The 257,681-nt window shown below is 45.1% G+C and overlaps 3 protein-coding genes across 6 annotated transcripts; 1 reads left to right on the top strand and 2 right to left on the bottom strand.

Annotated features, from left to right (window-relative positions):
- Positions 1–38,021: 38,021 nt before the first annotated feature.
- LOC141049178 (uncharacterized) lies at positions 38,022–61,707 on the bottom strand. The gene is made up of 7 exons (XM_073545357.1): positions 61,646–61,707; positions 59,675–59,746; positions 55,247–55,347; positions 42,782–42,931; positions 40,397–40,551; positions 38,475–38,631; positions 38,022–38,350 (listed from the first exon to the last, which is right to left on the bottom strand). Exons 2-6 carry the CDS (start codon positions 59,744–59,746, stop codon positions 38,501–38,503), a joined length of 609 nt encoding a protein of 202 aa, XP_073401458.1. The 5' UTR covers positions 61,646–61,707; the 3' UTR covers positions 38,022–38,350; positions 38,475–38,500.
- Positions 61,708–65,200: 3,493 nt separating this feature from the next.
- SMARCAL1 (SNF2 related chromatin remodeling annealing helicase 1) lies at positions 65,201–90,917 on the bottom strand. Of its 4 annotated transcripts, none has more exons than XM_073545350.1 (17): positions 90,792–90,917; positions 85,326–86,131; positions 84,360–84,410; positions 83,788–84,042; positions 81,552–81,602; positions 76,493–76,676; positions 75,626–75,776; positions 75,245–75,403; positions 75,099–75,164; positions 74,641–74,781; positions 74,350–74,568; positions 72,442–72,512; positions 71,579–71,681; positions 70,776–70,958; positions 68,118–68,218; positions 67,878–67,974; positions 65,201–65,462 (listed from the first exon to the last, which is right to left on the bottom strand). In XM_073545350.1, exons 1-17 carry the CDS (start codon positions 90,830–90,832, stop codon positions 65,295–65,297), a joined length of 2,847 nt encoding a protein of 948 aa, XP_073401451.1. In that variant the 5' UTR covers positions 90,833–90,917; the 3' UTR covers positions 65,201–65,294. The 4 variants fall into 4 exon arrangements, with proteins under 4 accessions (XP_073401451.1, XP_073401453.1, XP_073401452.1 ...); XM_073545352.1 differs by lacking the exon at positions 90,792–90,917 and adding an exon at positions 88,402–88,556; XM_073545351.1 differs by lacking the exon at positions 90,792–90,917 and adding an exon at positions 86,380–86,400.
- Positions 90,918–104,729: 13,812 nt separating this feature from the next.
- Positions 104,730–219,315, top strand: MARCHF4 (membrane associated ring-CH-type finger 4). The gene is made up of 4 exons (XM_073545356.1): positions 104,730–106,260; positions 190,798–190,959; positions 192,158–192,350; positions 216,026–219,315. Exons 1-4 carry the CDS (start codon positions 105,805–105,807, stop codon positions 216,379–216,381), a joined length of 1,167 nt encoding a protein of 388 aa, XP_073401457.1. The 5' UTR covers positions 104,730–105,804; the 3' UTR covers positions 216,382–219,315.
- The last annotated feature ends 38,366 nt before the right edge of the window (positions 219,316–257,681 follow it).

Below are 257,681 nucleotides of genomic sequence, written 5' to 3'. Positions count from 1 at the left end.
GACCTCACTCCGTTTTTTTTTTTTTTTAAATATTTATTTAAATAATTAAAAAAAACAGAGTGGGGACCCCTTTATTCTTGATAACCAGCCTTGCTGAAGCTGACAGCTGAGGGTTGCAGCCCCCAGCTGTGAGTTTTGCCTGGCTGGTTATCAAAAATAGGGGGGAACATACACAGGTTTTTTTTAAAATTATTTTACAGTGCAGGAGCTGCTGATGAACACACCCATCAGCTACAACTGCTCTCACTGTTCTTAACGGCAGCAGGTGTCGGATGATGGGAGCGGTAGTCCTATCAGCTGACACCAGTGACCGAAGGTAAACTGTCTACCTCCGATCATAGCTGCGTGCTCACGTTGTCTTTTGACTGCTTCGGAACCGCAGCTCTCTGATAGGCGGGGATGGTTTCACCGCTGATCAGAAGCGGTGTTTGCCATGCTGTCATGCATATGCCAGCGTGTCAAACACTGTATTGTTGGCCCCCCATTCAAGTGAATGGGGTTCGAGTCCGCTCTGCTGGATGACAGGCTGTATGGACGCATCATGCAGCCTGCCATCTAGATGTAGCAGAGCTGACTGTGAGGTCACATCCTGCTGTTCTTGACTTTTCTGCAGCAAATACCCTGCAAAAAAAGTCAACCTGCGTATTGCAGAGTTTTTCACCATCCATTCAAGTCAATGGGTGAAAAATGCTGAAAGAAGTGACATGCTCTGTCACGGGCTCCTTCTCTGGTATCGCACAATCAACAGAGCAAGCGAAGAGTGAACAATTCCAAGACCTTTATTCAGGCAAAAATACGAAAAGGTCCATATTCAGTCCACCACACAAAGGATAAGATAGTCCAGAATAAGAATGCAGTCCAGTAACAGGATAAAATGTCCAGGGAAACGAGAATCCAAAACTCTAGCACCAGAGGATAAAAATGGGTCCTTCTCTCTGAAATGCAGCCTTTTCACCCTCTTGTCTCTACCGGAACTGACTTGTCCAGCTGCTGTTCTTCCCCCCACCCCCTTCCTTGTCCGGGGATAGTCAAACAAGTTGCCTCCCAGAGGAGAGCAAAAGGCCTTAGGGATTAATGCACTACAGGGGGTCATCAAGAGACAGATACAGTGAGGCTGTAGACTTACAATATAATAAGAAAAACACTATGAAAATAACTGGAATTGTTAAAAATAGGAATATACAAAAAATGACATCCACATAACATATCACACCATCACAACCTCTCCCCCCCCCATAATAAGTGAGCACGCCATGAGGTCTACACAGACCTCTGGCCTGCTCACTTTAGTCCATATTGCTCAGTTATTTGCAGTTCCTTGTACAGTGGCAGGGGTAGGTCGGCCTGGGGAGCCTATGGTCCTTCTTGTCGAGACAGTCCATCGGCGTTCTGGTGTTGGCTTCCTCGCTTGTATTGGATGGAGAAGCTGTAGGGTTGTAAGGACAAGATCCACCGCAGCAATCTTCCATTGTCCCCTGATACGCGATTCAGCCATGTGAGGGGGTTGTGGTCTGTAACAATTGTAAAGTCTCTGCCATACAAGTAGGGCTGCAATTTTTTTTAGCGCCCATACGATGGCAAGGCACTCCTTTTCAATAGTGGCATAGGCAACTTCCCGATCCAGTAGTTTCCAACTGGCAAAAGCAAGAGGATGTTCTTCTCCGGCGGTGTTCACTTGGCTAAGTACTGCCCCAATCCCAAAGGTGGATGCATCTGTCTGCACGAGGAACCTGCGTTTATAATCCGGGGCAGCCAAGACAAGAGCAGTGACGAGGGCGGTCTTTAACGCTGAAAAGGCATCCTCGCATGCAGGCGTCCATGTCACATTCCTAGGCATGTTCTTGCGGGTCAGGTCGGTTAGGGGCTTGGCCAAGGTGCTGAAATTAGAAACAAATTTGCGATAGTAACCAGCAGTTCCTAAAAACGCAAGTACCTGCTTTTTAGTCTGTGGTCTACACCAGTTGCTAATGGCTTCCACCTTGGAAGGCTCAGGCCTTAGTGTCCCACCCCCTACTCTATGCCCGAGGTACTGCACCTCAGCCATCCCTATTTGGCACTTATCAGGGCGAATGGTCAGTCCTGCAGTAAGGATACAGTCCAGCAATATGCCCAAGTGTTTAAGATGTTCCTCCCAGGTTGTGCTAAAAATGGCGATGTCGTCTAAGTAAGCACAGGCAAAGTCCTGACATTGTTGTAACAGTCGATCCACCAGTCTCTGGAAAGTAGCGGGGGCAGTTTTCATCCCAAAGGGCATTCCCAGGAACTCAAAGCCCAAATGGAGTAATGAAGGCTGAGCGCTCCCGAGCGTCCTCCGTTAGGGGTATCTGCCAGTACCCCTTGCTCAAGTCTAACGTGGTCACAAATTGGGCACTGGCCAGACGATCCAATAGATCATCAATCCTGGGCATGGGATAGGCATCACTCTTGGTGGCATCATTTAGTCGTCTGTAATCAACGCAGAATCGTGTTGTACCATCCTTCTTGGGGACCAGGACGACAGGAGAGGCCCAAGAACTGTGAGATGGCTGAATAACTCCCAGCTGTTTCATCTCCTCCAGTTCGTTCTTTATCATGCCTTGAACAGCCTCTGGAACCCAGTAGGCAGCCTGCTGGATGGGGCGTTGTCCGGGGGTTTCCACATGGTGACTGGTGAGAGTAGTCTTCCCCGGCTTTGAGGAGAAAGCAGCAGCCCTCGGCCTTAGTACGGCGACAATATCGTCCTTTTGTATATCCGATAAATGGGAGCCCAGGGGCACTTGTTCCAGTGATCCTCCTGCTTGGGCAACCTGGAGGAGATCTGGGAGATACTCGTCGTCGGCGGTATCACTAGGGGGGTTGGCAGACAGCTAGAACAGGCAGAGATCGGTCGTGGTAGTCTTTCAGCATGTTAATATGGACGGTTTTATGTCGTCGACCAGTAGAGTCCAGGGCAATAACGTAGTTAGTGTCATTAAATTTCTTGACAACCTGATAAGGGCCTTCCCACACTGCTTGAAGCTTGTTGGCAGGGGAAGCAGTAATCATTAGCACTTGCTGTCCTTCCATAAATTCCCGGTTCCTGGCATTACGGTCATACCAGGTTTTTTGTCTGGACTGGGCCATTCGCTGATGTTCTTTAGTGAAGGTAGCTAGCTGGGCGAGACGGTCTCTGAGCTCTAGAACATAGGGAATGATGGGCATTCCGGTATCTGAGATGTCTCCCTCCAAATGTTCTTTCAGAAGAGTGAGAGGCCCACGGACCTTCCGGCTAAACAGTAGTTCGAAGGGAGAGAACCCTGTGGACTCTTGGGGAACCTCCCGATAGGCAAAGAGGAGATGTGGCAGGTACTTTTCCCAGTCTTTTTCAACGTCAACAAAAGCCCTCAGCATATTTTTTAGGGTTCCATTAAAGTGTTCACATAGTCCGTTGGTCTGCGGGTGGTATGGGGTGGTGCGAATGGCTCGAACACCACAGGTATGCCATAGGGACTGGACCAGATCTGACATTTACTTAGTGCCTTGATCCGACAATATTTCACTAGGAAACCCTACCCGGGTAAAGATGGTAACAAGGGCCTCGGCTACCTTTACTGCTGTAATACTGGACAGGGCCACAGCTTCAGGATACCTAGTGGCATAATCCACCACGGTCAGGATATATTTTTTCCCTGACCTGCTGGGGTGGGCCAGAGGACCTATGATGTCGACGGCTACACGTTGAAATGGTTCCTCAGTTATGGGCAGGGATTGCAGGTGTACCTTATGTCGAGCTCCTGGATGCCGCATTCGCTGGCACACATCACAGGTGCGGCAATAATAGGCTACCGACTGCGAGACGCCCGGCCAGTAAAAACTTTGGGTGAGTCTCTTTTCAGTCCTTTTTCTCCCTTGATGCCCAGCCAAGGGGATGTCATGGGCCAGTTGAAGTAGCTGTGCCCTGTACTTCTGAGGGACAATGAGTTGCCTGGTCGTTGCATCAGGGTTTCCCTGGTCACTGCCCTTTGTTACACGATAATACAGTCCGTTTTCTCGAATGAAGCCATCCCCATTATCTCCCATGTGCCCAGTTTCTGCCTTTCGCCTAAGGGCTGCTAAGGTAGTGTCACCCTCTATTTCTCTCCTAAACTCCTCTCTGTACCAAGACTCTCCCAATGTAGTAGCAGCTAAAGTATTGCTTACCGACTCTGATGCGGTTTGTGGTGGTTGCTCCCCGGTGGGGTCCGGATGACGTAGTGCTTGAAGGGCCTGTAGTCTGGTGACTGTTCCCACAAATTGGCACTGTAACTCCCCAATGTCGTTCCCAAGGAGGATATCTGCAGGAAGTCCTCCCATAACTCCAATCCAACACAGTTTTTCTCCACAACCATAATCCAAACGCACAGAAGCTCGCTGTATATACAGTATTTGCGGGCAACGCCCGCCAGGACAATGGGAATTCCTGGACCCTGGTAAATTGCCTCGGGTCGAACCACACGGGGGGTCAGCGATAGTCAAGAATGCCCCCGTGTCTCTAAATCCTGACACTTTGTATCCATCAATAAAGACATCCTGCAGGTGGCGTTGCCGTTGCTCTGAGTAGCTAAAGGACAGAGGCCGGAGTCCGTACACTCCAGGAGGGGTATCTATGGTGCCGTGGTCAGTGGTCCACTCTGGTGGGGGTGGTGGTAGCTCTTCCTCAGGTGTGGTGGAATGTACAAGATGCACTGGACGAGGTGGGGCTGCGTGGGACTCCCTCCGAATCTTGGGGGGGCAGCCAGACTGCAAATGTCCAGGTTGCCCACACCCATAACACCTCCTCTCTGTGATACCCCCAGGTCGTGGTCCGAGCTGTTGGGGCCTAGGATTGTGAGGCGTGATTGTCATCGGCTTGCGACTAGGTGGAAGGGCAGATGTAATTGGAGGGGGACAGGGCGCGGGAGCAGGCCGTGGTTCATTGTCCAGAAGCCTCCTCCATTGCGGCCGGATAGTAAGGGCTTCATCGGCCAGGGCTGCAGCTCTATCCACGGTACACGGCGTGCGCTCCCGGACCCATTCCCGTACCTCTGCAGGGCACTTGGCAAGAAATTGTTCTATAAGGAACGCCTGTATAACATCTTCCACAGTAAAGGCGTTTTCTGCTTCCAGCCATCTCCGACATGCCTCGGACATCTTATGTGCATACATCCTAAACGATCCCCCCCGTGGTGCATGGGAGGTCTCGGAACTTGGCCCTATATGAGTCTGGGGTGATAGCATGGTAATCCAGGATAGTCCGCTTTACAATGTTATAATCCCAATTCCGCAGTGCATCAGTGGTTCGGTAAGCCTCCTCCAAGCTTCCGTTCAGGAGCCCCACTAACAAACGCATCCAGCTAGAGTGGGGCACCTCCATCACAGCACACTGCTGCTCAGTCTTTGAAGAACCCCTCCACATCTCCAGAAGCCTCATCAAATGGCTTAAACTCTGTCCGGGTGATCCGTACAGGCTCCCGGATTGTTGGGGTTACACTCCACATTGCGTTAATCCCTTTTTCAAGCTCCATTGCTTCCTGTCTTCGCTGTGCCCAGCGGGCAGCCTCCTCCTTGTACTCCTGAGAGACGCCGGGGCCCAGAACCGCCATCTCTTCTTCATACCACATCAACTACTGGCTTTTCTGGATGGGGATCCCGGTCTCCAGTGCTCGTCCGTCAGACATCTGGGAGGAGGTGGCCAGGCTAGCGCCCACCAGTAGATCGATTAAGGCCTCTTTAGTCAGTCCCTGGTAGTTCAGGCCCAGGTCTCTGGCTCTCTCCTGTAAACTGCATACAGTCCAATTTCTGTACTCACTCTGTGGGTGGTTCTCCATTGGGTGACGCTCTGTTGATCCCACCGCTGCCACCAGTTGTCACGGGGTCCTTCTCTGGTATCACACAATCAAAAGAGCAAGCGAAGAGTGAACAATTCCAAGACCTTTATTCAGGCAAAAATACGAAAAGGTCCATATTCAGTCCACCACACAAAGGATAAGATAGTCCAGAATGAGAATGCAGTCCAGTATCAGGATAAAATGTCCAGGGAAACGAGATTCCAAAACTCTAGCACCAGAGGATAAAAATGGGTCCTTCTCTCTGAAATGCAGCCTTTTCACCCTCTTGTCTCTACCGGAACTGACTTGTCCAGCTGCTGTTCTTCCCCCCACCCCCTTCCTTGTCCAGGGGTAGTCAAACAAGTTGCCTCCCAGAGGAGAACAAAAGGCCTTAGGGATTAATGCACTACAGGGGGTCATCAAGAGACAGATACAGTGAGGCTGTAGACTTACAATGTAATAAGAAAAACACTATGAAAATAACTGGAATTGTTAAAAATAGGAATATACAAAAAATGACATCCACATAACATATCACACCATCACATGCTCTATTTAAAAAAAACGCTGCAAAGCACAAAATCCAGATGACAAAAAAAAACAATGTGTGTGCATGAGATTTCTGAAATCTCATAGGTTTTGCTGATACTGTAAAAAGCAGCTGAAAAAACACAGCAAAAATGCCCAGTGTGAACATACCCTTAGGGTATGTGTGCACGTTACGGATTTGCCTTTGCAAAATTCTGCGCGGATTCTGCCTCTCTTGGCAGAAAACGCAGTTGAAATTCCGTGCGGTTTTGATGTATTTTTGATGCGGATTTTCATGGGGTTTCCTCTGCGGATTTGCAAGTTAAATAAAAATTTATTATTTAACAACAAAAAAAAAGAATTGTGATGTCATTTCCTTGTCCAACCTCTTTTACATTCTCCATTGAAGACCATAATACCATTACATACCATGTTCAAATATAATGTTTACACACACAAAACAAATATAAGTGAATATAATATATATTTCCGCTAACATTTGCTATACCACCACATCATCATATAGTGCTCATATACTGCCATATAGTGCTCACATACTGCTATATAATGCCCATATACCACCAAATAGTGCTCATATACTGCCATAGAGTGAACACATAAAGCCATACACTGCTCATATACTGCCATATAGTGCTCACATACTGTCACATAGTGCTCAAATGCTGCCATATAGTGCTCATATCCCACCAAATACTGCTCATATACTGCCATATAGTGCTCACATACCGCCATATAGTGCTCAAATATGGTCACATAGTGCTTATATACAGCCATATAGTGCTTATATTCTGCCATATCGTGCCCACATACTGCCATATAGTGCTCATATACCACCTTATAGTACTCACATACCGTCATATATTGCACATAGGCCACCACATAGTGCTCACATATGGCCATATAGTGCTTATATACTGCCATATAGTGTTTATGTACTGCCATATTGTGCTCACATACTGCTATATAGTGTTCATACAGTGCCCATATACTTCCATACAGTGCTCATATACCATCTTATAGTGCTCACATATTGCCATATAGTGCTCTTATACTGCCATATAGTGCTCACATACCACATGAAACGCAATATCTGTTTATTCATTATTTTTTTTTTTAAATCAAACCAGCAAAGGCTATGCAGACAGCTGCGGGCTGATATTGATAGCCTGGGAAGGGGCCATGTATATTGGCACCCCCCCGAGGCTACAATCATCAGCTCTCAGCCACTCCAGAAATAGCGTATCCTATAGATGCGCCAATTTTGGCACCTAGCCTCCGCTCTTCCCACTTGCCCTGTAGCGGTGGCAAGTGGGGTAATATTTTTTTTGTTTTACAATTGAAAACAGTTGTTGGATGATGGGACTACTATCCCATCATCGGCTCATGCTGTCACTGTAGAAGACATACCAGATGGGAGTAGTAGTCCCATCAGATGATGCCTGGCTACACAGACAGACACCCGCAGACAGACACACAAAGAGACAGACATGCACATATTTTCCACCCACACACTCTTCTTCCTTTCCGCAGCGTTTTGGCACGCAAATCCGCAGACCTTTTTACACATGCGGTATTGCTGCGGATTTGACTGACTCAATGTAAGTCAATGGGTGCAGAAACGCTGCAGATCCGCGGATTGGCCTGCAGTTTTTCCCCTGCGGTTTGACACCTAGACAATGGAATAAGTGGCAAACCGCGGCGAAATTCTCAAAAGAATTGATATGTCAATTCTTTCTGCGGATTCAAAACCGCAGCTTTTCCGCAGTTGAAAAACGTGTGTGCACTGCGGATTGTAAATCCCATAGACTTACATTGTACTGTACACTGTCTGCAGAACTGCTGCGGATCCGCAGAGGCCAGATCCGCAGAGGCCAAATCCGCAGCGTGTGCACATACCCTAAGGCTATGTGCACACGCTGCGGATTGGTCTGCGGATTTTTATCTGCGGAACCGCAGGTAAAATGACCTGCGGATTGGCCTGCGGTTTATCACTTCTACAATGGAGGAGATGGTAAACCGCAGCAGAATCTGCAGAAAAGAAGTGACATGTCATTTATTTCCGCAGATTCAAAACCGCAGCTTTTCCGCAGTTAAAAATCCGCAGCATGTACACAGCAGAATGTAAATCCCATAGACCAACTTGCTACTGTACATTGTCTGCAGAACTGCTCCAGATCCGCAGCGGCCAAAACCGCAGCAGATCCGCAGCAAAAACCGCAGCGTGTGCACATAGCCTAAATGTAATGGTGCAGAAATTCTGCAACATCAAAAACTCACCAGCAGCTCATCGTGGGAACAGAGCCTTAAAAAACAATCCTGCGTTCTTGAACTTTTAGTCTGAACGTATTCTGCAATTTCCGGATACCGCGTGCCTGGACAAGGTGTGCGATAGCAGGATCCTTGAGCATACATACTTTATGACATCCAGTGTTACTACGGAGCCATCCAGGCTCCTTCTCTCTCACCTAAGACTTTATTTTTAACATTCATTCTCAATCCCACCCATTACAATTTCCTGGTTTTTCATCTTTCTCTTTTCATCACACCATCACCGTCCACTTTCCAGTCTGCACAGTTTTCTCACCTTCTACTTTTCCCTCTTATTTTTCTGCCCTTATTTTCTCAGCTGTTTCCGTCCATGGATTCATTATCGTGCTTCATTCATTACATACCTGCTTGATTGGTTTTCTTAGTATCCAGTCCACGGGCTGATGACTGATAGTGAGAGATCACACCTGGATCTGGCAAAAGCGAAATTCCAACACATCCGACATGTGAGGAGCAGGGATATTCTACCTCTCCATAGAGGCTGAGAAGGGGGGAACGAGGACGGACGAATCATAACCTCTGTCACTTGTTTTACTTTTCTAAGGAATCAAATGTCATAGTCCCACTACCTGAAGGACTAAGTTTCCTTTCATTAAAAAAAATCTAACCCCTCTGCTTAAAACTATCAATTGCACCACTTTTCTTTTAAGTCATAGGATGCCATTACCCATTCTACCATATACTTAATATACTATCATGTCTGAAAAGCGCTAAGGAATTGATGGCGCTATAGAAGTGAGTAAAATAAATAAATAATACAAAATATACTAGTAATTCTCATCTTTCTGTCCCAAACACTGTACAAAACAACTTTTCTTTCCTCCAAATTTACGTAGATCCTATCTCATTAGTCAGGCCTGAGAAATATCCAGTATTGTATTACAATCCAGAGCTGCATTCATTAATCTGCTGTTGCAGTCATTGTGTACATACATTACATTAGCCTCAGGGTATGTGCACACGGTGCGGATTCTGCTGCGGGTCCACAGCAGATTTAGGTGCGTTGTACAGTACCATTGCTTTCAATGGTAAACTGGAAATCGCTGTGCACATGCTGCGGATTTTTCGGCGCGGTTTTGCTGCGGTTTCCAATCCGCAGCATGTCAATTCTTTTGTGCAGAGACGCTGCGGTTTAACACGTCATCCATTATGAGGTGTGAAACCGCAGGGCAAAACCGCAGATAACACAAAATCCACACCACCAAAAAACTCTGTGTGCACATACCCTCACAGAACTACTATAACACTGCCCCTATGTACAAAAATATAACTACTATACTACTGCCCCCTATGTACAAGAATATAACTACTATAATACTGCCCCTATGTACAAGAATATAACTACTATAATACTGCCCCCTATGTACAAGAATATATCTACTATAATACTGCCCCTATGTACAAGAATATAACTACTATAATACTGCCCCCTATGTACAAGAATATAACTATTATAATACTGCCTCTTATGTACAAGAATATAACTACTATAATACTGCTCCTATGTACAAGAATATAACTACTATAATACTGCCTCCTATGTACAAGAATATAACTACTATAATACTGCCCCTATGTACAAGAATATAACTACTATAATACTGCCCCTATGTACAAGAATATAACTATGATAATACTGCTCCTATGTACAAGAATATAACTACTATAATACTGCTCCTGTGTACAAGAATATAACTACTATAATACTGCTCCTGTATACAAGAATATAACTACTATAATACTGCCCCTATGTACAAGAATATAACTACTATAATACTGCCCCCTATGTACAAGAATATAACTATGATAATACTGCTCCTATGTACAAGAATATAACTACTATAATACTGCTCCTGTGTACAAGAATATAACTACTATAATACTGCCCCTATGTACAAGAATATAACTATGATAATACTGCTCCTATGTACAAGAATATAACTACTATAATACTGCTCCTGTGTACAAGAATATAACTACTATAATACTGCTCCTGTGTACAAGAATATAACTACTATAGTATTGCCCCTATGTACAAGAATATAACTACTATAATACTGCTCCTATGTACAAGAATATAACTACTATAATACTGCTCCTATATACAAGAATATAACTACTATAATACTGCCCCCTATGTACAAGAATATAACTACTATAATACTGCTCCTATATACAAGAATATAACTACTATAATACTGCCCCCTATGTACAAGAATATAACTACTATAATACTGCCCCCTATGTACAAGAATATAACTACTATAATACTGCCCCTATGTACAAGAATATAACTACTATAATACTGCCCCTATGTACAAGAATATAACTACTATAATACTGCCCCTATGTACAAGAATATAACTACTATAATACTGCCCCTATGTACAAGAATATAACTATGATAATACTGCTCCTATGTATAAGAATATAACTACAATACTGCTCCTGTGTACAAGAATATAACTACTATAATACTGCCCCTATGTACAAGAATATATCTACTATAATACTGCCCCTATGTACAAGAATATAACTATGAAAATACTGCTCCTATGTACAAGAATATAACTACTATAATACTGCTCCTGTGTACAAGAATATAACTACTATAATATTGCCCCTATGTACAAGAATATAGCTACTATAATACTGCCCCTATGTACAAGAATATAACTACTATAATACTGCTCCTATGTACAAGAATATAACTACTATATTACTGTCCCCTATGTACAAGAATAAAACTACTATAATACTGCCCCTATGTACAAGAATATAACTACTATAATACTGCTCCTATGTACAATAATATAACTACTATATTACTGTCCCCTATGTACAAGAATATAACTACTATACTGCCCCTATGTACAAGAATATAGCTACTATAATACTGCTCCTATGTACAATAATATAACTAATATATTACTGTCCCCTATGTACAAGAATATAACTACTATACTGCCCCTATGTACAAGAATATAGCTACTATAATACTGCTCCTGTGTACAAGAATATAACTACTATAATACTGCCCCCTATGTACAAAAATATAACTACTATAATACTGCTCCTATGTACAAGAATATAATTACTAGAATACTGCCCCTATGTACAAGAATATAACTACTTTAATACTGCTCCTATGTACAATAATATAACTATTATATTACTGTCCCCTATGTACAAGAATATAACTACTATAATACTGCTCCTATATACAAGAATATAACTACTTTAATACTGCCCCCTATGTACAATAATATAACTACTATAATACTGCCCCTATGTACAAGAATATAACTACTATAATACTGCCCCCTATGTACAAGAATATAACTACTATAATACTGCCCCCTATGTACAAGAATATAACTACTATAATACTGCTCCTATATACAAGAATATAACTACTTTAATACTGCCCCCTATGTACAATAATATAACTACTATAATACTGCCCCTATGTACAATAATATAACTACTATAATACTGCCCCCTATGTACAAGAATATAACTACTATAATACTGCCCCCTATGTACAAGAATATAACTACTATAATACTGCTCCTATATACAAGAATATAGCTACTATAATACTGCCCCCTATGTACAAGAATATACTATAATACTGCTCCTATATACAAGAATATAACTACTATAATACTGCTCCTATGTACAAGAATATAACTACTAGAATACTGCTCCTATGTATAATAATATAACTACTATATTACTGTCCCCTATGTACAAGAATATAACTACTATAATACTGCCCCTATGTACAAGAATATAACTACTATAATACTGCTCCTATGTACAAGAATATAACTACTATAATACTGCCCCCTATGTACAAGAATATAACTACTATAATACTGCTCCTATGTACAAAAATATAACTACTATAATACTGCCCCCTATGTACAAGAATATAACTACTATAATACTGCCCCTTATGTACAAGAATATAACTACTATAATACTGCTCCTATATACAAGAATATAACTACTATAATACTGCCCCTATGTACAAGAATATAACTACTATAATACTGCTCCTATATACAAGAATATAACTACTATAATACTGCCCCCTATGTACAAGAATATAACTACTATAATACTGCTCCTATGTACAAAAATATAACTACTATAATACTGCCCCCATGTACAAGAATATAACTACTATAATACTGCCCCCTATGTACAAGAATATAACTACTATAATACTGCTCCTATATACAAGAATATAACTACTATAATACTGCCCCCTATGTACAAGAATATAACTACTATAATACTGCTCCTATGTACAAGAATATAACTACTATAATACTGCCCCTATGTACAAGAATATAACTACTATAATAATGCCCCCTATGTACAAGAATATAACTACTAGAATACTGCCCCCTATGTACAAGAATATAACTACTATAATACTGCCCCTATGTACAAAAATATAACTACTATAATACTGCCCCTATGTACAAGAATATAACTACTATAATACTGCTCCTATGTACAAAAATATAACTACTATAATACTGCCCCTATGTACAAGAATATAACTACTATAATACTGCTCCTATATACAAGAATATAACTACTATAATACTGCCCCCTATGTACAAGAATATAACTACTATAATACTGCTCCTATGTACAAGAATATAACTACTATAATACTGCCCCTATGTACAAGAATATAACTACTATAATAATGTCCCCTATGTACAAGAATATAACTACTATAATACTGCTCCTATGTACAAAAATATAACTACTATAATACTGCCCCTATGTACAAGAATATAACTACTATAATACTGCCCCCTATGTACAAGAATATAACTACTATAATACTGCTCCTATATACAAGAATATAACTACTATAATACTGCCCCCTATGTACAAGAATATAACTACTATAATACTGCTCCTATGTACAAGAATATAACTATTATAATAATGCCCCCTATGTACAAGAATATAACTACTATATTACTGTCCCCTATGTACAAGAATATAACTACTATAATACTGCCCCTATGTACAAGAATATAACTAATATAATACTGCCCCCTTTGTACAAGAATATAACTACTATAATACTGCCCCTATGTACAAGAATATAACTACTATAATACTGCCTCCTATGTACAAGAATATAACTACTATAATAATGCCCCCTATGTACAAGAATATAACTACTATAATACTGCCTCCTATGTACAAGAATATAACTACTATAATACTGCCCCCTATGTACAAGAATATAACTACTATATTACTGTCCCCTATGTACAAGAATATAACTACTATAATACTGCTCCTATGTACAAAAATATAACTACTATAATACTGCCCCCTTTGTACAAGAATATAACTACTATAATACTGCCTCCTATGTACAAGAATATAACTACTATAATAATGCCCCCTATGTACAAGAATATAACTACTATAATACTGCTCCTATGTACAAAAATATAACTACTATAATACTGCCCCCTTTGTACAAGAATATAACTACTATAATACTGCCTCCTATGTACAAGAATATAACTACTATATTACTGTCCCCTATGTACAAGAATATAACTACTATAATACTGCTCCTATATACAAGAATATAACTACTATAATACTGCCCCTATGTACAAGAATATAACTACTATAATACTGCCTCCTATATACAAGAATATAACTACTAGAATAGTGCACTTTAATATGTTACTTAACATTGTATCTACTTCTTAATCACAGTTGTTAGAGGTTCGGACACTTTACATTTTTTTTATACCTGATGCGGGAATTTTGATTGTTTTTCCAGTATCATTAGTTTCTAAAACACAATTTTCAGCTTCAGTATTTGTGTATAAAAAATGAAGGAAAATTGCGGAAACAGATTCCCCACCCTAAATAGCCTGCAGCTTGTGTGGATCTCTGGACAGGATGTGTTGTAAAAAAAGAAACTCTTTGACCGGGGGCCACAAAAATCTTAAATAAACCACAATATCCCAAACAGTCCAGAACCTCAGACATGATCCTCCTTGCATTGTGGATTCCAAGCAGTTGAATTAACCGGCAAATTTATTCTATGAAACTAAATTCCCCAAGTTCTGTCCGCAGCGGGCCCAGGAGACGTTGGCATGAAGGAGGGGATGTCTCCACCTAGAATAACACCCAATGTCTATGGCATGGTTGAATGTTTATATGTAGGAGGCACGACAACTTGGGAATTTATTTTCTAGCACAAGTGTCTTGCCCAGACTCACACAGAGCCAGCGTCAGGTTTCAGGTGGGCTGCCAGACTCCTCATACCAGGTCTACACCTTTCTATCTATGCTGAGGAGCTAGTCCATGATTTCCTGTCTTGGAACGGTTGGTGCCCTCACCCCCTTCTCTGTGCTCCTGAGCAGGTGTTTCAAATCATCTGAATTAACTTGGGCCTTCATTGAATTCTTGTAAAATGTATCAGCTTAAAGAGGCTTTTATGAAGTGCAGCAATGTACACTTCCCTCCATGGCAGGAATGTTGGCTCCACGGTTGGCATTCTGAGATGGTGCAATGTAACAAGGTGCCCAAGATTCCGCCAGCAACTATAATTAGTCCCAGTGCAGATTGTAGGAGGTGCGGACCGCTGCTGACTGCTGATACTTTGTAACTTCCCCTAACCTCTTCCGATTGAAAATGTTCCTCTTTTTCAGATTTAGACCTGGTCGTCAAGGAAAAGATTTTTGGGCGATTGTAAGCGTCCTCCTGGGTAATAACAATCATTGTCAGAGCCAGTGTTTCTTGCTGAAGTTGTTGCCTTTGGCGGTTTTATTGCACTGAGAGCTCCTGCTATGTGGTAATAGAAGTGAATGAATGACAGGGCCAAGTAATAATAAGTTTACTTGTAAAACACAAAATATTTAGGAGAAAAGCTAAAAGATGCAAAAATATTATTAGCAACTATGGACGGATAGATGATAGATAGATAGTAGAGTGATAAGATAATGGGTAGATAAATGATAGAAAATAGACAGATAATAGATAGAGATAGATAATACTGTAGATACAAATGCTCAGAAAATTAGAATATCATCAAAAAGTGAATTTATTGAAGTTCTTCAATACAAAAAGTGACTCTCCTCTATTCTATAGAGTCATTACACACAGAGTGATCTATGTCACGGGTTTATCTCTGGTAATGTTGATGATTATGGCTTACAGCCAATGAAAACCCAAAAGTCATTATCTCAGTAAATTAGAATACTTTATAACACCAGCTTGAAAAATGATTGTAAAATCTGAAATGTATGATCAGTAAATGCCCTCAATAATTGGTTGGGCTCCACCGCATCAATTACTGCATCAATGCGGCGTGGCATGGAGGCAATCAGTCTGTGGCACTGCTGAGAGGTTATGGAAGCCCAGGTTGCTTTGTTAGCAGCCTTCAGCTCGTCTGCATTGTTGGGTCTGGTGTCTCTCATCTTCCTCTTGACAATACTCCATAGATTCTCTATGAGGTTAAGGTCAGGTGAGTTTGCTGACAATCAAGCCCAGTGATACTGTTTTGTGTAAACCAGGTATTGGTACTTTTGGCAGTGTGGACAGGGGCCAAGTCCTGCTGGAGAATGACATTTCCATCTCCATAAAGCTTGTCAGCAGAGGGAAGCATGAAGAGCTCTAACATGTCCTGGTAGACGGCTGCGCTGACTTTGGTCTTGATAAAACACAGTGGACCTCCACCAGCAGATGACATGGCTCCCCAAACCATCACTGATGGTGGAGACTTCACACTAGGCCTCCAGCAGCTTGGATTGTGTCCTCTCCACTCTTCCTCCACACACTGGGATCACTGACAACAGTCCGGGTCTTCTTCTCCTTGGCCCAGGTAAGACGCTTCTGGCGTTGTCTATAGGTCAGGAGTTGCTGACAAAAGGAATGTGACACTTGTAGCCCATGTCCTGGAGATGTCTGTGTGTGGTGTGAAGCAATGACTCCAGCAGCCGTCCACTCCTTGTGAATCTCCCTCTCATTACTGAATGGCCTTTTCCTAACAATCCTTTCCAGGCTGCGGTTATCCCGGTTGCTTGTTCACCTTTTTCTACCACACTTTTTCCTTCCACTCCACTTTCCATTAATATTCTTGGATCCAGCACTCTGTGAACAGCCGGCTTCTTTAGCAATGACCTTTTGTGGCTTCCCCTCCTTGTGGAGTGTGTCAGTGACTGCCTTCTGGACACCTATCAGGTCAGCAGTCTTCCCCATGATTGTGGAGCTACTGAAACAGACTAAGGGACCTTTATAAATGCTTAGGAGCCTGTACAGGTGTTTATTGTTAATTATTCTAATTTACTGAGATAATGACTTTTGGGTTTTCATTGGCTGGAAGCCATAATCATCACCATTACCAGAAATAAACCCGTGACATAGATCACTATGTGTGTAATGACTCTATAGAATAGAGTCACTTTTTGTATTGAAGAACTGAAATAAATTCACTTTTTGCTGATATTCTAATTTTGTAAGAAGCTCCTGTAGATAGATAGATTTATAGATAGAGCAGGTGGACAGATAGATGTGATACAAATCCTTCTAATTATTTTGTTTTCATAGAGGCCACACGTCTTCTGGCTTCGGGTCACTGGTACGTCTATGGACATCTTCATTCAGAATTGGTTCTTTGTATCCTTTCCCTGTGGAGTGGAGAAGCCCATTCATTGTGAGGTAGGAGGTGTCATCGTCCCTTCACCTTTGGTATGGAAGCGGTTAACTTAATAAAACATTATAAGATCCAGGAGACATAATTTTTCCCACATGGCTGCAGCGGTGATTGCACTTTGCAGAAACCTTCTCTCCTGGTATTTTAATGAGTATGACTGGCCTCCGTCTTTTTATTGCTGAATTCTGGATTTTGTTTTTACAGGTATTTCCATAGTATTGAACATTTCATTATTTGGGTCTAATACAGAACAGATAGCGGCAGAAAAATCAAGGCCAAAAAGTCAATAAGAGAGATCCCCTCGGTGACCATTCTGCGACCTTGCCCAAATCCAGCAGGATCTTTTCTGGAGTCTATAAGCCGTAAATTGTTTGTTTTTTTTACACTTGATAAAGATGCCAGTGAGGCACTGAAATACGGAGCGGAAAATAAAGAACCTTCAAAGAGTTCAGCAGCAAGAGGCTTCTTTCCAGCAGCGCAGACAAGTTTTAAACATGTTTTTATCCTGTTTTGGTAAAAGCTTTAAATGGCACAGATGTCACAGAGGCAGACAATGTGACCGCTATGGGGCCCTGGGGGGCCAGTCTTGTCTGGTGATATCCAGACATTGGCTGATTGAGCCCCCAATGCCACTTTAGGTACTGTTCCACCAGGTCCATGCCCACAAACCTGCTCTATAGAGTTTCTGGAGCAGTTATAATACTTAATGTCAGTAGGGCAGTTGTTAAAGAAGTGAGCTCTGCAGGTGCGGACTAGTGTTGGGCTGTTGGCCGACGTTGCATAACTGCAGCTCACAGCACGCAGCTTTTATTCCATTGCAGAAGTAGCAATTTTTACACTGGCTCGTCTATACATTATACTGCATGTGCCCCATAGGTTATAATTAATGCTGGTGAACAAAATACAATATGTTCATAATGAGGATCCTCGTGGGCGGGGCATATGCAATCGAAGATCAAGAGCAGAACATCCCAAAAAAGTTATAGAAGAAAAATGTAGAAGAAAAGTAAATTAGAAAAATATGAAGGCTGGAGGAAAAAAAAAACAGAAGCGGGCTCAAATATGTTACAGCGCAATAATAGAGGGAGAGGCTAATGTGACACCTCTATATGTAGTATCTTGGTTATATGTCTCTATGATGTTGGCCACAAATATTGTTTCATGGTGTTTTTGCTTAGTCTCACCTTCCTTTTAATTTAGCTAAAAATCTCTAATTACCTAGAAACTGTCAGCAGGTAGGCAAGCTTATTTTCTATGACGTTAGTGGTATATTATACAACCAGGTGCTGAGCTAGTTGTATCTGTACAGACACACACATATACATAGATTTGTTGTGTACATTCAGTTGCTGCACATGTATTAGCATTAAATAACATGTCAGAATATGAAACATCTCTGCTTGGAGAATGTGAACAATCAGCTTTATATATTTCGTGTGGTCGTCCAGGCTTGAGATCAGAGTCTGCATATAGCCTATGTGACTGCTGGCTTCTGCATCCTTACAGTGTACACACTGCACGCTGTCAGGATTCTCCGAAGTTGACGGAGAGAGTGAGCGGTTACGTATGAAATTTGCAAACGTCCGGCCACATTACAACTAGACATGCTCGGCCTCACACAATTCACCTGTACTGAACGAGGCGACGCACAGCTAGTCAGCATATGACGGCATGTGTGCAAATAATATACTTGTGGTCATGGGAGCACCCGTTCTCACCTGCAACACTGGAGAATCCCGACAGCGTGTGGTGCGTTAGCAGTAAGGATTGAGAAGTCGGGCCTAAGAGCTTACAGGCAGGAAGTTGCTAACTACCCAATTATTGTGTCCAGCGCTGATCTCTGTCGGCTCAGGGCAGCGATCACCGACCGCTCCTGCTGGCGATTCTTCGGTTTCCTATGACGTTTCATTAACAGAACAGCTGCTTCTCTTCCGCTCTGTTCTGTTGATGGGGTGTGACAGCCAAGGTCATGCTGTTTTGACGTTGCCGAACTGCGGGGAGCCGGCTGTTAATCAGCATGACGTGGGCAGTCACGTCCTGTCAACACAACAGAGCGGAAGAAAAAGATTTGCTCTGTAGATGTGAAGCAGCAAAATTGCAGGTAGGAGTGGTCCGTGATCGCTGAGAGCCAGCACCAGGCAGAACATGCCCAGTAGGAAAAAAATAAAATAGTCCCTGAAAAACCCCTTAAATGTAACTGCAGACTTCCATCAGAAGACTGAACAACCCCTTTCAAAGCTCTGCTGTGGAAAGGAATACAATTCTTAGCGGAGCCTCCTCCAGATAATGCTCTGTGTGTTTGATACATGAGTAGCAACTGAACAAATGTGTTTATTGCTGCAATGTATCACTCAAAATGTTCCAAGACTGGATACTCCAAAAATTCATACAATCTATACTTATGGGACAGTGAGGTTCCTCAGATCATATTTATTCCCATTGCAGCTCTGGATGTGACTGGAGGATTAAACTGCATTTAAAATAATATCCAATACAATAATCAGGTTCACTGTGACGCTTACATGCTATAACCCAATGTCAGGGTCTCCGTAAATTGGGTTTCTAGTTTATGCACAGAAAGCTTAAAACATACCTTTCATTTCAGGCAACTGTTCAGAATAAGCTCCAATGTGTCTGTGACTTGTATCCTACATTTTTCACAATGTCTTCCCCTCTAAAGACTCGGCTCTAATTTTCAGCTGTCTAGCTAGAGAGTTGCTGCTATGATGTCTGCCGTACACAGCACACAAGACGAGAGATTCCTGCTCTCCAGTCTCTATGTTGCACATGGAGGACACTGTAAAGCAGTACTGAGCAGTGTAGCTGTGAATCCAACTTCAAAAGTGAGATAAACAGTTACTAGAAAGCTGCAGCACAGGTCTCTGTGTGTCTCTGCCTGACTCTCTCTGATTCTCCTCTCTTCATAAATTTCAATAGACAGCTGTAATCGGATCCCTCAGTGAGGCGGCATTCCCTTTTGTTTTGAATAAGATGGCTTTTAGCTGTTTGTCAGAGTGAATGGTAAGTTCAGGATGCAGGTGGAAGTAGTGGGTCACAAACGGAGAAATAGATTTCTCTGACAAGATATATTATACATTTTACCCAATTGGCTAGCACTTTTGATTTTTACAAATTTGTTGAAATAGTGGTGTTTTAATCAAGAAAAGTTCTATAACTTTTTTTGTAAACTCTCTTTCAATCATTCAGGTGTGCTTTCATGTCAGAAGCAGTTATGTTGTCCACAGCTAGACCTGCTGACAGCTGAGAAGTGGAAACAATGGAGAAAACGTTCTGTTCACTAAGGTCATCAGCAGAAGCTGTACAAACCTCTCTGGTAGTTTGCTACAATGTATCAGTCCATGCTGATCAGCTCACACAGTATCATCTACATGAGATACAATTGTATCCACTTCTCAGGTTTGTAGCCTCCAGTTGTAAACAATGGTGGTCTCATGCAGGGGCAGCATGCAGAGATCCTATAAATGCAGAGGAATTCAAAGCAAAGTGTATTAGAAAGTTACAGAACTTTTCATTTATAGACAGATTTATGTATAGATGGGAAAAAAACTTTTACGCTGAATGTATTGCATCGTGTCCTCAATGACGGAGAAGTTGTCAGGATCAAATCTCCACAAGCTTCAGAAGGTAAGTACGGAACCATCACCCTCATCATCAGTGTCTTAGGGTCCCGTTACACTTAGCGACGCTCCAGCGATCCCGCCAATACGACCTGGTGGATTGCTGGTGCGTCGCTACATGGTCGCTAGTAAGCTGTCAACCAGGCAGATCTACTCAACGACGCAGCAACGATCCAGCGATCCGTATAACGACCTCGGCAGTCGTTGGGACCTTGTCACACAGCAGCTATTCTGACGACTCCCGCCTGCGTCCCTGAGTTCTGCGTCGCCAACGAGGTTGCTCGTGGGCGTCAAACACAGCGATGCGCGCTGGCCAGCGGGACGCCATCGATCAAAAAATGGCCCAGGACATTCGAGCACGATCAGTGATGTCCTGCGGGGGGGGAGGGGGCGCTTGCTGCTAAGTGTCACACGTAACAAGATCGCTGGCGAAAATCGGTGACGCTTCAACGATCTCGTTATGTGAGACGGGGCCTTTTACGGTTAGGGAAGTAGGTGGGGTAGTTATCCCCTTTCCCACCATCATCACTTTTATGTCTCAATCCCTTTAAAGCGAAATGTCAGTTTTACTGGAAATAAAGAACATAATTAATTAACACGAACCATTTACACAGTTTCCCGGTTTGTAGCCACTACACATGGTTTATTTACTTTTCTTTTTTTTTGTTTAGTCTTCTTCCCAGAAATTCGTTATCACAAATCCTGCATTTCGGGAAGAAAAGCCCAAATTGGTGAACAGATCGTTATTGTGCGGATCAAAGTCACCTGGAACCTGTCAGCGCGAACGTTGCGGGCGGAGACGAATCCAGATGTTCAGAGGTATCTATTGTTTGTTCCTGACGCCATGTTTGAGTCATTTTAGAAGGAAGAGGCAATAAAAGATTAATAGATGTTTGCTGACGCAGCGGAGGGTGGGGGTGCAGCAGCTGCGGTGTTGAGGTGCATCGTGCCCCTCACCGAGGCCTCACAGTTATGAGGTTCACACCATAGACGAGAGAAGTAGAAACACATTAAGCAACAAGAGCGTATTCCCGAAGTATGAGGTCAGGCGCTGGTCACTGTGCCCAAATCGAACTGTCACCTGCGCGAGTTCATGCTGGCATCAACATCACTTATGCAATCCACCTCCATGGTGTAACGTGAACCTTGTGGGCCCCAATGCACAATGTGATAGGGCCCCAGCTATTACCAATCCTTAATAGTATTGGTCTTCTAATATGAGCCAAAGGGGATCATTCAGGCCCCACTTGGCTCCAGGGCCCGGATGCAACTGCAGCCCCTGCCCCCACCACATTTCCGCCCCTTCCATATTAGTTGATGTTCTTATGTGGCCTGAGTCATTGATATGAGGGGCCCCTAGTCGCAGGGTCTGTTTGGCCCCTTCCTGTGAGCACAGAATGGCAATGGCTCTACTAGGATCGGTCTACTTCTTGATAAAAATTAGTCACCGTATATTCTTAGAACCCAAAGAGGGAAAAGAGAAAGATATGTGCACGGAGTGGTGTTAGGTCCAAGCATTTTATATTATTACATTATATTATTATGGGGCCTGCTATAGGGCTGATGTTAATATGGGAGCTGGTCTGGGGTCTGATATTGTATAGGGGGTCTGCTCTAGGGCTGATGTTAATATGGGAGCTGGTCTGGGGTCTGATACTGTATAGGGGGTCTGCTCTAGGGCTGATGTTAATATGGGAGCTGGTCTGGGATCTGATACTGTATGGGGGGTCTGCTATAGGGCTGATGTTAATATGGGAGCTGGTCTGGGGTCTGATACTGTATAGGGGGTCTGCTATAGGGCTGATGTTAATATGGGAGCTGGTCTGGGGTCTGATATTGTATAGGGGGTCTGCTCTAGGGCTGATGTTAATATGGGAGCTGGTCTGGGGTCTGATATTGTATAGGGGGTCTGCTCTAGGGCTGATGTTAATATGGGAGCTGGTCTGGGGTCTGATACTGTATAGGGGGTCTGCTCTAGGGCTGATGTTAATATGGGAGCTGGTCTGGGATCTGATACTGTATGGGGGGTCTGCTATAGGGCTGATGTTAATATGGGAGCTGGTCTGGGGTCTGATACTGTATAGGGGGTCTGCTCTAGGGCTGATGTTAATATGGGAGCTGGTCTGGGATCTGATACTGTATGGGGGCCTGCTATAGGGCTGATGCTAATATGGGGGCTGGTCTGGGATCTGATACTGTATGGGGGCCTGCTATAGGGCTGATGTTAATATGGGGGCTGGTCTGGGGTCTGATATTGTATAGGGGGTCTGCTCTAGGGCTGATGTTAATATGGGGGCTGGTCTGGGGTCTGATATTGTATAGGGGGTCTGCTCTAGGGCTGATGTTAATATGGGAGCTGGTCTGGGGTCTGATACTGTATAGGGGGTTTGCTCTAGGGCTGATGTTAATATGGGGGCTGGTCTGGGGTCTGATATTGTATAGGGGGTCTGCTCTAGGGCTTATATTAATATGGGAAGGAACAACCACGGGAAGGGCAGTCTCCAATGAAGGAAACCACCTATGCCAAAACATGGTATCCATCCACAGACAGCTGTTTCGGGGTATTGCCCCTCATCAGTGTGGAGTAGGAAACTGGCTGGTAGGAGCAATGCCTAGTAGAAGACTGTGAAAAATGAGGATGAATGAACTCATGGAGATCAACATCCAACACTGCGGAGACACATCACATGTTTCTCAATGCAGTGCTCTAGAATCACTGCGTTGAGAAACATGTGATGGTGTCTCCGCAGTGTTGGATGTTGATCTCCATGAGTTCATTCATCCTCATTTTTCACATATATTAATATGGCGGCTGGTCTGGGATCTGATATTGTATAGTGGGTCTGCTCTAGGGCTGATGTTAATATGGGGGCTGGTCTGGGGTCTGACATTGTATAGGGGTCTGCTCTAGGGCTGATGTTAGTGTTGAGTTTAGTCTGGGGTCTGATATTAAAATGAGATCTGGGGTTTGATATTGTATAGGGGGTCTACACTATGGCTGATGTTAATATAGGGGCTGGTCTGGGGTCTGATATTGTATAGGGGGTCTTGTGCAGTGTTTGATGTGAATATGGAGTCTGGGGTCTTATATTTGTATGGGGATCTAGTCTAGAATCTTATATTAAGATGAGGTGAGGTCGGAGCCTTTCATGGTGTGTTATTATCATGGCTGACAGCGACTGCAGCACCGCTAGAGACTGCCACCAACCATTTCTTAAAGGGGTTGTCCACTTCCACAATTTTGTTTTTTAAAAAGGCTCAAAATCCTTTGGATTTCTGAAAAAGAAAAGCAATACACCTCACCAATTCCTCGTCGCTCCAAACGGACACTGCTCGGTCCCCCGTCAGTCTCTACTTCCTGCTGCAGCCAATCGCTGACCTCAGCAGTGCTCCACCTTAGCCACCTGTGAGTGAGTGATGAGGGATCAGAGGAGTTTTGCTTTTTATTATTATTTTAATCTATTTGGACATTTAAAAAAGAATGTGGAGAGCGACTCGGGGAGTTTTATTGCAAGGTATTATTTTTTTTTAGTTAAAGGAGAAATGCTCATAAGATTCCACATGACGACCTCGGCATGATTCCTAAGAGGCTTTTCCTTAATTTTAGAGGGGCTTGTTAATTATAAGCTTGGATGCAGCAGACATTATGGCTCCTGAAACCCCGGAGTGCAGAGAAATTGCACTGAGATCTGCACAGTTTGAGTCCAACGCTGAAGATCTAAAGTAATTGTGTTTTTTTACTAAGAAATAAATACATAGGAAACTTTGCAAACAATGTAATGACAAATCTACCGTTTTGGGTGCACAGCTCCTATGCAGACCGATGGGTCATCTATTAAATATTCATTTAAAATAATACATTTTTATGCAAAATTTGTGCTGCAGTCTCAGAAAACCTACAGGTTACCGGTGGTAAATGCCCTCCATCGTACACATATCTATTGTATATTAACTGCCTATAACCCGGGGTCACAGCACTGGGGGGTTAATAGTCAACAACTGGAATTCCTTATTTAAAGGGACGATCCAAGTTTCATTAAATTCTTCCCATCCTCAGTACATGTGAAATGCAGCATCTTTGTTACACATTTTAATTCTTATTGATTCCTCTCCTTAAATGGAAACCATCAGCAAGGAGTTAGTCTTCTGACTGTCAACGGAATATGTAAAAAAAATCATGAAGTATAGGGGTCTGGTGGCTAGAGATCCAAGAATTGGATTCGGAGGGTTTATTTGCCCCCCTCTCCTGGACTCTCATATAGTGTTTTCCATTTCTTCCATTCATTTCTATGGGCATTAATTGCACATTTTACAGGTTGGGCCATTTATATGGATACACCTAAATAAAATGGGAATGGTTGGTGAGATCAACTCCCTGTTTGTGGCACATTAGTATATGGGAGGGGGGAAGACTTTTCAAGATGGGTGGTGACCATGGCGGCCATTTTGAAGTTGACCACTTTGGATCCAACTTTATTTTTTTGAATGGGAAGAGGGTCATGTGACACATCAAACTTATTGAGAATTTCACAAGAAAAACAACGGTGTGCTTGGTTTTAACGTTAACTTTAACATGAGGCAGAGGTTAACACGTGACGAGCGGATAGAAATTGTGTTGATGTCTGGTGAAGAGATTAGATATTAGAAAAAACTTTTTGACAGTTAAGGGGGTTTTACACTAAGCGATATCGCTAGCAATATCGCTATGTGTGATACTTACCAACGAACGGCTCCCCCGCTGTCCATCGCTGATCGCACGAGAATGTCCGCCTCCATTTCTCGTCGGGCGCTTCCTGCTGTGACGACGAGCGACGCGTGGACGCTGGCAGGAGGACGCCAGGATCGCTGTGTGTGAAAGGTGAGTATCGTGCGCTGCGTCGCTGCTGCATCGCTGTGAGATCTTTCTGTATGAAAGCTCACTAGCGATCATTTAGCGATGCACCAGCGATCCTGGCCGGATCGCTGGTGCATCGCTAAATGTAAAAGGGCCTTTAGAGTGATCAATGAGTGGAACAGGCTGCCACAAGAGGTGGTGAGTTCTCCTTCAATGGAAGTCTTCAAACAGAGGCTGGACAGACATCGGTCTGGGATGGTTTAGTGAATCCTGCATTGAGCAGGGGGTTGGACCAGATGGCCCAGGAGGTCCCTTCCAACTCTACCATTCTATGATTCTAACGCAGTACTCGGGTCATTGCAGAAGATTTCAATGCAAGACACCCTATGCAAGAAAACTGTCACCATTCCCATTTTATTTAGGTGTATCGATAAAAATGGCCCACCCAAAAAAGTCTGCCTCATCACTGAACATAATGTTCTGTGTAAACTGAGGGTCCTGTTCCAATTTTTGTTTTGTCCATTTTGCAAATTCAGCGCGCCGATCTGGGACATCCTCGTTGAGGTGCTGCAGCAGCTGGATTTTGTAAGGTGCCATCTGTGAGTAGCTCATATCCGCTGAAGGGATGTTCGACTGATGCCAGATCGGCGCGCTGAATTTGTGTGTTGGGGTCTGGAACGTCCGGTCGCTGCACTCTCATAGCAGACTGAACGTCATTTGCACGGAATCAAATCTGCAGATTGATTCAAACAAATTTGACCGAAACAAAATTTGACAGATTCGCTCATCTCTAAGTTACTGGACGGCAGAAGAAACAGCCCCATAAAAACAAACATGGCGGAAAGTGATCAGCGTCAGACAGCTACTTCCATTATCAAAAAATAAGTCTTGGTTGCTGGTGACAGAGACCTTGTTCCCCTCCTGACTTCCTATTGACTCTCACGGCTCCTCAAGTGACGTCTTCATGATTGAGAGTGTCGTCATCCATCTTGGTGCTGATCTTCCACTTCTCACATATCTTTCCGTTGAGACGGGTCGTGTAATGATTCGACCATAAGATAAAGCTTCAGTCTGGTCTTCAGACCTTCAAGCAGAAGATCCAGGTGCTTCCATCATCCTGATACAGGAAAGATGTATATCTTTGTACCGTGTTAGCCAGTGGATAGAAAAATATTCAGGATTGAGAGTCCTCAGTAGTTGATACCTTTTAATGGCTAACTGAAAAGATGGTGACACATTGCAAGCTTTCGAGACTACTCAGGTCTCTTCATCAGGCTAGACTAATACAAAATCTGAAGTCACATATTTATGCACAATACAGCCTAGAAAAAATGCAATAGATAAGACAAGTGACGTGAAGCAGAACTATCAATATGGGAGAGGGAGAAACATAAATATAAACATTGGACCAGTTCATAGATAAGGAGTCTGGATGTTTTATGTTTCTCCCTCTCCCATATTGATAGTTCTGCTTCACGTCACTTGTCTTATCTATTGCATTTTTTCTAGGCTGTATTGTGCATAAATATGTGACTTCAGATTTTGTATTAGTCTAGCCTGATGAAGAGACCTGAGTAGTCTCGAAAGCTTGCAATGTGTCACCATCTTTTCAGTTAGCCATTAAAAGGTATCAACTACTGAGGACTCTCAATCCATCATCCTGAGGATTCTCAGAAGACTTCACCCACCCCAAAGTCTAGTGGAGGAGGACTTTCCCTGTCCGGCTCCCTCTCTCCTGTTCTCAGTCCAAAAGGACGATTCTCACCTTTGATCTCGAGATCACGATCAATTCTGAAATTTGATGGAATCGCATTAAAATGACGGGACATGAGTCTGGAGCCCAGGAGGCAGCAGCGTATGGCGGGTCTCTACTGCGATACGATGGCTCCCAACACTCAATGAATCATTCCCAACCCCCCCATTATCCCGGACCTCTGTCCCAGCACCACAGACCCCGGCCCCTCAGCCCTGAATGGGTTACTATTACTAATAGTCTGTAGTATGAAACAAAGAGGTGAATGTTTAGTGTTGTGGACATTGTTGGGGCCTCTGCTCCAGAGCGCGGCTCGGGGTCTGGAATTCTCTGCCACTTCCTAAATCTCTCCTTTGTCTACACGGGACGTGTAATGTGAGGCCGGGGCTTGGAAGGTGCCCGTGAGGTGCGAGGTGTGGGGAAGTGCGAGCTGCAGGAGGATCATAAAATCTGCAGATGTTTTGGCGAAACGAGGCGACATGGAAATCTACTCAGTAAACTCCGGAATAAAATGCTTATAACAAGGAGCCACTGGCGGCCAGCTTCAGCCCAAAACACAAACCCCAATAATAAGCGATCGTCATCAATCTCTGGCAGAAATGGGACAAGCAGAGGGTCTACAAAAGGGATAGATGGAAAACCCCCAGATATCTGCTCAGGCGGCGGCTCATACAATCATTAATATACAACACGTGTCTGAGGAATTCCATAACTCCTATAATGAGACTGCACCAGCAGAATAGTGAGTGCAGCTCTGGAGTATAATACAGGATGTAACTCAGGATCAGTAATGTAATGTATGTACACAGTGACTGCACCAGCAGGATAGTGAGTGCAGCTCTGGAGTATAATACAGGATGTAACTCAGGATCAGTAATGTAATGTATGTACACAGTGACTGCACCAGCAGAATAGTGAGTGCAGCTCTGGAGTATAATACAGGAGGTAACTCAGGATCAGTAATGTAATGTATGTACACAGTGACTGCACCAGCAGGATAGTGAGTGCAGCTCTGGAGTATAATACAGGAGGTAACTCAGGATCAGTAATGTAATGTATGTACACAGTGACTGCACCAGCAGGATAGTGAGTGCAGCTCTGGAGTATAATACAGGAGGTAACTCAGGATCAGTAATGTAATGTATGTACACAGTGACTGCACCAGCAGAATAGTGAGTGCAGCTCTGGGGCATAATACAGGATGTAACTCAGGATCAGTAATGTATGTACACAGTGACTGCACCAGCAGGATAGTGAGTGCAGCTCTGGAGTATAATACAGGATGTAACTCAGGATCAGTAATGTAATGTATGTACACAGTGACTGCACCAGCAGAATAGTGAGTGCAGCTCTGGGGTATAATACAGGATGTAACTCAGGATCAGTAATGTATGTACACAGTGACTGCACCAGCAAAACAGTGAGTGCAGCTCTGGAGTATAATACAAGATGTAACTCAGGATCAGTAATGTAATGTATGTACACAGTGACTGCACCAGCAGAAGAGTGAGTGCAGCTCTGGGGTATAATACAGGAGGTAACTCAGGATCAGTAATGTAATGTATGTACACAGTGACTGCACCAGCAGAATAGTGAGTGCAGCTCTGGAGTATAATACAGGAGGTAACTCAGGATCAGTAATGTAATGTATGCACCCAGTGACTGCACCAGCAGAATAGTGAGTGCAGCTCTGGGGTATAATACAGGATGTAACTCAGGATCAGTAATGTAATGTATGTACACAGTGACTGCACCAGCAAAACAGTGAGTGCAGCTCTGGAGTATAATACAAGATGTAACTCAGGATCAGTAATGTAATGTATGTACACAGTGACTGCACCAGCAGAATAGTGAGTGCAGCTCTGGAGTATAATACAGGAGGTAACTCAGGATCAGTAATGTAATGTATGTACACAGTGACTGCACCAGCAGAATAGTGAGTGCAGCTCTGGAGGATAATACAGGATGTAGCTCGGGATCAGTAATGTAATGGTATGAGATATTTCCCCTTTAATGCCCAGTTCTTGGTTCCTGTCCCTTGCACACACAGGTCTTTGCAGGTATTGCGCGGAGTCAGCACAGTGTGGCCCCCGGTAATGTATAAATCTGGTTCCCATTCAATAATTAAACTGAGTTTCATGTTGATCATTTACTCAATTATTGAACCGTTTTGCCCTGGAATCCTGGACTTGGCGGCTTATTACTCTGTAACGAGTCATGCTGCCAGTGAAGAGGCGACACTGCCCAATAATGACAATAACAAGTGTACTGTGGAGCGGCCCCCAATAATGCAGCAATACTGTGGGAGGATTAAAGTGAATGTGTAGGGTTAAATGTATCCTAATAATATGGGATTATCATCAAAGCTGTGTCCGAGTTGTGATCATTCATTTTTAATCTAGCGTAAAACATACCAGATTTCCTTCCGTCTGGCACTAAAGACCCTGATGGGCGTGGGATGTATTGTTTCATATATTCTGGATTACTGGATAGTTATTGACTTGTAAAAGGTAAATATCCTGTATGACAACCTGTTATTAGACGCGGTTATCAAAGAGGTTGTCGAATGAGGAAAAACAAGGCTGATTCTTTAAAAAGCAGCGCCACAGCTGCTCACAGCTTGGATGTAGTACAGAAACTCCTTTACATCGAATAAAAGTCAGATGCAATACCAGAGACGACCTGTGGGCATGTGTGGCGCTGTTTCTGGAGAAGAGCAGCTAAGTTTATCTAATCCTGGAAACAATTTTTTTTTTTTTTCAATATTGAGTCAAATTAATATTTAGAAATCCATTTGGTCTGATAAGGAACCTGTGCGGATTACCCTAAAGGGCATTGGACGGGGGTTATGTGAACAAGACCCTTGAATTAGGCATCTGTTAGTGGGCTTTCTGTGGTCTGGAGAGATTGCAGATCACATGGTGACTTGTGGATTATCAGAATTTACATATAATATCCCAGACAACAACCTGTCACGTGTCACGAAGGCTGACACATGTCACGAAGGCTGACACATTGTAGCAATCCTTCATCTGTGAGATGTATTAGTTCTTCACAGGTTAGTACTGGGGTCTCCCCGTGTAATGATGGTGCAGCACAGGAGACCCCGTGACTTCTCTCTGGATGATATATAATCCAGATTATTGTATAACAATTCTGTTTCGTGGTTCGGTTCCTGCCAAGAATCCACTTAATGAAGGAGGAACGACCAAGCCCGTCCTGCGAGACACCAGCATCTCCAAGGCTCTGTCTAAACCACTTTAGGACTCCTTGTATGTCGGCAGTTTCCAGCTCCGGGTGCCATGTGTTGGGTGGGCACTGGAATATCACTTGTTCTCCGCCCTTCCCCTCATTTCTATCTATTTGCAGTGGAATGTTCTTTCCACCCAGATTTCCGTATTAACCCTTGTCCCGTGGATTGCCAGGCTCCGGGATATCAGTGCCAACTCCTGTCCCTATAATGTCCCAGACTGAAAACTGTCACCAGTCACAAAGGCTGATACAATGTAGCAAAACTCATTCATCTCCTTGTACACTCTGTGCTGCTGGGGTCTCCGCCTTCACCCACTGTAGGTTTAGTCATCTCCTCTCCTGAAATACTTTGTGCTGCTGGAGACGGTGCTAATTCTCTGGATCTCTCAACCTCTGACTTCTGATATCAGCACACTGCGCTGCTGACATACTCTGTGCTGCGCTGCTGACATACTCTGTGCTGCTCTGTAGATGAACCTATCAGTCAGGATTATACACAGCAGAATGATTGCAAAAAAAGACATCCTTTTAGATGACTGCGCCGCTCATCAGCCATTTTCCTGTTGATGATGATCCTTAGATTCTTCTGCAGCGTGGATGTGATTAGAAGTGACATTTAATTTCCTTCTCTCCCCCATGCAGGTGTGGCTGGCCTCCGGCGTCAGATGTCGCTGCCTGGTATATAGGCTATATCACGCATAGCAACAACCCTACATAAATATTACCCCGAGATACAACGCATCCAACCCACAGGACGAATCTGCCACCTGCACAGTGATTCAGAGATAGAGAGACAGACAGATAATAGATACAGTGCCTTGCGAAAGTATTCGGCCCCCTGGAACTTTTCAACCTTTTCCCACATATCATGTTTCAAACATAAAGATACCAAATGTAAATTTTTGGTGAAGAATCAACAAGAGGGACACAATTTTATGGATATCTTTGAGAAATGACTTTCTTCTTGCCACTCTTCCATAAAGGCCAGATCTGTGCAATGTACGACTGATTGTTGTCCTACAGACAGACTGTCCCACCTCAGCTGTAGATCTCTGCAGTTCATCCAGAGTGATCATGGGCCTCTTGGCTGCATCTCTGATCAGCCTTCTCCTTGTTTGAGATGAAAGTTTAGAGGGACGGCCGGGTCTTGGTAGGTTTGCAGTGGTATGATACTCTTTCCATTTCAATATGATCGCTTGCACAGTGCTCCTTGGGATGTTTAAAGTTTTGGAAATCATTTTGTATCCAAATCCGGCTTTAAACTTCTCCACAACAGTATCACGGACCTGCCTGTTGTGTTCCTTGGTCTTCATGATGCTCTCTGTGCTTCAAACAGAACCCTGAGGCTATCACAGAGCAGGTGCATTTATACGGAGACTTGATTACACACAGGTGGATTATATTTATCATCATTAGTCATTTAGGACAACATTGGATCATTTAGAGATCCACAATGAACTTCTGGAGTGAGTTTGCTGCACTGAAAGTAAAAGGGGCCGAATAATATTGCACATCCCACTTTTCAGTTTTTGATTTTCTGCAAAAATTTAAAATAACCAATAAATTTCGTTCAACTTCACAATTGTGTCCCACTTGTTGTTGATTCTTCACCAACAATTTACATTTGGTATCTTTATGTTTGAGGCATGATATGTGGGAAAAGGTTGAAAAGTTCCAGGGGGCTGAATACTTTTGAAAGGCACTGTAGATAATAGATGATAGATAGATAGATAATAAATAGATACATAGATAATAGATAGATGATAGACATGATAGATAGAGCAAAACAAAATCAGAACTAATGTAAAATAACACGTTAGCCATTTTTTCACAGTGACTACTTGGAATTGGTGCCTGTTGTTACTTTTTATATTTTGGAGCCCTGTGGTCCCTGGGCCTAGAAGCTTACACTTACATCTTATTTTGGATTAGTGCTGATTTGTTTTGTGATTAAATGAAATGAAGCAGCCATGTTGTGCACCACAATGTCTGCAAATACTGAATATATTACATGTAAACCGCATTACTGCCCTACAGACTGTACATACAGCTTGGTACGGAAATATCTGGCCAGTGACCGAATCTTTGTGATTTCAGCTCTGCATGTCGCTATTTTGCATGTGAAATGAAACAAATGAGATACGACTGAAGTGGAACTTTACATGATTAAAGGGGTTGAACAAAAAATATCCTGTGAAACGTTTAGGAATTGCAGATATTTTCCTGCAGAGTTTCCTCATTTCAGGGGCTCATAAGTAATTGGATAAATTCACTTTCTCATAAATAAAATGAGCATTTTTAATATTTTGTAGAGAATCCTTTGCAGCAATGACGACCTGAATCCTGAAGGCCATGGACATCACCATCACTGGTGTCCTCCTGTGTGAGGCTTCACAGCAATGACGGCCTGAAGTCTAGAGGCCATGAACATCACCATCATTGGTGTCCTCCTGTGAGAGGCTTCACAGTAATAACTGCCTGAAGTCTAGAGGCCATGGATGTCACCATCGCTGGTTTCCTCCTGTGTGAGGCTTCACAGCAATGACGGCCTGAAGTCTAGAGGCCATGGACATCACCATCACTGGTGTCTTCCTGTGTGAGGATTCACAGCAATGACTGCCTGAAGTCTAGAGGCCATGGATGTCACCATCGCTGGTTTCCTCCGGTGTGAGGCTTCACAGCAATGACGGCCTGAAGTCTGTAGGCCATGGACATTACCATCACTGGTGTCCTCCAATGTGAGGCTTCACAGCAATGACGGCCTGAAGTTTGGAGGCCAAGGACATCACCATCACTGGTGTCCTCCAGTGTGAGCCTTTGTAGTAATGACAGCGTAAAGTCTGTAGGACATGGCAGTCACCATCGCTGGTGTCCTCTGATGTGAGGTTTCGCAGCAATAACAGCTTGAAGTCTGGAGGCCATGGATGTCACCATCGCTTGTTTCCTCCTGTGTGAGGCTTGGCTTTGTAGCAATGACTGCCTGAAGTCTGGAGGCCATGGACATCACCATCACTGGTTTCCTCCTGTGTGAGGCTTTGGAGCAATGAGGGCCTGAAGTTTGGAGGCCATGGCTGTCACCATTGCAGGTTTGAGACTTTGCCGCTTTCACTGCTGTGACTTCAGTTGTTGATGGTTTGGTGTGTTTTTGCCTTCAATTTTGTCTTCATCTTGTGAAATGCAGCTTGATGGAGCGGAGATCTGGTGAGGACTTGACCATTGCAGAATATTCCACTACTTTGCTTTTGCAGGATGTTTTGGGTCATTGTCATCTGTCCTGTGACGCTACGACCAATCCACCTTGCAGTATTTGGGTGAATTTCAGCAGTAAGTTTTGCCCTGTACACACAGGATTCATCCGGCTGCTTCTGTCTTCAATCACGTCATCAATAACCACTAGTGACTCGGTGCCTTTGGAAGCCATGCATGCCCGCGCCATCACACCGCCTCCACCATGTGTTACAGAGGATGTGCTGAGGATCCGGAGCCGCTCCAAGCCTTCCCCAGACTTTCTTCTTCCCATCATTCTGGTACAAGCTGATCTTAGTTTGTTTTTTCCAGAACTGAGTGGATTCTTTAGATTCTATTTGGCAAAGTGTAAACTGGCCTATTTCCGCTGATTAATGGTTAGCGCCTTGTGGTGAACTCTCTGTATTTGCCCTCATGAAGTCTTCTCCTTGTGGTGGAGAAACTGACCTCCTAGAGAGTGTTCTTCACTGGGGTGGATGCTGTGAAGGGGTTTTTCTTCACCATAGGAATAATTCTGCGATCATCCACCATCCTGAGCTGGAGCCATGGAGCACAGCAGCACAAACCTCGGGTTACAATGTATCAGCTCCGACTGCTAAGCTCACAGAGGATTGTCCAGACTGGATACGACTGTAACAAATCCTCAGCTGTGACACTTTGCTTGAGCCCAGAGTAAGCACAGAGGGGGCCAGCTATACTGAAAATACAAGGACAGAGGTTCGGGAGCCGATCGCACTCCTTTCTCACCATTTTGAGTGTCTGCAGCCCTTATCCTAAATAGCAGGTGGCAGCAGCACCCTGTTCTGCACACTTTAGATGCTGCAACTCCGTCCCCTGGAAAGAAACCACAGGACACTGAAGAGCAGAAGGGCTTTGGTGGGCCCAGACCCTCCTCATCAAGGTGCGGAGGGCGCAGCAACCTTCACTAGCCTGCAGGGATGCTCGTCATCTCCACAAGGGCCAAGAAATGGAAAAATATAGGACAGTGCAGAAAATCCAACCCCCTGATGGGAAATAAGTGTCGGGGGCACCAGAGAGTTATCGAGAGCTGAGACTTGGCTCGGCCTCACGTCTCCAGACATTTTTCACTTCTTTTCTCCAGCTCCAATGCATTTTGTACAGCTTATCTTCCTAAAGTCTCCTGCAACGTTGTAGAACATTGATTAAGCTGCATATACAGAAAAGAGGCAAAGCCACAAAGAAGTGACAAGTAGCGATAGTCCACCCAATGTATGTATGACTAGATGGCTCCTCGCTGCCCTGTGACCCCAGTAACGTCCAGTTCATCCAGTGGAGGCGAGGTTAATGTGGAGGACGATGACCCGACATTTCCAAGTAACAAGCTTTAAAAATAAACTTTTCTGATATGAGTTGGCAGCAGTAGGGACCGGAGAGAATCCTGTGGGAGAGAGAAGCCACAGAGGGGAGAGAAGCCGCAGTGGAGAGAGAAGCCACGGAGGGGGAAGAGAGAAGGCGCGGCAGGGGCAGAGAGAGAAACCGTGGTAGGGACAGAGAGAGAAGCCGCGGAGGGGGGAGAGAGATGGCGCGGAGGGAGGAGACAGAGAAGCCTTTTAGGGACGAGACAGAGAAGCCGCGGAGGGGGGAGACAGAGAAGCCGCGGAGGGAGGAGACAGAGAAGCCGCGGAGGGGGGAGACAGAGAAGCCGCGGAGGGGGGAGACAGAGAAGCCGCAGGAGGGAGGAGACAGAAAAGCCGCAGGAGGGGGGAGACAGAGAAGCCGCAGGAGGGGGGAGACAGAGAAGCCGCAGGAGGGGGGAGACAGAGAAGCCGCAGGAGGGGGGAGACAGAGAAGCCGCAGGAGGGGGGAGACAGAGAAGCCGCAGGAGGGGGGAGACAGAGAAGCCGCAGGAGGGGGGAGACAGAGAAGCCGCAGGAGGGGGGAGACAGAGAAGCCGCAGGAGGGGGGAGACAGAGAAGCCGCAGGAGGGGGGAGACAGAGAAGCCGCAGGAGGGGGGAGACAGAGAAGCCGCAGGAGGGGGGAGACAGAGAAGCCGCAGGAGGGGGGAGACAGAGAAGCCGCAGGAGGGGGGAGACAGAGAAGCCGCAGGAGGGGGGAGACAGAGAAGCCGCAGGAGGGGGGAGACAGAGAAGCCGCAGGAGGGGGGAGACAGAGAAGCCGCAGGAGGGGGGAGACAGAGAAGCCGGCGCAGGGAGAGAGGAGCCACGGCAGGCTGAGAGGAGAAGCAGGGGGAGAGAGAGAGAGAGGAGCCACGGCGGCAGCAGAGAGAGAAACAGCGGCAGGGGCAGAGAGAGAGAAGCCACATTTCCCCTGGCGCACAACGTCCAACCCCTTATGCCCATCTCCCCGTGTTGTAAAACCCTGGAGCTCTGCTTTATGATATACAGTATACAGTTGTGGCCAAAAGTATTGACACCCCTGCAATTCTGTCAGATAATACTCAGTTTCTTCCTGAAAATGATTGCAAACACAAATTCTTTGTTATTATTATCTTCATTTAATTTGTCTTAAATGAAAAAACACAAAAAGAATTGTCCTAAAGCCAAATTGGATATAATTCCACACCAAACATAAAAAAGAGGGTGGACAAAAGTATTGGCACTGTTCGAAAAATCATGTGATGCTTCTCTAATTTGTGTAATTAACAGCACCTATAACGTACCTGTGGCACCTAACAGGTGTTGGCAATAACTAAATCACACTTGCAGCCAGTTGACATGGATTAAAGTTGACTCAACCTCTGTCCTGTGTCCTTGTGTGTACCACAATGAGCATGGAGAAAAGAAAGAAGACCAAAGAACTGTCTGAGGACTTGAGAAACCAAATTGTGAGGAAGCATGAGCAATCTCAAGGCTACAAGTCCATCTCCAAAGACCTGAATGTTCCTGCGTCTACCGTGCGTAGTGTCATCAAGAGGTGTAAAGCCCATGGCACTGTGGCTAACCTCCCTAGATGTGGACGGAAAAGAAAAATGGACAAGAGATTTCAGCGCAAGATTGTGCGGATGTTGGATAAAGAACCTCGACTAACATCCAAACAAGTTCAAGCTGCCCTGCAGTCCGAGGGTACAACAGTGTCAACCTGTACTATCCGTCGGCGTCTGAATGAAAAGGGACTGTATGGTAGGGGACCCAGGAAGACCCCACTTCTTACCCCGAGACATAAAAAAGCCAGGCTGGAGTTTGCCAAAACTTACCTGAAAAAGCCTAAAACGTTTTGGTAGAATGTTCTCTGGTCAGATGAGACAAAAGTAGAGCTTTTTGGGCAAAGGCATCAACATAGAGTTTACTGGAGAAAAAAGAGGCATTCAAAGAAAAGAACACGGTCCCTACAGTCAAACATGGCGGAGGTTCCTTGATATTTTGGGGTTGCTTTGCTGTCTCTGGCACTGGACTGCTTGACGGTGTGCATGGCATTATGAAGTCTGAAGACTACCAACAAATTTTGCAGCATAATGTAGGGCCCAGTGTGAGAAAGCTGGGTGTCCCTCAGAGGTCATGGGTCTTCCAGCAGGACAATGACCCAAAACACACTTCAAAAAGCACTAGAAAATGGTTTGAGAGAAAGCACTGGAGACTTCTAAGGTGGCCAGCAATGAGTCCAGACCTGAATCCCATAGAACAAATGTGGAGAGATCTAAAAATGGCAGTTTGGAGAAGGCACCCTTCAAATATCAGGGACCTGGAGCAGTTTGCCAAATGATCAATGTTTTGCTTTTTGCTTCATTCTCTTTTGTGTTTTTTCATTTAAGACAAATTAAATGAAGATAATAATACCAAAGAATTTGTGTTTGCAATCATTTTCAGGAAGAAACTGAGTATTATCTGACAGAATTGCAGGGGTGTCAATACTTTTGGCCACAACTGTATGTAGCAATATAAGGGCTGGAAACATTTTCACCATAGAGGCTTGTGGTTCATGCTCAGTTACATTTTATTATCATCTATACAAAGCAATTATATGCATCATTTCCTTGATGTGACACAGGGTGGATAAAAATGGATAATACGACCGGTCAGAATTAATTATATTAGCACCATGCGCCCCCTGCTGGGCAGGTCTGGCATGGAAGATACTTTCATCATTCAGTCTTTGCCTTCGCAATGATCTATAAAATCTCTATTGCATTAAATAATACTAAGGAATTTTGGATAAAATGCCCCGAGGCCCGGGCAGTGACGTGCTACGGTGCTGGTCAGAGTCTGGGGCTGCAGAGGAGCTGTGGACACGATGGGGCTAAAGCACTAAACATGGAGGGAAAAAAACAAAGAATGTCAAGAAAAATTATTAACACTACAAGGAGAGGACAATACAAAGCCCCCACTAAAACCCCTACACATAAGGCCCCGGCAGCTGCTCCCCTTTTACCTTGTAGTCAGTGACGATGGTGAATCTCATTTTCGTTGCCGTTTTTCCTGCAGTTTGCCCATCTCCTCCATACACGCGCTGATCACCTGGGCAGCCTCACCCTGTGCCGGCCGCTGGGCAGAGAGTCTGTCCTGTACAGCAAGTAGCTCAGACTCCACTGGAACATGAGAAAAAAATAATTATCTAATAGTTCTTCTCTCAGGATAGAATCTCAGCAGTATCCTCATGTATCTCAGAATCTGTATCTAATCCTTCATCACTATGTGTATCTCCCTGTCTGTAGCTCAGCCCTCGTCCCCCCCGTGTATCTGTGTCTGTAGCTCAGCCCTCGTCCCTCCGTGTATCTCAGTGTCTGTAGCTCAGCCCTCGTCCCTCCGTGTATCTCAGTGTCTGTAGCTCAGCCCTCATCCCCCCGTGTATCTCAGTGTCTGTAGCTCAGCCCTCGTCCCCCCGTGTATCTCAGTGTCTGCAGCTCAGCCCTCACCCCCCGTGTATCTCACTGTCTGTAGCTCAGCCCTCGTCCCTCCGTGTATCTCACTGTCTGTAGCTCAGCCCTCGTCCCCCCGTGTATCTCAGTGTCTGCAGCTCAGCCCTCACCCCCCGTGTATCTCACTGTCTGTAGCTCAGCCCTCGTCCCTCCGTGTATCTCACTGTCTGTAGCTCAGCCCTCATCCCCCCGTGTATCTCAGTGCCTGTAGCTCAGCCCTCGTCCCCCCGTGTATTTCAGTGTCTGTAGCTCAGCCCTCGTCCCTCCGTGTATCTCACCGTCTGTAGCTCATCCCTCGTCCCCCCGCATATCTCAGTGTCTGTAGCTCAGCCCTCATCCCCCCGTGTATCTCACTGTCTGTAGCTCAGCCCTCGTCCCTCCGTGTATCTCACTGTCTGTAGCTCAGCCCTCGCCCCCCCGCATATCTGTGTCAGTAGCTCAGCCCTTGTTCCCCTGTGTATCTCAGTGTCTGTAGCTCAGCCCTTGTCCCGTGTATCTCACTGTAGCTCAGCCCTCATCCCCCCGCGAATCTCACTGTAGCTCAGCCCTCGTCCCCCCGTGTATCTCACTGTAGCTCAGCCTTCGTCCCCCCGTGTATCTCACTGTAGCTCAGCCCTCGTCCCCCCGTGTATCTCACTGTAGCTCAGCCTTCGTCCCCCCGTGTATCTCACTGTAGCTCAGCCCTCGTCCCCCCGTGTATCTCACTGTAGCTCAGCCCTCGTCCCCCCTGTATATCTCAGTGCCTGTAGCTCAGTTCTCGTCCCCCGTGTATCTGTGCCTGTAGCTCAGCCCTCATCCCCCCATGTATCTCAGTATCTGTAGCTCAGCCCTCATCCCCCCGTGTATCTCACTGTCTGTAGCTCAGCCCTCGTCCCCCCGTGTATCTCACTGTCTGTAGCTCAGCCCTCATCCCGTGTATCTCAGCGTCTGTAGCTCAGCCCTCGTCCCCCCGTGTATCTGTCTGTAGCTCAGCCCTCATCCCCGTGTATCTCAGTGTCTGTAGCTCAGCCCTCATCCCCCCGTGTATCTGTCTGTAGCTCAGCCTTCATCCCCGTGTATCTTAGTGTCTGTAGCTCAGCCCTCGTCCCCCCATGTATCTCAGTGTCTGTAGCTCAGCCCTCGTCCCCCCGTGTATGTCTGTAGCTCAGCCCTCGTCCCCCCCGTGAATCTCAGTGCCTGTAGCTCAGCCCTCATCCCCCCCGTGAATCTCAGTGCCTGTAGCTCAGCCCTCATCCCCCATATATCTCAGTGGCTGTAGCTCAGCCCTCATCCCCCCCGTATATCTCAGTGGCTGTAGCTCAGCCCTCATCCCCCCCGTATATCTCAGTGGCTGTAGCTCAGCCCTCATCCCCCCGTATATCTCTGTGTCTGTAGCTCATCCCCCCGTATATCTCTGTGTCTGTAGCTCAGCCCTCGTCTCCTCTATATATCTCACCCATGTGCAGTTCGGCCATCGTTTCTCCCAGTTTGGCCTCAGATTTTCCCAGTGCCGCCCGCAGAGTTTCTGTGTTCTCCCGCAGCGTCTTCTCCTGCTGACGCCACGAGGACCAGAGGCCTTCTGCTGCCACCAGTCGCATTCCTAAGTCTCCACTGCAGAAACAGAGGAGACCACTGTGATTATTGCACGATCCCCCCCAGACCTGCCCACAGAGACCACTGTGATTATCCCACGATCCCACAGACCAGCCCGCAGAGACCACTGTGATTATCCCACGATCCCCCCCAGACCTGCCCGCATAGACCACTGTGATTATCCCATGATCCCACAGACAAGCCCATAGAGACCACTGTGATTATCCCATGATCCCACAGACCTGCCCGCAGAGACCACTGTGATTATCCCACAATCCCCCCCAGACCTGCCCACAGATACCACTGTGATTATCCCACGATCCCCCCCAGATCTGCCCGCAGAGACCTCTGTGATTATCCCACGATCCCCCCAGACCTGCCCGCAGAGACCACTGTGATTATCCCACGGTCCCCCCCAGACCAGCCCGCAGAGACCAGTGTGATTACTCCACGATCCCCCCAGACCTGCCCGCAGAGACCAGTGTGATTACTCCACGATCCCCCCAGACCTGCCCGCAGAGACCACTGTGATTTTCCCACGATCCCCCCCCAGACCTGCCCGCAGAGACCACTGTGATTTTCCCACGATCCCCCCCCAGACCTGCCCGCAGAGACCACTGTGATTATCCCACGATCCCCCCCAGACCTGCCCGCAGAGACCACTGTGATTATCCCACGATCCCCCCCAGACCTGCCCGCAGATACCACTGTGATTGACCCATGATCCCCCCACAACTGCCCGCAGAGACCAGTGTGATTACTCCACGATCCCCCCAGACCTGCCCAGAGACCACTGTGATTATCCCACGATCCCCCCCAGACCTGCCCGCAGAGACCACTGTGATTATCCCACGATCCCCCCCAGACCTGCCCGCAGAGACCACCGTGATTATCCCACGATCCCACAGACCTGCCCGCAGAGACCACTGTGATTATCCCACGATCCCCCCCAGACCTGCCCACAGATACCACTGTGATTATCCCACGATCCCCCCCAGACCTGCCCGCATAGACCACTGTGATTATCCCACGATCCCACAGACCTGCTCGCAGAGACCTGTGATTATCCCACGATCCCCCCAGACCTGCCCACAGATACCACTGTGATTATCCCACGATCCTGCCCAGACCTGCCCGCAGAGACCACTGTGATTATCCCACGATCCCACAGACCAGCCCGCAGAGACCACTGTGATTATCCCATGATCCCACAGACCTGCCCGCAGAGACCACTGTGATTATCCCACAATCCCCCCCAGACACCACTGTGATTATCCCACGATCCCCCCCCAGACCTGCCCGCAGAGACCTCTGTGATTATCCCACGATCCCCCCAGACCTGCCCGCAGAGACCACTGTGATTATCTCACGGTCCCCCCCAGACCAGCCCGCAGAGACCAGTGTGATTATCCCACGATCCCCCAAGACCTGCCCGCAGAGACCTCTGTGATTATCCCACGATCCCCCCAGACCTGCTCGCAGAGACCACTGTGATTATCCCACAATCCCCCCAGAACTGCCCGCAGAGACCACTGTGATTAACCCATGATTCCCCCTGAACTGCCCGCAGAGACCACTGTGATTAACCCATGATTCCCCCAGAACTGCATGCAGAGACCACTGTGATTGTCCCGCCATCCCCCCAGAACTGCCCACAGAGACCACTGTGATTATCCCACGATCCCCCCAGGACAGCCCGGCTGAGAGACCACTGTGATTGTCGTGTGATTTCCTCCAGGACAGCCCGGCCGAGAGACCACAGTGATTGTTCTGCGATGCCCTCTGAACTGACCGACCGAGAGACCACAGTGATTGTTCCGCGATGCCCCCTGAACTGACCGACTGAGAGACCACAGTGATTGTTCCGTGATGCCCCCCTGAACTGCCCAGCCGAGAGACCACTGTGATTTTCCCGCGATGCCCCCCTGAACTGTCCGACCATGTGTACAGAACAAAATCAGAAATCCACCTTTCATCTCAGAGGCTAAAATGAAGTCTCTCCCTTGCTTTACACTACAGCTTGGCTCTATTAGGGCAATCAATACAATCAGTAACTTCAGCACAGACATCTGTGTCTCTCTATAGGTGTGTTGCAGTGTAAAGCATGGAAGAGAGATGCACAACCTCCGCAAGGATTTCTATTGCTGCAAATGTTAGCAGATGACATAATGGCACAGTCACTACTGGGTGATCATCGTAATGATATCCACCCTAAAATCATATCAATGCAAAGAGGCGAGTGGATTACCAGGACTCCGCACCCCGAGCGTCACATAATCGTTCTATTTCACGTCTCACCACCAGGAGCTGCTCCTGAGTTCTCACTTCTTCCTCCAGAGCTTCTCGCAGAGGCAGAGTCTGAGCCAGCAGAGACGTCAAAAACTCCCTCCTCACACTGCTGAAGAAACATTCACAACACGGAGCCCATTATATGTGACATCACTGATCCGGAGAATTATACTCCAGAGCTGCTCTCACTATTCTGCTGGTGCAGTCACTGTGTATATACATTACATTACTGATCCTGAGTTACATCCTGTATTTTACCCCAGCGCTGCACTCAGTATTCCGCTGGTGCAGTCACTGTGTACATACATTACATTACTGATCCTGAGTTACATCCTGTATTATACTCCAGAGCTGCGCTCACTATTCTGCTGGTGCAGTCACTGTGTACATACATTACATTACTGATCCTGAGTTACATCCTGTATTATACTCCAGAGCTGCGCTCACTATTCTGCTGGTGCAGTCACTGTGTACATACATTACATTACTGATCCTGAGTTACATCCTGTATTATACTCCAGAGCTGCACTCACTATTCTGCTGGTGCAGTCACTGTGTACATACATTACTGTTCCTGAGTTACATCCTGTATTATACTCCAGAGCTGCACTCACTGTGTACATACATTACATTACTGATCCTGAGTTACATCCTGTATCTCTTTTATTATAAAAATATCAAAAACACAATACATAATACATAAGACAGACAAAAACAACATTCCAGAACTAAAAAACAAGACAAAACCATACAGAAACATACAACGCCTGTGCAAAACTTGCAATGTCCTTTGTGGTCCTCAAGCTTTCCAGCTTGGAAGGCCCCCAGCAGGAACTCTCCAACAACACTATACAATTTAAAAAATAAAAAATAAAAATAAAAAACCCCAGATATAATTCATTCATCCTCATGCATACCCGTTCACACCCCATTCACGTTTCCCACCCATACCTATATACAAATAACTAAAGAAATACTTCCGGCCCATACTGCCTCAAAACTAGCCTTAGCCATTAACTTGGCAAAAAGAACCGCCACCGAGCTTACCACCCCTATCCTTTTTTTTTTTTTTTTTTTAATTTTTTTTTATTATATATTTTATTTATTTATTTTTTTTTTTCCCCCCACCTTTTTTCCTCACCACAGGTCCATATACGTCCATGGCCTATCACTCCACAAGGTCCATAACAGTTCGTGGCCTATCACATCTACTTGAGGAGCACGAAAGTTTTATGCCCCTCAAGAAAAAAAAACCCTCCACCATTTGCCTCGGATGTGCTCCAGCATGCCTTTTTCCTCCATGGTCCATGGTATATCTCCACTTGCCACTTCCCTTGACTTGGGGTCCTTTGATTTTTCCATTCTCACCTCCCCCATTCACCCCCCTCCCAACCTCACTATACCCTCCCATGCCCTCTAACTAAAAGAAAATAATAACACATACACAACACATAATAACATACAATACAATACATAATACAATATAACACCAATTAAATATAATTAATTACTAAATACACCATACCCTTCAAAACGTTTCTTACAGGCCCAAGTTCAGTGCCTGCAAGCCCAATATCCATTAATGCTCTATGTTTCCAAAACAAAAGACTAGAGTGGCATGCTTTTAGCCCACCACCAGGAAAAGGAGTTCTCGAGGCCCCGTCCCTCACTAACTCATTCACCCTGTCCCTTAACAACTAAGACTGTCCCTGCTTCTGTCCCTAAAGAAACTGTCCCTATCTGTCCCTTCCTGTCCCTACTCCACCTAACTTAACATAACTAACTCTCTGTCCCTCAGTGCCTGTCCCTCCCTATCTGCCCCTACTTCTGTCCCTAACACACCCAGTGAAACTTATGCTATCCCTACCCTCATTCACACGGAGCTAGCTCTCCCTTGAGTGCGTTTTTAAAAGGAGAGGCCTCTCCAAAGCCAAGAGGCCTTCCTCACACCCAACCTTTCGAACTCCAAAGAACGGACCTTCACCAGGTCACCCAAGAGGTTTCCTACCACCTCATCCCTTGGGAGGGTTTTTTTCCGCGTCGAAACTAGGCACCGTGCATTCCAAGTGTAGAACCTAACCACTACACTGACTAGGAATAAAGTGCACGGGTCCCGACCACCCAGGGATCTGAACGCTCCATAGGCCCACTCAGCGTAGGAGAGGGACGCCAGCCGCGGCCAACGTATGGAAGCACCCACCCTGTTGTACACCTCTGCATTAAAGGGACACTGAAGCAGGAAGTGCTCCATGCTTTCCAGCACGTCGCCACACTCCTTACGGGGACAACCCCGATCATCGGATTTCCTGCACTTCAAGTTATCCTTTACATACAGCCTCCCGTGGAAGCAACGCCAGGTCAAGTCCCAAAACTTCATGGGGATCCGCTTAGAATTTAAAAGCCCCAGCCTGACCTCCAGATCCTGGCCTGGGCAATCCTTAAGGGCCAGGGGCTTCTGGAAATGGGTCAACATGACCCTCCTGTCAAGGCATTGCCTCGACATGGTCCTGATTTCCCACATTCCCAGACCCCACCGGCGGATCACATTCAGAACCGGGGTAGCGTAAGCCGGGAGATGCCCATGAGGTGTGCGTAGGTCCTTCACCTGCCCTCCTGTCTCCCATTCCTGGAAGAAAGGCCAAAGCCAACCCTTGCAGGAGACTACCCACGGAGGAGCCCTCTCTAGCCAGAGGTTGGAGATGTTAGTCTTAAGAAAGGTGTTTACTAGAAACACCACCGGGTTGACCATACCCAACTCGCCTAGTCTCCTCGTACGGTATGTAACCTCCCTCTTGATTAGGTTAAGCCTATTCCCCCATAACAATTGGAAGAACAGGCTATAGACCCGTGTCCAGAGAGGTTCCGGCAAGATGCACACACTGCCCAGGTATATTAATAAAGGTAGCAGAAAGCCTTTAGCCAGGGCAACCCTTTCCCTCAGGGTTAAAGACCAACCCTTCCATTGGTCCACCTTTTGGGCGGCGATCTTAAGTCTGCCCTCCCAATTTTGCTGGGGGTAATCCCTGAGGCCAAATTCGATGCCTAGAATTTTGGCGGTGGCCTGGGGCCCTGGAAGGGTGTCCGGGAGATCAAACCTGGGATCTCCCCCTCCCAGCCAGAGACTTTCACACTTATCCCGGTTGATCATGGACCCGGATGCCTCCGAGTAGCGCACTACCTCCGACATGACCCAATCCGCCTCCCCTCTCGAGGACACGAAAAGGGAAACATCATCAGCATACGCCACCACCCTCAGAGAGGACCCAGAGCCCGCCTGGTCCATCCCGACTCCCGCCAACGGTCCACGATCTACCCTCCTTAGGAAGGGATCGATCGCAAACACGTATAAAAGCGGGCTCAGCGGACAGCCCTGACGGACCCCAGAACCCACCTCAAAAGGGTGACCTGACCAACCGTTCACCAGCGGAAAAGTCTCAGCCCCTTGGTACAAGATCTCTAACCATTTTACAAACCTCCCAGGCAGACCATACCTGAAAAGAACGGACCAGAGGTACTCGTGGTTGACCCGGTCAAAGGCTTTCGCTTGATCTAATGACAGCAAGTACCCCCCCCAGTGACCTGCCCTACCCTGCTCCACTGCCTCTCGGACACCGAGCACAGCACTAAAAGTACTGTGGCCTGGAACAGAGCAATGCTGGGCCCCTGAAAGGAGCCGGGGTGCAAACTTCACCAGCCGATTAAACAGCACCTTGGCCAGAACCTTCCGGTCCGTATCGAGAAGCGCTATGGGACGCCAATTCTCGATACGGGACGGATCCTTACCCTTTGACAGAATAATGAGGGCTGACTTCCTCATTGAGTCGGGAAGAGTGCCCGAGGAGAGACACTCATTAAATACCCCTGTCAAGAGGGGGACCAAGGAGTCCCTAAAAGTCTTATAGAACTCGGATGTTAAGCCATCCGGACCTGGCGATTTCTTGGGCCGAAGCCCATCAATGGCCAGTCTCACTTCCTCTTCCCTGATTTCTTCTGCCAAAACACCAAGAGAGGGATCACCCCCTGGCTCAGGGACGGTTTCAGCCAGGAAAGCCGACATCCTGTCCCGATCCAGATCCTTCTTTTCCAAGAGGTGTGAGTAGAAGGATCTGACCACCTCCAGGATCCCTGATTTGGATCTGTTCAGGGACCCCGTACTGTCGATCAGTCCTGTCACCATCTTACAATTCACTGACATCTTACAGTTTCTGTAAGGGTCGGGCGAGCGGTACTTCCCGAAGTCCCTCTCAAAAACTAAAGATGTGTGTCTATCATACTGACACCTCTTGAGCAAAGATTTCACTCTGGAGATTTCCTCACGGTCACCTCCAGTCGAGACAAGCTGCTCGATTTTCCTCCCCAGGGCCTGGTACAAGCGGTGCCTGTTCAGACTCCTGAGGCTCGAGAGCTGACGGAAGAACCCCGCCGCCCGCTTTTTGAAGATCTCCCACCACTCTGACTTACTACTACAGAGATCCAACAGCGGTACCTGGCTCTGAAGAAAATCCTCGAAGGATTGTCTCACCTCCACTTCTTCCAGCAGGGACGAATTGAGCTTCCACAGCCCTCTTCCCATCCGATGAGTCTCTGCAACATTCAGAGAAAAGAAAATTAAACAGTGGTCGGAGAACTCCACCTCAACTGCGGACACAGCAGAAAAGATGGCGTCCTCCTTCAAAAAAAACCTGTCTATTCTAGACCTACTGCTACCCCTATGGTAGGTGAAACCCCCGTGACCTGGGGTGTGCCGGATGTGGACATCCACCAGGCGAGCTTCACTGGCTATGCTATTCAACGCGACGCTATCATAAGCCAGGCGATCTCCGGGACCCCCCCGGTCACGGGACCTCGTAATGGTGTTGAAGTCCCCACCGAAGACCACCTGCCGGCTCGTAAAAAGAAAGGGCTTGATCCTCAGGAAGAGACATTTGCGGTCCCACTTGGGTTGTGGGCCGTAGATGTTGATGAGCCGGAGCTCTTGTCCCCTCATGAAGACATCTAGGATCAGGCACCTCCCCATTTCCAACTCAGTAACCCGTCGGCATTCAACAGCTGCAGTCTTAAAAAGGACTGCCACCCCGCTATACGGCTCGGCCGCAAGAGACCAGTATGAGGGCCCGCACCTCCACTCCCTCCGTGCTTTATAGATGGCCTCCATGTCCGTTAGTCTGGTCTCTTGCAAGAATAAAATTTCTGCCTCAATCCGGGAGAAAAATCAAAGGCCGTGAAGCGAGCCGCATCTGACTTAATGCTGGCGACATTAATGGACGCCAGCGTCAACGGGGCGAGTTCAGCCATCATGGGTGATCGAGTTGGATGGCCAGTTTCTTCCCTGCCCCGCTATCACCTCCACCTGGGGAGGGGTCAGACACCTTCCTTTTCAGGGAAGCTCCCGACGTGTCCATCCCACCCCCCCCGGTGTCCTCGCCCCCAGGTTCCAGGTCTGTCCCCCCCTCAGGAGGAACAGTGCCCCCTGAGGGACGGACTCCGCCATCCCCTGAAGGACCCTCCAGTGTTGCCCCCGGCCCAGCACCCTCGTCTGGCGGCTCATCATCTGAACCTCCGAGGGCGCTGAACCGGTTGGAGAGTCTGATCAGAGGGGGGTCAGCGGGCCCTTCCGTGTGCACCCTGGTGGTCGGGGGCGGGGGAGACTTTGAAGGCTTGTCAGCCTTCTTCCCCCCCCGTTTTGCGCTTGGCACGCCTGGTTTTGCCACCTGATGCTGTAGGCTGCTCTCTGACATCCTCGTCGACACTTTCATAACGAGAGGAGTCGTCTGAGTCAGGGGCTTTCTCCTCTCTCTCCATCCTCCTGATCTCCTCACTCACCACTCTCCCCCAGGGCCTCAGAGGCTTTGGCCACGGGCCTGGAGGGAGGAGCAGGCATCACCCCGGTTGCCCGAGGCTCCACCTGTCCCCTACCACCCTGGCGCTTTTCCTGCCTCCGCTGGTACGCGGGGCCCCTTGCAGCATTGCCCTTCCTCACCTGCCCCTCAGCCCTTCCTCCTCCGCCACCACCTGTCACAGCAGAAGAAGCTCCACCGGGGGTTGCCCCCCCACGGTCTCCCCCACCGGGCCTGCGGCAGCATTAGAGAAAGAGCGAGGGCAGCGGCTGAGAGGGTGACCTAGGTCACCACACAGGTGGCACCGAATATCCTTACACAAGGCGGCCAGATGACCCACCCCACCACACAAGGCACATTTCTGCACCTTGCAGTTGGCGCTGAAGTGGGTGGGGTCGCCGCACCTGTGGCAGACGTTCGGTTGCCCCTGGTAGAAGACCAGGATCCTGTCCCTTCCCAGGAACGCCGAGGAAGGGATGTGGGTGACCGTGCCGCCGGAAACCTTCAATTTAACCATGAAAGTCCAGCCCCCCGACCAGATGCCGAATTCGTCCCTGTTCTTTTTTGGGACCTCGGTGACCTCCCCGTAACGGGAAAGCCACGTCATGATGTCCACGCCTGCGAGTGACTCGTTACATGTAACCACGGTCACTCGCTTGACGGAATTTTGGCGAGACACCGCTTGAGCCACGAAGTCTCGCCATCTGGGCTCTTCTCGCACCAGCTCGTAATTCGATCAGAAGAGCTCAAGCCCCTCGGGCCGCACGAAGCTGACGTCGAAGAAGCGGGACGCCGAAGGATGTATCAGGGCAAAGATGTCATTCGCCCCGAAGCCCATCTTAAGGAGGAGCTCCACCACCTTGCTCCTAGGTGGACAAGCTTCATTGCCCCCCCACCTAAGACGGACCACATTCCTTCTTGGCGGCCCCTGCCCAGCTGTGGGGAGAGACCAAACAGTCCCTCCCTCCCTTTGATTTTGGAAGGCGGCAAGGCCGTGTCTCTCTATCCAGAAAGACAAGTCCACTGTCCTCCCCTCTACCACTATCGACCTATCTCCCCTTTTGAGAGCCTCCAGGAAACGGCGGTGCGAAACGCCGTCCCTGGAGCCCGGAGGCGAGGAGACCCCCCCAGGACCACCCCGACCCCCAGCCGCGGCCCCCGCATAATTGCGTTGAGGTCTCGCGGCCGGAGTGGCAGATGGGCCAGCCCTCCCACAACTACCACCACTTGTGCCAGCACCCTCATTCGTCCTCCCATTCACTCTTTTATTATTTGCATTCACTCCAGCACACTCACCCACATTCACAGTAGCACTCACTCCCTCATCCATGTCACTCATATCACCATTCACTTCAGCAAACATCTCCTCAAATATGTCCACTCCGCTTTCGTACTCACTCTCACTCGCACAATTGGTGAACATAGCAACATTATTTACATTTTTTACATTTTTAACATTTCCCAAACCAGTGTAGTTCCTCTCTTTGCCTGCTGGGGGCCCTGAGCTCTCTTGCTGGGATCTACTCCAGCTCCTGTCCAGGAGCGCCGCTGCCCCTTTAAATGCCTCAGTGCAGATGACATCATGCACTCTGACCTGGCTGGGCCTAGGAGCAACAGCAGCTCCTGGTTTCAGCTCCATTTTTTTTTCTTTTGCTGAGGTTTCATTACTCTGGGCAGGGACGGCCTCTGGCACCGCTCCCTGCCCTGCACTTTTCTTCACCCCCGCCGCCGGCTTGCCAGGGAGCGCCAGAGTCCCCGCACCCTCAGATGAAGGTAGGTGGGCCGGGGACCCCGACAACTCCCCGCCAGCTTTTGGGGGCAGCACAGCATTACTTGGAAGGGTGGGTGGGACAGAGGGCAGCGGGCCCGCCGTGGCCACGCCCCCCCGCCAGTCGCAGCCATCCCAGGCAGAGCCGCGGCCCCCTGCGAGGCCATGGCCCCCCCGGGTGACGCGAGCACAGCGGGCGGAGCCGCGACCGCTGAGGCCACGCCCCCCCGCCAGTCACAGCCACCACGGGCAGAGCAGCGACCCCTTGCGAGGCCACGCCCCCCCGGGCGACGCAGACGCAGCGGGTGGGACGACGGCCGAGGAGGACATGCCCCCCCCGCACGCCGCAGCCTTTGCAGGCCGGGCAACACTTTGCACCGCCTCAGCTGCTGCTTGATGTTCTGTTCGCCCTTCCTAGGCTTCTGGACCCCCACTAGCGATCCAGACTTAGCGGATCCGTACGTGGGGGGTCCAGAAGCCCCAGCACTCGCCGCCGGAGGTGCGGCCCTGGCTTTACCAACTTTACCTGGTGCCTGGCCAGCCCCCACTGCCACCGAGGGCTGAGCCTGGACACCACCACCACCACAACCAGCACCGACCTCCATGTCGCTGCCCTGGTCTGAACTGTCACCAGATGCGACAGTCAGGTCACAACTGTCATCTCTCTCCCCGCTCCCTCGCTGCAGACCCACCACAGGGCCCGAGCCGGGGTGGGTAGCGGGTTCCACACAGCGGGACAGAGGGGCCCCGGGAAGAGGAGCATAAACCAGTTGTTCCTCCACGCCTTCAGAGGCCTTACGCCTGCGCCTCCTGTTTCTCCTCTTCCCGGTTGCCTCATCCTCCGGGCAGACTTCATACCCAAACAACAGCGTGCCAAACCGTGCTGGGGATTCAGTCTGCCGTACTTGTTTAAGGATGAGGCAATACCCGAAACGTTTATAGCAGCCGTAATGGCAATGTACGATAAGCCCAAGGCACATATTAGGATTAACGATTTTACAACAGATGGATTTACTATAAAGAACGGAACAAGACAGGGCTGTCCCCTATCCCCGTTGTTATTTGTGCTAGCAATGGAACCTCTCTTAAAGGCCATACAAATACATGAGGGAATAGAGGGTATTCGTATCAATAAGACACACTATAAAATAGCGGCATTTGCGGACGATCTCTTAGTCTTGATGACTAATCCTTTGCTGGGACTCCCAACATTGATGGATCTCATAGATCAATATAGCAAAATTTCCAATTTTAAAGTAAATATGTCTAAGTCGGAAGCGCTAGACATACATATATCCCCGAATACCTTAGCTAAACTAAAAAGTACATACCCATTCACCTGGCCAAAACAATATATCAAATATTTAGGTGTAAAGATAGGAAGATCGGATAGAGACCTCTTTCAACAGAATATTCCCCCCCTAATTGCCTCAGTAGAAACCATCATGAAATCATGGAGGGACTCGTATGTGTCGTGGATGGGAAGGAAAAATTTACTGAAGAGCCTAATCTTACCCAAGTTCATATATATCTTCCAAATGCTCCCTATAACCATCCCCAAGTCGTATCTTCTTAAAATTAATACATTATTCCGCAGATATGTTTGGAAAAAGCAAAATCCCCGATTAGCATACAGGACATTAACATTAAACAAATCGAGGGGTGGGATGGGTGCACCAGACATAGTAAGGTACTACCAAGCGACAATGCTTACCAGAGTGGTAGACCTGTTGCGGTCTCCTAACAATAAGCAGTGGATTGAGGTGGAGGAAGCCCTAGCGCCTTATCCCCTGAGATCCATCCTTTTGGCATATCCTTGTAAAAACATAAACAAAAATTTACCTAATATACACACCAAAGCTACTTTAAAATTATGGAAGGGATTGGTGAAAACTCTAGTTCCCCCTTTGTCCCCCTTACTCAAGTTGGCAGATATAATGCCACACGCATCTTATTCCCGAGACAATGATCTAATCAAACCCGGTTCCCTGGCAAATGTAGCGGTTGATGAACTCTTAACGGACGGGGCACTCCCCTCCTTTCAGGAACTGAAGAAGCAATCAGGGCTTTCCAACTTGACCTTTATACAATTCGGCACTATAAGAGACTCCTTGGCACAGTATCTTTTAGGAGCAGACGTTACCCGCCCACTGACTGCATTTGAGACTCTCTGTGCAACAAAGGATAAACCCAAAAAGATAATGTCGTCTATTTACCAGGTTTTAAATATAACTGACTGTTGCCTCAAAAGAGCCTATATAACACATTGGGAAAAGGATTTGGGATACAAGTTTACCCCAAATCAAATATCACACATTTATAATTCTTCTCATGGCCCATCACAATGCGTTAGAGCACAAGAGAATTCCTTTAAAATAGTCGCCAGATGGTATATTACACCACAGCAGAACACTTATTGGCAGACGGGGTCTTCTACTAGATGCTGGAGATGCTGTGACTCGGAGGGAACATACTTACATATGTGGTGGTCCTGTCCACCCCTGCTGCAGTTCTGGCGACTAGTAGAGGATTATATCGGGGAAATTGTGGGCAAAAAGCTTACATTGACACCGGAGATAGTGCTCTTAAATTTTCTGTCACCAACTGGACATAAGAATACTGCTCTGTTGACTCAACACATTCTTTCAGCAGCGAAACTTTTGATACCTATGAACTGGAAGACAACTACCACTCCATCTATATCCCAATTGCAAGAGAAGGTAGATATGCTATATCAAGTAGCCAAACTGGCTGCCTTGGTGAATGGCTCACTTTCAGCTTTTGAAAGAGTATGGCACCCATGGACCCGATTCAGATCCATTAGTAGAAGTTGATAAGGCTATAGTGGCCTCCTTGCTCGGCTTTATCAGAGTGGACAAAACCCTTGTTGCCTAGTGTTCCCCTCTCCCCCCCCCCCTCCCCTTACTTCCCCTATATTCCACCCCTATCTCCCAACTTCTCCCTCTAATTACTTGACCTCCTGTCCCTTTACTCCCTATACTGTTTTTTCTTTTTTTTTTTTTTTTTTTTCTCTTTTCTTCTTTTTTGTTCTTCTTCATCTTTGTTTGAAATCATGGCATATGTGATGTAGCAGGGGCGTGTGGATGGGAAGAACCCAGATTTGAACCCAGATAATCTTGCTACTGGAAGTTCCTTTAAGGCTGTTGTTGTCCTTAAACCTCTATATATCAATAGTTTTTGCCATGAATTGATATTTCAAACCATCTGTTTAACTCCCGAAAAGCGGAATTTGTAGGTTATATAATAATTTTGTAAGCTACTTTGTTGATTGCTTTCTTTCGGATGTAACTTGCAGATTTCAATAAATAAAACATTAAAACAAACAAAACAAGGATGAGGCAGCCCCCCTCAGAACTACTCCCGCTCCCTCCATCCTCCCCCTCGCTCCCGCTTTCCTCCGCGTTACTGGAGTCCAGCGGGAGGGCCACCTGCTCAGGGGCTATCTCGCTGCATGTTACCTGGCTCACGCTGGTGTCCGCCAGGTCTTCAGGTCGAGGCGGCCCGGATGTGGTGTGGGCGCCATCTTGCTCTTCCTCCTCCTCGCTTTCCTCCACCTGGATGGGGACTCCTGACCCCCCAGGAGACCCACCGGCCATGGCCCTGAACCGGTCCTCGTTCTGCAGCTTTTCCTGGAAGGGGCCGCTGCCGGCCATGATGGAACTTCGCCTGTCCTCCAGGGCCCGAATCTCACCTTTCAGCCGCTTGACCGTGGCGGTGACCTCCGCTCTCTTTGAGGCAGGGAGCCTGTTTTTACTGATGACCCGGGCTCCCTCCAACTCCCCCCGGAGTCTCCTGAGCTGCTTGCCGGCCTCCTCGTACTCGGAGAGGTGGGCATGAATGCGGGAGGCGTAGGTGGTAGCTGGCTCTCCCGCAACCTTGGAGCCCCAGATGTTAAGGGGGGGCCCCGCCTCACCTCTGCCGGCTGCTGCACCTCCGGGGGAAGGGCCCGCCACAGCCTTCACTTCAGGGGTCCCGGACCCTGGAGCCTTGCGGCCCCCTGGGGTCCGCTTTTTCCCCATCCCTGGGACTGGCTGGCTGTGCCTTGGGCCTCCTGGTGGTGGATGAGGCCCCCCACCCCCAGCTGGCTTGCCGGAGGGTGGGAGCCAGGGGCACAGCCCCGGCGCTCAGTCCCAGGGAGAGTCCTCTTTCCTGGGAAGGGGGCAGATGGAAAGTCCTTGCAGGAAAAAAAACCTCCCTTCCCAGGAGCTTAGCAAAACCCCAGCCTGCAGAGGCTCAGCTGCGACGCTCCTCCTCTTCTGGGGTGTGTCCAGAGCTGCACTCAGTATGCTGCTGGTGCAGTCACTGTGTACATACATTACTGATCCTGAGTTACATCCTGTATTATACTCCAGAGCTGCTCTCACTATTCTGCTGGTGCAGTCACTGTGTACATACATTACATTACTGATCCTGAGTTACATCCTGTATTATACTCCAGAGCTGCACTCACTGTGTACATACATTACTGTTCCTGAGTTACATCCTGTATTATACTCCAGAGCTGCACTCACTATGTACATACATTACATTACTGATCCTGAGTTACATCCTGTATTATACTCCAGAGCTGCACTCACTATTCTGCTGGTGCAGTCACTGTGTACATACATTACTGTTCCTGAGTTACATCCTGTATTATACTCCAGAGCTGCACTCACTATGTACATACATTACATTACTGATCCTGAGTTACATCCTGTATTATACCCCAGAGCTGCGCTCACTATTCTGCTGGTGCAGTCACTGTGCACACTCAGAGGTTTCCGTTATGACAGATTATAATACTCATTAATTTTACCTTTCGGTGACCTCTGCCTCCATGTTTTGTAATTCTGCCTTTGTTTCATCTACTTTTTCTTGCTGTGATCGGATTTCATTCATCAAGTACTGAACACATTTCTGCAGAGAACACAGCATGTGAGTCCGGCTGGTCAGCATCCTCCTCTGCTGAAATCCTCTGTGTTGATAGGGGGCTACATTTCACACACTATGTAATTCTCAGGTTTGGGACCTTTCTGACTTCTGAACTATTCTGTGCTGCTGGGATGATCCATAGAAAACGACAGAATCTAAGACGTCTAATCACCATAAAGATAAGACGCGATTGTAACTGGGTGAAAACAAATATTTTTATTAGAGAACAACAAAATAAATATAGAAACAATTAAAAGATGGCAACGGAGCCTCCAATAAAGAGGGGCGGAAGGCAGCCATGGAGGGAGGGAAAAGGCTGATGAAAATGTGCACAATATCAGAGGCACTAATGTGTCCAGCGAATAATAATGACCCCAGGGAGCACAAGGTGTATGGCGGCTTCTAAACAGAGGATGCAGAAAAAGCTAAATAAATGCCACGTGGTGGACAGTGCTGCTGGTATTGTAGCTAGTGTAACCAGGTCAGGGTGTGAGCGCCGGCTCCGCTCCTCTCGTCTGTGGGAGGGGACACCGCCGGCCTCACTGACCCTGGTACCACTCTCTCATAGGTAACAACTTCTAGAACCTATATGACATGTAATTATCTACGATGGATGTGTGGTTTATGGGGTCCATGAGGGGAGGGGATTTTTTTTTTTTACCTTGGGGTGTTTTCTAACAAGTATGGTACGGAGCAGAGCCCCGACTGCGCTCACACCCTGACCTGGTCACACTGCTGGGGATTAGTAAGTGTGGACACTATCTGCTCTACCTGCAGCACTGACACTGGTGCACATTTTCATCAGCTTTTCCCTCCCTCCATGGCTGCCTTCCGCCCCTCTTTATTGGAGGCTCCGTTGCCGTCTTTTAATTGTTTCTATATTTATTTTGTTGTTCTCTAATAAAAATATTTGTTTTAACCCAATTACAATCGCGTCTTATCTTTATGGTGATTAGACATTAGATTACGTTGACTGAAGCTCACTATTTAGGACATATAGGAAGTTCTGACCTCACATCAGGAGTGGACTGATCACAAGTCAGCAGATTACTCTCCTGATATACTCTGCACACATTTCATGATTTGGCCGCTTCTGCATGAAGACTAAAAGTGCAAGAACAGGACAACGCTGCCCCAATAATGGGGACCATCAGGAGGGGATCACTACCAGCTCCAGAACATCCAGCGCACGGATCTGACACTGGCAGGGATTATTTATTTCTATAGCCCCATTGGTTCCATGGTGCTGTACATGAGAAGGGGTTACATACAAATTACAGATATCACTTACAGTAAACTAACAATGACAGACTGATACAGAGGGGAGAGAGGACCCTGCCCCGTGGGGCTTACATGCTACAGGACGGTGGGGAAGGAGACAGTAGGTTGGGGGGTTGCAGCAGTTCCGGTGCTGGTTGAGGTGATATCTCCGGTAGTGGTGAGAGAGAAGGAGGTAGCGGGGTCATTGCAGGCTGTAGGCTTTCTTGAAGAGGTGGGATTTCAGGTTCCGTCTGAAGGATCCGAATGTGGTTGATAGTCAGACATGTTGGGGCACAGAATTCCGGAGGATGGGGGATATTCGGGAGAAGTCTTGGAGGAAGTTGGGTGAGGAGCGAATAAGTGTGGAGGAGAGAAGGAGGTCTTGGGATGACCGGAGATTACGTGAGGGAAGGTGTTGGGAGATTAGTTCAGAGACATATGGGGGAGACAGGTTATAGATGGCCTTGTAGGTCAGGATTAGTAATGGTAGTGTGGGACTGGGAGACGCTGAATGTGTGGTTGGAGAGATATGAGGAGATCCAGGATAGGGCAAGGTCTTTGATGCCAAAGGAGAAGAGGATCTGTAGTAGGAGGCAGTGGTCAACTGTGTCGAATGCAGAGGACAGGTTTAGAAGGAGGAGTATAGAGTATTGTCCGTTAGCTTTGGCTGTAAGTAGGTCATTAGTAATTATGGTCAGGGCTGTCTCAGTGGAGTGATGGGGGCGGAAACCAGATTGTAGATTGTCAAAGAGCAAGTTAGATGAGAGGTGGGAGAAAGTTCAGTGTGGACGTGCTGCTCCAGGAGTTTAGAAGCGAATGGGAGCAACGATATTGGGCGATAGCTGGACATAGCGGTTGGGTCGAGGGTTGGCTTTTTAAGGATAGGTGTGATTGTGGCATGCTTGAAAGCAGAAGGGAAGGTACAGGACTTTAGCGATAGGTTGAAGAGGTGGGTTAGGGATGGGATAAGTGTGGTGGAGAGGTTGGGGAGGAGGTGGGACGGGATGGGCCAAGTGCACAGGTTGTGAGGTGCGATTTGGAAAAGAGGCGATTAAGCTCCCCTTCAGTGATGTTAGATAAGGAGGTTATGGGGTTTGGGCATTGGTCTGGTATACAAAGGGGTTGTGGTGGTTGAACAATGAAGACTTGCCTTGTTTGGTCGATCTTATTTTTGAAGTGTGTGGCAAAGTCCTCAGCAGAGATGAGGGAGGTTGGAGGAGGAGGGCGTTAAAAGTTTTGAATAACTGTTTGGGGTTGTAGGATAGGGAAGATACGAGGGTTGTGAAGTAGGCCTGTTTAGCAGAGGTGAGGGCAGATTTGAAAGCGAGTGTTGCCTGTTTGAATGCAGTGATGTCATCTTGCCAATTTGTTTTCTTCCAGCGCCGCTCTGCAATCCTGGACACTCGCCGGAGCTTTTTAGTGGTGTTATTGTGCCAGGGTTGTCTGTTGGGTACGTCGCATTCTGCCATGAACGAGAGGTGCGACCGTGTCAATAGCTGATGCGAGAGTGGCATTGTAGAAAGCAGTGGCACTGTCTGTGTCATGAAGTGAGGATATGGATGTCAGTGGCAGAACAGAGTCAGAGAGCGCGTGGGTGTCTAGGTGTGCAAGGTTTCTGCGGGGGTGCGCATGTTGCTGGACATGGGTGACAGGAGAGGAGGACAGGGATGAGAAAGTGAGTAGATGGTGGTCAGAGAGAGGGAGAGGGGAGGTGGTGAAGTTAGAAAGAGAGCAGAGGCGGGTGAAGACCAGGTCTAATGTGTGTCCATCTGTGTGGGTGGCTGAGGAGGACCACTGAGTAAGTCCAAAGGATGAAGTAAGGGACAAGAGTTTGGAGGCTGCTGACTGAAGGGTATCAGTGGGGATGTTGAAGTCACCCATGATGATAGTGGGGATGTCAGTTGAAAGAAAGTAAAGACGCCAGTTAGAGAATTGGTCAATGAAGGCAGTGGTCGGGCCTGGAGGTCGGTATATGATGGCCACTTGGAGGTTGGAGGGAGAGTAGATGCGGACAGAGTGGACTTCAAAAGAGGGGAGGATTAGGGAGGGAAGAGGTGGGATTGGGTTAAAGGTGCAGTTGGAAGAAAGGAGAAGACCCACTCCTCCACCGTGTCTGTTGCCAGGGCGAGGAGTGTGGGTGAAGTGGAGGCCGCCATAACACAGCGCAGCAGGGGAGGCAGTGTCAGAGGGTGTCAGCCAGGTTTCTGTGAGGCCAAGAAAGGCAAGATTACCAGAGAGAAACAGGTCATGAATCACATGAAGCTTATTGCAGATGTAGCGGGCATTCCAAAGTGCTCCAGAGAGAGGGAGCAGGGGGTTGTGTGTCAATGGCACAGGTTTTAAGCTGGAAAGATTCTGTTAGTTCTTATTAGACAGGGAGCAGTAGGAAGGGGTAGTAATGGGGGTTATGAGCTGTGGGGGACCAGGATTGGGAGATATGTCACCAGCAGTGAGGAGAAGCAGAGAATGGGAGAGCAGATGGGAGGAGAGTGGGCAGCTTGTTTTAGGTTTCATTAGGACAGATTTGAGGTTGAGGAGCAGTTCAGCGGAGGTGGTCAGGTGGGGAGGAAAGAGGGAAGGAGAGATGATTATTTGGTTAGAGGGTGCTGGGGTTTGGGGATAGCGAAGGAGAGTGAGGAGTAATGGAGCAAACACTGTGAGGGCATATGTAAACATGGTGAAGGAGTAGGAGGGTTAATAGAAAAGCTAGACACAATTAATAAGAAGTGCTTTCTCAGCAGACATACCCAAAAGAGACAGATGCATAGTGTGGGGTCCTGACTCCAGCCGTGACTAACTGCCGTAGTAATAACTGCATCTTCACGATACTTTTGCTGCAGTGATACTTTTTCTGCAGGGAGACGCGTGCCTGACCCCGCACACGTGCCCCACTTAGGAGGCATCCGAATATATAGGACTGAGTAGAGGCTCAGGTGAGAGGGATTGTGGGAACTGATAAGGGATAAATTGCCTAGCACACCAGGGGTGGTTATATACATCACCATATACTGATCACTATATACATTATATATACACACAGCTGGACACAAACCTCGAGGTCACTCATCGTATAGGAGCAAAGATTATCGTCATCTTCAGCCAGAAGATGCTCTAAACAATCCATCTGTAAGGAAAATACATAAAAATGAGAAATCACATTGCACGTGCTGCGATGATCCACAGTCCTGCTCTCACAGTAGAATTACACTCCAGAGCTGAAATCCTGCTGTACAAGTCACTGTCCTTCTGCTGTGTTAACCCCTTCCTGAGGTTACAACTTTTTTGTTCCTCCTCCTTTTTGAAAACCCGCGACTTTTTTACTTTCCTGCCAGCATCGCTGTACGAGGGTTTTTGTTTGCGGGATGTGCCAAGTTGTTGGACACCATTCACCTTACCCTACAATGTGCTGATAAAATACCACTTGTTCTACGAGGGGTAAAAATGACCTTCATGCAGATCAGTACAAGGACGACAAAGGTCAGAGATTAATCCTAAAAAGCGTGAAAAAAAAGCTTTTCTGTCCTGTGAGCAGCAGCTTTTACAGCTCCCGAGTTTGGGCGTCAGAATTGTTTCTTTTATTTCACGGTTATTATAGGTTTACACTTCAGACTCTTCCCGCCACCTAACGAGGTTATCTCTGTTAGTATGAGTTGAAGAATAATAAAAGGAACGATACAAATGTTTGTGTTTTTGTACTTTTCCACTACTTCCCCTTACGATCACTTGCACTCGGCGAAGCTTCCGGGTTCCACTAAACCAGCGGCAGAATTTTCTACAGATCTGGCAGCTCCAGGGGCATTTTGTGGCCAGTTGATTTTTCACCTTGAGAAGGCGCGGGTCCGAGTCCCAGAAAGGTGCACGTCCGAGAAAGGTGCGGGTCCGAGAAAGGTGCACGTCTGAGTCCCAGAAAGGCGCACGTCCGAGAAAGGCGCACGTCCGAGAAAGGTGCGGGTCCGAGTCCCAGAAAGGCGCAGGTCCGAGAAAGGCGCGGGTCTGAGTCCCAGAAAGGTGCACGTCCGAGAAAGGTGCAGGTCTGAGTCCCAGAAAGGTGCACGTCCGAGAAAGGCGCACGTCCGAGAAAGGCGAGGGTCTGAGTCCCAGAAAGGCGCACGTCCGAGAAAGGCGCGGGTCTGAGTCCCAGAAAGGCGCAGGTCCGAGAAAGGCGCGGGTCTGAGTCCCAGAAAGATGCAGGTCCGAGAAAGGAGTAGGTCTGAGTCCGAGAAAGTCGCACGTCCGAGAAAGGCGCAGGGCCGGCACTAAAACGCGTCAGTGAATAAGAAAATCTCATACATTCTCCGGATCTCATCCTGTCAGTGAGCGCAGCCCGACATCGCGATCATCTCCGCTTTGTCACAGGGCATCTAGTGGGCACCATAACAACACGAGGGCACCCTGTGTCCACACCACGGGGGCCGACACCCCCCACCCTGGATCTAACTACGACAATGCCCCCGCTACAACTTATTGAGGCATCTAAGGGGGTCCGATCTCTGCAGCAACCAGTCCCACAATACAGCCGTCACGCTCCCAAGTCCCTCCTCACACCAGGACCACGTCAGAAAGGGTTAAAGGGACAAAGAGGCTCCTCACAACCCAAAACGCCTCATTAATAACGCGGCTGCAAGTCTGCATGGGCCGCAGATCTGAGATGAGACGCAATACACCCAGGAGCAGACAAATACAACAGGTCTGTCAGGAGCAACTTACTGACGGTTTCTAAAGGGAATCAGGAGGATTTCTATTACCATAAATAAAATTTAAAGTAGTAATAAATATTTTATTTCTGTTTTAAATTCACACTCAAAACCGATCCCAATCATGTAAGATCAGTGATGGCCCCGCTGTGCCGCCTCCGTACTCACAACGTCACCGCCGCCCCGACCACCACGGATACATTGTATCAGGCGCAGAACCCACCCCACGTGACCCTGAGCAGCGCGCGCCGCAGATCACATGACCGCACCTACCTGAGAGCGGGAGCGCAGCGAAGAGCGAGGATTCAAACTAGAGTGACGTCACTTACACTCAGTGGATCATAGAGTCGCCAGCTCACCGGAAGGAAGGAGATAGCGCGGTAACACAGCTGTACTATAAAGATGGCGAGTCTGGCGACCTCTAGCGGTCTCTATGGTTACAGGGAAGCAACAGATAAAAGTCCTATAGGGACAAGGACGTAACAGTGACGTCACAGCTCTGGGGTATACAGGATCAATAATGTATGTACACAGTGACTGCACCAGCAGAATAGTGAGTGCAGCTCTGGAGTATAATACAGGATGTAACTCAGGATCAGTAATGTATGTACACAGTGACTGCACCAGCAGAATAGTGAGTGCAGCTCTGGAGTATAATACAGGATGTAACTCAGGATCAGTAATGTATGTACACAGTGACTGCACCAGCAGAATAGTGAGTGCAGATCTGGGGTATAATACAGGATGTAACTCAGGATCAGTAATGTATGTACACAGTGACTGCACCAGCAGAATAGTGAGTGCAGCTCTGGAGTATAATACAGGAGGTAACTCAGGATCAGTAATGTAATGTATGTACACAGTGACTGCACCAGCAGAATAGTGAGTGCAGCTCTGGAGTATAATACAGGATGTAACTCAGGATCAGATGTCATGTATGTACACAGTGACTGCACCAGCAGAATAGTGAGTGCAGCTCTGGGGTATAATACAGGATGTAACTCAGAATCAGTAATGTAATGTATGTACACAGTGATTGCACCAGCAGAATAGTGAGTGCAGCTCTGGAGTATAATACAGGATGTAACTCAGGATCAGTAGTGTAATGTATGTACACAGTGACTGCACCAGCAGAATAGTGAGTGCAGCTCTGGAGTATAATACAGGATGTAACTCAGGATCAGTAATGTAATGTATGTAAACAGTGACTGCACCAGCAGAATAGTGAGTGCAGCTCTGGAGTATAATACAGGATGTAACTCAGGATAAGTAATGTATGTACACAGTGACTGCACCAGCAGAATAGTGAGTGCAGCTCTGGAGTATAATACAGGATGTAACTCAGGATCAGTAATGTAATGTATGTACACAGTGACTGCACCAGCAGAATAGTGAGCGCAGCTCTGGAGTATAATACAGGATGTAACTCAGGATCAGTAATGTAATGTATGTACACAGTGACTGCACCAGCAGAATAGTGAGTGCAGCTCTGGGGTATAATACAGGATGTAACTCAGGATCAGTAATGTAATGTATGTACACAGTGACGGCACCAGCAGAATAGTGAGTGCAGCACTGGAGTATAATACAGGAGGTAACACGGGATCAGTAATGTAATGTATGTACACAGTGACTGTACCAGCAGAATAGTGAGTGCAGCACTGGAGTATAATACAGGAGGTAACACGGGATCAGTAATGTAATGTGTGTACACAGTAACGGCACCAGCAGAATAGTGAGCACATCTCTGGGGTATAATACAGGAGGTAACACGGGATCAGTAATGTATGTACACAGTGACTGCACCAGCAGAATAGTGAGTGCAGCTCTGGAGTATAATACAGGATGTAACTCAGGATCAGTAGTGTAATGTATGTACACAGTGACTGCACCAGCAGAATAGTGAGTGCAGCTCTGGGGTATAATAAAGGATGTAACTCAGGATCAGTAATGTAATGTATGTACACAGTGACTGCACCAGCAGAATAGTGAGTGCAGCTCTGGAGTATAATACAAGAGGTAACTCAGGATCAGTAATGTAATGTATGTACACAGTGACTGTACCAGCAGAATAGTGAGTGCAGCTCTGGAGTATAATACAAGAGGTAACTCAGGATCAGTAATGTAATGTATGTACACAGTGACTGCACCAGCAGAATAGTGAGTGCAGCTCTGGGGTATAATACAGGATGTAACTCAGGATCAGTAATGTAATGTATGTAAACAGTGACTGCACCAGCAGAATAGTGAGTGCAGCTCTGGAGTATAATACAGGATGTAACTCAGGATCAGTAATGTATGTACACAGTGACTGCACCAGCAGAATAGTGAGTGCAGCTCTGGAGTATAATACAGGATGTAACTCAGGATCAGTAATGTAATGTATGTACACAGTGACTGCACCAGCAGAATAGTGAGCGCAGATCTGGAGTATAATACAGGAGGTAACTCAGGATCAGTAATGTAATGTACACAGTGACTGCACCAGCAGAATAGTGAGTGCAGCTCTGGAGTATAATACAGGATGTAACTCAGGATCAGATGTCATGTATGTACACAGTGACTGCACCAGCAGAATAGTGAGTGCAGCTCTGGGGTAGAATACAGGATGTAACTCAGGATCAGTAATGTATGTACACAGTGACTGCACCAGCAGAATAGTGAGTGCAGCTCTGGAGTATAATACAGGATGTAACTCAGGATCGGTAATGTAACGTAGGTACACAGTGACTGCACCAGCAGAATAGTGAGTGCAGCTCTGGAGTATAATACAGGATGTAACTCAGGATCAGTAATGTAATGTATGTACACAGTGACTGCACCAGCAGAATAGTGAGTGCAGCTCTGGGGTATAATACAGGATGTAACTCAGGATCAGTAATGTATGTACACAGTGACTACACCAGCAGAATAGTGAGTGCAGCTCTGGGGTATAATACAGGATGTAACTCAGGATCAGTAATGTAATGTATGTACACAGTGACTGTACCAGCAGAATAGTGAGCGCAGCTCTGGAGTATAATACAGGAGGTAACTCAGGATCAGTAATGTATATACACAGTGACTGCAACAGCAGAATAGTGAGTGCAGCTCTGGAGTATAATACAGGAGGTAACTCAGGATCAGTAATGTATGTACACAGTGACTGCACCAGCAGAATAGTGAGTGCAGCTCTGGAGTATAATACAGGAGGTAACTCAGGATCAGTAATGTATGTACACAGTGACTGCACCAGCAGAATAGTGAGTGCAGCTCTGGAGTATAATACAGGAGGTAACTCAGGATCAGTAATGTAATGTGTGTACTCAAGTGACTGCACCAGCAGAATAGTGAGTGCAGCTCTGGAGTATAATACAGGATGTAACTCAGGATCAGTAATGTAATGTATGTACACAGTGGCTGCACCAGCAGAATAGTGAGTGCAGCTCTGGAGTATAATACAGGATGTAACTCAGGATCAGTAATGTAATGTGTGTACTCAGTGACTGCACCAGCAGAATAGTGAGTGCAGCTCTGGAGTATAATACAGGATGTAACACAGGATCAGTAATGTAATGTATGTACACAGTGACTGCATCAGCTGAATAGTGAGTGCAGCTCTGGAGTATAATACAGGATGTAACTCAGGATCAGTAATGTAATGTATGTACACAGTGACTGCACCAGCAGAATAGTGAGTGCAGCTCTGGAGTATAATACAGGATGTAACTCAGGATCAGTAATGTAATGTATGTACACAGTGACTGCACCAGCAGAATAGTGAGTGCAGCTCTGGAGTATAATACAGGATGTAACTCAGGATCAGTAATGTAATGTATGTACACAGCCAGTGCTCTGTTTGAGACAGCAGCCAATTAGTGATCTGTGAATGAGGGAACAGAAGATACATTATTATTATATTTATCTTTAATTAAGAAATGATATTAACAAAATTGACTAATATACAATCATACACTGCGCTGTGAACATTTTGAAGGGTCAAAAGTAATCCTCAATTTTTCTTTTCTTGCACATGCTTCCATCAGGGGGTTCTTGGTCAAACTCCTCGCAGGCCTCTAGGAGCAGAGCTTCATCTGCGTCATCTGCAGCCAGCTCCTGCGAGAACGACCTCTGGAACAGCTCATATATGCTCTTCTGTTTTGGGTCCTGTGGTAAATATCACACAAGATGAAGCTTAGTTTGTAGTGAATCACCAACCATATGTAAAACTAAGCACCCTAAAAAGAACCGGTATAAAAGTAACCACTCTTCCAAACAAATACAGTACCCAAAAAGAAGAGGAAGTAGAAGCGTCTGAATAAAAATATTCCAAAATGTTATTGAAAATCCATATTAATGATTAAAAAAACATGAAAAAGGATTATGTATTGGGAGAAAGTGATAACAAGTGCCACATCAAACCAAAGAGTACACTGTAACAGGGTAAATGGATGGTAATAAAAAAAGACACATGATACCAACTAAATGTCAAGCCGCCTGAAAAAGCCAACGCGAAACGTACATTGGGTTTATGACCTACACCACAACCAGGCTATAATCAGGAGCATCTGCTGAATGTACATTGTGATTTAAGGAATTGTTTGGTCCTTTTTTTGTATTGTGTTTATTTTGGATGCATTTATGTACAGATATTTTTGCTACAGTGGTCTCCACCTATTAACTTTATACATATAAATTTAAGACTGGGCAGGTTTCCCATTTTTTGCACCTGTGATCAGACCTCATGGCTTCATAGGAGTTTACCTATTTACTCTGTCGCCGCTTTAAGTTAACTGTTACTTGACCACCATCCATCTCCTTAACTCTTATAGGATCCTTATTGCGCTGGCACTTTAAATATCATAAATACTCTTGTATGTGGTTTGATTTGATCCTCCTACGTTGTATATACCCACAGAGGAGTGTACAGGTTTTTATTCACGTTGTCCAAACTTGACATTTAGTTATCATGTGTCTTTTTTGTTACCATCCATTTATCCTGCTGCAGTGGGCTCCCTGGCTCGATGTGGCACCTCTTATCACTTTCTCCCTATATATTATCCTCTTTGTTTTTCAATCCTTAATATGGCTTTTCAATGAAGTTCTGGTATGATTTACTCAGATGCTTTTACTTCCTTTTCTTTTTGGACATCATAAGTAAAAGTATCTAATCAGAGGAATTTGGATAGTCCGGCGCTGCGGCCGGTCTGGCACAGGAATGATTACAAGCACTGTTCTCCATATCGCCGACTCTGATGTTCTGTAATCACATGGCTTCATAGATGTCGGACTGCGTCAGCGTGATCAATCCTCCAGAAAACCTAATAATACAGGTCACTGATGGTGGGCAAATATGTGCCAGACGGGTGGCCTTTTGTGTAACTCTAAGCTGCATAAAAATGTTGTAAAGTTTGGCGATTAATTCAGCCTGGATATTTTATATCTTTTAGCATTTATTATTTTTATGTTTGTCACTGCGCTTCTGAGATGTTTTTGCAACAGATTCATCAATTGAGTTTTTAAAAGCTTGGAACATTTTTTTTTTTGCACGGTTGAAGTCCAGTCCTCCCATGGGGTGAATTCATGTAAGTCTGAAATGTTTTGTGCAAATTTTGCAACATGCAACTTTTCTTGCCCTAAAAAAGGTAAATGAGAAAAATAGAGAGCAGTTTGGATATTGCACAAAATTCATGAACTTGCATGCAGCATTTTTAAGAATTTTGGAGAGAAAAAAACACCAACAAATATCAAAAGACCAAAAATAAAAAGGAACTTAATAAAAACCCCGTAAATGATGAATCGGGCTCCTCATACTTTTCACTTGCAGATTTGGGAGTACCTTCCTCTATTTTTGACAATTTTGTTCTTTTGATAGAATTTCTCAGCTACTTTCCTTGGACGATGGTTCACACCCACATATTGGATTCTGCGGGTTGGTTTTTTTGTTTCTATCTATCACAGGGATAGGTCAAGTGAGAGATACATAGAATCGTAGAGTTGGCAGGGACCTCCTGGGTCATCTGGTCCAACCCCCTGCTCAAAGAAGGATTCGCGAAATCATCCCAGACAGATGTCTGTCCAGCCTCTGTTTGAAGACTTCTATTGAAGGAGAACTCACCACCTCTCGTGGCAGCCTGTTCCACTCATTGATCACTCTCACTGTCAAAAAGTTTTTTCTAATATCTAACCGGTGTCTCCTCCCATTCAGTTTCATCCCATTGCTTCTAGTCTTTCCTTGTGCAAATGAGAATAAAGTTGATCCTTCTACAATGTGACAGCCCTTTAGATATTTGTAGACAGCTATTAAGTCTCCTCTCAGTCTTCTCTTTTGCAAACTAAACATTCCCAAATCCTGCAACCTTTCCTCATAAGACAGGGTTTGCAGACCGGTCACCATTCTGGTCGCTCTTTTCTGAACTTGCTCCAGTTTGTTGATGTCTTTTTTAAAATGTGGCGCCCAAAACTGGACACAGTATACCATGAAATATAGATCTGAGATTAAGTGGGTAAATACTTGATAGATCACAGATAGATAGGACACAGTACTGTGATGTGCAGATGTCGTTGCCTTTCTTATCTTACCTTATAGAAATAGTCGGTAGATTCGGTCGTTTCTGAAAAATTGGCCTCTGACAGACCTGCCTGGCCCAGCACCTTGATCTTCTCCTGGATCATTGGCCTGTTAACAAGCAGAGAAATATAAAATATCCGTCAACACCAGCAGCGAATCCTGAATACCGACGTACAACAGAGACAATTAAGGGAAAAGACAATGTAGCTGTGAAAAACAATATACATGTGGTGAATTAGATTTCTTTTTACCACAAGTAGTCGTCCGCTGTTCCTTTGGCTACCAGGTAGTGGATATTGACAGAGCTCGTCTGACCTATTCTGTGCACACGATCTTCTGCTTGAATCAAAATCTGCAAAGAAATCATGAAAGAGGAGCCAACGAGAGTTATGTCATTTACCGAAAGCTGCAAAACAACAGGAGAGCTTACAGAGCGTTAATATACAAAGTGTAGGGGGATCATACAAAGAACTTATGGCACGTGCACAGGGAGGGAGCAAGTGAGGAAAGAGCGTATGGGAAGGGGGGAGGAAGAGAGTGAGTGCGCAGAGAGCATACGAGGAAGTAGGGAGCGAGCGCGCAGAGAGCATTACAAGGAGGGAGGGAGCCAGCGCGCAGAGAGCGTACGGGGAGGGAGCCAGCGCGCAGAGAGCACACGGGGAGGGAGCCAGCGCGCAGAGAGCACACGGGGAGGGAGCCAGCGCGCAGAGAGCACACGGGGAGGGAGCCAGCGCGCAGAGAGCACACGGGGAGGGAGCCAGCGCGCAGAGAGCACACGGGGAGGGAGCCAGCGCGCAGAGAGCACACGGGGAGGGAGCCAGCGCGCAGAGAGCGTACGGGGAGGGAGCCAGCGCGCAGAGAGCGTACGGGGAGGGAGCCAGCGCGCAGAGAGCGTACGGGGAGGGAGCCAGCGCGCAGAGAGCGTACGGGGAGGGAGCCAGCGCGCAGAGAGCGTACGGGGAGGGAGCCAGCGCGCAGAGAGCGTACGGGGAGGGAGCCAGCGCGCAGAGAGCGTACGGGGAGGGAGCCAGCGCGCAGAGAGCGTACGGGGAGGGAGCCAGCGCGCAGAGCGCGTACGGGGAGGGAGCCAGCGCGCAGAGCGCGTACGGGGAGGGAGCCAGCGCGCAGAGAGCGTACGGGGAGGGAGCCAGCGCGCAGAGAGCGTATGGGAAGGGAGCCAGCGCAGAGAGCGTACGGGGAAGGAACCAGCGCGCAGAGCGCGTACGGGGAGGGAGCCAGCGCGCAGAGCGCGTACGAGGAGGGAGCCAGCGCGCAGAGCGCGTACGGGGAGGGAGCCAGCGCGCCGAGAGTGTACGGGGAAGGAGCGCGCGCGCCGAGAGCGTACGGGGAGGGAGCGAGCGCGTCGAGAGCGTACAGGGAGGAAGCAAGCTTGCAGAGAGCGTACGGGGAGGGAGCGAGAGAGAGCGTAAGGAGAGGGAGGGAGCGAGCGCGCAGAGAGCGAGTGCGCACAGAGTGTACGTGGAGGGAACGAGCATGCATACCAAGAGGCAGCATACAGGGAGGGAGTGCGCAGAGAGAAATAATCATACGTGCAAGCCACTACTCCATTCACCATCTATGGGCCTGTTGGGAAAGGCGTAGTTTGGAGCCCCATTATCTACAGATGCCTCATAACCAATGAACTTCATATCTATTCCAATGTGGCAATTCAGGATCTTGTTTTTGGGATTGTTGGGACCCAGTGATTAGACCCCATCATGTATTCTTAGAATAGCTGATAACCTTTTGGTGTCATTAAAGGGTTAATGATCCAGCAATGGGAGAACATTGGTTGACAACCAATACAGCTGCCGTTCCAGCTTTCAGCGGCGCAGCTACTTCACTTTCCTAGACTCTGAATGGTCAGTTATTTAGTATTGGGGCATGTGTCCCTGTATAACAAGCCATTCAGGAGTCAAAGAAAGCTGGGTAACAGCCCCAAAAAGAGCTGTAAGTGCAGCCACACTGCTCTTCACCCAACTTTCATCTAGACAAATATGTGTCTAAGGCTGGTTTCACACTTGCGTTTTTTTGTGCTGTGTTTTTGCGCGAAAAACGCATGCATTTTTTTCCCTATACTTAACATGGGTGCGCATAGACATGCGTTTGTACGCGTTTGTATGCGCATGCCTTTTTTTGTAGTGTGCGCCCGGGCGCACAAAATGCATCCTGTTGCATTTTTTGTGGTTCCGACCTGTCTCAAAAAAACGCATGCGCACACAATGCACACAAAACTTACACCCAAAAACACATTATAGTCTATGGGAGCGCTGACGTGCGCATGGTAATACGCACGTCAGCGCAAAAAAAGCATGCGTTTTTGTTTTTTTTTAAAAAAACCATGTGCAAAAACACAAAAAAAGGATAAACACGCATGATGCGTTTTTTGCGTGCGTTTGCACTGCACACGCATAGCAAAAAAACGCAAGTGTGAAAGTAGCCTAACTTGTGATTTTTGTATTTTATGTTTTTCTCTCCCTATGTATATTCTTCGCACCCTCTCCCATGAACTTTGTGGGGTTTAAGGTGACTATCTTGGAAATACAAAATACTTGGAACTCAGGTTCCTAGGAGAACATCCTGCCCCCGCACACTTCAGTCAGGGGAAGGGAGGTGAAGAGCAGACGAGGGGAGCAATTCGGAGCTACATGAGGCTGATTGCATCTGCGTCACAGCGAGTGCAGCGGCCACATTTCCTGGAAGTCACTAGGCTTACAAAGCTTTGCAGATTCATTTAGTGCTGATTTACTGGACCTACACTTCTGTTTACAGCACGAATACGGCACTGGCTTTAGAGACATCCCGGAGACCCAAAATAAAGTAGCTGAAATCATGTTTCTGTGGCATAGAAACACATTTGGTGTAGACAAGTGAGATTTTCCTACTTCCCTCAGGAGGAGAGTACTCACCCCCGGGTTCCAGAACAGCTCAGCAAATACCACCAAGTCTGCGGAGGACAGCGTCAGCCCCATGTTGGCGGCTGTGATGGACAACACAGCGACACAAGATTTCTCCGAAAACTGGAATCGTTGGCAAAGTGATTGGCGGTCAGCTGAGGAGGTAGATCCATCAATGCGGATAAATCCTACGTCCTATAAGAAATGTGCAGCCATGGTTAGTAAAAAATCTAAGAGTCAGACGCCAGGATCAGAGCGGTTAAAGGGTTAATCCACAGTTTTTAGAATAATTAATTGATAATACAGTGGGAAACCGATGTAACAAGACCCAACTACAGGCACCACGCGGCATAACCGACTGCAGCTGCAGGCACTAAGCAAGAGGCATAACCGACTGCAGCTGCAGGCACTAAGCAAGAGGCATAACCGACTGCAGCTGTAGGCACCAGCCAAGAGGCATAACCGACTGCAGGCACCAACCACGCGGCATAACCGACTGCAGCTGCAGGCACCAACCAAGAGGCATAACCAACTGCAGGAACGACCCGATTTTCCCCCAGCTGCAGGTATCACACGACTTACTACAGAAAAATACATCTTTAAAGGCTAAGTCAAATCTGGTTACTGAGGATGCACTTTCTAACAACCAATCTTCTCAATATAGTTGTCAGATGCCAAGTCCCAGACAATTAGTCTGCCTGTCCTGAGTTTTTTGCTAACAGAATTGAGGGCAATGACAGGTCAGACACAGAACCAAGCACCAATTAATCACATTCATGTAACAGCAGGTGAAGATGGAGAATCTCACGGGTCACCTTCTTCCCCAGCTCTTCGCAAACATGGTCCAGAACCAGCTTGTGATGGGCGAACACCAGGAACTTCTCCCGACCGCTCTCCAGCAGATCCAGGATGTATTCTCTGCAAATGTCCAATATGTACAAAGACGATTATCGTCCATATATACAACAGAGCCGAATAGACGTCTCCAGACTGCACTGCACACGATACATCTAATTAATATCAACTCCCTGAAATATTTATCATAATTATAATAGTTCTCTACATCATAAGTGTTACAATAGGCTTACAGCACAAAACTTTCATTACAAGTTACATATAGGAATAATCTACAGGATTCTCTCTATTATATATACACACACAATACATTACTGATCCTAAGTTAGATCCTGTATTATACCCCAGAGCTGCACTCACTATTCTGCTGGTGCAGTCACTGTGTACATACATTACATTACTGATCCTGAGTTACATCCTGTATTATTCTCCAGAGCTGCACTCACTATTCTGCTGGTGCAGTCGCTGTGTGCATACATTACATTACTGATCCAAAGTTACATTCTGTATTATACCCCAGAGCTGCACTCACTATTCTGCTGGTACAGTCGCTGTGTACATACATTACATTACTGATCATGAGTTACATCCTGTATTATACCCCAGAGCTGCACTCACTATTCTGCTGGTGCAGTCACTGTGTACATACATTACATTACTGATCCTGAGTTACATCCTGTATTATACTCCAGAGCTGCACTCACTATTCTGCTTGTGCAGTCACTGTGTTCATACATTACACCAGGCCCTGAGCATCGGATATAGTGGGTCTAGTTCTCTTCTTTTCGGCATTAGACACATCATCCCCTGAAGCGTCACTCACATAACACAGCGGATTTTGGCTTCTGCCGTCCTGTTGTAGAAGAGTAACAGCGCTTCTTTCTCTTGCACTTTCTGTATTAACAGGGAACATATTGGAGCAATGTTACTACTGCTCGGCTGCACAGACTGCGGTACATGTATCTATATAGAATATTTCTCTTGCGGTATATTTACACTGGCATGTAAAAGTTTGGGCACCTCTTGAAATAATTCCTGTTATTGTGAACAGTTAAGCAAGTTGAAATGATCTCTAAAAGGCCTGAATCTAAAGATGGCACGCCCTTTCTATTTTAGGCAAAACATATATAAATGGTAAACTTTTTACATTTTAAAAAAATTACAAAAAGGAAAATGGGCCGATGCAAAAGTTTGTGTACCCTTGGGGATTTGTGTTCTCAGATAACTTAGACCAAGGTTTCAGTCCTTAATTATTATTTTAGGGTTATGGCTTGTTCACCATCATCATTAGGATAGACGAGGAGATGCAAATTTCCCAGCTTTATAAAAACCCAGCCTCCTCTAACCTTGTGCCAAAAAACAGCAGCCAAGGGTTCTTTCTAAGCGGATGCTGAGCACCATGACAATGAAAATGGTGGAGGCCCACAAAGCAGGAGAAGGCTATAAGAAGAGAGAAAAGTGTTTTCAAGTTGCCCTTTCCTCAGTTTGAAATGTAATTAAGAAATAGCAGTTACCAGGAACAGTAGAGGTCAAGATAAGGTCTGGAAGACCAACAAAATTTCAGTGACAGCTGCTTCTAGAATTGCCAGAGAGGCAAATCAGAATTCCCCGCTTGACTGCAAAAGACCTACAGAAAGATTTAGCAGACTCTGGAGTTGTGGTACATTGTTCTACTATGCAGAGACACCTGCACAAATATGGCCTTCTTGGAATAGTCATCAGAAGAAAACCTCTCCTGCATCCTCACTATAAACTCCAGAGTTAGAAGTGTGAAAAAAGAACATCTAAACAAGCCTGATGCATTTTAGAGACAAGTCCTGTGGACCAATGAGGTTAAAATAGATCTCTGTGGCCACATTAATAAAAGGTATGTAAGGAGAAAAAGGGCACAGAATTTCGGGAAAAGAACATCACCCCTACCATTAAGCATGGGGGTGGATCAATCATGCTTTGGGGCTGTGTTGCAGCCAATGGCACAGGTAGAGGGAAGAATGGATTCAATGGAACTTCAACAAATTCTCAATCCAAACATAACACCATCTGTAAAAAAGCCGAAGGTGAAAAGAGGAAGAGGATGGCTTCTATAAATGGAGAATGATCCCAAACACCCGTCACAATCCTCCACAATAGACGACCTCAAAAGGCGCAAGCTGAAGGTTTTACAATGGCCCTCACGGTCCCCTGATCTAATCATCACTGATAATCTGTGGCTAGACCTCAAAATAACAGAGGAAGCAAGACGCCCCAGGAATCTCACAGAACTGGAGGAATTCTACAAGGAAGAATGGAGGAAAATCCCTCAAACAAGAATTGAAAGACTCTTGTCTGGCTAAAAAAAGTATTTACAAGCTGTGACACTTGCAAAAGCGGGTACTATTAAATACTAACTATGCAGGGTGCACAAACTTTTGCATTGTCCCATTTTCCTTTTTGTAATTTTTAAACTGTAAAAGATGAAAATATATATTTTGCCTAAAATACAAAGGAAATGTGTAATCTGTAAGTTTAAGCTTTTTAAAGATCATTTCATCTTCAACTTGCTTCACAGTAACAGTAATTTTGATCAGACGTGCCCAAACTTTTACATGCCACTGTATCTCTATAGAATGTCTCCTGGGGTGTGCGTGTCTCGGATCTGACTACACAGGACCTGCCGTAGTCTGTTACTATGGAGACTACTTGTTATAATGTTTCCCACATTATGTATCTGGCTGGATGTTTGGGGACTCACGCTCTTGAAGCCTTGCGCCATTTCCTTAGCAGCCGCAACTAACGCTGCTTTTGTCTTGGCGTTGATGCCTTCGGGAGCGACGACCACCATTTTGCGCTGTTTGGCGGGCAGCTGGGACAGGACGTCGGACTTCAGCCGTCTAATCATTATGGATTCCTCTAGCAGTAATTTCAGCTCGGTCATATTAGAGGATCCAGAGTAATCCCATCCCCAGGGCATCTAGGTAGGAGAAGTGGATGACATTATCCGATCACAGATATCGGCTCCGTTATAGTGGCACATGACACGCACCTGTTTTGCGTCACAGTATCGGACTCCAAAGTCGTGGAAACGTGGGAAGAAGCTGGGTCTCACGGCAGCGATCTGGGTGTACAGCTCTGCTGGCCTAGACATGGCCGGGGTGCCGGACAGCAGGATGACTCTCTTTGCACTCTGTGACACATAAGAAGCTTTTATCTATTAGTGCTCTAACATTTGTGCCGCTCAAGATCGAAGAAAGTGGAGTGAGGCACCCTAATTCTGGAACAACGTTTTCACCAGCCACAAGTAAACAACAAAGCTCCTATTGACTGCCAGCGAGCAGAGCTCTTGAATATGTTAAGAAATGTAATGAAAGCTGCAAAACTTCACGCTGCCTGAACTCTGTGTCACATCCTTATAACACAGAACTTCAGGCAGTTTACCTGTACATCACAGGTACAACGACACACATGCCACACCATGGACGCTATAGTCAAGGCCTTGTGTACCTTTAACAAGGGCATAGCAGACTTGCATCTGGCTGTCTTCACGTTCTTCAGAAAGTGAGATTCGTCCTTGAAACAATAAATTAAGAACCAATGACCAACGGGCAGATATTTTGTGAAAAGGGTCCGAGGCAAGTACAGACACTTACTATAATAATGACTCGGAAATTGGAGGTAATTGTCCGGTCCATCTTCCCGAGGAGGTCGAAGCTGACAATGTTGATGAGGCTGGCGGACTGGCTGTCGCGACCGGTGACTATGACATTGATGCTGTCTGACCTGACGGACGGCAGCCATCTATGGAAAGCCTAAATGAGGATGAGGGGGTGAATCACCAAGACTGTACGACAGATCAGAGGCACCTGCTAATTAAGGTTCATGGCCATGATGGGAGATATAGCTGGGAGAAAGAGTAGGAATCGTCCGCCTTCACAGACCGGACAGACGGCTCACATATCATCTACTGAACGGACACCACAAACCACACCTGTAGTTACATGCATGCACCTTAATGCCAGGAGACTCCTCACCTCAGCCCAGGTAAACCTGACGGACGATGGCGCCACCACAAGCAGCGGCCACTCCTTTTTGTAATAGGCGGCGATGCAGATAGCCTGGATCGTCTTCCCCAGACCCATGTCATCAGCAAGGAGCAGACGACCTTCCCGTGAGATGGCAAAACTGAAAATAAGTGAGAGGAGTTAGGAAACCAGCAGCAGACGTGCGCAGAGCGCCGACCAGAGATACTGCAAATCATCAACAGCACAAGAACTGCGCTAAAAGTGCAGATTTCATTGCAGAAACACTGCGGATATGCAACGCAAAGGTTAAAATCTGCAGCATTCATTGGCCCGTTGCATATTAAAAATCCAGTTTTCTGGGTATGTGTATGACATTTCCTAGTTCTCATCCAATTTGCCGCAGTGATTTATTCCTCATATATTAAGCAACCTTCTCATGGAAACCTGCCCTTGGGATTAAGTGAGAGGATCCTCTTACTGTACCAGATCTCTACTGTCAGATTGTCCTCTCCTAAGCTGATCGCGACTGCAGAGTTGGGGAGATCCGACACTGAAGTGACTTCAGACTGGTGGTACTTACTGCAGGGGCAGCGCGATAAGCAGCAGAGATTATCCACTGGAGACCAGGGGTCCATCTACTGGGAGATCTCACAAATTAGGACTCTGCTAATCAATTACATTGCATATGTGCCTCTCAATTTCCTGGCACATTTACGCCTTGCCTCAAATGGTGGGCTCCAGAAGAAGCAGACTCTCGCCTCTGCTTCATGTGTAATAACGACCATCACTCAGTGCTGCCTACCACCGGGGCAATCTGCGGGCCACAATCCATGCACTGGTACCACCAGCAGCACTGGGGTCATGTCTTTCACTTACTTCACCCCCTCCCTCTGGAACGGCATCAGGCTGCTCTCCAGCTTGGAGTCCACTGAGGACAGGTCCACTTCCGGGGTCTCGGGGCGACTTACACACGTTTTATCGAACTGAGAGGCAAATGCTTGTACCACGGGTCTGGGGAGAGGCTCTACCTCTGCTTGCTGTATTCTTAGTAAGGCCTCCACTGCAAGGAAACACAGAACAGACATCAACACTTAGGATCGAGCAACAGGGACTGTAATCTGAAGGGGTTCATCTGCTGAATGTAGATCTAGAAATCTCTGAGATAGTCGCCTGCATCGTGTAAGCTGCTAGTAACTGCACAATACAGAGCAGCACTGATGAGCGGTGCTCCAGAACTTAGACACTGCAGACCATGGTCACTGTACACTGTGTATATCTGACCGCTGCAAAATGCTGATGAGTGGGACCCCTCGACAAGGTGTGAGCTCAAAGTAATAAAAGGTAACTTCCCCAGAAGGCCACAAGGAGGCGCTACAGCATACAAGTGTCACATCCCCATCACTGGCTGTCTGGGGGGAGGGGGGGGGGGTTATAGCTCACAAGGGGTTAAACGCAGCAGGAATGCAGCATGGCGGACAGGTCTCAGTGGATTAGTGATGGCCGACATCTTCCAGCCTGTTGCAGAATTGCTATTTTTGTTTCTCTCCATTTTACTGCTCCAGAAGCAAGGATCAGTACACATGGGGTTAACTAAAATGGCGGCATTTTATTCGGGGGAGATGATAATTGCGAGACAAATGGCTGTAATTTGTTGCTCTCTGTTGTCAGCCACTACAAGCTGGTTAAAGGAGGACTGTAGGACAGGTGGATGCAATCACCTATCCGATTAGCGGCCGTTTGTATGGTAACAAGATGTGACCGATATCACTCATCTTATAACGCTCCTGCACTATTATAAGCGTCAAACATTTGGTGTCAAGGAGACAGCAGGACAACATGACGTTCATTGTGCCCCCTCCTCACATATAACAGGACGTTCCTTGTGCCCACTCGTCACATAACTGAACGTTCCTTGTGCCCCCTCCTCACAAATAACGGAATGCTCCTGTGCCACCTCCTCACATATAACAGGACGTTCCTTATGCCCACTCCTCACATATAACCGGACGTTCCTTGTGCCCCCTCCTCTAACATATAACAACTATTTATTCTCACTGCAGGCAGCTAATTAGCTAATTGGACACTGGTCACACTGTGACATTCAATGTTACCCTGACATGAAGTGTTATATGAGCAGCGGCATGAGGACGGCAGATCTCAGGGTGATCCCAAAACAGACCCCCCCATACCCAAAGCTGACAGCGTTGACATGTGCCGCCAAACAGAGGACGGTGGATTGCATGGTGACCCCAGCACAGACCCCCAGAGCTGAAAGACCGCAGCATTGACATGTGCTGTCATACAAGCAGAGGACGACGTATCGCAGGGTGACCCCACAACAGTTCCTCACACTGGACAGCTCTTCATAGACGATTATTCATAAATTATTTGGCGAATATAATAAGAGCGGTGTCATAAGCAGCCACATTTTACGGGTGAGGCAGGGGAATTCTAGCTGCAGTTAAATGCCGATTAAAACGGCAGGTCCACCATGATTAACAGATCTATATAAAATGATAGGGTTTGTGTCAGATCACTGTGGGGTCCCACCGGTCCATAGAACAGGGCTCTGGGGTCCCACAATGGACAGAATCACTCATGCACATGACCGCCCCATTCACTGTCTATTGTATCGGTGGGTATAGCCTCCGTATGGAGGACTGAATTAAAAAAAACAAGGGGCCCTAGCAAATGTCATCACGGAAGTGACGGGGAATCAGTACGGTGAGTGCACAACTTACAAACCCAAGGGGTTAGAACAGTTAATAATTTAAGAAAGAATAGAGGTAGAGAGAGATACATAAAGTGCATGTATACTAATGCCAGAAGTCTCGCCAACAAAATGGAGGAACTGGAGTTAATGTTGTTGGAGCATAATTCTGCCATGGTGGGGATATCTGAGACATGGCCGGACGAGAGCCATGACTGGGCTGTTAATTTACAGGGCTATAGTCTGTTCAGAAATGACCGTACATATAAGCGAGGGGGAGGCGTGTGTTTATATGTAAAATCATCCTTAAAACCCATCCTTCGTGATAATATATATGAATCTAATGAGAATGTAGAGTCCCTGTGGGTAGAGATAAGGGGAGGGGGGAAAAATAATAAATTACTGATAGGGGTTTGTTATAAATCTCCAAAAATAATGGAAGCTACAGAGAATATCCTGATAAAGCAAATAGATGAAGCAGCGACTCAAGGAGAAGTCATTATTATGGGGGACTTCAACTACCCTGAAATACATTGGGGAACCGAAACCTGCAGTTCCAGCAAAGGTGATAGGTGTCTGACAACTATGAGAGACAATTACCTTTCACAACTGGTTCAGGACCCAACAAGAGGGGGGCACTGCTAGACCTAATATTAACCTACAGGACAGACCGCAGATCAAATGTAAGGGTTGAGGGTCACTTGGGTAATAGTGATCACAAATTAATAAGTTTTCATGTATCCTTTAATAAGATGTGTAATAGAGGGGTTACAAGGACACTAAACTTCAGGAAGGCAAATTTCCAACGGATGAGAGATGATCTTGGTGCAATTAACTGGGACGATATCCTGAGACATAAAAATACACAAAGAAAATGGGAGACGTTTATTATCCTCCTGAATAGGACCTGTGCACAATATATACCGTATGGGAATAAACATGCGAGAAATAGGAGGAAACCACTATGGCTAAATAGAGCTGTAAGGGGCGCAATAAGGGACAAAAAGAAAGCATTTAGAGAAATAAAGCAAGTAGGTAGTGATGAGGCATTAACTAAATACAGAAGATTAAATAAATTCTCTAAAAAGCAAATCAAAATAGCAAAGATTGAGACAGAGAGACTCATTGCCAGAGAAAGTAAAAATAATCCCCAAATATTCTTTAAGTACATAAATAGTAAGAAGCTAAAAAATGATAGTGTTGGCCCCCTTAAAAATAGTCTGGGTGAAATGGTGGAGGAGGATGAGGAAAAAGCCAATATGCTAAATGACTTTTTTTCAACAGTATTTACACAAGAAAATCCCATGACAGATAACATGATCAGGGATAAAAATTCTCCATTAAATGTCACCTGCTTAACCCAGCAGGAAGTACGGCGGCATCTACAAATCACTAAAATTGACAAATCCCCGGGCCCGGATGGGATACACCCCCGAGTACTGCAGGAACTAAGCACAGTCATAGATAGACCACTATTTTTAATCTTTAAAGATTCCATAATAACAGGGTCTGTGCCACAGGACTGGCGTATAGCAAATGTGGTGCCAATATTCAAAAAGGGGACAAAAACTGAACTTGGAAATTATAGGCCAGTAAGTTTAACCTCAACTGTGGGTAAAATCCTGGAGGGTTTTCTAAGAGATACTATACTGGAGTATCTGGAGAAGAATAACCTTATGACCCAATATCAACATGGGTTTACAAGAGACCGTTCCTGTCAGACTAATCTGATAAGCTTTTATGAAGAGGTAAGTTCCGGACTGGACCAAGGGAATGCAGTGGACGTGGTGTACATGGACTTTTCAAAAGCTTTTGATACGGTGCCACACAAAAGGTTGATACATAAAATGAGAACAATGGGGATAGGGGAAAATATGTGTAGGTGGGTTAAGAGCTGGCTCAGGGATAGGAAACAAAGGGTGGTTATTAATGGAGCACACTCGGACTGGGTCACGGTTAGCAGTGGGGTACCACAGGGGTCAGTTTTGGGCCCGCTTCTTTTTAACATATTTATTAATGACCTTGTAGGGGGCATAGAGAGTAGAATTTCAATATTTGCAGATGACACTAAACTCTGCAGGGTAATCAATACAGAGGAGGACAATTTTATATTACAGGAGGATTTATGTAAACTAGAAGCTTGGGCAGATAAATGGCAAATGAGCTTTAATGGGGATAAATGTAAGGTCATGCACTTGGGTAGAACGAACAAGTTGTATAATTATGTGCTTAATTATAAAACACTGGGCAAAACAGTCACTGAAAAAGACCTGGGTGTATGGGTGGACGACAAACTCACATTTAGTGGCCAGAGTCAAGCAGCTGCTGCAAAGGCAAATAAAATAATGGGATGCATTAAAAGAGGCATAGATGCTCATGAGGAGAACATAATTTTACCTCTATATAAGTCACTAGTGCGACCACACTTAGAATACTGTGTACAGTTCTGGTCTCCGGTGTATAAGAAAGACATAGCTGAACTGGAGCGGGTGCAGAGAAGAGCGGCCAAGGTTATTAGGGAACTAGGGGGTCTGCAATACCAAGACAGGTTATTACACTTGGGGTTATTTAGTTTGGAGAATCGAAGGCTTAGGGATGATCTTATTACAATGTATAAATATATGAGGGGACAATACCAAGACCTTTCTAATGATCTTTTTACTCTTAGACCTGTGACGGGGACAAGGGGGCATCCTCTACGTCTGGAGGAAAGAAGGTTTAAGCATACTCACAGACGCGGATTCTTTACTGTAAGAGCAGTGAGACTATGGAACTCTCTGCCATATGATGTTGTAATGAGTGATTCACTACTAAAATTTAAGAAGGGACTGGATGCCTTTCTTGAAAAGTATAATATTACAGGGTATATACACTAGTCTCCTTAATATTGCGTTGATCCAGGGAGCTAGTCTCATTGCCGTATGTGGAGTCGGGAAGGAATTTTTTTCCCCAATGTGAAGCTTACTGTTGCCACATGGGTTTTTTTTGCCTTCCTCTGGATCAACATGTTAGGGCAGGTTAGGATAGGATATGGGTTGAACTAGATGGACTTAAAGTCTCCCTTCAACCTTAATAACTATGTTACTAAGTAAAACCTGCACCAAATTTAGTATGGATTTACTGCTGTGGATTTCCCTGCAGAATCTTAGATTTGCTGTGTAAATTTCTGCAGATCCGATCTGTGCAGTCGTGGCCTGATTGTGGATCTGATGAGGAGAAGCTTACTCAGTTTCTGGTAATCCTCCAAGAGAAAGCTCCATTTTCTGGTTTTCGTGTCTATAATGAAATAAAAAATTTAGAGATAAACAAAAGCAATAAAAGAAACAAAAACGGAGACAAAGTATCAAACCCAAAGTATATAACAAGCTGAAAGCAGCACAGAGGAGCCGACGCTGAAATCCCCTGTACACAGGACACAACTTCTCAAAGATCCATGTTCAGTCATAAGTGACGGCACCGAATATTTTTTTACTTCATTAATAAAGAACTTTCTATAAAGTCTTTCATGAAAATGACCATTTGGTTGGTGCAGAATTTCGGTAACTCCTGTACATAGCGGGCTGTCCTGTTGCTTTTGTCTGACGATATCGCGGGGCTGATATTATCAGGACGACGTTTCTCAGAGGAACACTGGCTTGAACACACAAATTTGGGGGGTGGGATGGTCATATAATTTGTATGGTGCCTCCTGGCTACTCTGCTTTGACTGGTGATGTTGGGGAAAGAGAGGATTGGACTGTTGGATTTCAACATGGCTGATCCTTATGTTCTGAAGCGAGACAGGCTGGCACCCGAAATCTGAAAGTGATTTATGCCTCTCGCCCTGAGAGGACGTGCACTCGTGGATGAAGCGAGCGTGCACTTGTATGAAGGGTGGGTGAGATGGACAGCTGCCAGTTTTCATCTAACTTGTCAGAGACGTCCGCCACATTTAATCATCATACAAAGAAATGTTCTCCGGCTTTATACACACTATGCTTCAAATCCTCACCATTTTCAATATCTGCTTGCTATCAGCAAATATTCTTCCTTACACCTAGAGGATAAAAATCTGCCCTGGTCAGGTAGGGGAGGATTCAGACATGGCAAGTTTTTATATTTTTCTGTAATACTAAGAGATAAAGTCTTGGAATTTCCCGCTGCCTGACAGGTCTCTTATAGAAATGGCTCCAGAAGAGGACGCGGCTGAAATGTAAAGTGCGGCTTCGTCTCTCATCTCAGGTCAGGTCTCAGCCGCTTGCTGCTTTCTCAGGAGTTTTCCTTTACTTGCTGCACACATGGACTTTCACAGCCTCATCCGTTATTCCTCAGACCTGACAACACTTATAAATGGACAAAACAAGATTCCCCCAAGCTGCTTATGTCTGTGAGAATGAATGGGGCTGGCTGGGTCTGATCACTCTCGACACAGTTCTGTATGAGGAGCAATCGAGTGCAGTCAATAAAGAGGTGTCCAATACTTACATATTAAGTGTTCATCCGTATTATAGGGCATCAATATCAGATCGGCGGGGGTTCGACACCCTGCACCCCCACCGATCAGCTGATCGCAGCATACAGAGCCAGACCAGCACAGATCCTACACCATGTAGTGGCCGATCTCGGTACTGCGGTGATATGGATCCGTGCCAGCTCTGTATATCCAGCCAGCTGCGATCAGCAGATTGGTGGGGGGTGCCTAGTGTTGAACCCCCACAAACCTGATAATAATGACTAATCATGAGGATGTATATCCAAGTCCTGGACAACTCCTTTAACTACATAGACTCCATTCTTTCCAAGCATTCAATTCTTTTTAGTTAGAAAAGAGAGACAACAACCAATATGTCCTCCAATGTAGCTGACGCCAGAGTGATTACCCTACGTCCTGAGCAGCAAGACTGCAAGAACCAATGTGTCCGTCATTAGCACTCCCATATGGACTGACCCAAACTATTATACAACACATCTGCTTTCTTTAGCAATATTGGAAGTCGGGAAGTTTCAGGAGTCTGGAAAAGTTTGGATGACATCCCGCATGTTAGCGGTGCCAGTAGTCATAGTCATTGTGGCCCAGAGATATCAGATTCTGGCAACCATTACAGCTCCACTGAGGCGGATATCCAGATTTATCAATCTCCAGATACTTGTAAGCCTGGTAACTTTGCAGAATAAGGCAGGTTTATTAGTGAGGAATCTAAGAAAGTCAGGTAATTATTGCTGTGGTAGCCGGATGCTACTGGGACCCAGCAATGACCGATCACATTGCAGGACCTATAGGGGTGATGGCAGTCCCAGCTCCACTTCCGATTAGCTGGCCTGGTGTGACGTCACATACAGGAGAAGAGCCATCAGGTAAGGGTCTGTTCCCAGAGCTCCCGTCCAGTAGCCACAGACTACTGACACAGATGATGGACCGAGACTTGCAAGTCAATTTGCACCAACTCCACTGATCAATAACTAGACACAATCTGCTTCTTACCGTAATTCCGAGAGTTCATCTGCTTGAATAGACCGATAACCTCCATGTGATACCCAATGTCCACCTCAAAGCGAGAACGAGACACTAGCAAGCACTTGCCCTTTAAGATGGCATTAGGTCTCTGCCAGTTGCTGGACATGGCTAGAAGAGCGCTGGCGCCCCCGCTGGCACTGGACAGAAGTGCGGGTATATCGATGTCCTCCATTCCTTCCAGGGGCTTTAGGGTGACGTTCTGCAGCTTCTGGACCTCGCTCACTGCAGACAGACAAGAGGGTTGTTAGATATATACTTCAATCATATTTTTATAGCTGTTCCATGCAGACTACATCATTTCCCACTTTATTGCATTGTGAGAGATACGGCAAGTGGAATGTTTTCAGCAGATGCTGCAATGTAGTGCGTCCCACAACGTACATGCCGCAGGACCAGCCAGGCCACAAGGTGACAAGCAGCCGGAGAGCGGAAAGCCACCAGGACACAATTCAATGCAGCTTTGGATGTGACCAGAGTGTAAGATAGGATAGAAATACTCAGGTTTTACATACAGGATGAGGCGTCGCTCCTCTACTCACTCAGACTTGGGTAATCCTCCATGCCGAAATTCCACATTTTAGTTGCAGGATCTAAAAAGGAAGAATAAAATCGATAATAAAACATAAGTAGAAATATGTGATGATTGGAAAAGACTACAAATAGCCTGAAATGGCTGACAAAAGAGAACAATAGATCCTACACATCAGCATGGTACACAGAAATGAAGGATTAATAGCTCAGTAGACCTGCAGACGGAGCCGGGGGTTACACTACTGATGTGGGGAGAAACAATGTACATCAGCAGAGAAATGATAAATGTTGGATTTTACTCCACATCTCAATATGAGGATTTTATTTTTGCAGGATGAGCCACATTTTAGGTAGAAATACATTCAAAATGTCAGAGATTCCCAGTGACACAATCTGAGGGAGTCCCCACCTACGGAGCTGGCCTTAAATGCATAGATCAGCATTGATTGCAGCATTCTATGAGTTAAGCATAAGAGATCTTTAACCGATCTCCTCCATCAGAGCGGGATGGCAGCCTCGCTCCTTGCACGGTCACGTAGCTGCAACACAAGAATGATCATACAGCACTGCACCCTGCGTCATTTGGGGGTCCCAATAAGACAAATCCTCCCCGTGTGCCCCATTAGTGCAAACAACTCGTCAGTCGAGGGGCTCATTCTGGCAGACCGACATATAAACCAAGGTTTCAGAACGCTGACACACTCAAACACACAGATTATTTCTACAAATGCCTAATATACTTTGCTTCAAATCCATATCCATTTCAAAATCCCTGATTGCTGTCAGTGAATATGAACATTTTTGTTTAAATCCAGAATTATCAGATATTCCTTATTCTTAGACATCAGTAGTAAAGTCTGATACATTCACTAGTGCCAGTAATAAGCACCAGATTATCGGATATTCTGAGTTTCTGGACTAGTTGACACCGGATTAAAGAAATGAATGAATAGTGAACCATGTGATGCGCTCACCGTAATTTTTGCTGGGAATCCCTTTGAAGAGGGCGATGAGCTGTACATTGTATCCGACCTCTACCCGGAACCTCTCGTCGGTGTGTTTGACGCACCGACCTTTTATGCTGATCGCACCTTTTTTGGCAGGTATTGCCTCAGAGCTGTTGGCACTGGCCGTAGTCTCCTTCCCTTCTGTCCGTGGGGCAGGTACCATAGTCTTAGCAGAGTTTGCAGATGCCCCCAACCCATAGAATTTAGAAGCAGTACTGATACTCTTTATCAGTTCAGTCTCAGCTCTCCCAGGACTAGAATGCACATCGTGCGTCCTGTGCGAGTAATCGGGAGAATTGTGAGAGTCTTTAAGAAAGTTTTTGGCCACATCTGGTTGAAATGTTCGTCCGGCACTAACATGAGTGGTTGCTATATAATCCACCTTTGCTTGAGCTGTTGCTGCATTTTCCAGGGCTGTGGAGGTAATTTGTGCACTTGGCAGAGTCTTGATAGTGTCTGATGCATTTGCACTGCAGTTTCCAGTATTTGGAGGGACATATTTAACACTATTGCCTTTCCAGTCTTCATTTTTGGTCACCGCTGTGCTGAAAGCCAGTTGTGCATTTTGCAGGTGTTTGCTACCGGTTGGCTGAGATTTGGTATTGGAAATGGGGGGAGCGTTTGGACTAATTGCGTTTTTCTGGCAGGCTAGTCTCTCCGCTCTCCTGGTCAAAGCCTTCTGCCTGTTCTCCTCAATTCGTCTCTTCTGCTCCTCGGTCAGACAGACGGACATCGTCTTGGATTTGACCTGGGTCTGAATTAACTGCTGTAACCTGTGAAAATGCGAAATAGTCACACAGTGTGCTTAGAAAATGGCATGGCAGCTAATTTGAGGCAATGAATACCCGCTCAAGAGTCTGTATATTTTGGCAACTATTTGTTATTGTTTGCGTTTTACAAAAAAAATACAAAATAAAATAAGCAACTTGTCAAACTGTTTTGATTTAAGAAATCTACAATTTTGTCTACACAGCTTCAATGCAGATTTATGCATCTTCACAGTTGCAGACTACTAACCTACCGTGTGCATGCTGATCCTTCAGTCATGTTGAGGTATACCGTGCTAGGAGTGGAAGGAGCCGTGGCTGCATGGGCAGAACTATGTGCCTCCTCTTGGCATTCTGCAGTCACGTGCCTTTACTTATCCCAGCCATGTCGTGTGTACAAGTGGCAGTAATCTTGCTCCTGTCCTGGTCAGCAGGAAGGAGCTCAATTAGGACAGGAGCACAATACCTGCCGATCACATTTGATCTGGTAGGTATTACAACGTGTGATGTCACCACCCAGTGCGGAGTTGAACGGATCATTAAAGTCGTTGTCCGGCCTTAGGTTACAAGTCTGCAGTTACTTTATGTGACCACAGACTTGTGAATCCTCACATCACGGCCTCTGAGGATTCTCCAATGGCGGCAAATAAATAATTTGCATATACGCAGTCACATGCCGACTAGAAGAGTGTGCTGAGCAATGCTGGACAGAGTCTAGTCAGATTATGGCCGGAGTATGGATATCGGGTACTTGTGGTCACATGATCGTCATTCCTAGCACTGGGACTGGAGAATCTTCACAGAGCGCAGTGCACGCAATGTAAGGATTCACAAGAATTCACTACAGACTTGTAGCCGTAGGTGGGACAGACCCTTTAACGCCTTTGAGAAGTGTAACAAATGAAGATCCTGGATGCAGTCACCTGCGACTAAGGGCTCATACTCACTTGCGAGACGAGAACCGTGCGAGTCACTCGCAAGTGTGTATGAGCCCTAACAGCAGCAATCAGAGTCAGCTCCTATCATGGCTGTTTAACCACTGTCAAGTCACGGTTTTCACTATATACTGTATTACTGAAGATTGCAGTATACAGCACAATTATTCCAATGTTCATAGGTTCAAATTTTCTAGGAAGAATAAAAAATAAAGCATAACCTAAAAAAAATAGTTGAAAAACAAATTAAAAAATAAAAGTCAACATCTTTTTCCAAGCTTAAAAAAAATAAATATACAAAATAAGATAATTGATATCGCTGTGTCCAGAAAAGTCTAGTCTATAGAAATCTGACAATTATTGGAAACGCTGTAAAGAAAATAAAGTATAAATAAAAATGCAGCATCCAAAGACAAAAAAAAGTGATCAAATTGTGTTATGTAGCCCAATGTGGTTCCACCAGAAAGTTTATAAAAAAAAACGAGAACAATCTATGAAGGTTTGGAGTCGCTGCATTCGTGCTGCCAGCTCATTGGTATCGGATAATGAACGCCGTACAGACAAAACCCAAAAAACTATATTTTATTATTTTTTACCACACTTGGATTTTTTTTCACTACATTATACTGTAAAATGAAAAGCAATGTCCACAGCTTTATCTCATCCCACAGAAATCAATCGCTCACATGGTCTGGGGATGGAAAATAAGAAGTTCTGGCTCTGGGATGAAGGAAAAACTAAAAGATGTGACTGTGCGGCGCTGTGAGGTGGCCACAGGCTGCCGGGGTCGGAGGGAAACGCCACCATGTCGCAGGGAAGTGTCGCGTCATGTGACATCATCCATAGGTAAGAAACAGCGAAAGGAGCCACAAAGAGATCAGACGCATCCTGCGCCTCTGCCGGGAGCTCAGCCACCGTCACACGAGAACCACTCATGACACCACTACTCCCAGCACTACCATTCCCAATACTGCCACCAGTATTATCACTCCCAGTACTACCACAGCCCAGCACTACCATTCCCAGGACTACCACCAGCACTATCACTACTACTCCCAGTACTACCATTCCCAATACTGCCACCAGTACCACCACTCCCACTACTACTGCTGACACCAGAACTACCACTCCCAGGACTACCACCAGCACTATCACTCCAACTCCCAGCACTACCATTCCCACTACTACTGCTGACACCAGTACTACCACTCTTACTCCAAGTATTACCACTACCACACTCCCAATATTAAAACTCCCAGTACTACCACCACCAGCAATACCACTCTCAGCACTACTACCCCCAGCATGCCCACAGCCCGGGGAGTGGCCGCTGTCACTTACCCGCCTCAATCCCCATAACAGATCCAGCGGCGCCGCCAAACAGCACCTGACGTCATCACCCTGCGACCGCAGCGAAGGAGAGGCGCACAGCAGACGTCACCGAGCGCCATGGTAACTGCTGGCGGCAGCTCCGGAGGAAAGAACGTGGCTGCGGCGTCCAGAGACATTATCCGTCATACACCAGTGTCACGTGCTGTAGGGCAGGGTTCCCCAACTCCAGTCCTCAAGGCCCACCAACAGATCATGTTTTCAGGATTTCCTTAGTGTTGCTGAGGTGATAATTGCATCACCTGTACAATACAAAGGGAATCCTGAAAACATGATCTGTTGGTGGGCCTTGAGGACTGGAGTTGGGGAACCCTGCTGTAGGGTATCACACGGCATTAGATACTCGAGTACTGCAAACTGTATCACACAGGATAGGATTAGATACACAGCTCAGCAGTCAGTATCACACAGGATAGGATTAGATACACGGCTCAGCAGTCAGTATCGCACAGGATAGGATTAGATACACGGATCAGCAGTCAGTATCACACAGGTTAGGATTAGATACACGGATCAGCAGTCAGTATCACGCAGGATAGGATTAGATACACGGCTCAGCAGTCAGTATCACACAGGATAGGATTAGATACACGGCTCAGCAGTCAGTATCACACAGGATAGGATTAGATACACGGCTCAGCAGTCAGTATCACACAGGATAGGATTAGATACACGGCTCAGCAGTCAGTATCACACAGGATAGGATTAGATACACGGCTCAGCAGTCAGTATCACACAGGATAGGATTAGATACACGGATCAGCAGTCAGTATCGCACAGGATAGGATTAGATACACGGCTTAGCAGTCGGTATCGCACAGGATAGGATTAGATACACGGCTTAGCAGTCGGTATCACACAGGATAGGATTAGATACACGGCTCAGCAGTCAGTATCGCACAGGATAGGATTAGATACACGGCTCAGCAGTCAGTATCGCACAGGATAGGATTAGATACACGGCTCAGCAGACAGTATCACACAGGAGAGGATTAGATACACAGCTCAGCAGACAGTATCACACAGGGTAGGACTAGATACACGGCTCAGCACTCAGTATCACAGGATAGGATTAGATACACGGATCAGCAGTCAGAATCACACAGGATAGGATTAGATACACGGCTCAGCAGTCAGAATCACACAGGATAGGATTAGATACACGGCTCAGCAGTCATTATCACACAGGACAGGATTAGATACACGGCTCAGCAGTCAGTATCACACAGGATAGGATTAGATACACGGCTCAGCAGTCAGTATCGCACAGGAGAGGATTAGATACAGGGCTCAGCAGACAGTATCACACCATAGGATTAGATACACGGCTCAGCAGTCAGTATCACACAGGACAGGATTAGATACACGGCTCAGCAGTCAGTATCACACAGGATAGGATTAGATACACGACTCAGCAGTTAGTATCACACAGGACAGGATTAGATACACAGCTTAGTAGTCAGTATCACACAGGATAGGATTGGATACACGACTCAGCAGACAGTATCACACAGGAGAGGATTAGATACACAGCTCAGGACTAAAATACACGGCTCAGCAGTCAGTATCACACAGGAAAGGATTAGATACACGGCTCAGCAGTCAGTATCACACAGGAAAGGATTAGATACACGGCTCAGCAGTCAGTATCACACAGGAGAGGATTAGATACACTGCTCAGCAGTCAGTATCACACAGGAGAGGATTAGATACACAGCTCAGGACTAAAATACACGGCTCAGCAGTCAGTATCACACAGGAAAGGATTAGATACACGGCTCAGCAGTCAGTATCACACAGGAAAGGATTAGATACACGGCTCAGCAGTCAGTATCACACAGGAAAGGATTAGATACACGGCTCAGCAGTCAGTATCACACAGGAAAGGATTAGATACACAGCTCAGCAGTCAGTATCACACAGGATAGGATTAGGTACACGGCTCAGACGGCATCACACATGGTAGGATTAGATCCATCTGAATGCCTCCATAGGCCCGGGCCACACATAAATGCTCTGTAATTCACCGCTCCGCGGGTTAAGACAAGATCCCTGAACTTCCTCCGATCCTGGCGGATCATCTGAGCAATGTGCTGAAATCACTGATCTAATCCGTGGAGGCAGCAGCGAGCGACCCCCAGGAGTTGAAGGATCTGCTGCTAACATCTCAGCGCTCCCAGATACTACAGGGCTCCGAGGTCTTGTGGAGTCCAGGATGGGTCACACTGGTACAAGGAGACAAGGTAACTATATCTAACATAGAACATAATCAGATTTTCTCCCTGTTGTTGCAAGGTTCTTTGTGAATACCGCTGCAAAATTATTCAGATTATTAGGGTTACCTTAACTGGGATGTCCGGGACTGAGGTAAGGATTTGGTCATGAATTTCAAATGCCCAGTCTAGGCCTGTCTAACTTAGTACCCCTGGGTGAAGCTAAGGGCGAAACGCGCCTCTCTGAGGTGGAGGTCGGTGTTCACACCTCCTTTATGTTATAAGCCGGTCATTTAATTCCCACATGCTTTGTATCATTGATTGTTTCCTATGTGGAGTTTTTCCTCTATTTTTGCTACTAATTTACTGGATTTATCAAGCTAAATGCCCCAAAATGTTGATACAATGTGAACCACTGTGATAAATCTGGCACATCTGAACTCTATTCGTCTATACCTGCACTGCTTAACATTGGACCATATTGCTAAATTTGCCCCAATATTTTCTAATAATCAGCAGCATTGTGCCGCCAACTGTGGTGACGAGACGCCCCTATATACACACGTAGCTGTCTCTGAGCGCCACCTAGTGGACATTCAGCAGTTTAGAACTTCTTTAGTAAAATTGTACAGCTTAGAAAGCACAACCGGGGACGTTTAGCTATGTGTTTGCGCTAGAAATTGGCATTAAAATACCTGCAAAAATGTATGACTTGTCAGAGTTTATTTTTCTGGTGCTTAAAGCGATTTTGAAATAAGTCAGTGGAGCCCAACACATTTACTATGGTTTCCGCCAAAAAGTGTGATTAAGTATAGTACAAATAGACACCAGCTTCCGGTTAATTAAGAACGGCGGTTCTCAGTGTTGAAGAACATCTGTCAGCCTAACCTGATTATCAGCCCCTCAGGGTCTCTCCTCCCTGCTGCTGCTGAACCTCTGCCCACCTAGTCGGATTATTATCAGCCCCTCAGGGTCTCTCCTCCCTGCTATTGCTGAACCTCTGCATACCTAGCCAGAATGACAGCCTCTTAGTGTCCCTCCTCCCTGCTGCTGCTGAATTTCTGTCCCCCTAGCCTGATAATCAGCCACTCAGGGTCTCTCCTCCCTTTTGCTGAATCTCTGTCCCCCAATCCTGATTATCAGTGGTGGGGATTCAGAGGTTTCTCCTAGGTTCTGTAGAACCGCTTGATAAAATAGCAGGTGGTCCACAAGGCGGGTGAGAAGTCCTGACTGATCCATTTTGGTGCCTCTTCAACCATCGCTGTGAATGCCTCATTGGCCCTTGATGGCGCCTCTTTGGTGCACCACCTCACACACCTAATGGCTTAGTGGTCCTAGTGTTGGCTCTCTAAGAGGCCTAAGCCCTTTTCTGAGGCTTTTAAAACGCTTTGGAAATTTGCACCAAAGGTAATGGGTGTCCTATAGTAGCAAAATACCGTAAGTCTCACCCTTTGTGCTCCATGTCTCTCCAGCAGCATTGCTCTGGGTGTCTGCTATGCTGTAAATTAAATGCGCTGCCCACTAATGGATCACCCTCTTCAATTTTCCTAATATGTCTATTAAAGGGAACCTGTCACCCCCCCCAGGTGTTTTGAAGTAAAAGAACCACCTTGTGCAGCACTAATGCTGCATTCTGTCAAGGTGGCTCTTTTATTTAGCGTCCCTTCCAACGCAGAAATAAGGGTTTTTAAAATTGGTCAGACATACCTGAAGTTAGACCGGGGGGCAGGTCTTTCCCCCTCTGACACAGTCGCTTCACATCCATCAGTCATTTCCTCCTTCAGTCCTTGCTCCGCCTCCTCAGCGTTCATTTCAAATCCTGGCGCCTGCAATGTACTATATATTCTTGGGCATGCGCAGTTAGCGCTGCCCGTGCTCTGACATCACATCATGTCCTACTGCGCGCCTGAGATCCCGCCCCGCAGTCTCTTATGATTTATTCACACTGCGGGGCTGGGAATCTTGCGCATGCGCAGTAGTTCTCTGCGGCTCTCCCTCATATCCCTCCACCTCTTTCCTACTCTGCAGCGTCATAGGAATCGTCAGCTGATCACTAGTTCCTATGACGCTGCACAGTAGGAAAGAGGTGGAGGGATTTGAGGGAGAGCCGCAGCCCCGCAGTGTGAATAAATCAGAAGAGACTGCGGGGCAGGATCTCAGGCGCGCGTCCACGCATGCGCGATAGGAAGGACATGATGTGATGTCAGAGCACGGGCAGCGCTAACTGCGCATGCCCAAGAATATATAGTACATTGCAGGCGCCAGGATTTGAAATGAACGCTGAGGAGGCGGAGCAAGGACTGAAGGAGGAAATGACTGATGGATGTGAAGCGACTGTGTCAGAGGGGGAAAGACCTGCCCCCCGGTCTAACTTCAGGTATGTCTGACCAATTTTAAAAACGATTATTTCTGCGTTGGAAGGGACGCTAAATAAAAGAGCCACCTTGACAGAATGCAGCATTAGTGCTGCACAAGGGGGCTCTTTTACTTCAAAACACCTGGGGGAGTGACCGGTTCCCAAAAATAACATGCTTACCTCCACTCCACGGTTATGTTATGTGAGTGCTGTGGCGTACCAGCTTCCACTGATTGGCTGCAGCGCTTGGAGCAGTGCCGCTCCACGATGTTAGGGTGTGTGCAGACGCTGCGGAATCCGCTGCGGATTAATCCGCACGGATTTTGCAAAAGCCGCAGATAAACCGCAGGTCAAAAGACCTGCGGATTATCTGCGGTTTTGACTGCGGTTTGGTCCTGCGGATTCACCATCTCCACAATGGTGGAGATAGGAACCCGCTGCGGATTCCGCAGAAAGAATTGACATGTCACTTCTTTCTGCGTTTTCAAAACCGCAGCAAATCCGCGCGGATTTTTCCGCAACGTCTACACAGCGGGTTTTTTTTTTACCATTCATTTGAATGGTACTGTACACCGCAGCTAAAACTGCTGCGGGTCCGCAGCGGCCGGAAACGCAGCGGAATCCGCAGCGTGTGCACATACCCTAAGGGGTACTTCACACATAGCGAGTTCGTTAGCGAGATCGCTGAAGCGTCATCGATTTTGTGAAGCACCAGCGATCTCATTACGTGTGACACATAGCGGTGACCGGTCCCCCCACTGGATATCACTGATCGTGCTCCAATGTCCTAGGCCATTTTTTGATCGTTGGCGTCCCGCTGGCCGGCATGCAATCGCTGTGTTTGACGCCGATGAGCGACCTCGTTAGCGACACAGAACTCATGGACGCAGGCGTGAGTCGTCAGAATCGCTGCTGTGTGACAAGGTCCTAACGACCGCCAAGGTCGTTATACAGATCGTTGCTGCGTCGAGTAGATCTGCCTGTCTGACAGCTCACTAGCGACCATGTAGCGACGCACCAGCAATCCTCACCAGGTCGTATCGTTGTCGGGATCGCTGGAGCGTCGCTGTGTGTAACGGGACCCTAAGTCTGCCTTTTTTTTACCAGACACGTTGGGGGCATTGAAAGGAGTTGTCCTGTGTGTGACGACATCGTGACAGTCCACCCTCCGCGCCGGTGACCTACACATATGGTGCCTGTGACTGCTGGAGCCCGGGATTAGGCGCAGCCGACAGATGAGGTGACACATGGACGGGCTCTTCCTTTCCAATCTGAGCAGGTTCCTTTAGTACTGATTTTCAAAACTTGTAGAAAACCTCTTGAATGCTGCTCGTCATACTACGAAGCGACTGACAGTGACTGGAACTTGTACTTGACAGAAGGCAATGAGACCAGTGGAGGTACAGGGGGGTAAGAAGAGAAAAGCTCCTTTACTTTTAGTTACCATTACTTGTATTTTGTTGTTGGGGAAAGTGTGAATGAAAACGGGCGTGGCTGACAAAATAGGCGAGATATCCAAATGGGCGTGGTTTCCAAGCACTAACGGGGAAACTGTTGCTAAAAATTTGAATCCCACCCCTGCTGATCATCAGCCCCTCAGTGTCCCTCTTCCCTTCTGCTGCTGAGTCTCTGCTCACCTTGCCTGATTGGAAAAGGAGGAAAATCCAGCAACCGCAGAAAAAGTCTAAAACATCAGATTTATTATAAGTCCTTAAAAAAAAGGGGGGGGGGGCGGTTATTAAAATCTCGAGTACATTAGTTCTAAGTGTCGACGTGTTTCAAGCTATAAAAGTTTTTAATCTTGATGAAGAATAAGAGCTCGAAACGCATTGACGTTTAGCACTAACATACTCTAGATTTTAATAATTCTGCACCCCCTGTTTTTTTTTTAAAGATTTAGAATAATTCTGAGGTTTTAGACTTTTTCTGCAGTTGCAGGATTTTCCTCTTTTTTCATGGCTCCATTGCTCAGGAAACCAGCCTGAAGCTTCCGCACACCGTGTCCTCATCTCGGGCATTTCTCAGTCTGGGGAGCTGATGATCGCTTCGTTCCTTTTCCTTCTCTAAAAGCTATTTATTTGTTGTGGTGATGTGCGTACACCGACTAGAGGACTAGGAGCACCTTCATATTTGGGGGCATTATCTCCAACGTGTGCAACTTCCATTATTAATCTATTTATTCTCCCTTCTGGGGTTCACTTTTCTAACTTCTAATTTTTGAGGATTGTTTTTAAAGGAATTTAATGATTAGAAGATACATTTCTTAATGGGTATTTTTTTTTTGGTAAGCCTCGATTTATTGACCTGACATTTGTATAAGTCTTCCTTTTCACCTTGCCTGATTATCAGCCCCTCAGTGTCTCTCCTACCTGCTGCTGATGAATGTCTGCCCACCTAACCTGATTATCCGCCCCTCAGGGTCTCTCCTCTCTGCTGCTGATGTCTGCCCACCTAGCCTGATTATCAGCCCCTCGGGGTCTCTCCTCTCTGCTGCTGATGTCTGCCCACCTAGCCTGATTATCAGCCCCTCAGGGTCTCTCCTCTCTGCTGCTGATGTCTGCCCACCTAGCCTGATTATCAGCCCCTCAGTGTCTCTCCTCTCTGCTGCTGATGTCTGCCCACCTATCCTGATTATCAGCCCCTCAGAGTCTCTCCTCTCTGCTGCTGATGTCTGCCCACCTATCCTGTTTATCAGCCCCTCAGTGTCTCTCCTCTCTGCTGCTGATGTCTGCCCACCTAGCCTGATTATCAGCCCCTCAGGGTCTCTCCTCTCTGCTGCTGATATCTGCCCACCTAGCCTGATTATCAGCCCCTCAGGGTCTCTCCTCTCTGCTGCTGATGTCTGCCCACCTAGCCTGATTATCAGCCCCTCAGGGTCTCTCCTCTCTGCTGCTGATGTCTGCCCACCTAGCCTGATTATCAGCCCCTCAGGGTCTCTCCTCTCTGCTGCTGATGTCTGCCCACCTAGCCTGATTATCAGCCCCTCAGGGTCTCTCCTCTCTGCTGCTGATGTCTGCCCACCTAGCCTGATTATCAGCCCCTCAGGGTCTCTCCTCTCTGCTGCTGTCTGCCCACCTATCCTGATTATCAGCCCCTCAGAGTCTCTCCTCTCTGCTGCTGATGTCTGCCCACCTATCCTGATTATCAGCCCCTCAGTGTCTCTCCTCTCTGCTGCTGATGTCTGCCCACCTAGCCTGATTATCAGCCCCTCAGGGTCTCTCCTCTCTGCTGCTGATGTCTGCCCACCTAGCCTGATTATCAGCCCCTCAGTGTCTCTCCTCTCTGCTTCTGATGAATGTCTGCCCACCTGTCCTGATTACCAGCCCCTCAGAGTCTCTCCTCTCTGCTGCTGATGAATGTCTGCCCACCTAGCCTGATTATCAGCCCCTCAGGGTCTCTCCTCGCTAAATAAATAAACTTGGACTCATGAGATTTCTCTGCTCCAGACACCTAAGATGCTAATTTTCATATCAGGATTATACAGCCATCCTGACTTGGATTTTCATTGTGAGATTCCCAGTCGTATAAGATCCAAGGGATCTATCTGGAAATCCTTATATTGTGATCTCTGGTGACAGATCTGCTTTAATCTTACACTTTGCATTCACGCTGGAAGGATCCCACATTTTTACCTTCATTTGCAATGTTCTTGATGTGAAATATTATTTGCATTTTCACTGCTCATTTTCACAAGTAAAAAAGCGAAGACATAAAAGCTCAGTGAGCGTTCATCAGTGTAAGAGACTGAATGGATAATATAGAGTGTTCCGTGTATGGAGCTAGGACCCCCGCCGAGCCCCCACACTGACCTTTTACAAAACAAGCCCGCACCCCTGCACTAATAAGCATCGCAGCCTTGGAATAACGTGATTAGCCGAAACGACAATAGAGACCGCGAGCAACACAGCGCAGCAGAATGGGGGTTTGTTTTTTTTCTTTCATCCCCTGAAAATACTTTGCGCCCCTCAATGTTCTATTTCTATTATTCCAGGAAAAACAAGTAGTTTTGCAAAAGGTGAAGAGCACGGCCACATGTATGTGTGATGATGGGACCAGCGCCAGGCCCTTGTCCCATCGAGATGAATGTGATCTGAACTGCAGTCCCAGATAACTACAGAGAGCTACACAATATATGGCGCCGTGCACTGCCAGCTTTCAGGAGACCCTTCACTAGATATCAGGGGGCTTAAAAAAAAAAAGTACATGCTGCCCTATGAGACTGTCACCGATCCTCCATTCTGCTGCCGTCCCCCACCAGGCTCTGGCTCTGACGGAAAGTTAAGGCTGCAACGGATCACCGAAAGAGCAGGAGACCACATGGGGCCCCAACAGCAGAACCGATGAGCCGGCCTGGCAGGTGAAAATGTTATTTTTTTACTATTTTATTTTTTAAGTACCCTGGGACCACTTTTTAAAGTAGTGGACAGTGTCTGTAAGAATCTGGAGGACAAGACTGGGGGTTGTCAGCATTGTAAATGACAGTGCTGTACCTCCCTCTGAGCTTTATGTGGCCCTGACAACTTTATGGCTACGTTCACACATTGTATTTTTTACCACGTATAATGCAGCATTTTACTGTCCCAGCAAAGTGAATGGGATTTCTGAAATCTCATGCACATGTCGCTTATAATTTCCCCGCAGATTGAAAGCAGTTTTATCAGCAGCCTGTCAGGATTTGCAGCAAATTTTTCTTACCCTTATTTGTAAAATCTGGATCTTATGGCTTGAGTTAGGATTTTATAATAAGAACACACTACAATACAATGATTTTTATCTGACAACTTAAAATTGTATGGGTCTGGAGTATATGATGGGTGGTTGTCAGTCATTTACAGTCGGGTAGAAAAGTGTTTGCCCCCTTTCTGATTTCCTATTCTTTTGCATGTTTGTCACACTTAAATGTTTCCGATCACCGAACAAATGTAAATATTAGACAAAGATAACACAAGTAATCGCAAAATACAGTTTATAAATGAAGGTCTTTATTATTAAGGAAAAAAGAAATCCAAACCTACAGGGCCCTGTGTGAAAAAGTGATTGCCCCGTCTCCCCTTAAAACATAAATTATCTTTGGTTTATCACATCTTTGGGAAGCTGAGATCAAATTTCCTAGCCACACGCAGGCCTGATTACTGCCATATCTGTTCTCAATCAAGAAATCACTTAGTTAGGACCTGCCTGACAAATTGAAGTAGACCAAAAGATCCTCAAAAGCTAGACATCTTGCCACGATCCAAAGAAATTCTGAAACAACTGTGAAGCAAAGTAATTGAGATCTATCAGTCTGGAAAAGGTCATAAAGCCATTTCTAAGGCTTTGGGTCTCCAGCAAACCACAGTGAGAGCCATTATCCACAAATGACTAAAACATGGAACAATGGTGCACCTTCCCAGGAGTGTCCAGCCAGCCAAGAGCAACAACTCATCCAAGAGGTCACAAAAGACCCCACAACAACATACAAAGAACTTCAGGCCTCACTTGCATCAGTTAAGGTAAATGTTCATGATTCCACCACAAGAAAGAGACTGGGCGAAAAAGACCTACATGGCAGAGTTCCAAGATGAAAACCGCTGCCGAGCAATAAGAACAAAAAGGCTTGTCTTACTCAAGAAGTTTTCTGTCAAAACTATCCCCAAGATTTTTGGGAGAATACTCTGTGGACTAGAACTTTTTGGAAGGTGTATGTCCCATTACATCTGTTGTAGAAGTAACACAGCATTTCAGAAAGGGAACATCATACCAACAGTAAAATATGGTGGTGGTGGTAGTGTGATACTTTGGGGCTGTTTTGTTGCTTCAGGACCTGGAAGACTTGCTGTAGTGAATGGAGCCATGCATTCTGCTGTCTACCAAAAAATCCTGAAGGAGCATGTCCGGCCATCTGTTCGTGACCTCAAGCTGAAGAGCACTTGGGTTATGCAGCAAGACAATGATCCAAAACTCACCAGCAAGTCCACCCCTGAATGGCTTAAGAAAAACAAAATTAAGACTTTGGAGTGGCCTAGTCAAAGCCCTGACCTTAATCTGAATGAGATGTTGTGGCATGACCTTAGAAATGGGGTTAATGCTCGGAAACCTCCACTGTGGCAGAACTACCACAATTCTGCAAAGATGAGTGGCCAAACTTCCTCCAGAGCGTTGTTAAAGACTCATAGTCAGTTTTCACAAACTCTTGATTGCAGTTGTTCCTGCTATGGGCGTCCAGCCAGTTATTAGGTTTAGGGGGCAGTCGCTTTTTCACACAGGTCCCTGTAGGTTTGGATTTCTTTTTCTCTTAATAATAAAGACCTTAATTTATATCCTGCATTTTGTGATTACTCGTGTTATCTTTCTCTAATATTTACATTTGTTTGGTGATCTGAACATTTAAATGTGACAAATGTGCAAAAGAATAGGAAATCAGGAAGGGAGCGAACACTTTTTCACACAACTGTACATGGCATTACTATGCTTCTGCCTCCGTGCACCATTTACATTACAAAGTCTGATTTGGGGCTCCTTCAGAAATCGCTGATTTTTGTCCTATGCAAAAAATGGTCCGAGTGTGATCAGATTTTCATCAGTGTTTGTTCTATTTTTCAGGTTTTACTATGAGTTTCGTCAGTTTTTCTTGTATGCAAAAAAATAAACTGCTGGAGATTTTTCCAACTCCTCATATCAAACAATAAGTGATAGACAATACACGTCGCACAAGTGCTCTGCGATTTTATTTGATTTTTTTCCCGGACACATAGACTTGCACTAGCGAGTTTGATCTGTGTCTCCATGCGGACCATTTGATCTGTAGAGATTCACAGATTGGTGAACAGCCCCATAGAGGTCCCATATATTAGGTACATGTTCTATCCATGAAAATCACCGACAGAGCTCATACCAGAAAAGTCACGTCTGAACGAGACCTTACTTGACGCCTGTAAGTTGTTAATAATAGGAATGTTTTTGCGACTTCTGTCACAGCTTTCACATCTTGGCTTATATTCATAAATATAAGTCCCCCGATGATACATGGCGGTTACATTCCCCCTTTCACGTTGTTCTTCTTTCACTCCATTGCTGATAAATCACTTTCATCCCATTTGTTAATACTGAAACACAAGGGAAATTTTTCTAGCAGCAAATAAAGCAGATGATATCACAAATTGCTACATTTTGTGAGATGCGCTAACAATTAAATCCCCGTCCCTGGTAGACATCTCGCTATTGTAAGTAACTTAGCGATAAACACTTGTCATGCATGAAGTGATTCCATCCATTAAATTAAATTAGACTTCACACTGCGAGCGTGACGATCAGGATCAACACATCTGATCGGGATCAATGCAGACCTGGAAACGGCAAAATAAACCCATCTGTCCAAGAACGGTGAGCAATGCACCGTCACGTACAAGGGTGAAATCACACTCAGCCGATTCATTACTATAGTAAAATAGAGATTCCAGAGATCCACGTACTGCAGGCAAAACAGCGACATGTGTGACTTCATCCTAAGACTTGGTGACATCGCTCATCTGAGGATAGAGAGGCCCATACACAATAGACGTCAGATAGCTGAACCCACCAATTCTTATATAGAGGCAGTATTATAGTAGTTATATTCTTGTTACATAGGGGCAGTATTATAATAGTTATATTCCTGTACATAGGAGCAGTATTATAGTAGTTACATTCTTGTACATAGGGGCAGTATTATAGTAGTTGTATTCTTGTACATAGGGGCAGTATTATAGTAGTTGTATTCTTGTACATAAGGGCAGTATTATAGTAGTTATATTCCTGCACATAGGGGCAGTATTATAGTAGTTATATTCTTGTACATAGGGTCAGTATTATAGTAGTTATATTCTTGTACAGAGGAGGAGTATTATAGTAGTTATATTCTTGTACATAGGGGCAGTATTATAGTAGGTATATTCTTGTACATAGGGGGCAGTATTATAGTAGTTATATTCTTGTACATAGGAGCAGTATTATAGTAATTATATTCTTGTACATAGAGGCAGTAGTATAGTAGTTATATTCTTGTACATAAGGGCAGTATTATAGTAGTTAAATTCTTGTACATAGGGGCATTATTATAGTAGTTATATTCTTGTACATAGGAGCAGGATTATAGTAGTTATATTCTTGTACATAGGGGCAGTATTATAGTAGGTATATTCTTGTACATAGGGGGGCAGTATTATAGTAGTTATATTCTTGTACATAAGGGGCATTATTGTAGTAGTTATATTCTTGTACATAGAGGCAGTATTATAGTAGTTACATTCTTGTACATATTGGCAGTATTATAGTAGTTATATTCTTGTATATAGGGAGCAGTATTCTTGTACATAGGGAGCAGTATTATAGTAGTTATATTCTTGTACATAGGAGCAGTATTATAGTAGCTATATTCTTGTACATAGGGGGCAGTATTATAGTAGTTATATTCTTGTACATAGGAGCAGTATTATAGTAGTTATATTCTTGTACATAGGAGCAGTATTATAGTAGTTATATTCTTGTACATAGGAGCAGCATTATAGTAGTTATATTCTTGTATATAGAGGGCAGTATTATAGTAGTTATATTCTTGTACATAGGGGCAGTATTATGGTAGTTATATTCTTGTACATAAGGGCAGTATTATAGTAGCTATAATCCTGTACATAGGGGCAGTATTATAGTAGCTATAATCCTGTACATAGGGGCAGTATTATAGTAGTTATATTCTTGTACATAAGGGCAGTATTATAGTAGTTAAATTCTTGTACATAAGGGCAGTATTATAGTAATATTCTTGTACATAGGAGCAGTATTATAGTAGTTATGTTCTTGTACATAGGGGCAGTATTATAGTAGTTACATTCTTGTACATATTGGCAGTATTATAGTAGTTATATTCTTGTATATAGGGAGCAGTATTCTTGTACATAGGGAGCAGTATTATAGTAGTTATATTCTTGTACATAAGGGCAGTATTATAGTAGTTACGGTATATTCTTGTACATAGGGGGGCAGTATTATAGTAGTTATATTCTTGTACATAGGGGGCATTATTGTAGTAGTTATATTCTTGTACATAGAGGCAGTAGTATAGTAGTTATATTCTCGTACATAGGGGCAGTATTATAGTAGTTACATTCTTGTACATATTGGCATAGAATCATAGAATCGTAGAGTTGGAAGGGACCTCCTGGGCCATCTGGTCCAACCCCCTGCTCAAAGCAGGATTCGCTAAATCATCCCAGTCAGATGTCTGTCCAGCCTCTGTTTGAAGACTTCCATTGAAGGAGAACTCACCACTTCTCGTGGCAGCTTGTTCCACTCATTGATCACTCTAACTGTCAAAAAGTTTTTTCCAATATCTAATCTGTTTCTCCTCCCATTCAGTTTCATCCCATTGCTTCTAGTCTTTCCTTGTGCAAATGAGAATAAAGTTGATCCTTCTACAATGTGACAGCCCTTTAGATATTTGTAGACAACTATTAAGTCTCCTCTCAGTCTTCTCTTTTGCAAACTAAACATTCCCAAATCCTGTAACCTTTCCTCATTAGACAGGGTTTAGAGACCGGTCACCATTCTGGTTGCTCTTTTCTGAACTTGCTCCAGTTTGTTGACGTCTTTTTTAAAATGTGGTGCCCCAAACTGGACACAATATTCCAGATGAGGTCTGACCAAAGAGGAGTAGAGGGAAATAATGACTTCACGTGATCTAGACTGTATGCTTCTGTTAATACATCCTAGAATTGCATTTGCCTTTTTTGCTGCTGCATCACACTGTTGACTCATTCAGTCTGTGATCTATTAGTATACCCAAGTCTTTTTCACATGTGCTGTTGCTTAGCCCTATTCCTCCCATTCTGTATATGCTTTTTTCATTTTTATTGCCCAGATGTAGTACTTTGCATTTTTCCCTGTTAAAAACCATTCTGTTAGTTGCTGCCCACTTTTCCAGTTTATTTATATCTTTTTGAATCCTCTCTCTCTCTTCTCTAGTATTAGCTATCCCTCCTAGCTTTGTGTCATCAGCAAATTTAATCCGTTTACCCTCAATTGCTTCATCTAAATCGTTGATAAAGATGTTGAACAATACAGGGCCCAGGACAGAGGCAGTATTATAGTAGTTATATTCTTGTATATAGGGAGCAGTATTATAGTAGTTATATTCTTGTACATAGGAGCAGTGTTATAGTAGTTATATTCTTGTATATAGAGGGCAGTATTATAGTAGTTATATTCTTGTACATAGGTGCAGTATTATAGTAGTTATATTCTTGTATATAGAGGGCAGTATTATAGTAGTTATATTCTTGTACATAGGGGCAGTATTATAGTAGTTATATTCTTGTATATAGGGGCAGTATTATAGTAGTTATATTCTTGTACATAAAGGCAGTATTATAGTAGTTAAATTCTTGTACATAAGGGCAGTATTATAGTAGTTATATTCTTGTACATAGGGGGCAGTATTATAGTAGTTATATTCTTGTATATAGGGAGCAGTATTATGGTAGCTATATTCTTGTACATAGGGAGCAGTATTATAGTAGTTATATTCTTGTACATAGGAGCAGTATTATAGTAGTTATATTCTTGTACATAGGGGCAGTATTATAGTAGTTGTATTCTTGTACATATGGGCAGTATTATAGTAGGTATATTCTTGTACATAGGGGGCAGTATTATAGTAGTTATAGTCTTGTACATAGGGGGCAGTATTATAGTAGTTATATTCTTGTACATAGGAGCAGTATTATAGTAGTTATATTCTTGTACATAGGGGGCAGTATTATAGTAGTTATATTCTTGTACATAGGAGCAGTATTATAGTAGTTATATTCTTGTACATAGGGGCAGTATTATAGTAGTTATATTCTTGTACATAGGGAGCAGTATTATAGTAGTTATTTTCTTGTATATTGGAGCAGTATTATAGTAGTTATATTCTTGTACATAGGGGCAGTATTATAGTAGATATATTCTTGTATATAGGGGGGCAGTATTATAGTAGTTATATTCTTGTACATAGGGGCAGTATTATAGTAGTTATATTCCTGTACATAAGGGACAATATTATAGTACTGTAGTTATATTCTTGTACTTAGGGGCAGTTGTAGTTTCCTGTGATATCTGCTTTGTGCTGTTTATTTTGGTGTCCCTGTAGGTATTTCTGTTGTCTATTCCTGGGTGAGTTGATGATCTCTGTCTGTCCTGTGTCCATATATTGCTCATTACTGAGGATGTTGCTGGTTGCAGAACTGTGATTACTTATGATGACTCCATTATACACATGTATAAACGTTGCTTCCTTTTTCCTGGAGCTGCAGGAATGTCACGTTCTAGTAAGGAGGATGCTGATGCCAGTATGACTTTGTGGCCACTACTCCAGTACTACAACCTCCTCCCTCCAGACCCTGCCCCCCTCCCTCTCCAGGCCCTGCCCCCCTCCCTCTCCAGGCCCTGCCCCCCCTCTCTCTCCAGACCCTGCCCCCCCTCCCTCTCCAGGCCCTGCCCCCCCTCCCTCTCCAGGCCCTGCCCCCCCCTCCCTCTCCAGGCCCTGCCCCCCCCTCCCTCTCCAGGCCCTGCCCCCCCCTCCCTCTCCAGGCCCTGCCCCCCCCTCCCTCTCCAGGCCCTTCCCCCCCCTCCCTCTCCAGGCCCTGCCCCCCCTTCCTCTCCAGGCCCTGCCCCCCTCCCCCTCTCTCCCTTCTGCTGCTTGCGTCATTGCCCCCAGCAGTGTGACGTTGCAGGCGGGGAGGGAGCTGTCCACAGAACATAGTGCTTAAACTGCAGCCGCAGTAACTGCCAGCACCGTGCCCAATGCAAGCCCCTGCAGCCAGCACATCCGCCCTGCTGCCCCCACTCTGGTGCTCTGCTGCCCCAGCCTCCTCCAGGCATACAGGAGATCACTGCCATCATCCTATTGTGCAGACACAGGACTGAGCCCTTGTACAAGAATCCTTCCTCTTCAATCCCAGGGAGGTAGCAACAGCAGCGGAGCCAACAGCAAATTCCACATCATCATCATCATCATCAGCCCCGTGATCTGGAGCAGCACAAGTGACAGAGGCGGCAGGCACCCTGGGCAGCGCTGGCATTGCTTTCAGGGACTGCTCTGGACATGGTTGCCTGCCATGCCAACACAAGGCAGCACAACCAGCAGGGATGATCCTGAGCTGTACGGGGGCATCTTGTTCCCTGGCATTGAGGTGGGATAGAGACGTGGTCTATGCAGTATGACTGTTGCTCCCCTTTGTTTTTGGGGTCCCGGTGAGCTTGCTGCTGTGATGAATGGTTGTAACAGATTTAGACATTAGGTTTTCTTCCCCCCTTCTTGGAATTCTGGGAAGTTTCGGGCTCTTTTTCTGGGGGCGTGCAGTCAGATCTTGTCTATCAGTCTTGAATATGTTAAGCAATTCACCCCTAATTGTTCTAAAGCAAAATTCAGGACAATTAAGAAAACTTCTGGATTCCTGGTTTGAATTTAACCTGAAAGTTGATGAAGTTGCTTTTGATAAATGATGATTTTTATTTTCATGTTGTACTTTTTACAGTTCTCCATGGGATTCGCCTTCGAGTTTTTTTTTGCATTCTCCCCCATTGTTTAAGGTGTTATATTTTTTACCGATACCCCGTCTTTGCCAGTGCTGATTTACCGTTTCTATATGTTGGGAGTTTTACAATAAGTTTTTAGGAAGGGGACCTTGGTTTATGCAGTGAACACAACCCAACATCAGAGCACACGTCTGGCCTCCGTCGTGGATCTGGCACTTTTCCCCCTTATAGCTTGGAGTGTAAAGCCTGCACATGTTCTTGAGAGCCGTCCTGCTTTTATGGTGCTGTGGATTATTGGGTCCAAGACAAATGTTGCGCCATCAGGGTCTCCTTAAGTGCCGATGCCGCATGCTTTTCAATGACTTGAAGGTCTTATTACTCCGGCGCCCTCCACAGACGCCTAGTTTGCCCATGAACAGCTCAGAATGTGAGGTGGGCGCCGGAGGGGGCTTGGCGGCCAACAATAACACATTGACAGCACTGGGGCGAGCCTGGAGGGTTCCTGCTGGTGGGACGACTACTCCAGAAGAGGACTGGTGTTACCCAGCTACAGCTCCTGGACTCCAGCACCAACCCATGTCCATGGTCAGTAGCAACTCTTCAGATGAGTTCTGCAAAGGAAAAGCTGAGGATAGGTTTTCTCTTGGCAGCCTGGATAGTGGGATGAGGACCCCTCTCTGCAGGATTTGCTTCCAAGGACCTGAACAGGTAAGCCTTGACTGTGGGCGACTCAATACAATATCTGATTTGTAGCCTTAAAAACCTAACTTTTGGCTGGTATTATGGCTCCAAAATGTGGTAGTGATAGGATGAAAGGAGAGGTTGTAATGAGCTAAAGCTGTGTCAGCCGCTATTGGCATTGTAATGATGGCCATCGTTCTCTGTTCCTTAGAACACCTTAATAACCGTGATTTGGGTTTAATATGATGGCGATGACATTTTTGTCACCTGCAGTGAATTATTAGTTTGCATTTTATTGGAGTTTGTCTCAACATGTAGAAAGTTTTGGGCTTGAGTCCATTGGACTCTGAACGAACTTTGTCACTAAGGTGGTATGGAACTTTTGTGTGTTCTCTTAGTTTGCAGTGTTGTCTCGTGTTCCATGCTGAGTGGCAGTATGGCACAGGGTCCGGCTGGGGACCATCCCTTTGGACTAAGCCTGTTTACCTTCCATTGGTGTGGACTTGATTACTCCTGTATTAGTTGTCCTGTATAATGGTCACTGAGTTCCAGCTGTTTACTCCACCTTCCCTATGGGTAGCATACGCCCTGCTTATGACTCCCAGTCTCCACCAGTAATGGCAATGGAATAGAGGCCATTCCATCATTTTTTTTTCTTAGAAGAGGATCTGTTGCCTTCTGTTCCTGTAATGAATGTCACATTTTTATTTTTCACCTTCCACATTTTCTTTTGCATATAAGTGAAGCTTATTGAGTAACTGTCTAATATACTTTTGACATACCTTACTCTCTGCTTGCATTCATTGAATGAAAAATTCTTGTTTACATTCAAGGGTTAAAAGCATGTCCTGGACTAGTTCAGTTCACACATGGTTCATTGCATTTCAGCTCCTTTTCAGGATTCCTGCAGTTTTGTGAACAGGATGTGACCGGGACAAGAAACGTGCACCTTGACTGTAAACTAAAATGTTTCCATTCGCTGACATATTACAGTGAGATATTGAAATACAAAGTATATGAGAACATGATGTCAAAATAAGATACATATTGGGCAAAATACTTTATATCTGTGGTTTGTCTGATAACATGCACCTGTTATATTTTATGTTTCACTTCTGGATGTTTTACAATATCTCGGCATTTTGTTAGTAAACGTGCGCATTCTTGTGTCTGAACATAGACATGACGCCGTCCTGCTCACACAGCTGCTGGGTTTATTAGCATGTATCAGTATCGGCAAAACTTTCAGCCTGGAGTTCACATTTTCCACACAAAAATGCTAGACACAATGCAGAATAAGGCCTCAGTCACAGTTTTCACAGTATTTTTGCATCAGTATTTCCATTTGCCAAAACCAGGAGTGTCTCCAAAACACAGAACAGGTGGCAGTCTTTCGATTACAGTTTTTCTTTGTACGTTCCTCTTCTCACTTTTGCCAAGAAACACTGATGCCAAAATACTGACGTGTGAATGAGGCCTAAAAAATGGGCAGAAAGTTAAACGTTCAGGTTTTACTGTGACTGTTAGAAAAAAAACAAAATTTATTTACAGGATGTAAAAACTTATGGACCACAATCCCACATTGCGTAAATGCTGCGTTTTCCTTTTAAATTGTGTGCAGGAAATCTGCTGGGTTTAAGATCGCGTTCACATGCTGCATATTTGACATTGGTATTTGTAGCCAAAACCAGGAGTGGGTGATAATACCAGAGTGGTGACGAGTTTCCGTTAGACTTTTCCTCTGATTGTTCCCCTCCTGGTTTTGGCTTATAAATACTGATGTAAAATACTGACCAAATACTGAACATGTGAACGTGGCCTATTCATTCACGCAAAGTGGATGTGATTTTATGTAACCTCCTGCCAACATTTATTTATTTATTTTACTCATTTATATAGCGCCATTAATTCCACAGCACTTTACAGACATTCTTGGCACTGTCCCCGATGGGGCTCACAATCTAATTTACCTATCCATATGTCTTTGGAATGTTGGAGGAAATCGGAGAACCCAGAGGAAACCCACGAAAACACCGGGAGAACATACAAACTCCTTGCAGATGTTGTCCTTGGTGGGATTTGATTTATAGACACTGTTGAGCGGTCTTATCGCAGGTTTTTTTTTTTGTTTTTTTTCCCACTTTCGGGCCATTTTCACATGAAGCGTTAATGCTGCATATATTTTTTCTTTTATGCTCAGCACACAGTAGCAAACTTCTCTGACTCATTATTGCCTGCTTGCTGGGTTTTTCCTTCTATTTGGTGCAGATTGGAAGCAGCATTTTCAATGCATTTTTTTATGTACAGAAAAAGTTTAAAGGGAATTTGTCACCTATTTTTTGCCCTATGAACTGCGGCCACCGCCATCAGGGCTTATCTACAGTATTCTGTAATGCATTCTGTAATGCTGCAGATAAGCCCCCAATGTAACCTGAAATATAAGAAAAAAAGAGTTCGATTATACTCACCCGGGGGGTCCGGTCCGGCGCCTCCCATCTTCTAGCGATGACGTCCTCCTCCTTGCTGCCTGTTGTGGCTCCTGCGCAGGCGTACTATATCTGCCCTATAGAGGGCAGAGCAGAGTACTGCAGTGCGCAGGCGCCGAGAAATGTCAGAGAGGCCCGGCGCCTGCGCGCTGCAGTACTTTACTCTGACCTCAACAGGGCCGATATAGTCCGCTTGCGCCAGAAGTAAGGAGGACGTCATAGCTAGAAGATGGGAGGCGCCGGACCGGACCGCAACACCTATCGGACCGGACCCTCAGGTGAGTATAATCTAACTTGTTTTTCTTATCTTTCAGGTTACATCGGGGGCTTATCTACAGCATTACAGAATGATGGCGGTGGTCCCATCTCATAGGACAAAAATGAGGTGACAGATTCCCTTTAAGGCTACGTGCGCATGTTGAGTATTTGCTTGCAGAAATTTCGGCAAGGTTTCTGCATCTCTTGGCAGCAAAAATACAGCATTTTTGGTGCGTTTTTCCAATGCGTTTTTTTTTCTCTGTGAATTCAATTGTTCAAAAACGCACACAGAATTGACATGCTGCCAATTTAAACGCACAGGAAAAATATTGATCATGCGCACAATACTTGAGGATTCTTATTGACTTTTCTAGCATAAAGATTTCCTAGCGGTTTTGGGCCAATTTCGCGCGGAAAAATCACAAAAATGCACCGTGTGCACACAGCCTAATTCCGCACTTAAAGACACTACTGCATTTTATACATACAGTGTTTCGTGTTCTGGTCACTTTTTTGTTTTTTTGTAGCATACTGTTGGAAGTGGCGACAAGTCCACCCATCAGCCTAAGGGCTTATGCAGACTCCAAAGCAAATCAGTCTGGGCACGTACCACAATGCAGAACTGGCCACAACTCTCACTTTTATATAAAGCTGTCATATGTCCTCGGATCAGGAGATATGCAGCAGTCTGTACGCTGCGGTCCACGCTGAGGCCAAAATCCACGGACATCTGCAGAGCCCTAAGGCTGTTTGTAATGAGTGCTGGATCCTACCTGCCCCTTATATTTGTAGCTTTTAGACTGGGAGAGTCATGTCTGATAAATGTTGCATTTGGGGTCCATCAGAGAAGTCACCTTGTCGTGGCTGTTGGGCTCTCATGAATTGGCCAGTTTGTGCTCCAAGTACCTTCATTATATAAGTATATTTTACATAGCAGTAATTACGGTAGGTGCATATTTTGTATATTCCATGCTTGCAGACATCTTGCCGCTAACAGAGCTGGCCTTATTGTTTGGTTTGTGTATAATGCAGCTATAGCAGCTTGCACCTGTTCACACCTGCTTTAGTCTGTTACAGGTGCTGGTCGCTTTTGTTTCACCATAGAAACCTATAGAGAGAAAATGCACCAAATACGCACAGTTCTGCAGCCTCTTTAGATGCACAGTGGTCAGGAGTTTTCTGGAAATCACATACTCTTTGCTTGGAGAGTTAAATGCATCAGATTTTCTGTTCTTCACACAAAAAAACCCGCAGCATTTCCTCTACGTGCACACAAAAAACGCAGTTGCACTTTAGTGCAGAATCACAGTATTTCTACGCTAAAAAAAGTTTTAAAAAATGCACCAAATTCACATATTGGAACATGTTCACACTTACCATTTTTGATGCCTTTTTTTTGCACGAAATTGCATCTGCTGGTCAGAAAATGACACTGTAACTTAAGCCGTGTTTTTGGTGAATTTTTTTTTAATGCTTCTTATTTTTTCATGTGTTTTTCTTTTATCTCAATGGGAAAAACTGCAGTAAAATGCATAAAGTATTGCCGTGCCCCAGAGGGTAAAAGGCAAAAAATACACTGTGTGAATAAGATTTTGCTATTACGGTAAAACGTTAGTTTTTTTCTGCAGGAATAACTCATCAAAAGTGCTATATGTGAACAAGCTCTCATGAAAAAGTATTAAAAAAAATCAGTAATCAGAGCAGATGGCTTTTTGTGGTGCAGACACTTGTGTAGGACATGAGCGCCGAGTCACAGAGGTGTGGTATGTCGGGGAGTGATATCACATCTCAGGAGCGCGCATGATCACTCTGTTTTTGGCAGAGAACAGTAGCTGTCGTTGTGTCGATGCCATCGCTCAGAATTATGTTTATTGGACTGTGATCTTGTTCCAAAATGTTTAAGAAAAGGCTTAATAATCGCAATTTCCTCAGGGAAACTGTTCTTTTTTTTAGCCTCTCATCTTTAAAGGAGTCTTCCGGTTTTATATACAAAGAATCTTATTCACTTTGTTATGAATTTTCAAGATCTCTGCTTGCTGTCAATAAAAGAGAACATTCTTGCTTACACCCAGTAAATCTAAGGGCTTGTCCAGTATTAGAAAGACATGACGGTCTTTTAGGAGCGCAGGTTATGTGAGATATGGCAGCGCGGCCCCAATCATTGGACTCCAGTACCAGACGCACCCGCGGACACGCATGGCGCTATTATTAGAAGAGAACAGACGTGTTTTTCTAATCCAGGACAATCCCTTTAAAGGGTTATTTGCAAATGCGCAAGATATACACGGACTGGCTGGTGTCTCTCCTGACCAGAGTGTGACAGCATGTATTTCAGTAGGGTCGCTCAGGTAAGGAGAGCAGCCAGTCCGTGCACTGCAATGCGATCGTTGTCCAGGTTATATGGTCGTCTGACTGCGCCGGTAGATTGTCAGAAATAGTCTAGCACTGATCTCCGCTTTCTCCGGCAGTCCCATAGACAATGAGTGGAGCCAAAGCCGCACGTGTGCTCCTCAAGACAGGGTATTACTGACCCTCATTCTTGCGTTTGCCAAGGCCCCGACAGCTGGAGTATAGGCACTAGTACAGTGATGGCGAACCTTTCTGAGACCGAGTGCCCAAACTGCAACTTAAAACCCAATTATTTATGACGAAGTGCCAAATGCCCCATCATGATCCCCTTCATGTAGAAATTGTCCATTCCACCATCTCCATCATTTCCTCCTCCCCATCACTCCCATCAATGGCCATCTCCCCATCATTGAACCACACTCACCACACACCACAGCGGCCACACTCACCACACACCACAGCGGCCACACTCACCACACACCACAGCGGCCACACTCACCACACACCACAGCGGCCACACTCACCACACACCACACCGGCCACACTCACCACACCGGCCACACACCACACCGGCCACACACACCACAGCGGCCACACTCACCACACACCACAGCGGCCACACTCACCACACACCACAGCGGCCACACTCACCACACACCACAGCGGCCACACTCACCACACACCACAGCGGCCACACTCACCACACACCACAGCGGCCACACTCACCACACACCACAGCGGCCACACTCACCACACACCACAGCGGCCACACTCACCACTCACCACACCGGCCACACTCACCACACCGGCCACACTCACCACACCGGCCACACTCACCACACCGGCCACACTCACCACACCGGCCACACTCACCACACCGGCCACACTCACCACACCGGCCACACTCACCACACCGGCCACACTCACCACACCGGCCACACTCACCACACCGGCCACACACACCACAGCGGCCACACTCACCACACACACACACCACAGCGGCCACACTCACCACACACACACCACAGCGGCCACACTCACCACACACACACACCACAGCGGCCACACTCACCACACACACACCACAGCGGCCACATTCACCTCTCTGCGCTCTGACGGCTTCCTTCCTCACACTTCCTCTCACACATTGAGAGGCGCGGCCGCGGCTGGATGACATCACTCTGCTCCGCGGCCGCGGCTGGATGACATCATCACTCTGCTCCGCGGCCGCGCCGCTCAATGTGTGAGAAGCAGGAAGCTGCAGCTCTGGAACAGTGAGGCGAGGCCGCGTGCCAGCTGAGAGGGCTCTGCGTGCCATAGGCCCCATCACTGCCCTAGTACCTCTATGGGGATGTATGGACGGCTTCCTAAGGATTGGGTTAGAGAACGATGCCCACAACTGATACGAGCTGTGCGGCATTAGTTGGCACTGTGTGATGGTATTTGTATGTAAACCTTCAGTGTATATCTATTGGAGGAATAGGGGTCTACTTAGCTTGTTTCCTCGGACCCCACCAGTAAGACTGAAGGGAACAGGTTGTCACCGCAATCCCTACGGTCCGATTGTGAATCCAGCGCGTTCCGCGCTCTCTAGACCATTGTCACATCTCTCTGAACTACTTATAAACTCGTCTTCGAAGTGCCAGCTATAAACTGAACCAAATAAATAAGTGAGAACCTCTGCACACCACGGAGATGAATATTTCATCACATGTAGATCTCCAGCAGCGGAGACATTCGTCCCCATACAATTTAATGCTTTGGTAATGCCCTCAGTGCTGGAGAAGCTGGGAATGGCTCTGACTGCTGCATGACTACAAGTCCCAGCATGGCCCGCTGACTATTGCTGCGGTTTTGTCAATTCCACAGAATCTAAGTTGCCCTGAAGTAATGAAACTAAAAATAAAACAGCAACTAAGCAAGTAATGCCGGGTCTGTGATCCAAGACAGCAGTGGATAAAATGTACTCAAACAGAACGCTAAAAAATCAAGAGTCCACAATCCACCTTGTCTGATGCTCAGGATATTGCTCTGTTCTCCCCTTTGCTTTACACTGCAGCTCTGCTTGCTCATTAGCTCAGCGGCAAATCATTGCATCGGAATTTGATATCTGTTCTAATGAGGACAGACTGATTGTAAGGGGAAGAAAAAAAAGAGACTGCTAATCAGTAAATCAAGCAAAGGCCAAAAGTTCAGATTTAGGAGAATTTCCAATTTCAAAGATATATCCAATAGCAAGTAGAATTTTTAGCAAGTAGAATTCGTCTGACATGCGTATGCATTGCATTTTTTAACATCAGCTTTTATATACATTAATTCTCTGTCATGTCAAGCTAGTTTACTAAATAATAAAATAATCATATATACAGATATCGCTAGATAGTGGTAGATAGATACAGTACATAGATAAATGTCATTTAGATATGTGATCAGTGCAGTGCTTGTGCAGCTTAGTGTACATGTATTTAGCTAATAAATAAAAAATGGCAAGGAGTCCCCAATAGTTTTCTTAACCAGCTGAGGGAAAGCTGAAAGCTGGGGGCTGATGTTTATATTCTGGGAAGGGGGTAATAAACATGGAGCTTCCTAGGCTATAAATATCAGTTCACAGCTGTCTATTAGTCATTTACTGGTTATTAACAAGGGGTGCCCCCCAAACAAATTAAGTTGGCTCCCCCTATATTTAATAACTAGCAAAGAACTCTCCTGCAGTGTCTAGTGCTGATGTGAGTAAGGTCTTGAGAGTTCACAGCCGATGAACCTCCGTCACCTTACTGATGTCACCGCTCATATCATGAGAATTTTTTCACAATGTGAGTAAGGTGACCAAAGCTCAGCAAACCATTCAGATGTAACAAAGCTGGAGTTCTTTGTGGGACAGTAGCCCATAGGGATTATCTGCGTTCAGGTGAGGATTACTTTGTGATTTTATTTTTATTTTGATATTAATAAATGGGTAAAAGAGGGTTGGAGAGTGTTCATTTCATTACTCTGTGTTTGTCTTTATTACATTTCAGTGTTCATTTCAATTACAGGACTTTACTCTGTCTTTATTACATTTAATTATGGAGTTAGTAATGGGGTTGTCTTATAGTCACCTCTCCATTATTAACCCTTGGGCGTGATGTCATCTGACAATGTAAAGTTGACATAAACCCCAATAGTATTACCCCACTTGCCACTACACCAGGGCAAGTGGGAAAAGGGAGGCTAAGCGCCAGAATTGGCGCATCTAATAGATGCACCATTTCTAAGGCAGCTGAGGGCTAATGTTCTTATTCTGCGAGTGGGGCAAATATCCATGGATCCTTCCTAGTCTATTAATATCAGCCCACAGCTGTCTGCCCAGCCTTAGCTGAATATTAATAATAGGGGGACCCCATGTAATTTTTTTTTGGGGGGGTCACCCCTGGTTAATAACCAGTAAAGGCTAAGTAGACAGCTGGGAAGCTCTATGTTCATTACCCCTTTCCCAAACTATAAACATTAGCCCCCAACTGTCGACTTTCCCTTAGCTGGTTAAGAAAAAATATGAGGGACCCCACTCCATTTTGCTCTCTTATTCTATCTATTCGGACTTCAGGCTGTGAATTTACTGGACTCGACTGATGAAATGTTGGGTTTCCTATGAGATGGGTGTGTCAAAATCGCACAGCACACGGCTGGTCCTTGTGCCATACGTTTTTTTTCTCACTTATTCACTTGCATTGCCGAGTCTCGTCCGATATGCGCAGTCACTCGCCACATGATTTTTTTTCCTCAGTCTGATCCGAGCTTTTTTTTTTTCGGATTGCACGCGTCCGTTTTAAACGCAGAGGAGTATGAGCCCTAATCCTGATATTACACAAGCAATGCAAACATTACCGAATAATTTCCTCTTGTGCCGATCTAGGGACACAGTGTTTATTATTCTCTTTTCACATCCAAAGCTATTTGCCATCGCCGCACACCGCCCTGCTGATGCTTCCCATTATACCTTACAGTTATTGCAGAAATGATTAGAGCTTTTTAATTATATCCAGACACGTATACAGTCTGTGTGTATACACAGATACAAGCACGGGTGTATCTACTGACTAAAGGGACCCTCTGGGATCTGCAACTACAGCTCTCAGCATGCCCTTGTGGCCGGAGGCAGGAGGTTGTGTTCTGTTGCAGCTTAGCCAGAATTTCGCAGGATGAAACCTGAAACTTTTAGGCTGTGTGCACACGTAGCGGTTTTTTTTGTTGCATTTTCGCGGCGTTTTTCAACTCGCGATTTTGCTGCGAAAACGCAAAAAAGGGGTGTTATGAATGAGTCACCGTAGGAGGCAAAAACAGAAATACTAGCTAAGTCCAGAAAACCAGAGAAGTTGGCAGCTATCTGATTGCAGACCCCTGAACCTATCAACAACAACTAGCAGTAGCCGTGGGGGGTTCCTACGGTGCCCTAGACCCCTCGATCACAGCCGGAGAACTACATAGCCTAAAGACAGAAAAGGAAATCTAAACTGCCCCAGAGCAGACCCCAAAGCAATAGGCAGCCCCCAACATATAATGACGGTGAAGCAAGATGAAAAAACACTCACACAGATAGAAAGATAGGCTGAGCAAATGATGGGGCCCAAGCTAACTAAATAGGACAGGATAGAAAAGCTGCTGTCTGTAATCTGCCAAAACTCTATCAAAACAAGAGCCAACAGCTGATAGGGAAAAAAGCCCTGAAGACGCTAGGCTTCAAAAAGACTATATCAGTACTCAGGTATTTTCTGAAGACAGAGCAAAAAGGAATTCAGCTCACCCCAGCAGGGAATGGCAGAAATCAAGGAAAACAATGCAAAACAAAACCAAAACACAAATGCAAAAAGTAGAGCAGAAAACTTAGCTTTTGAGGAGCAGGAATCAGACTGGTCTCCTAGAATCCCTCTGAGAAATCACCAGCAAGGCAGAAGGGCGTTGGCTGCCTTATATCCAGTCAAGTAATTCCCGTCACCCAGTCATCATCATCCTGCCTAGGTGCTTGGTAATCAGCCTCACTACCTTCCTTCACCAGAAGAGGGAGTTCATCAGACCTCAATGGTGAAGGGGAAAATGAACTCACAACAGTACCTCCCCCTTGAGGAGGGGTCACCGAACCCTCATCCACGCCACCAGGGCGATCAGGGTGAGCCCGATGAAAGGCACGCACCAATCTTTTGTCATGAATATCAGAAGCAGAGACCCAGGAATTATCCTCCTGACCATAACCCTTCCACTTAACCAAATACTGGAGTCTCCGTCTAGCCAGACGGGAATCCAGTATCTTCTCTACCTCATATTCCATGTTACCTTCAACCAATACAGGGTCCGCAGGTGCCACCCCAGGAACTACTGGTTCAAACAAACCTCTTCAACAAGGACTTATGAAACACATTATGGATTTTAAATGTAACAGGAAGAGCCAAACGAAAAGAGACCGGATTAATAATGTCCAAAATCTTGTAGTGTCCAATAAATCTAGGCTTAAACTTAGGAGAAGCCACCTTCATAGTGATATTTTTTGATGATAACCAAACCATATCACCAACCTTAAGCTGGGGACCAATGGTCCTATGTCGGTTGGAAAACCGCTGGGCCTTTTCCTGGGAGAGAGATAACTTATCCACCACTTGGTCCCAGATCTGGTGCATTCTCTCCACCACAGTGTCAACACCTGGGCAGGCAGAAGGCTCTACCTGCCCTGAAGAAAATCGAGGATGAAACCCAAAGTTACAAAAAAAGGTGACATCAAAGTGGCAGAACTAGCTCTATTATTTAAAGCAAATTCGGCCAAGGGCAAAAATGAAACCCAATCATCCTGATCAGCGGAAATAAAACATCTCAAATACGACTCCAAGGTCTGGTTTGTTCTCTCCGTCTGCCCATTGGTCTGAGGGTGAAAAGCAGAGGAGAAGGACAACTGAATTCCCAGCTTGGAACAGAAAGTCCTCCAAAATCTAGACACAAACTGAACTCCTCTGTCAGATACAATGTTCTCAGGAATCCCGTGCAAGCAAACCACCTGTTGCAAAAACAGGGGCACCAACTCAGAGGAAGATGGCAACTTAGGGAGTGGTACAAGATGAACCATCTTAGAGAACCTATCACAAATCACCCAAATAACAGTCATTCTCTGAGAGACAGGCATATCAGAGATGAAATCCATTGAAATATGGGTCCATGGCCTCCTGAGAACCGGCAAAGGCATCAACAACCCATTAGAGCGAGAACAAGGTTTAGACCGGGAGCAAGTCCCACAGGACTGCACAAAATTCCTGACATCACGAGACAAGGCGGGCCACCAAAAAGACCGACTCACCAGATCTCTAGTACCAAAAATACCTGGATGACCAGCCAATGCAGAGCAATGAACTTCAGACATCACTCTCTTCTTCCACTGGTCAGGAACATACAACTTTCCACTGGGACAACGCTCAGGTTTGTCCTCCTGGAACTCTTCCAGAGCACGTCTCAAATCGGGCGAGATGGCAGAAAGAACTTCCCCATCGCCTAAGATGGTAGCAGGCTTGGTCACCACAGGAGAATCAGCAAAGAAGCTCCTAGAGAGAGCGTCAGCCTTGACATTCTTAGTGCCAGGAAGAAAAGAGACCACAAAATCAAAACGTGTAAAAAACAAGGCCCACCTAGCCTGTCTAGGATTCAAGCGTTTGGCCGACTCCAGGTAAATCAAATTCTTGTGGTCAGTGAGGACCACGACTTGATGTTTAGCTCCCTCCAACCAATGTCTCCACTCCTCAAATGCCCATTTCATGGCTAACAGTTCCCGATTCCCCACATCATAGTTACGTTCAGATGGAGAGAACTTTCGGGAAAAGAATGCACAGGGATTCATTTTAGATGTTACAGGATCCTTTTGGGACAAAACAGCTCCTGCACCAATCTCAGAAGCGTCCATTTTCGGAATTTTTGACAGTACAATTCTGCAGAATCTCGACCCTGGCTCAGTGCCAACAGGGTGTTTTCAGCCTGATCAATAGCATTAGGTTCGTCATACAACAACCCCAAGGCTTGAAAAAATGCGTTCACATTAGTCAGAATAGGATCATCTGGTTTCAAAGAAAACGCCCAATCCTGGGGATCGCCACTCAGCAAAGAGATGACAATTTTAACCTGCTGCGCGGAGCTCCCTGACGAGTTAGGCTTCAAGGCAAAAAATAATTTACAATTATTTTTGAAATTCAAAAATTTAGACCGATCCCCAAAAAACACATCAGGAGTAGGGATCTTTGGTTCAGCAGCATGTGAATGAGCAAGGTAGGCGGAAATTCCCCGCACTTCCGCAGCGAGCTGCTCCACACGATCGGACAATTGCTTTATCTCCATTGAGAGAAAAAAAAAATCCCCCTATGGCCTCAGAGATATGGAGGAAAAAATATACACACTTTTTTTTTTTTTTACAATTCTTTCCTGCTATTGAGTACCCTAGGATCTGCGGTATGGCTGGTGATTCTGTTATGAATGAGTCACCGTAGGAGGCAAAAACAGAAATACTAGCTAAGTCCAGAAAACCAGAGAAGTTGGCAGCTATCGGATTGCAGACCCCTGAACCTATCAACAACAACTAGCAGTAGCCGTGGGGGGTTCCTACGGTGCCCTAGACCCCTCGATCACAGCCGGAGAACTACATAGCCTAAAGACAGAAAGGGAAATCTAAACTGCCCCAGAGCAGACCCCCAAAGCAATAGGCAGCCCCCAACATATAATGACGGTGAAGCAAGATGAAAAAACACTCACACAGATAGAAAGATAGGCTGAGCAAATGATGGGGCCCAAGCTAACTAGATAGGACAGGATAGAAAAGCTGCTGTCTGTAATCCGCCAAAACCCTATCAAAACAAGAGCCAACAGCTGATAGGGAAAAAAGCCCTGAAGACGCTAGGCTTCAAAAAGACTATATCAGTACTCAGGTATTTTCTGAGGACAGAGCAAAAAGGAATTCAGCTCACCCCAGCAGGGAATGGCAGAAATCAAGGAAAACAATGCAAAACAAAACCAAAACACAAATGCAAAAAGTAGAGCAGAAAACTTAGCTTTTGAGGAGCAGGAATCAGACTGGTCTCCTAGAATCCCTCAGAGAGATCACCAGCAAGGCAGAAGGGCGTCGGCTGCCTTATATCCAGTCAGTAATTCCCGTCACCCAGTCATCATCATCCTGCCCAGGTGCTTGGTAATCAGCCTCACTACCTTCCTTCACCAGAAGAGGGAGTTCATAAACCTCAATGGTGAAGGGGAAAATGAACTCACAACACAATCCTATGGCATTCCGCACATGCTGTACTAATGCTGCATATTTTTCCGTGGCGGAAACGCATCGCGGAAAAATATGCAGCATGTTCATTCTTTGTGCGGAATCGCGGGAATTCCGCACACATAGGAATGCATTGTTCCGCTTACTTTCCGCATGTGGCTGTGCCCACCATGTGAAAAGTAAGCGGAAGATTCTCCTCCAGGCTCTGGGTACCATATCCCTGTAAAAAATAGTATTAAAATAAAAAATCGTGATCTCACCTTCCGGCGTCCCTCGCAGCGTCCCCAGTCCTCAGCGATCCTCCTGCCAAGTCCCGTTCCCAGCAATGCCTTTCGACAATGACCTTTGATGATGTCGCGGTCTTGCGAAACCGCGACGTCATCAAAGGTCATTGTTGCAAGGCATCCCTGGGAACGGGACTTGCCGGGAGCATCATGAGGATCGGGAACGCTGCGTGGGACGCCGGAAGGTGAGAAGATCACGATTTTTTATTTTTTTAATTATCTTAAACTTTATATCTTTTTATTACTGATGCCGCATAGGCAGACTCAATAGTAAAAAGTTGCTCTCACTTGTTAAACACTATGTTTGACGAGTGTGACCAACCTGTCAATCAGTTTTCCAAGCGATGCTACAGATCGCTTGGAAAACGCTCGTTAAAACGCGGGAAAAATGCAGGAATTACAATTGCGGATTTCCCGTAACATGGAGTTGAGGAATTCCCGTGGAAATTTTCGTGGGATTCCGGACGTGTGCACATAGCCTTAGAATCACAATGCAAAACAAAAGCCCCCTCCACAACTTGTACAGTATGTGTTTTTATATTGCTGCTGTCCTCTTACATGGCAGATGGCGCCTTTTACCCCTCAGGCACTAGGTCTGCACCATTACCATCGTTGTTACTCCCATTGCAGGAATGACTTCAGTAAATCAAGTCTCATCTGGATTGGTGTATAACATGTACTGAATCTTTCTAATCTAATTTTTTTCATCCTTCTTGATACTTTAGATTTCAGTTCGTCACCATTTTCAAAATCTCTGCTTGCTGTCTGAGAAATAAACTAGCGTGAAGCCCCAAATCCTGCAAAAATCTATCTTTTCTTGTTTTTATTTTTGAGCCAGAGACCGCTCTTTCCACCAAGTGCTCTGAAAAATGTGACTGTGTTTTTTAAAAACTCGCAATTCATAAATCTGGCCTAAACCTAATCGGCATAGCCAACCATGCCAAGGTTACACCCAACCTTTAAAACTGGCGAGAGCTGTGCTAAATGGTTAAAACTTAAAAAAAATAAAAATAAATTTTTTTGCTCAAAAATAGAGTGTGACAAAGTTTGAAACATGGGGGCCGTGGTAGAGATTTTGCCTTAGGGCCCCGGAGCTTTTAGGTTCTGCGGCTGTAACATTTTCTATTTTACAGAATTAGAGCCGTCACAATACTGTTGCAGAAAGTCCATGGGAATCTAAGTGTAATTTGTGACGGCGCCTCCCTCTGGGCTCTTCTGCCAAAACTCAAACTGCACCAGATAGAGAGAAATCGTCTTATCTTGTGCCTAACGAATGGCTGTCAAGAAACAAACTCAAGAAAACTTGAAAGCCAAGCGCAGCTGAAGACGAGATCTCGTCCGGGCCCTAGACTCCTCCTGTTCAGCCAACATCTTCTCCAGGCTCCAGTTTATGCCTGATGGCTACTAGTGTCCGCCATATTTACTCCCCATAGAGCTGCTTTTCTGTCACCGGCAAAAAATAAAAAGTAAAATAAAAAGAGGGGGAGCGCACTAAGGCGGTAAATGAGGGACCCCAGTGTGTTTAACAGAGGTAATCCACTCACCTGATGTGGTTGTGAAGGGTCACAACAACCTAGGAAGTTTTGGCCGCTGCAGATCCCGGGATGCAGATGAAACAATAGAGAAGAGAAAAGCCGGGGTTTGTCCGCGCTAGACCACAAGGAACCAACCGAAGATGCAAGCAAACCTTTATTCACATTCAAGCCAACGCGTTTCATGGCGTCCTGGCCACTTCATCAGGGCAGCAATGTTACAGTCAGTTAACAAGAAACCATTCTATGCATTACGCAGATGACATCTGAATGAACAATGGATTAAGAACATAATTACCAGTTCTAGTTGCTTTTAGCTTCTGCAGTCATTAGGAGGAGCTGCGGGTTAGCGGTGTCATCACTGTAGATTGGAGTGTGGGCTATCTTATATGAGTTCAAAACCCCCCCAATGTTCTTTTACCTAGATGATGTAATCATGGTGCTGAAGCTTTAAAGTAACCTTAGATAATGACTGCAGAAGCTACAAGCAGCTAGAATTGGTAATTATGTTCTTAATCCATTGTTTAGCCGCTGAAACATGGGTTCTAAGCTCCAATCATTTTTGCTGAATTGCACATCGATTTACATAATTTTATATTTTTTATATATGTTGAATATCAGTTTTAGCATTTTAGATTAGATAAATGTTATCTACAGTTTTATGATATTTTTCCATCAGGATGATAACTTTCCGTTTTTTTTTTTAGTTCAATGTGGGCGTTCCCACAGGAACTGACATCATTCAGATGTCATCTGCGTAATGTATATAATGGTTTCTTGTTAACTGACTGTAACATTGCTGCCCTGATGAAGTGGCCAGGAGGCCATGAAACGCGTTGGCTTGAATGTGAATAAAGGTTTGCTTGCATCTTCGGTTGGTTCCTTGTGGTCTAGCGCGGACAAACCCCGGACACCTTCTGTTCCTCTCGTAGCTCCTCCTGGCAGCCACTCACCATGATAGAACCACTCGCACCGCACAGAGATAATTAAGTGTCTCTTTGCAGTGAAAAACTACAGCCCTCAGTACTTTATCTGGGCATGGTGGGAGTTGTAGTCGTGCAATATCTGGAGAGCCAAAGGTTGGAGATCACAGTTGTAGAATGTCAGTAGAAATGGCCATCTTCTCCTCCAAGATCTAAGACATGGGGGAGGTTATATTCCTTACAGCTCTGGGGGGTGGTTATATTCCTTACAGTCCTGGGGGTGGTTATACTTCTCTCACAATTAAAGGATTTTATCATCTACCCCAACAATACCTTTTAAAGGAGTTGTTTGCCCAGAGAAAACTGTTTTATGAAGTAGTCACTAGGGCGATAGCAATGTACCCCAGGTCTCATTCCGGGCACTCACAGAAAAAGGCCACAAACGCGGAGATGAGAGGTCACCATAAACATTTGGCACTACTCATCTCCATAGAAAACAATGATAGTCGTCAAAATCCATCCAAATGTGCATGTTTGGGTGGAATCTACAGCCGTTATTCAGATTAGATTGATGGTGGCATCAGCCAAATATGCCAAAAAGGTTTATGGACTGAAACAACCTAATGACGTGATAAATTGACACTGATAGGATCATCAGATCCACTTTAATGATGTCCACGTGCCTTCATAAGTCATATGGCCAGTGGTTGCCCTCTTAATGAACCACCGTGTTGCACTAGTCTCCATTGTGCCGGGCTGCCTCGCCTATGTCCCAATCCTGCATATAGAGCGCGGCGGAGCGATGGAGCATCATTGCGATGCACAGTGATGTTTTCCATGTTCTAGCGCAGCCTGTTATGCGTTAGGATGACTCACTCCGAACACCAGCAATTAAATAACCGAAGCCGAGAAGCGTTCAGAGGAGTCGTACTGGAAAATATCACAATCCGCTCTCTGCTTTAGTGAATAAAAGGCTCTTAATTATTAAAGGAAATGTTGAAACGTAATTAAATTATTAATATTGTATCGAAATACAAAGAGACACGGAGCGCAGTCCTCACCTGTCAACGTGGTGCCACAAATGTGTGTACTGCCAGTGATACATAGGGGCTATATAAAGTGTGATCCGCCACTGATACAAGAAGGATATATAAAGTGTAACCCACCGCTGATACAAGCAGGATATATAAAGTGTGATCCGCCATTAATACTTTACTCCTCAGTGCCTGGATCCCCTTCCCTGCCGCACCTCAAGCTCACTAGATATCTTTGAGCCTGTTTCAGAAGAAGTTTCCATGCTCCTCGCCTCTGCTCGGCCTACAACCTGCAGCAGTGACCCCATTCCTTCACATCTCCTCCAGTACCTTTCCCCTGCTGTCGCCACTCACCTGACTAAAATATTTAACCTCTCTCTTTCTTCAGGTATATTTCCCTCCTCATTTAAACATGCCATCATAACCCATTTACTTAAAAAGCCATCTCTGGACCAGAACTGCACTGCTAACTACAGACCTGTCTCTAACCTTTCCTTCATCTCTAAACTCCTGGAACGCCTGGTCCACTCCCGTCTTATCCGCTATCTCTCGGATAACTCTCTTCTCGACCCCTTACAATCTGGTTTCCACTTTTTACACTCCACTGAAACTGCCCTCACTAAAGTCTCTAATGATCTACTAACAGCTAAATCGAAAGGTCCCTGCTGATTCTCCTGGATCTCTCTGCCGCATTTGACACTGTGGATCATCAGCTCCTCCTCACTATGCTCCGCTCTATAGGCCTCAAGGACACCGTTCTCTCCTGGTTCTCCTCCTACCTCTCTGACCGCTCCTTCCCTGTATCTGTTGCCGGCTCCTCTTCCTCTCCTCGTCCCCTTACTATTGGGGTCCCGCAGGGCTCAGTCCTAGGCCCCCTCCTCTTCTCTCTATACACTGCCCCTATTGGACAAACAATCAGCAGATTTGGGTTTCATAGAATCATAGAATCGTAGAGTTGGAAGGGACCTCCTGGGCCATCTGGTCCAACCCCCTGCTCAAAGCAGGATTCGCTAAATCATCCCAGTAGGATTCAGTATCATCTCTATGCTGATGACACCCAATTATACACTTCTTCCCCTGACATCACCCCTACCCTAATTCAGAATACCAAGGATTGTCTGTCTGCTGTCTCTAACATCATGTCCTCCCTCTATCTGAAACTAAATCTCTCCAAAACTGAACTTCTTGTGTTTCTCCCCTCTACTAACCTCACTCTACCGAACATCGAAATAACCCTGGAGGGTTCAACCGTAACTCCCAAGCAGCATGCCCGCTGTCTTGGGGTCATATTCGACACCGAACTTTCCTTTACTCCCTATATCCGATCACTCACTCGCTCTTGTCACCTGCATCTTAAAAGCATCTCCAGAATCCGACCTTTTCTCACCTTTGAAACTGCTAAGACTCTTACTGTTTCTCTTATTCATTCTCGTCTGGACTACTGCAACTCTCTTCTGATCGTTCTCCCTCTTACCAAACTTTCTCCTCTCCAATCCATCTTGAATGCAGCAGCCAGGGTCATATTTCTGTCCAGCCACTTCACCGATGCCTCCATCTTGTGCCAGTCATTACACTGGCTACCTATTGGCTACAGGGTCCAGTATAAACTCATCTCTCTCACCCACGAAGCTCTCCATAGTTCTGCACCGCCTTATATGTCCTCTCTCATCTCTGTCTATATCCCTACACGTGCCCTCCGTTCTACAAATGACCTAAGACTAAGATCCCCCATAATCCGAACCTCGCACCTCCATCTCCAAGACCTCTCGTGCTGCTCCAGCTCTCTGGAATGCGCTTCCCCAGACGATCAGACTGATACCTAGCCCCGACCTATTCAAGCGCGCTTTGAAAACCCATCTCTTCAAACAAGCCTACCACATCAACTACTCAGTAAACTAACTTTGTCCTGTTCCCTCCTTCCAAATATTATTCTGAATCTGCACCCTACTATTCATCTGTCTCCACCCTCCATGCACACGATAACTGCACTTGATACTTGACTATTGCACACACACGGGCTGATGACCGGATCATGCAGCTTTATATGAAAATCCCTATTTATTATAATTGCCAGACCTGAATTAACAAGCACTTCTCACCTACTGTGTCCCCCCATTTCCTTGTAGATTGTAAGCTTGCGAGCAGGGACCTCACTCCTAATGTCACTGTTTAAATTGTCTTAACTTGTATTGAATTTATTGTCTGTACAAGTCCCCGCTTAATTGTAAAGTACTGCGGAATATGTTGGTGCTATATAAAAATTATTATTATAATTATTTTATCAGTACATAGGGAATATATGAAATGTGATCCGCCACTAATACATAGGGAATATATAAAATGTGATCCGCCACTAATACATAGGGAATATATAAAGTGTAAGCCACTGTTGATACATAGGGAATATATACAGCTCTGGCAAAAATTAAGAGACCACTTTCAAATGTTCAGTTTGTCTGATTTTTCTCTTTATATTTTTGTGTAAAATGTAAATTGCTCTTTTACTCTACAAATTTCTGACAACATGTCTCCGAATTTACAAGCAAAAAATGTTGTGTTTTTTTTGTGACAAAGAAAAACGGTCAAAATTAAAATAAAAAAACCCAGTGCTTTCAGACCTCAAATAATGCAAAAAAAACAAGTTCATAATCATTTAGAAACAACAATACTAATGATTTACCTCAGGAAGAGTTCAGAAATCAATATTTTGTGGAATAGCCATGATTGTTAACCCCAGCTTTCCTGCGTCTTGGCTGCTTTCCTCCAGTCTCTCACTCTGCTTTGGGGTGACCTTATGCCACTCCTGGGCCTGGTACACACATGTCGGCAGGTCTTCTCTGTTTGATGGCTTGTGACTCTCCATCTTCCTCCTGATTACATTCCAGAGGTTTTCAATGGGGTTCAGGTCTGGAGAATGGGCGGCCATGACAGGGATTTGATGTGGTGGTCTCTTAATTTTTGCCAGAACTGTAAAGTGAATGCCACCACTGATACATAGGGGATGTACAAAATATGATCCGCCACTGATACATAGGGGATATATAAAGTGTAAACCACCTCTGATACATAGGGGGATATATAAAGTGTAAACCACCTCTGATACATAGGGGATATATAAAGTGTAAACCACCTCTGATACATAGGGGATATATAAAGTGTAAACCACCTCTGATACATAGGGGATATATAAAGTGTAAACCACCGCTGATACATAGGGGGATATATAAAGTGTAACCCACCGCTGATACATAGGGGGATATATAAAGTGTAACCCACCGCTGATACATAGGGGATATATAAAGTGTAACCCACCGCTGATACATAGGGGGATATATAAAGTGTAAACCACCTCTGATACATAGGGGATATATAAAGTGTAAACCACCTCTGATACATAGGGGATATATAAAGTGTAAACCACCGCTGATACATAGGGGGATATATAAAGTGTAACCCACCGCTGATACATAGGGGGATATATAAAGTGTAAACCACCTCTGATACATAGGGGATATATAAAGTGTAACCCACCGCTGATACATAGGGGATATATAAAGTGTAAACCACCTCTGATACATAGGGGATATATAAAGTGTAAACCACTGCTGATACATAGGGGATATATAAAGTGTAAACCACCGCTGATACATAGTGGATATATAAAGTGTAAACCACCGCTGATACATAGGGGATATATAAAGTGTAAACCACCGCTGATACATAGGGGATATATAAAGTGTAATCCACCTCTGATACATAGGGGATATATAAAGTGTAAACCACCGCTGATACATAGGGGATATATAAAGTGTAATCCACCGCTGATACATAGTGGATATATAAAGTGTAATCCACCTCTGATACATAGGGGATATATAAAGTGTAAACCACCGCTGATACATAGGGGATATATAAAGTGTAATCCACCTCTGATACATAGGGGATATATAAAGTGTAAACCACCGCTGATACATAGGGGATATATAAAGTGTAAACCACTGCTGATACATAGGGGATATATAAAGTGTAACCCACCGCTGATACATAGGGGATATATAAAGTGTAAACCACCGCTGATACATAGGGGATATATAAAGTGTAAACCACTGCTGATACATAGGGGATATATAAAGTGTAAACCACCGCTGATACATAGGGGATATATAAAGTGTAATCTACCGCTGATACATAGGGGATATATAAAGTGTAAACCACTGCTGATACATAGGGGATATATAAAGTGTAATCCACCGCTGATACATAGGGGATATATAAAGTGTAAACCACCGCTGATACATAGGGGATATATAAAGTGTAAACCACTGCTGATACATAGGGGATATATAAAGTGTAACCCACCGCTGATACATAGAGGATATATAAAGTGTAATCCACCGCTGATACATAGTGGATATATAAAGTGTAAACCACCGCTGATACATAGGGGATATATAAAGTGTAACCCACCGCTGATACATAGAGGATATATAAAGTGTAATCCACCGCTGATACATAGGGGATATATAAAGTGTAAACCGCCAGTATAAATGCTGTTGTTGCATAAGGGTATATAAAGTGTGGTTCCCTGCTAGTACATAAGTGAATGTATCAAGTCTAATCTGCCACTAATACTTATGGAATTGTCTGGACACAAATCCTTTATTTCATACCTGTCAGCTGACTGTTTCTCATTACAAATATTTTATGTTTAATTAATGCCTGAAAATAAAGGGTCAAATTGTATTAACGGCAGATGAAGTGGAGAATCTGGCCACCAATAGATGAGAGGCTTGTCCTATAGCTCCATGTATTGAAAAATCTACTTACATGAAGTGTTGTCCCCCTGTTGAGTCAATGACACTGCGGGGTACAGATGTGTTTTAGTGGCTGTAGGTGTCAGCATGACTTCTCACCAGCATCAGATTCATATTTCAGTCACTTATAGGCACAAAATCCTTCATGACTTTGGACTTTGCATCAATGTTGCCAGACTTACAGCATCCTCCTGAGACAAGACAACCTGAGATTACCCTGCTCACATAATGCAAAACCCAATTAAAGCCCTCATACCGTCCACAGAAACTACTAAATAATACCACCAGACAGTGCAAACATCACCTGGTGGCTCTGTACCATTATATGGTGTACAGCACTGTGTTATGGAGATATGAAACGTACAAGAGATGACATTCTATGAAATCTAAAGCACATGGAGATACACTGAGTTCTATAGGCTTCATGTATTATACTCCATGGATTGCACACACTCATCAGTGGCCGGCTCAGTGGCTAGCACTGTACAGTATGTGTGTGTATGTATGTACAGTATATATATAATATACAGTATATAGCAGTAGGAGGCTCAGTAGTTATCACTGTTTCCTCCCAAACTTAAAAAGACTTAGGAAATTTAGATTGTGAGCCCCATTGAGGACAGCATTGGTAATATATGGAAAGCACTACAGAATATAATAATAATCTTTATATTTATATAGCGCTAACATATTCCGCAGCGCTTTACAGTTTGCACACAATATAATTACTGTCCCCGATGGGGCTCACAATCTAAATTCCCTGTCAGTAATAGCACCATATAAGTAAAGCATGATAATAATTAGTGACAAGGTTTCCAGTTGGTGCTTTGTTTGGCTAAGGGAATTGTGCAAAGGCGTAATGTGAAGTTCCTAGGTCCAAATACAAAATCTACAACAAGTATATCATCTGCCATGTATAACCCCTTAGTGACAGAGCCAAATTTTAAAAATCTGACCAGTGTCACTTTATGTGGTAATAACTCTGGGATGCTTCAACAAATTCCAGTGATTTAGAGATTGTTTTTTTTTGTGACATATTATACTTAATGATAATGGTAAATTTAGTTTGATATATTTTGTGTTTATTTATAAAACATATAAGAAATTTCACAAAAATGTAAAAAAAATTGCAATTTTCAAACTTTGACTGAATATCCCTTTAATTCAGACAGTCATACCATAGCAAAAAAATAATAATAATTCCCACATGTCTGCTCTACATCAGCACCATTTGTAAAATTGTATTTTATTTTGTTAGCATTTTAGGAGATTTAAAAATGTAGCAATTTTTCATTTTTTCAAGGAAATTTGCAAAATTATTTTTTTAGTGACCTATCCAGGTTTGAAGTGACTTTAGGGGTCCTATATATTGGGAAACCCCCCAAAGTTATACCATTTTAAAAACAACACCTCGTGACATACTGAAAACTGCTATCAGACAGTTTTTTAACCCTTCAGGTGCTTTTCAGGAATTAATACAACGTGGCATGATAGGAATGAAAAAGTTGACTTTCACCACCTAATTGTCACTGACTTTTGAACATGTTACTATAGCCGTCAGACTCTAAGGCTGCTATTTGCTAGTGAATTGCCATAGCAAACATCAGGACCACAGAATCATGATCTCAAGGTGCCAATAGGGATAAAGAGGGAGAAGCCACACTCTTTTAAACATTTGTATGAAGTAGTCAGTATTGGCAGCAGCATCTAAGGGGTTAAACAGATATGCAGGGCCGGACTGGGACCAAAAAGCAGCCCGCCACACAGACCCCACCAGCCCACAAAATATAACACTCCTCACCTTGATCAGTGAATTTTGCTTTACTTTGTTGTGCTCCTCCATCTCCTAAAAGGAGACATTTCAAGAGCCACAAGTGAATGGCGTCACACTGCGTATGATCGACCACAGCTGCATTCACATGCTGCTCTACATAGTTCCAATTTTCAGGATCATGGGGGTCCCAGCAGTCAGATCTCCAGCAATTGAAAAGTTATCCCCTATCCAGAGGAGAGGGGATTACATGGGATAATGCATTTAAACAGCTTTTCCAATATTTTATTTTTATTTGGCCATAGTAATATTTAAAATACTAAACCAATATTGACCCTCCCAAAGTCCAATGTCGCCTCTTTGACAACAAGACAGGAGAAGTGGGTAGTGTGCAAGTCATACAGGGCTGGCTCCAGGTTTTTGTGGCCCTTTTAACACATACCACAATTCATAATGCACAGATACAGCAGAGAAATATAGGTATACAATGCCAAAGATTTCAGTTCTTACATTACATGAGTGATAACTATTGTACAATAAGTCAGAAACCAGACATTATAGTCCTCCATACAGAATAATGCTCCATACAGAATAATGAGCCCCATATATTGCTCCATACAGAATAATGAGCCTCATATAATGCTCCATACAGAATAATGAGCCCCAAATAATGCTCCACACAGAATGAGCCCCATATAATGCTCCACACAGAATAATGAGCCCCATATAATGCTCCATACAGAATTATGAGCCCCATATAATGCTCCACACAGAATAATGAGCCCCATATAATGCTCCATACAGAATAATGAGCCCCATTTAATGCTCCACGCAGAATAATAAGCCCCATATATTAGCTCCATACAGAATAATGAGTCCCATATAAGGCCTGTTTCACACATCCGTTTTTTGTGTCCGCCAAACGGATCTTTTTCCGTTTTTTGCCGTAAACAGATGCTACCGGATCCGTTTTTGACGGATCCGCGGTAGCCGCTAATGCAAGTCTATGGGGAAAAAAAAACGGATCCGCCAAAAACATGGCGGATCCGTTTTTTAACGGAAAACGACGGATTTAAAAAAACGGAAGTGTGATCCAGGCCTTATGCTCCATACAGAATAATGAGCCCCATGTAATGCTCCATACAGAATAATGAGCCCCATATAATGCTCCACACAGAATAATGAGCCCCATATAATGTTCCATACAGAATGAGCCCCCTTTAATGCTCCACGCAGAATAATGAGCCCCATATATTGCTCCATACAGAATGAGTCCAATGTAATGCTCCATACAGAATAATGAGGCCCATATAATGCTCCATAAAGAATAATGAACCCCATATAATGATCCATACAGAATAACAAGCCCCATATATTTCTCCATACAGAATAATGAGCCCCATATAATGCTCCATACAATAACATGGGTACCACATAGTCCTCCATTCAGTGTAATGAGGCCCATATAATGCTCCATAAAGAATAATGAGGCCCATATATTGCTCCATACAGAATAATGAGGCCCATATAATGCTCCATACAGAATAATGAGCCCCATATAATGCTCCATACAGAATAATAAGGCCCATATAATGCTCCATACAGAATAATGAGGCCCATATTTATTGCTCCATACGGAATAATGAGCCCCATATATTGCTCCATACAGAATGAGTCCCATATATTGCTCCATACAGAATAATGAGGCCCATATATTGCTCCATACAAAATGAGCCCCATATAATGCTCCATACAGAATAATGAGGCCCATATATTGCTCCATACAGAATAATGAGCCCCATATAATGCTCCATACAGAATAATGAGGCCCATATATATTGCTCCATACAGAATAATGAGCCCCATATATTGCTCCATACAGAATAATGAGGCCCATATATTGCTCCATACAGAATGAGTCCAATATAATGCTCCATACAGTATAATGAGGCCCATATAATGCTCCATACAGAATGAGTCCCATATATTGCTCCATACAAAATAATGAGTCCCATATATTGCTCCATACAAAATAATGAGCCCCATATAATGCTCCATACAGAATAATGAGGCCCATATATTGCTCCATACAGAATAATGAGGCCCATATAATGTTCCATACAGAATAATGAGGCCCATATAATGCTCCATACAGAATAATGAGTCCCATATATTGCTCCATACAGAATAATGAGTCCCATATATTGCTCCGTACAGAATAATGAGCCCCATATATTGCTCCATACAGAATAATGAGCCCCATATATTGCTCCATACAGAATAATGACCCCCATATAATGCTCCATACAGAATAATGAGGCCCATATTGTTAGGCATCAGGTTTCTGCATCTGCTCTGCAGGAATCCAGAGCCTCACATTCTGCGGTCTCTTGCTGTCTTTCTACTGCAGAGGCGATTACTTTGCAGCAGACCGCTCCAGAGACTAAGTCCCTCTGTGCTCCTACTGGGCATGCTCACGAGACGATCTCCCATTGGAGATCGGGAGTCATGTGTCCAGGTCCCGTTCCAGATCTCTTTGGTCCATCTCGGAGATCTGGAAGGTCCCGCACGGCTATAAAAAGTGCGCATGGCCATTCCGCCATGCGCTAGTATAGACTATACTTGCTATGTGTGAATGGTGACGGATGTATGATTCTGGTGACTGACTCATTTGAAACCCCTTCCCTCTGATATTACGTATGGCGATAGGGAATTAGTTTAGCTGTCAGCGCCAGTCAGTGGCAAGCCTTAAGCCACTGTGCTCTCCGTACCGCTATGCTAGCATCCGACATTGCGCTTGCTATCTGGCTTTGTCGTCGAGCGGCAGTGTTGTACGCCGCGCTGCAGTTGCAGCCCTTCTTGGCGTTTGCAGCAGTGACGCCGCACACACGGTAGGTCTAGAGGGACACAGCTCCTCTGTCTTGGGTCCTGCTCCTGTGACCAGATACCGTGTGTGCATTTACCTGAAGACTGTGTCACTAACAGGTTCAGCGTTTTGTATGCTACCTGAAGCCTGTGTCGCTAACAGGTTCAGTGTTTTGTATATTTTTGTTGCGGCACCTCTGTGTGTGAACAGAGCCCGCTCTGCACACTCCAGGTGAAGTTGAACCCGTGTGCATCATACCGCTCATATTGCTCCTGCCATCACTCAGCAGCGGTTATATCACCTACTGCGCAGTGGACCCCGAGCGGCGAACGCACTTTATTATTTATTTTTATTTAGTGCGTTCCGCCGTTCCTAACACACATATTGCTCCATACAGAATAATGAGTCCCATATAATGCTCCATAAAGAATAATGAGCCCCATATAATGCTCCATGCAGTATTGTGGGTACCACATAGTGCTCCATACAGTATAATGAGCCCTATATATTGCTCCATAGAGAATAATGAGCTTCATATATTGCTGCATACAAAATAATAAGCCCCATATAATGCTCCATACAGTATTATGAGTACCACATAGTGATCCCTACAGTATATTGAGCCCCATATATTGCTCCATACAGTATTATGGGTATGCCAAAGTGCTCCATACAGTATGAGCCCCACATATTGCTCCATACAGCATTGTGGGTACCACATAGTGTTCCATACAGTATAATGAGCTCCATATATTGCTCACCATATATTGCTCCAAGCAGTATAATGAAACCCATATAATGACCCCAAACACTATAATGAGCCCCATATAATGCTCCAAACAGTGTAATGAGCCCCACATAATACTCCATACAGTATAATGAGCACCATACCTTGCTCCATACAGAATGGGCCCCATATAATGCTCCAAACAGAATAATGAGGCCCATATATTGCTCCATACAGAATAATGAGCCCCATATAATGCTCCATACAGAATAATGAGGCCCATATATTGCTCCATATAGAATGAGTCCCATATAATGCTCCATACAGAATGAGGCCCATATATTGCTCCATACAGAATGGGCCCCATATAATGCTCCATACAGAATAATGAGGCCCATATATTGCTCCATACAGAATAATGAGCCCCATATAATGCTCCATACAGAATAATGAGGCCCATATATTGCTCCATATAGAATGAGTCCCATATAATGCTGCATACAGAATGAGGCCCATATATTGCTCCATACAGAATGGGCCCCATATAATGCTCCATACAGAATAATGAGTCCCATATATTGCTCCATACAGAATAATAAGTCCCATATATTCCTCCATACAGAATGAGTCTCATATATTGCTCCATACAGAATAATGAGCCCCATATAATGCTCCATACAGAATAATGAGCCCCATATAATGCTCCATACAGAATAATGAGTCCCATATATTGCTCCATACAGAATAATAAGTCCCATATATTCCTCCATACAGAATGAGTCTCATATATTGCTCCATACAGAATAATGAGCCCCATATAATGCTCCATACAGAATAATGAGCCCCATATAATGCTCCATACAGAATAATGAGGCCCATATAATGCTCCACACAGAATAATGAGCCTCATATAATGCTCCATACAGTATTATGGGTACCACATAGTGCTCCATACAGTATATTGAGCCCTATATATTGCTCCATACAGAATAATGAGCCCCATATATTGCTGTATACAAAATAATAAGCCCCATATAATGCTCCATACAGTATTATGAGTACCACATAGTGATCCCTACAGTATATTGAGCCCCATATATTGCTCCATACAGTATTATGGGTATGCCAAAGTGCTCCATACAGTTTAATGAGCCCCACATAGTCCTCTATACAGCATTGTGGGTACCACATAGTGTTCCATACAGTATAATGAGCTCCATATATTGCTCACCATATATTGCTCCAAGCAGTATAATGAAACCCATACAATGACCCCAAACACTATAATGAGCCCCTTATAATGCTCCAAACAGTGTAATGAGCCCCACATAATACTCCATACAGTATAATGAGCCCCATACCTTGCTCCATACAGAATGGGCCCCATATAATGCGCCATACAGAATAATGAGGCCCATATATTGCTCCATACAGAATAATGAGTCCCATATATTGCTCCATACAGAATAATGAGTCCTATATACTCCTCCATACAGAATAATAAGTCCCATATAATGCTCCATACAGAATAATAAGTCCCATATAATGCCCTCTACAGAATGAGGCCCATATAATGCTCCATACAGAATAATGAGGCCCATATATTGCTCCATACAGAATAATGAGTCCCATATAATGCTCCATAAAGAATAATGAGCCCCATATATTGCTCCATACAGTATTATGGGTACCACATAGTGCTCCATACAGTATAATGAGCCCTATATATTGCTCCATACAGAATAATGAGCCCCATATATTGCTGCATACAAAATAAGCCCCATATAATGCTCCATACAGTATTATGAGTACCACATAGTGCTCCATACAGTATATTGAGCCCCATATATTGCTCCATACAGTATTATGGGTATGCCAAGTGCTTCATACAGCATAATGAGCCCCATACATTGCTCCATACAGCATTGTGGGTACCACATAGTGTTATGTACAGTATAATGAGCTCCATATATTGCTCACCATATATTGCTCCAAGCAGTATAATGAAACCCATATAATGACCCCAAACACTATAATGAGCCCCTTATAATGCTCCAAACAGTATAATGAGCCCCACATAATACTCGATACAGTATAATGATCCCCATACAGAATGGGCCCCATATAATGCTCCATACAGAATAAGTTCCATATAATGCTCCGTACTTTATATGATGGGCCCTATATATTGCTACAAACAGAATGGGGTTCATATAATGCTTCATATATAATAGACCCCATATGATGCTCCATTAAATAATGCTCCATATATAATGGGCCCCATACGATGCTCCATTATATGATGGGCCTCATGATGTTCCCGTATATAATGGGCCCCATATGATGCTCGATACATAATGTTCCCCATATGCTCCAGTATATGATGGCCCCATAAATTGCTCAAAAGTTTAAAAAAAGAAACCTAAAATCCTCCCCTCTCCTTGCTGGCCGCTGCAATTCTCTGGACATCTCAGCGTCGCCGTCTTCCGGCTCTCTGCACTGTGACTGTTCAGGCAGCGGGTGCACAGAAGTGACCTCATCGCATCCTCTGACCTGAAATGTCACAGTCAGAAGACGCCGCAGCGGAGGAGCGGGAAGAGGTAAGTATCGCAAGTGCTGTGGCCATGAGTAAGCGTGGAGGGGCAGACTCTTTATTAGCCATGTGGCAACAGTTTAGTTCCACAGCAGAGAAAGGTTATGTTATGGATCTGACATGTTGCCACATGGGCTAATAAAGAGTCTGCCGCTTTCCACAATTTATCAGAGTGATTATATATATTATATATATATATACACATATACAGTGCCTACAAGTAGTATTCAACCCCCTGCAGATTTAGCAGGTTTACGCATTCAGAATTAACTTGGCATTGTGACATTTGGACTGTAGATCAGCCTGGAAGTGTGAAATGCACTGCAGCAAAAAAGAATGTTATTTCTTTGTTTAATTTTTTTGTAAATTGTGAAAAGTTTATTCAGAGGGTCATTTATTATTCAACCCCTCAAACCACCAGAATTCTGTTTGGTTCCCCTAAAGTATTAAGAAGTATTTCAGGCACAAAGAACAATGAGCTTCACATGTTTGGATTAATTATCTCTTTTTCCAGCCTTTTCTGACTATTTAAGACCCTCCCCAAACTTGTGAACAGCACTCATACATGGTCAACATGGGAAAGACAAAGGAGCATTCCAAGGCCATCAGAGACAAGATCGTGGAGGGTCACAAGGCTGGCAAGGGGTACAAAACCCTTTCCAAGGAGTTGGGCCTACCTGTCTCCACTGTTGGGAGCATCATCCGGAAGTGGAAGGCTTATGGAACTACTGTTAGCCTTCCACGGCCTGGACAGCCTTTGAAAGTTTCCTCCCGTGCCGAGGCCAGGCTTGTCCGAAGAGTCAAGGCTAACCCAAGGACAACAAGGAAGGAGCTCCGGGAAGATCTCATGGCAGTGGGGACATTGGTTTCAGTCAATACCATAAGTAACGTACTCCACCGCAATGTTCTCCGTTCCAGACGAGCCCGTAAGGTACCTTTACTTTCAAAGCGTCATGTCAAGGCTCGTCTACAGTTTGCTCATGATCACTTGGAGGACTCTGAGACAGACTGGTTCAAGGTTCTCTGGTCTGATGAGACCAAGATCGAGATCTTTGGTGCCAACCACACACGTGACGTTTGGAGACTGGATGGCACTGCATACGACCCCAAGAATACCATCCCTACAGTCAAGCATGGTGGTGGCAGCATCATACTGTGGGTCTGTTTCTCAGCCAAGGGGCCTGGCCATCTGGTCCGCATCCATGGGAAGATGGATAGCACGGCCTACCTGGAGATTTTGGCCAAGAACCTCCGCTCCTCCATCAAGGATCTTAAGATGGGTCGTCATTTCATCTTCCAACAAGACAACGACCCAAAGCACACAGCCAAGAAAACCAAGGCCTGGTTCAAGAGGCAAAAAATCAAGGTGTTGGAGTGGCCTAGTCAGTCTCCTGACCTTAACCCAATTGAAAACTTGTGGAAGGAGCTCAAGATTAAAGTCCACATGAGACACCCAAAGAACCTAGATAACTTGGAAAAGATCTGCATGGAGGAGTGGGCCAAGATAACTCCAGAGACCTGTGCCGGCCTGATCAGGTCTTATAAAAGACGATTATTAGCTGTAATTGCAAACAAGGGTTATTCCACAAAATATTAAACCTAGGGGTTGAATAATAATTGACCCACACTTGTATGTTTAAAATTGATTAAAATTTAACTGAGCAACATAACTTTTTGGTTTGTAAGATTTATGCATCTGTTAATAAATCCTGCTCTTGTGTGAAGTTTGAAGGCTCTAACTTATTTGCATCTTATCAAACCTGCTAAATCTGCAGGAGGTTGAATACTACTTGTAGGCACTGTATACATACATATACACACAGACACACACATAATAAGCTCAGATACTGAGAATTACACCATGTATACAGGACAGAAGTATACACAGCTCCACAATATATACTGTGGTAAGGAATATAGAGTGGAGCTGTGTATATAGTGTATAGTGGGACTCCCCCTCGCAGACACACTCATAGACATGCATGCAGACATGTACACAGAGACGCTCACACACTCAGATAAGTACATAGATATGCTTATAGACACTTATAAACGCACGCACACAAACATGCTTATAAACAATCGCACAGAGACACGCATGCAAGCAGACACACAGACACACGCAAGCAAACACACAAGCAGACATGCAGTCTAGCTTGCAGGCATGCTTATAGAAATGATTATACACATGCATGCAGACTTGCTTATAGAAATGATTATACACATGCATGCAGACTTGCTTATAGAAATGATTATACACATGCATGCAGACTTGCTTATAGAAATGATTATACACATGCATGCAGACTTGCTTATAGAAATGATTATACACATGCATGCAGACTTGCTTATAGAAATGATTATACACATGCATGCAGACTTGCTTATAGAAATGATTATACACATGCATGCAGACTTGCTTATAGACACACCCACAGATACGCTTGCAACATGCATAAAGAGACGCTTATAGACACACTCGCAGACATGCTCACATGCTTACACGCACATAGACAGGTACACAGACACGAATGCACGCATGCAGACATACACATATACAGACACATACACAGATAAATATACATGCAGTCACATACATATTTGGACTTATATACAAAAAAACTTATAAAATTCATATCTATAGACATAAATATACGGAAACATTCATGTACTCACTTATTAGGGGAGGGCTTTTTTTTACCGTCCCCCGACTTTTCACTGACCCACATGCATGCTCCTTTGATGTTCCTCTCCAGCAGGAGGATAGCAGTGCAGGCCGCGCTGCATTATATCATGGTAGCAGACAGGGCCATGTCTGTCTGCTGGCTGTGATGTGGCCAGGCCCAGCACACAAGATTTAAAGGCGCAGTGCTGGCCTGGGGGAAGAAGCAGCCCGTCTTGTGTCCCTGCAGAGCTGCTGGAGGAGCCGCCTGGGGGGCACATGCCCCTATGCAGAGAAGCGGATCCCTGGCAGGGGCTGGTGGTCACTGCTGAGTAGCGCAGGGAGAAAAAAATCTGCTCTGACGCTGGTACTGGCCAGCGTCAGACTGAAGAGCCCTGCGGGCGCTGCGACGGCCTTTTCAAAAGTCCCTGTGTTCGCGCACTCCTGCTTGCACACACTGACACAGGGCCACCGCTGTGAGCACGTACTGTCTCTCAAGTGCCACAGCGGCTCTTGTCAGCACGTGCACAGGACCTCTAGTAAGATGTTTTAAAGGGCCGGCGGCTCACTGTGTTACATAGCCGCCAGCCCACGGGAAATCTTCCCGGTTCGCCAGATTACCAATCCGGGCCTGCAGATATGGACGGTGACAACACTGATCGTGGCTGATGCAGCAAGTTGTCAGCTACAGTGTACAGCCCACAGCTGCTGGATTACTTGTATGGGGATGCTAGTCTCATATCTCAGGTCAGTTAAAAGACGTATTGACGGTCATTAAGGGGATAATATTGCTGCTTTCTCATATGAAGACAAGAGCATATGAAGGAGAAATGCACAGGAAACCATAAATGTAAAAGATCAAGTTTATTAAAGATAATTAAAACAATCTAAAATTGTGCATAAACAAAGGATTGCATGTGAAGACAGTGTCCAGTCAGAAAAACAAGGGGACACCACAGCCAACAGGAAAAAAGTAGTGGATTTAGAGACATGGGGGTATTCCTGACTATCGCTGACCCCCGTGTGGTTTGACCCGAGGCAATTTACCAGGGTCCGGGAATTCCCATTGTCCTGGCGGGCGGTGCCCGCTAATATATACAGCGAGCTTCTGTGCATTTGGATTATGGTTGTGGAGAAAAACTGTGTTGGACTGGAGTTATGGGAGGACTTCCTGCAGATATCCTCCTTGGGAACGACATTGGGGAGTTACAGTGCCAATTTGTGGGAGCAGTCACCCGACTACAGGCCCTTCAGGCACTGTGTCATCCGGACCTCACCGGGGAGCAACCACCACGAACCACATCAGAGTCGGTAAGCAATACGTTCGCTGCTACTACATTGGGAGAGTCTTGGGACAGAGAGGAGTTTAGGAGAGAAATAGAGGGTGACACTACCTTAGCAGCCCTTAGGCGAAAGGCAGAAACTAGGCACATGGGAGATAATGTGGATGGCTTCACTCGAGAAAACGAACTGTATTATTATGTAACAAAGGGCAGTGACAAGGGCAACCCTGACGCAACGACCAGGCAACACATTGTTCCTCAGAAGTACAGGGCACAGCTACTCCAACTGGCCCATGACATCCCCTTGGCTGGGCATCAAGGGAGGAAAAGGACTGAAAAGAGACTCTCTCAAACTTTTTACTGGCCTGGCATCTCACAGTCGGTAGCCCATTATTGCCGCACCTGCGATGTGTGCCAGCGAATGCGGCATCCAGGAGCTCGACATAAGGTATGCCTGCAATCCCTGCCCATAATTGAAGAACCATTTCAACATGTAGCTGTGGACATCATAGGTCCTCTGGCCCACCCCAGCTGGTCGGGGAAAAAATATATCCTGACAGTGGTGGACTATGCCACTCGTTATCCTGAAGCTATGGCTCTGTCCAGTATTTACAGCAGTAAAGGTAGCCGAGGCGCTTGTTACCATCTTTACCCGGGTAGGGTTTCGTAGTGAAATATTATTGGATCAAGGCACTCAGTTCATGTCAGATCTGGTCCAGTCCCTATGGCATACCTGTGGTGTTCAAGCCATTCGCACCACCCACAGACCAGCGGACTATGTGAACGCTTTAATGGAACCCTAAAAAATATGCTGAGGGCTTTTACTGATGTTGAAAAAGACTGGGAAAAGTACCTGCCACATCTCCTCTTCGCCTATCGGGAGGTTCCCCAAGAGTCCACAGGGTTCTCTCCCTTCGAACTACTGTTTAGCCGGAAGGTCCGTGGGCCTCTCACTCTTCTGAAAGAACATTTGGAGGGAGACATCTCAGATACCGGAATGCCCATCATTCCCTATGTTCTAGAGTTCAGAGACTGTCTCGCCCAGCTAGCTACCTTGGCTAAAGAACATCTGCGAATGGCCCAGTCCAGACAAAAAACCTGGTATGACTTTAATGCCAGGACCCGGGAATTTATGGAAGGACAGCAAGTGCTCATGATTACTGCTTCCCCTGCCAACAAGCTTCAAGCAGTGTGGGAAGGCCCTCATCAGGCTGTCAAGAAAATTAATGACACTATGTTATTGCCCTGGACTCTAGTGGTCGACGACTGAAAACCGTCCACATTAACATGCTGAAAGACTACCACGACTGATCTCTGCCTGTTCTAGCCATCTGCCAACCCCCTAGTGATACCACCAACGACGAGTGTCTCCCCGATCTTCTCCAGGTCGCCCAAGAGAGAAGATCACTGGAACAAGTGCCCCTGGGCTCCCATTTATCGGATATACAAAAGGACGATATTTTCGCCGTAATAAGGCCGAGAGCTGCTGCTTTCTCCTCAAAGCCGGGGAAGACTACTCTCACCAGCCACCATGTGGAAACCCCCAGACAACGCCCCATCCAGCAGGCTGCCTACCGGGTTCCAGAGGGTGTTCAAGGCATGGTAAAGGACGAACTGGAGGAGATGAAACGACTGGGAGTTGTTCAGCCATCTCACAGTTCTTGGACCTCTCCTGTCGTCCTGGTCCCCAAGAAGGATGGTACAATACGATCCTGCGTTGATTACTGACGATTAAATGATGCCACCAAGAGTGATGCTTACCCCATGCCCAGGATTGATGATCTATTGGATCGTCTGGCTAGTGCCCAATTTGTGACCACGTTAGATTTGAGCAAGGGGTACTGGCAGATACCCCTAACGGAGGACGCTTGGGAGCGCTCGGCCTTCATTACTCCATTTGGGCTTTTTGAGTTCCTGGGAATGCCCTTTGAGATGAAAACTGCCCTCGCTACTTTCCAGAGGCTGGTAGATCGACCCCAGACTAAAAAGCAGGTACTTGCTTTTTTAGGAACTTCTGGTTACTATCAAAAATTTGTTCCTAATTTCAGCACCTTGGCCAAGCCCCTAACCGACCTGACCCGCAAGAACATGCCTAGGAATGTGACGTGGACGACTGCATGCGAGGATGCCTTTTCAGCGTTAAAGACCGCCCTCATCACTGCTCCTGTCTTGCTTTCCTTGATTATAAGCGCAGGTTCGTTGTGCAGACAGATGCATCCACCTTTGGGATTGGGGCAGTACTTAGCCAAGTGAACATCCTGTTGCTTTTGCCAGTCGGAAACTACTGGATCGCGAAGTTGCCTGTGCCACTATTGAAAAAGAGTGCCTTGCCATTGTATGGCAGAGACTTTACAATTGTTACAGATCACAACCCCCTCACATGGCTGAACCGTGTATCGGGGGACAATGGAAGATTGCTGCGGTGGAGCTTGTCCTTACAACCCTACAGCTTCTCCATCCAATACAAGCGGGCAGCCAACACCAGAACGCCGATGGACTGTCTCGACAAGAAGAACCATAGGCTCCCCAGGCCGACCTACCCCTGCCACTGTACAAGGAACTATAAACGATTGAGCAATGTGGACTAAAGTGAGCAGGCCAGAGGTCTGTGTAGACCTCATGGTGTGCTCACTTTTTATGAGGGGGGAGAGGTTGTGATGGTGTGATATGTTATGTGGGTATCATTTTGTGTATATTTATATTTTCCTGATTTCCATCGTGTTCTCTTGTTGCCCTGTATCATTCCATGTATTCCCATATTGTCTAGAGTCTCAATTACCTTCCAAAAGTCTGATAATTGAATTAGCTCACTTAAGGTACTGTCACACTTAGCGATGCACCAGCGATCCCGACCAGCGATATGACATGGTCAGGATCACTGGTGCATCACTAAGTGGTCGCTAGTGAGCTGCCACACAGGCAGATCTCACCAGCGACATCGCTGGGGTCGGGGGTCGCTACTTACGTGTCAGACGAGGCGATCCTGACTTCCTCCCGCCCGCGTCCACGCGTCGCTCGTCGTCACAGCAGGAAGCCCAGCAGGAAGCTGACGACGAGAAACGGTCCAGGACATTCTCGCGCGATTAGCGATAACCAGCGGGGGAGCCGGTCGGAGGTAAGTATCAGACATAGCAATATCGCTATAACTTCACAAAAACCAGTGACGTTATAGCGATATTGCTAGCGATATCGCTTAGTGTGACAGGCCCTTTACTGTCTGCAGTCTGACTGTATCTATGCCTCTTGATGAACCCCCTTTAGTGCCTTAATCCCCAAGGCACCTTTGTCAGGTCTGGGAGGGCTGAAAACCACTCCAATTTGTCTGACTACCCCTGGACATACGGAGGGGGCTGGGGAGGACAGGAGCTGTTCAAGTAAGACCCTGTGTGATGATGATCGTGTGAAGACAGCACGTCAGAGAGAAGGGGAGGCATATGGACCCATTTAATCCTCTGCTGGATTATTGGACTCGTCTCCTTGGACATTCATCCTGTTACTGTACTGCATTTGTGTTCTGGGCTATTGTATCATCAGTGTGGTGGATTGTTTATGGACCTTTTAGTTTTGGTCTTGGGATTGTTCACACTTCCCTCGCTCTGTTGATTGTGTGGTATCGGAGAAGGACCCCTTGACATGAGGTATAAACAATAGTCTCGGTATCCCCTATGTGAGTCTTGGTGACTCCTATGTGATGTATGCACAGCAGTCTAGGTGTCACCTATGTGATGCAGGAAAGATATATATCTTCGTACCGTGTTAGCCAGTCGATAGAAAAATATTTACAATTGACAGTCCTCAGTGGTTGATACCTTTTAATGGCTAACTGAAAAGATGGTAACAAATTGCAAGCTTTGGGACTACTCAGGTCTCTTCATCAGTCTAGACCTTCTCATTCAAAGAGTTTTCTTTATTTTCATGACTATGAAAATTGTAGATTTACTCTGAAGGCATCAAAACTATGAATTAACATGTGGAATTATATAATTAACAAAAAAGTGTGAAACAGCTGAAAATATGTCTTATATTCTAGGTTCTTCAAAGTAGCCATCTTTTGCTTTGATTACTGCTTTGCACACTCTTGGCATTCTCTTGATGAGCTTCAAGAGGTAGTGACCGGAAATGGTTTTCACTTCACAGGTGTGCCCTGTCAGGTTTAATAAGTGGGATTTCTTGCCTTATAAATGGGGTTGGGACCATCGGTTGTGTTTTGATGCCTTCAGAGTGAATCTACAATTTTCATAGTCATGAAAATAAAGAAAACTCTTTGAATGAGAAGGTGTGTCCAAACTTTTGGTCTGTACTGTATATACAATAGTCTCTGTATCTCCTATGTGATGTATATACCGCAGTCTCTGTCTCCTATGTTATGTATACAGCAGTGTTGGTGTTTCCTTTGTGATGTATATACAGTGGTCTCTGTATCTCCTATGTAATGTATAAACAGTTTCGGTGTCCCCTATGTGAGGTATATACAGCAATCTTGGTGACTCCTATGTGTTGTATATACCTCTCTGTGTCTCCTATGTGACGTTTACAGCAGTCTTTGTGTCTGCCATGTGATGTATTATTATTATTATTATTATAATGCATCATATATTATGTATTATACATGTATATACAATAGTCTCTGTAATCTCCTATGTGATGTATATACACCTCTCTGTGTCTCCTATGTGATGTTTACAGCAGTCTGTGTCTCCCATGTGATTTATTATTATTATAATACATCATATATTATGTATCATACATGTATATACAATAGTCTCTGTATCTCCTATGTGATGTATATACAGCACTCTTGGTGTCCCCTATGTGATGTATATTCAGCAGTCTGTGTCTCCTATGTGATGTATATACAGCAGTCTTGGTGACTCCTTTGTGATCCATGCAAAAAAAGCTGTGCTTAGTCTGAACTGAACTACTTCCGTGCTGAGCGTCTGAAATGGCCGTCACAGTGGTGAGCTGAAATTATTTACATTTTTACTCCTCTGTGATGTGTATACAGCAGCCTTCGTGACTCCTATGTGATGCATTTGCAGCAGTCTCTTCATCTCCTTTGTGATTTATATACACCTTTTGGTGTTTCCTATGTGATGTATACAGCAGTCTTTGTATCTCCTATATGAAGTATACAGCAGATCTCCCCCTGCTTGCATTCTGTAAATGTAAAATGAGCAGTGATGAGTTTACCACTGTGAGGAGAGCTGCAATGTAACATATGTGTTCGGTATGACTTACTGCTGCGAGTTCTTTGTAAAACTTTATCGCAAAAAGTCGCCTATGCTCCACAATGATGCAAATCTGGAAAAGCAGTTATGAGTAGCCACATCATCCATATCACCTAACATCAGAGCAAAGAGAAGCAGCTCCGTCCGTGAAATTAGCGATGAGTTAATTCAATGTTTGACCAAATATAGCAGGGTAATTTTCAAGTGAATAATTTTAAAGGCCCCGAAGGGTGAAATAAATATCCAAATGACCCTTGGCCGGAAAAAGGTTCCCCACCCCTGTTGTACTCTCTGCTGCCCTCGATCATCTACACATAGTAAAAGCAGAAGGGGATGTGACTGCAGGATCTGACAACAAAAGGTTTGTAACCATAGAGACACAAACGTCTGCATATGTGCTGTGTACATAAAACGGTAGATTTTTAAACTGTTTACAAGTTGCTTCATTCTTTATTTTAGATTCAATAAAATAAAATGGGTTGCAGGCGATTACACAAGTTGGGCTATAATAAAGCATTGTACTGGTGTCCTAATCTTTTCCAGCCCACTGCTCCCCATATTATGGCTTGCAATGCCTTTGGGTCTACTGTGGTTTGCAGCATGCATCAGCCATCAGGCCTTGCGTTGCGCTGGCTCCGTGAGGACCCTGTAATCCATTTCATTCTCTCTGCTTCTATCTATTGTAGCTCGGCGCCTGCCCTCTGCATTCACGAGATATCAGCCGGTTCAATAGACGCGCTCACTCTGCTTTGTGTCGCTCTCTCTCCTCTTTAGGATCCTAAACACTGCTATGATAGCTTTCCTTAATCTCCTTTTCTTCTGGGCTGAACATGACCATGGCATCTAATCCCTCCTCACAGCGACCGCGGCTTTCCAAGAGGTAATTCTCCTTTTAAAAGGCGCCAGCTCCCCCCCTCTAGGGCTTTATGGCATTGGGTGCAGCAATGGAAATACACATGTCCTGTACACCTCTCCAAATCAAGGTTCACTGCCTCGAAATCTCTCTCTCTGATTATGGGGGCAACCCCCTAATCTGTAATCTGTGGATGGCTATAGCAAAACTATATATATATATATATATATATATATATATATATATATATATATATATAGATAGAGAGACCTATAGATAGAGATATCTATAGCAGACTTCCCTTCATATTTTAATGAGGGGACATCAATAATTCAACTCCTTAATGTGTTTTCTTAGCTATATATATTTCTGAGAAAACCCCTAGGCATAAACAACAATGTTCTCATTCACCCACAGAAAGCAGAGATCTAGAAAATGATGTGGAATTATAACTAAGAGATAAGCGAAGATAACGTTCCTCTAGATGCAGGGGTCACGAGCCGTGGTGCCTGCTCCCGTGTCATGGACATTTCTGCTCTCTGGTCACTTTATCTTCCAGTTTCTGGATCTGTACAGGGGCCAGCATCTGTATTCCAGCAGGATAATCTGCACTAATGAATCATCTGTCATCTGGGGTCAGACATAGTGCATGGTTCTCATGTCTGAGAAGTTTCTGGCTAATGGCAGCATAAGGCTGTGTGCACACGTTGCGGATTCTGTTGCGGATCCGCAGCGGTTTCTGCTGCGGTGTACAGTACCATTAAAAGCTATGGGAAATTTTTGGATTTTTCCGCTTGGATTTGCTGCGGTTTCAAAAGGGCAGCATGTCAATTCTTTGTGCGGATTCTGCAGCGGTTTAGCAACTGATCAATGACAGGTGTCAAACCGCAGGGGAAAACCGCAGGTTAAACCACAGAAAATCTGCAGATAAATAAGACCTGCGGATTTTGCCAAATCTGCACGGAAAAATCCGCAGCAGAATCCGCAACGTGTGCACACACCCTAAGAACAGCCGCAGTAGTGGCCAATATAACTGAGTGGAAGTGAATCTGCAGGTCCCCAGCACAAAATCTGGAACTGGGTCCTGCAAATCCCATGGGAATGGATACAACCAGAACGGCGCGACATTGGCTCAGTGGTCAGCACTGTACACAGCCTGTAAATCTAGCAGAAATTTCCATATAAGAAGTTCCAGTATTGTACTTCTCATGTCTCTGTATATTCCATCTGTGACCGGATCTCTATCAGAGATTACACAGCAGCTGATTAAATCTACAGAGAATCTACAGTGTAGAAGGTTCATAATCCACATAAAAACAATCATATAATTTATCCCCACATGCAGGTCATCACTGATATTAGAAAATCATCTCTGGACAATTTCTGATACATTTGACATCTATTGACATATTTGTATGTTCTTTATGTAGGTGCGTTCCTCATCGTCTCTGTGCAGCACTTTCCTGATCAGCCTCTTCCTCTCACCTGAGATTTATAATCCTTAACTTGCTGTTATGGATGTAGTTGTGTTATTTGCTTTTGTCATTAACACCTCTTATGATCAGATGCCCTTTTGTTTCAGTGCTCTTACCGTGAAAAATCCTTTCCTATAGTGAAGTTTGAGGAGTTTCTCCGCACATGGAGAATGTTTCCTGGTCCTGTGCACAGACCATGAAATAATTAATTGTCACGGGGTCCTTCTCTGGTATCACACAATCAGCAGAGCAAGCGAAGAGTGAACAATTCCAAGACCTTTATTCAGGCAAAAATACGAAAAGGTCCATATTCAGTCCACCACACAAAGGATAAGATAGTCCAGAACAAGAATGCAGTCCAGTAACAGGATAAAATGTCCAGGGAAACGAGATTCCACAACTCTAGCATCCAGAGGATAAAAATGGATCCTTCTCTCTGAAATGCAGCCTTTTCACCATCTTATCTATACCGGAACTGACTTGTCCAGCTGCCGTTCTTCCCCCCACCCCCTTCCTTGTCCAGGGGTAGTCAAACAAGTTGCCTCCCAGAAGAGAACAAAGGGCCTTAGGGATTAATGCACTACAGGGGGTCATCAAGAGACAGATACAGTGAGGCTGTAGACTTACAATGTAATAAAAACACTATGAAAATAACTGGAATTGTTAAAAATAGGAATATACAAAAAATGACATCCACATAACATATCACACCATCACATTAATGTTTTTTATTGATCTTGTTTATAGTCATACATACGAATAGGACCAGCTTGTCCTCAAGGTGGACCCCGATACCTCCTATACCATATATCATTACAGGTGCCTTTAAACCATCTTAATGCACCTGCTGTTATCTGTGAAGACTTGGGGACTTGGTTGGGCTTTCCTCTGTATGGATTATCAGCTTTTTCCATAGAAATTAATGGAATCTACCAATAAGTGTTGAAGGTAATGTCTATGGCCAAGTCAAGATCAAATTCAGCCGTGCCAGTGTGGCCACCAGTGGACTCGTACTGGATTACCTCTGGCCATGTGGACACTTTTTGGACCTTGGCCGTACAGCAGTGGACCAGGCTGCCGAGATCATCACCAAGGAGCATTCATTTTTCCTCCTATCATTCGTCATAAGCATAAAGTTGACAGATTGATTGGTGGGTAAACGAAAGCTAAAGAATCTCACAGCTCATCAAATGTCTCCAGGAGATATGAAATATTTGTCACACAAAACTAATAAGACGTCCTTCACCCGAGCAGTGATATAACACTCAACACAAGGGAATAAGTCAGACATTCACAGAAGCTGTACGACCCCGAAATGAGGTGCGAAGTAGGAAGAAGGGGGCGCAGACAGGATGAGTAAATAGTACATATATAATCTCCCAAAGAAGCAGAAGTCTCTCTATACCACTACCCCACGAAACGTACGAGTAGTCATAAATACAATTGGGACAAAGCTGTGAGATAATGATGAAAAACATGGAGACTGACCAAAATATGGGAACACCTGAAGGAACGACACCCCGACCCTGACTCTATATACTGTAATTCGTTATCTACTCATTAATTAGTATTTATTCATAGCATTTTTCTTTAGGGATTCATGATAGTTATAGTATCTCCATACAAAACCACGACAAATAGGATATTCTACACAATTAATGTAATGATATTCTTGTACATAGGGGCAGTATTATAGTAGTTATATTTTTGTACATAGGGGCAGTATTATAGTAGTTATATTCTTGCATATAGGAGCAGTATTATAGTAGTTATATTCTTGTACATAGGGACAGTATTACAGTAGTTATATTCTTGTACATAGGGGCAGTATTATAATAGTTATATTCTTGTATATAGGAGCAGTATTATAGTAGTTATATTCTTGTAAATAGGAGCAGTATTATACCGTGTTTCCCCGAAAGTAGGACCCCCCCGAAAGTAAGACAGGGTGGGGGTTACGGGGGGGTCCTTCAATGTAAGGCCTCCCCCGAATGTAAGGCAGGGTTGGGGGCCACTGAGAAATGTAAGGCCCTTACCTTTGGGCCGCCGCTGTCCCCCATTGGGTCCCCAGGCTCCAGAGGTGTCCTCAGGTGCAGCTGGGCGGGTCCAGCGCTCATGGGGTTAACTCGCCGTGTTAACCCCGCAATCCGCCCAGCTCAACAGCTCATTGGCCGCCCCTGTTCCCCACATCACCGCCGGCCCCCGGCTCGAGCACTGATTGGTCCAGCAGCTCGGGCTGTAATTGGCCGCCCCAGCCCCACGTCACCGCTGTTTCCCTGCTGATTGGCACAGCGTTCCCTGCAGCGCCTTCCGCACCCACAGCCGCACCGCAGAGGAAAACGTCCAGCATTTAAAAACCAAGTAGGGAAACATGTACTGTATAGGGTATGGGGCTGTGTGCAGTGGGATACGGCACTGTTATGGGGTGTGGGGCTGTGTGCAGTGGGATACGGCACTGTTATGGGGTATGGGGCCATGTGCAGTGGGATACGGCACTGTTATGGGGTATGGGGCTGTGTGCAGTGGGATACGGCACTGTTATGGTATGCAGGCAGAGGGTATACGGCAATTACCGTACAGTACCGTACCGTAGTGTGTTACTGTTACCGTACTTTGATTTGTTGTCTGCTTTCCAGTTGAACGGTGTAACGTTAAGTACTGTACTGTAAAAGAGATACTGAATGATAAACAATGCTGATACGGTACCGTATATTTTTACCCCTAGACATGAGCGCTTCCGGGAGCGGTAAAAGAAAGAGCTACTCCGTGGAGTATAAAAAAGGAATAGTGGAAGAGTCTTGGGGCAAAAATATGGCAGAATTCTGCAAGGAAAAAATGTTGAGTGAACGATTGGTGCGTAAATGGCGAGCAGATTACGGTCACCTCAGTGAGCAAGTGGAGAGCGGCATGGCTAAAAAGCGCAAGGTTGGATGTGGTCGGCAACCAATGTATACCGAGCTGGAAAGCCTGGTCTGTGAGTGGGTTGCTGACAGGAGAGCGAAGACATTGGTGGTGACCAGGGCTCAGATTCAGGAATATGCCCTTGCTGTGGCACCCCAGTTTGAAATTTCCCCAGAGGAATTCAAGGCATCACAGCACTGGGTGGATAACTTTCTTGAGCGCAATGACCTGTCGTTGAGAAGATCCACGACCCTCTTTAGGCTGGAAGATGCGGAGATTGTTAAGCGTGCATTTGCATACAAGAAGTTTGTGGATGACACTGACTTCTCAAAGTACGGTCTCTCCAACATGATTGCCATGGATGAAACTGCCGTGTTCATGGGCCAAGCAGCTCAAACCACCATTGACCAACGAGGTGCCTCCTCTGTGTACGTTCCCTCCACCGCTTATGAAAGTGCACGTGTCACCTGCATTTTGGCGATTCGTTTGGATGGTAGTAAAGTCCCACCTTTACTCATTGCGAAGGGCAAGAAGGACAAGATTGAGAGGGTGTCTGGCATTTATGTGCTGGAAACTGAAAAAGCTTGGGCCACACAAGCGGTTATAAGGAAGTGGCTTGATTTAATGCTGCCGCTTGTTATGCGAGGGAGCAAAAGAGGGATGCTGATCTGGGATGCAGCCAGCACACACCGCGCCAAGGACATGAAGAACTTCCTTCATGAGCGAAGAATCGACCAGATCATGATTCCGGCAGGGATGACGGCTTATCTCCAGACTCTGGATATCGCCATTAACAAGCCCTTCAAGGACAATCTCCGTGCAGAAATCAATGATTACATTGAAAACCGTATGGAGAGGAACGTCCGTGGGAACTTTGTTAAGCCAAAACTGCCTGAGATTGTTAACTGGGTGAAGAACTCATGGGGAAAGATAACTGACACTTGCGAGCTGGCTACCTGGACAAGACCTGCTCATTTCAGGACAGTGCCGTTGCAACACATGACAGGTATGGGCCAATGATCCAGGCGGAAATGGAGCCCCAAGAGCCCCAAGAAAATCCAGAGGAACCTCAGAGTGTTGATGTTTATGATGATGTTCCTGAAGATGATGACCTGGTTGTGATGGAATAAATCTTGTTTTATCTTCCAGTATAACTCATTCAGACTGTTTGTTGTTGTTAGTTCGTTGTTTTACATGTTATACATGGAAATACCGTCATACGGTAACACGGTAGTAACAAGATATTCTTGATACGCTACATTTGTTTTATTCTACTGTTTGGTGATGACCGACTCTTCAGCATGTTAATAAATGTTAATTTATTGGTTAAAAAGAAATTGTCATTTTTTTTCGGCTAATGTAAGACCTCCCCCGAAAGTAAGACAGGGTGGGACTTTTTGGGGTAAAATTAATGTAAGACAGGGTCTTACTTTCGGGGAAACACGGTAGTAGTTATATTCTTGTATATAGGGGGCAGTATTATAGTAGTTATATTCTTGTATATAGGGGGCAGTATTATAGTAGTTATATTCTTATACATAGGAGCAGTATTATAGTAGTTATATTCTTGTACATAGGGCAGTATTATAGTAGTTATATTCTTGTACATAGGGGCAATATTATAGTAGTTGTAGTCTTGTACATAGGAGCAGTATTATAGCAGTTATATTCTTGTATATAGGAGCAGTATTATAGTAGTTATATTCTTGTATATAGGAGCAGTATTATAGCAGTTATATTTTTGTAAATAGGAGCAGTATTATAGTAGTTATATTCTTGTACATAGGGGCAGTATTATAGTAGTTATATTCTTGTACATAGGGGCAGTAATATAGTAGTTATATTCTTGTACATAGGGGCAGTAATATAGTAGTTATATTCTTGTACATAGGAGCAGTATTATAGTAGTTATATTCTTGTATATAGGGGGCAGTATTATAGTAGTTATATTCTTGTACATAGGGGCAGTATTATAGTAGTTATATTCTTGTACATAGGGGCAGTAATATAGTAGTTATATTCTTGTACATAGGAGCAGTATTATAGTAGTTATATTCTTGTATATAGGGGGCAGTATTATAGCAGTTATATTTTTGTACATAGGAGCAGTATTATAGTAGTTATATTCTTGTACATAGGGGCAGTATTATAGTAGTTATATTCTTGTACATAGGGGCAGTAATATAGTAGTTATATTCTTGTACATAGGAGCAGTATTATATTAGTTATATTCTTGTACATAGGAGCAGTATTATAGTAGTTATATTCTTGTACATAGGGGCAATATTATAGTAGTTGTAGTCTTGTACATAGGAGCAGTACTATAGTAGTTATATTCTTGTATATAGGAGCAGTATTATAGTAGTTATATTCTTGTACATAGGGGGCAGTATTATAGTAGTTATATTCTTGTATATAGGAGCAGTATTATAGCAGTTATATTTTTGTACATAGGAGCAGTATTATAGTAGTTATATTCTTGTACATAGGGGCAGTATTATAGTAGTTATATTCTTGTACATAGAGGGCAGTATTATAGTAGTTATATTCTTGTATATAGAGGCAGTATTATAGTAGTTGTAGTCTTGTACATAGGAGCAGTACTATAGTAGTTATATTCTTGTACATAGGGGCAGTATTATAGTAGTTAGGCTGGAGTCACACTAACCTGCGTAAAATACGGTCAGTATTTTACATGCGTAATACGGATGACAGACCCCTAAACAGTGCTCCGTATGTCATCCGTAATCAAGGTGTGGTCGCGTATTTTGCGCATGTCAGCATCCGTATGTAATCCGTATGGCATCCGTATGGTGAGATTTTCTCGCAGGCTTGCAAAATGGACATATAATGGAGCCCTATGACAGTTTTAATAAAGAAATGAAAGAATAGATATAGATACACACATATATATATATATATATATATTCTATATATATATATATACACATGCATTCTATGTGTCTATATCTATTCTTTCATTTCTTTATTAAAACAGTCAGTGTGAGTTTACAGTATCGTGCACTGAATTGCCGGCTTTGCTAAAAGACACCTGGTGCGTATTTCTCGCAGGCCACATGTGTGGTCCGTGTGTAATCTGTATTTTTTGCGCACCCATAGACTTGCATTGGCGTATTACGGGCGTAGTACGCTGACAATCGCAGCATGCTGTGATTGGCACGGAGCGTAGAATACGGATGAGAAATATACGGCTGGTGCGAGGGACCCCATAGAGAATCATTGGTCCGTGTCTAATGCGTGCTTTTTGCGCCTCTCACGCACCCGTATTCCTCGCCAGTGTGACTCCGGCCTTAATGTCATGGTCACGCGTGTCTGGACGCAGATGTTACCGCAAGGCAAACCCATAACACACGTGACCCTGGATACAGCGCCTCCAGTGGGGCGAATTTAAATAATAATACGTGCAGATGGATACACCGCCTCCACCTGGCGAATTTAGGTATTACACGTTAACAAACATTCTGGAAACCCCGCCTCCAGTATGGCGAATTTAAATAATAAGGGGGACCTGGGAAACATTAACAGTGGTGGGCCCTGCAATAGGGAAAAGGGAATTGGAGACCTCCTGAGCTCCCCTGAGCCAGTGTCCCTACACTCCTCACATTCCCTAAACAGGCTCCGCACCTGTCGCCGCACGCGTACCTTAACGCCCTTGCTCGCCCTGAGCCTAAACCCTCACTAGGGAATAGGTCGGTGCGGAGACTAATCCCACCACTGCACTAACAACACATATGAGGAAAGAGACAATACAGGGGAAACACCACTTAGCTTTGCTCTGTTGCGTGCGCTCCTAGCAACAGAGCCCACCACCTGCGTGCGTCTTCTCCTCCACCCGGATCCATCACCATAACAGGACCCTTCACCTTAGTGTAGCCTTGGAGCAGAGTCCAACACCAGTTGCAGCTGCTTAGTACCAGAGTCCCAAGGAAGTGTTCAGCTTCTGCCACGAAGTCAAGCATGCTTGAGTCCAGCTCAGCGGCCAAGTCCCACATGGTGAGTGCCACTCTCCATAGTAGCCACTCCACCAGACCATGCAGACACTTCCCGCTGACTCCATCACTGCGACCCCACCACGCCATGCCAGCCCTTCGTCCAGACACCATAGCTGCAACACGTCCCCCCTGGCTAAGCTGCGCAGGACTCCTCACCAGCTCCATCCTTCCTCCAGGCTCTCCAAAAACAGAGTGAACACAAACTCACAATATCACAGGCAGTGATTGCACACCTCTAGCACACCTTTATAGGGTGTAACACCTGATACATGATTAAGTGCACAAAACCTAAAGTGCAATATCAAAACCACCACCGGGGACAGTCAAGACACCTTGGAACTTTCCAAAGTAAAAAAAAGTTCACCCAGTGATTTAAAACTGTCAGATCACTTCAGATCATGACAGTTATATTCTTGTACATAGGGGCAGTATTATAGTAGTGATATTCTTGTACATAGGGGCAGTATTATAGTAGTTATATTCTTGTACATAGGGGCAGTATTATAGTAGTTATATTCTTGTACATAGGAGCAGTATTATAGTAGTTGTAGTCTTGTACATAGGAGCAGTACTATAGTAGTTATATTCTTGTACATAGGGGCAGTATTATAGTAGTTATATTCTTGTACATAGAGGGCAGTATTATAGTAGTTATATTCTTGTACATAGAGGGCAGTATTATAGTAGTTATATTCTTGTATATAGAGGCAGTATTATAGTAGTTATATTCTTGTACATAGGGGCAGTATTATAGTAGTTATATTCTTGTACATAGGAGCAGTATTATAGTAGTTATATTATTGTACATGGGAGCAGTATTATAGTAGTTATATTCTTGTACATGGGAGCAGTATTATAGTAGTTATATTCTTGTACATAGGGAGCAGTATTATAGTAGTTATATTCTTGTACATAGGGAGCAGTATTATAGTAGTTATATTCTTGTACATAGGAGCAGTATTATAGTAGTTATATTCTTGTACATAGGGGCAATTTTTATTATAAAAACCCAAACATAAATACAATTATAATAAAACAAAAATCATCCAGTATTACAAAACACAAACCACTTAGGTAATATATACGCAGCACTAATGATCAGATCATATTCATAAATAAATTAAAGTGTCCACACCTGGGGATGGAAAAAGAAAGTTAGAGGGAAAAAAAAAACAAAAATAACATTATCATATTTTCTAACTGAACTTTACGTTTCTCCATAACGTTATGTTTCTTGGACTCCTTCCAACTTCTAGTGATTTTATCCACCGGAGTTCTGACATAACCTGGTTGGCTGCAGCGGTGTGATCGAACGGCTCATTGTGCAGTGACACCCAGGTTCTCATGTGCCAGTGATAGTATTTGATGACACTGATTATAATGTACATCGTCTCTCTGTTGATGTTACTAACAGTGGAGGGGACACCATAGATTATGTCAGGATACTTTAGAGTCCGCAGTCTGGGGATTTTTAGATTATCTGACACTTCCTCCCAGATCTTCCTCCCTCCCCAGCAATCACATATAAAGTGCTCCATAGTCTCCTCCTGCTGACAACCAAGGGGACACGTCCGATCAGAGACACACAGATGTTTCAGGTTCCCTTTGACAAAGAGCCGACTATGCAGTGAAAGCCAAGTGACATCAAACAGTTTAGGAGGTAGCCTTTTCCTGTTTAGGAACCTAAGGCTTTCCTGCAGGGTGGTGGTGACACAATCTCTCAGGGCCAGTGGAGAGTAGAAGAAAGTCCTACATACACGAGCATACAGGTCTCTTCTCGTACTGCTCTCAATGTAAGACCTCTCCAGTCCCCACCTCCTAACACACTTCAGACCATAGTCCAGATACTCGGGGAGGTGGTCACCTGTCCATCTCCTCCTCTTGAGACTGCCGCCCCGCACCCAAGATTCTGCAAAAGGCAATATCCAGTACCTGATACTATTTACCCACAGGGAGCTACTGTTTGAGTCCATGTTCCCAAAATTCACCTTTAGAAACAAGGAGTCAAAGAAAACCCTTGGATTCAACATATCCAGCCCACCTTCTCTCCGCCGTAGGTATGTTATTCCCCTCTTTATCAGGTTCATCCTATTCCCCCACAAGAGCTGGAAGAACAGGCTGAGGAACCTCGCTGAGAAAGATTCTGGCAAAGGGAAAATGACAGAGACATACAAGAAAACGGGGACCAGGTAAGTCTTCAACATTGTGACCCTTTCTCTGTAGGTCAGCCTCCAGTTCTTCCATCGCTGAACCTTTGCATTTCCGGTTTCCAATTTCTCCTCCCAATTTAGCGTGGCATTATCATTCCTCCCAAATTTAACCCCTAGGATCTTAATATGGGTGGAGGCTTTGGAAAACTGCGGCAGATCAAAGCTGGGCTCAGTATCTAATGTCCACAGAGCTTGACTCTTTTCAAGGTTGACCAGAGACCCGGAGGCCTCTGAGTAGCTTCTGATGGACGCAGATAACATCTGCACCTCACAAGGATTGGAGATCACCAGTGTCACATCGTCCGCATAGGCAACAACATTCAGAGGTGGGCAGTGGGGGACCGGCACCCCCTGAAAATCGCACTCCTGCAGTGACCTCAGAAACGGGTCTAGGGCAAAAACATACAGGAGCGGACTCATTGGGCAGCCCTGTCTCACCCCCGCCCCAACTCCAAAAGTGTCACCCTGCCAACCATTAATCAGAGGAAAGCTCACCGCCTCTCTGTACAACGTCTTCAACCAATCCACAAATTGTCCCGGAATACCGTACTTTGACAAAGTGGCCCACAGATAGTCATGATCAACCCTGTCAAAGGCTTTAGCCTGGTCCAGACTAACAACATATCTCCCACACCGCAGAGCTTTACATCTCTCAAACATCTCTCGTATCGAGATGACTGCTCCAGAGATGTTCCGCCCTTTTACTGTGCCAAACTGAGAGCCTGCCAACAGTGCCGGGGACAAACAGACTAATCTAGAAAATAGGATCTTTGCTAGAATCTTCCTGTCCACATTCAAGAGGGCAATCGGCCTCCAGTTCTTGATGTCACTCGGCTCTTTACCTTTAGACAGCAGAATTAACGAGGACACCCTCATGGATGGAGGCATCAGGTGATTTTCTAGACAATTTCTATACACATCCACGAGAATTGGAGCCAGGAGGTCTCTGAATTTCTTATAAAATTCTGCCGTTATACCATCTGGACCTGGTGCCTTCTTCAGATATAACTTATCAATAGCCTCCTTAACTTCTTCCACCGTTAATTCTGCTGTCAAAGGAGAAAAGTCCAGATCATTAGTATCAGGCACTGGAGTTGCCTCCAAGAATTGAGTCATCTTATCTTTATCCAAAACTTTCCTCTGAAACAAGTCAGCATAGTAAGATCTCACCACCTCCAGGATACCCTCCCGTGAATCCTGCAATACACCCTGGGAGTCAATGAGACCCGTGACCATTTTTTTGGCCACCCTCTCCCTGCAATTCTCAAAGGGATCAGGGGCCCCTAAGGACCCATAATCCCGTTCAAGAACCAGGGAGGTATACCTGCTATACTGATACTGCTTTATCTCAGATTTCAGCCGGTCGATCTTCACTTTGTCATCCCCGCCCGCCGAATACAGTGACTCCAATTCTTTGCGCAGCTTTAGGTACTGGCTGTACTTATTCCTCCCTTTATTAACTGACAGTCTCTTTAAGAGGGATCTGATATCCTCCTTGACGTCCTCCCACCAGTCGGTCATGTTGTCATAGAAGTCAACCCTGTCTAGTTGAAGCTGGATAAGGGAGTGAACACTGCTCTGAACATAGGCATCATCCAGGAGACTGGAATTGAGCTTCCACAACCCTCTACCAATGTCCGGACGGTTAGAGGAACCCAAAGAGAAGCACAAGGCAAGGTGATCAGAGTAAGGGACGACCTCACTCAGGGCGCCGACAGCCTCAGTAGGACTGACAAAAGCAAAATCTATCCTACTGCTCCTGTTGGAACATGAATACGTGAATTTTGGCTGTCGCCCACCCTGTGTGAAACCGTCGGTCAATCCTGCCTGCATTATGACGTTATGTAGGACCTTACCGTCCCTGGTCACTGCCCTGCCCAAGGAGCTGTCACCTGATGTCATTATGGCATTAAAGTCCCCCGCCATCACCACTGGAAGAGAAGTGAAGAGGTAAGGCTTGACGTCATTAAACAGCTGGATCCTGTCAGTCACCGTCTGTGGCCCATAGATGTTAATAAGCCGGAGTCGCCTCCCATGGACAGTGACTTCCAGGACCAGACATCTTCCCATGACCACCTCCGTCATCCTATGCACAGTCACATCATTGGTGTTAAACAGGACAGCGACCCCGGCGTAAGGCTCCACAGCCAGTGACCAGAAAGAAGGACCGGACCGCCATTCCCTGTCAGCCTCTCTCATAAGCCCCAGAGATGTCAGTCGTGTCTCCTGCAGGAAGATGACATCTGTGTCCAGATATTTGAGATGTTCATACACCGTGTGTCTAGTTCTCCTCAGCTTAATGCTATTCACATTGCTCGAGGTCACTGTCAATGAGAACCCCGCCATCACAGCACAATATAGAAGGAGCAGAGTAACAGCCATCATCATGAGTCAGAGATGTTCTGTCCACCACTGGTGTCCATGTCAGACTCTACCTGAGGGTCCACAGATAAGGGCTTCCGCTTTGGCGGGGGGTGGTCCTCTATGTCCCTGTCACACTCAGCATCAACTTTCCTCAACTCTTCCTCATAATTGTCACCATTGGACTCAGATAAAACTCCATACTTGTTGGACACGACCATCACTCCTGCAGAATTCTGAACCTTCTTACTAGCACTCTGACCAGTGTCATATTCTGCCTCAGGTTTACGGGAGGATGTGTTCTTTTTCTTCCTTTTATTATTAATGCTCCAGTCATCAGATACAGACAGCGATGCTGAAGGGGGGGCTATCTGAGGCTGCTGGACCTGATGGACGACCTCCATGTTCCCCTCTGCACCCTGCTTCTCTGGTGCTGCCTGAGTGGACTCCTGGTGGGCATCTGAGCTGGTCAACATCTCTCCTGACATTAAATACTCCTCCTCATGTGTCCCTGCCACCACATCTTCATCCGCCTGAGCCTCTGCCCCTGCCATCACTATCTCATCAGGGAAGACTCTGCAGATGTTGTGCCAGGCATCTGGACAGTCCCTGTGAGGGTGGCCCATCCTACCACAGAGGTTGCACCTGACGTCCCGGCAGTCTGCAGCGACATGGCCAATTGCCCCACACAGACTGCACTTCACCACAGTACAGGCGTTAGCCAGATGACCTTTCCCACCACATTTGAAGCACTTTCTGGGTTGCCCTGGATAATAACACCTTCCCTTCTCCCTCCCAATGAAGAAGGAGTTGGGTAAGTGGTCAGTGATGTTATTACATTGCCGCAGTTTCACCAAGACCCGCCACCCCATTGTCCAGATACCATCCTCGTCTCTGACCTTGGTGAGTCCAGAGACGAGGTCACAGTGTCTCCGGAGCCACACCTCGATGTCCTGTGGAGGAACGGCCTCATTCCAGAACGTGATGTTTACTGTGACAGTGTCCGGCCTGGAGATAGGAACCAACACAAACTTATTCCAGCCCTCAGCATCTCTGAACTTGGGTAATTGGCCCAGAATCTGTCCAGGTCAGACATGAGCTTGAAGCTGACCTCGTAGCCCTGCCTGTCCTGAAGATTAGACACTGCCAGTATCTCATTTGCCACAAACCCCATCTGGCTGCAGAGCAGCTCTCTCACCACATACCTGCGTTGTGGCAGATCCTCCTTGGCACCTTTGTATTTAAACCGCACCACATTAATGCGTTTGAATGTCTGGCCGGTATACCTGGCGCTGGAAGTGAAGGATGGGGCGCCGCGGCTCCAGGCGTTCCTGGGGGGCACCTGCCGGGTCACACTGGGCTGACTGACAGGGAGAGGGCCTGCAGGGGGGATGTCACACCTTGTGGACTAGATGGCAAAGGGGGATAATCACACATATCCTGCACATTATCATAAGCAGCATCATCAGACAGTGCGACGTCCAATACAGAGTGTGAAACCCATCCAACCCCCGACCCCATGGGCACAACATCACCAGCCACAGTCTGTGCTTCAGCCTCAGCCTCATCAGCACAAACAGTCTCAGAAATACTGTCCTGCTCCTGTGTGGGGCATTCTGGGACCTGTGGTGCCTCTGCTGCAGTCTGCAGTGTGTGCTCCTGTTCACACTCGGCTGCCTCAGCCTCATCAACACAAATAGTCTCACATATACGGTCCTGCTCCTGTGTGGGACATTCTGGGACCTGTGGTGCCTCTGCTGCAGTCTGAAGTGTATGCTCCTGTTCACACTGAGCTGCCTGCTGCTGCAGCTGTTTTCCCTCCTGGAAGCAGAAGCGGGCAGCCTGTAACACTGGCCGTGTCCGCTGCTGGGGGGTCCCGTCGTGAACATCAGGGGTCCTGGCCTCTACAGCACAGTCCTGCTTATAGGAGGCGAACCACTCGTGGTTCCTGTAGGTCTCTGCCAGGGGCCCCATGCTCTCCAGCACAGATTCAGTGTCCTGCACAACACTCGCCAGCTGTACACCCAGTGTGTTCAGTCTCAGGTCAAACGCGTCATTACTGGCAGGATTAGTGGTCTTTAGACTGTAGATGAAGTCTACCTCCATTTGCAGCGATTTTTTTTGCTGCTGTAACTCACCCAGTTTTCGGACAAGTCCCGGTATCTCATCCGCTAGCTGCAGCTAGGGTGCACGCGCCGGCCCCACAGGCTTAGTCTTGACCACGGGTACAGGGGTTTTGAAGACAGTCTTGTGCGGGTCCACCACGGATGGTTTTGTGGCCCCTTGGCTGGATGCAGGCTCCGCAGCAGGTTTATCGCTGCCACCTGATTGCGACCGTGTGCGTTCTGACCGCGCCATACTGCCATGCTGCTGTAGGTTCTCCTGCATTGTCTGCCTTTCCAAAGACGTCCGTCTCTGCCTGGAAGCAGGAGAGGTGATCTGCACAGCTGGGGCCGATCTCACCTGTGCACCTGGCAGGAGCTGCTTACTGACTGGGGAGCTACAAGACTTCACATTCAGCTGGTTTCCATCACTCACTGACACATTGCCTTCTTGTTTCTTTGCTGGAACTGGAGAAGGTTTTCCTCCCAAAACTTTACTCACAACTGTTTCCTTCTTCATAGAACTGCTGCAGCTTTGACTCGCTGCATTCACTGGACTCACAGTGGCTTTGGGATTAACATTCCCATTAGAAGCCTGGGAGGCTAGTCCCAGTGTAGGCCGGGAAGCCTGGGCCTTGCCAGGGGAGCTTCCCCGCCCAGGGTGGCCCCTCCCTGGGCTTGCTCCAGACATCAGGAGAACCACTGACACACAACCTCACAGCTAGGAGGCAGTATTATAGTAGTTATATTCTTGTACATAGGGGCAGTAATATAGTAGTTATATTCTTGTACATAGGAGCAGTATTATAGTAGTTATATTCTTGTATATAGGGGGCAGTATTATAGTAGTTATATTCTTGTACATAGGGGCAGTATTATAGTAGTTATATTCTTGTACATAGGGGCAGTAATATAGTAGTTATATTCTTGTACATAGGAGCAGTATTATAGTAGTTATATTCTTGTACATAGGAGCAGTATTATAGTAGTTATATTCTTGTATATAGGGGGCAGTATTATAGTAGTTATATTCTTGTACATAGGGGCAGTATTATAGTAGTTATATTCTTGTACATAGGGGCAGTATTATAATAGTTATATTCTTGTACATAGGGGCAATATTATAGTAGTTGTAGTCTTGTACATAGGAGCAGTACTATAGTAGTTATATTCTTGTATATAGGAGCAGTATTATAGTAGTTATATTCTTGTACATAGGGGGCAGTATTATAGTAGTTATATTGTACATAGGGGGCAGTATTATAGTAGTTATATTCTTGTACATAGGAGCAGTATTATAGTAGTTATATTCTTGTACATAGGAGCAGTATTATAGTAGTTATATTCTTGTACATAGGGGCAGTATTATAGTAGTTATATTCTTGTACATAGGGGGCAGTATTATAGTAGTTATATTGTACATAGGAGCAGTATTATAGTAGTTATATTCTTGTACATAGGAGCAGTATTATAGTAGTTATATTCTTGTACATAGGAGCAGTATTATAGTAGTTATATTCTTGTACATAGGAGCAGTATTATAGTAGTTATATTCTTGTATATAGAGGCAGTATTATAGTAGTTGTAGTCTTGTACATAGGAGCAGTACTATAGTAGTTATATTCTTGTCCATAGGAGAGGATAGACGAGTGTTTGTGAGCTCCCAGCAGGGCGGAGGCATGGCTTCTGACCCAGGTGGAGGGGAGGGAAGCTGGGCTGATGATCCAGGGAAAGCCCCTAGCCTGGAGTGTGGCCTGCCGCATGGACCTGATGGTAATGGAAAGCTGGACATGGTGGCTGGTGAGTCTTCTAAACCTGCTTGTTATGTTGCTGGATTGAGTGGTAAAGTTACAAGGCAAAGCATTTTTAAGCTGGAAATGCAAATCAGCAAATTGCAAGATGAAATTAAGAATGAGACTGATCCAAAGATAAAACTGATGAAATGTGAGAGCCTGGATGTTTGCAGACGAGAGCTGGACATTCGGAAAGGAAACCTGGACAAAGATGTGAACTCTGTGCCCAGAAAGGAAACTTGGGCTATGGAGAAAAAGAGAGGAGCCAGAGCCCAGAAGGAGAATAGAAAACACTCCATTAGTAATAAGGACATTAAATCTGAAATTGTGCACAGTGTGGGGCAAGGATGTCTGGTAAGAAATGCAGCACTTATATCAGCCGCACAATGTGAGGGGTCTGAGGCAGCAGACAATGCTGGGAGCGCTGCAGAGGAAAGTGTGTCAGCAACCAAGGGGTTAACCGCAGTGGACTCTGTGTACAGCAATGAAGGGAGCTCAGCTCCTGTAAGTGATGAAGTAAGTGTCTCCTGTACTGTCACTGTGTGCAAGACCCTGCCCAGTGCTGTGAGTGAGACTCCACTTGGTGCTGTGTGTGAGACCCCGCTCACTGGTGCTAGTGAATGTATGTCTGCAACAGATACAAACATTATAATGGACTCTGAACCCTCCGTGTCAGTGAATGGAGACCACACTGCAATAATAATGGACTCTGAACCGTCAGTGGTAATGGACTCTGAACCCTCCATGTCAATGAATGAAGATGACATTGTGCAACAATCAGTAGTGGATCTGGGCATTTTTTCAGCACAAACACGTGTCAGTGATCATGGGGCTGTTGAGAGTTCCGGCACTGCTCCACCTGCAGCTGGGGAGAGCTCCAGCACTGGTCCACCTGCGGCTGGGGAGAGCTCAAGCACTGCTCCACCTGCGGCTGGGGAGAGCTCCAGCACTGATCCTCCTGCTGACCAACATCAGTTCAGGAGACTGTTCTCCAATGTAACAAGACTAGTGAACCCTCCACCTCAGAGGAGGAATGCAGTCAGGATAAAGTACACAGGAGCAGAGGAGAACATCCCATCCAGAATTTATATTGGGAAAGTTCTTCTGAAAGACTTTATGAGGTTTAAGGCATCTGAGGTCTACGCACTGATCCATGTTCCATCCAGCAGGATCTATGACATCAGCTTTAAGCTTCAGTGTGATCTGGATATGTTCTGGAACATCTATAATGACACTAGAGATGATGAGATCTGGGATCATCTCCATTGTATCCAGCTGTCTAAGCCGCAGGAAATAACGGCCACTGTCCTGTTCCAGACTGAGGTGGTGGCTCTGGCGGATCTGCAGCACTGGTTGAGCCGTCAGTGCATGGTGAGAAGTCATCCCCAGAAGATCTATGATGGGGGCAAATATGGAATGGAGGATATTCTGTGAAAATCCAGCTACTACAGGAGAATGGTGTAACCAGACATCTGCCACACTCCTTCTACCTGGGCTCAGAGAGGGGGATATGCTATTACCCCGGTCAGCCACGTCTGTGCCATAGATGTGGGGGCAGGCACCTCGCCATGAACTGCTCTCGTATCACGTGCTCATTTTGTGGACAGTTCGGGCATGCAAAGGACAAATGCACAGGAACCGTCATCTGTAACCTGTGCTCAGGACCCGGGCATACAGTGGGGCAAAAAAGTATTTAGTCAATCAGCAATAGTGCAAGTTCCACCACTTAAAAAGATGAGAGGCGTCTGTAATTTACATCATAGGTAGACCTCAACTATGGGAGACAAACTGAGAAAAAAAAATCCAGAAAATCACATTGTCTGTTTTTTTTTCATTTTATTTGCATATTATGGTGGAAAATAAGTATTTGGTCAGAAACAAGCAATCAAGATTTCTGGCTCTCACAGACCTGTAACTTCTTCTTTAAGAGTCTCCTCTTTCCTCCACTCATTACCTGTAGTAATGGCACCTGTTTAAACTTGTTATCAGTATAAAAAGACACCTGTGCACACCCTCAAACAGTCTGACTCCAAACTCCACTATGGTGAAGACCAAAGAGCTGTCAAAGGACACCAGAAACAAAATTGTAGCCCTGCACCAGGCTGGGAAGACTGAATCTGCAATAGCCAACCAGCTTGGAGTGAAGAAATCAACTGTGGGAGCAATAATTAGAAAATGGAAGACATACAAGACCACTGATTATCTCCCTCGATCTGGTGCTCCACGCAAAATCCCACCCCGTGGGGTCAGAATGATCACAAGAACGGTGAGCAAAAATCCCAGAACCATGCGGGGGGACCTAGTGAATGAACTGCAGAGAGCTGGGACCAATGTAACAAGGCCTACCATAAGTAACACACTACGCCACCATGGACTCAGATCCTGCAGTGCCAGACGTGTCCCACTGCTTAAGCCTGTACATGTCCGGGCCCGTCTGAAGTTTGCTAGAGAGCATTTGGATGATCCAGAGGAGTTTTGGGAGAATGTCCTATGGTCTGATGAAACCAAACTGGAACTGTTTGGTAGAAACACAACTTGTCGTGTTTGGAGGAAAAAGAATACTGAGTTGCATCCATCAAACACCATACCTACTGTAAAGCATGGTGGTGGAAACATCATGCTTTGGGGCTGTTTCTCTGCAAAGGGGCCAGGACGACTGATCCGGGTACATGAAAGAATGAATGGGGCCATGTATCGTGAGATTTTGAGTGCAAACCTCCTTCCATCAGCAAGGGCATTGAAGATGAAACGTGGCTGGGTCTTTCAACATGACAATGATCCAAATCACACCGCCAGGGCAACGAAGGAGTGGCTTCGTAAGAAGCATTTCAAGGTCCTGGAGTGGCCTAGCCAGTCTCCAGATCTCAACCCTATAGAAAACCTTTGGAGGGAGTTGAAAGTCTGTGTTGCCAAGCGAAAAGCCAAAAACATCACTGCTCTAGTGGAGATCTGCATGGAAGAATGGGCCAACATACCAACAACAGTGTGTGGCAACCTTGTGAAGACTTACAGAAAACGTTTGACCTCTGTCATTGCCAACAAAGGATATATCACAAAGTATTGAGATGAAATTTTGTTTCTGACCAAATACTTATTTTCCACCATAATATGCAAATAAAATGAAAAAAAAACCAGACAATGTGATTTTCTGGATTTTTTTTTCTCAGTTTGTCTCCCATAGTTGAGGTCTACCTATGATGTAAATTACAGACGCCTCTCATCTTTTTAAGTGGTGGAACTTGCACTATTGCTGACTGACTAAATACTTTTTTGCCCCACTGTACGTTTCGTGATTGCCCTCATGCAGAGCATAATAAATATAATGGCCAGACCTCCTTGGAAATTATGGGAAAAGAAACCACAAGAGGTGCAGATGTTGTCCAAGAAGCCGGCACTGATGAGGAGATAGCCTGCTCCAGAGTGTGATATAATATCGATGGATGCTGCACTATTAGGACCACCAGCCACTGAAGAAACACCTAAAGTATCACCAGCCAGAGCTAAGCCACCATCAGCCAGTAAAGTGAGATCTAAGCAATGTTCAGCCACTAAATTAAGATCTAAAATACTAGTCACTAAGGTGTCTAGAAAACCTGTCACCAAACCATCCAAGCTTCAGCCCAGTACATCTGTAGAAGTAGATAAATTGTCTGCAGTGTCCAGTGTGGATGACGAAGGTTTTGTGACCATAAAAAGGAAAAAAGCCTTTGTGGATTCCTCCAGGAAAATCACAACAGTCCAGAAAACCTCTGAGCCTCCAGTGCTGGTGATAAGTCCAGGACGTTACAATGTACTGGGAGAAGAAGACGAAGAAGAGGCACAAATGGAGCAAGGTTCTTCATACATCACAGAAAATGACTCTGATGAGGTGGATCCTGACTCTCCCGTGTCCACAAAGAGATGGGGCACTGCAGGTGACAGCAGTGGAAGGAGAAAGAAGACCAGAAAGTTTAAGTGATCAGGATGCGGCTGAGACTAAGCTCTATTAATGTGAACAGTGTGAGGACTGGTAGCCGGCGGCAGGCGATCTACCAGCAATTGTCTGATGAGAGATCTGACGTCTTATTCTTACAGGAGACGTATCTGAAATGTAATGCCCATGTGTATGCAGCCAAGAGAGACTGGAGACTAGGTCCATCATTCTGGTCCTTCGGGCTGGAGAGGAATGACGGTGTGGGAATCCTCTTTAATACCATGGATGTCCAGGTGGACAGAGTCCTGGAGATCTGTCCGGGCCGCTGTCTGATGCTGGACTTTGTACTGGACTCCATCCATTATAGAGCAATAAACATTTATGCTCCGCAGACAAGAAAAGAGCGGAGGGAACTGTTTGACCACATGAAGCCATATTGCTTTACCTCTAAAGTGTTTATATTGTGTGGGGATTTTAATAATGTGTCTTGTAATGTGGATAGATCCAGTAGTCATAAGAAACTGAGATATGATGAGACGTTTCTTAATAATATAGTCCAACAGGCCCACCTAGTAGACCCCTATGGTTCCCACCATACCAGTAAGACATACACATACCATAAGGGTGGTAATGCCAGCAGAATAGACCGGGTGTATATAAAGAGAGAGGCGAGATGCTCTCAGTACAGGATCAGCCCTCTGGAGTTCTCTGACCATTGCATGGTGAGCGTGACGCTGGATCTGGCCCAAGCTGTGGTCTGTGGAAAGGGGTACTGGAAGGTGAATAGCTCCGTGATCCAAGATCCATGGTTCAGAGAGGCCTTCACCACCTTCTATAATGTTCGTAGGACCACCCAATGTATGTGTGATGACACAGCTGAGTGGTGGGAGACCATGAAAAGTGACATCAAGCAGTTTATTATACGAGCAGCCAGGAGACATAGTAATATGGATTATATGAGATACTCTGCCCTGAGACTGCAACTGAGCCGGCTATATAGCAGGATGAATGGTGGTGAGGAGGTGGATGGACGGATCGTCAGCCATATAAAGCAGCGAATGAGGGAGCTGCAGTATGATCGCCTCAAGTCTCTCAAGGCGGAGGGACAGTTTGATAATTGGGGCGTTCATAACCCAGATCCTTTCATTGCCTGTAAAAACAGGGTCAGTAAGAAGCTAATCACTGGTTTGTTGGATGAGAATGGGGTGGAGCAGTCAGAGCCGGAGAAAGTCCACAAGATCATTGCTGATTATTACAGAGATCTCTATAAAGGGGCTAATATTGATAAGGAAGCCATTAATGCCTATTTGAAGGGGGTGTCCCTACCAACATTAGACCCCACACAGGCAGATAGTATGGCCGGTCCCATAACTGAGGAGGAGGTGAAGAAGAGCATTGACTCCTTAAAGGCCAACAAGAGCCCGGGGCTGGACGGCCTGACCAGCGAGTTTTATAGAGAGTTCAGGGACTTATTAGCTCCAGACCTGGTGCAGGTCTATAATGATTGCCTCTCTGCAGGGAAGCTTCTACCGTCCCAGTATAAATCTGTTCTGGTCCTTTTGGCAAAAAAAGGAAATCTAAAAGATATAAAGAACTGGCGTCCATTGTCTCTGCTGAACACGGATTATAAAATTCTGGCCAAGATCTTGTATTATCGGCTGAGTGAGGTGGCGGGAGAGCTCATCATTGCCAACCAGACGTGTGGTGTGAAGGGTCGGACGATAGAGGACTCATTGTTGTTGGTGAGAGAAGCCGTGACGTACATGAAGCAGCACCATGTGGGGGCGTATATTGTGGGCTTAGACCAGAGTAAAGCCTTTGATAGAATCCATCATGATTACCTGTATCAGGTTTTGTTACAGTATGGCCTCCCGATGCGGTTTGTGCAGTGGCTGCGATTTCTGTATGAGGAAGCTATAAGCCTGCCGCTGATTAATGGTCACTTGGTTGAGCCCTTTGCGATCATGTCAGGGGTGAGGCAGGGCTGTCCTCTCAGCCCATTGTTGTATGTCTTCAGTCTGGATCCTTTCCTCAGAAAACTGCAGGATCATAGAGATTCTACAGGGCTGAGGTGTCACCTCCAAAGTATGGTAGAGGAGGTAAAGTTCTGTGCCTATGCGGATGATGTGTCGGTTGTGGTGTCTTCTAGAGGTGACTGTGCGGCTCTACAGCAGGAGATCACAGCCTTCTCCTAAGTATCTAACTCCTCTGTGAACATGGAGAAGAGCGAGGCGTTGTGGCTGGGGAGTGACCGTGATGTCTTCTCTGTGCCCTTTAGAACAGTTCAGGATCAGATAAAGATTTTGGGAGTTGTGTTTGGTGTTGTAGATGATGGGAAGGTGAACTGGGAGGAGAAGCTGGTGGTGTGTGAGCGGAAGGTGCAGAGCTGGAGACACTGGAAGCTGACATATCTGGAGAAGATCCGCCTGCTGAAGACCTTCCTGCTCCCGCTGTTCCTCTATATCAGTGTGGTGTTCCCGCTGCCAGATACGTTGCTCCCCAGACTTACCAGTGTCTTCTTTCACTTCTTGTGGGGCAACAGGGTGAATGTGGTCAGGAGAAACATTGTTTATCTCCCTCATAAGGATGGTGGTCTCGCCATGCCTTGTCCGGAGCTCTTCTTTAATCTTTTGTTTCTCATGAAGAATTTTTCGTTTTGTAAGAATTCAGAGAAGGTGCCATGGTCTTGTTTGTTTAAGAGCCAGATCCAGCAGTTTGTGTCTGTGTGGTCGGTAGGGGACCCCATCAAGAGAATCTCAGGACGACTAAAGAATAATGTTTCTTGGTATGGTGTCCACATAATAAGTAAGGTCGTCAGATGGAGGATCTTGCATGATGACGTCAAGCAGCTTAGTAGGAAGGAGCTGTATAAGAATGTCCTGTCATCTCACTTCAGTGTCCAGGTACAACTGAGGGGCGCTCCGAGTCTGGATGTAAAATGGGCTGTAAAAAACGTGCTCGATCCCAGAGTTCCCCCTCATATGAGAGACGTAGCGTGGCTGGCACTCCATGGTAAGATGTACGTTAGAGATAATCTAAAGTGCAGGAATGTATCAGACAGATCCTGTCCCAGAGAAGAGTGCCCCCATATACTGGAGACTATGGACCATCTGCTGTTAGAGTGCCCCTTCAGTATGCAGGTATGGGAGTCTGTGTCCTTGTCCCTAAAGTTGTCGCACCTGGTGGGACAGTCGTATGGTCAGCTGCTATACGGAGACTTCCAACCTAAGCTCAGGGCGTATGACAGAAGCTCTCTGTATATAGTAAATGTGGTGACCATCTACCATCTGTGGTGTGCGCGGTGCTGCCTGCTCATCAATAAGGAAGTCCTGTCCTGTGATACTGTCAGGTATAAGATCCTAGAAAGTCTCAAGGCCGTATATAAGAAGGATATAAAGGGGAACCCAGGGAATGTGAACTGGAGGAACATCCATGTATCGGGATTGGTCAATGTTTGCTAATGCTATTGTTTAAGTGATGTAACAACACAATATCTATCTCCTTTACTATTTATTGCTTTGAGATTTTAATGTAACATTTTTGTAATATATGATTGCCAGTTTTTAAATAAAAAGATCATTATAGTAGTTATATTCTTGTACATAGGAGCAGTAATATAGTAGTTATAATCTTGTACATAGGAGCAGTATTATAGTAGTTATATTCTTGTATATAGGGGGCAGTATTATAGTAGTTATATTCTTGTACATAGGAGCAGTATTATAGTAGTTATATTCTTGTACATAGGGCAGTATTATAGTAGTTATATTCTTGTACATAGGGGCAATATTATAGTAGTTGTAGTCTTGTACATAGGAGCAGTACTATAGTAGTTATATTCTTGTACATAGGGCAGTATTATAGTAGTTATATTCTTGTACATAGGGGCAATATTATAGTAGTTGTAGTCTTGTACATAGGAGCAGTACTATAGTAGTTATATTCTTGTATATAGGAGCAGTATTATAGTAGTTATATTCTTGTACATAGGGGCAGTATTATAGTAGTTATATTCTTGTACATAGGAGCAGTATTATAGTAGTTATATTCTTGTACATAGGGCAGTATTATAATAGTTATATTCTTGTACATAGGGGCAATATTATAGTAGTTGTAGTCTTGTACATAGGAGCAGTACTATAGTAGTTATATTCTTGTATATAGGAGCAGTATTATAGTAGTTATATTCTTGTACATAGGGGGCAGTATTATAGTAGTTATATTCTTGTATATAGGAGCAGTATTATAGCAGTTATATTTTTGTACATAGGAGCAGTATTATAGTAGTTATATTCTTGTACATAGGGGCAGTATTATAGTAGTTATATTGTACATAGGGGCAGTATTATAGTAGTTATATTCTTGTACATAGAGGGCAGTATTATAGTAGTTATATTCTTGTATATAGAGACAGTATTATAGTAGTTGTAGTCTTGTACATAGGAGCAGTACTATAGTAGTTATATTCTTGTACATAGGGGCAGTATTATAGTAGTTATATTCTTGTACATAGGGGCAGTATTATAGTAGTTATATTCTTGTACATAGAGGGCAGTATTATAGTAGTTATATTCTTGTATATAGAGGCAGGATTATAGTAGTTATATTCTTGTACATAGGAGCAGTATTATAGTAGTTATATTCTTGTACATAGGAGCAGTATTATAGTAGTTATATTCTTGTACATAGGGAGCAGTATTATAGTAGTTATATTCTTGTACATAGGGGCAGTATTATAGTAGTGATATTCTTGTACATAGGGGCAGTATTATAGTAGTTATATTCTTGTACATAGTGGCAGTATTATAGTAGTTATATTCTTGTACATAGGAGCAGTATTATAGTAGTTGTAGTCTTGTACATAGGAGCAGTACTATAGTAGTTATATTCTTGTACATAGGAGCAGTATTATAGTAGTTATATTCTTGTACATAGGGGCAGTATTATAGTAGTTATATTCTTGTACATAGGGGCAGTATTATAGTAGTTATATTCTTGTACATAGAGGCAGTATTATAGTAGTTATATTCTTGTACATAGGAGCAGTATTATAGTAGTTGTAGTCTTGTACATGAGCAGTACTATAGTAGTTATATTCTTGTACATAGGGGCAGTATTATAGTAGTTATATTCTTGTACATAGGGGCAGTATTATAGTAGTTATATTCTTGTACATAGGGGCAGTATTATAGTAGTTATATTCTTGTACATAGAGGGCAGTATTATAGTAGTTATATTCTTGTATATAGAGGCAGGATTATAGTAGTTATATTCTTGTATATAGGAGCAGTATTATAGTAGTTATATTCTTGTACATAGGAGCAGTATTATAGTAGTTATATTCTTGTACATAGGGAGCAGTATTATAGTAGTTATATTCTTGTACATAGGGGCAGTATTATAGTAGTGATATTCTTGTACATAGGGGCAGTATTATAGTAGTTATATTCTTGTACATAGGGGCAGTATTATAGTAGTTATATTCTTGTACATAGGAGCAGTATTATAGTAGTTGTAGTCTTGTACATAGGAGCAGTACTATAGTAGTTATATTCTTGTACATAGGGGCAGTATTATAGTAGTTATATTCTTGTACATAGGGGCAGTATTATAGTAGTTATATTCTTGTACATAGGGGCAGTATTATAGTAGTTATATTCTTGTACATAGGAGCAGTATTATAGTAGTTGTAGTCTTGTACATAGGAGCAGTACTATAGTAGTTATATTCTTGTACATAGGGGCAGTATTATAGTAGTTATATTCTTGTACATAGGGGCAGTATTATAGTAGTTATATTCTTGTACATAGAGGGCAGTATTATAGTAGTTATATTCTTGTATATAGAGGCAGTATTATAGTAGTTATATTCTTGTACATAGGGAGCAGTATTATAGTAGTTATATTCTTGTACATAGGGGAAGTATTATAGTAGTGATATTCTTGTATATAGGAGCAGTATTATAGTAGTTATATTCTTGTACATAGGAGCAGTATTATAGTAGTTATATTCTTGTACATAGGGAGCAGTATTATAGTAGTTATATTCTTGTACATAGGGGCAGTATTATAGTAGTTATATTCTTGTACATAGGAGCAGTATTATAGTAGTTATATTCTTGTACATAGGGGGCAGTATTATAGTAGTTATATTCTTGTACATAGGGGCAGTATTATAGTAGTTATATTCTTGTACATAGGGGCAGTATTATAGTAGTTATATTCTTGTACATAGGAGCAGTATTATAGTAGTTATATTCTTGTACATAGGAGCAGTATTATAGTAGTTATATTCTTGTACATAGGGAGCAGTATTATAGTAGTTATATTCTTGTACATAGGGGCAGTATTATAGTAGTTATATTCTTGTACATAGGAGCAGTATTATAGTAGTTATATTCTTGTACATAGGGGGCAGTATTATAGTAGTTATATTCTTGTACATAGGGGCAGTATTATAGTAGTTATATTCTTGTACATAGGGGCAGTATTATAGTAGTTATATTCTTGTACATAGGGGGCAGTATTATAGTAGTTATATTCTTGTACATAGGAGCAGTATTATAGTAGTTATATTCTTGTACATAGGGGGCAGTATTATAGTAGTTATATTCTTGTACATAGGGGCAGTATTATAGTAGTTATATTCTTGTACATAGGAGCAGTATTATAGTAGTTATATTCTTGTACATAGGGGGCAGTATTATAGTAGTTATATTCTTGTACATAGGGGCAGTATTATAGTAGTTATATTCTTGTACATAGGGGCAGTATTATAGTAGTTATATTCTTGTACATAGGGGGCAGTATTATAGTAGTTATACTCTTGTGCTGTACTGTGCCTCTACTATGTATCTTTTTTGTGGTGATTGTTATAGTGTAATTGATGTTATCTGTGAGTACAATATTGCGGCATACTACCGTCCTGATGGTCTTCGTCTCTGTGGCTGCCTCACTTTGTATCCAGTATAGTGGACAGCCATATTATTTGCTTCAGGAAATTCTTTGTATGTCACATGCAGCTGAATTGTTTCTTCTGATACAGAGAGCAGCGTCGTAGCTCGGAGAAGTCGCCCTATTGTCTTAGATCAGTTATATAGAAATGAGCAGTTTTCCCTGGGAATCCAAGCACATTGTCATAATTAAAGCGCTGGTGGGATTTTTTTTTTCTGTCTCAGCGTTTTATCTCATTCTACAATTTTAGAGATGTTTGGGAAAGCAATAAAACCAGAAGTGACGGCTTCTGTCGCGGCTCAGTCTCTCACAGCTGGGATTAAATAGCCAAGAAATATGACACATAAAACATTCATAGAAATTGCTTTGCTGCTTTAACACCAGCTACAATGTGCAAAACTCAGGAGAAAAGCGCGACTATAAAGGGAAACTGAGCGGAGATGCGATGACCCTGCTGGCTGATGCTTCCTGGAAAGAGCATTTCAAAGGAAAATTACACCAGGACACTTTCCCTTTAAATTCTTGCATCGGTACAGTTGCACCAAGTATGTTCATTAAGCCTTGACGCAACCCTAAGTCCTGTCTTACATGGATATGGTTCAGGGTGTGGAAGAGTTATCATGCGCCACTATGGGAAAAGATGGGCTTTTTATCATGGTCCTCTTTTTGTACAGCCATATCTCCCATCATGTCCACAACCTTGAGGCTTGGTATCCAATTGGTTTGGCATGAATTAGGATATCACCTGCACACTGCTGTAAAGGGAATTGTTAGGTTTTATGATTCTTTTTAAAGAAGCCGCTTCCCACTTTTCACCTTTTGAAATAAACTTGGTGCACAACTCTTCCCTACACCGTCTGTTGTTGCATTTCATTTCATAAGTTCTCCAGTAGTGGAAATATATTCCCCTACCCAGCAATTTATAAAATGAGCAGAGGTGATCCCAACATGGTCTAGACAAGGAGCTATAGGCTATGTTCACACTGGGCATTTTTGCTGCTAATTTTCAGCTCCTTTTTACAGTACCAGCAAAGCCTATGGGATTTCAGAAATCTCATGCACACACAGTGTTTTATTTTTTGTCATCAGGATTTTGTTCTATGCTGTGTTTTTTCTTACATAGAGCATGTCACTTCTTTTACCTTTTTTTGCAGTGTTTTTCACCCATTGACTTGAATGGATAGTGAAAAAACGCTGCAAAACCGCAGGTTGACTTATTTGCAGCACATTTGCTGCAGAAAAGTCAAGGACAGCAGGATTTGACCTCACACTCGGCTCTGCTACATCTAGATGGCAGGCTTGCATGATTCAACCTTACAGTCTGTCATCCAGCAGAGACACTGATCAGCAGACCCAAATCCCATTCAGTTGAATGGGGTGCCCAAACATACAGTGTTTGCCACGCTGTCGTGTGCATGACAGCGCGGCAAACATTGCTTCTGATCGGCTGTAAAATTATCACGTGATCAACGTGAGCCAGCAGCTGTGATCGGAGGTATAAAGTTTACCTCCGGTCACTGGTGTCAGCTGATGGGACTACAGCCGACACCTGCTGCCGCTAATAACAGTGAGAGCTGGAGCAGCTGATGAGAGTGTTCATAAGCCATGTGCGGTAGATAAATAATTAAAAAAAAAAAACCTGCGTGGGTTCCCCTGTATTTTCTCTAACCAGGTGTGATGAACAGCACGGCCGGTGCCACCAATACGCCACGGTCCCACCACTGACACGGGTTTGTCAGCGGACGGGACGGAGGGACACAACGCACTGCCGGCACACGGCTATCACAGGCACAGTGGGGGCTTATCTTAGTTATCCCACCGCTGCCACCATGTGACCAACACACAGCAAGCTAATCTTGCTTTCTCAGTTCCACTTTGGAACTCGCAGCTCTCCGGCGCCCCCCTTACCCTCAGGTCAGTCAGGGAACTGCGCCTAGGATAATTAGTCGCTGGACGGGCTGCTTGTTGTGCACGGCCAATCAGACTGCTGCAATAAGGGAATTATCAATGCTGTGGCCTCAACCACTCATCCAGCAATATAAGACCCTTCCAGACTGCCAACCAGCCTAACCAACCGCACACACCACGCTGCCACCAGCCACCCTTTACTTAATCAGAGAGTTAATTAAGAAGGTCTGTGGCAAACCCCCAAATTAGTAGTGATTACCTAAAAAAGGCGCATAGTTCGTTTCTTAGAGCATGGAGACAGAGCTAATAGATTTTTATCATTTATTCCCAAAATGTGGGCAGTAATTACATAGCTAAAAGTTGCTATAAAGTTGAGACATCAAATATGTACAATGCAGTATAAAACAAAAGGATTAAAAGGCAGAAAGGTAACACTTACATGTGCTTAGGTGGTATTAGGCAGACCATGTGGCTCGGGGGATGGGCCGCAACCAAACATCCCATGACATGGGGTAGGTCTGTTCCACATCAGAACTCCAGCTCCAACTGACTGGAATTTGGTAGGGAATACCTTATAGCCTAGGGTCTGTGACCTCACGAAATGGGCGTTCTGGTGAGGTCCAACCCCCCTTTCTCTAAGTTATGACTTGGCTACAAAACTTAGAATAACTATATCTAAACGAGAGAAGCCCGTACCAACTCACATAGGGCATCATTGTTTGTGATTTATCGAATAGAATTCAATAACACCAAGCATGCCATAATTAAAACACTCCATTTGGGAGCAATCCATATCTCAGTTTCTGAAGGTCCGAGAACCTCGCAGGAGCCACCGTAGCGAAGCCGGGTCCACTCAGATCACAGAAATGTCCGTTTCACTTTTCTGCCGCGACCGGGGCCCATGCTAGCTTAGTTTAATATCTCTCATACTTTTCATTCGGCCTGTCTGAGAACAAAAGAAATGCTTTCCCTTTAGCTGTGCGGGGGGGGGGTGAGGAGAAGGCTTCGAGAGGAAATGCCCAGTATCAGGTTTCAGATGCAGGCAGAGAGCTGTAAACACACACAGCTGCTAAGGGGGGGCAAAAGGAGGGGGCTGCAAAAGCTGACAGGCTACTTTCTCATAAAATGAAGGATTCTAGAAGGTTACAGAAAACCTCATACTTTATAGACATTTTACATTACACCAGCCAAGAAAAAATTGGCTGTGTCCAGGTTGAAAACTGTTTATCCCCAGACATGGATTGCGGCATGGGACAGAACGACGGAGAGGTGAGGGATATTGTTGTTGTTTTATTTTAATTGTCTTGCAGGAGACAATGGCGTCACTGACATGGGTGATGCTCTAAGTATGGTATAATTAAGATCTACTAAAGGAGTCTATGTCATTATTTAATTCAAAGGACTTTTTTTCTGGGTGTCTGTGATGCCTCTTCATTATTAACCTCTGGGCCAATTTTGGGACGACTGAGAGCTGCTGTTTTTAACCGGGGGGGGGGTAATATCGATGGCCCCCTTTTAGGATATTAATATCAGCCTGCAGCTGTCTACCTAGCCTTTGCTGGTTATTAATTATAGGGGTCCCTACTTCATTTTTTTGGGGGGTATCCCTTTTAGTAGCAAGTAAAGGCTAAGTATACAGCTGTGAGCTAATATTAATAGCCTGGGAAGCTCCATGGCTATTACCGCCTTCCCAGGCTATAAACATCTGCCCCAGCCATCCAGTTTCCCTCTGCTGGTTAAGAAAATTACATGGGAACCCACGCCATTTTTTTCAGAAAAATAATCTTTTAATAAGTAAGTTGCACACACTGTACTAATTGCATATGTCACTGACCTCTATATATCTATCTATTCTACAATTAGGTCCATATATATTTGGACCTAACTGTATGTGTGTATATATATATATATATATATATATACCCTTCATCTAATTTTAATGTGGATACCCCCAAATGAAAGCTGAAAGTCTGAACTTCAACTGCATCTGAACTGTTTTGTTTAAAATTCATTGTGGTAATGTCTAGAACCAAAATTAGAAAAATGTTGTCTCTGTCCAAATATATATGGACCTAACTGTATGTGTATATACTGTATGTGGTGCATCTATTCTATCCTGTCGGGTCCTATAGTGATTTTACTGTAGGCAGCTGCTGAATTGCCGGCTTTTCAAAGCATCTAGAGGTATGGTTCTACAGGAAGTAGTTTTTCTTGTCTGGGAGCACACAACGTTATTAGCATTCACAAAGACACAAGTTTGCCCAAAAACTGCCAAGAAATCAGGTTGTGCTGCAGAAAAAAACGCACCAAAAACTCCCAGTGTGAACTTACCCATAAAAAAATCAAAGCCTAAAAAGACAGAATCTGCACAACGCTGCGGTGTTCTGTATATGGGGGATTTATAGTGTTAGAAAAGGGGCAGAAAAAGTCTGGAAAAAAGTACTAAATGCAGCTCGCTCTTAGTGGTCAAAGACTGAGTGGCGGAGTCTAGTGTGGGCCACATATGGTGGATTTTGTTCAAACATTGCATTTGAAGTTTGCTTTTCTGGCAGTTGTGGGAATGTTCCTGTTTGGGACAGTGTAGGCTTTACTTACCTGGGTGTCTGATCGACTGAGTGACAGATTCAGTTGGTGCTGACCTTTTGCATTGATTAACTTACAGACAAAGAAATGAGTTGCTCTGCATCCAGTGATTTAATTTCTAGAATTCTTGTGCAGAGTTCTTTCTGTTTCTTTAGGCCCCCAGCTGCCATTAGACTAAAGTTGTTCCAAATTGGCGATTTTGACCCAATCGATTGTTCGTCATTCTCTTTAGATGGCGGCCTATCAACTTTTGGGCGACAAACGTTTTAAGTCATCATGTAGATTGATTAGGCCTTGTCTGACATCTTCATACAACTAATGACCGTGCCATAATGTGTGTGCGTTGATCGTTCAGGAAAAGGAAGATCTGTCATCTCCCTTAATCCATCCGACTAATCATCAAACATTTGTGAACACTATACGTTCAAAATGTATGGCTTCATGTGAAAGATGTTTACACAATGTAGTCGGACACGTGTATGGTGCCTGTGACGAAGAAAGCACGCTGCCGCCACCAATATTTGACGACAGCGCCAGCACCCTGTGCCACCAATACGTCACGATCCCACCACTGGCACCAGTATGTCAGCGGACGGAGGGATGCGGCGCACTGCCGGCACACGGCTATCACAGTCACAGTGGGGGCCTATCTTAGTTATCCCGCCACTGATACCGTGTGACAAAAATATACAGCAAGCTAATCTCGCTCTAACAATTTACCGCAGGGGGGTTATTTTGGATGCCCCACCACTGCTAACAACCTTCCAAGAACTGCGGGGATTTATGTATATCCCACTTTCTCAGTTCCACTTTGGAACTCGCATAGGATAATTAGACGCTGGACGGGCTGCTTGTTGTGCACGGGCAATTAGGCTACTGCAGTGAAGGAATTATCAATGCTGTGGCCGCAGCCCCCCTTATTCAGCATATAAGACCCTTCCGTACTGCCAACTAGCCCAACCAACCGAACGCACCACGCTGCCACTAGCCATGATTCACGTAATCAAACAATTAAGAGGGTCCGTGGCAAACCCCCAAATTAGTAGCGATTATCTAAAAAAGGTGCATAGTTCGTTTCTTAGAGCATGGAGTAAAACTGATAATTTTATGATTTATTCCCCAAAGTCGGGCAGTGATTACAAATATAAAAGTTGTTACAAAGTTGAGACAGTAAATATGTACAATGCAAATATGAAAATAACATGGATGAAAAGAGAAAGTACTGTGCTTAGTTGGTATTAGGCATCTGTTATGAGCTCATTTTCTGCTCCACCAGTTGAGAGTTCTCCTTCCGTTCTCCCTCTGGTGGTGACAGGAGGTAGTGAGGTTGGTTTAATTGGTAGTGATCTGCCACCTGGTGAGGAGGATAACGATTGGATCTCTGGAGTATCAGACTGGATATAAGACAGCCGACGCCCTATCCTGGTGCTGGTGATTCAGTCTGCTTCTCAGGCCTTGGACTCAGCTCAGTTCCAGTCTTCTCAAGTTAACTTTGTTTTTGCTAATGTTCACACTTGCTCTTGTTGGTCAATTCAGTTTTTTGTGTGGTCAGCCAGCCCGGCTGGTCTTGGCTGAATTTCCACTCTTATTTATCTGTATTTGCTAAATTGCCTTTTTTTGTCCCTTATTAGATTGGCCTCTTTTTGCTCTGTCTCAGAATATTTCAGAGTGCTGATATAGTGGGAGAAGTCTAGTGACTTCAGTGTTAATTTTGCTATCAGTTGTGTTGGACATTTTAGTAGGGTTTTTGGCAGATTGCAGACAGTGTCTTTCCTTTCCTGTCCTTTCTAGTTAGTTTGGCCCTATCGTTTGCTCAGCCTATTTTTCTGCCTTTGTTTGTATTTTCATCTTGCTTCACCGTCAATACATTTGGGGGGCTGTCTTTCCTTTGGGGTCTGCTCTGGGGCAGTTAGTTTTCCTTTTTTCCTGCTTTAGGCTTATTTAGCTCTCCGGTTGTGACGAGGCGTCTAGGACCACAGTAGGAACGCTCCACGACTGCTGCTAGTTGCGTGTTAGGATCAGGGGTCTGCAGTCTGCATAGTTACCAACCTCTTTGGTTTTCTGAGACTTAGCTTGTTGTTTTTTATTTCCTCCTCAGCGACCTGTTCATAACAGGCATCCCATGTGGCTCGGGGGATGGGCGGCCAACCACACATCCCAAGACATCCGCACATCTTGTCAGCGTCAAACTCCAGCTCAAACTGACTGATTTTTCCAAGGGAATGCCTTATAGCCTCTGCTGAGTGAGATCACGGAAGGGGCAGATTGGATAGGGTCAGCCCCCTACTCTTGGATTTAAAATCAAGCTACAAAACTTAATATAACTGTATCTCATAGGAGGAAGTTTGCACAAACACGCACATGGTATCCTTCTTTGTAGTTTGTTGATTACAACAAATCAAAGCCAAATATGCAATATTTCGGACACACCGTTTAGAAGGAATCCATATCTCAGTTTCTGGGGGCTAGAACCGTGAAAACTAGGGTAGAAAAGCTGGGTTTGTGCCCGTCGCAGGAATGTAATTATTATATCTCTGTGGTGTATGATTTTTGCAATATGACTTGTTTTAATACTACTCATATTGATCCCAGCACATGCCTAGAGAACAAAGGACTTCCTTTCCTGGCTGTGCAAGGAGGGGGGGGAAGAGAGAATCCTCATTGTGATCTCAGATTTCACTGAGCTGCAAGCAGGAAGATGCGGGTGTGTGTGTTGTGGGGGAAGAGGGGGATTGCAGCTACATGACAGGCTGATTTCAGTGTGTAGCAATGGGAGATTCTAGAAAGTTCTGCAAAATCATATCTTACATTACAGTACCGTCTAGTCATCCCGTGTGTATGGAGGCCGTTGTGTGCGAGAGCGAATGATTGAGACAGTGAGTGGGTGCCTGAGCGAGTGGACAGAAAGATGGCGAGTGATAAAGCTGGTGGGTGAATGAATGAGTGAGGGATTGAGCAAGTGAGGATGTGTATAGACTAACTGAGTGAGTGTTGAGGTGGTGAGTAAGTGGGTAAGTGATTAAGCTGGTGGGTGGATGAATGAATAAGTGAATAAATGAGTGAGGAAGGTGTTGAGCTACTGAGTGAGTTGGGTTGGGACGGAGTGTGAGTGATTGAGCTGATGAGAAATTGAGTAAATTAATGAGTGAGTGATTGAGTAGGTGTATGGATGAGTGAGTGGTTGAGTAGGTGTATGGATGAGTGAGTGATTAAGTAAGTAGGTGTATGGATGAGTGAGTGGTTGAGTAGGTGTATGGATGAGTGAGTGGTTGAGTAGGTGTATGGATGAGTGAGTGGTTGAGTAGGTGTATGGATGTGTGAGTGAGTAGGTGTATGGATGAGTGAGTGAGTAGGTGTATGGATGAGTGATTGAGTAGGTGTATGGATGAGTGAGTGGTTGGCGAGTGAATGAGCAGACCTATGAGTTGGTGAATTGAGGGACTTATTGAGTGAACTGGTGGTCTGTGACTGAATCACCGATTACATAGTGGATAAATAAGTGTTTGGGTACGTTAGTGAAAAATTGAGTGGGTGGGTAAGTGCTGACTGATGTTGAGTGACTGCCTCCAGAATAGGAAAGTAAAGTGGGTGACCGTTTGAGTGGATGGGTGAGCTGGTGAATCAGTAACTGAATAGGTTGGTAGGTGACCGAGTGACGGAGTAAACGATGTAGTGTGTGAATTAATAATTATTCCTGTAATTTAATGTAACAGATGTAATTATACAGTGGGGCAAAAAAGTATTTAGTCAGTCAGTAATAGTGCAAGTTCCACCACTTAAAAAGATGAGAGGCGTCTGTAATTTACATCATAGGTAGACCTCAACTATGGGAGACAAACTGAGAAAAAAAAATCCAGAAAATCACATTGTCTGGTTTTTTTTTTCATTTTATTTGCATATTATGGTGGAAAATAAGTATTTGGTCAGAAACAAAATTTCATCTCAATACTGTGTGATATATCCTTTGTTGGCAATGACAGAGGTCAAACGTTTTCTGTAAGTCTTCACAAGGTTGCCACACACTGTTGTTGGTATGTTGGCCCATTCCTCCATGCATATCTCCTCTAGAGCAGTGATGTTTTTGGCTTTTCGCTTGGCAACACGGACTTTCAACTCCCTCCAAAGGTTTTCTATAGGGTTGAGATCTGGAGACTGGCTAGGCCACTCCAGGACCTTGAAATTCTTCTTACGAAGCCACTCCTTCGTTGCCCTGGCGGTGTGCTTTGGATCATTGTCATGTTGAAAGACCCAGCCACGTTTCATCATCAATGCCCTTGCTGATGGAAGGAGGTTTGCACTCAAAATCTCACGATACATGGCCCCATTCATTCTTTCATGTACCCGGATCAGTCGTCCTGGCCCCTTTGCAGAGAAACAGCCCCAAAGCATGATGTTTCCACCACCATGCTTTACAGTAGGTATGGTGTTTGATGGATGCAACTCAGTATTCTTTTTCCTCCAAACACGACAAGTTGTGTTTCTACCAGACAGTTCCAGTTTGGTTTCATCAGACCATAGGACATTCTCCCAAAACTCCTCTGGATCATCCAAATGCTCTCTAGCAAACTTCAGATGGGCCCGGACATGTACAGGCTTAAGCAGTGGGACACGTCTGGCACTGCAGGATCTGAGTCCATGGTGGCGTAGTGTGTTACTTATGGTAGGCCTTGTTACATTGGTCCCAGCTCTCTGCAGTTCATTCACTAGGTCCCCCCGCGTGGTTCTGGGAATTTTGCTCACCGTTCTTGTGATCATTCTGACCCCACGGGGTGGGATTTTGCGTGGAGCACAAGATCGAGGGAGATTATCAGTGGTCTTGTATGTCTTCCATTTTCTAATTATTGCTCCCACAGTTGATTTCTTCACTCCAAGCTGGTTGGCTATTGCAGATTCAGTCTTCCCAGCCTGGTGCAGGGCTACAATTTTGTTTCTGGTGTCCTTTGACAGCTCTTTGGTCTTCACCATAGTGGAGTTTGGAGTCAGACTGTTTGAGGGTGTGCACAGGTGTCTTTTTATACTGATAACAAGTTTAAACAGGTGCCATTACTACAGGTAATGAGTGGAGGAAAGAGGAGACTCTTAAAGAAGAAGTTACAGGTCTGTGAGAGCCAGAAATCTTGATTGCTTGTTTCTGACCAAATACTTATTTTCCACCATAATATGCAAATAAAATGAAAAAAAAACAGACAATGTGATTTTCTGGATTTTTTTTTCTCAGTTTGTCTCCCATAGTTGAGGTCTACCTATGATGTAAATTACAGACGCCTCTCATCTTTTTAAGTGGTGGAACTTGCACTATTGCTGACTGACTAAATACTTTTTTGCCCCACTGTATTTAGTATAATTGGTGGCTATTGGTAGCATTTTCCTAGGGTACGTGCTGTATGACCGGATGCCTGTCAGTGGCAGCTCCCTGTTTATATCTCGGCCCCTCACTCTCCAGACTTTGCCCACTGAGGCCTCTTTCCTCCTGTCCACTCCTTGTCAATTAGCGTCCTCTCCCTGACAGATCGCCTCTCACCTGCCGACAGGTCAATAAGAGATTTCCAGCGCTGACGGCGGATAAGTCTTTGGCCTCTGATCTCATTCACCGGACGTCAGGCTCATAATCAGCTCATGTCAGTCAGGAGAGCGGCCCCGGGATGGGGCAGGAGTAATCCTGTAACTACACAGCACAGTGATCCGCTGCCGCAGGCCAGGAATCCGTTTACCTGTAAGCGCAGGAAAGATCGGGGGCGATTAGTATGAGCCGGGGGTGAGAGCTTTTGTACATCCCAGAATTCTTCTCTAAGGTTCCCGTAAATCTGTTCTGCTGTCCCTGGTTAATATGCTGCAGGGGCTGCTGCCCAATCCCCGGAAATGTATGTGCCCCCTCTGCTATAATGTGAGGAAGGGGTGCAGACAGCCTGTGATACAGGGTCATTCAGCAGCACAGAGCACTTCAGGAGATGAATGTGCTAACCCTGTGGCTGATCACAGACCTGGGGTGGACATAGAATTGGTGCAACGTGTGCAGCCGCATAGATGCCCAAGAGGTCAGGGGGGCCACTATCACCTCCAAATCAGCAAGCGGGTCCTATCAAGGGCGTCTGGAGACCATGAGATGGGACATTGGCGGTGAGGCTGCTGCATCTGCAGGTGTCCTGTGTACAGTGTCCTGTATACTGTCAGTGCATGTTCTCCCCCAGTCTGACCACTTTCTGCATGAGTCACTGATCAGGGGACGGTGCTGGCAAATTTCATGATTGAAAATTCTTAATAAATATAATTCTGGATTAATTATTCAACGGCTCATATACAAAAAAATCAATCCTTAAAAGATACTTTATTAACCAATCATTAAAAAGTTTTCAAAACTTAAAAAAACAGGCAAACAAAAATAGGCTTATTGCTGATTTTCAAAATGCAGCCACAAACACTAGAGTCGTTCCAATGTCAGGTAGAGGGTCACAAACCTATTTGTCCCTATAGGGCCCTATATCTCTCTCCTACCTGACAGCGGAGGTTGGCACCCTCTTGATACGCAAATGGCGCCCCCGCTCCTCAGCGGCTCTCCCTAATCACCCTGTTGACTCCTATCTAAATGACATCAGCTTGGAGTACAACAGATGGCCGGGGACAAAAATATAATAGATAATAACCCCATGCCACAAACCACCAAGACAAAAATATAAGGAATAGTAACTTAAAAACTTTTTAATGATTGGTTAATAAAGGATCAAATTTCATGATTGCAAGTAAGCAGAGATTACCTGGAGTCATTCGGTGGAATAAGTGCAGGCGCCATGGCGGTGATTTGCTTGTCAGACTGATTTGGTTTTGTCTTCTGGTTCATCGGCTGGAGATAGGGCTGCTCCACTCACATCCAAAGCTGCACTCCTTCTCGGCTGCCAGAATTACTGATCATTATTGGATGTGTTTTCCCATGTCGATGGATGAATTGTCTTCGCTGTATGTTTAGTGAACAATGTAACACATTTAATAGCATTATTACAATTAATGAGGTGCAGTACCACATACGACCTTTGTAAAGATGTGGTGCTGTTTTTTGGGCAGCTGCTTCAATCCGTTTATTTTAATCCCTTAGTGACGGGCCGATTTTTAAAAAATCTGAAGTGTCACTTTATGCAGTGATAATGCTAGAATGCTTCAAGATATCCCATTAATTCTGATATTGTTTTTTACTGACACAGCATACTTTATGATAATGGTACATTTAGGTTGAGATGTTTTGCAGTTTTTAACAAAAATATCAGAAATTTGACAAAAGTTTAAAAACAATGACATTTTTCAAACTTAGAATAATTATCCCTTTAATCCAGATGTTCACATCACACAAAAACATTAAAAAATGACATTCCCCTCATGTCTACTTTACATCAGCACCAGTTTTAAAATATTGTTATATTTTGTTAGCCTTTTAGAAGGTTTTAAAAATGTAGCAGTAACTTTTCATTTTTTTTCAAGGAAATTTACAAAACTTATTTTTTTAGGGATCCGTTCAGTTCTGAAGTGACTTTGGGGCTGTTACATATTGGAAACCCCCAAAAGTTATACCATTTAAAAATCAGCACCCCTCGATGTATTCAGAATCACTTTCATGTGATTCATTAACCTTTCAGGTGCTTTTCAGGAATTAATGCAAAGTGACATGACAAGAATGACAAAGTTTATTTTTACTACCTAAATTTTGATAACTTTTGAACAGGTCACTGTAGCTGGAAGATTTTAAAGCCATTATTTGGCCATGAACTGTTATGAATGAGTCACCGTAGGAGGCAAAAACAGAAATACTAGCTAAGTCCAGAAAACCAGAGAAGTTGGCAGCTATCGGATTACAGACCCCTGAACCTATCAAGAACAACTAGCAGTAGCTGTGGGGGGTTCCTACGGTGCCCTAGACCCTTCAATCACAGCCGGAGAACTACATAGCCTAAAGACAGAAAGGGAAATCTAAACTGCCCCAGAGCAGACCCCAAAGCAATAGGCAGCCCCCAACATATAATGACGGTGAAGCAAGATGAAAAAACACTCACACAGATAGAAAGATAGGCTGAGCAAACGATGGGGCCCAAGCTAACTACAAAGGACAGAATAGAAAAGCTGCTGTCTGTAATCCGCCAAAACCCTATCAAAAGAGCCAACAGCTGATAGGGAAAAAAGCCCTGAAGACGCTAGGCTTCAAAAAGACTATATCAGTACTCAGGTATTTTCTGAAGACAGAGCAAAAAGGAATTCAGCACACCCCAGCAGGGAATGGCAGAAATCCAGAAAAACAAGGAAAAACAAAACCAAAACACAAATGCAAAAAACAGAGCAGAGAACTTAGCTTTTGAGGAGCAGGAATCAGACTGGTCTCCTAGAATCCCTCAGAGAGATCACCAGCAAGGCAGAAGGGCGTCGGCTGCCTTATATCCAGTCAGAAATTCCCGTCACCCAGTCATCATCATCCAGCTCAGGTGCTTGGTGATCAGCCTCACTACCTTCCCTCACCAGAAGAGGGAGTTCATCAGACCTCAATGGTGAAGGGGAAAATGAACTCACAACAATGAACTGTCATGGCAAACATCAGGACCATAGGATTAAGATCTCAGGGTGCTAAGAAGCCCCCACACTCTGTTAGCCATCTAGATGCTGTTGTCATTATTGACCGAAGCATTTAAAGGGTTAAACGGCCAAAATCGGTGCCAACACTGATCGTGACTGATGTTGCAAGTTGTCAGCTTTAGTGTGCGGTGGACAACTACAGGATATTGTCACCCGTAAGGGGATGCTAGTGTCTTATATTGAAGGTCCGTAAAACATGTATTGGTGGTCACTACGGGGTTAAATAGACAATCTGAATACAGCACATCCAAAATAAAAGTTATATTAGTTTGCCGAACAGTCTAATTTACAAAGCCGTTTTGTGCCCTTATGCAGACCTATGTGTCTATATGGTAAAAGCCTGAAGAGTTGAACTGAAATATAAGTCGGTACCCATGTAGCGTGTATGCGCATGTTCACACTGGCCACTAAACAGACAAAACCCAAGATAAAAACATAATAAGCAAATACCCTGCAGTTATTAAATAATCAGCAATGGTGCATCAAAATAATATAGGTTGGTTAGTTAACATAATTTTGATCAAAAAAATGTATAAACCATCCCACCATGTCATGGTGACCCTATTTGGGGTGGTCCTAACCTCTAGTATTAAAACTGACATTTGTCAAGTGATGTAATGTGGATAAGGGTTTTTTAAGTCGGCGGTTTCTATTGTTATTGGTGAACAATTATAAATATTCCATAATTGTTACATTTTATTGACAAAACCATGCAGTTTCTGTGACTCCTCAATTTTCTCCACGCTCCTGCCCCTTATTCTCCACGCTCCTGCCCCTTATTCTCCACGCTCCTGCCCCTTATTCTCCACACTCCTGCCCCCTTATTCTCCACACTCCTGCCCCCTTAGTCTCCACGCTCCTGCCCCTTATTCTCCACGCTCCTGCCCCTTATTCTCCACGCTCCTGCCCCTTATTCTCCACGCTCCTGCCCCTTATTCTCCACGCTCCTGCCCCCTTAGTCTCCACGCTCCTGCCCCCTTAGTCTCCACGCTCCTGCCCCCTTAGTCTCCACGCTCCTGCCCCCTTAGTCTCCACGCTCCTGCCCCCTTAGTCTCCACGCTCCTGCCCCCTTAGTCTCCACGCTGCTGCCCCCTTAGTCTCCACGCTCCTGCCCCCTTAGTCTCCACGCTCCTGCCCCCTTAGTCTCCACGCTCCTGCCCCCTTAGTCTCCACGCTCCTGCCCCCTTAGTCTCCACGCTCCTGCCCCCTTAGTCTCCACGCTCCTGCCCCCTTAGTCTCCACGCTCCTGCCCCCTTAGTCTCCACGCTCCTGCCCCCTTATTCTCCACGCTGCTGCCCCCTTATTCTCCACGCTGCTGCCCCCTTATTCTCCACGCTGCTGCCCCCTTATTCTCCACGCTGCTGCCCCCTTATTCTCCACGCTGCTGCCCCCTTAGTCTCCACGCTCCTGCCCCCTTATTCTCCACGCTGCTGCCCCATTAGTCTCCACGCTCCTGCCCCCTTTGTCTCCACGCTCCTGCTCCCTTAGTCTCCACGCTCCTGCTCCCTTAGTCTCCACGCTCCTGCTCCCTTATCCTCCACGCTCCTGCCCCCTTATCCTCCACGCTGCTGCCCCCTTATTCTCCACGCTGCTTCCCCTTATCCTCCACGCTCCTGCCCCCCTTAGTCTCCACACTCCTGCCCCCTTAGTCTCCACGCTCCTGCCCCCTTATTCTCCACGCTGCTGCCCCCTTAGTCTCCACGCTCCTGCCCCCTTTGTCTCCACGCTCTGGCCCCCTTAGTCTCCACGCTCCTGCTCCCTTAGTCTCCACGCTCCTGCTCCCTTAGTCTCCACGCTCCTGCTCCCTTAGTCTCCACGCTCCTGCCCCCTTTGTCTCCACGCTCCGGCCCCCTTAGTCTCCACGCTCCTGCCCCCTTATTCTCCACGCTCCTGCTCCCTTATCCTCCACGCTCCTGCCCCCTTATCCTCCACGCTGCTGCCCCCTTATTCTCCACGCTGCTGCCCCTTATCCTCCACGCTCCTGCCCCCCTTAGTCTCCACACTCCTGCCCCTTAGTCTCCACGCTCCTGCCCCCTTATTTTCCACGCTCCTGCCCCCTTAGTCTCCACGCTCCTGCCCCCTTAGTCTCCACACTCCTGCTCTCCCCCTGGCAGCTGGAAATCGGCTTCTGGGTGGATCCTGACTGATGACAACCTAGGGAGGTATTGGTTCTGCTCTGTAGTGTGTCGCGCTGCTGGGGAGGTGTATTTTGCACTATTCTGCTGGTTTAGTGCTGCTAAGATGGTGATTTTTCTTCACTGTGATATCTGTCACTTTCATGCTGCACTAGAATATTTATTTAGCTCTGCTGGGGATTTCTCTTGTTCTGCCCTGTGGTGTTTCTCACTTTTGGGGATGTCTAAGTATACGTGCCCATAATCAGGAATAGCAGTGTTTTGGGGTACTGTATGGCAGTACTACTTTGGTGTTGTACAGCAGCATTTGTGCCACATAAGGATTGTTATTAGTACAGTATGGTGGCATTATTTGGGCTCTGTGTAACACTGGATAATACATTCCTCTATATGGATGACCGTAGAAGCAGCAGTGAGTGTGGAACAGCCGTCACCTGCACACGAGTTGCTGTTTTTCCACTTGCCTGGAACCTCGCTTTTAACATGATGCAATAAAGAAGCGTTTTCTCACATTTGGTGAGTGCTGTGGGAAATTCCTCGTCCTACCCGTGGTTGTTGGTTGGGCATGTCACGGTAATGTTATCTGTACACTTTTTCTGCTGCACATTGCAGTAGGTGCTGTGTCATCTTATTAGCTACTTTGCCGTATTCGGTGGTAACATTTGGGTTCTGTATAGCAACATGATTTCTATTCTCTATGGCGGTATTATCACAGATTGTGTGTAAGATGACAGACGCTGTGGACCAGACAATGGAGGCGCTCATGTATCCGCACAAATCAATTGGATGCCACTAACGTCAAGGTTTTCTGGAGGTAAACTATTCTTTAGGTTAACTCTTAGATATAAAGTGTGATGGCAAACTTACCACGGACGCAATAGAATTGCAACATTCTTTAGGTCGGGAATAAACAACTGGTGGATGGAAACGAGAACGATCCGTTCAAATCATGAACATGAGAAGGAACTTACATCCAATGCACGGCACCTTGGAATTAATGAGGCTTTAAAAATGAATACTACTAATAAAAATAAATAATAATCTTTATTTTTATATAGCGCTAACAAATTCCGCAGCGCTTTACAGTTTGCACACGTTATCATCGCTGTCCCCCGATGGGGCTCACAATCTAAATATACAAATTTGAGAGTTTTTAGAAGGTTTCATAACTTAATTAATAAAATGAATCCATTTATGATGGCCAAACCTCAATAGTTAAACAATCCCTAAACCGGAGACCCGGATAGCGACCCCTCCGTGGAGAGACGACGCCATCTCCAGCCGTGTGCTCTGCTGACATAGCAAGGACACATCTCTATATCCCTCTAATCTCGGGGGCTGCAGTTCTCCATGCAGGTTGTGTGTGCCCTTTAAGAGCCCAATTTGGGACTGTCGATGGATTGCCTCTTAAAGGGATAGTACACTCAGAGTCCGTTATCAGTTACATACAAGCTACTGTTTTTTGTTATCAGTCATTTCTGGCTGTGGAGGTTAGCTGGAGGAGGATATGGATGCATCTATCATCTGTTCAGGAATTGATTTGCATTTTATTAAGGTTTACACTTTGTTGCAAAATAATTTTTTAATATATGGTGTAGCTCAGCTGTCTGTAGCTGGAGAGCTGCCCCGGTGAGATAAGCGTGCAGCTTTTCATGAGAGTAATTCTGTTTCTGTCCTGTAGGGGGAGCTGCTGAGTCCATGTCGCTGTGATGGGTCGGTACGTTGTACGCACCAGCCCTGTCTGATCAAGTGGATTAGTGAGCGGGGGTCCTGGAGTTGTGAGCTGTGTTATTACAAGTACCACGTCATCGCCATAAGTACAAAGAACCCTCTTCAGGTAAAGGTAGGTGATCCCCTGCCAGGACGCTCTGATGACGACACTCCTTAGTTCTGTTCTTTATGACTCGTGTAAGGAGTTTTTCACATTATTTTATGTAAATATTTTATTTATTTATAGTTATTTCATTTTATTAATTTTTCTTGTTGATGTTGGAACATATGTTTTTTTTTGTTTTTATATGCTGTGATGTCCACAATGTTATAACAGAGTTTAATGAAACTGCTTTAATATGTTTAAAAGGGAATCATAATGTAGGTGCAGAGACCCTGATTCCAGCGATGTATCACTGAGTGGTTGCTGTAGTTTTGATAAGATCACTGTTTTATCAGCAGGAGATTATCAGTAGAGGACTAGGAACCCTGCTCCCATGTTGTCCTCCATATTCTTGAGCTCTGTATAGCCCCACCCCCACCAGTGATTGGCAGTTTTCTGCCTATACACAGTGTACTCGGGGGTTTGTGGGGTTATACAGGGCGCAGTATTCAGAGAGCCGGTAGGTCTGCAGCAGAGACAACAGGGATTTTATGAAACTGCAGCAATCCGGAAAAAAAAATCACTGCATTCCCGAGTTTGATCCAATATTCAGATCGCAATTGGCCATGCAAGTCAATGAGTGCATGGAAAACAATGAACGGTTGACATTTGAAGGGTCTGAGGCCGGGTTCACACAGCGCATTAATGCTGCATTTCCCTATTACTTTTCATGTAAATTCACCTTTTAAAATATGGACTGGTTTTAGGTCCAAACGCCGGGGCGGATTAGTGCCATAATATATTTTTATAGTAATCGGATATCAGTTTTTACAGCTCCAAATTCCCTGTATAGACACAGGGTAAAAGACAATATGTTCACTTCCTACAGCCACCAGTAGAGGGAGCTGAGGAATATAATAGTAACTCAGTATGCAGTGGGCTCCTCAGCTCCCCCTTGTGGTGACCGCAGGCAGAATTTTATCATTATGTCTCTGCAGAGGGTTTGAAAAACAGGACTAAATATATCAATATATTCTAAAAATATATATTGTAAGAAAATGCCAATCAAAGCTTGGATATTTAATATTAAAATATGATTTAGACGCATTTCACACATCTGATGTCCCTGTGTGAATGGGAGCTTAGAGCTGGAAGCAGCAGTGCACAGTTCCTACAGATGGGATTGGATTTTCTCCGGCTTTCAGCCATGTCTCCCTCTTATTTCCAGTGGCAAGCCATCTCGCTGACCGTCATTGAGAAGGTGCAGATTGCAGCTGCCATCTTGGGCTCCCTCTTCCTCATTGCCAGCATCTCGTGGCTCATCTGGTCCACATTCAGCCCTTCAGCCAAATGGCAGCGTCAGGACCTGCTCTTCCAGATCTGCTATGGGATGTACGGCTTCATGGACATCGTGTGTATAGGTGAGAAGACCCTAGCGCTATACAGAGATAAAGGGGAAAGCGCGATTCATCACTTTGTGGGGAGGGGGGGTCAAGTTTCTGGGGTTTTTTTGTATTTTGGGATTTATTGTCCTTGACGCGGGTCTTGCGTTTTGCGCACTAGCAAAAAAATTATTTTTTTGTTTGCCTTTTAATATTTTACTGACATTTTTAGTGCAAAAGTGGCATTTTTTGTATAAATGTGACAAAATTTGTACAAAAATCCAGGCATATGTAAAATCACTACAGAAACAGCGCCACCCCTGACCACAGGTTGTGTCTGGTATTTCAGCTCCATAGAAGTGAATGAGGATGATCTGCAATACCGCATACAACTAGTGATGAGCAAGTATACTCGTTGCTCGGGTTTTCCTGAGCATGCTCAGGTGTCCTCCGAGTATTTTGGCTTGCCGGAGATTTAGTTTTCGTCCTCTCAGCTGCATGATTTGCGGCTGCTGGACAGCCTGAATACATGTGAGGAATGCCTGATTGTTAGAGAATGCCCACATGTCTAGCAGCCACAAATCATGCAGCTGAGAGCACGAAAACTAAATCTCGGAGCACGCCAAAATACTCGGAGGACACCTGAGCAATGAGTATACTCGCTCATCACTACATACAACCTGTGTATTGGTGTGGCGTTGTTTCCGTAGAGAAGGAGCCATGTTTTTTAATCCTGATTAACCCTTTAATATAAACCTATCCCGTATGTATAAAAGCTTACATCTCACTTTCCGATTCTCCCTGAACGTCTGAGCAGCTCCTATTAAAAAGAGTAAATCTCTCAGGTCTGCGAAAACCTTCCAGAAATCAGTGACTTTGGAGAGGGGAAGACTGGGTGTGGAGGAGGTGGAGATTGGACCCGGAGGGGCACAGCTCATATAAGGGGCACTAATGGGGCCAAACATTTTCAGAAATTGCTGGACCCAGCACTGCCCAATCATCTGACCACTCAGTATTAAAGGGAATGTCCTGGATTAAAAGAATGTGTCTGCTTTCTTCTAGAAATAGTGCCACCTTTCCTAATGGCTGGCTGTGGTACTGCAGCATATTTAAGTGCAGGGAGAAGAAAGTCATGTTTCTCCAATCTCACACTGGCCCTTTAATAACATTGTATCGTGACTCCCGTCTTCTGAAGAAAATGCTTCTAGCGTGAATCAGACCAGTGGTGGCACCGACGCCTTCTTATTGTTTGTCCCATTGTTTGGCACAAGTGGCACTACAGACACCTGAGGTCCCGGGGACTGGTCACATGACTGGTGCGGAGCAGCTGGCATGAGCGGCCGCCTCGCTCCATCAAGATGCTTTTGCTGTAATTATCTCTGGGTTGTTGCGTCGCTGCCATTAGTTGTTACAGTTGCCACGCTACGATGGTTCCTGGTATCTCGGTGTCTAGACGGAGCGCAGCGCCTGTGCCAGGACACGGGGGATCAGTGGTTTGTTAATGATCAGAGCAAGTGTGGCGGTAAATATGGTGGTCCTAGCGCTGCCTGAAAGGAGTACAGAGGGGGCGCTGCGACCGAGACCCCATAAAACGGAATCTGCAGCGTGTAAAGTGTCGAGCTGCTCGTCAGACATTGCGGCAGCTGGAAGTGTTGGGCATTGTTCTGTATGGAGCGGGTTGGTGCCACGTATAAGTCTGAATCGCCAGTGTTGGCAAAGCTCCCTAATGATTTCTGTGGCATCCCGGAGATTTGCCCCCTCGTCATGAAGTCTGGCAGGGGTCTTCCTCATCTTGCGAGCTTGTTGGCTCTTATCACCATAGAACAGCAGCAGATACCGGAGAGCAGCGGCATTTACGCCACATTGATGGCCAGTGACAGGTACTCTGTAAGCGGGCACCACTGACCCCGGAGGTCGGGACAACTGCAGATGACCTCATACAGGGGGCTCGGTCACATAGGGCGGCATCTGCACCGATTGTGTAACGGTGGGCAGTTGTCTGAGCACATTACAGCAGTGCCATGCGGGTACTGGGGTCATTAATGCAAATCTGACCCGAGGCCGCCACCTACCATGTGCTACAGGACAGCTCCGACTAATGTCCTCTTACAGCAGAAATGGGTCATTGGGTCCTCTCTGTTCACTGCCTACAATCTGCGGCTCTGGGGAGGACACAATATGGGTGAAATTGGTGGAAATTGCATGAAATGTCTGTAAGTGAATGCGTATCACTGTGGAGGAGAAGCTTCTGCACACGACCGATGTATCATACGGCAGCTCCATAATGGATCATATATCATAAATTCATAAAGTGCCACAACGCAAAATGGAAAACTAATAGGGGCGTAAAGGATACACTGCCAGGAGAAGCGTCGGCCCCCTCACCGCTGCAGATAGATCGAGGTCCCAATGGACATACTCCGACATGAGCCGCATCTCCCATATGTCGTGGTGGGCGCACGCCTCTCTGTGTCCCCCAGGATGTTGGGTGATTCCTAAAAGGTGTCAGTTGGGGTAGCTAATGCTGTTTTTCCAGCTCTTGACCTGTCCTCCATAGCGTCCGCTGATGTTACTGCTCCGTTCTGCTCTTACTTCAGCTCTGGCCCCGTCCACGGCGTGAAACGCGTCATCCAGTGTGCCCCTCCTGCACCGTTTTGCGTCCAACATCTCCTTTTCCGCGAGACAAGCATTTGTACAGCAGAGAAGTTCTGATTCGTCATCGCGCGCCCGGGGCCATAATAATTCCTCTTCTCAAAATGGGCAGCGACTACTGAGCAGCGTTGTTATAGCCGCCGCTCCGAGGCTGCCGCAGCCGGTTAATGTCTTCACTAGTAAATGAGACAAAAAGCGCCATAAAAATCCTCACAAATCTTGGGAATTTGATGTTTTTTTTTCACATCATCCGATCTGCATGAGAAAGGAACAGAAGAAAGTGCGGCCATTACTCATCATGATGATGCCCCCATTAGACTGTAGGGATGGCGCGTTTCCGGGGCTCTGTCATCTGAATCATATCTCTTTTTATGCCGGGGGGGTTGCAATCGTTTCCTCTTCTCTCATCCCAGTGACAAGCGAAAGAGCAAATCACTGAGCCCTTCAGGCCAATCAGGCGCTGACGCGTTTCATGATTTATTTTTTTAGGGTTTTACAGCAGCAGAATTAATGGGTGTAACCGCGCTCACATTATATCAGCCGGCGTTACCAACGACTGACGGACCCGAGGTTGTAATGTTTACTGCCGGCCGGCGCAGGACCGCACTCAGGTGACGCGCACTTGTAAAGCCACCCGGCCTTGGCTCGCTGCTGTCTAAACTGCAGACTCTTCTAGACTCAGACGCATACCCACTGATCCAGGCAGATGGGAATGACAATATATTAATTACTGGAAGCTGTCAGCAGCTCAGCAGTCAGTATCACACAGGAGAGGATTAGATACACAACTCAGCAGTCAGTATCACACAGGAGAGGATTAGATACATGGTTCAGCAGTCAGTATAACACAGGAGAGGATTAGATACACGGCTCAGCAGTCAGTATCACACAGGATAGGATTAGATACACGGCTCAGCAGTCAGTATCACACAGGATAGGATTAGATACACAGCTCAGCAGTCAGTATCACACAGGAGAGGATTAGATACACAACTCAGCAGTCAGTATCACACAGGAGAGGATTAGATACATGGTTCAGCAGTCAGTATAACACAGGAGAGGATTAGATACACGGCTCAGCAGTCAGTATCACACAGGATAGGATTAGATACACGGCTCAGCAGTCAGTATCACACAGGATAGGATTATATACACAGCTCAGCAGTCAGTATAACACAGGATAGGATTAGATACACGGCTCAGCAGTCAGTATCACACAGGATAGGATTAGATACACGGCTCAGCAGTCAGTATCACACAGAAGAGGATTAGATACACAGCTCAGCAGTCAGTATCACACAGGATAGGATTAGATACATGGCTCAGCAGTCAGTATCACACAGGAGAGGATTAGATACACGGCTCAGCAATCAGTATCACACAGGATAGGATTAGATACACGGCTCAGCAGTCAGTATCACACAGGATAGGATTAGATACACGGCTCAGCAGTCAGTATCACACAGGATAGTATTAGATACACAGCTCAGCAGTCAGTATCACACAGGATAGGATTAGATACACAGCTCAGCAGTCAGTATCACACAGGATAGGATTAGATACACAGCTCAGCAGTCAGTATCACACAGGAGAGGATTAGATACACGGCTTAGCAGTCAGTATCACACAGGATAGGATTAGATACACGGCTCAGCAGTCAGTATCACACAGGATAGGATTAGATACACGGCTTAGCAGTCAGTATCACACAGGATAGGATTAGATACACGGCTCAGTCAGTATCACACAGGATAGGATTAGATACACGGTTCAGCAGACAGTATCACACAGGATAGGATTAGATACACGGCTCAGTCAGTATCACACAGGATAGGATTAGATACACGGCTCAGCAGTCAGTATCACACAGGATAGGATTAGATACACGGCTCAGCAGTCAGTATCACAGAGGATAGGATTAGATACACGGCTTAGCAGTCAGTATCACACAGGATAGGATTAGATACACGGCTCAGTCAGTATCACACAGGATAGGATTAGATACACGGCTCAGCAGACAGTATCACACAGGATAGGATTAGATACACGGCTCAGCAGTCAGTATCACACAGGATAGGATTAGATACACGGCTCAGCAGTCAGTATCACACAGGATAGGATTAGATACACAGCTCAGCAGACAGTATCACACAGGATAGGATTAGATACACGGCTCAGCAGACAGTATCACACAGTAGAGGATTAGATACACAGCTCAGCAGTCAGTATCACACAGGAGAGGATTAGACAAACGGCTCAACAGTCAGTATCACACAGGAGAGGATTAGACACACGGCTCAGCAGTTAGTATCACACAGGAGAGGATTAGATACACGGCTCAGCAGTCAGTATCACACAGGATAGAATTAGATACATGGCTCAGCAGTCAGTATAACACAGGATAGGATTAGATACACAGCTCAGCAGACAGTATCACACAGGATAGGATTAGATACACAGCTCAGCAGACAGTATCACACAGGATAGGATTAGATACATGGCTCAGCAGTCAGTATCACACAGGATAGGATTAGATACCTTATCAGACATGAGTGGATTAGATACACTTCCATAGTGATGATGTGTTGCATGTTGGGGGTTGTAGTGTCTAGTAAAGTACTGATTTCTGGAGGTCACCATTAGCTGTAGATCGGATGCATCGCAGCGTCCGAGGTGTCAATCTGAGATACCAGACGCTGCAGCAGATTTGCAGAATTTCTTCTTTCTATTTTCTGGAACATTTCCTGCCGTTTCGTTTCCATCGGCGCTGATGTCCTGACGTGTCCCCGTGAGTCACCCGCACAATCTCCGCAGCAGCCCCATCCACCTGATGACAGCGCGGCCTCTGCTTCCAGGGTGCAGGAGAGATCTGATCGGGTGACAGCTCTGTGAGGCGCCTCGTGCCGCTGACAGCCGTGCGCCTGCTGACAGCGCTGTACAGACACATTAGCACCCAATTACATATTACCCGACCTCCGAGAGCGCCAGGACGGATGACAGACGATGACATCTCAGAATGGCGAGAATAAAGCCTCATCTCTGTAGACTGAGAAGTTCTCTAACTTTCCTATGCACTTTGCATCTCATTGTCTCCCAGTTTTCAATACCTCTGCTTGCTGTCAGTGAGTGGGTGCGTTCTCCATACATTCAGTGTAGACTGCAGCTGATACAATTTATCAGTGCAGGTGAAACGTGTCAGTCTGGCAGCAGAGGACAGTTACGATGGTGATACAATTCTAAAAGCACAGTATTATTATTATTATTATTATTAATAATATTATGCATTTATATAGCACCATTTATTCCATGGCGCTTTACATGTGAAAAGGGGAAATATAGACAGGTACAATAAACATGTGTAAGACAAGGGACACACAAGTACATAAGGAGAGGGGACCCTGCCCGCGAGGGCTCACAGTCTACAGGGAGTAAATGCAGACTTAGGCCGGAGTCACACTACAGCGAGATACGGCCGAGTCTCGCAGGTTAAAACCAAGCTCTGGTACCGGCACTCCGGAGCGGAGCGTGCAGCTCCATGTATTGCTGTGCGGCTGCACGCTCCGCTCCGGAGTGCCGGCGCCAGAGCTTGGTTTTAACCTGCGAGACTCGGCCGTATCTCGCTGTGTGTGATTCCGGCCTTACGGTTAATTTACAGACTAAGCCCAACAGAACATTATTTCATGTAACTTATTCATCTCTATGGGCTCCGTGGTGCATCCAGCTTCATAGCACTAAGTGGGCAGTGCTATTTATTTCTGCTAAAACTACATTTCCCAGCAGCACTTGCTTCTCCTCAGTGTTGCAGGTCCCTCTCTCCTCCAGAAAAGGCCCATATCTCTTAGTTATCATCCAGCTAATCTAAGTATATGCCTCTCGTACTCTCTGCCGGAACCCTGACAGACCAATTTTATCTACTGTTTCTACATCAGTGTTACGGCAGAGCGTTTATTATTAACAGCTTCTAGTAGAGTTCAGTTCTCCTGCACTACTCCATAACACAGCTTGTCATAACTAGGCAGTGCAGAGCTGAGCTGTGTTTGATGCCTGCTTCTCACAGATCAATGAAGAAAAACTGCAAATGCTGCTGTGATAATGCATATGGAGAAGATAATCATTTGTCATATGCATCAATAGAGCATCATTTGCAGTTTTATGTTACTGATCTGTCAGCAGCAGGCATCAAACTCTGTATCTCTTACGTATTACAAGCTCTGCTGGGGAGAAATGCAGGTGAGTTGAGCTAGGTTATACCAGCTGTACATATATAATTATATACAGGAGATACCCAGGTTATACCAGCTGTACATAAATAATTATATACAGGAGATGCCCAGGTTATACCGGCTGTACATATATAATTATATACAGGAGATGCCCAGGTTATACCAGCTGTACATGTATAATTATATACAGGACATGCCCAGGTTATACCAGCTGTACATATATAATTATATACAGGAGATGCCCAGGTTATACCAGCTGTACATATTTCTTGTTACATGTGATGAATCTTTATGTATCCCCTCTCCTTTTTATGGGGCTATAAGGCAGAGAACGACTGTGATTTGATCTTTCCGTCCTCTGCTCTAATTACATTTGCCTCCTGCCAGCCATGAAACCATCACATCTCTGCCCAAAACATCTGAACGCTCCGCTCACTTGTATCCAAATCAATGCCATTCTCATGCAGAGCAGTCGCTCTCTGCGCAGAGAATAGCCCAGCAAGCTCCAAGACATTCTGCAGGATCAAATCCCGACCTGCTGCTCTACTGCACAGAGCGAGGGCAGAATGCCAGAGCGCAACATACAAGTCACAGAAGTCTTACAATGGAGCCCCCTCCTGCCTGGACTTCAGAGCTGAAGATCATTCTCCAGCTGCTCAGCAGCCGAGTCCTATGCCAAACTCAAGTGATGCGACTCGAGCTGGAGACAAGACAGATGTTGATAGCTCAATAGTGGAAGGTCGTATTAGGAGGCAAGTCAGGTGCATCTGAATGAGTCTATGCAAGTGACTGTCAGGAAGTTGTTTCTGAGCAAATGCTGTTTTATTAGATGTAAAACTAAATTCCAGAGTCTTCCTGAGTTACATCCTGTATTATCCTCGAGAGCTGCACTCATTATTCTGCTGGTGTAGTCACTGTGTACATACATTACATTACTGATCCTGAGTTACATCCTGTATTATACTCCAGAGCTGCACTCACTATTCTGCTGGTGCAGTCACTGTGTACATACATTACATTACTGATCCTGAGTTACATCCTGTATTATACTCCAGAGCTGCAATCACTATTCTGCTGGTGCAGTCACTGTGTACATATATTACATTACTGATCCTGAGTTACATCCTGTATTATACCCCAGAGCTGCACTCACTATTCTGCTGGTGCAGTCACTGTGTACATACATTACATTACTGATCCTGAGTTACATCCTGTATTATACCCCAGAGCTGCACTCACTATTCTGCTGGTGCAGTCACTGTGTACATACATTACATTACTGATCCTGAGTTACATCCTGTATTATGCCCTAGAGCTGCACTCTCTATTCTGCTGGTGCAGTCACTGTGTACATACATTACATTACTGATCCTGAGTTACATCCTGTATTATACCCCAGAGCTGCACTCACTATTCTGCTGGTGCAGTCACTGTGTACATACATTACATTACTGATCCTGAGTTACCTCCTGTATTATACCCCAGAGCTGCACTCACTATTCTGCTGGTGCAGTCACTGTGTACATACATTACATTACTGATCCTGAGTTACATCCTGTATTATACCCCAGAGCTGCACTCACTATTCTGCCAGTGCTGTCACTGTGTACATACATTACATTACTGATCCTGACTTACCTCCTGTAATATTCTCCAGAGCTGCACTCACATTCTTTTAGTTAATGGTTTGCTAATGAATCCCTTACACATCCTGATAGTCTTCACTATAGAGAGCAGTTCAATTTTCCTATTTTGTACACTTCTTTACAAACTGCTGGTCCATTTATATATTCATGATGGATCCTGAAGGATCCCTGACAAATGATGAGAATATCAAAGATTACTTCTATACTGCAGTTCGGCACCTTTCTGCTCTTTTATATAACGATGTGCAGATATTCTGCTTATCTTTTACTTATATTTTACTCTTGTGACAAACTGAGCAGTATTCTTAATTCTTCTGGCTTTCTGTTCCCTATCTGCATTGCTTTGTGGCTCTCAGTGAGTCAATGTGATCCTGTTGATCCTAGTTGCCCTGTGAATACAGATGTACTGTAGAAACATTTTGTGCAGAAAACAGCAGAATTTTGAATGCAGCTCTGGAAATTGTCTTTTCAAAAAGCCGTCACCCAGGTTATTAATACCAGCGAGTATTCATAATGCTGAGTGAGCGGGCACTATCGTTACACCCATGTGTCCAGGAGCAGGTCACCACCCCATGATTGTCCGCACGGCTGGCTTATGTTCAGCTCTGCTCAGTTATGGACCAGCTATGCTCAGTGGTTCCAGTTTAGATCTATTGTTTATTGGAGTCTTAGGCAATTAAAAATTCACATCCTGTCTCAATAATAGGTGAGTCTTCTGATATTCTCCACCATGCTTTATACTGCAGCCCTGATTGTTCGCAATTACACCTGAAACAGTCAGTACATGGAGCTGTGATGATGGAATGATTATAAACCACAAGTAACTAAATGATCAGTGAGAAGGAGAAGATCATTAGGAACTACTGTACGGAGTCCGAGAGGAGGTGCCTTGACAAGTGTGTGGAGCTGATTTGCTGATCTCACTATGGAATGGCGTACATGCTATCATGTATATCAGCGGCCTCCAACCAGTGATTCTGCATCCGTTGTATAACTATAACTCCCAGCATGCCCAGAAAGCCATTGTCTGGGAATTGTCACAGGAGAGATGCAGGTCAGAGACCTCTGATGTATACGGGTGGTATATAGTCTGAGTACATGTGAAGTGATTGGGTGAAGGTTATGGCTTGTCAAGTGTGTGCTGATTCCGTCAAGATAATCCTGTGATCCGATCAATCAAAGGGGCTGGGCCTGTTCTAGCTCCTCCCACAGATGGTTGTTTTCTGGACTTTGCCGACAGTTTTCTGGATGGACATTAAACTATAATTTCGAGTTACATTCTCGAGGCCGGACACGTTGGCGCTGGTTGCATGCGGCAGTGACGTCTCCACCGGTAGAGTGTAAGCTCAGGAGAAGCTGGCGGATGTGTCAGTGTTTGGTCCGTGCAGCGGAACTGGTGACCTGATTCCTTCACTTTCTGTTATCTTCCCTCTCACCTGCTTCACTTCTCCGGATCATATCTGTCACTCACATTCGTCTTTCCCAGCGACAGCAATTCTGAGCTTCTGATGACTTGTGGCTGGTGCTGACGGCCTGGAGCCACGTAGCCCTAATAGCTGGAGAGAGGTCACCAGCGTCCGTCTCCACGAAAACCGCCGACATAGGACTTCATATGTGGATCAGAACACGCAGTACAGATACAATGTATCAATGAAGTATTGTAACAATTGTTAGTAACAATAAGCCAAGAATGTAAAAACATCCAATGAAAAAGACTTGGAAATAAACAATGCTTATACTAAAGCTGGATAGATGTACATGAGAAAGAGAAATATGGAATAGATAGATGATAGATAGATAGATGATAGAGGATAGATAGAGGATAGAGGATGGAGGATAGATAGAGGATGGAGGATAGATGATAGAGGATAGATACAGTTGTGGCCAAAAGTATTGACACCCCTGCAATTCTGTCAGATAATACTCAGTTTCTTCCTGAAAATGATTGCAAACACAAATTCTTTGTTATTATTATCTTCATTTAATTTGTCTTAAATGAAAAAACACAAAAAGAATTGTCCTAAAGCCAAATTGGATATAATTCCACACCAAACATAAAAAAGAGGGTGGACTAAAGTATTGGCACTGTTCGAAAAATCATGTGATGCTTCTCTAATTTGTGTAATTAACAGCACCTGTAACTTACCTGTGGCACCTAACAGGTGTTGGCAATAACTAAATCACACTTGCAGCCAGTTGACATGGATTAAAGTTGACTCAACCTCTGTCCTGTGTCCTTGTGTGTACCACATTGAGCATGGAGAAAAGAAAGAAGACCAAAGAACTGTCTGAGGACTTCAGAAAACAAATTGTGAGGAAGCATGAGCAATCTCAAGGCTACAAGTCCATCTCCAAAGACCTGAATGTTCCTGTGTCTACCGTGCGCAGTGTCATCAAGAAGTGTAAAGCCCATGGCACTGTGGCTAACCTCCCTAGATGTGGACGGAAAAGAAAAATTGACAAGAGATTTCAATGCAAGATTGTGCGGATGTTGGATAAAGAACCTCGACTAACATCCAAACAAGTTCAAGCTGCCCTGCAGTCCGAGGGTACAACAGTGTCAACCCGTACTATCCGTTGGCGTCTGAATGAAAAGGGACTGTATGGTAGGAGACACAGGAAGACCCCACTTCTTACCCCGAGACATAAAAAAGCCAGGCTGGAGTTTGCCAAAACTTACCTGAAAAAGCCTAAAACATTTTGGGCAAAGGCATCAACATAGAGTTTACAGGAGAAAAAAAGAGGCATTCAAAGAAAAGAACACGGTCCCTACAGTCAAACATGGCGGAGGTTCCCTGATGTTTTGGGGTTGCTTTGCTGCCTCTGGCACTGGACTGCTTGACCATGTGCATGGCATTATGAAGTCTAAAGACTACCAATAAATTTTGCAGCATAATGTAGGGCCCAGTGTGAGAAAGCTGGGTCTCCCTCAGAGATCCTGGGTCTTCCAGCAGGACAATGACCCAAAACACACTGCAAAAAGCACTAGAAAATGGTTTGAGAGAAAGCCCTGGAGACTTCTAAGGTGGCCAGCAATGAGTCCAGACCTGAATCCCATAGAACACCTGTGGAGAGATCTAAAAATGGCAGTTTGGAGAAGGCACCCTTCAAATATCAGGGACCTGGAGCAGTTTGCCAAAGAAGAATGGTCTAAAATTCCAGCAGAGCAGCAGAGCATTGTAAGAAACTCATTGATGGTTACCGGAAGCGGTTGGTCGCAGTTATTTTGGCTAAAGGTTGTGCAACCAAGTATTAGGCTGAGGGTGCCAATACTTTTGTCTGGCCCATTTTTGGAGTTTTGTGTGAAATGATCAATGTTTTGCTTTTTGCTTCATTCTATTTTGTGTTTTTTCATTTAAGACAAATTAAATGAAGATAATAATACCAAAAAATTTGTGATTGCAATCATTTTCAGGAAGAAACTGAGTATTATCTGACAGAATTGCAGGGGTGTCAATACTTTTGGCCACAACTGTAGATAGATAGATAGATAGATAGATAGATGATAGATTGGCTTTATTTTCGGCGGGGCTGATTAGTATTTTGTAGTTTACGATAGGAGGTGGTGGCTGCCTCAATACCTGACTGATCTTTTCTCATCGGGTTAAGGCCTCATTCAGACATTTGTGTTGCATGCGCGTGTTCTATTCATGTTTTATACGGATACAAAACGTACCCGCTACAGTCAATGCAGCTGTTCACTTATCTGCATTTTTTCACCGAGTGTGTCCATGCAAAACTCATAGAGACATGTCCGTCTTTCTCCAGTATCCCAGATTGGGATTACGCCATTGTGGTGTGTATTTGGTGAATCCCATAAGTTTCTTTTCTCTGTCCCACACTTTATACACTAACGACAATGTGGCAGTAAGCGGATTCCCTCCGGGAGAAATCCCAGGCTCCAGAAGACACAGAAGTGAGGCCCAGTTCATATTCTGTAAAATAAGAGCACCTGACCTGCCCGTGTCATCTCTACCTCCCCATCCATGGAGGTGTTGGGATGCGATAAAGTACAGCCATGGATCAGGAATGGCCAGTCCACCCTCATCCTTATTACGTTGGAGAGTTTGTCGTTTTTTTATTTGAGCATGCTGTTTATGCCGTAGTAATTCCCTGAACATGGTTTGTACTTTACAACATATAGGGTGAGGAAGCCAACAAGGAGCGTTAGGTAGCACATATAACAATTGTGGCATAAGGATCATCTTGATAAGATTTCCTCTACCTATCACTGATAGCTGGAGTTTGGACCATGCAGTCACTTTAGTACTACATTTATCTAACAACCGATCTAAGAGGGGATGTGCTGGAGAAATCGTGTATGTGATTGTGGGAAGAGGAGATGAGAGGGGAGTAGAGAAGGAGATCTTGTGAGGATCGGAGGTTGCGTGCAGGAAAGTACCGGGAGATGAGGTCACAGATGTATGGAGGACTCAGGTTGTGGATGGCTTTGTATGTCGTAGTTAGGGTTTTTAACTGGAGTCTCTGGGTAATGCGGAGCCAGTGCAGGAATTGACAGAGGGAAGAGGCCGGGGAATAGTGGCAGGTGGATTAGCAGCGGAGTTTAGGATAGATTGTAGGGGTGCGAGAGATGATGAGGGCATGCACTAGAGTTTTTGCAGAGTCTTGGGTGAAGAATGTGCGGATCCAGGAAATATTTTTGAGTTGGAGTTGGCAAGAAGTGGAAAGGGCTTGGATCTGTGGTTTGAGGGAGAGATGAATGTCAAGGGTTGCCCTGAGTCTGCAAGCTTGCAGGACTGAGGAGAGTGAGCAGCCATTGACTTTGATGGACAGGTCTGTTTGGGGGGCTGAGTGAGTTGGGAAAGATGATGAATTCTGTTTTATCCATGTTAAGTTTTACAAGTCTAGCAAAGAAGAAAGAATAGTGGACAGACATTGTCGGATTCTGGTCAGTAAGGAGGTGATATCGGGTGCAGAGAGCTAGATCTGTGTGCCTTCAGCATAGAGGTGATCCTGAAAGCCGTGGGACACTGAGCTGTCCGAGGCCGAAGGTGTAAATGGGAAGAGCAGGAGTAGAACTGAACATTGGGGGACACTGACAGATAGGGGGCGTGGTGAGGAGGTGATGTGGGAGACGCTGAATGTCCGATCTGTTAGGTATTATTAGATCCAAGATATGGCCAAGTCTGTGATGTCAAGAGTTAAGAGGGTCTGTAGTAAGAGGGAGTGCTCCACTGTGTCAAAAGGAGAGGACAGGTCCAGGAGAAGGAGGACAGAGTAGTGTAGAAGGCAGAGGAGAGGTCCAGGAGGAGGAGGACAGAGTAGTGTAGAAGGCAGAGGAGAGGTCCAGGAGCAGGAGGACAGAGTAGTCTAGAAGGCAGAGGAGAGGTCCAGGAGGAGGAGGACAGAGTAGTGTAGAAGGCAGAGGAGAGGTCCAGGAGGAGGACAGAGTATTGTGGAAGGCAGAGGACAGGTCCAGGAGGAGCAGGACAGAATAGTGTAGAAGGCAGAGGACAGGTCCAGGAGAAGGAGGACAGTAGTGTAGAAGGCGGAGGATAGGTCCAGGAGGAGCAGGACAGAATAGTGTAGAAGGCAGAGGACAGGTCCAGGAGGAGGAGGACAGAGTAGTGTGAAAGGCAGAGAACAGGTCCAGGAGGAGCAGGACAGAATAGTGTAGAAGGCAGAGGACAGGTCCAGGAGGAGGAGGACAGAGTAGTGTGGAAGGCAGAGGACAGGTCCAGAAGAAGGAGGACAGAATAGTGTAGAAGGCAGAGGACAGGTCCAGGAGGAGGAGGAGGACATAGTAGTGTAGAAGGCAGAGGAGAGGTCCAGGAGGAGGAGGACAGAGTAGTGTGGAAGGCAGAGGACAGGTTCAGGAGGAGCAGGACAGAATAGTGTAGAAGGCAGAGGAGAGGTCCAGGAGGAGGATGATAGAGTACTGTCTCTTGTATTTGGTAGTTATTAAGTCATTGATGATTTTAGTCAGGGCAGTTTCAGTGGAATTATGCCGTCGGAATCCATATTGTAAGAGGTCAAAGAGGGAGCAAGAGGAGAGGTGGGAGGACAGTTCAAAATGGATATGTTGTTCCAGTAGTTTTGAGGCATAGGGAGAAGTGATATGGGGTGATAGCTAGACACAGGGGATGGATCAAGAGAGGGTATTTTGAGGATGGGTGTGATCGAGGCATGTTTGAAGGAAGAGACAAGACACTAGTTGTTAGTGACAGGTTGAAGAGCTGGGTTAGTGTTGGGATGAAGACTGGGGTGAGGTTTGCCATGAGGTGGGACGGCATCCGGTCAAGTGCACAGGTGGTGAGATGTTATTTGGGAGTACAGAGTAAAGTTTATCTTTCGTAAAGGCGAAGAAGCTGGTTTTGGAGGAGGAGGAGGGCTAAGTAGTTATGAGAAGGAGCTGTGGGGACTTTAGGCAAAAAGTCTGTCTGATGTTATCAATCATCTGCTTGAAGAATGAGGCAAAGTCTTCAGCTGAGAGGAGATAGAGGAGGTGTTGAGGGATGGAGGAGATAATTGAAAGTGTTGAATAACTGTTTAAGGTTGTGATATTGGAAAGATATGAGAGATGAGAAGTAGGTTTGTTTTGCTGCATTGAGTATGGACTTGAAAGTAGTGAGAGACTGTTTGAATATGATGAAGTGCTTATTGAAATGGGACTTTTTCCATCTCCGCTCAGCAACCCTGGACGCCCGCCTCAGTTCTTTAGTCAGGCTGGTGTGCCAGGGTTGTGTGAGAGGGGGGCGACTGATTCAAGAACTGCATCTGCTGTGGTGTTATATAAAGCGGCAGCAGCATCTGCATTGTGTAAGGAGCTTATGTCTGCAGGAGGGAGAAGGGATTCAGAGAGTGAGTGTAGATCAAGATGTTTCAGATTTCTGCGAGAGTGTGCAAGTTTGTGGAGTGGGGATTGTGCACCGGAGAGGAGAGGGAAGAGAATGTAAGTAGGTTGAGGTCAGAAAGCGGTAGAGGTGAGTTAGAGAGGTTAAATAGGGAGCAGAGGAGGGTGAAGATGAGGTCCAGTGTGTGGCCATCTTTGTGAGTGGCTGCAGAATACCATTGAGCGAGGCTGAAGGAGGAAGTGAGAGATAGAAGTTTAGTGGCAGCTGAGAGGGAAGCATCAATGGGAAGTTGAAGTCACCCATGACGATAGTGGGGATGTCAGTGGAAAGGAAATTAAGTAGTCAAGTGGTGAAGTGGTCGAAGAAGGTGGTGGCTAGCCCTGGGGGATGGTAAATGACAGCCAGTTGGAGGGAGAGTAGATGCGCACGGAGTGCACCTCAAATGAAGGGAGAGTAAAGGAGGGTGGCATTGGAATTTGGGTGAAGGAGCAGTTATCTGACAGGAGAAAACCAACTCCACCATGGTTTTCGCTGGGGTGTGAGGTGTGGGATAGGTGGAATCCACCATGAGAAAGTGCAGCTGGAGAGGCTGTGTCAGAGGGGGTGAGCCAGGTTTCGGTGATGGCGAGGAAGGAAAGTTTGTTAGTAATGAAAAGATCATGGATGTAGGAAAGCTTGTTGCAGACAGAGCGAGCGTTCCACAGAGCTCCTGTTAGATGGACTGGAGAAGCGGGTGATTGGCGAATGGGTATAAGGTTAGATAGGTTGCGCAAATTTGTGATAGAGCCGTGGATGAGAGGTAGAAGTGACTGTGGGGATGTGGTGAGGAGGACCAGGATTGGGGGAGATATCACCGGCAGTGAGGAGGAGCAGAGATGGTGGGAGAGGACATGAGGTGGCTGTCTGTGTTTGGAGACAGAGTATTTTATACATATTTAAACTTGTCTACAATTTGTAACTGAGATTGTTCTACTATAGAAAATGGGGCAGAGGATGTACTGGCATCAGGCAGATTTATTCCAATTAATTGATAAACCTGTCAACCTTCCGAAGTCTGTTATGATTGACATTATTGGACTAATTGAGGATGCTGACTATAAAAAGCAGCATATCATCTGCATAGAGACTCACCCGCTTCTCTCTTTCTCCACATTTAAGCACAGTAATATCTCTTGACTCCCTTAGGTGACACGCCAAGGATTCAATGACCAGGGCAAAGAGAAAGGGCGACAACGGACATCCCTGTCTAGTGCCTCTCTGTAATTTAAAAGTCTCCGAGAGATGGCTATGCACTGGAATTTTAGCAACTAGGGAGTGGTGTAACAGCCAGCTTCCTATGGATGTTTCTAATTAGTGCTGGATCCTGCCTTTTATATTTGTAGCTGTTAGCCTGGGATAGATATGTCTGATATATATCAGGATTAAGGTCCGAACAGAGAAGCTGCGCCTTGTCACGGCTTGTGGCTGTCAAGAAATGTCCAGTTGTGCGCTAAGTAGCTTCACTGCATAAGTTGTACAAGTCTAGTCTGTGTAGCAGTAATGCACTTTATAGTTCATATATTCAATGTTTGTACATCTTCGCACTCAGAGGCTGCTGTATTCTTTGGTTTGTACATAGATAGGTCTTTCTTTCTGTGTTGTCTCGGTGTGTTTTTCTAGGCTGGATACTGCAGTACATTACATATAATATTACGCTGACCTTACATGTGATCTCAGGATATTAGATTCTTGTGTAATATTTGCGGTGTGGACCTCGGGGAACGCAGCTTCAGATTCTCATTGTTTGCAGTGGAATTTATTGAAAATTGCATACGATGTACAAGAATAAATCAGATTCGGAAAACAAATCACTTAGTAGGTGTAGGGAATGGTATGTTATGCCTCATGTCTCTGCATTGTGGGTTTCTTTAGATTATGGTTTTAGGAATTTACCTCCAACCTCATAAATATTTACCTCCTGAATGCAAATAGCATTGGAGATGAAGAAAAAAGGGTCTGTAGTGCCCCCCTGTTCGTGTTCATCAGTACAGACTCTTTATAGAGTCCCTGCCCATGATTGGTTATAAAACCAAAGCAGAATCTTCATTTGTATTGAGTTCGTTGAGAGTGCAAATTAGGAGACTGGTTGATTGTGTGAGAAGCCTTCAGCTCTCACAGTTGTCTAAATCCAATCATATAGTGGAATACTTTCATTTTTATATATATCTACTTCCAATCTCATTGAACTCTACAGTTCTCTCATGATCATCTACCTCTAACCTCATTGATAAATACTTTGGCTCTTGTGTACCTAACTTCTTTCTCCTACCATAGTTGGTTATCTAGCTCTTTTCTCCTACCGTAGTTGGGTATCTAGCTCCTTTCCCCTACCGTAGTTGGATATGTAGCTCCTTTCCCCAACCATAGTTGGGTACCTAGCTCCTTTCCCCTACCGTATTTGGGTATCTAGCTCCTTTCCCCTACTGTAGTTGGGTATCTAGCTCCTTTCCCCTACCGTAGTTTGGTATCTAGCTCCTTTCCCCTACCGTAGTTGGGTAGCTAGCTCCTTTATCCTACAGTAGTTGGGTATCTAGCTCCTTTCTCCTACCGTAGTTTGGTATCTAGCTCCTTTCCCCTACCGTAGTTGGGTATCTAGCTCCTTTCTCCTACCGTAGTTGGGCATATAGCTCCTTTCCCCTACCGTAGTTGGGTAGCTAGCTCCTTTATCCTACCATAGTTGGGTATCTAGCTCCTTTCTCCTACCATAGTTGGGCATCTAGCTCCTTTCCCCTACCATAGTTGGGTATCTAGCTCCTTTCTCCTACCATAGTTGAGTATCTAGCTCCTTTGTCCTACCGTAGTTGGGTATCTAGCTCTTTTCTCCTACCGTAGTTGGGTATCTAGCTCTTTTCTCATACCATAGTTGGGTATCTAGCTCTTTTTTTCATACCATAGTTGGATATCTAGCTCTTTTCTCCTACCGTAGTTGGAATTTAGTTCCTTTCTCCAACTGTAGTTGTGTATCTAGCTCCTTTCTCTAACTATAGCTTGGTATCTAGCTCTTTTCTCCTACTGCAGTTGGGTATCTAGCTCCTTTATCGTACCGTAGTTGGGTATCTATCTCCTATCTCCTACCGTATTTGGATATCTAGCTTTTTTCTCCTTCCATAGTTGGGTATCTGGCTCCTTTATCCTACCATAAATGAGTATCTAGCTCCTTCCTCCTACCGTATTTGGGTATCTAGCTCCTTTCTCCTACCGCAGTTGGGTATCTGGCTCCTTTACCCTACTATAGTTGGGTAGCTATCTCCTTTCTTCTACTGTAGTTTGGTATCTAGCTCATTTCCCCTACCGTAGTTGGGTATCTAGATCCTTCCTCTTACCGTAGTTGGAACCTAGCTCCTTTCCCCAACCGTAATTGGGTACCTAGCTTCTTTCCCCTACCGTAGTTGGGTATCTAGCTCCTTTCCCCTACTGTAGTTGGGTATCTAGCTCCTTTCCCCTACCGTAGTTTGGTATCTAGCTCCTTTCTCCTACCATAGTTGGGCATCTAGCTCCTTTCCCCTACCGTAGTTGGGTATCTAGCTCCTTTCTCCTACCGTAGTTGGGTATCTAGCTCCTTTCTCCTACCGTAGTTGAGTATGTAGCTCCTTTCTCCTACCGTAGTTGGGTATCTAGCTCTTTTCTCCTGCCGTAGTTGGGTATCTATCTCTTTTCTCATACCATAGTTGGGTATCTAGCTCTTTTTTTCATACCATAGTTGGATATCTAGCTCTTTTCTCCTACCGTAGTTGGAATTTAGTTCCTTTCTCCAACTGTAGTTGCGTATCTAGCTCCTTTCTCTAACTATAGTTGGGTATCTAACTCTTTTCTCCTACTGCAGTTGGGTATCTAGCTCCTTTATCGTACCGTAGTTGGGTATCTATCTCCTATCTCCTACCGTATTTGGATATCTAGCTTTTTTCTCCTTCCATAGTTGGGTATCTGGCTCCTTTATCCTACCATAAATGAGTATCTAGCTCCTTCCTCCTACCGTATTTGGGTATCTAGCTCCTTTCTCTTACTGCAGTTGGGTATCTGGATCCTTTACCCTACTATAGTTGGGTAGCTATCTCCTTTCTTCTACTGTAGTTTGGTATCTAGCTCATTTCCCCTACCGTAGTTGGGTATCTAGATCCTTCCTCTTACCATAGTTGGAACCTAGCTCCTTTCCCCTACCGTAGTTGGGTATCTAGCTCCTTTATCCTACCGTAGTTGGGTAAGTCCTCTTTCACACTTCAGTTTTTTGCATGAAATCCGCCAAAAAGTCAGACAAGCGGATCCGTTGTTAGCTGATGTGAACGGATGGCACAGGATCCGTTTTGAGACGGATCCTGAAAATCAGGAAATTTAAAGGAAACGCTGGCCGGGATGAGGAGAGAGAGAGAGAGAGAGAGAGAGAGAGACTCCTTTCTCTTACCGTAGTTGGGCATCTGGCTGCTTTTTCCTACCATAGATGGGTATCTTGCTCCTTCTACTACAGTTGTCTGCTTTCAGTGTTTTAGGTTTCTACCCCCCGATCTTATGAAGATATCCTTAACTCTCTCATAATAGAGTCCATGAACTTGGAGAAATATGTTGTTTTTTTTTTTAAGGGAGTTCTCTATGCCATATGGAGAGATGGTCTCCCGCAATCAGATGAAAAGTTTAATCTTATGTTGGAAGGCTTTTCTCCACCTCCATAATCCCCTTTAGGCCCCCCTTCACATGTCAGGTTTTTTTTTCCATATGCGGTACGTTTTTTAAGGACCCCAAATATGGACACACGCACACCCATTGATTTCAGTGGTGGTGAGCACGTCAGGTTTTCCCACGGACCGTGTGTCTGTGTGAAAAACCGGCAGATGTGTCAGCTTTTTTTGCACACCACGGACTAAATGCATGTCTCACATGTGCACACTGATAATCATCAGTGTAACACATAACGGCGCCTGGGAAGAAGCGGTACAGTTCGCGCTGTTCCCAGGTGCTGGCTGCTGAATGCAGCTTTCATCATTGTCACCTGGTATTCCTATGATCAGCATGACCAGGTGACAACGATGAGAGCAGGCTTCAGCAGTCAGCACCTGGGAACAGCGCGAACTGTACCGCTTCTTCCCAGGCGCCGGTACATGTCACATGGATGGCACATTGATACACAGATGTCACATACATATGGATGGCACATGGATGTGACACATGGACAGCAAATGGATACACGGATGTCACTTACGTACATACAGATGGCACAACGATGTGAGAAACGGACATCAAACAGATACACGGATGTCACATATGTACATGCGGATGGCACTTGGACAGCAAACGGATACACGGATGTCACATATGTACATGCGGATGGCACTTGGACAGCAAACGGATACACGGATGTCACATACACATATGTACATACGGATGGCACACGGATGTGACACATGGACACCAAATAGATACACGGATGTCACATACGTACATACGGATGGCACATGGGCCATGGATATCACCAGTACTGCTTTTTCCTATCCAGGAATCACCAGGAGGCCTTATAATGAAATATCTCCAGACTGTTCCTACATCTTTTGGGGTGTTTCTTTTGAATAGCACATTTTTGGCATTATGTCTGGCGGTGACTCTCGACGCTTAGTCTATTTGTAGCGGCTCCTTGTCTCCATCGCTCATTCAGCCGCTTCCTGATCTCAGCACAGAAAATCAATACCTAATTTTAAGTACTGAACGGGAGAGGAAATAAAAACAAGCCACCGCTCATTTCTCCAGATGGATGAATTCAGGGACTTGGATGCGACTCGTCCTCATGCCTTCTCAATGGGTTGTATGATTACGATGTATCCTGTGCGGGAGCCTGAGGGAAGAGCCAGACCGGACCCAGCGCCGAGGACGGAGGGTTATTAGCCAGACATTGCTGGAGATGTGCTGTCGAGAATAATTGCATGTTGCACACACTGTACGTTATATACACATTACATGTTGCACACACTGTAAGTTATATACACATTACATGTTGCACACACTGTACGTTGTATACACATTACATGTTGCACACACTGTACGTTGTATACACATTACATGTTGCACACACTGTACATTATATACACATTACATGTTGCACACACTGTACGTTATATACACATTACATGTTGCACACACTGTACGTTATATACACATTACATGTTGCGCACACTGTACGTTATATGCACATTACGTGTTACACACTGTACGTTATATGCACATTACATGTTGCACACACTGTACGTTATATGCACATTACGTGTTACACACTATACGTTATATACACATTACATGTTGCACACACTGTACGTTATATACACATTACATGTTGCGCACACTGTACGTTATATACACATTACGTGTTACACACTGTACATTATATGCACATTACGTGTTACACACACTGTACGTTATATACACATTACGTGTTGCACACACTGTACGTTGTATACACATTATATGTTGCACACACTGTACGTTATATACACATTACATGTTGCACACACTGTACGTTATATGCACATTACGTGTTACACACTATACGTTATATACACATTACATGTTGCACACACTGTACGTTATATACACATTACATGTTGCACACACTGTACGTTATATGCACATTACATGTTGCACACACTGTACGTTATATGCACATTACGTGTTACACACACTGTACGTTATATACACATTACGTGTTGCACACACTGTACGTTGTATACACATTATATGTTGCACACACTGTACGTTATATACACATTACATGTTACACACACTGTACATTATATACACATTATATGTTGCACACACTGTACATTATATACACATTACATGTTACACACACTGTACGTTATATACACATTACATGTTGCACACACTGTACATTATATACACATTACATGTTGCACACACTGTACGTTGTATACACATTACATGTTGCACACACTGTACATTATATACACATTACATGTTGCACACACTGTACGTTATATACACATTACATGTTGCACACACTGTACGTTATATACACATTACATGTTGCGCACACTGTACGTTATATGCACATTACGTGTTACACACTGTACGTTATATGCACATTACATGTTGCACACACTGTACGTTATATGCACATTACGTGTTACACACTATACGTTATATACACATTACATGTTGCACACACTGTACGTTATATACACATTACATGTTACACACACTGTACGTTATATACACATTACATGTTACACACACTGTACATTATATACACATTATATGTTGCACACACTGTACATTATATACACATTACATGTTACACACACTGTAAGTTATATACACATTACATGTTGCACACACTGTACATTATATACACATTACATGTTGCACACACTGTACGTTGTATACACATTACATGTTGCACACACTACGTTGTATACACATTACATGTTGCACACACTGTACATTATATACACATTACATGTTGCACACACTGTACGTTATATACACATTACATGTTGCACACACTGTACGTTATATACACATTACATGTTGCGCACACTGTACGTTATATGCACATTACGTGTTACACACTGTACGTTATATGCACATTACATGTTGCACACACTGTACGTTATATGCACATTACGTGTTACACACTATACGTTATATACACATTACATGTTGCACACACTGTACGTTATATACACATTACATGTTGCGCACACTGTACGTTATATACACATTACATGTTACACACACTGTACGTTGTATACACATTACATGTTGCACACACTGTACGTTGTATACACATTACATGTTGCACACACTACGTTGTATACACATTACATGTTGCACACACTGTACATTATATACACATTACATGTTGCACACACTGTACGTTATATACACATTACATGTTGCACACACTGTACATTATATACACATTACATGTTGCACACACTGTACGTTATATACACATTACATGTTGCACACACTGTACGTTATATACACATTACATGTTACACACACTGTACGTTATATACACATATGTTACACACACTGTACGTTATATACACATTATATGTTGCACACACTGTATGCTATATAGACATTATGTGTTACACACTGTACGTTATATACACATTACGTGTTACACACACTGTACGTTATATACACATTATATGTTGCACACACTGTATGCTATATAGACATTATGTGTTACACACACTGTACATTATATACACATTACGTGTTACACACACTGTACATTATATACACATTACATGTTGCACACACTGTACGTTATGTTATATTTACATTCTTGTCCATTTATTCATGGCTTTATTTTTGCTTCTTTTCAGGACTGATTATTCATGAGGGACCTTCAGTTTTTCGGATATTTAAGCGCTGGCAAGCAGTGAACCAACAATGGAAAGTTCTCAACTATGACAAGACTAAGGATTTAGAGGATCAGAAGTTAGGAAGTAGCCAACGTACAAACCAACGCACTTCAACCCAGACTAATAACTCGGCCATTACCACTGCTGGCACAGCAAATAATTCTACGCCTGGGGACAGTGGTGGGCATGGGGGCTCCATGTCTGACCATCACTGTGCTTACACTTTTTTTCACATCCTCAGCCATCTCAGATCACACGAACAGAGGAGCCAATCAAGTACTAACAGAGAGTTTGTCATGAGAGTGACCACTGTCTGAGGTTACCCGCAGGCCTTATCTGGGAGACGTGTGCCTTGTCTTGAAAATCGATGCCTCAGCTCAACCTTCTCGAGAGCAGAAGGAGTGAAAGAGGTGATGGAAGCTGATGTGCTGGTCCGTGGTTCATCCGAAAGTGCAATATGGACCGTATCCTGATAAAAGACGTAGTAGCATGACTATTGCACTCATTTGGTCTGGAGGTTATTGCAGTCACCAAATCCACATGGGGAGAGTTAAATCGACCCCGTGAGAAGTCCCCCGTTTAGCCGTTTCTGTCTGCAGTCCGAGAATCTCCACTGTTACAAGTCACTGCTCGGTTGTCAGCAGAAATACAGCATAAGCACAAAGGTGTTTCCTACATGTTTTTGATAAAATGGGCACTGAGCTCCAGCGTCTGTTGTGGAGCTTCTTCTCGTCTAGGTAATGCTCCCGAGGTTTCCAGGGAGTGCGCTCAGAATCAGTGTGCTGCAGGTAAAGCCTGCGCAATTCTTTCTTAATATTTTTATCTATCAGGAAAGCAAATAAGAAACCTGTCCAGGGCTCTTGCTCTTAAATTCTTGAAAATTTTTCACCCCAATCTTTCCTAATGTAAAAAAAAAAAAGTTATAAAGATTTCTAGCACAAGTGGATTTCCTAATATAAGGCTAATTCTTCTTACAAATTATTGCCTAAATTCAGCACAAATATTAGTGAAAATCCTTTACAGCTGCCAGAATTTAATTCGGTCATTTTCCCTGGTCCTCAGGATCAGGTTGCAGCATGTAAAGCCCATACAATTCCGTATGTTGCCTTTTTACAGCAAAACATTGACTCGTGACTGTGTTTCTCTCATTCTTAGAAGATTCAGCTGATGATTCATTTATTCCGTTTTTACTACTGTAATACATTGATTTCTCCACATGCAGAATAATCCAGTTCCCCTTTACAAGAATTTGGGATTTTATCTGCTGCTGCTTTATGAAATATCCAAAAATCACTTTAGTTTTTACCATAAAATATTGATCAGAAGAGATAATTCTCCCCCTGCATTGTTAGAATACATTAACTCTTCACGTCGTAATATTGTCTACAGCGTCCATAGTCAGTGGTTTTATCCCAAGCTATATGAGCTGAAGGTCAAGCTGCAGCAGGTAAAGCCTGAGGAATTCTGTGTGAGAGGCGGAATGCATTGGCCTTCATGATTAAGCCTCTTCTGTTCTCTCATCCTTTTTCAGAAGTGATACATTGTTTCAGATTACTCCCTTGTGATTGTAACAAGTCACTTCCTGTTTACAGCACAATTCATTTTTCTATAGTTTTAAGACATTACTCAGAAGTTTTCTGTTTAATGGCAGTAACTGGAGATGTTATTCTTCCTCTTGATGCCGCATGGGGCATTAATACCATTATTCCTAGAGCACAAGTATAGCACAATGATGAATTAAGTGGTAAAGTCCCAGGTTGTTCTCATGTTCCATCTTCTGAAGTTCACCACTCCCTGAAAATCTCAGCTTCTTGTTTTCCAGGGGGGGTGCACTCCTGATGATTGACAGTTCGGAGCGCAGCATGCAAGCAGAGGCAGAGCATCATCAGAAGAGCGCAGAGATCTGGCAGACTTCAGAGTGATAAAGGCACTAAAGCAAAAAGGTTGCAAACGCGTGCAACCACCGCTGATAGACTGCAGAGGTGACCGGTTACCTTAGCAACGAGATGTAAATTCTAGAATTAAAAATCCCTCCGTTCTTGAGAACGGAGAGGATTTTTAATAAGAAGTAAAATGTAAAGTTGCTTGTTTTTTTTTGTTTTTTGTTTTTTTTTTAACAAACACTTTACAATATTTACCATTTCACAAGATAAGAAAACCCCTTTAAAGGTCCAAGCAAGCTGAAAATAGAAGAAAACAATGTATTCTAATGTTACATAACACAATGATGCAGGAGAAAATTGTAACACCCATGAAATCGAGACCAATTGGTGGATCCAGCCATACATTGCTCCACTGAATAAGCAGATGGGAGTAGTCATGTGGGAATGCGTCCACTCCTCCGTAATAATGTGGCTAGTACTGTATTCACCCACTGATAACAGTGAGTATACGGACACATTGTAATATGGAGCGTCGCACCATAACACCTGATACAGTGTTAGCTTCTAGCGCTGAGAAAGCGAAGGATGTAGCAGAGCTGAACTTATTTGCAGGTGGCCACACATCCCACAGTTTGATATTACATTACAACTAATCCTAGTAAATAGCACACTGAGCTCTGCTGCATCTCTGTGTCGGTGGGATCCTATGCATTTTATGTCTGTGTGTAATCACCTTTTCTACATGGAAGGCCTAAGCTGTAGTAGAATGATACAAAAATATATGTTTTGTCTGTTGGCTCTTTTTTTTTTTTTTTTTTACCCATTGCTACCATAATTAAAACAAAAACCATTTTGGATACCAAATCAATAAACTTTGCCAAAATGTAACACTGTGCACACGCTTCATTTACAATCATGGCATCATTTAAGGATAAAGTGCACCAAATGTTAAAGAACTGGGGTACGTGGTGAAACGAAGGCCCTTGTAGATGGGTCCGCTCTAGTCTGGGACAGGCTGCTGCTGCCTGCGGTTTACTGCCATAGAAAATGTTCCAGCCCAGTTATAAATTTGGATTAAAAATTTGACAACACCCCCAAAAGTTATCGAGCTGACGCTTTATAACTTTGCCAACTGAGATGAGCTCCCACCATTTCTATTCTAGATCCGCTGATCTCAGGAGAGTTTGATCTGACTACTAGGAAATGATTTGCAAATGTTTTGGCCAAATTGTAGAAAAATTCCATAACTTTATGCAAGTTGCAATGGTTTAGGATGGAAATTTTGAACCACGTTCTTAGATTTTATTCTCTTTGCAACAGGTTGAACATTTTGTGCTTTTACTGTCAAATTAAAATCTGTGACGACGATGTATCGGCTCTGTCTCGTGTTCTGGATATGAGTGATGGTAACTTTAATCCATGAAAAGAGACTGGTGGATGAGGAATCTGTGGAAGTCAACAACAATGAGTCTTATGAATAATTATGGAGGTGTTTGCATGTCTTGGTTTATCAGCTTCTTCCAGTCATTTCATTCTACCATATCTTCTAGAGCAGGGTTCCCCAACTCCAGTCCTCAAGGCCCAACAACAGATCATGTTTTCAGGATTTCCTATGTATTGCACATGTGATGCAATTATCACCTGAGCAATACTAAGAAATCCTGAAAACATGATCTGTTGTTGGGCCTTGAGGACTGGAGTTGGGAAACCCTGTTCTAGAGGAAGTAGTATCCAGAGTAGTGGTCTCCTGTCTATGTCTCTTCAAATTGTAAAAACTACAAATCTGAACATGTTTTCACATGTGATTCTTTTATGATCAGAGGAGACACATTGGTTAGAGGCCACAAATCCTCAAGATTATGGTTTTGATTCCAGGTTCTGAAGTATCTCCTACAATTCTGCTTCTTCTGGATTAGTATGGCGTTTTCACTGAGTAGGTTTCTTTTGACGGGGTATACAAGTGCCTTCCTAATCACTCTCCTGTGCTCATACTCTACATATCTTCTGAAACATCTTTTCAAAAATTTAGGGACTGCCTTCTAGAGGAACATCTTACTTGAGGATATATATAATTTTTTTTATTTATTTATTTTTCTTTTTAAATGATTACATTCTAGATAGTTCAGTAGCGACTTTTTTAGAAGTGTCTACTTATGGATGGACCATCTAAAATAGTAGTTTTCTAAATTGAGTATCTTATAGAGAAAGTAAGTACCTTCAAGTCATTTACAGGAGTGAAGAAAAGGGGATACATTCTAGAATGATGTCTTATGGAATGGGAACATAATTATTCAGCTGTCTTTTCTTGAATAACAGCTTTCTAGACAAGTTGTGTTCTTGCTTTCCAGGATCAGGTTTAGGTATGTACTGAAACAGGTGGTGGTGTCTTTCGGTTGGCTGTGATAGTATTGGAGGCTGATGAATGAGGGGTTTTGTAGAAAGTACTTATAAGTTTCTTTAGGAAATAATTTCTAGAGTATTCATTTGAGTTTCTATTGAATGGTTTTGGAGATAGTCCCCTATCTTATGAGTGGAGTCCATGATATACTCTAGTGAATGTCTTCTCGAGTGAGCGCATGATCTCACCACCTCCACACTCTCTACAGGACGCTTGTCTTTTTTAGTGAGCACCTTGGTGATGAATGTTTTCTGGATTAAGTATGTACCAAGAGATTAGTTAATTTCCTCAATAGTGTTGGTGTTACACACTGTCCCAGTATCCTGGGCTCTGCTTCCTTCATTTTGGTCTGCTGCCCTCGGTTGTGCTCCACATCCGGCTTTGCAGGTTGCCCGGTACAGCTGTGAGAAATCATCTCCCTAACACTAGAACTACCACATGTTTCATAATACCTATAACTACCATTAGGGGTCATTTTGACCCCCATTCAAAAGTACTGACTCTGGAGTAAAAATAACTTTTTTGTTGCCAACAAATTAAAGAACATTTCTTTTAACTTGTTAAGATCAAGTACAGCACGCATTTTCCTTTTACATGGTCATAGCATGCGGTGTCTAACAGTTAACACAAACAGTACTTTCTTCCACTTTCCCAGTGCATTTTCCACAAACTAGTTTGTTACAGCTTGCTCAAGTTTTAGTTGTTTTGTTTTCGTTGCATCTTCCAACTCCACATTTTCGACGCTTGCGGATTTCTTGTCCTTTTGTTTATGGTTCAGACATTGCGGATGATGGGCCACTTCTTCTGACTCATTTTCAGATAAATTCTGAAGACATTTCAAAATTTCATCACTTGTCAGACCCCTCTCCTTACTCATGCTTCAAATATACGTCGCAAAAAGGGACTTGTAAGATCGCCGAAGTAATAAAACGACTCTGTACAAACATGCAGAGTTGTAGCTTCAACTGTAATGTTTGCTACTGAAGTGCAGACAGAAATCGCTACAAGAGACATGGATCAAACCTGTTCAGACAAAACAAAATGCTGAATCATCCCTGATATGCAAAGATACAATTACACTCTACAACTAGGGAGAAGCACTGTGATTTTCTGTACTCTGTAATATTAGGTGACTTGCCTACTACCACTTTTATGTATGGGGTCAAATTGACCCCTTCAGTACTTATAAGTATGAATTGTAAAATCCGGGCCCCTGAAAAAGTTACAATTCATTTTTGTGTCCTAAAATATACACAACCATGAATAAATAAAAGTCACAAAAAGTCAGAACTCATTTGTTAAAATTTTAGAAATTATAGGAAAAAGAAATAGCAAAAGGGTCAAAATGACCCCTCCGGTAGTTCTAGTGCTAATCCTATCTATGGTTCAGTATATTTTTATTGAAGTTCTAATAAACAATTGATGTTTCACCATACATCAAAATCAAATTGAGGTTGCACAACAGGTAACAATCAACAAAATGTAAGTATATTAGCCAGCGTATACTTATTTTGAAAGGGACTGTATAGTGCTACAAATAGTATTGAAACGTTGTATCATGTTATGTGAATAAATTGTTATATTCAAATGACGAGACACGATAGGGAAGAATCGGGGAGAACACAAAGGCCCACACAGGAGGAAGGTATAGCGAGGGGAATTCCGCATATTCTAAGTGTGATATCAATGGCTCAAAATCACTAGAATGGCGATGTTAGCCAAGTGCTAGTTTCAGATGAATTTCTGAATGATGTCCAGGGTAACCAAGCTCTCATATATTCGTATGAGTCCAAATTCAGCAAACTGTCAGAGACTAGGAGCTCTTCCATGTGAATAATGTTATCTACCGCCTCAACCTATTCCAATGTAGACGGAATGGTGATCCATCTCCAATGTCTGGGGATAATCTGTCTCATTGCAGCAAAAATACTCTAAATAGTCCCTTTTTAATGGTAGAAATAGATATAGGGAATATTGATAGTAAATCTGTTCCTGGAGAGTTCAGGGAGTCAGTGCTGAATAATTTATTGAAGAGATCAAACAATCGTGTCCATAATTTGGATATTCGGGGGCAAGATCACCAAATATGGGTCAAGTTGCCAACAATTCTTGCCAATCAGAAGTACATATGATTTTACCTATCTCCTTCTCCCATTGGTCCCCAGCACCTCTTCCCTCTTCAGCAGCCCGCATAACAAAGAAATACAAAGCAAAGGAAGTCTCATCTCCCAATACAGATGTTTTCAGTTAAAGGTCTTCTCCACACTTCATGGCTGGTAACTGAATGATATCGACTATGGATACGGCGGTGCTCCATCCCCCTAATCCTATCTGAGCTCATTAGGACACCTGTTTTAGGATTAGACTCCAGAGTCCTATGGTGGTGGGCTCCACTATCTGTGTATATTGTGTTTTAGCTTCCATGCACCTCTGCTGGATTCCACTTCACCATCCTACTGCTTCTGGTATCGCTGTCTGCCCAAGTTCCTCACAGTCCCACCTGTCTTGAAAGAAGCTGCACCAACGCTCGTGTTCAATGTGCCCTCTAGAACCAAATTCACAGTGGATCGACCTTACTAGGTGATCCTTACAGTTGCGCATCTCGGGTGGTCCTGGTAGGGTGTTGTAAATTATGAATCTCTACTTTCTGATGATATTAGTATTTTATTGGGAGACTTCCTCTTAAAGGAAGGAAGAATAGGAATCTTCTACTAGAAGCATAAATATTTGTGAGTTAAGGAATTAGGAAAAAGGGATTAAACTTAATGAGATGATTCATTGTTTTACATAGATTGGGTGTCAGTTTCCAGATCTGTACCTTCAGTAGATCTTCCAGAGGTGAGAACCTGAGCACTTTCTTCACTGAGAATCTCCTAGAGTCGACTGATAAGTTTTCTGAAGTGAAGGTAAGTTAGAAAAATGACTGACCGTAACATAAATGGGAATGATTGTGCTGGAGAGAGATTTACCTAGTATTTGAGGCAAGCTGCAGCTGTGGCTTTACGTAAACCAGGGCAGAGGTTCGGTTTGGTGCCCTAGCTCTATATCTAAATACTATGGCCAAGGCAAAGTGGCGTGCCAGTCCTCCCCTCCCACTCAGTATCGCATCCCCCATGTCTACTCAGCAGTCATGCCCTAGTGTCATCCGGAGTGAGTCTCTTCTAGAGCAATGCTCCACAGAGTAAATGTTTTCTGGAGAGATGAGTGTCCTTTTGAGCTGTAGAATTCTAGAATGATGAGTAAACACCGTCACCAGCCGGGCGTGAATGGCTTCTAGAGCGAGTGACTACACTGAGGAGTTATTTTCTTATAGAGTGCTGATTTATTTTAGAGCTATGACTGAATATAATCCTGAGCTGTGAGTGAATATTTTCTATAAATGTCACCATAAATGATTGTCTTTTAGATATAAATAATGGTTCTTTACCGTCTTTGGTGAATTTCTTCTAATTTAGAGGATGAAGTGAACGACATGCGATGTTCTGGAGAAATTCAGATCTATAATTGAGCATCTTCTAGAGTCATGATAGACTGACCACCTACCCGTGTCTACTAGGGGGCTGCATTATTGAGACATTTCTGGAGTGGCTTTCTCCTAGTGAGGTCAAGGTCTTCTGGTTCTTTCTAGAAAGACAAGTGTCTTCCGAGGACAATATTTCCCAGAGAAGAATGTAAGGGAGTAAAACCACAATCCTACAAATTATATTTGTGACTTTCAGGGGACAGAAATGATTTAGTGACTGCACAATTCTGAAAAGCTCCTGATGGAGGGAGACGGGCGTCAGCTGAACCTCAAGCTGATTGATTTCCAGTCCTGGCACCACCAAATACATGATGGAAATGATCGTCTTCGGAGTTTATTACCTGTTCCTGGTGTCGGCAGACGTCATGCAGAGGTGACGGTCCAGACCCTGAAGACATCCTGTAATAAGATACAGACTTTGTAGCTAATTAGACGTGAGATGACTCCATTCTGCTTTATTCACCCTTAGCTCAGAATTCCTGTCATCGGCTCTCAAAAGTCAAGATAACAAGGTGCCCGCGGCTCGCTGCCAGGTTGGCATCCTGTCTTGCTTTGCAATATATCCATATTCTCTGGAGCTGATGAGACTTTTTTTTTGCAGTGAGACGACGCCGGCCAATGGCGTCTAGAACAAGAGGCTTTGTTTTGTTAGAATTGATTCCATATCTACAGACCTACATCTGTAGGCGTTAACATGAAAATCACATCCCGAGCTGTTCACTGTGTCACAGCCCCGGGACATCCCGTGTCACGCGGGGCGGCCTGTGTCACAGCCCCCTGGTGCTCCGTGTCACAACCGTGGGGCGGCCCATGTCACAGCCCCGGGACTTCTCATGTCACACAGGGAGGCCGGTGTCACAGCTGCGAAATGTCCCATGTCACAACTGCTGGGCGAACCATGTCACAGACCCCGGGCGCCCCGTGTCACAGCCACGGGGTGTCTCGTGTCACAGCCACGGGTGTCTCGTGTCAGCTGCGGGGCATCCCTTGTCACAACCGCGGGCAGGCCCGTGTCACAGCCACGGGGCATCCCATGTTTCTGGATCTGAGCACTTCAATATGACACCCTCAGAAAGATCCTTCCCAAGGATCGCTGCTGCTGGAGAAAGATCAGGGTTTCAATGAAAATAGTCTGGGTAATCTATTAACTATAGAAGATGGATCACAGTCCTCTGATCCCGAATGCCTGGAAGCACCGAATCGCGTTACATAGATTGGAGGATATCCTCCATCCTCTGATCCCTACTAGAATACTACATGGTCTAGTGAGAATAATGAACGGATATCCTCCATCCTCTGATTCTGAATGCCTGGAAGCACCACAGCGCGGTCTAATAAGACTTCCCGGCAGCGATCCCTCTATTCCCTACTGATGATATTGCCCATGGGCTTCATGGAGAACTTTGTTTTTTGAGTGAACTTACAATCGCCTGATCATTTTGCCGTTTTTGAGAGTGACAGAAAGTCTCTGAATATGATCTCCGGACCATTTAGTGGATACAGTGTATCGGTGCGGGGTATCATTGTAGTTTTCATGAAGAAATGATAGATAGAGCCAGCGTCACCCTACACACTCTGAGGCTCGTGTAACCTTCTGGGATGTATCGTCAGACCTTCCAGAGCCTGAATCGCATCGATTCTACCTTCAGACTGGGCTTCTACTAAGCAAAAACCAAGAGGCAAAATCTACGATGTGTTTGCGATTAGCTAACATGCTGCTCGGACTGTATCCGACAACTTCTCAACTCCAGAACTACACTAGAACCATATCTGACAACGTCCCATCGCTAGACCAACGCTCAGACCATACCAGAGAACCTTTTACCTCCAGACCATTGCTGGGTCATATCTGACCGCTTCTCACCTCCAGACCATTGCTGGGTCATATCTGACCGCTTCTCACCTCCATTAGGCAGCAGTTTTCTATGAGACGCCACATTCGTCGCTTCCTTTCGAGTCACAGCTCTGATGGGATTTTCCATGTAAGTGGCTGCCATATATAACATTAATAGCTGCCTGTGCGATCAGCCGCCAGATACAAGAACTCTGCGTGACCTCGGCTGATGCAGATGAAGAATCGGAGCCGTGTTTCCAGTCAATGACTTATTTATAGAAACCGCCGCACATGAAAGAGAAAACGCCGAAATTTACATAAAAGACTCCAGAGACTCATAAAGAGAATTTCCCTTATAGTCAGGAAATCCCAAATACAGAAGACGTTCCATCGTCTCTGGAAAGATGAGGAAGGAACGTTGTGGGCTCCAGAAAACAAGCTAGAATTGAAAAGAACTGGTGACGTGTCGGCCTTCGCCGTCCTCCATGGTTGGATATCCAGTCACTGAGATGCCATATATATTGATGTGGGACTTTTCAGGGGCAGAAATATCATTGGGGCAACCGGTGCAGCCGCTCAGGATCCCAACAGGTGAAGAGGGCCACATCCACCGCCACAGCGGGTGCAATTTTGCCTTTTTAGGAGCTCTTGGGCTGCAGAAAGCCCATATATTGTTCGTGCACAGGGGCTCTTTTCTCAGTCTGCCAGTCTGTTCACTGGTAATAATAAGCTGATCGCTGAGCTGTGATGATGGCGGCGAACTCATGACTGCTCATCTGGTCCTGGCAGCAATTTCCACTTATTCAAAGAAGCATTCAGAGATTCTGCAGCTGCTTAAGAGGTGAAGATTTGCATTTTTCTCTATTTTTGCATTTTCAATGCATCATCTGTACAGATAGGAGGTGTTACACAAGAGCTTTATTGCTGCAAAAGAGAAAACAAGATTTCCTCTACATGGTTTTCTTTAAAAGGTTTGTGTCATTATTACAGTGGGGAAAATAAGTATTTGATACTCTGACGATTTTGCAAGTTTTCCCCCTACAAAGATTGGAGAGGTCTGTAATTTTTATTGTAGGTACACTTCACCTGTGAGAGACGGAATCTAAAAATAAAAACCAGAAAATCACATTGTATGATTGATACATAATTAATTAGCATTTTATTGCATGAAATAAGTATTTGGTCACCGACCAACCAGCAGGAATTCTGTCTCTCTCTGTTAGTGTTTCTGTAAGAAGCCTCCCTCCTACTCTGCACTCACCTGGATTAATTGCACCTGTTTGACCTCATTACTTGTATAAAAAGACACCTGTCCACACACTCCATCACACTCCAACCTCTTCACCATGGCCAAGACCAAAGAGTTGTCTAAGGACACCAGGGACAGAATTGTAGACCTGCACAAGGCTGGGATGGGCTACAGGACAATAGGCAAGCAGCTTGGTGAGAAGGCAACAACTGTTGGCACAATTATTGGAAAATGGAAGAAACACATGATGTCTGTCAGTCTTCCTCGGTCTGGGGCAGCATACAAGATCTCACCTCATGGGGTAAGGAGGATTCTGAGAAAGGTCAGGACTCAGCCCAGAACTACATGGGAAGGACCTGGTCAATGTCCTGAAGGGAGCTGGGCCACGGTCTCAAACATTACCATTAGTAACACACTGCGCTGTCATGGATTACAATCCTGCAGGGCAGGTGAGGTTCCTCTGCTCATGTCAGCACATGTCCAGGCCTGTTTGAAGTTCATCAATGACCATCTGGATGATCCAGAGGAGGCAAGGGAAAAGGTCATGTGGCCAGATGAGATCAAAATATAACTTTTTGGTATCAACTCTACTCGCCGTGTTTAGAGGAAGAAGAAGGATGAGTATAACCTCAAGGACACCGTCCCAACCGTGAAGCATGGTGGGGGAACCATCATACTTTGGGATGCTTTTCTGCAAAGGGAACAGAATGACTGCAACGTATTGACGGGAGGATGGATGGGGTCGGAGATTCAGAATGACAGTAACTCTGGATATATACTTTCCTGCTCTCAGTTGTTTTTTTTTATCTTTGGAACTACAAGTTTTTGGAAAAAATCAAGATTTCATCCATTTTTCTTTTGATAATATTCATGAGATTATATAGAATTCTGAGATTTGAAGATTAAAAAAATGCACTGTACTAAATCCTATGAGACAATTCTCATCTGCTTGATGTATCCGCGTATCCCAGTGATTATGAGGATGAGTGTAGAGCTCCAAGTAGCAGCCATGACGGGTCGATGAAATGAGGAGCTATTGTGGCCTGTGTGAGGCTCTTCGTCAATTACTGTGTTAATAAGTTCCTGGAAACGATTGAGCGGCGGGAGAAGATCTACGTGTTCGTTCGCTAATATCTGCTCCTTAATGGGGACGTTCACCATTACAATGAAGTTACGGAACATCAGCGTCCATGATGTATATGCAGGAGGTGTTAACGGGAGCCGGGATATGACAATAACGAGCGTCGTTGGGTCATCAGGCCTAAGAATGAATCATTAACGAGCTGCTAATGTTGTCAACTCCAATAATGATCACATTTACTATTATTCTGCTCCCCTCCCCATAAGACGTGTGGAGCAGTCAGTAGAAGTCACGTAGACTGCAGTGATATACACAGAAAAGTCTGCTGTCTAGCATCACTTGTGTGTGCAAATGGAAGAAGGGGTGCTAAGACAACCTGCAGCATGGAAGGGCTTAATCATGAAAAGAAAAAACCTGCCCTCGTCTTAATTAATTTCTTGTTACAGTTTGGTTTCTCCACAGTAGCATTGAGTGTCTATATGATACATTTTTTGTAGTACAGCCATTAAGTATCTGACAACACCTTGCTACAGACGGGTGTGGGACCTGTGGGGTGTGTTCGCGGTCATAGTAACTACGATCAGCAAGCTCACTACATACAGATTTATACAGTCACCACTAGGGGGAGCTCACTACATACAGATTTATACAGCCACCACTAGGGAGAGCTCACTACATACAGATTTATACAGCCACCACTAGGGGGAGCTCACTACATACAGATTTATACAGTCACCACTAGGGAGAGCTCACTACATAGAGTTATACAGTCACCAATAGGGGGAGCTCACTACATACAGATTTATACAGCCTCCACTAGGGGGAGCTCACTACATATAGATTTATACAGTCACCACTAAGGGGGCTCACTACATACAAATTAAACAATCACCACCAGGGGGGCTCACTACATACAGATGTATACAGTCACCACTAGGGGGCACTCACTACATAGATTTATACAGCCACCACTAGAGGGAGCTCACTACATACAGATTTATACAGTCACCACTAGGGAGAGCTCACTACATACAGATTTATACAGCCACCACTAGGGGGAGATCACTACATACAGATTCATACAGTCACCACTAGGGAGAGCTCACTACATACAGAGTTATACAGTCACCACTAGGGAGAGCTCACTACATACAGATTTATACAGCCTCCACTAGGGGGAGCTCACTACATATAGATTTATACAGTCACCACTAAGGGGGCTCACTACATACAAATTAAACAATCACCACCAGGGGGGCTCACTACATACAGATGTATACAGTCACCACTAGGGGGCACTCACTACATAGATTTATACAGCCTCCACTAGAGGGAGCTCACTGCATACAGATTTATACAGTCACCACTAGGGGGAGCTTACTACATACAGATTTATACAGCCACCACTAGGATGAGCTCACTACATACAGATTTATACAGACACCACTAGGGGGAGCTCACTACATACAGATTTATACAGACACCACTAGAGGGAGCTCACTACATACAGATTTACTTATGGGAAACAAGGTGGCTCAGTGGTTAGCACTGTATGGTGGCTCAGTGGTAAGAACTGTAGCCTTTGCAGCCCTGGAGTCCTAGGTTCAAATCACACCAAGGGCAACATCTGCAAGGACTTTGTATGTTCTCGTGTTTGTGTGGGCATCGTCTGGGCACTCCGGTTTCCTCCCACATTCCAAACACATACTGATAGAGAATTGAGATTGAGAGCCCCATCGGGGACAGCGGTGATAACGTGTGCAAACAGTAAAGCGTTGCGGAATATGTTGGCGCTATATAAATAAAAGATTATTATACAATCACCACCAGGGGGAGCTCAATACATATAAATGTATACAGCCACTACTAGGAGGAGCTCATTACATACAGATTTATACAGCTACCACAACATACATACTGGGGCTTATGAAAGTATTCACCTCCTCCCTTGGTTTTTTACCTATTTTACTACATTCCAGCCATGTGTTTCAACATTTTTTATAATCCGATGTGTGTGTAATGCAACAGCATTAAATAGTCTAAGTTGATGAAGTGAAGTAAGAAAGGTATAGTCCTAAATTAAATTTATGGGATCAAATAACTAAAAATTGCCTTGTGAATATATATTAACACCTTTTGCTATTAAGCAAATTTCTGGTGCAAGCACTTACTGACTTTAGTGGCGAGTGAATACATATGAACACTGAAGTTTTCACTTTTATTTTTTCCTATTTGTTATTTGCTTCGCAATAAAAAACAAATGTTCACAGTTGTCAGCATGTTCTTTACATGAACTAATGCAACCCCTTAAAAAGAGCAGTGAAATTTCAGGTTGTGATGTAGCAAACAGGGAAAATGCAAGGGGGCGAATACTTTCGCAAGCCACTGTAGTTTCTCAATTAACTGCACCGTGTCTCTACAGGATATTTCTACTAATGTATTTCTTCATCTATTTACATTGCGTCTTCCGTGGTTTTTACTTTGTGTGAAATCTTATTTTTTTTGCGGTCTAGTAGAATTTCGGCAAGTCTGTGAAACGTAGAAGCAGTCTCCTACACAGGAGAGCGAACGTCCTCTGCCCACCGTCTGCAAATGTCGCTACATGGATTAAAGTAGTGGCAAGAGGTGACAGACCAACTCTGCCTAAAGGCTTTTTAGGATCTCATTAAAAAGTGAGACCTCCTGGACTCCAGAAGTGACCAGCAGCCAGGCCTCTGCGGATCTTTGCGCTGGCGCTGCATCATCAGATCGAGATCCGGACCCTGGACGTAAAATCTGTGGGGTCAGTACAGCTGATGAATTGGGAGGGGTAAGGTGTGGAGCAGCCCTTAAAGGGGTTTGGCCTGTAGGAAGAGCTGGGGCTGATGATGAAAACTCATGCTGCGTGCCCCCACTAAAATGGAAATGTATTTGAAGCCCATTTGCAAAGGTTGACATGTGGGTTATAATATATGTAGTAAAATGGCATTACCACGTATTACTAACGATAGGGTTCCTGCAGTCAGGCGCGGTCCCATAATCAGGGGAATGATCTCATCCTATATATGAGGGGGGAGGCATAAGTCAGTGATTCTGCCCTGTAGTGCAGGTGACTGGGCCTGTTACATTGTATCTCTCCCTGACACATGGTTTAGTTAACCAGTTAATTGCTGTTGAGTTGCTCGTTAATCCTGATGGTGATTGGACAGCGAGGTGACAGTAATTATTATTTGTGACTTTAAAATCTTCGATCAGATGAAGGATAATGGTGACCGATCCTCTGCCTCTATCCGAAGGTTAATTGTATGTGAAACCACCAGCAGGCCATTATTAATTAGTCGCGTCAGCTTTTTCCGTGCGCCGTCGCTTCCTAACCTGTAACGATTGAGTGTTGATTATTAATAAGACGCGTAATTGCTGCTAATACCTCTACACCTTAATAAACTAAAGTGGAACTCCAGACCTATCCAAATAAAACGGGGACACAAACCTGGATACTGCCGGCCGCACAATTCAGGCATCCAGTGGCCATAGACAATGCCTAAAACACACTAACATATGGAACATATAGTGCTGATTTCACCCTTTCCGGTGCTTCCCACATAATCATGTCATTAGGTAGCCACATATAATGCCAAAAATAAAAGACCCATATATTACAGCTATCCAATGCCTAAAATACCGCCATATGACATTCTGAAGGCGGTACATACTTGTTCTCATTCTGCTGTCACTTATTCATAAACCTCCTGACAAACACTAGAGGGAGCTCAGGAGTTTCCTGCATACTGGTTATACTATGCACTCACTGTATGGGCCAGCTCCTGGGCTCCCTCTAGTGGTGGCAGAAGGAAGTGAGAGTGCTATTACGTAACTATGAAGGGGATATAGAGACGCTGAATAAGCGACCTCCCCCCCCAACCAATAAAAGACAATCACATGTATCTTTTGCTTAAAGCCTGGTTTGGTGTGTTACAGGAGATTCCTCACCTCACAGAGGGAATATACAGAGGCTGTTTGTGTTTTGTGCTGATCTGCGATCATAAATTGCAATGTTGTCCTTACAACGGCTATAAATGTGATTCCTCCATACTCCGCCACAGATATATCCCAGTTCCCTTCTTGCACGGAGCAGATTTACACACGGCACATCCAGTAAACTCTTATTTAATGCGATTTATGATCTCATCCGGAACGTAAGTTACATAAAGAGAAAATACACAATCCAGACAGGAATACAACTGGGGGGAGATAAATCCTGACACCGAGGGGTTACAGCTTCTGCTAATGAACCGACTCTGGAGGAAATGGAAAGGAGTGGGACATAAAGGGAAACTCGCAACAGAAAAAAAAGACAACGCAAAGCAAAACTTTGTTTCTCAGGGTGCAAGTTTCCAGGGACCTCCAGACACAACGGGGTCGATTTACCGTAATGATTGACTTAGACTGGACAATCTTAAAATGCGCCAAACTTATCACAGGAGCCAATGTTGGTGACTAATCTGGCGCATCTTTAGTCATTTTAAGCCTCGCCTCTTTTCACAAAGCCACTCCCCATTGTCAATGATGTGCAAGACGTGTCTAAATTGCTTAATAAATGGGAGGACGTCTTGGACTGCAGTCAACGGCATAAGAATTCTGGCCTATTGTCTTAGTAAACCTCCCACGCCATCTTTAGTTTTAACATTTTAAGGGGATTTCTACTTTTAGGTAAAAAAAATTCACGTCACATGTTCAGTCCGAGAACTGTCCGTGAAAACTACATACAGAACTCGCACAAATGTTATTCAATGGGGCAGTGCGGAGCAGTGATTTTTTTTCTTTCACCTTTCCCGGGTCCCAATGGAACAGCTCTTTGACCTTACCGGCGCATGCGCTCTGCAGTACTCAAGGCAGAGAAATGCGCCTGCGCAGGAGCAAAAAGATGGGAGGCGCCGGACCAAGACAGTGACACCCCTCGGACCGGACCGTCCACCAGGTGGGTATAATAAAAGCTGCTTTTCTTTTGTTGCCCCCGGATCGGGGTCAGATATACTGATAGATCATAGAATCCTGTGTATAAGAACTAAAAGGTGGAGGCCGTATCTCATATCGGCCAATCCTGGTGACAGGTTCGCTTTAACACCATGTTGACGTGAAGAAGCAAAGAGCCATTTTACAATGTGTCCTTGTTTCTGGGCTTGTGATGGATCAGCGCATGATGATGTGTGATGGATACATTGTAACAAACAAATAATAAACAGAACACAATGCCGGGGAAGATATAAAGCAGCAATCTGTCTCTGCTTCGTCTTCTGTTCCTCGCTTCGTTACATTATTTTATTTTTTGCAATAAATTGCATTTCTAGAACATCAGATGCCAGGACTGGGCATTGCACTAACATTTAGAAGGACCCAGTAATTAAAGCCTCTTACATGGACCAGTGGGCGCTCGGTGACACGAACATGTGACCTCCCAGCGCCCATAGACATGGTCTCCCAGCTCTACACAAACCCTGAGCGGCACATGAATCAGACAAGTATTGTTACAAATGCATCATTACAAACTGCAAAAGGAAGAGCAAAGAAGCGAGACGTCTCGGCCCATCTGCGAGAAATGATTAGATGTGTCAATGCGGCCATGATGGATTCATGTGCCCGGCGCGGCGGAATGATGAGATGGGTCTGTTACATGCCCAGATGAATAATCAGCGGCTCCACGGGCATCAATAAGCCGAGATCCGAGCAATTGGCTTATTCAGATTGACAATGTACATAGATCACTGACGTGTGATAAATATCTGGCCCGATCACTCGCTTGTTAAAGGGCCGTCGCTCTAATATTTTCACAGCGGTTTATTAAAGAGGATTTCTAGCTTCTAATCCGGCGCTGACTTGATACATAACGACATCGCTAAACAAGCAGATTCTATATATCGACCTACAGGCGGCTCAGGGTTCAGGGGCCAATGCCGGGGCGCCCCTAGTAATACAAGGACATTTCATAAGGGGTGTCTTGTTGTTTGTTTGTTTTTCCAACTTAAATAAATAATTATTTTCCTCTTACAACTAATAATTGGGCATTACAGAAGGTCAGAAGCTGCAAAGGGGAAAAAACGAATAAATCATATATATACACTTACAGGTTATGTGTCATTAGAATATTTCCTATTGTTTAAATTAGGCTTTTTGTGATAAATGCTGTTTCGGTTTGGAGTTTTATTTTGGCAATGTTTTTTCATATCAGAATCTTTATTAAACCGTAAAAATAGAAATCTTGCAGTTCTCACATTCGCCACTGGGGCTATTCTAGACAATTTCTTACTGATTAAGTCAATATGAAGGAAGGGGGAGGAGGTGAGTTGTGACATCACCTATTGTGGATCCTATGTTATCTACTGTATATGCAGGAGTTTACAGTCATTGTACAGGAAAAAATGTATTACAGTTACTGATAATTAAATATCCCATGGTGTGAAACTTTATTCTCAGTGATGTCACTGCTGATCTCTAGTGATGGATAGGAGACATTCTCAGTAATGTCACCTGTGATCTCTGGTGATGGATAGGAGACATTCTCAGTGATGTCACCGCTGATCTCTGGTGATGGATAGGAGACATTCTCAGTGATCTCACCGCTGATCTCTGGTGATGGATAGGAGACATTCTCAGTGATGTCACCGCTGATCTCTGGTGATGGATAGGAGATATTCTCAGTGATGTCACCGCTGATCTCTAGTGATGGATAGAAGGCATTCTCAGTGATGTCACCTCTGCTCTCTGGTGATGAATAGGAGACATTCTCAGTGATGTCACCTCTGATCTCTGGTGATGGATAGGAGACATTCTCAGTGATGTCACCGCTGATCTCTGGTGATGGATAGGAGACATTCTCAGTGATGTCACCGCTGATCTCTGGTGATGGATAGGAGGCATTCTCAGTGATGTCACCGCTGATCTCTAGTGATGGATAGGAGGCATTCTCAGTGATGTCACCTCTGATCTCTGGTGATGGATAGGAGACATTCTCAGTGATGTCACCGCTGATCTCTGGTGATGGATAGGAGTCATTCTCAGTGATGTCACCTCTGATCTCTAGTGATGGATAGGAGGCATTCTCAGTGATGTCACCGCTGACCTCTAGTGATGGATAGGAGGCATTCTCAGTGATGTCACCGCTGATCTCTAGTGATGGATAGGAGACATTCTCAGTGATGTCACCTCTGATCTCTGGTGATGGATAGGAGACATTCTCAGTGATGTCACCTCTGATCTCTGGTGATGGATAGGAGGCATTCTCAGTAATGTCACCGCTGATCTCTAGGGATGGATAGGAGACATTCTCAGTGATGTCACCTCTGATCTCTGGTGATGGATAGGAGACATTCTCAGTGATGTCACCTCTGATCTCTAGTGCTGGATAGGAGGCATTCTCAGTAATGTCACCTGTGATCTCTGGTGATGGATAGGAGACATTCTCAGTGATGTCACCTCTGATCTCTAGTGATGGATAGGAGGCATTCTCAGTGATGTCACCTCTGATCTCTGGTGATGGATAGGAGGCATTCTCAGTGATGTCACCTCTGATCTCTGGTGATGGATAGGAGACATTCTCAGTGATGTCACCTCTGATCTCTGGTGATGGATAGGAGGCATTCTCAGTGATGTCACCTCTGATCTCTGGTGATGGATAGGAGACATTCTCAGTGATGTCACCTGATCTCTAGTGATGGATAGGAGACATTCTCAGTGATGTCACCGCTGATCTCTAGTGATGGATAGGAGACATTCTCAGTGATGTCACCTGATCTCTAGTGATGGATAGGAGACATTCTCAGTGATGTCACCGCTGATCTCTAGTGATGGATAGGAGACATTCTCAGTGATGTCACCGCTGATCTGTAGTGATGGATAGGAGGTATTCTCAGTGATGTCACCTGATCTCTAGTGATGGATAGGAGACATTCTCAGTGATGTCACCGCTGATCTCTAGTGATGGATAGGAGACATTCTCAGTGATGTCACCGCTGATCTGTAGTGATGGATAGGAGGCATTCTCAGTGATGTCACCTGATCTCTAGTGATGGATAGGAGACATTCTCAGTGATGTCACCGCTGATCTCTAGTGATGGATAGGAGACATTCTCAGTGATGTCACTGCTGATCTGTAGTGATGGATAGGAGGCATTCTCAGTGATGTCACCGCTGATCTCTAGTGATGGATAGGAGGCATTCTCAGTGATGTCACCTCTGATCTCTGGTGATGGATAGGAGGCATTCTCAGTGATGTCACCGCTGATCTCTAGTGATGGATAGGAGACATTCTCAGTGATGTCACCGCTGATCTCTGGTGATGGATAGGAGGCATTCTCAGTGATGTCACCTCTGATCTCTAGTGATGGATAGGAGGCATTCTCAGTGATGTCACCGCTGACCTCTAGTGATGGATAGGAGGCATTCTCAGTAATGTCACCTGTGATCTCTGGTGATGGATAGGAGACATTCTCAGTGATGTCACCTCTGATCTCTAGTGATGGATAGGAGGCATTCTCAGTGATGTCACCTCTGATCTCTGGTGATGGATAGGAGGCATTCTCAGTGATGTCACCTCTGATCTCTGGTGATGGATAGGAGACATTCTCAGTGATGTCACCTCTGATCTCTGGTGATGGATAGGAGGCATTCTCAGTGATGTCACCTCTGATCTCTGGTGATGGATAGGAGACATTCTCAGTGATGTCACCTGATCTCTAGTGATGGATAGGAGACATTCTCAGTGATGTCACCGCTGATCTCTAGTGATGGATAGGAGACATTCTCAGTGATGTCACCTGATCTCTAGTGATGGATAGGAGGCATTCTCAGTGATGTCACCTGATCTCTAGTGATGGATAGGAGACATTCTCAGTGATGTCACCGCTGATCTCTAGTGATGGATAGGAGACATTCTCAGTGATGTCACCGCTGATCTGTAGTGATGGATAGGAGGCATTCTCAGTGATGTCACCTGATCTCTAGTGATGGATAGGAGACATTCTCAGTGATGTCACCGCTGATCTCTAGTGATGGATAGGAGACATTCTCAGTGATGTCACTGCTGATCTGTAGTGATGGATAGGAGGCATTCTCAGTGATGTCACCGCTGATCTCTAGTGATGGATAGGAGGCATTCTCAGTGATGTCACCTCTGATCTCTGGTGATGGATAGGAGGCATTCTCAGTGATGTCACCGCTGATCTCTAGTGATGGATAGGAGACATTCTCAGTGATGTCACCGCTGATCTCTAGTGATGGATAGGAGGCATTCTCAGTGGTCACCTGATCTCTAGTGATGGATAGGAGACATTCTCAGTGATGTCACCGCTGATCTCTAGTGATGGATAGGAGACATTCTCAGTGATGTCACCGCTGATCTGTAGTGATGGATAGGAGGCATTCTCAGTGATGTCACCGCTGATCTCTAGTGATGGATAGGAGGCATTCTCAGTGATGTCACCTCTGATCTCTGGTGATGGATAGGAGGCATTCTCAGTGATGTCACCGCTGATCTCTAGTGATGGATAGGAGACATTCTCAGTGATGTCACCTCTGATCTCTGGTGATGGATAGGAGACATTCTCAGTGATGTCACCGCTGATCTCTGGTGATGGATAGGAGGCATTCTCAGTGATGTCACCGCTGATCTCTAGGGATGGATAGGAGGCATTCTCAGTGATGTCACCTCTGATCTCTAGTGATGGATAGGAGACATTCTCAGTGATGTCACCTCTGATCTCTAGTGATGGATAGGAGGCATTCTCAGTGATGTCACCGCTGATCTCTAGGGATGGATAGGAGGCATTCTCAGTGATGTCACCGCTGATCTCTAGGGATGGATAGGAGACATTCTCAGTGATGTCACCTCTGATCTCTGGTGATGGATAGGAGGCATTCTCAGTGATGTCACCTCTGATCTCCAGTGATGAATAGGAGGCATTCTCAGTGATGTCACCGCTGATCTCTAGTGATGGATAGGAGACATTCTCAGTGATGTCACCGCTGATCTCTGGTGATGGATAGGAGACATTCTCAGTGATGTCACCGCTGATCTCTGGTGATGGATAGAAGACATTCTCAGTGATGTCACCTCTGATCTCTGGTGATGGATAGGAGGCATTCTCAGTGATGTCACCGCTGATCTCTAGTGATGGATAGGAGGCATTCTCAGTGATGTCACCTCTGATCTCTGGTGATGGATAGGAGGCATTCTCAGTGATGTCACTGCTGATCTCTAGTGATGGATAGGAGACATTCTCAGTGATGTCACCTCTGATCTCTGGTGATGGATAGGAGGCATTCTCAGTGATGTCACCGCTGATCTCTAGTGATGGATAGGAGGCATTCTCAGTGATGTCACCGCTGATCTCTAGTGATGGATAGGAGGCATTCTCAGTGATGTCACCTCTGATCTCTAGTGATGGATAGGAGGCATTCTCAGTGATGTCACCTCTGATCTCTAGTGATGGATAGGAGGCATTCTCAGTGATGTCACCACTGATCTCTAGGGATGGATAGGAGACATTCTCAGTGATGTCACCTCTGATCTCTGGTGATGGATAGGAGGCATTCTCAGTGATGTCACCACTGATCTCTAGGGATGGATAGGAGACATTCTCAGTGATGTCACCTCTGATCTCTGGTGATCGATAGGAGGCATTCTCAGTGATGTCACCGCTGATCTCTAGTGATGGATAGGAGGCATTCTCAGTGATGTCACCTCTGATCTCTAGTGATGGATAGGAGGCATTCTCAGTGATGTCACCACTGATCTCTAGGGATGGATAGGAGACATTCTCAGTGATGTCACCTCTGATCTCTGGTGATGGATAGGAGGCATTCTCAGTGATGTCACCACTGATCTCTAGGGATGGATAGGAGGCATTCTCAGTGATGTCACCTCTGATCTCTAGTGATGGATAGGAGGCATTCTCAGTGATGTCACCACTGATCTCTAGGGATGGATAGGAGACATTCTCAGTGATGTCACCTCTGATCTCTGGTGATGGATAGGAGGCATTCTCAGTGATGTCACCACTGATCTCTAGGGATGGATAGGAGACATTCTCAGTGATGTCACCTCTGATCTCTGGTGATGGATAGGGGGCATTCTCAGTGATGTCACCTCTGATCTCTAGTGATGGATAGGAGGCATTCTCAGTGATGTCACCTCTGATCTCTAGTGATGAATAGGAGGCATTCTCAGTGATGTCACCGCTGATCTCTAGTGATGGATAGGAGACATTCTCAGTGATGTCACCGCTGATCTCTGGTGATGGATAGGAGACATTCTCAGTGATGTCACCGCTGATCTCTGGTGATGGATAGAAGACATTCTCAGTGATGTCACCTCTGATCTCTGGTGATGGATAGGAGGCATTCTCAGTGATGTCACCGCTGATCTCTAGTGATGGATAGGAGGCATTCTCAGTGATGTCACCTCTGATCTCTGGTGATGGATAGGAGGCATTCTCACTGATGTCACTGCTGATCTCTAGTGATGGATAGGAGACATTCTCAGTGATGTCACCTCTGATCTCTGGTGATGGATAGGAGGCATTCTCAGTGATGTCACCTCTGATCTCTAGTGATGGATAGGAGGCATTCTCAGTGATGTCACCGCTGATCTCTAGTGATGGATAGGAGGCATTCTCAGTGATGTCACCTCTGATCTCTAGTGATGGATAGGAGGCATTCTCAGTGATGTCACCTCTGATCTCTAGTGATGGATAGGAGGCATTCTCAGTGATGTCACCACTGATCTCTAGGGATGGATAGGAGACATTCTCAGTGATGTCACCTCTGATCTCTGGTGATGGATAGGAGGCATTCTCAGTGATGTCACCACTGATCTCTAGGGATGGATAGGAGACATTCTCAGTGATGTCACCTCTGATCTCTGGTGATGGATAGGAGGCATTCTCAGTGATGTCACCGCTGATCTCTAGTGATGGATAGGAGGCATTCTCAGTGATGTCACCTCTGATCTCTGGTGATGGATAGGAGGCATTCTCAGTGATGTCACTGCTGATCTCTAGTGATGGATAGGAGACATTCTCAGTGATGTCACCTCTGATCTCTGGTGATGGATAGGAGGCATTCTCAGTGATGTCACCGCTGATCTCTAGTGATGGATAGGAGGCATTCTCAGTGATGTCACCGCTGATCTCTAGTGATGGATAGGAGGCATTCTCAGTGATGTCACCTCTGATCTCTAGTGATGGATAGGAGGCATTCTCAGTGATGTCACCTCTGATCTCTAGTGATGGATAGGAGGCATTCTCATTGATGTCACCACTGATCTCTAGGGATGGATAGGAGACATTCTCAGTGATGTCACCTCTGATCTCTGGTGATGGATAGGAGGCATTCTCAGTGATGTCACCACTGATCTCTAGGGATGGATAGGAGACATTCTCAGTGATGTCACCTCTGATCTCTGGTGATTTGATAGGAGGCATTCTCAGTGATGTCACCTCTGATCTCTAGTGATGGATAGGAGGCATTCTCAGTGATGTCACCGCTGATCTCTAGTGATGGATAGGAGGCATTCTCAGTGATGTCACCTCTGATCTCTAGTGATGGATAGGAGGCATTCTCAGTGATGTCACCTCTGATCTCTAGTGATGGATAGGAGGCATTCTCAGTGATGTCACCTTTGATCTCTAGTGATGGATAGGAGGCATTCTCAGTGATGTCACCTCTGATCTCTAGTGATGGATAGGAGGCATTCTCAGTGATGTCACCACTGATCTCTAGTGATGGATAGGAGGCATTCTCAGTGATGTCACCACTGATCTCTAGGGATGGATAGGAGACATTCTCAGTGATGTCACCTCTGATCTCTGGTGATGGATAGGAGGCATTCTCAGTGATGTCACCACTGATCTCTAGGGATGGATAGGAGACATTCTCAGTGATGTCACCTCTGATCTCTGGTGATGGATAGGGGGCATTCTCAGTGATGTCACCTCTGATCTCTAGTGATGGATAGGAGGCATTCTCAGTGATGTCACCTCTGATCTCTAGTGATGAATAGGAGGCATTCTCAGTGATGTCACCGCTGATCTCTAGTGATGGATAGGAGACATTCTCAGTGATGTCACCGCTGATCTCTGGTGATGGATAGGAGACATTCTCAGTGATGTCACCACTGATCTCTGGTGATGGATAGAAGACATTCTCAGTGATGTCACCTCTGATCTCTGGTGATGGATAGGAGGCATTCTCAGTGATGTCACCGCTGATCTCTAGTGATGGATAGGAGGCATTCTCAGTGATGTCACCTCTGATCTCTGGTGATGGATAGGAGGCATTCTCACTGATGTCACTGCTGATCTCTAGTGATGGATAGGAGACATTCTCAGTGATGTCACCTCTGATCTCTGGTGATGGATAGGAGGCATTCTCAGTGATGTCACCGCTGATCTCTAGTGATGGATAGGAGGCATTCTCAGTGATGTCACCGCTGATCTCTAGTGATGGATAGGAGGCATTCTCAGTGATGTCACCTCTGATCTCTAGTGATGGATAGGAGGCATTCTCAGTGATGTCACCTCTGATCTCTAGTGATGGATAGGAGGCATTCTCAGTGATGTCACCACTGATCTCTAGGGATGGATAGGAGACATTCTCAGTGATGTCACCTCTGATCTCTGGTGATGGATAGGAGGCATTCTCAGTGATGTCACCACTGATCTCTAGGGATGGATAGGAGACATTCTCAGTGATGTCACCTCTGATCTCTGGTGATGGATAGGAGGCATTCTCAGTGATGTCACCGCTGATCTCTAGTGATGGATAGGAGGCATTCTCAGTGATGTCACCTCTGATCTCTAGTGATGGATAGGAGGCATTCTCAGTGATGTCACCACTGATCTCTAGGGATGGATAGGAGGCATTCTCAGTGATGTCACCTCTGATCTCTGGTGATGGATAGGAGGCATTCTCAGTGATGTCACCACTGATCTCTAGGGATGGATAGGAGGCATTCTCAGTGATGCCACCTCTGATCTCTAGTGATGGATAGGAGGCATTCTCAGTGATGTCACCACTGATCTCTAGGGATGGATAGGAGACATTCTCAGTGATGTCACCTCTGATCTCTGGTGATGGATAGGAGGCATTCTCAGTGATGTCACCACTGATCTCTAGGGATGGATAGGAGACATTCTCAGTGATGTCACCTCTGATCTCTGGTGATGGATAGGAGGCATTCTCAGTGATGTCACCGCTGATCTCTAGTGATGGATAGGAGGCATTCTCAGTGATGTCACCTCTGATCTCTAGTGATGGATAGGAGGCATTCTCAGTGATGTCACCACTGATCTCTAGGGATGGATAGGAGACATTCTCAGTGATGTCACCTCTGATCTCTGGTGATGGATAGGAGGCATTCTCAGTGATGTCACCACTGATCTCTAGTGATGGATAGGAGGCATTCTCAGTGATGTCACCTGATCTCTAGTGATGGATAGGAGGCATTCTCAGTGATGTCACCACTGATCTCTAGGGATGGATAGGAGACATTCTCAGTGATGTCACCTCTGATCTCTGGTGATGGATAGGAGGCATTCTCAGTGATGTCACCGCTGATCTCTAGTGATGGATAGGAGGCATTCTCAGTGATGTCACCTTTGATCTCTAGTGATGGATAGGAGGCATTCTCAGTGATGTCACCTCTGATCTCTAGTGATGGATAGGAGGCATTCTCAGTGATGTCACCGCTGATCTCTAGTGATGGATAGGAGGCAATCTCAGTGATGTCACCGCTGATCTCTAGTGATGGATAGGAGACATTCTCAGTGATGTCACCTCTGATCTCTGGTGATGGATAGGAGGCATTCTCAGTGATGTCACCTCTGATCTCTAGTGATGGATAGGAGACATTCTCAGTGATGTCACCGCTGATCTTTAGTGATGGATAGGAGACATTCTCAGTGATGTCACCTCTGATCTCTGGTGATGGATAGGAGGCATTCTCAGTGATGTCACCTCTGATCTCTGGTGATGGATAGGAGGCATTCTCAGCGATGTCACCTCTGATCTCTAGTGATGGATAGGAGACACTCAGTCATGTCACCGCTGATCTCTGGTGATGGATAGGAGGCATTCTCAGTGATGTCACCTCTGATCTCTGGTGATGGATAGGAGACATTCTCAGTGATGTCACCTCTGATCTCTGGTGATGGATAGGAGGCATTATCAGTGATGTCACCTCTGATCTCTGGTGATGGATAGGAGACATTCTCAGTGATGTCACCTCTGATCTCTGGTGATGGATAGGAGTCATTCTCAGTGATGTCACCGCTGATCTCTGGTGATGGATAGGAGGCATTCTCAGTGATGTCACCTCTGATCTCTAGTGATGGATAGGAGGCATTCTCAGTGATGTCACCTCTGATCTCTAGTGATGGATAGGAGGCATTCTCAGTGATGTCACCACTGATCTCTAGGGATGGATAGGAGACATTCTCAGTGATGTCACCTCTGATCTCTGGTGATGGATAGGAGGCATTCTCAGTGATGTCACCGCTGATCTCTAGTGATGGATAGGAGGCATTCTCAGTGATGTCACCTTTGATCTCTAGTGATGGATAGGAGGCATTCTCAGTGATGTCACCTCTGATCTCTAGTGATGGATAGGAGGCATTCTCAGTGATGTCACCACTGATCTCTAGTGATGGATAGGAGGCATTCTCAGTGATGTCACCACTGATCTCTAGGGATGGATAGGAGACATTCTCAGTGATGTCACCTCTGATCTCTGGTGATGGATAGGAGGCATTCTCAGTGATGTCACCACTGATCTCTAGGGATGGATAGGAGACATTCTCAGTGATGTCACCTCTGATCTCTGGTGATGGATAGGGGGCATTCTCAGTGATGTCACCTCTGATCTCTAGTGATGGATAGGAGGCATTCTCAGTGATGTCACCTCTGATCTCTAGTGATGAATAGGAGGCATTCTCAGTGATGTCACCGCTGATCTCTAGTGATGGATAGGAGACATTCTCATTGATGTCACCGCTGATCTCTGGTGATGGATAGGAGACATTCTCAGTGATGTCACCACTGATCTCTGGTGATGGATAGAAGACATTCTCAGTGATGTCACCTCTGATCTCTGGTGATGGATAGGAGGCATTCTCAGTGATGTCACCTCTGATCTCTGGTGATGGATAGGAGACATTCTCAGTGATGTCACCTCTGATCTCTGGTGATGGATAGGAGGCATTATCAGTGATGTCACCGCTGATCTCTAGTGATGGATAGGAGGCATTCTCAGTGATGTCACCTCTGATCTCTGGTGATGGATAGGAGGCATTCTCAGTGATGTCACCTCTGATCTCTGGTGATGGATAGGAGACATTCTCAGTGATGTCACCTCTGATCTCTGGTGATGGATAGGAGGCATTCTCAGTGATGTCACCTCTGATCTCTGGTGATGGATAGGAGACATTCTCAGTGATGTCACCTGATCTCTAGTGATGGATAGGAGACATTCTCAGTGATGTCACCGCTGATCTCTAGTGATGGATAGGAGACATTCTCAGTGATGTCACCTGATCTCTAGTGATGGATAGGAGACATTCTCAGTGATGTCACCGCTGATCTCTAGTGATGGATAGGAGACATTCTCAGTGATGTCACCGCTGATCTGTAGTGATGGATAGGAGGTATTCTCAGTGATGTCACCTGATCTCTAGTGATGGATAGGAGACATTCTCAGTGATGTCACCGCTGATCTCTAGTGATGGATAGGAGACATTCTCAGTGATGTCACCGCTGATCTGTAGTGATGGATAGGAGGCATTCTCAGTGATGTCACCTGATCTCTAGTGATGGATAGGAGACATTCTCAGTGATGTCACCGCTGATCTCTAGTGATGGATAGGAGACATTCTCAGTGATGTCACTGCTGATCTGTAGTGATGGATAGGAGGCATTCTCAGTGATGTCACCGCTGATCTCTAGTGATGGATAGGAGGCATTCTCAGTGATGTCACCTCTGATCTCTGGTGATGGATAGGAGGCATTCTCAGTGATGTCACCGCTGATCTCTAGTGATGGATAGGAGACATTCTCAGTGATGTCACCGCTGATCTCTGGTGATGGATAGGAGGCATTCTCAGTGATGTCACCTCTGATCTCTAGTGATGGATAGGAGGCATTCTCAGTGATGTCACCGCTGACCTCTAGTGATGGATAGGAGGCATTCTCAGTAATGTCACCTGTGATCTCTGGTGATGGATAGGAGACATTCTCAGTGATGTCACCTCTGATCTCTAGTGATGGATAGGAGGCATTCTCAGTGATGTCACCTCTGATCTCTGGTGATGGATAGGAGGCATTCTCAGTGATATCACCTCTGATCTCTGGTGATGGATAGGAGACATTCTCAGTGATGTCACCTCTGATCTCTGGTGATGGATAGGAGGCATTCTCAGTGATGTCACCTCTGATCTCTGGTGATGGATAGGAGACATTCTCAGTGATGTCACCTGATCTCTAGTGATGGATAGGAGACATTCTCAGTGATGTCACCGCTGATCTCTAGTGATGGATAGGAGACATTCTCAGTGATGTCACCTGATCTCTAGTGATGGATAGGAGGCATTCTCAGTGATGTCACCTGATCTCTAGTGATGGATAGGAGACATTCTCAGTGATGTCACCGCTGATCTCTAGTGATGGATAGGAGACATTCTCAGTGATGTCACCGCTGATCTGTAGTGATGGATAGGAGGCATTCTCAGTGATGTCACCTGATCTCTAGTGATGGATAGGAGACATTCTCAGTGATGTCACCGCTGATCTCTAGTGATGGATAGGAGACATTCTCAGTGATGTCACTGCTGATCTGTAGTGATGGATAGGAGGCATTCTCAGTGATGTCACCGCTGATCTCTAGTGATGGATAGGAGGCATTCTCAGTGATGTCACCTCTGATCTCTGGTGATGGATAGGAGGCATTCTCAGTGATGTCACCGCTGATCTCTAGTGATGGATAGGAGACATTCTCAGTGATGTCACCGCTGATCTCTAGTGATGGATAGGAGGCATTCTCAGTGGTCACCTGATCTCTAGTGATGGATAGGAGACATTCTCAGTGATGTCACCGCTGATCTCTAGTGATGGATAGGAGACATTCTCAGTGATGTCACCGCTGATCTGTAGTGATGGATAGGAGGCATTCTCAGTGATGTCACCGCTGATCTCTAGTGATGGATAGGAGGCATTCTCAGTGATGTCACCTCTGATCTCTGGTGATGGATAGGAGGCATTCTCAGTGATGTCACCGCTGATCTCTAGTGATGGATAGGAGACATTCTCAGTGATGTCACCTCTGATCTCTGGTGATGGATAGGAGACATTCTCAGTGATGTCACCGCTGATCTCTGGTGATGGATAGGAGGCATTCTCAGTGATGTCACCGCTGATCTCTAGGGATGGATAGGAGGCATTCTCAGTGATGTCACCTCTGATCTCTAGTGATGGATAGGAGACATTCTCAGTGATGTCACCTCTGATCTCTAGTGATGGATAGGAGGCATTCTCAGTGATGTCACCGCTGATCTCTAGGGATGGATAGGAGGCATTCTCAGTGATGTCACCGCTGATCTCTAGGGATGGATAGGAGACATTCTCAGTGATGTCACCTCTGATCTCTGGTGATGGATAGGAGGCATTCTCAGTGATGTCACCTCTGATCTCCAGTGATGAATAGGAGGCATTCTCAGTGATGTCACCGCTGATCTCTAGTGATGGATAGGAGACATTCTCAGTGATGTCACCGCTGATCTCTGGTGATGGATAGGAGACATTCTCAGTGATGTCACCGCTGATCTCTGGTGATGGATAGAAGACATTCTCAGTGATGTCACCTCTGATCTCTGGTGATGGATAGGAGGCATTCTCAGTGATGTCACCGCTGATCTCTAGTGATGGATAGGAGGCATTCTCAGTGATGTCACCTCTGATCTCTGGTGATGGATAGGAGGCATTCTCAGTGATGTCACTGCTGATCTCTAGTGATGGATAGGAGACATTCTCAGTGATGTCACCTCTGATCTCTGGTGATGGATAGGAGGCATTCTCAGTGATGTCACCGCTGATCTCTAGTGATGGATAGGAGGCATTCTCAGTGATGTCACCGCTGATCTCTAGTGATGGATAGGAGGCATTCTCAGTGATGTCACCTCTGATCTCTAGTGATGGATAGGAGGCATTCTCAGTGATGTCACCTCTGATCTCTAGTGATGGATAGGAGGCATTCTCAGTGATGTCACCACTGATCTCTAGGGATGGATAGGAGACATTCTCAGTGATGTCACCTCTGATCTCTGGTGATGGATAGGAGGCATTCTCAGTGATGTCACCACTGATCTCTAGGGATGGATAGGAGACATTCTCAGTGATGTCACCTCTGATCTCTGGTGATCGATAGGAGGCATTCTCAGTGATGTCACCGCTGATCTCTAGTGATGGATAGGAGGCATTCTCAGTGATGTCACCTCTGATCTCTAGTGATGGATAGGAGGCATTCTCAGTGATGTCACCACTGATCTCTAGGGATGGATAGGAGACATTCTCAGTGATGTCACCTCTGATCTCTGGTGATGGATAGGAGGCATTCTCAGTGATGTCACCACTGATCTCTAGGGATGGATAGGAGGCATTCTCAGTGATGTCACCTCTGATCTCTAGTGATGGATAGGAGGCATTCTCAGTGATGTCACCACTGATCTCTAGGGATGGATAGGAGACATTCTCAGTGATGTCACCTCTGATCTCTGGTGATGGATAGGAGGCATTCTCAGTGATGTCACCACTGATCTCTAGGGATGGATAGGAGACATTCTCAGTGATGTCACCTCTGATCTCTGGTGATGGATAGGGGGCATTCTCAGTGATGTCACCTCTGATCTCTAGTGATGGATAGGAGGCATTCTCAGTGATGTCACCTCTGATCTCTAGTGATGAATAGGAGGCATTCTCAGTGATGTCACCGCTGATCTCTAGTGATGGATAGGAGACATTCTCAGTGATGTCACCGCTGATCTCTGGTGATGGATAGGAGACATTCTCAGTGATGTCACCGCTGATCTCTGGTGATGGATAGAAGACATTCTCAGTGATGTCACCTCTGATCTCTGGTGATGGATAGGAGGCATTCTCAGTGATGTCACCGCTGATCTCTAGTGATGGATAGGAGGCATTCTCAGTGATGTCACCTCTGATCTCTGGTGATGGATAGGAGGCATTCTCACTGATGTCACTGCTGATCTCTAGTGATGGATAGGAGACATTCTCAGTGATGTCACCTCTGATCTCTGGTGATGGATAGGAGGCATTCTCAGTGATGTCACCGCTGATCTCTAGTGATGGATAGGAGGCATTCTCAGTGATGTCACCGCTGATCTCTAGTGATGGATAGGAGGCATTCTCAGTGATGTCACCTCTGATCTCTAGTGATGGATAGGAGGCATTCTCAGTGATGTCACCTCTGATCTCTAGTGATGGATAGGAGGCATTCTCAGTGATGTCACCACTGATCTCTAGGGATGGATAGGAGACATTCTCAGTGATGTCACCTCTGATCTCTGGTGATGGATAGGAGGCATTCTCAGTGATGTCACCACTGATCTCTAGGGATGGATAGGAGACATTCTCAGTGATGTCACCTCTGATCTCTGGTGATGGATAGGAGGCATTCTCAGTGATGTCACCGCTGATCTCTAGTGATGGATAGGAGGCATTCTCAGTGATGTCACCTCTGATCTCTGGTGATGGATAGGAGGCATTCTCAGTGATGTCACTGCTGATCTCTAGTGATGGATAGGAGACATTCTCAGTGATGTCACCTCTGATCTCTGGTGATGGATAGGAGGCATTCTCAGTGATGTCACCGCTGATCTCTAGTGATGGATAGGAGGCATTCTCAGTGATGTCACCGCTGATCTCTAGTGATGGATAGGAGGCATTCTCAGTGATGTCACCTCTGATCTCTAGTGATGGATAGGAGGCATTCTCAGTGATGTCACCACTGATCTCTAGTGATGGATAGGAGGCATTCTCAGTGATGTCACCACTGATCTCTAGGGATGGATAGGAGACATTCTCAGTGATGTCACCTCTGATCTCTGGTGATGGATAGGAGGCATTCTCAGTGATGTCACCACTGATCTCTAGGGATGGATAGGAGACATTCTCAGTGATGTCACCTCTGATCTCTAGGGATGGATAGGAGACATTCTCAGTGATGTCACCTCTGATCTCTGGTGATGGATAGGGGGCATTCTCAGTGATGTCACCTCTGATCTCTAGTGATGGATAGGAGGCATTCTCAGTGATGTCACCTCTGATCTCTAGTGATGAATAGGAGGCATTCTCAGTGATGTCACCGCTGATCTCTAGTGATGGATAGGAGACATTCTCAGTGATGTCACCGCTGATCTCTGGTGATGGATAGGAGACATTCTCAGTGATGTCACCACTGATCTCTGGTGATGGATAGAAGACATTCTCAGTGATGTCACCTCTGATCTCTGGTGATGGATAGGAGGCATTCTCAGTGATGTCACCGCTGATCTCTAGTGATGGATAGGAGGCATTCTCAGTGATGTCACCTCTGATCTCTGGTGATGGATAGGAGGCATTCTCACTGATGTCACTGCTGATCTCTAGTGATGGATAGGAGACATTCTCAGTGATGTCACCTCTGATCTCTGGTGATGGATAGGAGGCATTCTCAGTGATGTCACCGCTGATCTCTAGTGATGGATAGGAGGCATTCTCAGTGATGTCACCGCTGATCTCTAGTGATGGATAGGAGGCATTCTCAGTGATGTCACCTCTGATCTCTAGTGATGGATAGGAGGCATTCTCAGTGATGTCACCTCTGATCTCTAGTGATGGATAGGAGGCATTCTCAGTGATGTCACCACTGATCTCTAGGGATGGATAGGAGGCATTCTCAGTGATGTCACCTCTGATCTCTGGTGATGGATAGGAGGCATTCTCAGTGATGTCACCACTGATCTCTAGGGATGGATAGGAGGCATTCTCAGTGATGCCACCTCTGATCTCTAGTGATGGATAGGAGGCATTCTCAGTGATGTCACCACTGATCTCTAGGGATGGATAGGAGACATTCTCAGTGATGTCACCTCTGATCTCTGGTGATGGATAGGAGGCATTCTCAGTGATGTCACCACTGATCTCTAGGGATGGATAGGAGACATTCTCAGTGATGTCACCTCTGATCTCTGGTGATGGATAGGAGGCATTCTCAGTGATGTCACCGCTGATCTCTAGTGATGGATAGGAGGCATTCTCAGTGATGTCACCTCTGATCTCTAGTGATGGATAGGAGGCATTCTCAGTGATGTCACCACTGATCTCTAGGGATGGATAGGAGACATTCTCAGTGATGTCACCTCTGATCTCTGGTGATGGATAGGAGGCATTCTCAGTGATGTCACCACTGATCTCTAGTGATGGATAGGAGGCATTCTCAGTGATGTCACCTGATCTCTAGTGATGGATAGGAGGCATTCTCAGTGATGTCACCACTGATCTCTAGGGATGGATAGGAGACATTCTCAGTGATGTCACCTCTGATCTCTGGTGATGGATAGGAGGCATTCTCAGTGATGTCACCGCTGATCTCTAGTGATGGATAGGAGGCATTCTCAGTGATGTCACCTTTGATCTCTAGTGATGGATAGGAGGCATTCTCAGTGATGTCACCTCTGATCTCTAGTGATGGATAGGAGGCATTCTCAGTGATGTCACCGCTGATCTCTAGTGATGGATAGGAGGCAATCTCAGTGATGTCACCGCTGATCTCTAGTGATGGATAGGAGACATTCTCAGTGATGTCACCTCTGATCTCTGGTGATGGATAGGAGGCATTCTCAGTGATGTCACCTCTGATCTCTAGTGATGGATAGGAGACATTCTCAGTGATGTCACCGCTGATCTTTAGTGATGGATAGGAGACATTCTCAGTGATGTCACCTCTGATCTCTGGTGATGGATAGGAGGCATTCTCAGTGATGTCACCTCTGATCTCTGGTGATGGATAGGAGGCATTCTCAGCGATGTCACCTCTGATCTCTAGTGATGGATAGGAGACACTCAGTCATGTCACCGCTGATCTCTGGTGATGGATAGGAGGCATTCTCAGTGATGTCACCTCTGATCTCTGGTGATGGATAGGAGACATTCTCAGTGATGTCACCTCTGATCTCTGGTGATGGATAGGAGGCATTATCAGTGATGTCACCTCTGATCTCTGGTGATGGATAGGAGACATTCTCAGTGATGTCACCTCTGATCTCTGGTGATGGATAGGAGTCATTCTCAGTGATGTCACCGCTGATCTCTGGTGATGGATAGGAGGCATTCTCAGTGATGTCACCTCTGATCTCTAGTGATGGATAGGAGGCATTCTCAGTGATGTCACCTCTGATCTCTAGTGATGGATAGGAGGCATTCTCAGTGATGTCACCACTGATCTCTAGGGATGGATAGGAGACATTCTCAGTGATGTCACCTCTGATCTCTTGTGATGGATAGGAGGCATTCTCAGTGATGTCACCGCTGATCTCTAGTGATGGATAGGAGGCATTCTCAGTGATGTCACCTTTGATCTCTAGTGATGGATAGGAGGCATTCTCAGTGATGTCACCTCTGATCTCTAGTGATGGATAGGAGGCATTCTCAGTGATGTCACCACTGATCTCTAGTGATGGATAGGAGGCATTCTCAGTGATGTCACCACTGATCTCTAGGGATGGATAGGAGACATTCTCAGTGATGTCACCTCTGATCTCTGGTGATGGATAGGAGGCATTCTCAGTGATGTCACCACTGATCTCTAGGGATGGATAGGAGACATTCTCAGTGATGTCACCTCTGATCTCTGGTGATGGATAGGGGGCATTCTCAGTGATGTCACCTCTGATCTCTAGTGATGGATAGGAGGCATTCTCAGTGATGTCACCTCTGATCTCTAGTGATGAATAGGAGGCATTCTCAGTGATGTCACCGCTGATCTCTAGTGATGGATAGGAGACATTCTCATTGATGTCACCGCTGATCTCTGGTGATGGATAGGAGACATTCTCAGTGATGTCACCACTGATCTCTGGTGATGGATAGAAGACATTCTCAGTGATGTCACCTCTGATCTCTGGTGATGGATAGGAGGCATTCTCAGTGATGTCACCTCTGATCTCTGGTGATGGATAGGAGACATTCTCAGTGATGTCACCTCTGATCTCTGGTGATGGATAGGAGGCATTATCAGTGATGTCACCGCTGATCTCTAGTGATGGATAGGAGGCATTCTCAGTGATGTCACCTCTGATCTCTGGTGATGGATAGGAGGCATTCTCAGTGATGTCACCTCTGATCTCTAGTGATGGATAGGAGACATTCTCAGTGATGTCACCGCTGATCTCTGGTGATGGATAGGAGGCATTCTCAGTGATGTCACCTCTGATCTCTAGTGATGGATAGGAGACATTCTCAGTGATGTCACCTCTGATCTCTAGTGATGGATAGGAGGCATTCTCAGTGATGTCACCACTGATCTCTAGTGATGGATAGGAGACATTCTCAGTGATGTCACCTCTGATCGCTGGTGATGGATAGGAGACATTCTCAGTGATGTCACCTCTGATCTCTGGTGATGGATAGGAGGCATTCTCAGTGATGTCACCGCTGATCTCTAGTGATGGATAGGAGGCATTCTCAGTGATGTCACCTCTGATCTCTGCTGATGGATAGGAGGCATTCTCAGTGAAGTCACCGCTGATCTCTGGTGATGGATAGGAGACATTCTCAGTGATGTCACCTCTGATCTCTGGTGATGGATAGGAGGCATTCTCAGTGATGTCACCTCTGATCTCTAGTGATGGATAGGAGGCATTCTCAGTGATGTCACCGCTGATCTCTAGTGATGGATAGGAGGCATTCTCAGTGATGTCACCTCTGATCTCTAGTGATGGATAGGAGGCATTCTCAGTGATGTCACCGCTGATCTCTAGTGATGGATAGGAGACATTCTCAGTGATGTCACCTCTGATCTCTAGTGATGGATAGGAGGCATTCTCAGTGATGTCACCTCTGATCTCTGGTGATGGATAGGAGGCATTCTCAGTGATGTCACCTCTGATCTCTGGTGATGGATAGGAGACATTCTCAGTGATGTCACCGCTGATCTCTAGTGATGGATAGGAGGCATTCTCAGTGATGTCACCTCTGATCTCTGGTGATGGATAGGAGACATTCTCAGTGATGTCACCTCTGATCGCTGGTGATGGATAGGAGGCATTCTCAGTGATGTCACCGCTGATCTCTGGTGATGGATAGGAGGCATTCTCAGTGATGTCACCGCTGATCTCTGGTGATGGATAGGAGGCATTCTCAGTGATGTCACCTCTGATCTCTGGTGATGGATAGGAGACATTCTCAGTGATGTCACCTCTGATCTCTGGTGATGGATAGGAGGCATTCTCAGTGATGTCACCGCTGATCTCTAGGGATGGATAGGAGGCATTCTCAGTGATGTCACCTCTGATCTCTAGTGATGGATAGGAGGCATTCTCAGTGATGTCACCGCTGATCTCTAGTGATGGATAGGAGACATTCTCAGTGATGTCACCTCTGATCTCTAGTGATGGATAGGAGGCATTCTCAGTGATGTCACCGCTGATCTCTGGTGATGTGTAGGCGATTTTCTCATTCTTACCATTCGGTGCTGACATTACTAATTATGCGTCGACATTTTGTATTACACTTATATAGGAGATGTGATAATATAATCAGGAATTATTGGGGTCTTAACCCTTTCCCTGCTGGTGGCCTCCCGGTCCTCACAGTCGACTTCTCACCTCTTTTCTCATGTACTTTTACCAGATGATTAGGATTCAGTGTTTGTTTCGCCTCCTGGTCTCAGTATAATGGATTATTAAGCATTTTACTGTGTTATTGCAGCTTCTCCGGGGAATTATCGCTCGGATTATTATCCCCTGCAGACGTCTCTCGCTCGGTGCATTGTCGGGTGCAGGGGATTCTGAGTGAGGATACAGAAACCAAAGACAAACACAAAATCAAATTATTAACAAAATATTTAGATTTAGATTTGCATCTCTAGATCGTTTTTCATTTATGTGTTTAGTGGAACCATCAGCAAGTTGCTTTGCATCTCATATATATTATGCGCGCACCTTAATAAATGTAGCTGTTTTTTAATACTTGAACATTTGCACAGTCTTGGCATGTACTGCTTAAAGGTGATGTCCACTTACAGAAAAATCTAGTTCCCGGGCGCAGCTTCTTATTTCAAAAAATTAAAAAAAAATCCCGCTACACTCCCCTTCCTCGGTTGCAGAGCGGAGTCTCCTCCGCTGCTCCCGGTGTCAGCTATTCGCTGCAGAACTGACGTCGTGTCAACAACCCATCACTGAGCTCGGCCATAAGAATGACACCTGCTTGCTTATGGTTTCCATGTAGTAACCAGAGATTTTTCTAGGCAGCAGTAAGATAAAATTGCGAGAAAAATATTGTAAAATGCAAAAAGGGAAAATGAAGCTATAAAGCAGAGGGTGGATTTGGCGCTGTCTATACATGCTGGGAGTTGTAGTTTCACAGCAGCTGGAGGGCCGCAGGTAGATCACAGATCGCTAGGATTCAATTAGAACATTTTCCGATCTATCAGTTTACAGGAAACATTTTCGCTTATAGGAAAAGCGCAGCGGCGGCTGCGAATATCAGTCGGGTTCCCAAGTTCATCTCGGTTCTCAACCCGGGGCCATTTTCTGGATGATTCATCTGCCGTTTATCGGCCTCATGTCTCCCCATTCCCTGATCACTGCTACATTCAGATGACACGAGAGCGGGACGACATGTCGCTGCTGGGAAGAACATTTAGCTGGAGCTGAAGGTAATATCCGCCATTTAACCTCTTGTGTGATGGATGCGGGGATCCAGACCTAACAATAGTATGCTTTGCCCAACTGCGGGCAAAGCCGAAAAGCCTTACTGCGCATGCGCCGGTTAACTAGGCCTCGGAACACAGCAAAATACTTCTGGGGCTTAGTTAACCGGCGCATGCGCAGTAAGGCTTTTCCGCTTTGCGCATGCGCGATCCTAGAATGCTTAGCGCACGCGCGAAAGATGGCGGACACCTACTCCTATTCATGAAAAAACTGCGGACGGTGGCCAAGGATGGGGAGGCGGCAAAGATCCGAAACACCGCCCATCAGACTGGACAGACCTCATTTAAATTGCCCGCCAAAACCAGATGACAGATTCCCTTTAAAGGTAAGGTTAATTAATTTTCTGTTCTTCTGATAATGTAGAACATCTGTTAAATCAGGAATCTGATAAGATACTTTAGTAAGTTTACTAACCCCCTGGGCCACATCATTATTTTCGGAGTATGACTCCAGTGGGACCAGATCCTTCTCCCCAACTCCTACCAATAGATGCAGTTGGGTAAAGCACAGGTGTTAACCTCCCTTTCTTCCCTCGCAGCCTGGAGACGGCTGATCCCTCCGTTGTGCCGGACGCCGATCTTTGCTGGTCACATGAAGCTCCTGAACGAGGCCACGAATGAAGACGAGCGATTTGCCGCGCTGCACAGAACTGATTGGGATTCTGTGCCGCTCGCTAACAGTAATCAAATCTGCCTGAATTGGCGCAGTAATTATTCCGGGTTTTGTCTGTGTTTATGCTGATAATTTGCTACGGAAATGATTCTTTTCATCCAGTGTTCACGTCTCTGCGAAAAGCAAATGATTACAAGTGACCCGATCAGCCCAATTACCCGCGGCACAAAGACGGCGCCGCAGGAACACAATGCTGTATGCGAGGAAAGTAACATGAAACGCAATGTGTCTGTAATTACCGGCACCGCAAGTCCAGTAATCAGGCATCCAATAATCTGAGATCACCGCAACACCGGAAACAGGAGCAACAATGCTGCATCTAATCCCATCCTGTGTGATACTGTCTGCTGAGCTGTGTATCTAATCCTATCCTGCGTGATACTGACTGCTAAGCCGTGTATCTAATCCTATCCTGCGTGATACTGACTGCTGAGCTGTGTATCTAATCCCATCCTGTGTGATACTGTCTGCTGAGCCATGTATCTAATCCTCTCCTGTGTGATATGGACTGCTGAGCCATGTATCTAATCCTCTCCTGTGTGATACTGACTGCTGAGCCGTGTGTCTAATCCTCTGCTGTGTGATATGGACTGCTGAGCCGTGTGTCTAATCCTCTGCTGTGTGATATGGACTGCTGAGCCGTGTGTCTAATCCTCTCCTGTGTGATACGGACTGCTGAGCCGTGTATCTAATCCTCTCCTGTGTGATACTGACTGCTGAGCCGTGTGTCTAATCCTCTCCTGTGTGATACTGACTGCTGAGCCGTGTGTCTAATCCTCTCCTGTGTGATACTGACTGCTGAGCCGTGTGTCTAATCCTCTGCTGTGTGATATGGACTGCTGAGCCGTGTGTCTAATCCTCTCCTGTGTGATACGGACTGCTGAGCCGTGTATCTAATCCTCTCCTGTGTGATATGGACTGCTGAGCCGTGTGTCTAATCCTCTCCTGTGTGATACAGACTGCTGAGCCGTGTATCTAATCCTCTCCTGTGTGATACTGACTGCTGAGCCGTGTGTCTAATCCTCTCCTGTGTGATACTGACTGCTGAGCCGTGTGTCTAATCCTCTCCTGTGTGATACTGTCTGCTGAGCCGTGTATCTAATCTTATCCTGTGTGATACTGACTGCTGAGCTGTGTATCTAATCCCCTCCTGTGATACTGACTGCTGAGCCATGTATCTAATCCTATCCTGCGTGATACTGTCTGCTGAGCTGTGTATCTAATCCTATACTGTGTGATACTGACTGCTGAGCTGTGTATCTATTCCTCTCCTGTGTGATACTGACTGCTGAGTCGTGTATCTAATCCTCTCCTGTGTGATACTGTCTGCTGAGTTGTGTATCTAATCCTCTCCTGTGTGATACTGTCTGCTGAGCTGTGTATCTAATCCTATCCTGAGTGACGCTCCTCGCGTTGTGCCCAGTGATGGCGTCTCGCGGTTCGTGCAGCGCTCTTGCCGCTCTTTTCTCCGACCGGCCCTAGTCTATAGCAGAGACCCCACAGACACGACCGGCCCTAGTCTACAGCAGAAACTCCACCAGACACGGCCGGCCCTAGTCTACAGCAGAGACCCCACAGAGACGACCGGCCCTAGTCTACAGCAGAGACCCCACAGACACGGCCGGCCCTAGTCTACAGCAGAGACCCCACAGACACGGCCGGCCCTAGTCTACAGCAGAGACCCCACAGACACGACCGGCCCTAGTCTACAGCAGAGACCCCACAGAGACGGCCGACCCTAGTCTACAGCAGAGACCCCACAGACACGACCGGCCCTAGTCTACAGCAGAGACCCCACAGACACGGCCGGCCCTAGTCTATAGCAGAGACCCCCCAGACACGGCTGGCCCTAGTCTACAGCAGAGACCCCACAGACATGGCCGGCCCTAGTCTATAGCAGAGACCCCACAGACATGCCTAGTCTATAGCAGAGACCCCACAGTCACTGCCGTCTCAGTCAGTGCTATAA

The sequence above is a fragment of the Dendrobates tinctorius genome, unplaced genomic scaffold (genome assembly GCF_039654945.1).
Source record: "Dendrobates tinctorius isolate UK_male_01 unplaced genomic scaffold, ASM3965494v1 ptg000143l, whole genome shotgun sequence".
NCBI lineage: Eukaryota > Metazoa > Chordata > Amphibia > Anura > Dendrobatidae > Dendrobates > Dendrobates tinctorius.
Note: the sequence above shows the minus strand (reverse complement) of the source record. Positions and strands in the feature narration are given on the sequence as shown.

What these genes read in the sequence shown, in the direction of transcription:
- LOC141049178 (XM_073545357.1), bottom strand. Translation starts at nt 59,746, where the DNA reads ATGGATTGTTTAGAGCATCTTCTGGCTGAAGATGACGATAATCTTTGC. An exon ending in ATACGATGAGTGACCTCGAG is followed by an intron (nt 55,348 to 59,674) that starts GTTTGTGTCCAG and finishes TGTTCTCTGCAG; the next exon opens with AAATGTGTTCAGTACTTGAT. An exon ending in GATGGCCGAACTGCACATGG is followed by an intron (nt 38,632 to 40,396) that starts GTGAGATATATA and finishes CTCATGTTCCAG; the next exon opens with TGGAGTCTGAGCTACTTGCT.
- SMARCAL1 (XM_073545350.1), bottom strand. Translation starts at nt 90,832, where the DNA reads ATGACCAAATCCTTACCTCAGTCCCGGACATCCCAGTTAAG. An exon ending in ATTTCCGAGTCATTATTATA is followed by an intron (nt 75,165 to 75,244) that starts GTAAGTGTCTGT and finishes TATTGTTTCAAG; the next exon opens with GACGAATCTCACTTTCTGAA. An exon ending in AGCTGTTCTGGAACCCGGGG is followed by an intron (nt 68,219 to 70,775) that starts GTGAGTACTCTC and finishes ATTTCTTTGCAG; the next exon opens with ATTTTGATTCAAGCAGAAGA.
- MARCHF4 (XM_073545356.1), top strand. Translation starts at nt 105,805, where the DNA reads ATGTTCTTGAGAGCCGTCCTGCTTTTATGGTGCTGTGGATTATTGGGT. An exon ending in AGAACCCTCTTCAGGTAAAG is followed by an intron (nt 190,960 to 192,157) that starts GTAGGTGATCCC and finishes TCTTATTTCCAG; the next exon opens with TGGCAAGCCATCTCGCTGAC. An exon ending in CATGGACATCGTGTGTATAG is followed by an intron (nt 192,351 to 216,025) that starts GTGAGAAGACCC and finishes GCTTCTTTTCAG; the next exon opens with GACTGATTATTCATGAGGGA.